The sequence below is a fragment of the Buteo buteo genome, chromosome 26 (genome assembly GCF_964188355.1).
Source record: "Buteo buteo chromosome 26, bButBut1.hap1.1, whole genome shotgun sequence".
Taxonomy (NCBI): domain Eukaryota; kingdom Metazoa; phylum Chordata; class Aves; order Accipitriformes; family Accipitridae; genus Buteo; species Buteo buteo.
In genome coordinates, this window is record NC_134196.1 from 3982574 (window position 1) to 4270931 (window position 288358).

At 39.7% G+C, this 288358-nt stretch overlaps 5 protein-coding genes across 28 annotated transcripts; 4 read left to right on the forward strand and 1 right to left on the reverse strand.

Moving 5' to 3' along the window:
- The first annotated feature begins 2186 nt into the window (after positions 1–2186).
- Positions 2187–6785, forward strand: LOC142044974 (uncharacterized). The gene is made up of 5 exons (XM_075058007.1): positions 2187–2203; positions 3908–3973; positions 4067–4158; positions 5527–6110; positions 6639–6785. The coding sequence occupies exons 2-5, from the start codon at positions 3914–3916 to the stop codon at positions 6776–6778; spliced, it is 876 nt and encodes a 291-aa protein (XP_074914108.1). The 5' UTR covers positions 2187–2203; positions 3908–3913; the 3' UTR covers positions 6779–6785.
- A 5382-nt stretch (positions 6786–12167) lies between these two features.
- VEZT (vezatin, adherens junctions transmembrane protein) lies at positions 12168–105081 on the reverse strand. Of its 6 annotated transcripts, XM_075058001.1 has the most exons (19): positions 104978–105081; positions 91436–91570; positions 83299–83388; positions 80654–80829; positions 77592–77867; positions 72329–72466; positions 64355–64502; positions 60937–61268; positions 60123–60316; positions 58222–58322; positions 56795–57002; positions 52267–52852; positions 33227–33360; positions 28109–28195; positions 26050–26166; positions 16053–16492; positions 14782–14913; positions 14608–14694; positions 12168–13108 (listed from the first exon to the last, which is right to left on the reverse strand). In XM_075058001.1, exons 1-13 carry the CDS (start codon positions 105011–105013, stop codon positions 33291–33293), a joined length of 2490 nt encoding a protein of 829 aa, XP_074914102.1. In that variant the 5' UTR covers positions 105014–105081; the 3' UTR covers positions 12168–13108; positions 14608–14694; positions 14782–14913; positions 16053–16492; positions 26050–26166; positions 28109–28195; positions 33227–33290. The 6 variants fall into 6 exon arrangements, with proteins under 6 accessions (XP_074914102.1, XP_074914103.1, XP_074914104.1 ...); XM_075058002.1 differs by lacking the exons at positions 12168–13108; positions 14608–14694; positions 14782–14913; ... (2 more) ...; positions 28109–28195; positions 33227–33360 and adding an exon at positions 41648–42083 and having other exon boundaries at positions 72329–72478; XM_075058003.1 differs by lacking the exons at positions 12168–13108; positions 14608–14694; positions 14782–14913; ... (2 more) ...; positions 28109–28195; positions 33227–33360 and adding an exon at positions 41648–44306 and having other exon boundaries at positions 72329–72478.
- Positions 105082–105269: 188 nt separating this feature from the next.
- On the forward strand, positions 105270–178747 carry FGD6 (FYVE, RhoGEF and PH domain containing 6). Of its 4 annotated transcripts, XR_012654525.1 has the most exons (22): positions 105270–105422; positions 114986–117425; positions 134062–134209; positions 137657–137724; positions 137817–137847; positions 146349–146500; positions 147301–147457; positions 148679–148766; positions 154343–154393; positions 157502–157560; positions 157673–157744; positions 158255–158323; positions 159934–160017; positions 161182–161261; positions 166434–166536; positions 167046–167192; positions 167991–168093; positions 169075–169202; positions 169937–170065; positions 170269–170431; positions 172409–172557; positions 175594–175614. XR_012654525.1 is itself a non-coding variant. In XM_075058246.1 (21 exons), the coding sequence occupies exons 1-21, from the start codon at positions 105410–105412 to the stop codon at positions 175628–175630; spliced, it is 4308 nt and encodes a 1435-aa protein (XP_074914347.1). In that variant the 5' UTR covers positions 105270–105409; the 3' UTR covers positions 175631–178747. The 4 variants fall into 4 exon arrangements, 1 of the variants encoding a protein (XP_074914347.1); XR_012654526.1 differs by having other exon boundaries at positions 169467–170431; XR_012654524.1 differs by having other exon boundaries at positions 169937–170431.
- A 2377-nt stretch (positions 178748–181124) lies between these two features.
- On the forward strand, positions 181125–230234 carry NR2C1 (nuclear receptor subfamily 2 group C member 1). 14 transcript variants are annotated; one of them, XR_012654481.1, is made up of 18 exons: positions 185698–191206; positions 191867–191947; positions 193447–193628; positions 196699–196774; positions 201344–201451; positions 206379–206609; positions 210017–210098; positions 212499–212678; positions 214158–214305; positions 214403–214493; positions 215806–215990; positions 219405–219567; positions 220971–221092; positions 223955–224094; positions 226035–226172; positions 227678–227735; positions 229027–229132; positions 229675–230234. XR_012654481.1 is itself a non-coding variant. In XM_075058057.1 (18 exons), exons 5-18 carry the CDS (start codon positions 196721–196723, stop codon positions 229847–229849), a joined length of 1923 nt encoding a protein of 640 aa, XP_074914158.1. In that variant the 5' UTR covers positions 185707–189595; positions 191159–191206; positions 191867–191947; positions 193447–193628; positions 196699–196720; the 3' UTR covers positions 229850–230234. The 14 variants fall into 14 exon arrangements, 13 of the variants coding, with proteins under 13 accessions (XP_074914167.1, XP_074914170.1, XP_074914161.1 ...); XM_075058057.1 differs by lacking the exon at positions 227678–227735 and having other exon boundaries at positions 185707–189595; positions 191159–191206; XM_075058060.1 differs by lacking the exons at positions 185698–191206; positions 227678–227735 and adding an exon at positions 181153–181278.
- Positions 230235–240015: 9781 nt separating this feature from the next.
- NDUFA12 (NADH:ubiquinone oxidoreductase subunit A12) lies at positions 240016–255692 on the forward strand. Of its 3 annotated transcripts, none has more exons than XM_075057813.1 (4): positions 240016–240290; positions 244838–244920; positions 245892–245979; positions 255421–255692. In XM_075057813.1, the coding sequence occupies exons 1-4, from the start codon at positions 240226–240228 to the stop codon at positions 255599–255601; spliced, it is 417 nt and encodes a 138-aa protein (XP_074913914.1). In that variant the 5' UTR covers positions 240016–240225; the 3' UTR covers positions 255602–255692. The 3 variants fall into 3 exon arrangements, with proteins under 3 accessions (XP_074913914.1, XP_074913915.1, XP_074913913.1); XM_075057814.1 differs by having other exon boundaries at positions 240017–240284; XM_075057812.1 differs by lacking the exon at positions 240016–240290 and adding an exon at positions 240634–240787.
- Positions 255693–288358: the final 32666 nt, after the last annotated feature.

A 288358-nucleotide genomic window follows, 5' to 3' on the forward strand; every position in this document is an offset into this window, starting at 1 on the left:
AGTTGGGAACCGCTGTGGTAGCACTGGTTCCCCATTTAAACCACGTCATTCTATGTCCATATCAATTAATATAGCCAAACCACCTCCAGGAGCGTCCTGTTACGGTGGCTTAAAGCAGAACAAACCTTGCACAATAGAGAGGTGAGCCATTTAATGCTCTGCTGCTATTTTCCTGCTGTTTTGTTGCCAGTCTGAATTGACGTTGTCTGCAGCTGATGAAGAGAGCTGTGGAGGAGCGGCTCTTTCTCATACTGAAAATGGATGGCACACAAACATGTGCACTGATGTTGCCTAGAACACTTTTTTTGTGTATTGCTTTCCATTCTAGTTTTCTAATTAGTTAGAAGAGGAATCTACAGAGCTGGGGGGGGGGTTGTGGTTGACCACAGGGGGACAAGGAACACGGGGGTCATGTTCACTAAGTTCTCCATTCTGAGTCATCTTAGATCTTCCTGTTGTACATTTATTGTAGCTGGGCACTGTAATGGTCTCAAGAGACCCAGTAAGAGTGTTTCTACTTCTGTGTTTAATTTTAATCCATTAGTCTCTCATGTACCAGGCTGTTCTTACCCCTTTGGTGCCTTTGACAGCTTGAAAAAGAGAGTTGTGCTCCTAGCTTGTGCTCCTGATCCATTCACTCTAGTAAGTGCCAAACAGACAAGTTGCCAGACCATGGATTTTGTTGACTCTAGAACTGAAGTCACAGATAAAGGAGGCCATGAAGTCTAGGTAAGCCCAGGGAATACAGAAGGCAAGATATTGACCAGAGATAGATAAAGAAAAAATAAGGTAGGTAAGAATACATCTTGTGCAGCGGCTGCGGACAAGAGATCTAGAAGTAAGGGCATCAGAGGAAAAGGGACAACAAGTAGAACAAATATTTCTGTGATCAGCTGAATTAATGAAGCCAGTTTTCTCAGCGGGTTCTTTCTTTCCTCCCCAGAATGACTCCAGCACCATTCGTAATCCCTGAGGTACCCCAGTGAAGAGAGAGGTGGCTTGTGCTTTAGTACTACATGTGCAGTTGGCCAGCTGACTGGTGCCACACAGTTCAGCAGAGTTTGACCTGCCTTTTTTTTGGTGGGGACACTTCCTTGGGCCTCTATCGTCTACCCAGCTGCTGATTTTCATGAAGAGTGTCCAGGCATCATTATCTTTGGGTGTGTTATTCTGCAAAATCTGCCTGAAACCAGACATTTGCATAAACCTCCTTTCCTTAAAAAAGTAGGCTGAAAATAAATTGTAGCGGGGAGTCACACTTTACTTAACAAAGAATATGAATAAAACCTAGCAGAGTGAAAGAAAATAGGCAGTGAGCTAGAAGAGTCAGGATTAACAATGTGTCTCTACAGTTTGAAGTGATGCTACACTCTAAGTGCTGTTACTGGACCCAGGAGCACTCCATAAACTGTGTTCATTAGGCTTGCAGAGAAGAGAGCATGGTGGAAGAAGCAAAGTTAAGCACCTTCCAGATTGCACTGCTTCCAGCCCCAGAATTAGCGGTATACTCTATATAAGAGAATACAGATAGCCAACAGGATAATAGCATGATAACCGATGTGCAAAAATAGGAATGCTGAATGAAAAAATTGCAAAGTGGGAGTAAGAAGCTGGACTGACTGCATTAACAAAGCAAATATTAACATGAACAGACTGACAACTGGACTCCATGTTCCCCACCTGGCTGCTTTTAAGAGGGCCTGGTCTCTTAGAAGCAGAGAGAATGATCCACGTCTTGTAGCATGTCTTTACCAGTGCAGATTTTTTTTGCCCGCTTTCTGTTATTGCCTGTCAGCAGTTCCTAGCAGTTAATACACATTATATTAATAAATGATACATTTTCCAATTTCATGTTATACTAGGCAGGATGATCAGAAGACAGTATCGGACAGGCCATAGGCCAGAAGAGACATGTGAATACCATTTTTAGGTGGAGGAACATAGTGGGGTTTTTTGTTTTCTCACAGTGGCTATTCCTTTTTCTTAACCAGCCTCCTGGACAAAGGCAGGCAGTGGCTGGGCAGTTAAGGGAAGGGCTGAATGCAGTCCAAAACATGTGGTAACTAAGCAGCAGGACTTGAAACCCTTTCCTGAAAGACAACACAGAGACTCACCTCTTCTTTTTCTTTCAAGGAGGCAGCTCCCATTGCACTATTTTCCTAGCAAAAGAAGTTATGATCTTCAGGAAAAGACTTCTTCCAGGGTATGTTGTGTTTTCTTTTGTGTTTTCTTTTCAAGCTGTTTGTGTCAAGAAATGGTGTGGAATGGAGTGGGGGAGCTGTCTCTGACAGCTGTGGTTTAATCCTGGAAAGAGGGGGAGGAAGGACGACTAGGGAGTGAGTGGCCTGTATCAGTCCCAAGAAGAGTTGAACAGAGGGATGTTATATTTGTTTCTGTTTGTATTTCTGGGACTGATGCCATTATTTATGTGTTTATGACACTTCAATACTCTTTTTCCTAGCTTAGGGCCAAAACTCATAGTCCTTACTCAGCTCCAAAAATCCACTGAAATCAATGGGACAATTTTTATGACTAGAGGTTTAATATTGGGCCTAAAGGCTGGATGTAGACAAAGAAAATGTTTCTTGCATGAGAGCAAATATGTCTTATGAACTGTAGAAGGAAAGATATTCCCCCTCACCAATTGCTGAGGACAGAGGACACTTGTACTTTCTGAGCCATCATCACCCATAGCATTTACTCTGGGAATGACAGCTGTCACCAAATAGTGTCTTCCTTAGCATGGGCAAGATGAAGGGCTTCCTTAGTTCTGAAGTCACTCCTTCTCTAAGATTTTACCTAAAACCTAGATGCAGTAGCTAAATCAAAGTTAAAAGTGACAAAAGCAGACAAAGAATTCACATTTAACACTTCTTTCCACATTCCTTGGCGATTTCTTTTTCTTTTTACCAAACACCAGTTTGATTACAGCCTGTCAGCCGTAATCCAAACATCCTGGCTTGCATCAGCTAGTGTCACAACATCAACATCCTTTGGAGGACAGATTTTCAAAGGGTGCAAGGAGTGCTTCTAAAAAGAAACAAATTTAATCTGTTTTACTGCTGAAAGTCACCTTGAGAAGCACAGACTGCTGTTTGTGCACTCAGACTGGGACAAAGAGAATGCTTTTCAGTTTGCATGAATAGATGCATGCTGTGAAATATAAAAAATACGTTAAGTTTATTGCCTTGTCTGGAGCTCATTTTTAAAATTGCTTTTAAGCGACAAGATTCACATGAACAAAACAATCCATTGTCTGGACCAGTGCTTCAGAAAGACTCCTTATATTTCTGTGATAAGGAGCTATTGCATTAGGCATGTATGTGGATACGTGCGTTAGGATGTGCTACAGTGAGCGTCTCCCCGACAGCAGATCTCTGTGCCTGTGTGCAGTCTTGGTAGGGGATGGAAGGCTGCACAGAGTCAAGGGTCTCCACACTGGTATCTTTCAAACAAATTTTTTTTATATTTATGATAGAGTCATAAACCCCCTTTTTTTTAAATAAAAGCATATTTATTGATGTACTCACTGAGTCATAACTGCAGATGCAAGCAGTCTTCTTTTTCAGATAACAAACTGAGATATTGCCTATCCTCAGAAATAATTGTAGGTTGTATCTCATGAAAACACTAGTTTAGAGTAGTATGAACCCAAATTATAAAAAACGGATATTTTGATCTTCAGTTTTGTAATCAGCTTCATATAATTTAATCCACTGATGCATGAATGTATTCCCATTCATACAGTGGTGGTTCCTGTATTATTTGAAGTGGACTTTCAAGGCCTCACACAGAAAGTAATTCCTCAGCTTCAGTGTTAGCATAAAAAAACGTAAACAGTTTCTTTATCACAGCCTGCTGACATAACTATTTTCCTCTGGGGTGCTCCACCTCTTCTTCATTCTAGGGAGTAATGGAACCAACGTTTACAGCTGCAGCGCTGGAGGCAGGACCTGTGTATTTCTTTGACCAGGTATTTTCTTTTCTATCCAGGATATTCTTCTGCTTCCCTCTTCTCCTTCACGCCTCCTCCAATCTTAAATTGGAAACATTCATTTTGTTGTAGATGAAAACTAGAATGAAAGAGAGGGGCAAGAAGATACCAGAAGAACTGTCCTCATATCTCACTACAGACCTTTGCCTTGGCTTTACTCCCAGGTAACAGTGTGACACCAGTGGTGGTGGGAGCAGGGAAGTTTCTGTCGACTAGTTTTTCAGGGAAGACATGAAAAGGAGTCCCAAGGTAGATGTGGCCAAGGCAGAACGAGAGAGATGGGGGAGGCACACGACCAGAACTGGCACCCTGCCACACAGCGTGAGCAGAAGGAGGCAAATGGGAAAGTGCCAGTGTCCTACACGTAACCCTAACCCCCTGAGGTGTAGTACCTAATGTTCATTTCTGCTGTCAGCATTTCATGAGTTTAATATATTTAACATACAAACCTTGAGCAGTTAGTTAAAGAATGCCACGTTCATAATAGCCTCGTTCTACTGTTCTGGCATGGACCGAACAACAGCACATTGCTAGGTGCAGAGCTCTCTGGATTTCATGAAGTTCATGTCTGCTGACTAATGTACTGGGAGCCGGTGTTCACAGCATTCCTCTGGGGTGTGACTCCTCTGGATAACTGGGTTTTAAACTCAGGTTTCATCACATTTGCTTTAAACTGATATTTTTCTTCCAAGAACAAACCTTGTTTTGCCTAACTTGCTTTTGGATTTCAGAAGTTTGCTCCAGGTTGTTTCAGTCTATGAACATGTTTGTGTGCATTCAACTTAAAGAGTGTAAGAAGTTACCATTGAAACTGGGGAGGATTACCACGTGGTTACCGCTAAGCTTGTGTGTGTTTAGAAGCCTGAGGACTAAGACTTTTTTGGTAAACTTTCTTTGAGTTTTAGATTTTAAAACTCCTAAAACTTGTTAATAAATTTTCTGCATTGGCAGTCCTCTAATTAAACGGTTATAGTTTAAAATAAAGCTGGTCCTCTTACAACCATGGAAGATCTGAGTTTCCAAACTGGAAAAAAAAAAGCCCAACACAGAATAGGGTATATAGAATCAGCAGCTACTGAAGAAAACTTCTTTAGACACACAAAGTTTTATTACACCTAAAAGTCCTTTGCATGTCACATCTACAAAAGCAAAATTTGGGTTTATTTGATTACCATTATACTGAGGCAAGAGAAAATAATTTTACATAGGAGAGAAGAAATCAATCAGCGTATTACATTACATTACATATTACACTTCAGCAGGCATAGTCCAAAGCCTATACTGTCAGTGCAGAGCCTCCCTGGTTTGGCAATGGCTGCACTAAATCTCCTCGTGCTGCTCTGCACAGGTATTTCTGAGCTTGATCTAGGAGTGTCTTCCTTGGGAGGAAATGTGGCTCAGTCTCAACTGTGAAAGGGAGCACTGCCAGCCTGTCCACATACGTTTCAGGCAGCAAGGATAACAGGTCTCTTTTCTGTGTTCTTTAACTGTTACTGCTCTCACTTAATGGTACAGCTTTTTTTTCTCCTCAGCCCAACTGAAGGCAGGAGTGCCATCTGTACAGGTGAGCATACAGAAAGACATGAAGATGGTTTCTTAAATGATGATACAACAAGAAAAGAAAAATATCCGGTATTGCGACAAGTGTCTTGTCGTTCCCTGTGTAAAACCACTATGGAGGACTCAAACCCAAAAATCTCCCAAACATCTTTGATCCCACAGGCAGATGAGGACTCACCACTGAACATGTTGAATGAGTCTGTAGCTGCCAACATGTTACAGGAACTTGGAGAGAAGTTGCAGCTCCTTGCTAGGTATGAGACTGGTTTCCCTCAGGGACTTGTGAATGTGCTAACCTGTACCTGGAGAGAAATCACTGAGGGGGTTGATCACCATAAATGGCACCAGAAGTCACTACCGTACAAAAGTGTGAGATCCAGGAGAAGCCAAGCCTCAGAGGAAGTTAAGAGTGGTGCTCTGGGGTCCAAATGTACAGAGTGTGAAATCACTGCCATCAGAAAAGAACCACACAAGAAAAGCTTTGCTCTACCAGCCTGTACTACAAAGGGAAAAAGAAAACCTGAGACAGCATCAAACATGCCTCTAGGAAGTAAAGGTAATGACGTGCTGTGTAAATGTGCTGTGTTGTAATGTTTAGCTGCAAAAGGGAAAAAAGCACTTTCTGTTAAGACTATACTCTGTTGGCTGGGTAGGCCAACATGCCCCACTTTATAGCTTGTTATACTGCAGTTCTCTGCAAAATATTGTTTTAGGACATGATGAAATAGCTTTGCAGCTGAAGCAAGAGGTACAAACACTTAAAAGAACAAAGCCGGTGAAACTGGGCAATGTTTCAAACCATTTATCAAAGCATTTTTAGTCTCCTCTTTCAAGGTGAGCGATAGAGTCATAACATATTGCGCCAGTAAAAATCATTTGCATCCAGAGCATTTCATTCAGCAAGCATCAGTAATCCTCAGTGCAGAACCAGAGGTTGGGGTCAAGCCTGTTCCAGCTCTCCAGGTGCTACTGCAGTCTTCCTCTTTAAAAAAAAAAGAATAATCTTTGGGTTTATGTTTTTGAAAGCTGACTCACCCTTGCATGTATGATCATAAGCATTGCACTCTGCTTTCTTCCTGTCTAGCTCCCGTTGTGCAAAATGATGTTGGCCAATCACCCATCACAGTCAGCTTCTCGCTCTCATCCAGCATTTGTGAGGAAAGAGGTAAGAGTAGCAGGCACCATCCAGCAGCTGGATGGCTGGTGCTTAGCAGAGGTGGCTAGAATTATGTAGTACCTGGACAGCTGTTCTTGATGCCTGAATGTACTAAAGTATGGATTAGTATGAGGAGGGTGTAATTGTCAAGCAATAGCCCTCTCACCCCCCTGCTTTTTGGATATAATCTATTTTTAAATACCCAGTCCTTCTCTGATTATCTCTGATCATCTGCCAACCAGGTTTTCTACATAGCCACTGCTCTTTGCTAGCAGAATACAGGGGGAATAACTGCTTTGGGATTTTAAGCCTTTCTCTGCTGGAAACCATTGACCACATATATTTGACTAATAACTTTTGCTCTGAATGGGAGCACTAATACACTAACTGAAAAGTTCTTCACAAGGCATTATGCCAGTTCTGCCTAAAACGTGGACAAATTTGATGATCTGAAGGGAACTGCTTACTCTGCACCTCTTTTTGGATTTCTTTAAGAACATTGCCATGTGGGGGGAAAAAAAAAAAAGCAAGCATTCGTGCATTTTCTTCCTCATCCTGGCTATGAAGTTGGTCAGGTGCCACCAGGACTGCAGAACTGAAATTCCTTGTCTGGTGAAGGTTAAAAGTGCTGCAGAGACACCCAGCATCTTAGCATGGAGGAACAGCTCCGTAAACAAATATATAGGCACTAAAGGGAATTATACCCTCTTTTGTTGTTTCCTGAAAAGATGGCATCCAGTTTCTTCTAGTTGTAACAAAGCAACAGCACTTCTGAAATGCTTTGCTGTGGAGTTGCATGCTCTTGGTGTCTCTGAGCTATTAAGTTTGCAAGAGTATTGATTCCACCTTTAGCTCTCGTGCTCACAGGCAGCCTCTTTATTCTTCTGTCTCAGTGGTCACAGATGAACGTCTAAAGGGTCGAGACAACCAGCTTCCACTAAACTGTCCCTACCCTTTCCTATCTCTTGGGAGCTCCCATTTGCTTGGTCTGTCATCACAGGTTTATTTTTTATTTGGTGAAGGGAATGCCCAGCAGCAGGTCATGCATTTCTGTGGCCACAATTCTAACCCACCGAGTTCTTGTTTCTGACTAAATTGCTTTCCAATTTGTTCATAGTGAAACAGTAAATCCAGGGAAACTGAGCTTCTCTGCATTAATTTTAACAGTTGCTTGGCCCATTCTCTAGCAGTCTGTGTCTGTAGCCATTTTTTTATTAATTTATTTGGACTTTTGCATCAAGTAATCTGATTTCTTGATAATAACCATTGCTACAGAAGATGTTTAGGCTGAATAGAGATTGCATCCTGACCATTCATCTTGGTCGTTCTCACCTTTTTAGAAAATCGAGTGAGAATAACTGAGAATCTCCAGAAGTTAAGGAACTTCTTCCTCCACACTCCCACAGGCCTTCTGAAATTACCCAAAAATGCTGCAAATGTAAACTAGTAAAATATACCTGCCCTAGTGCAGCTGCAACCACAGATGTCTTACAGAAATACACACTAAAAGAACTTTGTGCCCCTGCTGCTCAGAGTGATGCATAGCTTAATTTTCCAAGTACTTCTCCAGATGGCTGCTGAGAATAACTAGAGTCTGCATTACCTGCATCCTTTTTCAGCAGCGATCCTGCACTGTACACAAATCAAACAGTGACTGTGAGTGATGTGGGAAGTTAAGGTACTTCATATGAGGGTCTAACCTGGAATTTATCTGAATAATCAATTTTTCTGGATGCCCACCTTCTTCCTAGACATAATTTTCTGTTTTTCAATTGAAGGCGCATACAATGCACATTCCCTCTTTCTCCCATTGTATTCTTCAAGGCAAAGGATCTGTTTAATCTGTTTAAGAAGGCAATTCCCAAAGCTTCAGCAATTTGTATTCATATGAATGAACCTTACTTTCTATTGGCAGATGCCATAGAACAGGACTGACATTAATTAGCATCAGTCTTTCCTTATGCATCCAATTCTATTCTCTCATTCTGTTTCTCTAGGTTGGATTTTCCAACTTGCTGACTCAAATTCTGAAGATATTCACCAGAAGCTGCCTTATGTGTGGACACTGGAGAGACTAGAACAAATTCAAAAACAAATGTAACAAACTGAGGTTTTTTACTTCCATAAGCAAAATTAGAATAAATGTCAGTGTTTTCATGATGTAGAATATGGATTATGGCAGACCACTTAACCAAACCAACACACTAGTCTGGAGAGCGTTATTGCTTTGAAATCTTAGAAAGTTCTGCTTAACATTTCACTATTCATGAAAGAGAAACATATACTTTTATTTTAGCTAATGTTATGGAAGATAAGAATTATCTCAACAGAGACATTTTCAGGGATTAGTGGTGAGACAATATTTTCTGATTATTATTTATCTGCAGATAAACTTCCCAATAGTTGTGAAAAACTGTTTGAATATCTTTTGCAAAAGAAACCATGGTCCATGAAAACCATGTTGCATTTTGGTTATTTGCTGCGATCTGTAGCCTGTTGCCTTTCCAGGGCCTGAAAGAAGATTGCCATAAGATACTGTGGCCAGATTCAGGCCTTTAGAGTTCATGCTGCTTATACTTAAGCATTCCATTCTTACATGGCACCCTGGATGCTCCCCACAGAGAACTGTCCATGTGTTTAAAGTGTATGGTAGCTTCCCAATACATCAGTCATTTTTTGAGTACCAACTATAGTGCTAAAATAGTATCAAGAGTTGGAGGAGGTGTCAGAAGTAGTTAAGATTTACCCTGCCTGATCTATTCTCTGAGGAAGAAGTACTGGAATTTATAAAGCAGGCTAGGTTTTAATGAAAAAAATCTTTGCTGATAACTCATTATAAGAATTAATTACTTACAAGGACAGTTATTAAAGTTAACCTGTATACTTTTGTATCTACAGCACAATTTCTGAATTTCAGCTGTTACATATCCTGCTATTTAATTGACAGTTCCTGTACACTGGCAAAATTATAAACTTATTCAGATTTAATAAAATCAGCATTGTATCTTAGGTGAAAAATCATAATTCATAATAATAGTTTTAGCAGCTAGTAGCTCTATAAAATCAAGCAGTTTTCAGTGTGTAAGAGAGTATATGCTACAATGTACAATATAGTACACTAGCATATTATTCCTCATGGAATGGGTTATTATCACTGCTTTATTCCTTGGGGAACTGAGTAGCCCAGAGTCCAAAAGAATTGAGGCTGCAGCAAAAACTGGAGTTTGCATTGTTTGACCAGCCTCTGTATGTCACTCTCCAATAGCTATATAATGTGTTTGCAAAGCCAAGAAAAAGCAACAAAAAAAGTTTAATATTTGAAGCTTATACTGGAAAGATCGTATTTTCTGATTATTTAAATGAGTGCTGTTGTCTTCCCACCCATGAGGCATATCATGTCTTAGAATTAGCTGTTTTAGAGAACACTCTGAAATGTATCTCATTTATCCTCCTGGATTCAGGGTTTTGATACACCCCAGCCTGCAATTGTTAAGAACTGGATGGAGCTTATCCAAACACTGTGGATACCTGTGGTTGTCTGTGGTGCAATTATTCTGGGGTCTACCATATTACTGTTCTCAAAAGCTCTGCAGTCAGCTGATTTAATCATCTAATTGAAGACAACATTTATGCCACAAATAGGGTCATAGGATCTGCTTGCAAGCAAAGTGTTCCCTTTCACAGGACCTGAGCACGTTTGCAGGATTTGCAGACCCTGTTGGCTCATCAGGTTGGAAGTAAAATGCTGCTCCTCATATTGCAATACCCTGATGCTGTCACCAGATTCCTCTGTCAGTTCGGTCAGAGTTGGCTTAGTGTTCTTGAATATTTATGCTTAGCCTGGTCAGCAAAATGTTTATACTGAACAATATTTTATGGCAAAATTGAAACAGCAAGAAATACTGGCTTGAAGACAAAAATATTCCTTTGATTTCTATCAGCTGATGTTTTACATAATTAGCTATCCTCAAAATTGACCAGCTTTTGTGCTCATTTTTGCCTTTAATGGTTTCATTTACCTAATACTACTGTGATGACCTGCACATTTTTATAACTGCTTAAAGACAAACAGATAAAAGTATGGATGCATGTGCTCATATATACATGTAGAACAGTACACATAGAACGTCTAATTGAAAAGGATGTCAGCCAAAGGCCAGCAGGACTAAATAGCTGTCTCCTAGGTTTGGGTTAATTTAGATGGCCTCAAACTCTCTCTGCTTCTTTCTCAAGATCAGTCATGGGACTGAAATAGATATAAATTTGGCTGTTAGATAAAGAAATTTTAAATATTTAAGTATTGTTCTTTCTCAGAAGGATGAAGTAAGCAATAGCAATGAAGAGTAGCACAACAGGCATATGGAATACAGGATGGTGAAGGTGAAGAAAAAAAATCAGGTAGACAAACTTTCAACAGGGGTAAAGTTGATTGCCCCTCACAGTCAAAGGATCTCTGCTATGTACATGTGTAGAGGGTTGGTGCAGTCAGTTCTAGTGCCAGCTTAACCACACGTGGCTTACGTGATCTTGGGCAACTTACTTAAACCCTTTCTATCTGAGAGTAATGTGTTTAATAATATCTATCATCAGTGTTTACAAAGCTGCTCAGGATTCTCAAGTGAAAAACAATTTAAAAGAGAGCAAAATCATATCATTAGCTGTAGAGAGGTTGTAATGAAAGGTTATTGATGAAACAAAACAGAAATCTGCCACTTCAGGCTGATATTGCTTGGGGAAGGAATTGGGAAATCAGCAGGTTCTTCTGTATTAAGTAGGAAGGGGGAGATTAGAAAAGAACAAACATTTGGGCACATTTTACTCAGCTGAAAATATAAACCTAGTGACTTGGTAAGATAATTGTAAGTGTAAAATAGCTGAGACTTTAAACCAGAAATTTTCACTGTCACTCACACTGGCCATGCTGATCAGTAAGAAGTCTGAACCTCCACTCTCTACTGCAACTCATGGGCTGAGTCCATTGACAAAGCACTGAAATGTCTGTGACAGCTTCAACAGGCAATGGGGCTGTTTGCTGATGTTTGTGAGGCTTTGCTGATGTTTGTAAGGCTGCCTGAATTCCTAGCTAAATTAGTAATCTTGATCATTTCTTTCTCAGCTGACTTGCAAATCAAGGTATTTTTTCTGCTTAGGTCATACTTCATTCTAAATTAATGGAAGTCTTGCCTGAGGATTTTGCTTAGCAAGAACTAATCAGAGGTGTAATTTTTTTCCTCCCTCATGTAAACAGAGAAGAGCAAACGTCCAAGCTGAAAAAAGTAGGATTTGACAAACCAATTATTCTCCGGCATTATGGTGATCACAGAGAAGAAACTTTCTCCAAGACATGGAAAGTTCAGACTGGCATGACTGTCACACCAGAGCTGACACATGGCAAACCTCGGATCCCAGTGCTCAAGAAACCAGGCACAGCACAGAGAAAACTGCACTACAGGCTGAATGATGGCTCATCTTTCATTTAATATCCTTTCTGTTTACACAGCACATGTGAATTCCAGCAAGAGTGTGAGGGGTAGTGGGGGAATTTCTACAGGGGGAAGACTCAGACTTAATGTGTAGCTGAACAGCTTCCAAGTCTCGGCTACATGAAAAGGAACAAGACATCATTCATTTGTTTGTTTCTTATCAGACTGTATTTATATGGTACCAGAGCTATAGCCAGGTAGTCAGATTGTAACAACAAAGCCCAGTACGTGTCAGGTGTGTGGACATGCCTCAGAAAGAAATATTCCAGAATGAAAAATGCAGTTACAAGTTAACGGCATTAAACTGCAATCCATTTAGAGTATAACCTTGTCTTGAACAAAGATCACTTTGTCAGTCACAGTCATCAAACTGGATTAGGAAGAGTCTGCTCTGCCACAGGGAAAACCACCAAAGATATCGTGCTTCATAAACATGTTTCTGATTCATATGTTGCTCCTGCGAAGGTCACTTTTGGCCTGTACCAGCCACGTTAGCTTAGTCAGGTGGGTGGATTTTGTACTGAGAACCCATCCTCCATCCCTCCCAACCCTCTGGTTCAAGGAAGGACCTGACTGGTTTAGTAGCTTCACTTACCCGTATGCACCTGGACCCACTACCCAGGATACAGAGCTGATAGAGAGCTTTTGTACCTGTGTTCTCTGCAGGGGCATGTAACAGAAGCCATAAAACTGGAGTATGATACCAAGTTAACTCCTTGACTCTCATTTTAGCTATCCTTCGGAGTATCTTGCTGTTTGCCAAAGCTGCTGCAATCTCCCATGTGGAGGTTTCTATACCAACATATTTAGCCCTTCTCCAGATCACTCTATAGTTGGCACTTTCACCCCTTTTGGACATGGCAGCATCTGTCTTCCCAGCAGGTAAGTAGATGCACTATGAGCACTTGCTTGATGCTGCAAATTAGAGCAGAGAGCATGAAGCTATACAAGGATGAGAACAATGTTCAAAACCACAATGGACGTGAGAAAGGTTGTGCAACACAGTTTTTCTTCTGCAGCTTAGAGTCATATCTTAGTTGGATGTCTAACAATGGGTTGGTTTATTTTGGTTGGTTTGGTTGGTTTTCATCTACCCTCTTCACTCAAAAAAATAAAACCAGGCACAGTCTTTAGCAACCAAACTTTTGTTCAGACAGACTGATAGTCCATGGAGAGTTTGATATTGGAGGAGATTGACATCTACATGTGTGGGAAAATGAAAAACACCACTTTCATCTTGTTTGCAGGTCACCTGGAGGTGCAGGAACCTACAAGTCCCCTCTAGGAGTCAAATGCCACCATTTTTTCAAGCAGACGAAAAGCACTATGTTATCTAAATTGCTAAGCTAGTCAGAAATCACTTTGAATTTCCCATTTGTGAAACCAATGCTGTGAGGACAGGATGCACTTTGTCTTGCTAGAAAATTTACACATACAAAGGAGACAGCAGGCAATTGGGAGCCAGCCTTCTGGCTGCCTTGAATGCATGACATGAGCTGCAGATGGATATTCCACACAGACAAAATGCAGACACCCTCTTCCCCCCTCCACCCCTGCTACTTCTTAGTGCCTCAGAATGCAGTGCATTATACAGGTCATAAAAGAGCTAATCAAATGCTCTTTGTTCTATGTATTGTTCAATAATCGTTATGATTTTCTGTATTAAAAATAATTGGCATAACTTTATGGAGAAATTGGAGCTACTGACCTAATCTGGAATAATTTACACACAACAAAGAACTTTGTTCTTAAAGAATCTTTTTGCCTGGCCACCACAAAATATTTGCAGAGTTGTTTGGTCCCTCCCTCTCTTTAAATGTGTCTGAGTGACTTCTCTAAGTCCCTTCCAGCTCCTTTTGCTACAGTCTGCTTTTAATAGGGATGGAAATTAAGACTATAATTGCCTTCACTAGACCTTAGATGCATGTTTTAAGAAGAGTCCTTTAAAAAGTGTTGCTCATGGTTTTACATTTTCATCTTGATTCTGTTTCTTTCACTGGGTTTCATTTATTCACCCAGGTTTGTGTTACATCATCTTGTTAAAACAGTTGCAAGGATTTGTTTGGATACTTATCCTTCTATACAGCTTACTTCCTTTTGTGGGTGCATCCCCTATCTAAAGGCGTATAGATTGGTCTGTCATTAAAAACTTATCTAACAAAAGCTGCAGGATGAACACTGATGTTCTCAGTATCATCTCTGTCCATTTCGAATGCAGCTGTAAAGAGCAGATCCCCGCTCGTGGAAAGCATACACACAGGTGATTTCCTCTGAAGTTTCAGGCCCACCAGAGCATGTAAATTGAACATCAACAGTTCTCTTCTGGGTAGTGTTACTATCTGTTTATATCTCTCTGTGTAGTTCTCTGCACCTTTATGTGATATGAACAAAGATTATCATTGATTGCTACTTACAGCACAGTCTTTTCCTTGGTCTTCCTCTTTTATGCTCCTTTAGTGACTTTGGAGTACTCAAGACATCTGGGATCAAAATTTCAGGCTCTGCAGAGAGGAATAGTAGCTAAAAATGAGGGACACATTAACTTGCAGCTGCCTTCATTTTTAAAGAAGTCAAGTTCATTGGCTTACCATCCTGAATGAGCTCTTGGGATTGGAGGAATATGTTTTACTGGAGCTGTGCAGGGAAGGCTTGTTCAGCTCTTGTATAAAATGACTTTAAAAGGAGTTCAACGCCCTCATAGCTAGTGGAAGGAGCTGGCCCTTGTTTATGAAAAAAAAAAAAAAAAGTCTAGGAGTCCAAAATATTAAAAAAACCCTTTTTAAACAATTCTTAATTAGGATATAAAATCAAACCAAGCAAATTTACCTACACTGACCAACCTTACATTATGGAAAAGCAAGCAAAAATACATAGCAAATACAAAGTGCAAGCATTAACTCTTAGGATTCCTGATGCTTCTTGCTTTGTCCTTGTTAATATGTATGTATTTATTTTTCAAAACCCAGTGGAAACTCAAGGAAAACTTACCTTTTATTAAAGACTCAGTTGCTGTATTGAGTTAAGTTGTGAGAAAAACCCAGCAAACTCAGGACTATCCCTGGTACTTTAAACAATAACCCCCAAAATTCTCCAGTCCCCTGTGTCCAAGGAAGATCATCAACACACAGAATCCACTTGAAAAAACTTTTGGTGATCTGTGGACCTTTTATACGTGTTTCAAAATTTATATCTTTCTGCAGGTCACCAAGTGTTATTTGCTTATGGGTAGATAAAAGAAGCATCAGAACACATATTATTCTTAACAAATATTAAGGACAGAGACATAAAAATGTTCCTGAAACTGTCAACTGAAGGCTTATACATGAATGGCATCTACATGCTGTTTTACCTTATTTGTTTCTTCCTTTAAATTTACAATAGAATTTGAAGTTGTTTAGAATTCCTAGGAATGTACTAGTAAGTGGAAATGGCATTAATATCACACCATTTGACACCAGTTTCTTTTTAATTTGAATTATTAAAACAGGAATTTAACCCAATTCTTTTGTCTGTATCACAGGGATAATAATTTATACCTGCCTCACAGGCCTGTAGCATGAGAAAAGCTCAATGAAGGAGTGGATATGCAAAGTGGCTTTTTAATTAAAGACTCATAGATCAAAGAGAGCTGCTTGGATTGCTTAGGTTTTACTGAGATACACCAGGAAAAACAGGTTTCATATTTTGCTTGTTTACAGCAACACTGTAACAGTGATGTTTAATCAGGAAGGAGGTCTGGTGACTAATAAAGATGAAGAAATGGTCAGAGAATGGAAATGGCCTCGGGATGGCAAGCTTGCCCAGCCAGTTATAGCACAGGTAATATTTATTGCTTTACTTTTCTTAGAGTTGTTCTTACCATATTTTTTTTTTTTTGATTTCACATCTTCTGGTCCCTCTGAGGTGTCTTAATTGCAAGGAACACGATGCTTACATTTCTTCTTCTTTAACACATTCTTTACAAAGAATGGCTCTCCCAACAGCCTCTACATGAGTGGGTATCGTTACCTCTGTTTTACTCATGTGGCATCTTAGCGAGAAGAAGGAAAAGCAAATTGCCTGGAACTGTTGTAACACGGGATTTCAATAAAACAGAGGCCCATCTTCCCTGCTGGAAGCAACTTGGAAGAGTCTTTTCTGAGCTTGGGAATATGAACGAGCCATTCCTCATTTTTCTTTTGGGCATGTTCAGTAGCAGGCAGTTGTTTGCCTTACTTCAGGCAGGCCTGATCTAATTTCCACTGAAGTCCAGGAAATGTTTCCCACTGCTTTGTGGTTACCAGAGCTGGGCCGAGCATGCTGCAAAAATACCAGAAACAAAGGTAAAACATTTGTGACCCAAGTCAGTAAGCGTGCCTTCAGGCACGGAGTTTGAAACACACCCATTGTTTACAGGGGTTGGATCAGGTGATTTTTTTTTATTCCTCGCTACCTAATATAGAGGCTTACAGGGCATACATAAGGCCCTGACAGAATGACAGGTAGCCAAACCCATACCAGGTTTTCTTTACTTGGCTCACGCTACCAGGCTAGCAGCTGACATGAAGGAATAACTTCAAACAAATGGCAATAAAATTCTTACAGCTGCTATGACTGTTTCATATAGGCAGATACTCTTATTTGGGGTTGGGCTTTTGTTTATTCTGTAAAATCTGCAAGAGTTTGAGAATTCCAAAATATCACACTGATCTGCAGTTTTGGTTTTTACAAAGTCTGTAAAAATTAAAGCAGATAATTACTGAAAGAGTTTGGGTTATCAAATACAGATTATAGAATGTTACAGATTATAGAATGTGAATTATATACTATATCAAATTAATTTGACATTCTTCAAGAGCCACATGAAAATGGAAATGAGTTTAGTAAAGCTGTTAGGTTTTGCTACATAATATTTACTTTGTTTGAATGGGTAGGAGTGTCAGAGCTGGAAAAGGCTGGTGCAAACTGGCTTTTGGAGTAAATGGACGTGATTCCAAGTCCCCTGCTTGGTGTCAGCAGGGCATTCTTCATGGTCTGTGTACACAGACAATGCTAAAGGCTTTAGTGACCGTGATTTTAAGAAAGTACTTTGTATGTGTCAAATTGCTAATTCTTTACTGGGGACTGAACATTGTCCAAATCCTGCCCATTCTCACCAACAACAGTAGTTAAAGGGCAAGCAAGGACTAGAGCTTCCCACGTCTGTCCACGTCTGACTCCACAGCCTCTGCCTCAGAAGTATACGTGCTTTCCTGAGCAGTTTGAGGGGTAGGAGAGTTTCTCAGGTCTTCCTGTTATACAGCATCACCTTCCAAAACATGCAGTCTCTGTACATTTGCTTTGGGCAGGAGTCACCCAGACAAAGGGCTGGGAGCTGTCTCTGGCCACAGTTCTTATGCTACAAGCTAATTTTGCAGGATTCAAATGCGAGTGACAGCACGAAAGCTTGTTTGTAGACTTAAGCCTAGAGTAACTGATCATTCCCTCCCCTATGACCAACTGTCTTGGATAAGCCTTTGAGACTTCAGTCTGCCTCTTCCATCCAAACATAAATATGAAAACTTGGTGGAGTTAGTAAATCTTCTGTTTTGCTCTTTCAGGTTAATGAATACATCACAGTGAGGATTGCAGGGCGCTTTGCAATTAGCTTGGTCTACAAGTGGCAACATGAAAGTGTGTGCTTGTCTTTGTCACCGCTGCAGGGTGCGGCTCTTCCACAGTTAGAAGAATGGGTATGTCGTAACTGCTATAGTATTGCGTTTTATGAAGGCCCTTTAAAAATATTATTCGCTCTGCAAACTCTGGAATTGATGAGCTTTCCCATAAAATACACTTCCCAAGTTTATTTCCTTTTCAGTGTGCTAAGTGCAATGCCACAGAGTGATCAAGTAAGAGCTTCTAGAGATTAAATATAAACTCCAGGGACAGTTATTTCTATGCACTTAGGTTCCTATTTCTGCCTTTTTTTTTCTGGCTGATTTCCTTAATTATTTAATGTATTACCTGTTCATAACTTCTGGTGATTAAGTCCCTATCACCCTACATCCAGTGTTTACTCTGTAGGTTCAGCTAGAACACAGATGAATCTTCATTTTTGCTTAGAAAGGATGGTTAAATATTACCTGTAATTTATCTAGAATCCTCTGGTCTACTAAATAGAATACTAAATGCATTGACAGCCCATTCTGAGGTAGGTATAATTTATTTTGCTGTAGGTAGGGGGGTACTGAATGAAGCCCCAAGAAATCCTGGTCCAAATCTTTCTGGCCTTCACTTCCATGCAGTGAGCTGGCTGTCCAGCTAGATTAATCATCCAGAGCCAAAACCCTACATCTTAATGGCAAATGCTGTCTTATAGTTGGGTTGAAATATACTGTTCATAAAACAGATTTTTTTTGTGATTTGGGAGTCAGGAAAATGATAGTTACGAAACAGTTGTTGGAAAAGCAGAAGAAATCTATGATCCAAGTAAAACAAAACCAAAATTATGTTTGTTCAGAGTTTATTTCCTTCTTCCTGTTATATATGAAAGCATTTAGCCTAGAAAATATGAAAGCACACATTGCAAGTCTATAAGAGGCATGTATATGTATCATTGATTTTAAGACAAATTTAGATTAACTCCTGAACTTCTGAGAAATTAAATTTGTTGGAATTATTAAATGGCATTTTGTAAGAGAGTTTCACAATGTGTAGCTCATAGGCTTAGATGTTAGAATGCGATCTGTGAAACTACTACAACTAACATCACCATCATTAGCAAAAAAATCCCCAACTTCTTACTCACACACCTTTCTGCTTCTGTGGGCAAGGAAACATTCTAAATGAGGGAGGACAAAAGTTGTAAATTAACATATTCAATATCTAACCTATTTTTTATTTGTATGGAAACAAAAATTCAATCTATGTTTCATAAGCTGGACCTTAGTTTTTTTAAACAGTTTGGCAGTTCTTTGATTAAAGAAGATTGAGAAGCTCTTAATACCTCCATAATAAGCTGTAATCCCTCTGTAATACTGGGATGAGAAACAATACCTTATTCCTTCTAATTCTGGAAATGGCTGGGCCATAACAATAATAGAGCTATTCCTGAGTGCCAGTAAGACTGCCGTCTGAAATGCTACCAGAACAAGGCTTTCTCAAGGAAGAATGGAGAATCTGAGCCTCTCTCAAAGTAGAACTAGGGAAGATGAAGCACTATGAGGAATTCATTGGATATCTTCCCCTGGTGGAATTGGAAGGGTCACTGCTCTGAGGGACTACAAGGAAATAGGGAGAATTGGTATAGCAGGAATAAGTCTTTTGGTTCATTCACACCCTTGAGTAGGTGTTCAGAATTTATACAATTCTCAGTTCAAACCTACTTCTTCACACACCAAGCCTTCTTTGACACAGCACTGAGGTGGAGAATTTGACTTTAAGAGGATATGACTTTAAATAGCTGACATAGCAAAATTCACCTGGAAAAAATTCTAGAAAATATATGGCAGACAGCTAAAGTCTGAGTCAGAAAGAATCTGTGTCTTCACTTACTCTACTGGCACGAGGATGTGTCAGTAAAAACCTATGAACAAGGTATGACCAGAAGGTTTTATTGAATCATTTTAGTTTGGTTATGGGTCTCTACTCTCTAAGACTCCACATTGACTCATTAAGAGGTACCCTGGCAACACATAGCAGATGTATATGGTAGTCTGCAATCTTATTGTCCTCCCTCCTCCAAGCAGATTTATGTCGTTTTAAGCACCACTGGTCCAAAAGAACCAATTATTTTGAAAGGTCAGACTTTTTTGAAAATAGGTATGAGAAGGTGGCATTTGCTTACATCAGAATATCAGCTGTGGTTAGTGGCATTTTAAATACTTGTACCTGTTATTTCATTATAGATTAACTGACAACTCCAAAAATGGTCTAAACTTTGAGGTAAATCAGCATTTGTCTTTGTACTTTGCCCTTTGTTTCTTATTAATGAAAATGATCTTTCCTCTGAATTTTAAACAGTGCTTCTTACTTATAGTCAGCAAGAATCTCTCTCTGTTAATCTTTGTCTTGTCTGAAAATCAAATGATCTCCTTTTATAGCAATTAAAATAGCTCTAATTTTTTTGTCAGCTGTCAGCAATCCAAATAATTAGACACTACACAATAAAACCTCATAAACCAACAAAGATTTAAATGTCACACAATGAAAACTGTGAATCCTCATAGCAGAAGTGATGAATACTCTCTTTAAAGCCAGTTAAGAATACTGGGTATTTGTCTTTCTTCAAGTGGTAGATTCTAAGACTAACACCATTCTTTTTGGGGTCCCATTAGCATCCACTTTCATGTCAGTCTATGCTCTTTATGAAGGTTCTTCACCTCAAGAACTCTCCTGCACTAGGCATGGTCATCATTACGAGAAGTTTCTGTAGTTATCAAGGGCTCTTTCAAACATACACTGATGTATGATTTATTGGTTGTAAAATGTTATTACACTTATCACACCATTACTGTATATGTTCAGAACAAATTGAAGGCAGAGCATTTGTTTGGAATGCAAAGATTTAAATGGTTCTACAGTCAGTGAAAAATCTAGCAGTTATATCTGCTTCATGCATTTTTTTTTGCATAGCGCAAAGTGCTATCTTCTTTGGCCACTGGAGTTTTTACGAGCCCAGCCAAGCAGACAAATACTAACAGTAACTGCTCTGCTTTTCAGTATTTACAGTCCCCTTTGTCCAGGATAGAAGAGGGCAGGATTCACTATTGCAACTATTCTCCAGTGATGGTTGAGTTGACTAAAAATGTTTCTTTTTAAATTACACCTCATTCCATCAATAACTCGTACTCAGAAGGTTTTTGTATCTGTGAGGCATTTAATAGTGTTATGCCAGTGTCAGCACCATTAAGCACCAGATGGAATCATTAAGTTCTTTAATTTGTTTTTCCATTGTTATTTTTTAAAGCCAAAGTTGACAGAGCTGTTGATGAAAAATGAAGTTCCAGAGGCAACTGTAAGCCACGTAAATGACATCAGTGCAGCCAGAGAACTGAGGAATTTGCAGAGGAAGATCCGGAGCATTGTGGATGACTGGCTGCGGTATTATCGCACAGCCCTAGGTCAGGCACGGTCAGAAAACAGCTGGGGACATGATTTTATGAGCTTGTTTCTCTATCCGCAGGTACCAGAGTAGACTAAATAGTCCTCTGAAAGTCAGCCCCAGACTGACCATCAGAGAATGCAGACACTGCTGGCTTGAACACTGAACTAGAGAGGAGGCCAGTGGGCTACCTGTTACTCAAATTGGTGGGCAGGTACTTGGGACTCGTGGTACCTCTGAGGTCAGCAGATAGTTCTATGCTGAGTGTTTCCATACAGCGTGGCATTAAAATTGCCAGGCAAGCGCTGAAGAAGCCCACTCCACCACTGACAGCAGTAGAGCTGCATCAGTGCCACTGCATTTGGACTGAGCAGTCCTACAGGGACTGGGCCATTTAGTGCAGACGTAGCAGGGTGTTAACGCGCCGTACTGTTCCCAGGGCCAGGCTAATACCTCTGCATGGTTCTGCACTGAGCCAAGCACGTCGGCTTGGTCAGGGATTGCTGCAGTGAGGCACATTGCACGGTACGGACATGCCCCGTGTAGAGCCTTGAGATGTATCTGGGCTGAACAGACAGTGGCTTCCAGTCCTGTACTGAAGAAACTACTGGGGACAATGGGACAGGTAATGACCTGTCTGATTCCCTACTTCCCTTTTAGTGCAGCTTTTGTTAGACTGAGACTGTGGAGGTGGGGGAAGAAAGGTTTGGAAAAGAGGAGGAAAAAAGTGTGGAGTAACTAAAAACCTTTTTTTGAAGACTCTTGCTCTATATGCATTAGCTATAACATTTAAATGAACTATCTGATAAGGTAATCCACTGTGAGTTCATATAACTCCTGACAGCATGAAAGCTAGGCCTGGGCAGAAGGCTAATATAAACTTGATTTCAGCCTTGAATGGAATGAAATTGATTTAGAGACCTCATGCTGGTGCATTACATGCCACAGGAATCATTCTGTCAGTGCTTGATACATAAAAGCCTCCTTGATAATACAAACAAAAGCTGTAAGAACATGCTCTGGTTTACTGAACATGGTTCAGGAAAATTGGTACTGCCTGAATTCTGTATCTTTGCTGATTAATTTAGCAAAAGATACATTCCATATAGTGGAGTCCTTTTATGGGGAAGACAGCTTGAGCATCACCATGTTCCTTTGGCAGGATTCATTTTACCTCTTCTACCTTGTCAACATCATTGCCAACACTGATAATATTTTCTTCTGGATCATAATCTAGCCACCAGAAAAACCTGCCAACCTGCCAATTCGTTACACCTAATCCAACAGTAGAGAACTGGTTCTGGGCAGGAAGAGGGAGGTATAAAAGGGTGAGGATCAGATTTAAGGTCTTCCACCTGAGTTAAGACTTTGGCCTCAGCGGGTCAAGGGAGGTGATTCTTCCCCTCTGCTTAGCACTAGTGGGGCTGTACCTGGAGTATTGTGTCCAGTTCTGGGCTCTGCAGTACAAGAGAGACATGGACACACTGGAGACAGTCCGGTGAAGGGCCATGAAGATGATTAAGGGAGCATCTCTCCTGTGAGGAGAGGCTGACAGAGATGGGACTATTCAGCCTGGAGAAGAGAAGGCTCAGGGGGATCTCACCAATGTACATAAATACCTGAAAGGAGGGTATACAGAGGATGGATCCAGGCTCTTTTCAGTGGTGCCCAGTGACAGGACCAGAGGCAAGGGGCACAAACTGAAACATTTGAGGTTCCCTCTGAACATCAGGAAACACTTTTTCACTGGGACGGTGACCAAGCACTGGCAGAGGTTGCCCAGAGAGGTTGTGGAGTCTCCATCCTTGGAGGCATTCAAAAGCCAACTGGACATGGTCCTGGGCAACCGGCTCTAGGTGGCCCTGCTTGAGCAGGGGGGTTGGACCAGATGATCTCCAGAGGTCCCTTCCAACCTCAACCATTCTGTGATTCTGTAATTGTGTGACTAACTTTCACTATTAATTTTCCAGTTTGGATCACACAGCAGATGAGTTACATTTGTAAGTGCAAAACCACCATCAGTTACCAAATCAGGGTCTCGTTTGTCACTGATTTCAGCAGTGGTGGTGTATTTCAGGAATTGACCGCATACGCCTTCAGAAAACGTCTGACCTTCCTCTGCAACCCTTAAGGAAGGGCATGATTCAGTCTGCGGATGCTCTCCCAGTTACCTCAGGTATGCAGAGATCACAAGGGAAGAGGAAAGAGAACAGCCAAGCTCCCAAGTCAGAAACTCCTCTCCTTCTAGATCAAATGCAGTCGGCTCCTCCTTACAGCATGCAGCAGGAACCATACTCTTATCCTCTCAGGTAAATGAGGGGGACAAGGGGAGGAGATGAAAGAACTACTTTTCCCCCGAGTCACTAAATGGTTCTTTTATGATTGCTTACTTATGCCACACAGTAAGAATTTACATTCTTTTTCCATGAGATGTTATTATCAGTACCTCAGAGCCTTCATATGTCTCTGTACGATACTCTAAAAGCAGTAACAACAATGAAGCAGCAGTTGCAAAGGTTTGGAAAAATGACCGTATTAGATCTTTAAATACTATTGCAGCAAATAAGATTAACTTTTTCTTATTATTAGCCACATTTATGATAGTAGCACCCAAAAAACTCTATTTGGGAGCAATGCCTCTCTATATAGTGTGTCATGTGCTTGAATGATGGTCTGCTCTTCCAAGTGCCACCACCTGCCAAGTATAATATGTAGAAAATCTGAGCTTCAGACTTGCTTTCTAAGAGTTTGTTTAGAGTTGTAGTAATACTACTTTGTTTCAGTTAAAATGTGTAAGGGAAGTCAGAGAAGTGGAGGGAATATTGCTTTCAGCATCTTTCCTGAGTCCTTGCCTTTTCAAGTACAAGACAGTCTCTATTTGATTTCAAATTATCTGCTAGTCTCAGACAAATGTCTTTTTATGCAGTCCATTAAAGCAAAGAGGTTTGCAATATCCTTAGCAATTATCTGAAACCTGACTTCACCCATCCATGGCACATCCTGCTAATGCAAGATGCTTGTTTTATTTTGCCTTTAAACTTTCACTTACTTGCTGTTATTTTCTTATACAGGGCTTCTGTTTTACTAAATAGTAATACCAAATCAGAGAAGCTGCATATGACTTGGTTCAATGTAAATAAAAGAAGGAATGTACTGTATGTCATTAATTCACACTAAGGAAATCTAAGCTAAGATTGGACAATGATGGCTCCAGTGTAAACATTGATGGCAGTAGTTTAGTAGTTGTTCATTTCTGGATACGGTTAAGTAGTTCACTTATGCCTCCAAGCTGTTACAGCATTGCATGGGATGCATTGCATGTGGATCCAAAGCAGCAGTAACTTTTCAAACCTAAGTAATCCACAACTGTCATTCATGCTGTCTCTGCAGTTCCTCCTAACAGGGAGACAAGGTGACACGATTTCTCAGTGTATTTTTGGTGGCTTAAGGTTCCCTTGTGTCTTTGAAGCATGCTTGCTTTTATTGATACCTTTCCTATGGGTAAATAGCAACAGTACTTTTTTACAAACTCAATGATGTCTAAGAATGAGCAAAATTAAAGGAACAAAGTACTTTTAATTTCATACGACTAGTCTGTAGCTCAACTAATAAAGTAAAAATACCATAAATCTAAAGTATTTCATTATTTCTCCTAGTATGCTGAAATTGTAATCTTGTTTTACATACATGTGAAGCTGAAAACCAAAATTTTGCACATTCTCCTGCTGTTTGTGAGGCCACTTATGGTCTCTTTTCCCTGATCCATTTATTTTACACTTACTTCCTTTTTCCTTCGGCTCCCTCCAGCACAATATACCCCCAGCAGATGTCTAATTCAGGACAGTGCTCCTCATAGCTCTCTGTTTCAATGCTTTTCTCTTGGCACAGCCATTAGGGATTGATCCAACATCCACAAATACAGCAACAATCTCTCCATTAGCTTCAGAAGGCCACAGGGGAGGCCTGTGGGCTTTAGAGTATCTTTTTTTTTTCTTTTTTTTTTTTTCCTGGTCCAAACCTTTCATAGGATTTGCTGTCATTATGAGGAAGTTTTGTTCAAAAGATGCTATCACCTGGAGCAGCGTGGCAGGTTCTTACTGATGACATGATGTCTTCACTAGAGATGTGAAGATAAGGCTCTGGAACTTGGCACTCCTGCTCCCTGCTTTACAGGACCAAACGACCTACAGAATCCCCCTCAAAATGTCAAAGGAATTCTCAAACAAATTAGTCTTCACCACACTCATGAAAGACAAATAATACCAACACACATAGCACATACACATGAATATAAAACGAGTATACTACAATCAGCCGTCCAAGGTAAGAGACTTTCAAATAATTAGGGAATAGCCTTTGAAGTCTGCTCTTAGCTGCTACCGAAGCCTGCCTGGCTGGCTCATCTGGTTAAAGCACATCCCTCTTTCTGCTGTCGGCTTGGTTTCAGAGGCTGCGTTTTGGCAGAAGCTGGGAGCTCCACAGCACTCATGGTTGCATCAGACCTTAAGAAACACCTGAAACATTTAGAAGACTGCATGCCTTAGATAACAGGCGATGACTGGGCCTAGGCCTGTCATTTATAGGGATGATTTTAAATTATTCTTCAACCTGTACTTGATTTATTTGACAATTTATCTTGCTAACACTTTCCCCTATATTTTCTCTTCCTCGTGGCAGGGACAAGCTGTGGGTCACGTCCCAGGCTGCTTGTCCTGCTGTGCTTCGAAGAATTATGATGGGGGAGGAAGGAAAGACATGCAGGTGTAGTAATCATCGGATTCCCTATGTGTCAGACCTGGAGTATGATCACCTCATTAACAATCAGATGTCCTTTGAGGAGCAGATTGTAGTGGTCTGTGTCTCATCTTCTTCACAAACAAACGAGGATCCCAGTGAAGACAAGATAGAGCAGCTGTATAAAAGAAAGAACAAGAACAGAAGTATGCCTTGTGCTCAGGTGGGTTTTATCAGACAGTAGATAGTTTTTCCAATACATGGTTGAAAACTTTAAAGAGTCTTTTTGGAATATTTTCTGTTTATCTGGTTGCTAAAATATCCGAAAAGTTGTCTCACCAAAAATGTCTAACTGGCACCAACTGCAAATATGTGTTCCACAGGAAATTTAATATTAAAAAAATACTTCCAAAGTAGAAAAAAAAGTTTAGAAATGCAAGAGTTTCCTACAAAAAAAGGGCATTTAAAAAAAAACTGTTTCTGAAAACTAAATATTACTTGAATCCATATCTTTGAAGATGGAGTAAATCGCTGTTCCCAACTTAGAGGAATTCCTCACATCATTCTTTTTTCTGGAACAGCTGAGGGAGCAACCCTGAATAATCGCTTGATGCAGAGCAGGGACCTCAAATCTTGATTGCAAATCCCTAGAACTGAGTTTTGGGGGTCTTTCTAGCTCTGTGACACAGTATGAGGAAACCCTGCAGTGGGGGTGTGTGGCTACTTCGACATTGCAGGCCCCAAGGACTAGTAACCACAACAATCTTTTGCATCAGTTGAGCAGAAAGCTGTGATTTGGTACCAGTGTGACAACACATCTTCTTTTGTTGAAACATTTTAGCTTCCAGGAATCAGCACTTTCTAATAAAAAGGAATGAAAAAAATTCCACACAGAAGCATGCTGCTAGAAAATTTCAAACCAGCTCATTTTCCTTATAGTATAAACTTACTGAGTAATCATTTGACACAAGACTCCGTCCTCACATTCACATGGCCAGGTACTAAGGAAATACATGGCACAAAGTATCTTTGTGTAAGTCTGTATTTAGAAGGACTGGAAAGACAAGTTAAGTTAAAGTCTGGAAGGATAAAAAAGCAAAAGATAAGTAATATGATAACCACTTTAAAACAAGGAATGTTTGTTGTTTCAATGTCCCCCGGATATTGTCTATTCTTCTAATTACCTGAAAATTTCTCAATAAAGCTAAGGGTAGAAGTGGTAGTAAAGACTCAACAGGCATTTTTATCATCTTGACATAGTGGGCACAACAGTAACCATCAGTGATTGCTGTATTCAAAATCTTCCGCTTGTCACTAGACATTAGTGGAGCTGCACTGAAATTAAAATGTTAAGAGGATTTGAGTCTGCGTAGATGCAGCTTCGGTACCAACTAAGGCATTAAAATGACTTCTTTCACTATGTCTTATTTGTCCATTCCTTGAGAAACTGGTCACACAGCAACTATCATTTCTGATTTGCATTTGAAAAAGTTAGCATAGAAGGGGTCAAATTCTGGCCTTCATGAAGTCTTTGGGAAAACTCCCATGCATTTCAGCACCAGCAGGATTTTTAGTCCAAGAAGCAAAGGCTAAATCTGAATTAAATATCTACATTTTATATAAAAAGAAGAAGAAAGTAAGGGTGTTTTCAGACCTAACTTTTCATATTGTTCTTTCCTCCTGGAAGCCTGACCGAAAAATGTATTTGGGAAATCAGTGGAAAAAAGGCTTGGGTATTGCCTCCTTGTCTCACAGTGTGGTCCTCTAGTTGGCCCCTGTCCCCTAATGGCAGGAACACAAGATTTTTGGAAGCCAGGATTCCAGAGGATTATGACAAATCCATAAGGAGGTTGCACAGTGACTAGCTACCACCCCTGTTCTCACAGCTATGGAGTCTCGTTTTGTAAATCAGAGGAGCTGTTTCTTTTAAGAAGAGAGAAATACACCCACAAAGAGAAATTGAGAAATTTAGAAGCCTCTGTCTTCACAGTGTAAAAAGCCATGCTACCTGGTCTGAAAGAGAAAGATAACTCAGTTGAGTTCATAAGGACTTGTTTAGAAAGAATGTTACTAGCTTAATTGGTCAGGCAAAATTTACTTAATTATATAATTTTACTTGCCTTGTTGCTTCAGGGTTGTCTGGATTCCTTTCGCCTCCTCAAATATGATATCACTTCTGCAGATGCATTTACAGATCGTAAGGGTTCCTTATTGGAAAAGAGACATAATGTAACTCCTGGCATGGTTTTGGTATGTTAAAACTATTACAATTATTTAACTTCTAATGCCATTACTATGATCTGGTTACTAATGAGTGACTTTGGGATTGCCTCTTGTTGTGAGTATTTGGGCCATCAGGAGAGCAGAATGCCAATCTTCCTTCTTCAGGAGTACTGACTGTTGTCCCAGCAGCCCCAACTCTTCTTTATCTATTAGCAGTTCAGGATTTACAATACATCAGGTCATTCTCATTCCACCTGCAAGGGGCAGAAGCACATGCTAGTTGCCACAGCTTTAGAAAAGGAACATGATTTCTGCCTTTGGACTTTGTGGGTTAGATCTAGCCATCTATATGCACTTCACCCCATTTCTGCTTAATCTGTGGCAAAAAGTCTTGAAGCACATCACAAAAGAGCATGTTTCAGTCTTTAAAAAAAAAAGAAAAAAACCTTTTGTTTTCCAACATTCTGAGAAGTAGTCTTTGCAAATCAGGAAAAAGTCTAAGATGAAACAAGCACTGAAGTTAGTTTTAAGTACTTGTATAGTTTTCATATGTGGTCTGGAAGCATTATAATTTCTTGTAAGAAGAGATTAATTCATAAGTGATTTATTCTATTGAAATTTTGCATGCAAAGCATACATTGCATGTTTTGAAATACATTATTTTTGTAACACTGTGAGGAGGAGATTCTCCAGGTCTTGTTCACCTCTGTTGACAAGCTGTTCACCTCTGTCGCAAGCTGTTATTAGGCTAAGAAAATGCAATCTTGTTTTGCATTGCACAGAATTGCATTATAATTGGATTTTAATAATCCTCACATCTTTCCATAAGCACCAACACAAACACTGTTTTTCTTGGTTATTTTGGTTACTTTCTCCCAGTAGGAGAGAGCACCCACTGATTATTGTTTGGTTGTTCTTTGTTCACTTCCTAATAACAGCGAGGAACAAGTACTGCTTCCTGTGTTTGCTTTGTACATTTTTAGTAGTGGCTGTGGCATTAGAACAGAGGACTTTTCACATATCGTCTCATCTTAACTACTGTAAAATTAAGGCTATTTCTGTCAGTTAGGAACGAGCTATTCCTGCAGAAAGAAAAACTTCTCTACATGACACCTATCTGTGCTCAACTTCTCTGTCCACTGGGTGACACCAGCAGCCTATCTGACACTGCTTAGCTCTGTGTAGTACCACAGAACACATGTCTGAAGAAGATTAAATTCTTAACCACACAGCTTATTCTTTTCTCCTGGTAATATTAATAACATTTTCTTTCCTCTCTGATGGCAAAGTGATACAAATAAATAGGAAAAACAAAATGCAGAAAACCCCAAACTTCTTCCAGACCTGCAACATGTAGTTTACAAAGCTGAAGGAGACAAAGTGGGAAAATACTTTGTAAAATACACAATGAACTGAGGGCTTGTTGTAGAAAAAGATGAAGATGACATGCTTTAGTACGAATGACCCACAGTTGATGAAAATGATTTTTAACAGCTCTGAGGAACTCAGGTAAGCAATTACAAGAGGTGCAGTTTGATTCTGTTCCATGTTAACTTTTTGCATTCCCGTATGGAAATTATTATTTTTGAAAGAAGAATCAGGATAACAAGCAATTTTTTGTGGTTGATGAACTGATTAATCCTTAGAACAGCTCACAAACTACTTTTGTTTTAAAAACCATTTAAAGACATTCTATGATATATGTGCAGCATTTTGGTTTGTTTTGGTTGGGTTTTTTTTCTTCTCACTTTACCTGTAATTCACTGCTACAAAGATTAGCCACCAGTACAAGCTCAGTTTCAGTCAGTACCCAGATACAGAGAGATATAAACAAAAGATGCATGAGGAGTAAAACCTGAAACCTAATGAGCCTGTCAGCATGGTCTTAATTACTGTTTTTAAAAACTGAGTGGTAAAGGCAAGGTGGTTGGTTCTTTTGCTTGGATAAGAAACTAAGCATTGTTTAACAAAGAATGGAGTTTGGTTTTAGAAGGAATGTGTTAATAGTCCTTTCTATCAATACTCCTAATGTCTCTCAGCTGACAAATAATCAGTCCAAGCAAACAAAACGTCCCAAAGGTATGAGCCTATTTCACCTGGTTACAAGCCCTACGGCCTTTCAAGGATACAGCGAATATCCTGTACAGATGGAGCCACCTCTGCTGTTTCCAGGGAGGTATTCAACCCGTCCTCAAGCAATTCCCAGTCAGACTCACCCAGCTGTTACCACACTCAGCCAGAACAGCTTTATCTACCAAGAGCAGTGGCAATTCAGAACAGTTTTACAGGACTGGCTTTGAAGGGCAAGACTTGACCAAAGCCGTACCGCAGGATGCAAGCGTTCTCTAGGGACCAGGAAACCTGCCAGCAGTAGCAGCTCCAGCCCTCCTCATGTTATCTGCGGACAGTAGTGACTTGCAAGGACCAGGAGAAAGATAAGAAGCTGTCAAATGCAACTCTACCAGAAGTCACAAATTGCGAAGGGCCACAGTCATTTCCAGAGCAGCTCAAAAGCAAAACAATAAATAATATTCAGAAATTCTGGAACCTAAACTAGGCTATGGTTCTTTTCTGTTGGACAACAGCACGACCTCTGCTGATGAACTGGGACTGGCCTGATTGCAGTTTAGAAGTAATAATTGTTAAGAATGAAGTCACTACATTTAGGGTAGAATACCACTCATTTTTTTGTAGTTCTGAAAAAATTGCTCATGTGTCAGAGATGACAAAATTCCAGGTCACACTTGATTGCCTGGAATGCTCAAAGCTGATCACAAAGAGCTCCAGAAGCATCGTGAAATGCTCAGTAATTGATAATCAGTTGGTGTATGAAATTCACTGTCAATAAGTGCAGAGTAATTTACATGGGGGAAAAGAATCCTAATTATTTATAGAGATGCAAAGATAGACACAATAGCTCTTAACACTGAAGTAAGAGAGCTAAGACTCATTCGTTGACATATCCCTGAAATCTTCTGATCAGTGCTCTGCAATGGTCATAAGGCAAGCAGAATGTTAGTTAAAGGGTGAATAAAACATTCTTGAGATTCTGGTACACAGCACGTGACTGTCTTCACATATCAGAAAAGGATTTAATATGGAATGGCTGTTCGCATAAGGAAGGACTAAATAGAGTAGCTTACAAAAGAGACTAAGAGGAGATGTGAGAAAGCTTTATAAAGCAAAAATGGTGTGGCAAAGGAATAAGAAATAATTATTCATTGTTTCTTAAAACACAGGAATGATCAGGCACCAATGAAGAGATAAGCAGCAGATTTAAACCAAAAGGAAGTCCTTTTTCTCACAGCACATCATTAAATTGTGGAACTCTTTGCCACAGGATGTTGTGGAGGCCAAAAGCATAAGTGTGTTCAAAATGGAATTACATACATTCCCGAAGGTTTGCTCCATTGGCAGCTATCAAATGTGATGGCCCAGACACAGCTTTTGGTTGAGGAAATCCCTGAATTGTTAAGCGCTTATGGCTGACATGGGTCACAAAGAATAGGATTTTCTTAGAAATGCTCTTCCACTCCTCCCCCAGCTACCAGCCACTCACAGGGACAGGATACTGGATGGGTTAGATTAGCCTTTGGTATAATCCTGCACAGCTGCTTTTACACCACTATGTGCAAGGTTGTTGCTTTAATTTGGGTAAAACTTTAATAAAAGGATTAGGGGGGAAAATGCACAAAGTTCATGAGAAGAAGGTTCTTTGCCTCTGAAATCATCCTCAGCTAACATATATCAAATAATTTTGTATATATTTTAATTTTTAAAGCTTCAGTAAAGCAAAATTAATGCTCCCAGGAAGGGAAGGTCTCTCAAACTATGTAAAAGTAGGATTAAAAATTTACTTAATTTTACATGCTTTCTTCTTGAGGCAGATAAGTAATTTCCTCTGGTGCTTGGGAATTTCCTCAGATGATCAGGAAAAATACTTCAAAATGAAACACAACTGTCCTCTGTGCCTAATGAATCAAAAGGCTACCCTTAGTACACTTAGAAGGACAGCCTCCATCCTTAATTTCCTACTAAAATAACTATTGTTCAGCTAAATAAATACAAGTGAGTTTAAGAGAAGGAATTCATGGCTTCAAAGAAAAAGAATTAAGTTCAAGTTTTAATGAATGTATTAGGCAAGAAGGAAATGTTGTATGATATCAAACATTTGCTTTTAGACAGCTTTCTATATAGTCTTTTAGATGCCTCAAGGAAATGGTTTTACAGCAGCATTACAGTAATGCAGTTGCTCCCAGGGGCAGTTGCTTCTCTCTGATCATGGCATGTGCTTCCTGCCATATGGACAATCCCACTCTCTCCCCCTGCCCCCCGTCTAAAGATCTTCAGCCAGGACTTAATTCCTCTGCCTTCAAATGTTAGGGAGCTGTATGTTTGAGGGGCAGGAGGCAGAAGGGAACCAAAGTTTTTATTTTATTTGCAAGAAGTGGCTTTTCAAAAGCATTGTTTGTGCTGAGTTAAAAAAGCCAACCACCAAACACCAAACATTCCTGCTGTTTTTCTTTCCCACAGGATTTGCATTTCTCTTTTTTCCAAAGTAGATGCCTTTTTCTGTGTAGTTTACAAATTTATAATCATACATTATTTGTGAAGAAATTACTAGGATAACAAACATATGAACCTAACAATAGCAAAGCATGGTGTGCTTACATACATACACAAACACTGCCGTTCCAGTTTAAGAATGAACTTAAGCCAATATACTTGCTTTCATCCATCAGTGCTGTACTACATGGAATGATGGTAAAATATCGTGAGAGCTAGCTGAGGGAAACTTGGCATAGAATGATTACATTTCTAGATTTATAATTATCTCTGGATGCACTAGCAGCACAATTCTTAAAGATTGCGTTTTCCAGTTTCTGGAGCAAGTCAGACTGACACTGTGATGCAATGGAGAAAAGAAGACAACCTGAGGTCAAAACCAGATCCATGGGTCCAGAAATGAGTTCCTGCTCTTGAAGAATGCAACATGAGTGGTGAAAGTTACTTACGTTTCTTAGCTCTCACTTGCGGTGTGGCCATGTAGTCACAGCTGGAAAGCAGCAGCTTTAGATTTCAATCCATTAGTCCAGATTCTCTGTTTATCCCAAACGACAACGAAGGTATGGTTTGTGCCATCGGTAATCTGCTAAGTGTGAAACACAGACAGAAGTCTCCCAAATGCTCGAGGAAGCTAGAAGAGGAAAAATAAAAAGGAAACAAAGCAGGAAGGGGAGAAAGCTTGCCCTCAGTAACACCTGCTGTATTTGCCGTTAGTGGTGAAATTCATATACACCTATAAACAGACATCTCTGGAAAAATCAGCCCTCCAAGCATAGATGCAAGGCCTAGGATGAAGAGCAGGGGAATCTGTGGTTTCTTCCCCCGAGCATGTCAATATGTACAAGACTTCCAGAAAAGGTCAGGTGAAACCACAGTCTGACCTTAACCTATCCCAAACTTCCCCATCCCCAGCCAGAGCTCTAGCATGCGGGTTTGAGATGGGAAATGTAACAAAGATTTCATTAAATCCACTAGTGACTTTTTTATTGCCATTCCTAGACAACTACAGGTTGAAAATATTGAGACAGCATAGCAATAACAGGCAGTACACATTTATAACTGGTTGTACAAGTCAAGCTAAACTATCAGCATGAGAAACTCCACAGATAAGGTTTTCCTGATTCTTCTCCCTTGAAAAATGGAGTACTGCCCTGAAAAAGGTGAGGGAAAATCACAGCAATCCATTTCATTCCAGCTGATCTCAAGATCCAAAACTTTTTAAAGGAGGCTGGGTTCTATAATTGCATTTGCCTTGCAGCCTTGCCAGCTTCTTAAGTGCACTCATTACGATAGAGGCTGAATGCTTTGAGCTGATTCTGCAGCTTATCGATAGCATGGAGGGCATTTGGGCCATTCAGGCCATTCAGTGAGTTTGGACTTCTCCAGATTCAAGAGCTGATTGGGGGTCTTCTGGGAATATCATTCAAAATTGTTTTGGCCATTTTCTGCTGCAGATAATCAAAATGACAATGTTTTTAGTAATTTTTCTCTAGTAAAAATAATGCTTATGAAATGAGCCCAGGATGTAGAATCCTCTATTTATACACAGAACCTAACAATACACCCAGCAACTGTTTATACAGTTTTCTGTTTCACAAAACTGTTCTGGAAAGGCCATAATCGGGAACTTACAGGATAATCCATCTCTATGCTTCTTCTACTTTCGACTTTTTTGACTAAGACACCGGTTTGCTCATTGTGTGGTGATGATGTACTTGTTTGCTTATTAACCATTAAATTGTTCATTATCGCATTCCAAGTTATTCAGCCAAGCAGCCATCAAACAATACATTTTTGTTACTGTCATGCTACTGAACAGGCAACTTTTGTTTTCAGTTAGGCCTTTAGTTAGGCAGACCTTCTGCAATGACAGTTCTTCGTTTCCTTCATAGTCTAGAAACAACCTCAAGAGGTCATCTAGCCTCGCCATTTTCACCAGTACAAAATCAACTATGTCAGTGCTATTATGGAGACAAGAGGTGGTACAGTCCCGACAGAGCTGCAGACATCTGCAAAACAGACCTTTAGACTTGAATCACTTTTCTAAAGTCTTTCACAGCCCCCAAAGAGAAACAGGCACTTCCACAGTGCAGTTAAACTCCGATCAATGTATAATGGAAGTGGGTCAAATGAATCGTGGGCTGGAAATGCCTGTTTCTCTCCCGTGGGATTCATCCGTAGGTGAGGTGAATTCCACTCTTGCTGCTTAACCTGTTCGTAAAGACTCAGTGATAGAGAAGGCACAATATCCTTACAAAAATATATCTGAATGCTTTATAGTCATATTGCTTCACAGCTTTTCCTATTTAATTTTTCTTCCTGCAGTTAAAGCCCGTTATTTCTTGCTCTGTTTATTATAGACATGGAAAACAGACTGTTCTCTTTCTTTCTGTAGCAGGTCATATTTTTATGTCCCTTCTGTCTCCTGTGACTATACTCCTACACTCAGCGTTCATGTCTGTATACTAAATGAGCACAGGTTATGCAACCTTTCTTTATAGGTCACATTCTCTGGAGCTCTGGTCATTCCCCTTACTTTCCTGCAGATTCTTGCTGGTTGATATGCATTTGGCCACTCTAGCACTGCTGAGCTTACCAGTTATACTTTGTATTTCACAGGTTAGATTCCTATTTGCACAGCCCACAATGATTAAAAGTTGTATGTCATTATCAGCACCGACAATCTTAACATGAAAAGGACAGTTCAGCCATCCTGTTTGTACATTACCAGCCCAAGAAGGGTGGTACTACAAAACCCAAACAGATAACAAAGCTTTCATTAAATGTATTTGAACGCTGGTGATTAAATTTAAATGAACTTCAGCGTGAGCAAATATTTTTACTTGAATGTCTGAATGCACAGGCACGTATACACATGAATTTGCCAAGTTGCTTCTCTAAGGGGCAGTCTGAATCAGCAGAATTGTCTCTATAATATGAACATGTGAAGTTTGCTAATCTGCATGAAATATTCCTAGACAGAAGGAAGACGGAAATTAACCTCAAGAATGACCGTCTCGGTCAAAAAAGCTCGGGAAAGAGAACATGTGATAACTTGAAGACAGCCCCATTTTACTCCTTCAGTGAGCTGGAAAGATGCAGAAGGGCACATAAGGGGAAAAGTATGGGCTGAACTTCCAAAACCTCTACTGTGGATTGCTTAATGTCAGTGTTTAATATCTAATAGTTCCCCTTCTCCCAAAGGTTAAAAGGAACCAGGACAGAGATATATATGCTTATAAAACCAACCCACTGTTGCCAATAATAAAACATTTTTTATTTTGACTTCTTTTTAATGTTCTGACATATTACTGCTCTGAAGTTCAGAATTTCATTGGTATTAAAGTTCAGCTTTGACCTTTCACCTTTTTATGTGGAAGAATTAGTCAGGGAGAAAAAACATTCCTCTTTGCCCTGGCTTGCTTATTATGACTCCCTCAAGAATTTCAGTCTGAGGCCATTTGCCAGAACTATGTTTAGCTCTGAGAGGAGAAAGAACCTCCCTCCACTCCAAAATGCCACCATCCAAATTTATCTCTTGGCTTTCACTGAAGACTTGGGTTTTAAAACACTCTGGATTAAAATTTACCCCAGGAGGGGTAAAAGAGCTTTGCTATGCCAGTTTACTCTTACTGAGAAAAGTTGACCTTCAGAGCTGCTTGCTAATGAACCTTCTTATTTTATAAATTCCTGGTGTTTTAGGAATGAACCAAGCCAGAAAGATACCCTGTAGAAGATAAAGTTCTTACTGATGCCATAAAATGCCAGCCTGTGAAAGTCACATGCTACAGAAGGCCGTAATGAGAGTGACAGGAATTTGAGAAACACTGGAAAACTTTGACTGGTAACATTTACGTATTATGCAAGCAAAGCAAAGCTTCAAGCATCCTTGAATTTTATGCTTGAAGGCACAAATTGATTGCTTGTGGTGGAAGGAATAATGAAATTCCTCCATGTCATAACATCACAGAATCAACCAGGTGAATTGTAATGGAAAGGGCAACATTCCTCTGACAGCGATGGTGATTGCCAGAGGCAGCCTTCTTGTTTATATTCTCTTAGAAAAGTTTCAATGCATTGTGTATCCATGCATCAGATCATCTTTGGAGTAGCTTTATCTACCCCTTCCATCAGCCTCTTCATTTTGTACAATTACAGAACACATATGTATCGGAGAATAGCAGTGTTATATCCAAAGCGTTCTGTAGGCAGTCCTGCAGTGGCAAAAGGTTCCTTCCCTGTCTGCTTGTTAATAGTTTTTCAACATTAGCCACACCGAAACAGGGTCAGAGCTCTAAATGAAATAACAAAACTGGTATGCACCCCACCACATTTTGGCAGTAGGACGATGCCAGTGGTTAAACAAAGCCAACGTGAGAGGAGTGCTGTGTGTTGCTTCCTCATCCATGTGGCAGCGAAAGGCACTTAAATTGGAAAACACAACACGTAAGGGCTTGCAGCAGCAAGAGGAAACTAATTCGGATTATCTGTACGGGGAACCCAAAGGCTAGAAGAGACCAGGGAGTGGTCACCAAACCAAACCACAGATCCCTGGCATATGGAGCAGAGGCAGTGAGCTGGGCTGCAGGTTTCTTCTCTTGTTCTCTGTGCTCCCACCATCAGCAAGGAAAGAACATGCAGAACTGAGGGAGAATGATAATAGAGATACAGAGGAGAAGTATGAGAGACTGGACGTCAGATCTGAAGGATCTGTGTAATGAGAAATGTGATAGGGAAGGGGAGGTAAGACCAGTTATTGGAAGCAAGTTGAGGCACTGATTATGAAAAAAGCAAGAAGCAGGGAAAGAAACATATGTACAAGTAAAGTATGAGGAAGAAACTTAAATGAGAATAGGAAAATCAAGAGAGAGTCAGGGAAGTCAGAACAAATGAATAAGAGTTTGCCTTAAGGGGAAACACACAGACATAAAGGGGAGACATACAGGCAGAGAATCAGTAGCTGAGGCCAAATGTTATTGTCATTTCCACCTGCTGACATACACTCAAAACCCCAAGGAGAGCTTACAGGACTCCCTTTGTTATGATGCTGACACTGCTCACAACATTGGATTTAAGCAACGGAGCGGAGAAACGAGGACCTGTGTCATAGTGTAATGTGTATTAAACTGTTCATCACTTCCAAATCTGCACTGCTGTGACTGCTCCTCTCACACTCAGGTAAATACAGCTCTTCATAGTAATGAGACAAGCTACCTGAGTGAAAGAAAAATGTTTCAGAGTTGAGTAAAACAGTGCTATCATAATAACTTTTGCCTATAAAACTGAAAAATGCATTATGTAAAATGGTTCTTTCAATTACCCACAAGTAAAAGCAGTGTTCTACGTCATGTTCATTACTGGTTATATTACAGATGAATACATATTGGTGTGTACATAAGATGAAGACAATTCAGTGGTCCTTTGGATTTCCTTCTAGTGAATACATCCATTGTTACTTGAATATGCGTTACCCTGAAGTATTCAATGAGTCCTGACTTGGAGTCTTGCATGCTGAGAGCTTCCATGAAATAAGCCAGATGTTTCCAATTGTGTAACACTGGGAACATCCCACAACACAAGCAGCTTTGGGTAGTACATCAGCTTAAATGATTATTATAGTTTTAAATTCAATGAAGCCAATTTTCACTTAAACAAAGGCTCCTTTACACTGCCAGAACCATGACACAGGCCTTCATGTCAGTGAGAGTCTGGCCCAACTGTGTCACTGTTTCTCCTAATGTTTTCTCCTAATGTATTTGTCTGTGTTTGTCTTCAAATATGTTATGTTGTGCCACAGCTAAACTGAAATATTACTGGGATGGATGCTGGTGGATTTTGGTAGTCCATGAAGCAGCATGCAAAATGTTGTTTTATACACTCCAGTATGCTGTGTTTCGAAATCTTGGAGGGACTAGAAAAATATGAGTTTTATTTTTTAATTTCTTAAATGAAATTAGGTATTTATTTTATATAACAAAGTCATGAAAGGTGAAAGCTCTAAGCCATAATAAAGTTGTAAGTCAGCCTACCTAACAACTTTGTTTCTCAGCCTATCATCTTCATTTGGAATAAGAGGTTGCTCTTGCCAATTCTGCATTTTTTTTGTTCTCTTCTTTGGCAGATGTACATTCAAGGAAAGCTACTCTTTGCCAACTATATTTTCAATGGGTACAGCAAGTCAGCTAAAGACCTTCAAAAACAAATAGCTAAGACAAGGAGTGATTATCGCATGGGTTACTGTCTTCCAAGTGATTTCAAGTTCAGGTATTGTACTTTCCATCATCATGGTTTTTAATCACTTCATTCTGAGACCTTTGGCTTCTTTGTTCAGTTACTTAAATATAAAGCACTATGACTCAGAGCAGCAAGTACAGAAATCTCAATAGCAAAGCATTTGCACCTTTCTGGTGTGTTTACAAGTTCTCCATCTTGTACGTTCCCTCCTCTCCCATTCAACAGTTAGGACTGTCTAACCCTAACTGCTGAGCTACAGAATCTTTACTGGCAGTTACCAGCAAGGAGGAAAGAAGAAAACAGAGGTGAAGGTCCTGGGCACATCCCCCATTTCTTTTGTGCATGTCTGACTAAGACTTACTTGTCTTATGGGCTGTTATATTTACGTTTTGGCACTATCCATACAAGTTTAATTGCAATTAAAGGACCAATTACTTTAGTCAGGTGTCTTCTGGCAAGTAGCTTCTTCATTTAATTAATAGTTGCAGGGAAGCTTTAGAAGCATAACCTGGAGAAGTAGCAGCAGATGGTCAAATATTTCACAGATGCATACTGAGCATACAGCTCCCAGAGGGAGCGTTTGCAGGAGCTAAAGCATACGCTACAACAGTTAGCTCTCCTGTAGAAGTTTCCAAGCAGAAACAAAGACAGGCAGAAAGGGGAAATAATTGCAGTGTATTTATTACATAGCTTTTGGCAACCATATCATTATTTTTAATTTAGCGGTGCTGCAAACCCGTAATCAAACTGGAACTTCAGAATGGCTGGTATGAATGCAAAGGCCACTGCATTCCACTACTGATTTAACCACTACATCTTGCAGGGTGTGATGATGATGATGATCTATTAAGCTATTGTTAATAGCTGAGAAGCAGTTGACAGCAGTGACAGCAAAGAACACAGGATAGAACCCAAAATGAAGTGGGCAGTCTTTTGCTGAGCTGCTCTTAGCTAACTTTGACAGGTCACGGGAAGTCTGTTCCTTTCTTGTATTTCTCTTTAGCTTAACAAAACAATGTATTTCATTTACATTAAACAACAGCAGAAAACAGCACATACTATAGTTGTAGTCCATTCTTCTCTGAAGGAAGCTTGTCACTTCACATGTGTACACAAAACAATTACTGGAGTAGTAGAGAAGTCATGGATTAAATATGATAGGTAATTAAGCATTTTCAAACACATTAATTACTGGCCTACCGTGCTTTCCCTCCAAGTCAGTGGCAAGCTTTCTTGATTGCAGTCAGGACAGATGAGCTTTAGGCTGGGTGCTTTTGCAAATGCTTCTCTGAGTGACTGGAAAGGCTTCACCGGCCTGCGGAATTCCCTGTGCTGGTTCTTCTCTATTTTCCGAAGTATTTCTCACTGTGGCATCATCCCTAAATGCAACTTTAGAAGCAAATGTATGCAAGTTGCACAGACTGGCATTTGCCTAACCTAAATCTAAGTAGAACCAATGCCACGTGGTCAAAGCCAGCATGGTTATTCTACATGTGTGTTTGTGCTCCTCGCTACCACAGCACCATGACAAGAAATCCTTAAATGCTACCGCTGGGACATTCCATAGGGTTCTTTCCTGCACAGGCTGTGAGCACGTGAGCAGATGCAACTGGGGGCACAAAAACAGTCTTAATGAAGGAGAGGGTGATGAAGAGTCTGAGAGAAAACCAAGGCTAGGTGACATAGCTATTTCCATATACACTACTATAATTATATAGGTGGTGCTAAATATGTGATTAATTTCCTCCTTAAGTAAGTGTCTAATTACAGATGAAACAGTAGATTCTCCAAGAGCAGATGCTCCTGGTATTTTCCCTCTTGCCAGCTGATCTCCCAACCTCAGAAACAGCCAAATACTCAACACATAGGTGCATGCGCATATTCTGTTCACTTTCTTTATTTCAATAACTTGGGTCCACTGTAATGGACCTTTTGAACTCTTTCCTCCTGCGTAGCACTGCTAAAAAGGGATTAACATCAGTGAAACTTTGAAAATCTTGCTTTTCACTGGGAGGAAAAAAGAAGCACTATCATTTCTCTATCTGTTCATGGAGTAATTTCTTGGGAGATGGCATTTTCTTGTTTGTAAATCAGCTGTTTCTCTAATGGAAGTAAGCAAACAGGTCCTACCCTGCATTCATGTTTTCATCTACCTGGAAGATGAGTTAAGCATGGAGACAGCATAAAGAACTGAGTGACTTAAGTTGAAGGCCATATTTCTAGACAAAAAGTGCCCTTAGATTCCTCTTCCAAATCTCTCCTTAAAACTTGCTTCACTCAGGAGACCACAGGTTTCTTAGCATATGTCAGCAGAAACAACCATCCGTGAGACTTACGGACTTCATCTCTCAGTACAATTTTTGTCTCTTGTCCATTTGTTTATACCACGGGTATCCCATTCTAGGTTTCTTCTTCACTATCTTACCCAAGTATGGACTATGCTGCAAAATAACCCCAGGGAAGCTTAAGACAGTAAAACTGATTACATGTTGGGATCAGTGGAACAATATAATAGAAATCTGAATGACTGCCTTTTTAGGACTGGTCTAGCTCCATCTCTGCCAGACCCACTACCCCAGACCAGGTTACCTGACAGGGTGTGAATATTTCCAATATGAAGCAGCACAGTAGAAGGATGAGAAGAACAGGTTTTAATGAGAGAAAGGAGAAATACAGCAATACAGCTGATACAAAAAAGTACACAATATAACACAAGTGTCTAATAAATTAGCAGAGATCTCGAGAAACAGGAAGAAAGTTTCAGATGGCTGAAGAAAGAGGCTTGCTCAAAAAGATACAATCTTAAGTCTTCATAGATATATATACATTCTTGGCAGTATAGGAAACGTACAGTTCTTACATAGAAAATATTGACTGTCTGAAGTGGTAGTATCAATTCCTGAAGAATATTTGCATATGGTACATTATGAGGAATACACACAGGCAATTTAGCATTCAAAAAATCTCCAAGTAAAGGAAAACATTACAGACCCTTCTCAGTAGACAGGCTTCTCCTTCTAACAGCAGCAATTGGATCTGTTCAGTATTCCATATGAAAACAAACAAACCAACCTGGAGACAGCAAAGAATAAGCAAGACCTTTTGTACTGCACAACAAATTATGCACCGATTAGGCAGCAAGATTCAATACATAAGAATAAATACTCCTGCCTCACCAAGCTTCCCCTTGCCTTTCAAGATCAAATTATTTCCCTTCTTCCCCAGTCATCTCTAAGCTTTCCTTCCTGGGGATATGAATTAGGTGAGAGTGAGTCAGACCTAAGTGAGAAGAGCGGTCAACAGCCGTTAACCTTAAAACCAATACAGGGAAAGTTTACAGGAAGAGGTGTGCATCAGCCACAGCTCCTAACATCAGCAAAACACAGCCTTTGTTCTGATAACAAAGTCTAAGCATTATGAGGGAGCCATAAAGCTTCAGATAAAAGGAGCCAGTCTGTACTGTTGCCGCTATTTTGGCACTTTCGAAGCGTAAAGAGAAACTCTGTTTCTTAGGAGTCATACAGCTAGATAAGTAGAAGACATCTCCTGCAGACCACCTAAGTTCGGTTCCTAGGTTAACGATCTACCTGCTACCAGTCTCCTCCACCGCCACATTATTCTATTCCAAAAGCCCCACCTACCCAGCCATTTATGTGATGCTGAAAGGGGATTTGCTAATAGTTGCCACACGGTTGCACAGCATACAGGTCTCTGAAAGAGACTGAGAAGGTGCAACTGGAAGCATATGACACAGAAAAACATTCTTTCTTCAGTCATCACTTATTTAGACAAGAATAACCAGTGTTCATTACTAAAGTGCTTGTACTAAGGAGCCAGCAAAACATACTGCAAAAAACTAACTATTGCCAGGATTGCTTAAAATTAATTTCATCTTCAGGATGAAAGAGGAATTATAAATAAACTTCTGTATAAAAGATCAAACAAAGTGCTGATACAGCATTTATGCATCCCTGTAAAAGCATTCCCTATTCCATTCAATCATTACTAATTGAAGGATGGATAAGCCACATCCATGCCACCTAGGCAGCCGTCAGGGATACAGGATAAGGAGAAAAAGCAATACATGCATTAGTGAGGCACAATTTTAGTAGAGATGCTGAAGAAATAATAGCAACCAAAAAGACTTTGAAAGTGATTAGCATTACAATTGAGAAAACTACTTCTGAAACTGGGGAAAGCCAGCCAAATTTTTTAAAAAATGGCTTAAAAATAATCCTGGTGATGCACATCATCAAATATGTAGAAATGACTTTAAGTCCTGATTCATATCCATGGGAAAAAGGAAGGAGGTAAAGTGGGAAAGTAAGAAAAAGAGAAACAAAAGGGTTTGGGAAAATATCACAGGCAAGAAACCCTATCACAAAGAAAGGGCAGAACCCAGGAATGTCTGCCTGCTACCGCCTACATCCAACCCAGAACTTTAGTTCTTGGAGCCTTAACTCAGCCAGCCGCCAGGCTTCATGCCTGCTTTAAAGCCCTGCTGATCTAAACCTGCTTGAGGCCGATCTAATCAACCGTGTTTAAAGCAGCATCAGCAACTGGCAGGGTAGGTGCAGAAGAGGCTCCCAGTGGAGCCAAACCACATGGGTTTTCAGTGCAGTCAAAGGAAAGGGGCTGACATCATACAGAGCTTAAAGGAAGAGATACGGAGATTGATTTACATACAGCTTGATACACCAGCACAGCAGGACTGAGTCTTTCTGGGGAAACGAAATGTAGATAAAACAGAGGGGTTTTTAAGAGCTGCTGAAGACTACCAGTCTGGTGAACGTTTCCTGTCTCCCAGTGAAGAGAAATTGTGGATCCTTCCCAGTGTCTGCAAGCTTAAGAGTGTATCGCATGTGATTTCCCTCTGTAGCCCTGCCAGAAGTCTCTTGCAGTTTGCTCTTTTAAACATTTCCTCTTATATTTTAGCTCTCATTTATTAACCAATTAAACAGCAGCTTATCAAGATTCTTTTCTTTCCCTTCCCAGTGGTTTCTTTGGCAATCTATGCTGCCCTTAGGCCCCGTTTTGGGAAACGCTAAGACTTAGCAAGCACGAAATGTTGGGAAAGATGTATTTGTTTACATGTTTAAGACAGGGCAGATGGGCATACAGGCACTCACAGCAGCTCAGGTAAGCTTATGTCATGAGGAACATGTGTTCAAGGATCAGTCTTGCTGAGGACACATTACCGTCTTAGGATCATTAAGGAGGGAGGTTTCTGGAAGTGAATGTTCTGAAGTCCAGGATGGAATAGGACGGCCACGTTGAAATGTAGGTCAAAGCTCCCTGGAAGGAAAGTCAGGACAGACAAGTTACCAGCCCTAAGAATCCTTCTGTTGACAACTTTATGACTGGGAATGTGCAACAGTGCCTTGGTGTGGATTCCATCTAACCTGCCATTTCATTAAGTTTAGACAAGGCGTTCAGAAATGAAGGGAGAAAATGGCCAAGTTCCTAAAGAGTTGGCAGCAGAATGCTGGCGAAGAGCTGAAGATTGCTAAGAGGGAAGAGAGAGACCACCAGAGGAAAGAATGGACCTAGCAAAAACTGGAGCTTTGAAAGATAACCTGCAGAGTCATCGAGCCTAGCTCAGCACTCTTGTAGTCGAGCACCTCAGTACAACCCTTCCCAGAAGTGGTCAAACCAGAAGAGCTTCTCTAGGCCCTGTGTGCCCAGGCCCTGTCTTTTGCAGTACGGCCACTAATATTTAAGCTTCTATTGCAGATATATTACCTGGTGCATTATAGGATAGTAACCTAGGTGAGAAACAAACAAACAAAACCACTCCACAACTGGTTTGTGTGGCCTATGAAAAGGAAAGCTGAGAAGGAAGAAGTTTATGAGTGTGATTGCATATGGCGTGGATGCTGCAATAGAGCAAGACAGAGACAATAAACCCAAATTGCTTGCGAAGCACCTTGCTCCTGTATCTGTTTACCTCAGCAGTGTTCTGTGATCTCTACAAGCTTTGCAGACCTCGAGCACATAGGTGCACGCAGACTGTCTGTGAACACTCACGTTAAGACATTAAAAACTTTGAGTACAATGTCATACTAAGCGGTGCAGGAACAGACAGCATGAACATGTTTAAATTTGACCAGCTGTGGCTTTTGATGAAAGATCTGGAGGACAATTCATAGATATCTGGCTTTTATCCCATAATACATTTAACATATTATTAATATTATTATTATCATTATTATTGAAACACAGATATCAAACATTATAAACAGCTGTCATTTATGGTGCTTCTATTGAGATCAAATGCATGATTCTCTGTTAGTAATGATTACTGAAGATATTAAGCACTGACTTTTCTCTTTTTGTTTATTTAGGAATGGACCTCTTATTAATAGCACAAAGTAACAGAAAGCATTGGTCACTCTCTATTTGGAAATTTGAGATTATTTTCAGTTCTCGTCCATGCAGCTGGAGAAGGTCAGGAAGCAGTCTTTAAATATTAAAGCAAATCAAGCTAACTAATGACACTTATTTTGGGACCGTGTACTAGAATTGCAGTTATTTCTAAACCACAACTGGTGTTTTTCAGTAAGCCAGAATTACTTATAAAAGCCAAAATACACCAAAAGGGTCATATAAATTTGAGCTGCCATACATATTATTTCTGTTTTCACTATTAGTACTCCCCTTTATGGTGTCCACCTTCTGTTTCAGTTCTCAAGTCAACTGGGACAGTCAGTATACATTTCTAGATCTCGTCATTCAGATGCTGAAGATACAGAAGAATCAAGCTGTGTTACACACACACAAAAAGAATTTGTGTCCTATTTTAAAATCTGAAATTGTTAAGAGTGGTGGTAAAGGGAGAGGACCATGGGTGTCACTGCTGTCACAGAGACCAGAAAGGTGAAAACCATAAGCAGAAAAGAGAAAAAGAGATGCACGATAATTTCAGTTTTACTAGCCGTATAATAAACAGCTCTTGGAGACTCTATGGAGTAAGACACAACAGGTTTTGGGCAGCCTAGGCCTGAAGAACAAAAAAAATGGAGGAGTGAAAATAAGTGAGGAAACTAATGAATGGCATCATCCTCAATCAACAGATAATATGGAGAGATGAAGGAAGCAACATATGGAGTTCAGTTTATCTCACTTCAGTACAGACACTAATGATGTCAACTCACAGCATGTGACCATTAATTCAAACTGATTTAAATTTCAGCTATGGCATTCCTCCTCATCACCCAGGCATGTATTCCCTCCTGCTCCTCTGAGATGCTACTAGTGCTCTTTCAACCACACGATGAATTAGTTGAGGGAGCCAGCTGAAAGGTAAAGCAGTGGTGCATTGTCAGCCAGATCCATGTCCTAAAACCGCTGAGTGGTTACAGAAGCCAGCCTGAAGGAGGGACTGAGATTGCATGGCCATGGCAGTCTGGACTGGATTGGTTTAAGCTGCTATAGAACTGCATCCCCTAAAGCAAACTGTCTGTGAGGCCTTTAAGATTTAAAGCTGAGAAGGTATAAAGGTCAAAATATGCTGATCATGTGAAAGTATTCAAGTTTTGGTCCTATTCAACCCTTTTAAAATAAGCCACTTTGTAACAGAGAGACAAACTCTTCTTCCTCATCTACTAAATTATAGTCACTTCTTCAGAATCCTGTGTTTGATTCAGGAAGTGTTACGTGGGCTAACAGAGCGTTCAAGCTGTTGAGTCGAGTTTTATTCTGACAAACCTGCCAAAAACTTAAGAGACGGCAGTGTGAAAGGTGAAGCAGAATATCAAGAACAGTTACAAACTGATCTGTAGCTCAAACGGTATCGGTCTACAAAGCAAAGTTCATGGTAGGTAGGTCTCACTCCCACCTATGACCATGGCCTATTATCACAGTTACAGGACCATTACCACTTATCTAATTACTGCACAAATTTCCAAGTCAGATAAATCAAAGTGTATTTTTTGGCATTTAAAATTCAAGGTGGTAAAATAAAAACATATACATGAGGGAATGAAATATCATGAGAATATGAATAAAGCACACCTCCAAGCATTTTGCAAATTAGCCACAGAAGCCTTCAGTTTGATCTCTGATATCCATATATCTGCTGCCATGTTTCTTGTGTGATAATATATTTTGTGATACATACTTATTCATCAGAGACCAGAACAGCTCTGAAAAGTCAAGCTGAAATTTAAACAAGTGGTTTTTGGCATCTTTAGTTTGTGTTAGGCCAGGTGGCAGCTGTTCGGAAGATCATTTTGATTTAACAACTTTTTGTTTTGTTAGCAAAGAAAAACATTGTCCAGCCAAATCCTGCTGACAGTGAATAAATATTTCTCCTCCATTAAACCAAATGTTTTCATTTGTCATCCTAATAGCTAGGGGTAAAAGATCTGAAAAGATTTTTTTCCTAAATGGACTCGAATACATTTGAATGGTAGAGTGTGTTATGGGAGGTGATTATTACTCCATACTCAGCACTGCTGAGGTTACGTCTGTAGTACTGCACCACACTTCGGTCATTATACTTCAAAAACTGGACAGATTTCTAAGGAAAGCAACCAAAAGGTGGAACACATGACCTCTGCAGAAGCACTGAGATAAGTGGGCTTGCTCAGTTTAAAAAAAAAAGAATTAAAAAACACTATTGACAAATCTTCTCATTTGTAAAAGGCTGTAATAAAGGTGAGCGCATGCTGGCATTGGGACTAGTAATAATTGACCAAAGATGGGCCTGAACAAATTCATGGAAGAGAATTCCATTGGGACCCGTTAAGCTGGCAGCCACCACCACTGGCTCAAGAAGCCCCTGAGCCACAAAGTTTTGGGGAGTAGCCTGGGGAACATCACTACACGATCTCCCTTTCTCATACTCTTCCTCAGCATCACAGACAAGATCCCAGAGGAGCCTGACCCTTTAGACTGACCAACTGCCTTCCTTACACTCTGCCCGCTTTTTCAGATGAGACTATGAAAACCTGTTAATTGTAAAGAGTAATTAGCCCTGGGAACAAGCCACTTGCAGAGCAACAGCAGCCCTTCACTAAATACTTTAAAGAACAAGGGCAGTTTAGTATACTTAACCCCTTGTTTCTGTTAAAAAAAAAAGGGATAGACTATAAGATTACAAAGTTCAGTGTGGGCCAACAACTCTACACAGTCCACCATTTAGATTTTTTTTACTACCAAAGAAATTAATATGACAGTTGCGAATTCTGTACTTCAGATACACATAAAATTTCCACTACTGCAAAACAGTCAGGTCACACACAGACGGGTGTGCTCAGGACAAAGTCTGAAACCTCAGTAAAACTGGCTAGTTAACCAGATTCCATCTTGTATATAGAAAACTAAGTGCAAGAGTCAGTGATGTCTAGTAATCCTCTGTTGGGAGTAAAACTGTCTCATTACTGCAACCGATAGCAGAGGCCTTCACATTTGTGAATCTTGCTTATAGTTGACACAAGCACATTTGACTCCATTTGAAAGAAGCTCGATTATCTCTAAGTCTCAAAATTTGCTTCCATTACACCACTGTTTCATTTCTGTCATGAAGACATACACTTAAAAAAAGGAACAAGTAATCTTAACATAGGTCTTTGCCCCCATATAAGCCTTTACCTAGATCTTTAGCTGTAAAGTTGAGTGACGTAAAAGATGTAGTGCTAGACTGCAATCCAACCTAAGAAGCAAATACCATCTTTGGAGTGCCTTCCAGGTAGGACAGGAGGAGAAGAAATTATTTAACCCTATATAATTACTTGCTTCTTTACAACTTCGCAGAGCTGCTAATTGGAAATGGCATAGGGAAAATGCATTTATTGTTAGTTCTGCTCTTCTGGCTGCTGATATCCTTTGGCATAACCCATTATTTGGTACGGATTTCCTGATTAACATGTTTCAAAAAGTTGCAGAGCTCTAAGAAGTAAATGTTCTGTTTTCACAAAAATCCCTCTCTAGGCTAATGAGCCAAAGAACACAGGACAGCACTCAGACCTTGACATGCTCAATATATTAACACAACTCTTTAGCGCTAATGCACACTTCAGTGTGTTCATATATATTATTTTAAATGCAACAATAAATTACGATTGCCAAGAAATCTGTCAGGTTCTTGAAGGAATCTACAGCATGTATGCACAGTCCTTTCAAATGACCTAGTTATGAGGAAATCTGGATTATAACAGACTATTTATATATAGATGGAACCTGGTTATCAAATCAAGGGAAGCCATGCTTTGTGTGCTGTACACTGCTAGCCATATTTTTGTGCAGAGAGAATATTAAATAAATCAAAATAAATGACCTGATGGCTGTAACATATAGATGTGATGAGAGGCAGAGAAAGCAAGTGAGCCCAGGTGTTCATATGTGCAGCTTCTAAGACTGCATTAAGTAAAACCATGGAAATCAGTTAAATTGCTTGTAGAAAATCTATTTGTTCAAAGTAGCATAAGAACTTGCTCCAAAAAGTCATCCTTTGATTATACCCATGTCTAATGTCAAGGCTGTAATTTCACACTACACCATCTTTGCCAGTAACGTAAACGTGAGCAATCCTGAGTCTCATGCCAGCAACACAGTATGTGCTGATACAGCTGTTTGGAGGTAAATGCTGAAAACTGCATCACTGCAATAAGAATGGTGAAAAGTAACCCCTAAGAAGGGTGGATTTTTGACCCAAGTGGACTCATGAGCTGGTTTGTAACATGGCCACAAAAACCTGTGTTGACCCAGCTGATGGGTGAGAAGGAACAACTAATGATGGATGGGGTTTCTTAAGCCAGTTTCATCACCAAGACCAGCATATTATAAAACTAGGTCCCAAGTGAGCCACCAAAGTAGATTCTCCAGATCTTTTGCTAAGGACTGCAGCAAAGGAATAAAGAGCTAGCGACTTTTATAAATGTGAGATCTGATATCTATTTTTAGTAGCAATGCAAACCACTCAGGCTACTACTGACTTCATCCAAAACTGTGAGGACAGTGATAATTCATATCCTAAATCTGATAATTTTTCCAAGTTGGTATCACAGCCATACACATTGGAAACTAAAATTTGGAACCCCTCGGGAAAGTTCAGGACTATCATTTCTGGGACACACCACATCAGATCATGAGATGCTGGTGGATGAGTTCATGGAAAAATATTAACAACATACATTTAGGCAGTCAGAACGATTAGCTAGGAACAAAAAATATCTGGGCACTTTGTGAACTCAAGGATCTCAAGTCAAGGATGAGGAAGACTTCTTTTTCAGAAGCATGGACAATGCTTCAAGCACAATTTATCCAAAGCAGTTGTTCTAGACTTCATAAAAAAAATTGCTTACCACAGAGAAAATAAAATAGTGTTTCATCATCTCAGCCTAACCTTTACAGGTTACAGAAGAATATACTCTACCACTAAGAGGAGGATTAGCTTCTGAATACATTATGAGAAGCATCTATTTTTTCTTTTACAAGTTCCCCAAGACATCATCCATTCAGCTTCCAGTCTCTTACACAAAATTAAGGGCACAGAACACAGTGTTACTGGTTAATGAAGAATGGTAAAACATTATCTTCCCAAAATCTGCGTGTGAGGGAGAAGACAGGCATTATATTGTAAAAGAACAGCGTAAGTCACATACTCCCTTCTCTTATCAATTGGTATTTACCTCTTTATGGTCTGTGAAAAAATCCACATATTTAACAGCATTCATACAAAATCACTAGTAGAAGAGAGGGAGGTTGGAAGAAAGCACTCATTTTGTGACATATGCTCAAGAGTTCCACCCTAACCTGCTGACCTTCGTTAGCTTCCCCACTTCCCACAACAGCATCCTAGGAACGATACTGCTCTGAACCACTTGCATCTAAAAAACCCTTTATTCTATAGAATCAGCAAGAGACAACAAATACCCTAACTGATGAGGTGTTTTGTGACTGGAAATGTATCTGGGTCCAAGCAGACTATTCCATACAAAGAGGCAGCTCTCTCGCTATTAGAGACATGAGACCTTTGCTTCATTTTATTTCAGAGAGCAAAAGGAAGAGAAGGCAGTGGAGCCATTAACCAGCTTCTCTGTGAGGTAAGCATCAGTTTGCTGCTCCTTGTAACACCACCACAGAGGAAAAAACAACCCACATAACTTCATACTGAACATCCAGACTTCAGTGTCAACTAAATTACAAGATACACCTTAGAAAATACACAATTGTTGTTCTCTCACGGATTCTTAATCACATAGGATATAGTTGTGATCTAAGGAAAAATGAAAGAACATTAAGGAAAAGCAAGTATGCTGCTTAAACAAAATACGGTATGTTGTTAAGCACTCAGATAATTTTGCTTTAAGAAAATTACTTCAGGACATAAACAAAAATGTACAATCAATCATTATATCAAATCAAACAATTATATTAAGGTTCACTTTACAAAAGGTTAACAAATAATTAATCGCTGTTTTAATAAATAGGTATTTACTTCTCATCTATTATCAATCCAACAGATAGCTTCTAGCTGTCTATAGTACTTTCTACCAATGTGCTTATAATCCTCCCTAACATATACTACACATTTCTGTAACATGAATTACAACATCTAGAAATCATTTATTAACCCTTCATAAAATTCTAAATAAACCTTAATATGAAGCATGACTAACTTTATACTATTTCAGCCCCATACCCCAGGACACATCAAATACTAGCTCTTTCAAGTTTTTATTTAAAATTCTACATTTCAGTTGGAAGCCACATCACTAGCCATAGAATCACAAATGCCTACGGTGGCTTAGCCAACACACTGCAGACACAAGAAGTGAAACGAAAGTGGTGGGGGAAGATCACAGGGAACAGTTCAGGTTCTTCCAAAAGAAAAATCCTGGCTTTTTTGTTGGAACAAACATTGATACCATGATAACAGAATCAGAGAGCAAAAAAACAGTCTGTTGTAATTCAAGACATTGTTTTTCCTTCTTTTTAGAAACAAAAACCCACAATACCTTGCAATATAAATAAATAAAACAGAAAACACAAAGGTCAATTCTAAAACCCACCACTAGGATCTTAAAAAGGGAACAGCCAACTATTTCTTGGATGCAGCCTAAACTTCTCTTACCTGCAAATTTTCAATATACCTAGAAGTCCTATTTAGTGTATCAGACTTAGGAAACAAGATGTATTATATTTAGATCTCCTTTTTTTCCATCCAGTATTCATCTTCAAACTCCCATCTTAAGTTTTTTTTCCATCAAATTGCCTGCTGTTGGTTTAACAAAGTTCAGCTCAGACTTACACTTTCCCTTCACTTTCAGAGCCTCTATCTTCATTGTCACAGTCCTCCACAAGGCCTTCATGTTCCTGTGTCTTCTCTTCCTCCTTCTCCTCCTCCTCCTCCTCCTCCTCCTCCTCTCCAAAAGTCTCTTCTTGCATTGTAGTAAAAGTTAAAGACCTGGCAGCAACTTGTGCAGCCAGACCAGATGTGAAGTTTAAATCTGTTGATATGTGGAGCTGGGCCAGCCTATGCTTGATTTTTGCATGTAACGCATCCTTAGTGGGAGACTGTGAAACCTCTACTCCATCCTTATTGCTTGGCTTGAGTTCTTCAACTTCCCCTTCATGCTGATAACACATTCCTTCTTCAGCCCCTGTAGAAATACCTTCATCAGCAGTACTGTCTTTGTTTTCCCCCATCTCAGGATCTTCATACAAATATTCTGTCCTGCTTTTATCAGCAGCGTTCACTTTTGGATTAGAGTCTTTTTCTTCAGATTTATCACAACTTTGGCTGGAGTCCTGCTTTTCTGTGTCTGAATTCATATGTGATTCCAAATTATTTAGTAGCTTCAGCGGTTCTACAGGAGACAAGGGTTTCACTGCAGCTTAAAAAGGGGGAAAAAAATTAAATGATAACTAAAAGCAAGCTGCTATATATAAATAATTTTTTTATGTCTGAAAAGATGCAAGATTCTAAGGGTCAAAATGGCTTAAAAAAACCCCAAAACAACAGAAACAAAACCCACAATCAAACAAAACTTAAAATAAGTGTTTTCTAATCACAAAGCTCAAGTGAAATGTGATAGCTACTTGTAACTACTCTTTAAAATCTGTGACATAAAGAGACAGCACGAAATTGATGATATTTAAAGCCAGCATCAAACACAGATGATGCATTCAATGTTAAAGTAAAAACCAAGTAAAATTACTGCACTGTATACAGATTTGAACTGTCTTCATTTTAAATAACAGTTTACCTAATCCAATAAAGACAGCTGGTACATGAAAAAGTCCTTATAGGCAATAGCTGATCTCATACACCACAACATATAAATACAACACGTATTCATACAGTCAGGTAAGGTGTCCTCACAAATAAAGTGTGGTTTAATTTAGCCTCTCTTGAAGTTAGTAGCAGCAGCGAGTCCCATTGCCAGCAACGGGATGCTTGCCAGGAAGTCTCTCCTCCCAGTGTTAAGGGTTAGTATAACTTGGTACAATCACTTCTTGAAGAACAGACGTCTTTCTTTTTAAGAAAACGATACAATGTCCATTTCCAAGTAACAGATTCCCTAAACTGCAGTAGCTCCATTAGAGTAGCAGCACGAACATAAATGAGAGCGGCAACAGCAGATTCCCAAGTAGCATTTCCCTTTCTAATTCCATTCTGACTTTACCCCTGTAAGCAGAGATGAAAATAACTCTGGGAAATACACAAACTTTTCACGGGAAACAAAATTTACGATATTAGGATTTTTCCATCGCATCCTATTTCAGTAATATTTACTTTAGCTAGCTGACGGCAGGTGCATCATTATGGTTGTCACATTGATAATTATTGTCACTAGCACAGTGAAAGACTATGGCTTCAAATTTGCATTGTATTGTTTGTTTTAAAACCTTATATATCAAAGGAGCACTGCACCAGACTCATCTCAATTGTTAACGGGGTAGTTCTTTCCCCATCTCATAAAAAACATGCTGCTGCTTATTTCTGCCCGTTTGCTTGAAGAGGCAGGAATATGCACAATAATTTTACCATTTGGGAGCAAACTTATTGCCTACTTCCTCCAAAGAATACTTCCAAAGCCAAAATTTCTTGAAAAATAACAGGTACTTCATATTGGTAGCTGGCCAATTTGCTGAGTTGATTAGTTAGTAAGCAAGGTGGAATTCGTCAATTCTCAGAGTGTAGCTTTCCAAATCTGAGAAACAGCTGTGTAAGAACTATCATATGGACAAGGTGGGAGAAGGGGAAACAGCTGGGTACAATGGAACCACTGACAGAATAAACTTTTGGGGGAGGAGAGGTTAGGGGAAAGGCTAGAAGTGATTTTGCACCAGAACAAAGTTGTTTTACAATGTTTGACAAATGAAAATGAAGCCATTAACAACTTCACAGACCCCTTCAAAAGCACATCCATTTTACTGGCCAAAGGACCAAAAATATAAGCTCACCTACACTCCCATAAATAACCTACTGCCCAGGCTGTAAGCAGCATTACCATGGTGCGGGGCCTGGGCAAATTAGTTTAGTCTGGTGCCCTGCTAAGATGATGTTTTTCTTCTGGAATCCAACTTATCATTTCCAGTTGACTTCATGCTGTGTTCTTTAGACACATCAACTTGTTTGGAGCTGACCTCTTTTATGTGGAAACCCTCACCAGCCCCTCCTTCAACAGACCAAAAACCCTAACAAATCAGAATGGCTTGCTGGGTGCCTTGACTAACAGATTAAAGCCTTTGAATATTTCAGGATCTTTTTTCACAGTAATCACAAGTTAGGATTTCTGGAACATGATCGTCCTGTAAAAGCAAGATTTCAGAGGGCTATGCAAAAGTGTAGTATCATGGCCATCCATCGGCTTGGGCCAATGGAGAAAAGAATGTGAACCTTTCTGGGTTTAAATCTTCAAGATAAAGCAAGCCACAAATGTGGAAAGCACAGCTCACAAAAATGTTTCTTTAAGGAATGACTCACAAGTATGGATAAATTAAAGTCTGCAGCAGTAATATGCCAGGGCCCATTATGTCATATTTAACTGACTTGTGTTTCTTTTGAACAAATAATGAAGAAATTCCTTAAAAACCAGTAGAAGATGTTATGTCTGCTGTCCACACCAGTCTTTCAGAGTAGACCAACACAGTCTGTGAGCCAAAAGGAGACAATATTAATTACTTTCATGAACCACCCTCCAGTTTTCCAGTCTTGTACAGGATGAAAGTAGTCAATGATTGGTTCTAAGCAGCTGGAGGAAATCACACTTTCCTCACTCCCCACCATTGAATCTCTAATCCTAAAGCAATGTGGCATCTATACATGGAAAGAAAAGAACCAACACGAGCCACAAAGGCTTTCAGGTGAACACTTACTGAATACTACAGGAGCCAGCTGGCTCTTCCCAGCTATGGCCACAAACAGCCTGAGGATATACTGATGTGGACAGGTATCAGCTGCTAACCTAGATAAGGACATTTCCTATGCAAGCTCTCCTGACAAGAACTCTTTCTGCAGCAGTCACTAGATCTGTCAAGACCTGAACTGGAGGTAGGATTCCTGCCCTTTCCCTTCAACAGGGAGGAAAGGAAGACTTGAAGAGATTTACGTGAAGAGTTGTGTGGTGTCATGTCTAACACCAGAAGGATAACACAGAAATCCTACTCTTAAGCAGACTCTGATGCAATCTGATGTCCTAGGTTTTTTTAAGTCAGCTAGAAAAGAAGTCAATACCAATGGCCAAGTGATTTTTTTTTACCATAGTTGTAGCTAAATGGACATAAAGAAAAAAGTTGTGAAGAACAGATATTTTTGTGGGTTTGATGTCAAAAGAAACCATTGCATAAATAGGTATGGTCTGTTACTGTGTGTTCCCACTAAATTTTTGAAAGACACAATCCATGGTCTTTTTTTCTGGTAGACTGGCACAGGCAAAATCCTTGGATATGTTGCCGGACTTCAGGGTTGTTTTTCATAACATAGAACATGAAATTTTTTAGAGGGCTTTTCCTAAACTGTCTTTAAGAGGAAGGAATGGAAGTGGGAAAAAGAAGGGAAAAAGGAAGACAAACTACTGCCAGTTTTAAAGATAATAAATCAAACAGCTCAAGCAGTGAAAGGAATCAAGTTGTATCCAGTCTTATTCTGGAAGACAGACAGTCTGTCTTGTTGAGACAAGACAAATTTTCATATTCCTGCCTTCAAGTGCAAGTGGATGGAGCTACCCAGCAGTCCTCAGAGTTAGTAAAGGCTAGTTTGGAAGAACTCTTCTTGTTAGTTTTGTTTTTCGTTTTTTTTTTTTGTTTTTTAAACATATTCTGTATACTCAGTCTTTCATGGAAAAAAAAGCTATTCTTACTTTTTTATGAGCCTTTAATATTTCAAAGTCTCACTCTTCACTTTAACCTATATATTTTTGTAAGTCTGGGATAATTTCTGATGGTTTCTTTAAACTCTGAAAAGTAATTTATTTATGCACTCTGATTAAAATACATATTTACTGGAAAGCTATGAAAGAAAGTCAGTTCCGTTTGCGCGGTTTATAGCCTGACAGTTCTCTTTATGCTGTCTTAATATTTTGTGTGTTTAATACTTTAGCTCAGTATTTTGTTTACAGCCAAATTCCCATTTCTCTGAGTTCTTTTCAATATATAGTAAAATGATTGCTACAAGTAATATAAAGAGATGGAAAAGCAAACTAAGGCCACATGGCTCTATCAAAGACAGTACTACAGCTAAGCATTGTGTGAATTCTAACAGTCAGAAGTTGATGGCAGACAGACACCTACCCTTTCTTAGAAAGGAATTAATTTTCAAAAGCAATGCTTACCATGGTCGCTGAATAGCAGCTGTTTCCATTTCTGTCTTTCTATTTCTGAAGCTTTAAATCCCAGTACAGATTTTAATTCTTGTAACACCCTCTTAGATTCCTGTCTCTCTCGTTCTTGTCTCTCTCTTTCTTCCTGGGAAAAGCAGTAGAAATCTTCCCTTTTGTATTCATTCTCCGTATCTGAATAATCAACATAAGCTTCCAACTCCTAAAGAAAGAAAGAAAGAAAGAAAGAAAGAAAGAAAGAAAGAAAGAAAAAACATTTTGATCTTCACTGTCAGTGTAGACCCTGTCCTACAATCTGATGCACTATCAAGTGATCACAACACAAGCCAAACACAGTAATAGGATGGAGTCCTGTTCGAGCAGAGCCAGTGGATCTGACACTGCTCTCAGTTATGTTTGTATAATTTTGGAGCGAGTCTACTTATTGGAATTTAACATTACTGCAGCCACCTAAGATTTACTTTCATACACAAGTATGATCAAGTGATATGCCTTGAAAATGGAAGTCCATTTCCCCATAATTACAGGTGGAAATAAGCAAAGCCCATTTCTTTTTTTTTAATTTATTTACACTGTAAGCAATTCTTCCTCAGTCAGGCATCTTCCTAATTTAACTTATGTAAATCATTATTAGGAGGATGTTCAGAATAGCAAACTCGTCCCCCAATTTTAACTACATTGACTTACAAGCATGAAAAAACAGAGCTCCATTTATGTTATAACAGCTAGCCAGTAAAGTTATTAGTCCCAGCTCTTTGATATGGAAAAAAAAATCTAGAGAGAATACATGTGGGGTAGGCTTGGGAGAAGGTGAGGGAGGGACAGAGCAGAGCATGGGTGTTCAATCTGCTTTCAGAATGCATCTGCCACTCAGTTCTGGGATGGAGGAGGCCAGCCTCTCTTCAAGACAGCCCAACCATCACACACGAGTTCCCCAAACAACACAAAACTGTACAGCGTCACAGTCTGTTTTAGGTATCCAAAAATGCAGAGATTACTCAAAGCGAAGACAGGCTGGTTTGTTCTGGAGCTTGTCACTTTTGCAGCTGTGTCGGTTCATCTAACAATATACAAGTAGGACTCTATTTTATTTTATATACCGCCTTTTAGCAATTCATATTTTTTTCTATATTACTCTGACATGTGTTGCTGCTCTTCTCTTGTCACTTGTTTCTAATGATATATATGAGAAGAAGTGAATGCTAGTGCTCTTTTTTCCAGGATGGGGAATACCTCCCCATGGAACAGCAAAAGGAATATACATAATTTTTTTCTGTAAGTCCAATTACAAAATGGCACTGGCTACCTACTTGATCTGTCTTGGCAAGACAAGAAGGTCACTGCACAAGCAACTGGAAAAGGAATGGATGCAGCAAACAAGCCCCAATTATTATTTTAAACGGTCCTATTTTTTTTTTTACCTGCTCTTCAGGGATTGGATCTTTGTTTTCTATGAATATGGCTGGCTGTCTTACAGGTACTGTAGTACGCTGGAGGTTGTCACAGGAAACTTCAGGTTTGCCTTTAGGGGGAAAAAAGAAAAGGGATTAAAAAAAAGAAAAAGATTGAGTGTTGAGTGATGTTTTTGACTCACACAGGCATGGTCCAGGCATTGTCATTAGGTGGGATGGGCACAAACGAAAAAAAACGGTAAGAAGGCTGTTTAGAATACATTGAAACACCGTGTTAGAGAGGAGCACTTAAATAACTTAGCTATTTTGATATAAGCTGGATCTGATGAAACTCATCTTTAAATACTTCAACTAACAAATCTCAACATTTTTATAGACTTTGAAAACCTGCAGATGGCAAGAAAAATTGGTAAAACCAGAAAAGAGACTTGGTATCCAAGTTTAAAAAGAGAAGTAAAATAGTAAAATTATAGGCAAATCAACTTCAAATTCAGTAAACTTGTTGTGAAATAGAGATTCAACCCCAGCACATTTCCAGGAAAGTCATTGGCTAAAAGTGAAAGTGAAGGATTTTTTTATTTTTTATTTCCCACGCAATCCCTCTCTTTTAGATCACACACTAGGTTATTTTTGTACTGAACTTTAAAAGGAAGCAAGTTATAATAAAAGTGCCTGCTGTGAAATTTTTATGCAAAGTAAAAATAAAACTAAAATAACTAAAAATACTATGGCATGCAGTCTAAAAAGAAGATTTAAGGAAAGGGTAAAAAAAAGATCAGCGGAACTGCTGATTGTAGAGGGCATCAACAAAACACAACAGGCTGGCAGATGCAAATGTATCATGCTACATCTAATATCCTCATAGATTGTTTTATGCAGCACTGAGAGGGAAGTTGTAAGACTAGACTTTCAGGCAAAGGACACACAGATTTTGTTATACCATGTCTGGACCTGCACAGAGCCTGCCTTAGGCCTCTCCCAGTGCTCCCAGTTCTGATGTAAGCATGAACAAGGTCAGCGTGCATGCCTCTAGGCCTACAGCAATATTCATCCATCTACTGGATATCCCACCGATATAGCATTAAGAGCGTAGCTCACTCCAAATTTAAATTTCTGTAGGTAACTTGCTGATACCCCAAGTCATAATTTTCCTAATGCAGTCTCCATTACCAGCATTTTTCAGATGCTGGGCTGGGCCTTCCTAGGACAGTAAAAAAGCTCCTGGAAAAAAGAAATATCAGAAATTATAGGCTCATCTCCATGTCAGGAGAGCCTAAGTTCACTACCATTATTTAAGCTAGTTGTGATTCACAAGGAGAACAGCATGGGCAGTACAGGTCACTAAGGTGAGGGACATAAGGCAAAATGTTGGGATATGCTGCTCAATATGACTTTTAAGCACACAGAAGATTAGCTTACTCTCTCTGAGAGAGCAGGTAAACGGGTATTATATGCTCAATACATCCTCTAAAATTTAAAATGTTCCAGGAAATGTCATTGTTAAGAAAGTTACATGACAACAACATTGTCATTTCCATTAACTGTGTAATTTTTAAGCAGTAAATAAATGAAAATCTCAGTGACAATTCATCAAAATCCTACCCCTTCACATGTGATTCACCAATCAAAGGCAAAAAGCCACTGTCAGTCTGCACCTGGAAATGTAACCATCTGAATCCACACGTCTGACAGACTGAGTTAACACATTTACATTTTTTGCTGAAACAAAAGCTTCAGGGTCATCACAATGAAAAAGTTTGACATAGGTATATAGTTTTTCAAAGTGTACGGTTGTATGACCTTCTTCAGCTAAAATTCTGATACACGGGCTGAATGCTATCTTTATCCATTTGACCATTCCATCTCTAAAGTGTATCCCATTAGTTGCTAAATTAATCTCTCGCATTTACCTTTTTTATTTGGGTTTCTTCCACTCATTTTTTCCACCTGAGAAATGGCTTCTTCCCAGCAGCTGTTGCTTGCCTGGATATGAGGCTGAATAAACTTTAGTTTTTGTTCCAGAACGTGACGGGCTTCTGTTGTCAACTCAGGTGTCTCCTTAGTGCTAACAAGTTTTTCAAGTTCGTCCTCAAGAATTATTACCCTAAGTGATAAGGAGATGAACAGAAATAAATAATAATAAATATTTGACTTCACCATTCCTTTAAGTATTTCATTTAATATCCTGTTATTTTCTTGAAGTTTTAAGAGTCTAACTCAGCCAGCTCCTCTGAGATGCCCCAGATCCTCTTCTCCACATCAAGATACATTGCTCACCTGCATTCATTATAGTAATTCTTAAATGTAAGATTAAACGAGTAGGACAATTTCAACTATTTCACCAAGGCAGTGATGAATCTGTAAAAATATTTACTAGGTAGTTACCACAGGCTGAACTTTTTTATAAAGCATTTGGTACGTTGCAAAATCAATGAAAGATAAGTATGTTTTCAAATTTTTTCAAGGGAGTGACAAAAGCAAGGCATGATCTTAATGCACTGCTTAGCCTTGAATTTTCACCAGATAATTAAAGAATAACCAGGATTCCATATTGAACCAAGGATCTTTGACCCCATACTAGGTGAAGATATGCCTATGATTGCAATGACTATACGTATCTGCCTTTTTTGTTTTTAATCTGAGATACAAGCTGACAACCCAAAGAACTCAAGTCTGAAGCCTTCTTCCTACAGGCATATTCTCTGAATTCATGTGTAAACTTACTCATTGAGCAGTGCCTTGAGATGAAGCTGCAAGCTGCGTACCGCTGTCTGAAGACTGTTCAGCTCTCTTGACTTCTGCTTTGTTCTGGTCGGCCGTTCAAAACCCGACTGATGCTGAGTTTCAAAGTACCGATAGAACTCATAGCTTCGCTTAAGCTCCTCTAAGCAGGCAGCATGTGTATGAGGTAGGCCTTGAGTCACATCAGACAAGATATGATGAGGCAGCCGTTCTGGGGAGACCAAGGGCTTGGGGGACGCGTTGGCTGGGGAGAGGAGCAGCACCAGCCTCCTGAAGAATTCTGAGCTCTGCCCTACCCAGAGCTGAAAGAGGACCTGCAAAACAGCGTAGGGTTAGCTCTGTGCACCTGCCAAGACAGCCAGCCTCCAAAGTAAATGTACAGATACACCATGGGAAAACATTCCTCGGCCAGCAACAGGAACTCTGAAAAACTGCGAAAATCCGCTGAGTGTTTTTGAAGGCTATCCCAGACCATGGGAGGTTCAGATCTTGTGAACCTTAGGTGACTGCTAATTCTTTGATGAAGGATATTATAGGCAATTATGCTCAGAAGGTTGTCAAAGGCCTAAAAACTCATATTCTCATCAGGCAGTTTCATGATTTGCTATAATTTCCACATACCCTACAGCCAAAATTCCAGTGGCAGCAAAGACATTTTTTCCTTTATAATGCCAAGCTATCATTTCTACGATCTACTAACTACTGCATTGCCCCACACCCAACCTTGAAACATGAGTCTAATTGCACTGCCCTTCAATAAAAAACATTCTACATCTGAAGAAAGCTGAGCTGCTAACTTTTTTTTTTTTTCCTCACCCAAAGTGAGAAATTTCACCAATACCACTAAGGAGGGAAAGGCTTGTAAGAAATTAATTGAATCACAATGTTATATATGGTACAAAAGAGGTCAGTCCATCTGGGAGCAAGGAAGCCCACAATTTCAGTTTCTTGAGAACTTCCAATGAAATGAAAAGAACTGTTTTCTTAGTTTAGAGAAGACTGTTGGCTCAGTAGACCATAACAGAGCAGTAGCATCTTCTATCTCTAAAATGAAAAGGAAAGGTTATGACACTTTTCTCTGCAATACTGGCCCTTATTGAAAGGGATCAACTGTAGGTGACTATGAGATGTAGTCTGAAATCTGTTCTCAAGTATTCCAGACCGAGGAAGACAAAGTAATTACATATCATGCCTTTTTCCACCCCCCTCAGCTACAGAATAGGACTAACAATTTACTGTAGATTTTGGATCTACAGGATTTGAAATAATACATCTTTATACTCATAATACTATGGACAAGTAGCAGTTTTGTTCCAGTGTGCAAAGAATCAAGAGCAAAACATTCAGAATAGTAACACAAAAAATTAAATGCCTTCAGATAGATGTGACCTGATATACTCCAAGGGTGTATCAAAAATACTCGGATACAAACTGATAAAACATTCCAAAAGAAAAAATAATTCTCAATTTACAAAAGATGGTTAGAAGAAGAAAGAAAACAGTATGATATGAAGTTAATTTGGAGCACACATGCAAGACTGTGATTTGGCTGGGTGCTAAAATAAAAAGCAAACAAATGGGCAGCAATCACCCAAGTGTCCCTGAAGGTGTGGTGCCCTGGATAGAAAGTCAAGAGCTCATGCTATAATAAGCACAGAAGACGACCAATCCCTTCCACCACACATATAAGGCAAAAGCAATGAAAGAGTAGCACACAAAAGTAGTGGACTTCAGCAATTGGTAGTAATAATCCAAAACCTACCTGAAAAAAAGCCCAATGATGAGAGAAAAGGAAATTCCAGATGTATTAGGGTTGCAAATAGCTTGCTCTGCCAATGACTTCTGATGATTTTTACTGACATTTAAACTTCACCCAAAACATCCAACTGGCTCTCCTCAGCTCAAATCAGTATTTTTTCTTAAGCCAAAAATTTTCACTCTTTAAATTGGTTTAGTTCAAGGACAAGGTAGCCAAAAGACACATGGCCTAGACACAGGCTTGAATGAAAATTAAAATATTAACCAAACCTGGATACACATCTATATTCTACCTGCATTTTAATAGAAAGGCAAGTTCTCTCAAATGAAAAAAAACCCAAAGAGGACTACATGTAAATCCAGGGCTCACAACACAAATATGTCCCAAGGTTATCGAAGTATATCTATTTTATTATCTATGCAGGAATCTGCTTAGGACTGATTTATGTTAATTTAGCTTGGTTCAACTGCACCACACCCAGCCTACATCACTGTCTGAGTTAAAGTAAACTGAGATTTACTAGTTTTGAGCTTAACTGTACCCAGAAAGCATCCCAACCAGTTTAACTAAAACGGATTTCAGTTAAATTACTGCAAATAGCAGGTAAACAAAGACTTAGCTTACAAGCTTGGGCACCTCTGACTGGCTTCTTGTGCTTAAAAAGAAGCACGTAAATAAGTGGGCTTGCATGGTTGCAATTAGAACTTCAGCTAATGAAAAGGCAAGAAAAAAATCCCCAAATCTTACATCTGATGTAGCTTTTAGCTTACAACTAATTAGACAAAGCCTCAAAGCTTAGCAATCACTATTAGTGATAACATTTACTGTCAGAACAAAAGAAGTCAAGGTCTAGGAATTAAGTTAATAAAATGCAACAAGAGCCAACCCCATAGAAACACAGAAGTCACATAATAATGGAATTTTCCATTAAAAAAATAATGTTAAAAGGGAACTGCCTTGGCAGACAACCACTAGAGTGTAGAAGATTTGCATTCAAATTAGATCTTCTTTCCAATTGTAAACATTGACTCATGCAAATTAAAAATACCTAACATCTCAAAACAAAATAGATAAAAAGGCCATTATATGGTTGTCATTCTGTTCAGTTAAATGTTTTTCAAAGATCAAAGAACCACACTGGCTCATGGCAGCAGGGGTCCAAGATTATGATTTCTACTCCTCTATGTAACTAAATGCAGCTATTCCCTTTGGCAATTACAACTAATTTGTATCTTCTGATGTCTCTCTTTTTATTCAAGTCAAGAAATTAGCTAAAAAAGATGTAAGTACAAATCTGGAAATTATTTTATTCAGCTGGGATCAAGTGAAATCAGAGAGCAAAAATCATGTTTAAGAAGGAGATTGATCAAGCTGATTACAAAACACAGACTTGAATGTATATGATTTGCAGAAAAAAACCCTAATGTTGTATCGTGCAACTTCCCTTCAACTACATGCAAAAAGAGATCACCTAAATGCCAATAAATGTAGAAACCCATGATATGAGACTGATTACATCTCCGCCTCAGCTGACCGTGTTACTACTGGCTAGTATGTACAAGCCACAGGGCTTCATGACAACTGGAAGAGATTTTCACCAGGAGCCTGTGTGGATGCGTAGGTCCTTCTAGGAGAGGTTACCTTGAGCGCAGGCAAGCTGAAGCCATCGGTTAGATTGTGTGCCTCCTCTTCAGAGACCTGCTCCTCGCTCAGTCCCAGACCCAGCTCTTTAAAAGGGACTACACAGATGTAGCTGGTCACGTTGTCACTCTCGGAGTTCAGAGGGTAGGTTTAGCTGGAGTTAAGGTGGTTAACAAAGCAACTTTTGCATTAAACATTAAAGAAATAGAAAAGGAAAAAACACCTAATAAGGTTTCTTGTTTCTGGCAATTTGTATGAAAGCATGTGCATTCCACCCAAATCCACCTGAACCCTGTTTAATTGAACATTTTGCAATCCTTATTCAGAGCACAAGTTTTAAAGGCTCTTAGAAGGATGAGAGATAAGACATTGACAAAACACCTACATCTAAATACAAACACATAGAAAGAAACAAAACAGATTGATGAAAAATCCCTGCATCCCTTTCAAGTGAGGAAAATATCTTATCTTTAAATATTAAGTTCCCAAGAAGTAGCGCATGTCAATCTTAAAGCATAAATCATATATTAACAGAGGAAAGAGAAGAACAATTATGCCATTTAAAGTTTCAAAGGTAGCCCATGTTATAGACCAAACTCAGGATGATGGGAATTCCCTGTGAGTTCTGCCTCTGGAGGGACCGCTCAGAGATCTCTACAATAACTGCTCTTTGACATTTCAGATAGTACCGTGAAGAACAGGAGCTCACCAATTGTCATACCATTAATTTTATTGATTACATTGCTGTAAAGCCACCATGATCTTGGCAGGAACAGTGGCAAATTGTTATCCACCAACACTATTCAGCACATTTAAATTCTGAGTATGAAAATGTACATTTCCAGTCCTCAGAAATGCTTAAAAAGTAGGAAGCAAGCACAATATAATTGATACCAGAAGACAGATAAAAATAATTCATAGCCTAGGCAGTGTTTATTTTGAAATAGCATTAATTTCAGGCTAACCTCATGCTGGAGAAGGGGGAGGAGGAACAGTTCAAGATTTCTGCACATTTTGGATAGTTACCCAGTCACAAAATAGTAAAATTTGCTTTAGAACAGAAACCTACAACTTAAGGTAATAAGCACATTTGTTCCACAGAAATACATGAAAAAAATATTTGTGAAGCATTCATGAAAGTAAGGCCTTAATGTAAACTATGGTTTTTCATTTACATTGATTTACAAACTGAACACTCTCATCTCTTGGGGCACATAAAGCCAATTAGAAGCACCTGTCTCCTGTCCAACTAATGTGTTTTCTGGGGAAGCTACAAATTCCACCCACTTTCACTCCTGAATTTTCCATCTACTAAGTACTCATAGGATTAAACTTGTAATAATGATTTGCTCAAAAAAATTTTTACGACTTGAGTAGAAGCACATTGCATAAAATAAAATTTCTGTGGCCCAGGAAATAGCAATACTAAGTGTCCAAGCTCTAAACAAACAACTACATTAACTACATTTCTCCCTAATTTCTCCCCTAAGTCCAGGAAGAAAGAAGCCTATTAAGTGTTCTCTAGAAGCATGAATGCAGACAAAAACCTGCAATGCAAATCACCCACAAACACAATATATTGTTGCCACCAGCTGCTGCCTCACATAAACACTGTGTCTGTTCCAAGTTAACCTGACAGCATGCCCAGCAGATGGAGCACATGGGATGAGGATGGTAACTCCATCAGAGATTGAAAAGTCAGGTCAATACCCTTCAGGACCAGTTATCTCAGAGACTAATTATGTTCCTTGTTAATCTTTGCCCGCAAGAAGACACTTCCAACAGCAGGACCACCATAAAAAGCAGTTTGGACATGTGTGAATTTCTAAGTCATGCTAAAAAAAAATTTCTAGGGAACCTCCCAAATATGTAGTTTGACCAAAGGAGCCACTTACTGATATTATGTCTCAGCTAGGGATTCCCAGTGGACTCCTGCATCTCCTGCCTTGCCCCCCTCTATTGTAGCCCTCCCACTCCCATTTCTAGGTGCTAGATGAAAGCAGAGAACTGATCCCATGCCCCCATTAGCTTCCTAAGGACTAAACCTTTAGAAAGTTTAAACACATACGCACCAACATATACACAAACACACCTCCTTCATGCGCTTTGCTCTAAAATGCTAGTATTTTTACTGCTAATGTTTTCTGTTAAAGCCAAAATACAGTAACTAACCTTAGGTTAGTTAAATTTTTCTGTGTCTTTGTGAAAATACTTCATTCATCTGTTTAACTTACATTCCTTATTAGCTCAGAAGAAAAGAAGAAAAGAAAAGAAGAAAAAATAATAACCTGTTAAATCCAGAATGAAATACCTGTATAGCGAATGTCTAACCTTTGTCAGGAGGCCGATCTTATTTACCTATAGAAAAGCAAGAACATTAATGCACCCCTGTACATAACAATTTAATATTCATGCTTTGCTCTTCAAAAGCACATTCCCATCTAAGGATCTAACAGGAGGGCCTCACAATATCCCTGAGAAATCCAAGCTGCTCTTTTATAAAATTCTCACCTGCTCACCAGGTGGGAAGGGATGAGCTAAGCATGTGATAACTGGCTGGTCAAGGAAGAAACACTGCACCAAAAAATGCCCAAGTATCTTTAATCAGACCTCCCAGCACTGGATTTCTGATTTAGGCTTTTATGACCCAAAGAAGGTACTACTTTTTGTTTAGCTTACTGTCTTCTTGCGTGAGTTTTCTCTTTCCCAAGTTAAAAGGTATGTGTTTTTCTAACATTTCATGGTGCAATAACTAAATTTTTACAGAGGAGAAGGAACAATTTCCTACTAGATTTACTAGAGGAAATTTGCAAGTTTCCCTGTGCTCAGTGCACCTCAAAGACATAGAATGCATTTTATATCCATTCTACCTTAATGGGGTAAGATATCATTCAATTTAAAATACTGCTATCCAATGGCTGTCTTTATAACACTACTTATGCCTTGCCATCAAAGAATGACACCTTACAACAAAATTAAAGTTTTTTCAGTTTATATGGTCCAATGCCCAGGTCCTACCTATCAATACAGTTCAATGGAAACGGAGTATCACACCATCTTGCACCATCTGAGGATGAGACTATTAACGTCATCCAGTAACATAAGCTACAAAATCTCCTCCATCCAGCTTGCATATAATTATATCAGTGAATAAACCATAGACTCCCATGCTACTGAAACCACAAGGCTCTTACGTATAAAAATATTAAGCAACTAGCACGCTGACTGAAGTATTGCCTGAGTTATTACACAATTCAGTGGAGTATATATAGTGCAGATATTTGTTGAACTAGTAGTGACTGGTCTGCACAACATCCTGTATATACTTAACCCAAAATGCCCAATTTCTAATTTAAGCTTTCAGCCATTGCATCCTGCTATACCCTTATCTTCCAGGTTAAAATAGAAATACTCTTCTCTTTTCTCCCTTCTAACATTTTCTTCTATGATTTTGAGTGATGTACTCTTGTCAATATGAACAAATCAGAATAAGAACAGCATGAGAAAATGCTGAATTCTTTCTGCAGGAACCCAACTGTCCCTTCACATAAAATGTAAGGAATATGATGTTCCATCTCATTAAGTTACTTGTCCACCAAGTTTGATACAAACACCTGGTATAAGGCTAAAGTATAATTGTACATTTTTTCTATATTACATGGGAACAAATTTTAATTAGGACAGTATTTATTCTACTCAATGAAGGCAGCTTTCTAAAAGAGGGCACACTAGCCACAAGCAAATATTGCTAAACTTCTAGTTTTATTGAAGCAAGTAATGACTAACATATCAAGTTTATGCAATTTTTATTGCCATGAATAAAAATGTGAATTAAGATTTTTAATTATCTGTAACAGGTTCATCAGACAGATCTCCCTCTAACACATTTGAGATATACATTAACATAAAAGCATAATTTGCTGCAGGTATTTTGGTAGGAGAAATAATACTGATGGCTATAAAATCTACACTTAATGGATTAGCATAGATCAATATAACCCTTAACAATAAAGATGTTTTTACTAATTCATTTTTACTTATTCACTCATTTATGTCTACAATTAAAATTAATACTTAGATTAGCCAATTTTTAAGACTCAGCCCAACAGTTACCAGCTCAGCCCCTCAAATATATTTTCCTCCTTGCCTCTCTTGAAGTTATAACACAAAGCAAGTGGCTTAAGTTCAAAGCAGTTTCCCTTTGGCTTCCAACAGGATTAGTCTTACTGAGTCAAAGTATGAATTTGATACTTATCTCAGAAAGAATCAAATACATTAAAGTGTATGTTTAGCAACCTACTTAAGACTGCTAACAAAAAAATATCTCAACGCAGTGTAAAATAAAGCAACAAAAGGTTTTGCAGTTTGCATTTGTTGACAAAATGAGATACAAATCTGTAAATGTTTTTAAAATTAAACATTTTCTATTTTACTGTATAGTTTTAAAGGTCTGGGTTTAAAAGAATCTAAGTATGAAAATACACACTAGAATTTAGCTCAAACATATGTCTGTACAACATCATTCACTGAAACTACTTTTTCTGGGAAAAAATAACCCATTGAAATAGATTTTGCTTATTTCTGAACACTTTTTTGACTAAACATTACATACATGCAACCTGTCTTAGAAAACAGTTCCTGCAAGAGGCTGTTTGGCTGATTTTGTTAAGCACACATAATTTTCTCTACTTTGAAAATATGCATTTATCAGTCCTTATTAAGCCATAAATGAGCAAATTGATCTTGTTGCAAATTATCTTTGAAAGGGATATTCTGATATAGTAAGCTTGAGAAATAATTCAGCTACAGATATTTCTACTAAGTTCTGAATATATAAGTATATTTTAAATGAAAACTTAAAGTATACCTTTTACAATATTAGTAAATTTAATGCCATTTTCTACAATACTTTAACCATTATATCTAATAATAGACATGCCTCAGTTCAAGACATGGTTACCATAGCCTTAAGGCAACAATTATCTTCACTGCATTATAAACTTCCATCTCAGATTTCCAGGACTATTGTAAGAAACACAAGGATGAAGGAAAATAGGACATACTTCACATTATCATCCTTTTGTAGGCCTGTATACCACTCAGAAGGCCCAGTCACAGACTAGGACCTTATTTTGATAACTGGACATCACACAGAATGGATCTCTGGAGTCAAAGGCTCACCACTGTTGTTGAATGACAAGTATCATGCCCACACTGCAGTATCAACTGAATACCGTCAACCAAGGAAAGCAAATTGTAACATGGAATTTTATTTCCCGTTTATACTTGCACATAAATGTTTCCATGAAATGTACGCTCTGTCGTTCAAAGCAATGCCCGTCCTATGTATTTGCTCACACTCTTAAGAAATTAATACTTCCTTATTCTTTAAAGAGAAAAGAATGATCAGCCATCAGTTAAAATGGAACTAAGATTTGATCTTTAGTGTATCAGCTGGGAAGATTCAATTTTTGTTGCCCTTGAGACTAGGAGGTGTTTCACATATTAAATTTCTATTGAAAATTGTTCCAAGCAAAAATAATTCAGTTTTTCACTTGCCTAAATACAGAGATACATCTGCTCTGAAACAAAAATAGAAGGCAATATCCAGTAAAACAAAAAATGTTTATTTAAATAGTATTACGACTAACCAGGGAAAATAGGTTTGGGGGTTCTTTTATGTAATTTTGTAATATTAATCCAAATTTTAAATATTTGGAATCTTTCTCTAATAAAAACATTTTGTTTTGCTGTTGCCAGTGTAAATCACTAATAGTGCTCCTGGATTCATGTCTCTCACAATGCTCAGAAAAAGCAAATTTCAAATAGCAATAAGTTAATTCATACTCAAATAACCTAGAGGAGTTAAAGTCGAGAATATCTTCTGATTTTGTGCAAAGCAGAACTTACTAAAAAGAACTGTAAAAATCAGAATTAGGATCTCATTTCGAGACTTTGGATGGAAGTTCCTTTCCTTTAATTTATCAACATTCCTTTCCTTCAATTTATCACCTTACTCCTTTATTTAATCTCTCCAGTTCCTCTTTCTCCTTGCTGTAGGCCAGATTTGTGTTAGCAATTTGATGACGGACAAGGGCATTAAAGTTGTCACAAGTGGCAGCTGTGAATGCTTTCGACATGAAGGAATCTTTGCCCCCTCCAGCATAAGAGTACTATTTAAGTGCACAAGGCACTGGAATCTATCTGAAAGATGCTCCTTGCCATCAATACCCATGTAATAAACATAACATTTTCAGGCATTCATGATGCGCAGGGAAAAATTCAAAATAAGGCAACTTGGAACTACCTTAAAGCTGCTCTTAATTATCCTGGTGGGGAGGAGGGAACCTTTACTTACCCTCCTTACATTTAAATTCCTTACTTTCAGTTTTCATGCACTGCAGAATTGGCCCACCCTGCATCTCAGCGCACACACTGCCACTGTTTTTGCCACTACGTTCTACACAAATATAATGTTTCTCTTCCCATTTGTCAAGAACCTATCTATATACATGCAACTTCAATATATTTTTGGCCATTTATTTCTGCTGGCCCTTACTACTGTGATATCTGCATGATAATTTGATATAATGGAACTTCCATCTTAAAAATTTTTCAAAGACAGATATAAATGTCAAATTATCCAAAGTAACAAAACTTTCTTCTTTCCCATTCCTTAATTTAAAAGCCACTCCTTAAGTTTAGTAGTTACAAAACTAGTGGACAGTCTAATACACACCAGTATTCCTTGAATCTGTAACTTCCCCAGCCACACCTGTCATAACCACTGCTGGACTGACTTTCTTCATGCTGGAGGATATTTGGGAAGGCCATGTTATCTGATACTATTTTCAGATCTCTCTTCCCATGTTCTTATACGTGACTCTTGATTATTTCCAAGCTAGGTATCAGTTGCTCTTATCAATGTGTCTGAACCAGTCAGATTATTTTTTTTACATAGCAAATACACCTTATTCCTCAGAGCTAAGAGTGAAGTCTTGAGCCCAGAATGAGGATGCCTATCCCTACACAACTTACTATTTTGCAAAGAAATACTCGTTTCCTTCAAAGTGAATGTATGCACTTGTAGCTTTGTGTGTGCCTCTGTTCGTATACACACTGTCGCTCAATATATCCGTCCATTTGCCAGGCAAGATATATTAGTCAAATATTATGTTTCAGGAAGACAAAACAAGTAATTTGTCATGTCCAATTTCCAACACTCGCATCACCATCAGCTTTTGTTTCCCTGCACGTGTTTTTTCAGATCAGGAACATATCTGTTTTATTTTTTGCTATAAAACAGGGTGAAGACATTGTTATTTCCTATATAGTGCAGTAAGTACAGTAAACATAGAAAAAACCCTTGAAATGCTCATGCCATTGAAGAAAGTATACAATTCACTGAAGAAACACACAACACTTCACAAAATGGAATCTGAACAAAGTGTTCTGCTTTGATTCAGAGTAGAAACTCCTTGCTCTTAAATGTGCATTTTGGCTAATTAATGTAATCAGAGTTTCACCTAGTTTGTCTGAAACAGGAAATCAAGTTAGCTTTGAACATGGGGATGTCGAGTGAAAGGCCATATTGTTCAGAGAAGAGGGTATTTTGGTGCAAGGGAAAAAGATGGCTAAGAGGAATTATAAAACAAAATCCTGAAGGACTCTGAAACACATTATCAGTACTTACACGAAAGGCATGGGTGTCAGTAACTGGGACAATGTTTTCAGTGCACAGAATCTTACCTCACGCTGCATAGTGCACAAAAAGACAAAAACTTTAAAAATGTTCCAAACCAAGCATAAGCCCAAATTTAGTATGTTACCTTTTCTTTATCTTGTTTAGATATGCATGTTTCTGGATATACTAACTCTATGTATGTTTCTAGATGTACTAACTCTAAACATTGGCCCAATTACAAGTAGGTGACATGGAATATCTGAACTTGTGGGTTTTTACAAAAAGGATATTTTTTCAGCATGTATAGAGTAGCCAGTCTTGAAGCTCGAAAGTTGGCTCTGACAGATCGATAAACGGCTTTCCGGAGACCAATAAGATGTTGACTAGGATGCTGTCCAGCTTTATTAAATGGGCAAGCGGCACTGACCCTGTCAAGCAAACTTGAAAAGTAAAATGTGATACAACTGTACAGATGTCCTAAAGTATTTTTAAAAGACAGTACATCAGTTTTCTTATTCCATTAGTTAGAAAAATTTTTCAAACCACTCAGTAATGATGAGAGCAAAACAAGAGATCCGTCACAGCAATGATATATTTAATCAAAATTTCAGATAAGCAGCCAGGATTCCTCAGTAGACAGCCTGATTCTATTCTCATCTGAGCTATGGCAAAACTCCTGAGGACATCTGTTTTCTCCACAGTTTTCCAAAATGACACACTAAGGGTAGGCAGGTCATAACATTATCTCTGATAAAAAACTATAACAAGCCCACTGTAAGCTTTGGAAGTTTCAACACACAGATATTTAACATATACCTCTTTATATGCAAATTTGTTCTTTAAAAAATTTTTGCAGAAAAAATGTGCTACTACATATTGTTTTTCATGCAAAACACTATATTCTTTCACGCTTCTCCATGCAGAATCTTCTTTAGGTCAACAGAAATATTATTTGAGTGGTGACATAGATTTTATCATCATGCAGTGAATGACAGCTGTGTTTGTGGGAGTCTGACAGGTAAACACATGAAATGTAAGCAACTATACAAGCATATTTGAAAATGTATTTTGGTGTCCACGTATTCAGGTGAATATACCATTTAAAAGAAACTGTGCCACTTGCCTATTAGAGTATACTTCATAATGGCTTTAGAACTGTAAGAAATTGCCTCATCTGGAAATAAACTGAATTGTGAACTGAGTGAATGTTAAATATGTCTGTGTAACATTAAGCTGTAGAAAAGGAAAAAAAGATTAATAACCAGTTATATCTATTCATATACAGTCTGATGCCAAACCTATGACTGAGACACTGAAAATAGCCTAGGTGCACTCCACTTGCTCGGACCATTTTTACTAGAATCAACTCAGGAATGGGCATAGTGTGGGCAACAAGATGATGAATTTTGATGAATTGTTCGGGGACTGGAAGCCTGCTTCTGCTCTCACCCTTCCCAGGGCACAGTGAGGAGGTGATTTCATGTCCACAGTCACTTAAAAAGGAAAAGCATACAGGGTACTTGGCAAGACTGAGGTGGGTTGCTGCACTGGTAACTATTTCTGTAGCCCATCAGACTGAAGAGCTGACTAAGCCAGCAGATATGACCCTGCTGGAAAAACGTCAGTTCTACTGCATGTGCTTAGCTGGACCATGCTGCACATCGAGCAGGAAGGAGAATAGCTTAGTGCCTTCACTGTCAAATATGAAAAGCGACGCAGCCCACCCCGTGAACAAGGCTGGACCCATGTCAGTATGTTAAATATGATTAACACAAGGAGATTCATGCCAAATACTGCAGTATATTGAATACACTAGCCGAAATACCACATTAAAATATCTGTGTACCATATTAAATTATGTGAGTGATATTAAAATGGTTTATATCACATCTCATAAAGTACTTTAGAATCTGAATAAAATAAAACCAAACTGTGTTAATTTCAATTTCTGAATGTAAATTTAAAATGCTAGTCTTGCCATACGTTTCACTAGGGAACACAGCATGTAATGGAGTACATGCCAATCTCTAACGTTTCCCTAGATTTTGAAGGTAACAACTGGAGGTGTTTATGGATGAACTCTCACATCAGTTTGTAGACTCAAGCCCTGGGTGAATTGTCAGAAGGAGGCTCAAAGAAAAGGAGCAAAATTTTTCTACTGTAAAAAAGAGAAAGAGATCTATGTTCTGCTACAGCAATGTAAGCATTTCCAGCTCCTATACCTAACAAATATAGCACAACTCATGCACAGCACGTATCACCAGTATTCAGCAAAACAATTTGGTTTCCTTCTGGGAAGGTTTATTTCAGTGTTTTTTATAAAATAATTCTTCTTTATTCCAGTAATCTTAAATTAGTATAACTTGCTATAAATGTCTATGTGCCAGACGTGCCATATTCCTAATTTCCTAATATTCCATTTATCTTCTATATAGTTTAATTGGACTTATAAAATGTTAGCAGCTTGGTGTATCAGCCACAAATAGCAAGAAGAAAATAAGGTTAAGGGTGAATTTCCTCTTTCCTACTGCTCCAAACCCATTTTACTTGTAAAGAACAGTGACTTATTTCTCTCTTAATCTCACAAGCCAAATTTTAAATAGGCTTTCAACTTTTAACAAACTTGTACAGACAGATAAATAAAATCCTATTACTGCACTCCAACATGAAAGCAGCTATAAAGATGCTATATACACCAATATGTGCTCATAGAGCTTGATTCTAGTTTAAAATATACTAGAAAGGGAGCATTTTGGAGAAAAGCTAATTATCTGAGTGAAAGACAAGGAAATAACTACTTGCTGCTTATTGCTGCAGCCTTTCATTATGTATTCCTACAGTTTTCATTTTATAATGTGCAAGACAATGGACATGCTCTCATTACGCATCAGAAATTCCAGGCTGCAACCCGTGATCAGGCTTCATTTGCCTAATTGCAAATGAAGCAATTAGACAGAAATACTGCCATTCTGCCCGAGTAGAGCACTGCCCTTCCTTGGCTACACAATTTCTGTAATCCAGACTACCCTGGTGAGGTCTTGGCCATATCTGCATCACAGAGCTTGTACCATGCAGACATACCTGAAATGCCAACAGCAGCGTTAATCACTTCTGAAGACCATTCTGAAATCAGAATATCCAGTTGCCTTTGAGAGTAGCTAATATAAGAGAGGCCTGACAGGTTTTTAGTTCCTTTTCTAAGTGGCTGCTGTGGGGTTTTTTGGGTGGGAAAGGAATGAAGGCAAAATGATGTTTGGATTGGTTAAGCATATGGCAGTCACTGCCACACAGTAGTAAACCAGTAAACCAGCAGACAACTGACCAAAACCTCATCAAGAATAATTTAACATTTACAGAGATAGTCAAACATCAATTAAAAAGGGGCAAATAGGGTAGAATAAATCAAAGCCATAGATATTTCAAAGCATATGTAAAGTAACCTATGAGAACATAGCAATGGATGGTGCAATGGGGAGAAAAAACAGCAGTGGAATGCAAGGAACTTCAGGCCAAAACTATAGACCTGGGCTTGCCATATCAGACTTTAGCTAAGTACAGCTAGTCAAAATCTGAACTCAGTACTATTTAAATGTCAGCTTCAGTATCTTTCCATTCACAACATGGTTAATGCACAGTCCAAACTATGCTGAGCTACCAGCATATTAAAACAGCAGCGTACATATCATTGAACTGTGCTACCAGGTGCTGTGCTACCTGGTTGAAATCCCATTCCTTCTAGGATGTAAAATGACACAAGAAGATACTAATTAACTTTTCAGATGCAACCATTTCTATTGCCATGTGACTCTTTCTGAACAAGCATTAGGACTTCAACAAGGTTACTACAGGAGAACATACTAAACTTTGCTCTGCTAAGGTTTATTGCAGCAAAATTCTGGAAGAAAAAAGGCGTAGCGGTAGCTAGGTTTTTGGATCATACATGAAGCACTATCTCAAGCAAAGAATTTAATGGTTGGAATTTCAAGCATGTCTTGCATATGTGGATGCAGAAGAAGACACTCTGGAGTTAGAACTTCCTCCAGGCTAAACCAAACCAAAACCCATACAGCACTGACTTCTTCATACTGGACAACTGTTCCAATGAGGATGCTGGCACAGTCAGACTTCTCCCACTCCATCCATACTCCAAAGTCTTTTGAAAAGCTTGCCAAAGTTTTAAGTAAAGAGACTATTAGATCAACCATCAGCTTAAAGACCAGTCTGTTTTTTGTTAACTGTTATCTAAGATATGTAGTAAAAGAACAAGCACAAGCAATTTAGACATTGACCACAAGTTCGTTTGCTTAAACTTAGAAAAAATCTAAATGTTTTTCTCATCTGTAATTTGGACAAGCCCTAACAATAATTTCTTCTAAGAACCCGTTTGCAAAGATAAGACTGCCTATTGCTTAACTATATGCTTCTTCAGCAAAAAATCAAACCAAAACAAAACACATAGCTAGGCAGACTGAAGACATGCTTATGCATTCCAAAGGGAGAATGAAACATTTCTTCAATGAAGCATACTGAAGGTATCTTAAGCTAGAAAATTAATTCAAAATGTTAAGTCTACAGTTTCAAGCTTGCATGTAAAGACATGTGCCTCAGCACAGAATAGTTGGTGTGGCATGAACAAACAATTTCTTGGTGCACACCAGGAAATTTTTTATTGTTTTTAGAAAGAAGTCAACTGGATTTTAGCTGTTGGCGTTTCCAACCTCCTTTAACCTTAAGTCTAACTGGCACAGGTATATATCTAGCCATAGGCTGTTACAAGGAAAAGCATACATGGCAATGAGAGTGCACAGAAGCGGGCCTGTTGGCTTTGGGATCATTATGTACACTGAACATGTTCTAATGTCCTTTCACATAGCAAATAAGCAAAAGTTACCAAATAGCTACAAGAGCTAAATAACCAGGAACACTTTCACATCCCTTAAGTGGACGAGTGGCAAATTCAGCACTAAATAATTTAAGAATCTAAACATCTCAACAATTGTATGCAAGAAAAAAGAGTAATGTAAACTTTTTTTGAGGTGGGAGATGACCTTTGATGGTCTTTGCTGATTGCTGTGTTCTCATTACTTCAGACTGTTATTTGTTAAATAAAAATAGGAAGGTTTTCATGTCATCTTGTTTTCTAAACATGAATGTTTACTTGCAGGTCAGTTTATTTACATAGATTTGGTAATATAAGATACAAAAAACCCTCAAACAAACAACCCTCCAAATGACTCTCCAAAACAGTTAACTAAATTGTTTCAAAATCCGTTTCTTCATGTATTTCATTGCTAGCAGAGCAGGAGATTTCAAAGGCGTAGGAGTTTTGTGAGACTTGATTCTCCTTCAGGATGCAGGGTTTTAATACTGAGTTGTTAGAATTCATACTTTTAGTATGAATGGTAATTATACTATTTTATGTAAATTAAAAGCTTTAGGTATTATGTTTTTCAGTAATTCCACTTGTTATGGGAGACAGTGTAACAAGACAATTTTAGAAGACATCTGGCTTGGATGGATCTGTGTATTAAATAAAGTGAAATATAGACTCACAGGGTAAATCCTCTGGAAATTACTTCAGTCTCTTGAATGAGTCGTAGAGCTTTCCTCACGAGATTAGTAAAAGCTCGGCTATTCGCCACTGTTTCTTCCAGCTGGATACAGTATTTTCGCAGGGACATTTGCAGCTTGGCTGTCCTCCATGTGCCCCACACTCGAAAGACTGCATAGACAAGCAGAACTAGTCCCCACAGCAGCCACAATGATTCCTTCCACCATGAAGGAAGCATAAGCAGTGCACTTACAAAGGCAAGAAACAGCGAGACATCCCTGCAAACAGAGAAAGTATCATCAACCACAGATTCCTGAGGTCAAACAAGTGGGAAAATCATGAAGCTTTTGGCTACATTTTGGGATTATGACATTTTATTACAGGGCTTTTATGTAGGTCCTGAAGGGAGCTGTAAACACCAAAAACTACTCCTAGTGGCAGATTTAGATATACATGTACATGATATTACTTGGTCAGTATATGTTAAGGGAACATTTCTCCGGCTTTTTTATGGCACCGGTAGAAGAATAATATACCACTTTGAAAGGTCAGTTTCTCTTATACATATGACTTAAAAAAAAAAAAAATAGAAAAAGAAAAAAGCTGACTACTCAGCACTATAAGCCAGGGTGGGTAGGAACTGGAATATCTGTACTTCCAGGTTCAAGAGTACAGTAGGGAAGGGCATGTTTCTTTTGGTAACAAAACCCTCAAGTAATGCCAGCTTTATTTTTTCCAGAGTCTGACTCATTTAACTTGGACACCAACACACCACTAGTTTTTAACACATTTTTATGAAGATGGCTTGAATAATCATTTTAAATAATTTGGCAGCTTTTGAAAATCCTTAAAGAACAGAGTTACTAGTATCTCAGTTCAATTATTTCTCAAGGACATTTTAAAAACTTCATAAAGCTGTTATTTTCAACTAGAAAAATTCAACAAAAATAAGTAACTGCTAGAAAATACACTGTGTTTCATATATAGTATTACAGTTGCAGTTTTGTAAAATTATGACAGTCTTCACAGAGATGGATGGGATGTGGGCTTCAGGGTCCATAACAGCTTTTTCAGAATTTTTGGAAAGTAAAGTATTCACTTTCTTCACCCCTTAAAGCTGCGTTTCCTGTATTTAGTTTTGGAAGTATATACAAGGAATATTTTCCCATTTCTAAAATAAGACACGATCTCTGGGTTTCTATTTTCTGGACAGTTTTGTGGTCATATTTCAACAAGCTATACAAGCGTTAACTCTTCAGGACTACTGATAGGTTTCAGTAAAGGTCCAGGGTTAAAATATTCCAGATGTGTAATTAAATTTAAAAAGGACAGACACACAGGCTATAACTTCCTTGGTACATTAAAAAAAAAATAAAAATCACACACACACAAAAAATTAATAACAACAAGGAAAGACTGGAAGGGATTTAAGAGCTCACTTTGTCCATTTTCAGTTTCAGGTTAATCCAGATCATCACAGATGGACTGAAGAAGAAAATGGGAGACTCCACAACCCACCCAGGTAGCTATTCCAACTCGTAAGTATCCTTAGAGTTCAAAAGATTTCCCCTAAGTCCAATCTTAATCCTTGGCAAATGAATCACATCATTTTTCCTCACATCTTTCCCTTTTCTGAACAGAATAAACGACGACTGATCACCACCTTCTTATTAACTACCTTCTACACATCGTAACACTGTTCCATCCCACCTCAATTTTCTCCATTTCGGCCAAATAATCCTAGCACACGCTAATGTTTTCAAAAGATTACATTTTCTAAACTCATTATTCTTCTTGTTCTGTTCTGGACTGTCTCTAAATTACCTATGCCTTTCCAGGAGCGGCATCCAAAACCAGATGCTGTAGTCTAACACAAGGCTTAGGGAAACAGACAGAAAAGTAAACCCCCATGTCCTGCATATAACAAGGACACCAGGATGAGATCTGCCATTTTTTGAATAATTTGCTGATGCATTCAATTTATGCTCTGCAATGATGTGCAGATCCTTTTCTGAAGTAGTACTCCCTACCCAATTATTCACCACTTCATGTTTGTTAATTTGATTTTTCCTTCCCAAGTGTATCATTAGACTTTTGTCTTTATTGACTTTTCTGTTGATTTCAAGGTATTTCTCCAGGCTACTTTTGAACTCCATTCTGCCAAAACACTTACAAACTTGATGTCATCTGTAAGCTGAGCAATATTTACAAATTTTCTAAGTGTACTTTATCACCTGAATAATTAAAGAAACAATGAATAGTGCTAGGACCAGGACAAACCACTGGAAAAATCTGGTTCAAAAGTTCTCTTGTTTGACAGAGAGCATCAACAATGACATATTACAAATTAAACAGTTGGGGTTTTTAACCTGCTATGGCTTTATAATAATTTTATCTACTTTCCTAACATATGTATGAAAACATAGCACTGGGCTGTGCAATTAGATATTTTTATCTACTGACTCCTGTCCATTTCTGAGCAAGTCACTCTATCAGAACACCCACCATCCTTGTTATTTTTCAAATACAGGTGGTAGTTGTTCAGACACTGCTGCAGCTAGCTCCTTCAGTATTCTAGGGTGAATTTCACGAGCCTCTGCTGACCTGAATGCATCTTACTTAAATATTCCTTAGTCTGTTCGTCTGGTACTCTACATCTGAAAATTAACTGCACCCCCCCCCGCCCCAAAACATATTTTTATGAAGGCTACAGCAAAGAAAACACTTCAATTCAGCCTTCACATTTATCAAAATCACCATTGTAGAGCTTTAGAAATGAATGAATTAATCAACTATGTTAGTTCTTCCTTACAGCATATATTAGGCTTTGGAAGTATCGCATTCATGTTCATGTAGCTATCTCAGATTAAAACTCACGCTTTCAGTAAAACACCCAAGGGAAAAAACACGCTTATATAAAAATCTGGGGACTAGTGGACCAAAGACTCAAAGACCTGAGAAAAAAAAGTAGTTAGTTTATTTTTGTATTTTATATTAAGAACACACAATATATTTTTTGCTTGTTTCTCAGTGAATATAGTGGTAGATATTCTCTGTACAATACCAAATATTAGGAGTTGCTAGGGAGCGTAGCGTTGGAAGCTGTCCGTTTTCCTGTTGCTTACACTGCCCTGCAGACAGGATACTGGGGTCAAGGAACTCAATCAGTTCCACATCCTCCTGCAGCAGAACTTCCTGTTGCAGGATGGTACGAAGCGTGTCAAATCGAAATCCAACATCCTTACCACAAACGGGCAGCAGAAAAAACAGGCATTAGTAAAGAATATGCAAATTCTTAAAATTAAGTTAGCAGAACAAGGAAAACACCCAGACACTCTACACTTTGCTAACAATCTGTTCCCAAAGACTACAGGAATGTTTCAGATATATCACAAGTAGCTACTTCATTTTTATTAAACTTGCTTAACTTTAAAAACTAACATACTACCTAACAGTTCAGACTTGCAGGATGCATTGCACTGACTTTGTGATCTGACCTAGATAGTAACAATACCTGGAAACATGCCACAGATTATGCCAATGTATTTGCGTAAGAATCAGAGAGGTACTATATCTATTAGAAGATCATTAATAAAATAGCAAACACTTTGGGGTTTTTTAATGTCATGACATAATTTACATCATTAACAAACAAAAAAAAAATTAGAAAGAGACAGATATTACAAATTAGCCATCAAAAAGTCACGTGTGGATGCTAAATAACAGTAGGGTCAATGCACTGGACTCAAGCCCCAAGCCAAGGCAGTGAAGTCCTCTCCTGCAGGATGCTGTGCCTTTCTTTCCCAACAGAACTTGATCCAAACATGGAACAGCATGGGACTCTGAAGCCCTCACTTGCTAAACTCCAGGCAAACTTCAGGGAGTTACTTACTTGTGGATTTGATGCCATGATAAGCATTTCCTATTTTTCCCCCTACAATGATATCTCTTCAAGACAAATACACAGCTCTTGAAGACAAATATATCCATCAGAGAAGCCCCCATAAATTTTAATTTGGATACTGCACCAATTACAAACCACTTCAAATCAAGAATGTCATAACAAAACCCAACAAACACTGAACACGTGCATCTGCATCTAGCTAGATTACAGGAGGTAAAGAATACTTCTGAAAACCCTCTAATAGAAGCTGTTAACAGAAGTATGACATTTCACAGTACAAAATCTGTTCAGTTCTGCTACTGACAGAATTAGATTCTTTATGAAACCATAAGATAGCTAGGCAAAAGTTTAATTCCATACATTTATGTCACTTGAGATAACTTGCATTCTACTTTTAATGGAAAACATTTGTTTCAGGACTGTGTGCAAGAGGAAACTCTGCCCTCCTCCAATGCATCCTGTGTCATTTCAGTACTCTACTGTAGCATGCAGCAGGAGAAACATGTTTTCCATATTCTTTGGTTGTGTCTCCATCTCAAGAAAGTAAGGCTAAAAAAAGCTGTTAATACCTTTGATTCATAGGGGAAGAGGGAGGAAGAAAAAAGAACCAAAGATCACTACTGAGAGGTTTCAGAGGAAATTTTGTCCTCTTGAGATAAGGGAGAAGAGATAGCAGTTGGACTCAGCAGAACTCTGAGAAATGGAAACCCCTAACATCTCACATTGCTCGATGCTTTTTTTTTAAGCTATGTTTGAAGACGTCATCCCTACATCATAGTAGGAAAAAAATACATCAAAATTCTAACTTCTAAATTCTGGAAGAGTTTGCATAATGTGACATTTGCAAGACAGACTAGGAACCTGAAGCAGCCGGGTGCAAGTTAAAGCAGATCTCTGACAAGCCCAGGCTAGAGACTGAACTGGCTAGAAAGTGGCACTGCAGAGAACAAATATAAAGGCAGCATAAAACTATTTTTAACTATCTGGGCTCAAACTATCACCCTTCAGGTCTACCCCACATAGGCTGACTTGGGCCCTAAAAGTTCCTGCAGGCTCCAGGAGTGGGAGAATACAACTTCTGGTGAGGCAGATGGACACCCAACCTGCTTTTGAACTGCTGACATGAGAGCACATCAGTAGGCAGAGAATTGTTCTTGCCTCTCCTTACAGCCAGACTGCTACACAGATGTGATCTGCTCTTAATGTGTAACATGGTTCTGACGCATTATAATGGAGGTACCTTAATCTGCTTCGCTTTTCCCAAATGCAGAAGCACTGCGGAGAGCAGTGAAGAAACAAATAGGCCAGGTTGGGTCCAGGGGTAGTACAGCTGCATTTGTGCTATGCCTGAGCTAACAAGCTGAAACAGAGGGTGAAGCAACACTCAGATGAAGCTCTAGAGCCTTCTGTCTTGAGCTGTGTCTGCAAGGCGCCAGGCTGCAACATATGGACTTTCTCAGTCAGCACTTCCACACTGCCTTCCACCTCCAGCTACACTGGAGGTTAACTCCTTTCAGCTTTCAAGAGTTTCTTTAATTTCTCACACATTTTATTTTAATTTCTTTTCCACATTTTGAACATCTTCAACCTGGCTACTGATATTGTTCCGGTTCTTGGGTGCCCAATTTGCCTGGCACAGTCACTCTGAAAACCAGAATCAATATTACCTGAAGAATAAGTAAAACTCTTAGAACCAAAACCAACAATACAGACCAAAGATGGTGCTCAGAGGATGAGGTACAAAGGAGAGAAAGACTTGTGGATTAGGAAAGGAAATGGGGGAAAAAAAACCAGTCATCACTTACCAGTCGGTGAAGTATGTCATCGTCTTTCTTATACTGTGGAAAAGGAAACCAACTTCTAAAGAACTCAACTAGTTTTGACAGGATGCCTTGCTGAAGGGAAAAGAAATTACTCCAATTAAAAAAAACACCAAAGCCAGAAACAAATAAATAACAACAGACAATTCCTTTATTTCTGCATTTCTTGTTAACTCAGACCCAAGTACCTGTAAGGAAGTTTCGCTTACTGTGTCTGGCCTAACTTCAGAGTACTCTAAGGGAACATCTGCTTCCCGTCAGTTTGACTGTACACAAGAGTGTGAAATAAAGCTTTCAGTAACCCCACCTATTTGGAGCATAATGGATTGTTATGTTGTACTGTTAAAAATAACTATAGATAGAATTAGTTTGATCTCAAGTTGGCAGCTACTGCATCAATATGAAAGACTTTCTCCTTCCTTGAGGATAAAAAAAGCAGTGAAGTTAAATGGCTGACAGGGACTGAAGAAAAATAAAAGACCAGGAAAGGAACAACCTCTCCTTGGCAGACCACCACAGCTTGAGGACAAGGCTCAGGAGAAGTTGTCGACAGGGACAGAGTGACTGTAAGAAAAGGAACTGTCCCAGAAACTCCCTGTCCCAACCAGCGCGTGCTATCAGGTACTTCATCTCCATGCTGCTTCCCATCCAACCTAAATCCACACTTTCATCACAGCTGTAAACGTAACTTCAAACGCCACTAATTAGAGGCACTCCCTCTCAGTCATCACACATTTTACTTATGTATCTTCCTAAAATATGATACATGGAAGATTATAATTAAATAGATACATGATTTTGCTTCACTCTGCACCCATTCAATGAAAAAAAAAAAAATGGAGTTTTTGACACACACTGTATATCTACTTTCCTCAGACTGAACTGACAGGAAGTATTTCTCAAAATATTTACTTACATATTTCATGAATTCTGAGGCCCTACCTCTTAATCTTCAGAGTGCTGACACATAATACAATCAAACGAGGTGTATGCCAAAAAAAAATTGTGGAGCACTTACATTTTGTGGTGTACTGTTTCAAAATAAAAAAAAAACCCAAACATTATAATAGCTTAATGTATAAACGGTGTCTGCATTAAAGCAGCTTCTGTATCTCCCTCTTGTTTTTTTTTTTTCTTTCCTTTTTCCCCCCTTGTTTTTCTTCCTTTCCTTTTTCCCCTCTTGTTTTTTTTTTTTTCCTTTTTTTCCCCCAACTATAAGGTGCGACATAGAAGAGTAAAACGAAGTAACAGGAGCTTGGAGCTTTGCGGTGAGCCCTGTGATCAGCCTGACGGCCCTCTGAAAGGCGATGTGACACAAGTTTGATGCAGCAAGCCAGGGCAGAACAGCTTTGAGTAACATCAGAAATTGTTACCCTAAAGCCCTTATGCTTCAACAATTTTTGAAATAACTAACTTTGGCATCCATTTAGGTAGCCTAACTCAAGTTTTTCTTTACGTATGTCTCATCTTTCTGTGTACAGTTAGAATTGCAAACCTATACCAGAAGGAAGTGTTTTTAGGTCAGTGGAGAGACAAACCAATAATAGGGGTTTCATAATGATAGCTCTTTCCAATACACAGACATCATCATGGCTTACTAGGAGGAGCTATCCCAGTAACCCACACTTCTTATACTAAGGAATAAATCCAAGGGATTGTATTTTGATGTTGCTCAAGGGCACTGACATAAGTTGGAAGAGAAGAGTGTCACAAACTGCAGCACTAGATTATCTTCCAAGTTTCTTGTAAAGTGATGCAAAATAAAACAAAATTTTCCGATTACAATCTGTAGAAAATTGAGATTAAATAAACAAAGGCTCTTGCTCTGCATTTGAGTTGTAGACTGATAGTTCATTCAGAAGTGCTTTCCTCCATACTCTGAAAGCAGAGTACAGAATGAATTGTCCAATTTAAAATTATGCCTCTCGGAGCCTACCAGTTTCAACTCCTTAGCCTTTATAAGCCTTTGGGTTTTTATCATGAACATTTAAACCTACACTAAAGATAATTTTAAACTGCTACCAGCTGACTAGACTGTGGAATTACTGAAAAAAACACCATACTATTGTGCTACATAAGTAATCTGTTGGTTTATTTTCAGTGTTTTAATTTAAAAATAAAAAATCTGAGCTTGCATAAACACTCAACAGGCATGTCAGTGCTTGAAAACACAAAACAAGACAACCCACTGTCTTGGGCTGTGACCCAGTAGACTACAGTAACGCATTAAATTATTCAGATCCTTGGAATAGTGTCTCACAGTTTGCATTCCCATTGGGAGTGCTACTGACAAGTAAAACAACTTTCATCAACACACAAGTCAGGTCATGTTGCCAATGCTTCTGGAGTACTCTTCTTACAACTTTAGAACACCACTCAGTCAAACTCTCTGTAAACTGAATAACAAAGATGTATAACTCCTAACATTTAAAAAAAATGTTGCATAGGACATGCACATTTTAGGTACATTCATTTGTATCCTAAATAAATTCTAAAGACTATTTCTCTTTTGTACAGGATGAACCTGAAATGGCAAACCAGCAGGTATCTAAAATATCATAATTCACATTTGCACCTTTCAATTCTGTGCACTTCAGAAAGAAGATAATGCTACATATTAAATAAATTCCAGCTACCCAGAGCTAGCATGAAGTGGGTGGAAGCCCTAGACAAAGGCAAAGAACTGGTCCTTCTGCCTTTCCACATCAGGTCACCTGCACAGCTACTGAGGGCTAGCCCCAACACAACCCTCAGCAGCTGCCTCCAGCACCAGCCCTGTTCTAGTGATGAAATATGTCCTGGTTCTGGCTGGGATAGAGTTAATTTTCTTCTTTGTAGCTGGTACAGTGTGTTTTGGATTTAGTGTGAGAATAATGTTGATAACACACTGATGTGTTAGTTGTTGCTAAGTAGTGCTTATCCTAAGTTAAGGATTTTTCAGTTTCCCATGCTTTGCCAGCAAGCAGGTGTACAAGAAGCTGGAAGGGAGCACAGCCAGGACAGCTGACCCGAGCCAGCCAAAGGGATATTCCATACCACAGAACGTCATGCTCAGTGTATAAACTGGGGGGAGTTGGCCAGGAGGGACGGATTGCTCCTTGGGCATTGGTCAGCAGGTGGTGAGCAATTGCATTGTGCATCACTTGTATTTTCTTGGGTTTTATTTACCTCTCTCTCTCTCTTTTTTTTTTTTTTGTTATATTCCTTTTCATTACAATTATTATTATTATTTTTATTAGTATAATTGTTGTTATTATTATATTTTATTATTAAATTATAGATATTATTAAAATATAATATTATTATATTTTATTTTACTTTAGTTATTAAACCATTCTTATCTCAACCCATGAGTTTTACTTCTTTTTTTCGATTCTCCTCCCCACCCCACCGGGAGAGGGAAGGAGTGAGCAAACAGCTGCATGGTGCTTAGTTGCTGGCTGGGGTTAAACCACAACAAAATATTATCACATCTAAGATGGGATAAGGTGTGACAGTATAATCAATTTAAACATTCAGGTATACACAGCAGTCTAGGAAAATGACTGAGAAAGGAAAAATGTAAATGGAAAGAAATACATTCCTTAAAGATCAAGCAGAATTACCCAAATGGGATTTAATTCCAGAAAACAGGTCTAGGAGCTCTTGCAAACAGTGCTTTTGAGTATCAAGTGATCATGAGACCAGAACTTTAGCTGTAACTTTCTCCAGAGATTGGTACAGCCAGGAACACTGCACCTATAATTACCATGCTAAATCACATCTCCATACTCCCTCAGATGGGAGCTTGGTATTTCATCTGCCTTCAGCACACAACCTTGAAGCACCTTTACAGCTTTTCAGCTCCATGTTCACTAAGACCATGTTCTGATTAAAAAAAGACACCAAAACCACACACACAGAGAACTATCTCAGATGTGCTTCAAATTCAACTGATGCCTCTGCCTTTCGTTAAGCCTGAACCATACGATCTGCTTGGCAGGACAGCAAGACACAACAGTGATGTTTGTATCAGTCAGTAGGAACCTCTTTTTTTTCCACATTTGTTTTTTCAGTCCCTGAAGATCCCAAACTAGATCTTTGCCTTGCCAAAATCTTGCTACATGTCAACAGATTGTATCTGCACAGGGTTCCTAGTTGACTGAATACAAGAGGAGTAAACAATCTCAACTCAATACTGCAGCTTTTCTATTTTTATTTTAATAAAGTGTTTAAGGCATTTGTAAACTTGCTTTTCAGAACAGAAGGGAAACGATACACACATACTAGGCATCACTGAGCATGGAACATCATCTACTCCCTGTGATCATATTTTGCATTACACTAAGCCCCAACTAAGATAATTTTCTATTAGGACTGTGAGTAGGTACATATTCAGAACTCAGAAACCATTTGTTTCCCAGACATTTTATAATTTCAGTAGACTAGGCCAGTGAAGGCTGAGAGAAGGGAAGTGATAACAGTTTCATGTAAAAATGAGGAAATGATTGGATGGGAACGTAAATGATTTGCCTGTATGTCATAAAAAAGTTGCAACAGAACCTCAGATCCTCCTAAATCCAGCCTACTTCTTTAAATGTGTGGCCAGCTGCCTCTCCCTCATTCGCTTTCCTTTTGAGACACCCTACCAAAGCGACACAGAAATCATATGACAACAACAGACTTTCTGATATCAGATTACAAAAGAAAAGTGTTAACGTTCCCAAACTGGTACTAGAACAGCAGCAGGAAGAACCTATGGCATTTTACCACTAGAAATTACACACAGGTAATTTCTTCCTTGTTTCCACTACGTGTCCTTGTCTAGACAGAGATGAGACAATGCGAATGACATCCTAGTATTTGTAAGAAATGGACAGCCCATTTTCACACGCCCACTCCCTTCAAGTTGCAAGGCAAACTGTGACGAATTACTTCTACATCTGACATGAAACTGGAGGACTTGCTCCCAACGCAATAAATTAAGTGTAAAATGCTTGAGGGGAAGTGAGAGGGAAAAAGCAGAATACTCAAGGCTTTTAAAAGCAGTATATCTTAATACTTTTGAGGTTCTTCACCCCACAGCACTTTTGTATTAAATTCAGTGGAAATGATACACATTAACATAGCATCATACTGCTTTACTGACTTCCACCAAAGTAATTACGCAAAATAAAATAATCCAGCTAACAAGCGATAGTCCATGCATTACTTTGTAGTAATGAACAGATAGTAGGCCAATGAAATATGTCACCCTAATCTTCAATTAACAGTAGTTTAATTAAAGTCTTCCTGCACTAAGCCAGAACAGGTATCTTCAATGTAAATGTACCACAAAACTGCCAATAGCTTTAAAGGGAAAACATATTTTCAGGTGGTTTCTTGAGAGTTATGGTGCGTACCAACTGACAATTCTGAAAAGTAAGGGTAGTGGACCTAATATTTCCATGAATACTTTTAAAGATAGTTTAAATTAAAGTATAAAAAATTGTGAGTTAAACCCTGAATTAAATTCAGCCCTGCTTTTTGACCACTGATAGAAGCAATCATTATTGCAAATGCAATAGCTATCCACATCAACAGTAACCAGAAATCAATTTCTTCAATAAATTTAAAATCCTACATTAGAGAAACCAGCCAAGGAAGCATGGAGACACTGTAAGAACCACTACTCCTCCTCCCCTCAGTTAATCTGTTTCTTGGGGTCAGAAATCTTCAGCACACGAGACTGGATTTCTGTATCAAAGCTCCTTTGTAATTTTTTCCTACATGATTGCTGAACTCTTTGAAAAGCTGTAAACTCTACAAGAACATGGCTGAACAGTACTAAACTTAGGGATTCTTAATATAGTATGATTATTTTTTACAGGCTCTGTTTAATCCATGTGCTGGGCACACAGTGGTACTTAGTGGTCCGCTCAATGGATATGCATCCTGCATCTTATCTACCTGGTCATCTTTGATCAGAAAGTGGGGCATGAGAGAAGGGAGACATGGCACATTTCCATAGGACTACAAGTCTTACAAACTGGGGATCAAGGCTGTGAAGCAAAGCGCACAGTGCACCTGCCCAACAGGTAAACTCAAACTATGGCCAATCTACCCATGAAGATAGACTCCAGCAGGACTGAAGACCAAAGCAAAATGTTTCATGTTTTATTATCCTGTCTTTTCAAATGGACTCCTGAGTGTGTGAGGAAGCTTATATAGCCTATACAGAGAGTGGTTGAAATGAATATCACTATATGAAAGTATGACCCATCAACACTTCTCTGAATAATGCTAGATGAATAAGCTTCACACTGCAGCTTCTAAATTTCCACTTCAAAGACTGTGCATGCCAGTCCTTGCAAGTACACCATACCATTGCAAGCATTTCAAAAACCACAAATATTTCCCCCAGATAAGAAAAAAACTGACGCATGTTATCCACATCAATTCATACACTTCCACTACCCCACATAAGATCCTACACAGAGCAGAATAGATTAAAAATCCCACAAGAAAAAAATACTTCTGACCTAAAATAGAGGAGGAACAAGAGGGATGCGTACAAAACCGAAAAAATATTGTTGAAATAAAGCCTAACTAACTGTGACTATTACTTGGCTAATTCCTTGAAGCATCTGAGAACTGAGTAGCGGATACATGTCAAGATGGCATTATTTGAGAAAAGATCCTTAGAAAAGCATCAGGTCTCCTCATTTGCCATACGATCCTCCACCCACCAAAACCTGCAGGGAGACCTTCTGGAGATCTCAGGGCTACTCATATCATATTGCCTGTGTTTGGGAAAAATAGGATGCTCTCCCCAGTTCACTGCCAGCTAATTGGGAGGGTGGAACATTGTGGAGCAGGGAAGCAGCAGAGGTTACAAACAAGAGGAAAGGGGTTGTGAACATCTGATTTGAAGATGACCGAAGAGGTATAAAGCAGGAATGAATAACAGGAAAACAGAGCTCTAGTGAGTGGTTAAAACCCACAGCAGGCAAGAATCAGATGACCTAAGGTGCACAAGGTTGGAAGCTACTGTAGATGGTGGGGAGAGAGGAGAAAGAAATGGTAATTCTTCAGAGGCAACGCATCAACCCATGAATGCTTGGTTTGGGTCCTTACCTGTGAGGTGCTGCCCACCTCAGCCTGCAATGGCCAGGACAGAGAAGTCTGCATGGAGGCCTCTTTTTCTCCTGGCTTAGCACATAGCTGGAGCATGTCCACTGAAAATTGAACTCTCCACTGTGGAAGTGAAAGAGGTAGGCTCTGAAAGCCTCTGAAAGAGGCATGCTCCATCTAGGTGCTATGGAAAAGACAGGCCAGCTACTGAATTTTCAATATACTTGCTGCAAAGAGATTCCTACTTTAGCTGCCTCAAAAGAGGAATTTCCTCACCCACGCTACAGCTCCTCATCTGAGTCACATTGCCTGTACACTACCAATAACAATAAAATACCATTTATTTTTAATAAGGAAAACAAAAAATGTGTAGGCCATAGTAGGTGTTAAATGGCCAAATTCTCAAGCATAATTTTAATACCAAAATGTTTTAAAAAAACACACAAGCCTTTACTTAGAATGATAGAGATAGAAGAAGTCTGAGCTAATCAGCTGATGACCCTTGTCAGCTGTTACAGCTAGAAAATTGCCATATCCTAACCACAGTTCTACTATCTCATTCAGATTGGTTACTGTATTTATACTTCCCAGAAATCCTCTTTCTTAATATGTTTTGTCACAGTGTAAGCAATATTTAGCAGCTGAATGCCTGAGAAGGGCTAGGAACTATAAATATTTTGTTCCAGAAAATCACAGGTTTTATTCCCAGAATGTCATGCTAAGCTAACATAATAATATCCAGTACATAAGATAACTTACAACACTCAAAAAATTCATTATCAAAGTCTCTTGCTTCCCCAGCTTACATAAGTGCAAAGAAACACTCCAAACTATACTGGCAAACGTGTTCCCAAACACATTTGCAGACAAGATATGAAAACTGGTTGGGGTTTCTATTTGGTTTTTTTCTTTCTTTTTTTTTTTAAATACAGTAAGAGATTCATCTTTACCCCTCTGATGTTTGCCTATTTGTGAAGTAATGCAGTTCTCTTTCGAGAAGATAAATACTCAGGAACAGGAGAGCACTCACTTTCTGGGCAGCATGCACAGTCCGCTCTTTTTGGCTTTCCACTGCTGCACATTGCTCTGCCTTCCGTGACACAGATGAACATACTTCAAAATCTGTGTGTCCCAAATCCTGCAGATATTGGTAGAGTGGGGAATTCTGAAAGAGAGTTAAAAAAGAAAAATGAGAAAAAAAAAATGTTAAAAATAATTCCCTGTTTCCCACAGAACACGACTGAATACAGCAAGCACACAACCAGCAAAGAATGGATTGAGAGCAGCCTTGCAGAGAAGAACTTTGGGATAGCAGTGGATGAAAAATTGGACATGATCCAGAAATGTGCGCTTGCAGCTCAGAAAGCCAATCATACCCTGGGCTGCATCACAAGAAACATGGCCAGCAGGTCGAGGGAGGTGATTCTGCCCCTCCGCTCTGCTCTGGTGAGACCCCACCTGCAGTACTGCGTCCAGATCTGGGGTCCCAAGCACAACCAAGACATGGACCTGTCAAAGCAGGTCCAGAGGAGGGCCACAAAAATGATCTGAAAGGGCTGAAACACCTCCCCTACGAGGAAAGGCTGAGGGAGTTGCGGTTGTTCAACCTAGAGAAGAGAAGGCTCCAAGAGGACCTTATTGCAGCCTCTCAGTAATTAAAGGGGGCTTACAAGAAAGATGGAGACAGACTTTTTATCAAGGCCTGTAGTGACAGGACAAGGGGTAACAGCTTTAAACTGAAAGAGGGTAGATTTAGATTAGATATAAGGAAGAATTTTTTTACAGTGAGGGTGGTGAGGCACTGGAACAGGTTGCCCAGAGAAGTTGTGGCTGCCCCATCCCTGGCAGTGTTCAAGGCCAGGTTGGATGGGGCTTTGAGCAACCTGGTCTAGTGGAAGGTGCCCCTGCCCACGGCAGCGGGGTTTGACTAGGGTTGGAAGGTCCCTTCCACCCAAGCCATTCTGTGATTCTATGCAACAGGAAGAAAACCAACACAATTAATAGCAAAGAAGCCAAAATTTTGCTTTAAATATCTCCCTTAGGTTTCATCCTGACCATAATGAAAGAAGCTGCAAGACAGTCAATGTACAAAACAATGTCATGAGAAATAAGCATGTAAGCAATCAACTTTTCCCACAGCAACATTTTTTCTTGGTTACCTGATAGAGTTCCTTAGCTTATAAATCACATGGTTTCAATAAAAAAATTATGCTATTTGGCAATATATTTTAAAATATTATTGTGTGACTCCAGAACACTTAATGACACTGTTTTCCTAAAGTTTATAAAAATTGAACAGAGTATACTTTGAACCACTTCTACTGAGACAAACTTTAAAACTAGAGCACTTTTCAAACTTCAGAAAATGAAGCCTCAGTGTAACCTGATTAGGTACCTACAGACTGTTTTACAGAAATGGAAAAACATATTAGAAAAAGGCTTCTGCTCTCTCCGAGGATGGTACTAGCACTTCTGGCAAAGGTATTAAAAAAAACCCACAAACAACTAACTTTTTTAAGCTGCTGGCAAAACTACTAATTTACAAAAAGTCCTTAAGAAAACTTCTTAGAGAAAGTATGGGATCCTGATCACCACAGATTGGGTTTTTACATGTTTAGATATTTATGTATATAGACTTCTGCAATTTCTTGTTGTCAACTGCAGCAGATATCTAGATTTATTTAACTCTTATTTTTGTTTACCACCACATATATGGCAGTATCTAGGATAGACTTGATGGAAAGGATATTTATGCTAACTCCAGTTCTACTCAGAACATGTAAAGAGCCTTTGTTTTTAAGAAAACCTCTCAGCAATTAGTCTTAAATAGCCTAGTTTAGTTAGAGATTCATTCTGACTTCTGAAAAATTTTATCAACATCCCACACGAGTATTCAAACACAAGCAAATTGTATGGGAAGAACACAAACCACTTTAAGCATTATAACATACTATCAATGAGATAAAAATATTGTAAATAAAAAGTCAAAACTTTACAGTAAATGATGCACAGTTGTGGAGGTCTGCAGAAACAACCACCAACAGAACATCTACTACAAATTGTTACATTAACTATCATTAACTTGCTGGTGCAAGTTGTGAAGGCGGACCATCTGCTATGACCTTGTACCAACATGGCCAAATCTCAAATGACTGCTTGCCATACAATAAAACTTAGAACCAATCATTCATACTAGCTGAACAAATTAACTTGTTACCTCTAGGGATTTTTTTTTTAACCTCATCACCAAAGTGCTATTTTGATCACTTACCTATTTAAAGCATGCAAATCCATACTTTTGCATGCTCTGCTCAAGTTACTCACAACAGATTCAGTGTTCGATCATTACCCGAAACTCAAACATTCATACTAATGTACAGACAATGCCCCTCACCCACCATGACAACAATTGTGCAAAATGCTAGGATAGGTTAGTGACTCATTTCCTTGTGGGAATTTTGCCAGTGTGACAACTCAAGCCTATCTTTTTTCCAAGTACCCTTCCTCCACAGTTGAGTACTTTTTCAAATGCATCTGACTAATTAAACAATGTGCTGTTCTGCATTGGCTGGAAAGAAGGTACGTTTCTCACTAAGTAGAGAATTACTTAATTAAAATGGAAAAGAAAACATAATAGACTAGAATATTTCTCTTATTTAAGACACAGTTAAATTCCCTTAGTAACTTCAGGACAAAACTCAAAATATGAATGGATATGCATAACTTCGTCTTCTTAAAATGGTTTTCATACAGAGCCAGACTGTGCGCTGCTAGCACACCTGGAACAACCTGAACACCCCAACACGAGAGGATTTAGGGTAGCATGGAAGTTTCAGTAAGAACCAGACACAATTTTCCCCATTTAGGCCAAGGCACATAGACAAAGCAGTGGGTGAAGAGAGAATGTTTTCTTCAAAATCATCGTTTTGATGCTCGCTTCAGGCAGGACTCCAAGGAAATTGTATCTAGGCTCTTGCCAGCCCTGTCCATCATCTTGACCATACTTGTCCATCATCTTGACCATCATCTTGATCATACTTGTCATAAGCAAGGCCAGCCATCACTTGACATGTAACTATTCTCGTACTTTATTGGTACTCACTAGATACAGACAGCTGGCAAAACAACCCAAATATACCAAGGAGTTTTTCCACTACTATCTCCGGGTGCACCTCGCTTTCGGGTCCATAATGAGATAATTTTCTAAAAGCTGATCAAGAAAATCGGTCTAATGCTATTTAGGTTGGTTCCATTTCCTCACAAAAATGGACGAAGGAAGGCAGAGAGACAGACAGAGACTCTGTCCACTGAAGACAGAATTAGCTAAAATCCTGAACGCTATGTTTAGTAAGTGAAATATTGCAGAGATGTAAGAATGCCCAATTCTTCCCTCTTACTGGGTATTTGGCAAGGTCAAAACCTTCCATCTAACTGTAATTAGTACATTTTCTACTCTACAGAAATAGTAAAAAATACACCATCTCTCCAAATGTTAATGAAACTAGCTAGGAAGAATAATTTCATTTGTTCTTGTAATCAAGGCAGAATACAGGCACCTTACTAGTTTTACATAAATTCCGATTAACTTTTTGAAGGCTTTTACAGGGTCTCATTATGGGTAGATTTGCAATTTTTTGATCACTGCTCTGAACTGGAAATCAGTTTTCTGACTATTTTCTGACTATTGGAGTTAGCAAATGTAACTTGAATGTTTATCACATATTCCTTCAAGTAGATACAGATTCTCCTCCTTCAGTTTCTCAGAAAGTACTTAGGCTACAATAATCCTCCTCTAACATATTTCTCTGGCTCCACATGCTTTCTCTTTCACATTTTTTTCTAAAAGATTATTAGTGGAACTTAAGTGCACATTGGAAAATCTCTTTTTTTATTAACTTGAATGACCAAGAACTATGCTGTGACTAAAATCCCCTACGCTGTAAGTAAAACCACCATTGTTCCCCTTTCCAAATCCATTAGAAGCATGTAAGATGTGGGTAAAGAGAGCACTGAATAAGAAGTGGGTTGAAGCCCTTGTGAAATTACATTATTAAGAACCTTAATGAATCAATCACAAAAGTCTTCCATTAAGAGTGAAGTCTCATGTGTAGCACAAGCAGCTTTCCATTTTTGCTCAGAAAATTTGATGATTACACTCCTCTTCTATTAGAAATATCACTGATGGCATACATACATTAGCCTATGCTAACATAAAAACATACACTATTTATTTATTTATTGTATTTCATGTCCTAGATACTGCCCAACTTTCAATGATACTGACAAGCCTGTCATTTGTAAAGCTGTGTGGTCTGTGTAACTCACTGAGGATGTCTCCATCAGTCTATAGCAAATTTCTCCCATGATATATGTAAGTCACGGCTAGAAAATCCAGTACAGGAACTTTTAAAAGTTGAAGGGTACATTTCATGTCTGTGAACATTCACACAAAAGTTCCAATATTATTAAAGAATCAGAAAATTATTAATTATGCAACTACAGAATTACAATGTGATACCATTAAAATATCCTATTCTATATACTACTTGTTTCAATACAAGAGACAGAAGCATTATACTTAATGCTTACAAAGTATTTTTCATCTTCACAAAGCTTTAAAACCAATTAAATCTCATGTGTCTGATGTGCCACAAATTATAGCTCTGAATTTCTAGCTTACATCCTTACCCAAACCTCTCACTCCTAAATGCCTTTGTTCCCATAAAAAAGATCACAGATATGCACATATTCTTGCACATGCACTTTAATTATGAGAAAAGTTCCTTGATTTCAATTCATGCTGTCACTCATCAGCATTGTCAAGCTCAGCTGTTTTCTCCTGCAAATGCCATGATAATACTAAAAAAATCTACTTGGTTGGGGAAAATAGGAGGGATCTGCCTTTTTTCCTCCTGATTTTCTTTGCCCAAAATTCATGTGTTCCTTTTTTCCAGTCTAACATTAAAAAAAAAAAAGCAACTGATTTTACATTTCTGCATGTATTATAGATCCTACACTTTAAGAAATTCAGAACATATCAGAAAGTTTATCCTTGCAAGCAGTAATAGGTTGTAACTTAAAAAATATATAATTTAGACTTGAGAGAAAGCTTTTATGTTAGAATGTGAGGTAAAGGGACAGCAAGGTTGTTTCAGTGGATGGCATGAAAAGGAAATTTAAAATATAAAATCTCATCTTCCTATTAATACAGCATCATATTATTCTAGCGGAATCTATTTGCATGTATTTTTGAATCTTTACTTTCAACCACTCTCAACTTAGTAACTGGAATAGTTAGTATTACTCATGTTTGACTGTTTATTTACTCCTAGTTGTCTCTGGTAGAATGACATGTTAATGACTAATGTACAAAGTAGACAAGATAAAAAATTTTAGTAATTCAGCTTATTGTTATGTTACCATCATACTACCAGTTACTGATGGGAAGTATTTTCTCAAGAAAGTAAGGATACCAAGACAGGGTTTTTAAGCAATATGCTGTATTTATTTCTGAAATTTCTTCTAAGTTTCTTCTTCTACGTCACTTTCTGAGACCACCTAGATACAAGAGACAGGAATTACATTTACAGCCAGGGCATTTTTTTATTATGGTACTTGTCCAGAATGTGTGCTGGAAATGGAAAACAGTTCCAGGACCGACAGAAGACAAAATGCCATTATTCTTTGGTGTACTTCATGCAGATTATACACGGAAAATCTTCTTAAAAAGTGAAGCAAGGTAGTCAGAAACAGTTGATGTATTGAGTAGGAAAATACTTTTTGAAAATTCTAAGAATTAGGGTTTTCTGAGGACTCAGCAGAGACTGACAACAACAACAAAAAAAAACCAGTTATGTTTTTATGACTTTTCTAATTCACTACAGTCAGTCATACTGCAAATCCATTCAATTGTAACTAGACATTTATAGGATAGTATAGTAGAGGTTTATATAAGTTCCCATTTCCAGAATCAAGAAAGAAAAACCTTTGCTCCTCATTCATAACTCCCTGAGCATATTTATTTTAGAGCCATACTACTAAAAATAATTTCACTCACATACATATGTTTAACGAAAACTCTCCTTTTTTCATTGTTGAAAGTCGTTGAGTCTTATTCTAAACCCAAGATATATTATGCAGGATTAAAGAACAGTCCACTAAATTAGTTTTGTTCTTTAGCCCTTTCCCAATGCTTATTTTAATGCCACTTGTCATACAGCACTGACTTGGTTAGGAAAAAAACATCACCTAAACTGAAGACTAAACATCGTCTTTGCAACTCTAAGCCTACAGTAAAAATAAATACAAAAGATTCAAAACCAAGCCAAACATTAAGATAATCAAACATGTATAACATTGCCTACTGCTATGTGATGGAAAGATTGTTATAGTAGAGAACTCCGCAGCTTCAGAAAAGAGCTTACTTTTGACAGGTATCTAGTCAAATACTTACATCTATTGCAGCCTTGCAAACATAGATATTGCACTTTAATATGTGAGGCATTTTGTGCGTATTCTGAAAAAAAATCTTTGCAATCAGAAATCAGATTAAGACACTGTTAGCTTTCATAGTGTGGTTACAATAGCAGCTGAAAATCAAAGCCACACCCAAATTATTTTTGCTGATGCATCATGAAGTAAATGACTCAGGATTTCTCCATTAGAGACGGGGTCTTCCCACACCCAATATTCTTTACTATGATAAAATTCACTACCTAGTGAACCCTGCCCTAGTTTCCAACCATAGCTAATGGAGCAGATTAACCTTACAAGTAATATTTAATGCCATTGCACAAAATAAGAAGTTTAAAGATCTCTTCTTAAAATACAGATAAGTTTTTCCAAAACTGATGTTTCCAATATGCCAAAAACACTGTGGGAGCTTAAACCACCTCCAAAATAACTATGAGTTATGAATTATCAGTTAAAAAAAATAAATTAAACATTTCTACCACAATGACAGCAAAGGCTGAGATATGCTGAACAGGTGGCTAAACTCAGAACAAAATAAACAGTATTGAAATCTCTACCCCCCTCTCAAAACACAGATTTGAAGAAGTAGAGCTAACACTCACAGACAGTGCGATCTTTGTCTCCTGGAAGAGGGTATTCCATTTTTCTCTTCGGTACTGCTCCCATGCACCTGACAGAATCTCGCCCACCTCCCCGTTTCTTTCCGCTTGTCCCTCCAGGATGACCCGAGCCGAGGATGAGAAGCAGCCGTCAATGTAATTGCACCTGTGCCCCTGCACAGTAGCATTTTCCTGACGGCATCAGTGGATGCAGTTTGAAAGTTCCCAGGACCGTGCGATTTCTCCTGACTAATGTGGCTTTCTAACTGGGGGGAGGGAGATGAGGATGACAGATTGCTAAGGGCTTTTAAAAAGATACTGCTTGAAAGAATTACGGAACATCGATCTTATATGCAGCCATTAATAAGACTTTCCAAGCAACAGTATTTAAAAGCCTTGGTCATATTCTCCTGGCTGGCAACCACCTCCTCCTGTGCTTCGACTGACAAAGAGCCAGGCGCTGAGAGGGCTAATATTAGACAATGACTTCGAGGCAGCAAAAGAGTCATTTAAATTTCCTATTCTGCTTTCACCGCCTCAGGAGCATAGACCTTGGTTTCTCCAGCACTACTGTATCATCTGATTTAGAAGCAGGCTCCGAGAACTACTTTGAAGCTGTTCCTGGATATTTTCTGATGCATAATATATATCTAATTCTGCATGCTCCCACGTATCCTGAAGAGTTAGAAAAGTTTTACAGCCTGTGTATAGTTCTGTACCACCGGACCTGTGACAAGGGAAAGCTCTAAAGCTCTTTCCTTTGCATTTTCAGCAGGTGGTTGCACATTACCACCACCGTGGAAAAGTCTTAGAAAGAAATATTATGTACTACACAAAGCCCTGAAACTCACTGAGAGCTCTGGATTATTTACCTGTTCAAAAGGGGACCTGCAAATACAGGTGAAAAGCTGAGCAGGACCTTTCTGACAAGGACAGAGATGAAAAATACCTGAAAATCTGAAAGCAAAAGCAGTAAATGTTACCCTCCTGGGAGGACAGGGTAACAGGCCAGCCAGACTCTGTACCTGGAGCTTTGGGTGGGAAGTCACTGATCACGCAGGTCATCGGACTAGGCTGATACAGGATAACTGCTTTGTTTTATACCAGTTACTAACAACTCACAGATTTTACCCTTCACTTACATTCAAAACTAAATGAATCAAATTAATGCATCTGAGTGGTAAACTAGTAGAGTATTTCTGAAATATTTTTGAAACCTCTTTAAAATACCAGCTCCAAAGAATTAACTTGCTTATCCATTATAAATCATGTTAATTCTGACTCCTAATGAGAGTCTTTACTGAAGTGAAAAGTATCCAAGAAACAAGAGACAGTCACATTATAATGACTAAAAGTACAGCGAGTAATTTTTTTTTTCATTCAAGTGTCTCAAGGAAGTTGATTCACAACTAGAAGTTGTGAGAGCAGTTACTGCAGTATTAACCCTCCTGTAAACGTGACCCCAGCGTAATTAATACAAAGGGGGATTAAAAAATTTTTGGACCAACAGACCTCAAAATTTACTATAGATCATCATGTACTTTTGTCTTAAAATTGTCTATTAAAAATACTAAAGGCAATATGGGTGTACACACCATATGGCCCATATAATACTTTTCTCCATCCGTTCAGATATGACATTAGTGTTATCCAAAAATGCCTGATGAGTTTACTTGGCCTCCACCACAACCAGTCTGTTCTCTACACAACTTTAAGCTTGCAGTTTCTTTTATTTTCTCTCCGGTGTCACCCGCCTCCAGTAATGTGACAAAAAGGAGCACAGCCTGTCCTCCCCTCCCTCTTAGCAGACTGCTGAGAAGCAAAATATCCAAAATAGTCCATCCATCACTAGTCCAGGTGCCTCTACAGTACACTGCAATTTGCAGCAGAGGGATCTCCCCAGGCTGCATTTACATGGTCAATTTACTCTGCCATTACTAGTGGGTGCAGATGAAAGCTGCAGTACCATTTTAGAACAGTAATGGTAATATTTATACAGCCAAATGGTGAGATGGAACAAGGAACTGATCTGATTGTAAAAAAATAAAATCCATCTTTTTCTTCTTTCTTAGCCAGGTTAGTTTATAGTCTAACCAGTCTCCTGAGCCAGTTTATAGCATCACCCACAAATCCAGGTGCCAGCATAAGTAAAAGGATGAGAATAAGCCGGAAAAGAGGACTGAAGCCCGAACACCTCTTCTGGCAACAGCCCACAATTCAGGCACACAAAGCACAGTCTCAGAACCAGCTCATCAGAATGAAAAGTGAACTGCAGTTTTGACAGAACTGTTCATTTAAAACTGGCATTATGTCACACATGTGTAAAATGAGAGTACTACATCTTTAGTCCACCCAATATTTGGTGAGAAAAATCCTGTTAAGGAGCATTACTGACCCCACCATTGAAGTTGTATCAATGTTCTTTTTCAGCTTCTTCTTTTTCCTTACTTATAAGGTCTGAGATTACTTTTTAGAATTCAACTTTTATAAGCCTGATACTTGACAAAAGTCACATTACTTTGCAAGTCCTAAAGTTTTCAGGTTTTTGAATGAATGTGACTTAAAATTTTCATCACAGCAAAAAGTTTCTGAGGTTAGGTTTCCTGGGGTTTTCATTTGGCTTTGTTTCATTTTTTAAACAAAATAATTTTAGAACAGCTCAATTTAGGTGGAGAAAGCATTTGTGAAAACAAACATCACTGAGTGTTTTGATAAAATCTACACTTGGTTTAAAAGGGGTCAGATGAGGATTTGAACATCTCAATTTAGGGATGCACCAGTGTTCTAAGCAAAGAAATGCCATATTTTATACATGTTTTACTATTGTAGGCATGCAGGGAACACATCAGCTAAAGGCTGTTCTGAATGTAGTTGTATTATGCTGGGAAATGGTGGTGCCTCTTGATGGAATCTCTCTTCAATCTTTCAGAAATCTGTATATCAGAACATTACATAAAGGCATCTTCCATGCCCCTCAGCACCAAGCAGCACCTTGGCACATTGCCTAAATATGCAGTGAGAGTTGTCTTTCTGAACCTGACATTGGAATGCATTACGATGTTGCCCAATATTTCCCAAGCACTTTTGTCCCACGTCCCTCCTAAACTCCACCGTTCCTACCTCCTCCTCGCACAGGCCAGACCCAGTGCCATGTAGTTGCCAGCTCAGCTGAGCCCTGGTGCTTCCTTTCTCTCTTGAGCAGGGGGGTTGGACCAGATGATCTCCAAAGGTCACTTCCAACCTCAACCATTCTGTGATCCTGTGAGCATAGCTTTAATATCTATCCAAATGTAAAAAACAAACTTGCACAAGCGCATTAAAATATAGGACAAATGACTTAGCTGGAAGCAGAAATCGGGAGCTGAAAATGCACTCAAAGAGCAGTGTTTGGATCACCTTCATCCCAGTGTTCTGAAAGAATGGGCACAGGAGATCAAAGATCCAGCAGAACGGATTTTTAATAAATCTATAAACTCAAAAGTGGAAAAAAGCAAACATAGTGCCTATATTGACAAGGAGAAAAAAGCAATCAGGAATATATCAAGCCTATGAATCTGATCAAAAGCCAGCATGCTACTGAGAAGAATTATTCTTTCTTGCAAAATTGAAAGACAAAGAAGAAAACAGATGATCATCAAAGAAGATAACACATGGGTTCATCAGAGGTAGATTGTGCCAAACTCACTCAACATCTTTCTTTGACAAGACAGCTAATTTTTCTAAAGAAAATGCAAGTTTATATGGACTTTTTATACTGTGCCATATGGGGTATGGACTTTTGATACTGTGCCACATCAGTTAAGATGAAAAAGATAGGAAAGGAACCAAATATAAAGATGGCAGAGATAACAGTGGGTTATGCCGAATGAAAAGCTATCAGCTAAAGATGGTTACTAATGGAGTTCCTAAAGAATGAATCTTTGGTCAAAGCTTTTGAATTTTCCTTAATTTTTCCAATTCTTTCCCCCATTCCACTGGGTGGGGGGGAAGTGAGCGAGCAGCTGCGTGGGGCTTAGTTGCTGGCTGGTGTCAAACCATGACTGGATAGAGTATAGCAGCACTTACTGGATACAGTAAAATGCCCATCATTTATTATTGTTCAGTCACAATGATCTGCAATGGCTCTTGAACTGGACAGAAAACACTGCTTCCCAGGGCAGTGATGCCATGTTTGCACTTCCTTTCCTTCAGAGATACATTTGATAGCGAGAAAAATGATTGGTCCTTGGAAGCTCATAAATATCTATCAGTGAGCCATCATCTGTTTGATGCTGCAAAATTTGTAATGCAGACAGCTGTCACTGATGTATTCAGGGCCTGTTGGACAGAGCTATGACCTGAAAAATGTGCAGAAAATAACACTGGGCATAACTGTGGTGTGGAACAGGTGAAGCATACCCTATTTGCTTCTCCTCCCTCTCCTACCCATTCTGTTGGGTATGAAAAACATGAAGGACCACTTCTTTCCTGATTATGCATTTAGTAGCACACCACTACTGCTTATAATATTGACCAATACCTTGTTCGCAAGAGCTCCAAAAGCACAGAGAAAACAGCTGTTCACAGTAACCTAGGTGTAAAATGCTGAAAGCCTCCTTGCAACAGTGACTGCTGAAGAACAACATGGGAAGCAACCTACTGACGTGCAGAAAAAATGTAGTTGCTTACCAGAAATCACAAATAATTAAGGGGGAAGAGTTTGGGGCCCAAGAAAAAAATTAAAACAGTAATTAAAAAATAAATACGTTGTAGCATTAACTACCCAAATACTTTTCAGCTCCTTGTTAATTCCCATCTCTGGCTCATCTGTGTGTAATATGTTCATAACTCTCTGTGGACCCTTCATTTTACAATAGCATGAACCCTGCTGAGCACTTCTGAAGATAATTTTTGTGGGTATTTCAAGGTACCTGTTATTATCAGCAGGTATCTCGCCCAGCTCTGCACCCCAACCAATCAACTAACGAAAAAAATCTTTGGTTTTCCTGCTGTTGCTTATCTGCTGTTATAGTTGTAGCCTTACAAATGTAAGATATGTTACTATGTCACTCAGTATACCTCTAAATGTGTATATACACACACACACACACACTTGATACAGTAATGTATCAAAGAGCCTTTACTAGTGACGGAAATCCATTACCAAAATGCAAAGAAAATAGTGAAGTGCATATGCACGTGTAGGGAGATCTTTTACTCCCTATGCAGCAGAACTTTTTCAATCAAAATGGTAACTGCTGCATGAACTGAAGAACTGTGGAACTGTAAAACAAGTATCACTTTTACTGAAGAAGGAAATGCAGAGGGTAGGCATTATACCCATGAAATAAATTCTCACCGTGGATTTATGCCATTAAAGGAAGTGATTTAACGTAGCAGCAATATCAATAATAGATTTTATTGTTAGCGTTCAAGGTTGGTTGTGGATAAACACTTTGGTGGTACAGACCAAAGCCATAAACAGGTAGTACTTACGCAGCTGAAAAAAAAAATCATTCCTTAGGTAAGGAGCTTTTTGCGCCCTGGTAAAACCAGAAGCCTTATAACTATTATAATAATTAATCATTTTAAAGACAGTCTTTCTCTATAACCACTTTCTCTGTACACCTGCAAAAACAGGTGTGCCCTCCGTGAAGATGCAATTACATTTACCCGCTGCAAACCGATCTGATTCCGTTACTGAACTGCAACAGCAGCTATATTTAGCCACTGTTTTAAATAAGGCCAAGATGATGTTGTAGCCCCGTTATCTAACAAGACACGCAATATAATCGTAAAAGTTTTCTGCAAACCCTGTGAATAACACAAACCCTAGAAAAGTAAGGTAGTTTCAGTACTTACTACACAGACGAGTGAAACGCGCCTTTTACGTGAATCACACTGATTCAGAAGCGGGATTTATTAGCGGATTTACCGTCCCTACCCCCGACCCCAGGGTTCAGTGGCCAGCGGTGGGAAGCTGCACAACCCCCCCCCCACAAGCACCGGCCTTTCTGCCCCAGCACTTCCCAGGCTGTGCCGCCGCCACACGCCTCACCGACAGCCCGCCCGGCCGTTTAACCCCTCCTCAGCCCCTCACGGTGCTCAAAGGCCGGCGTGGAGCGGCTCCGAGGGGAACACCCGCCCGGCCGCCGCACAAAGGATCGCCCCTTCCCCGGCAGAGCCCGGCCCCGGCTGCCTCATCCCGCCAACGATCCCGCCCTCGGCCTCCGCGGCGGGACTTCGGGTCCCCGGGCTGCTTTGGAGCACCGGACACCCCACGCCGGTCCCGCCGAGCACCGCCCCGGACCCGCCGGTCCCGCCGGCTCCCCGCCTTCCCCCGCCTCAGGCGCTGCCGCCGGCCGGGCCCCGAGCGCTCGCCTCACGCCCAACGGTCACCTCGGCCCGCCCCGCCACACACACACCCGCCGCCGCCGCCCCCGGGGATCGCGGCGCAACGCCCCGGCGAAAGGGGCGGAGAGACACGGGCCCAACCCGCCCCGGGTCGCCCCCGCGCCCACCTCAAACACCACTTCTTCGTCAAACTCCGGTGTCATCCTTCTCCGCCATGCCACCCCCTGTGGGCACTCTGGGAAACGGAGTCCGCCGCGCCTCCGCCGGCGGCCCCGCCCCACCCCGCCCGTGCCTCACAGGGGCGGGAACTACAACCCCCAGAAGGCACAGCGAGAGCCGGCTTCCGGGAGCTCTGATTGGTGGGCTGGGGTGGGGTTAGGCGGGGGGGTGGGCCGGTAGGGGGCGCCGCTGTGCGGCGGCTCAGCGGGCGCTGCTGGCGCTCAGTCTGCCGCCAGCCGCGGGGCGTTATGCGGCGGCGGGCGGCGGGTGCTGCTGCTGGGTGGCGGCGCGCGGGAACAATGGGCTCCTTCTCCTCAGCCCTCAGAGGGGCCGTGGCGTGAGGGACGAGGGAGAGGACGGCGCGGCGCTCGGGGAGCACCATGAGCTCCGCCGGTGAGTGCCCGGGGAAAGTTTGGGAAGCGGAGGTTTCCTTCACGCCCAAACCGGCGGCTGGGCGGTGGGGGGAGTCCGTATACCCCTTTCCCCCGAACCCAAAAAGCCTCCCCTCACACCGTGGCGGCCGGCGGGGGCCCGGTGCCGCTGTGTGGGGACGACGGGGGGGGGGGGGGGGCGCCGCGGCGGGACCGGGCGCTGCGTTCCCCGTCCCTTTCACCTCGTCCCGGGGGGAAGCGGGCTGCCGCGGGGACCGAGTGAGCGTGGGGGGGTGCAGCCCCTTCCCCGGGGTCCGCTACGGACGCCCCGCTTCCCCCGGCCTCGGGGCTGGGCTGTGGGGGAGCGTCCGTGCCCCGGCGGGCCGGGGCTGAAGCCGGGCTCTCCGCTCACCCTTCCCGGCGTACGGCTCCGGTTGTTCTCGCGTGTCCGGCGGAGAGAAGAGACTTCGTGGTGGAGCGGGTCACTTCGCGGTGGGGTTGGGCTGGCGGAGGCTGAAAGCTGCCGGGAGCCTCCGTAGGGATTTCTGGTAGGAAAGGCAAGGCGGCGGGGTTTGGGGTTTATCGCTCCGTCCTGACTTGGCCGAGCTGCCAAAGTTTGCCGGCGGCCAAGGTCCGGCTGTGCTTCGAGGATAGATACCTGCCTTGACCGAGTCCCTGCAAGCCGGAGCCCTCACGAAGGGGCAGGGATACTGGAAAGCAAGAGTTCACTGCTGATTTGAATTGACCTCCTTCAGCGCTTTCCTTGCCTTTCCTCCCCCTTTTCTGGACCGGCTGAAAGAGCTGCAAGGCAAATTCTTGATTGAAAACAAGAGCTCGCCGTGTTGAAGGGAGTCGGTCGTATTTTTTTGTTTGTTTGGCTGCACGTTGGTGTGCTGTTAGTACTTTCGTTCAGCCATCTGTTAGATGAGTAGATTCCTTTCTTAGCCTGCTTGAAGACGAGAATAGGAGTCGTTTCTGTGTCGAAAAGATGTCTTGTGTAAGTTATGATGTGTTGGGTGGAAACACAACTAATTACAGTGTGAACCTGAAGCAGCCAAGTGCTTCCAGTAAGGATTTGGATGGGGGGCGTTCTAAAGAAAAAGCAATATACAGACATCAAGCAAAAACGTCAGCCTGATTCTCTGTTTTCCTCTCAGATATGTCACATTGTTACTGAGTCCAGCGTTAATTATCTGGGGTCTCTTAGTTAATCAGGATTTACTGGAAAATAAAACGCTACTTAATGCATCTTTCTGCTTCGTTTAATATATTCCCATTTTTAGTATATATGACAGAAGTGATTTTGTTTAGATCTCAAAAAACATGTAATAAAGCAGGATATTATCTCTACTTAACAGCTGCATTGTACGTTCATGTTGTTTAGTAGTGCCGGTGGTAGTGCAATGCACCCCTGCTCTTCTGAGTTAAACAGCTGTGCAAATAAAAGATACGTGTTAGGGGGTGCTCAAGAGCTTAGAGCTGGGCTGTTAAAATTTGATACGGTACAAAGTTTCAGAAAGCTGGGTAGACTTTCAGTGCTAAGCAGTGATTTCAGGACTTCTAGAGCTGAGGTTGTGTGATTGAGTCTGTTTATGTTGTGATGGTGTTTGTGGGGAAGGTGACGAGGAAGGGGTTCTGGTGAACAAAGTCACGTAGAAGGCAAAAGAGAAAGGGATGCTGAGGAATATCGGTAAGAAGAAAGTGGGACAGTTTCATGGAAAATGTGAATTTTAGCGAGGTATTTGAAGGTGAAGGCATAGAGAGAGTCCTGGTGGGCAGGAAGAGGGAAGCTGAGGGGTATGTGAAGGGTGTTGAAGAGGGGATGAAGAGTATTTTGTGTGTGATGGATTATGTGAGGACAAAAAAAAAATAATACATGGGGAACAGGTGAAACAAGATCAGAGATTCATGATCCTGCTGACAGTGTCATGACAGCTTTAGACATTTCAGTTAAGGAGCTTATAGGCAGGGTATGAAAAGACTGAGGACTGCCAGAAGACAGAAGGTTTAATATCTGTCTCTTTGTATTGCTGCAGAATTTAGCTCCTGTAATACATAGGCATGCTTTATAAAGCTATTGCTCACATAAAAACTTATCAAATCCTGTATTTTAATTTCAGTCCTGTGATCTGTAGGAACTATTTCCTACATTGAAATTATTTAATTGCGAATTCACTTATTACTCTGGTTTGTGCTACGTAAGCTATCCTTCTGACAACTGATTGGTAATACAGCGTTTCAGTAGAAATGTTATCATTGTGTGTGAAGGCTTCAGATGGAACTTGAAATGCCTAGAAATCCTTTTGCTCTTCCTTCAGCTTAACTTGAAGGGCTTGAGCGTCTCTCTCATGTCTTCTTTTAATGTACCATTAGAACACAGCAACCTGGTACAGCATCATCAGTATTGATTTACTCTTTTTAAGTAGGATTTGCAGATATGAGTGACTTCAGCTTGATATGCAGGACTCTCTGTAAGAGATACTGTGCTACTTGAGGGAACTATGGTATGGAGAGAAATACCGAACACAGCTTCTGTCCGTGGACAGAAGTTGCGAAAGGTCGAACATTGCTAAGGCTGGGTTATCAACACTCCAGCTTGCCGTCTGCCTTTCTAAATAATGCAGTGAATATTCAGTTTCTTGCTATGTATCTTTTCTAGTTCCTCTGCAAAATTGTTTCAGTTATATCTGGGTCCAGAGCTGGATGTAATTCAGTGACAGGTGAAGGGGTTCTGCCATAGCTGTTGCTTACATATTTGAAAATGTATATGTAAATCTGGACTTGTTAGAACTAAGGAACTATAGGACTTATTTAAAATACTTCTAGATAATTTAAAAATTATCTTACTGTAGTGATCAACCTGTATGTTCGTTTCAACCTTCATTTATAGCCATTCTCTCATTACTTTCTCATATACTGCATATTCTTTATATATGATGGTGGTGAATGCACATTTACTCATTTTCTGCCTGGAACTATTGTGCTGTCTTCAAGTATGCCCTTTGCCTTTAAAAGGGAAAAACAAAAGCTCAGAGTTATGAGTTTGACATTTATTATTTCTTGCTGAAGAAACAGTCCTTATATGTGAATCTATACAGCTTATTTAATGTGGGCAGAATGTATAGCTTAGACTTGAAATCTGATTTGACAACAACAATGAGAAATATGTAGAGTATTTTAATGTAAAAAATGTAATTCAAAGGGAAAAAAAACCATAGCAGGAACAGAATAAACAAAATCAAAATGACTTTTCCAATCGAACTTCATTGGTTTCAAGGATTGAAAAAATGAGGCCTACAGGGTTTAATGTCCCTTTAACCCTCTAATATGTCAAGTCTCATCAGAGTTACTCAGCTCTATCTCTGCATGCGATCTTAAAAGGTTGTTTATTCATCTCTTGTCCTTACTCCAAAGTTATCATCAACTTTCCTGTTTTATTTCAACAAGTCATTGGACAACCTGAGATTTTTAAATTAATGTTTTCCTTTTGCAGTTTATTTAGGATGTTTTCTAAAACTGTAGTGGCTTGGAAACCATCATTTTCCCTTGTATTTTAAAAACTACATGTGTTATCTTCCGGGATGTCATGACTCATTCCTTTTTTTGTTTTCTTCTGAGCATTGTGGCACCTGAGAAAATCAGAGCCTCTGCCTAATGAGAAAATAAATACACATTCACAGGAAATAAATTAATGATATCAGAATACTTTTTTGAAACTTTCTTTCTGTAACTGAAAGCAAAGTAATTGAACTGAAAAGCCTTGTGAGTCATTAAAACTTAAGTTGCTGGAGAACGGGAGTTCTAAAATACTTTATCTGTTTCTCTGTGCAGTGTATTAACTGCCATCGCAGTAATCTCTGAGTGCATCCCAAACATATAGCAATAATTGTCTCTCTCCCTACATGCTCTTTTAAGAGCCGGATTGGCTTTCGTCGTTTGTGTCTGTGAGTTGTAGTGTTTTGTGCCAAAAGTAGTCTCAAGAACAGTAAATTGGCTGTTGGAGCGAGCTCTTCCTTCACATAAGAAAGAACAGCACATCGATCCCTTGGTAGATACCTTCTGGGCATCATATTATTTTCATATATAGCCTACAGATGTGATTTCCTAACTCTGGGAATACAGTATGCATATGTAAACAAGGTGCCATGAGAAAGCCAGTATGTACATTTGCAGTAGGCCAGCTGCTAAGCAGTAACTGTTTCAAGCCCTTTCCTTTTCTTTTCCTACTACCTGTGAAATAGATATGTGAAGTAGAGTGTGAAATAGATTTCACCTGGTAGGTGAAAAGGAATAAACTACCTTGTATACCGTGTGGTAAGGTAAGAGTATACATATGGCCAGCTTCTATAAAGTAGCTGATTTGTTAAATTCACACCTTGGCTTACCCTGTAGTAACTTTTATCCTCATGTTTAGGTGCAGCTGCTGTCAAAATCTTATGTCACACTGATTAATTGTCTCACTGGCTTCCTACTGTTTTGTGGTTCAAAAAGGATATTGCTTTAGGGTGGGTTGCAGGATCCTGCCACAGGGATACCCCTTGGGTGGCTAGAGGCAGTCCCATAGGGGACCCTAAATACCAGGAGAGAGACCTCTGTTCATGTGGAGCATTGCAAGGAAAGGAATATCAAATTATTTTTGCATGACAGTGTCCAGGACCATCTGTCCCTGTTTCCTGGACAGATGCAAGTGAACATAACTTGTTCTTTTGCTGCTCCCAAGTGTAGAAGTTGTTAACATAACCTCAAAATTATGGGCATAAAGATAACCTGGGAAAATTCTCCTTTAGGAATAGTAGGGTTTATTGCAGAAGAGGTGGTGCTATTTTTTTTTTTTTTTTTTTTTTTTTCTGTCTCGGTTCAACTTCATGTGTATTCTTTTCTCCCTATTCCTGTGCTGGGCAGGCAAGATAAGAGGTAAAAATTTGAGAAGATTTAAAGCTGTGTAATAATAGTGCTTAAGACTGCACTGTCCTATTGGCTTTCCTGCTCATTCATGATATTGCATAGGAGAAGACACATGAGCATTTTTAAGTGAGATCCTCAGTTGCCAAATCCTATCATCTGAAGAACAGAAATGGACACTTTAAGGCCAAAACATTGAGAGTAGAAGTTGCTCCAGGGTATTCTCATCTCCCTCTAAAACAACTTGAAGGTAGGACAGGAACACACACTAGTCAAGCAATAACAAGTGTCGGTTGCAGAGGAGCTCAGCAGGATCAGAATGGGTGTTGCTTTTTCCTCAGCATGCTGCAGATGATTCACCAGAAGGACAAATGTCTGTTCTCTGCTGTGACCTGAATTTGGACAAAGAGTGTATGCATTGACCTGCAATAGGTGGTGCTAATGGCTATTTATTGTTAGCAAAATAATGCCCTTTTTAATCCGATTTTTTAAAGGTGGTGGGTGTGTTGGTATTTTTAAGCATCTTTTTTTTTTTTCTTCAGCACTGAACACGGTGTTGGCTGTTCCTAGATGAGCAGTAGATTTCCTGTTGGTGATGGCAGCTTTGTTAGTCACTTTATTTATGGATTTCTTCCTTTGCCTAGTCAAGCAAGTTAGAGGATATCTCTGGCTGTTTCTCTGGCTCCTAATCATTTAATCTGTTTATGGAAATAGAACTTTGTGTTTCTGCTCTTACATTTGGGTTTATTACTGGTAACCCATGATGCTAGTCTGGATGCAGGGATTTTCTCTGAGAAATGGGGTAAGATTGAAAGGGGGAGCAGGGGAAATCATAGTGATTCTCTATTCTAATCCCCTGAGTCAGACAAGCCAGAGAATCCAATGTTCAGTCCAAAATTTTCTCTGAAACTTATACACATCTCAGAAAGTGAGTTTAGGTTGACTGCAAGTGCTGGTGGCTCTGCCACAACCCTAGGCAAGATGTTCCTGTAGTTAACTATCCTTTGGGTTTAATGATAATTTTAAAGCTTTGTTTCTAGTTTGAACTTGTCAAACTTCAGTGGTCAGCTATGGGATCTCATTGTGTCTTTGTTTTTTTTTTTTTTCTTGCTCAAAGAGCCATCTGTTATCAAAAATCTTTCACATGTGCATAAGCATATATACTATTACCATCTCACTTAAATTCTTGGTTAAATTAAGCATGATGAGCTTTCTTGTGATTTGAGGTATGATTTTTTTAGGCCTTGGATACTTCTGTAGTTATTTCTTGCCTTCATCCCAAGTTTTTATCTAAGAATGCCAGAAGGTGACATAGCATGTCACCAACAGTCTGGCAGGTGCTGTGTACAGAAATATTTTCAGCTCCCTTCATCTTTTTATATTTATCTCCTTGTAATTCAGAGGACTATTATACTGCTTAGCTGCAAACTTGAATGGAGCTCTCAAAATCACTGTCTACAATGATTTCCAAATTCTCTTCGTTTTTTACTCTCCTAAGTATAACCAACGATCTCTATTCTTAGGTGAACGGTTCCATATGGCACCAGGGAAAAGCCCATTGTCCAAACAACTCACCACTCCATGCATTTGTTGTATAACATTTCCTTGATTATATTTATTGTTTTTCAAGAAAGAGGCTTGCTTATGCTTGTCATTTAACAAAAAGTCATTCTCATATGACTTCCAGTCATTCCTTACACCTTTATATATAACAGTTGCCTCCTACTTAGTTTTCTCTCTATTCAGGATGGGAAGTTGTCCCTTTTAAAGCACTATGTTATGTAGAACTGGTTTTTATTGACACATGGTGAATTAAATTAGTTTATAATCAACTAAACTTTAATTCTTGATTTCTAATCAAAATCTAATATACTTTTAGCCTTGCCTAGCTGCTGTGATTTTCTCTAAGAAGTTAATTGCTTGTATTTTTCAGAAACTTAAAAGATATTTTGTTGAGGAAAACTACTGGTATGCATTCCCTTCCTGGAGTCTTTCCTCTCACATCATATTCATGTTTGAAAGGGCTCTTCATTGCATTCCTTTCTGATTGAGCAGTTGATGGCAGATCTGTATTGATACTGAGACTGTAATGTGCCTGTTAATACATTGACCCATATCTGCTCATTTCATCTAGAGTAATCACTTTAAAGCAGATAGTGGTGTTTTTATGATACCACGCAACTTGCTGGTCTCTTTTGTCTATCCCAATGCTTTTAAACATTGAAGTAATTTGAAAAGTTCTAGTAGGCTTCAGAAATTGTATTGAATCACACTTATTATCAGAAGTGAATTTTTCTTGTTCTGTTCATTATCCAGGTTTCTACTATTGGCATAAAACCAACTGGTTTGTTTTCTTTGTATCCCTTTACATTTTCATGTTTTAGTTTTGAATCTTACATTCAGGTAACGGTATCATATCACAACTTCTGAGTGTCCTCCCTAATAAAGACTAGTTGAAAGCCCTGCAGAGTATTCTAGTTTGATTGCTATCCAAAATGTTAGGCAGTCCCACTAGAGAGAGAGAAACTTCCAAGGTTTATGGACTTAATTTGTGGAGTGGGACAAATAATCCACAGGATATCACTTACCTAGCCAGTGTTTAATCTCCTGTATCTTCTGCAATCTGTTTCTCTCATTTGGGCGTCAGGAAGGATTCCCAAGCAGACTGTCTCTCTCCTGTTTTCAAGGGGCTTTAATAACTTAATAAATATTACTGAGCGTGGCCCAGGTCTACTACTGTGTTGTATTCTGAGACAAAATGGGCATCCCTTCCTTGGTTTTTACTGTAGAAAACGGGCTTCTTTATTGCCATCACTTCATTCTTCAACTGAATAGGCAGTTACCTTGTCTGAAAGTGAGCGTACAACCCCTCTTCTCCTGTTCAGGATCAGTAGTTGCACATCCAAAGGGTTAATTTTTTTTTCGTAGCAAACTATTGACTCTTCACTCTGTGGGAAACCTGTCTTTGGACAGGATGCAGAAGGTGGTACAGCCTTTGCAGTAGCTGGTAGTTGGGTCGCTGTTGGCTGTCATCGATGGCTATAGGGAGCTGTACCTTTGGAAAGAAATTCTGCATTCCCTCTTGCAAAATGTCTCAAAAATTGTCTCTGCCATTGGGTTTACCTCAGCTACTATAACTACAGCAAGGACAGCTATTCTAAGTGTAAGTGGAGTCAGTCTGGATACCATTTAATGATTCATGTCCTAGAAAAACATGGTTTTCCTGTTTCTATAGTAGAGACATTGTTTCTGGCCATCTGCTTAGAGCAGTGGGTTAGTGTTTGGGAAATGCTTGCAACTGAGGGCATCTCCTTTTTTTTTTTTTTTTTTTTTTTTTAAATCATCTAGATTTCTTTCAAACAGACCAAAAAAAGCCCAATACAGAAAAAAAAACCCAAGTCTGAAACTTTATTCTCATGTTTCTAGGCTAGAGATTAGGATGTAGTTGCACATCTATAATAATAATGGTGATAAAAAACAACCAAACACCAAACCTGTGCTTCAAAGGGAATAATAAATCAATGGCTTACCCAATCTCTTTGCATGTGAAACATTAATTAGCATGTTTTTGTGAGAGTTTTATTTAACATGTGTGTGACTTCCTGAAAGTATACCAAAATGTTATTCAAAACAAAGGTAATAAATATAGAGGTAGTACATAAAAACAGAATGAGAAACTTGTTTACTTTATAAATCAGTGTTCATATGTTAAAAATCACTCAAAGCACTTGGAAATCTGAAATTATTCCAACACATGGAAATAAATTGGTCATAAACAATCTCCTGCAATATTAAAAAGTTTCAGACATACCTTAAAAAAAACCCAAACCAACAAAACAACCAAAACAACAACACGATTGAAACTCCATAATCTCGCAAGTTCCTCATGTGCTTCTTTTCCTGCCATCCGCTCTCCCCAGGGTTTGTCATCTTGTGCTGTCAAGTGGGTCATAAGTCATAGCAGTGGTGGTTGTTTCTAGGTCAGACAGTTAACATGTTGGGAAGAGTAATTTTATAAGATGCCCAGAAATAGTATTTTACAGTAGGAAAGTACTGACTTGTTATGAATTACTGCATTAACTTCACACTACAGACTCATTTCACTGAACTGATGGTAGTGACATGCCAGTTTTACAGCTGATATGGTAATTCATCTCAGTATTGTTTGAACATAAGAGGAAGGGGAAGAGGAATTTTAGGTTACACATTTCCAAAGGTGGTAGGGGAGGGGACTGTCCTGGTAGTTACCATAGCTGTTCTGTTATCTTTATGGCTTGTTATACATAAGGCACTTAAAATTTTTGCACCATTTTAAAATGCTATTATACTGGTTCAAACTGCAAAAGCAGGCAAATCTGCTCTGTTTTTATTAGCATCATACTTCAGCATCTGAGCAAAGACATGCACTTTCAAAAAGGTAGACAGTTTTTTAACGAACAGGTTACCCTTGAAGACTTTTCCTACCACTCCTTGATTGTGCCTGTTAAAACAAAGGCAGGCAAAAAAGCGGTGGTAGGGAAGGGAGGCAGGCCTTTAAGAGAAAAGAAATGTATACATATGCACATTGAGATCTTATAGATCACATGATTTAAATGTTACAAAACTTCTAATAATACTGCGATACAGGGGAAGTTGTTCTGTGGGCTGATGGTGACTAAAGTCTTTGTTTTCAATCCTTCCTAGAAATTAAGAAGCCACCAGTGGCCCCCAAACCAAAATTTGTGGTAGGACACAAGGCAACACCTCCACCTGTTGCACCGAAGCCCGATGTTGTACTTTCTGGTGTTATACAAGCAGCAAGAAAAACCAAGCCAGCAATTGCACCAAAACCAAAGGTTCTCAAGAGTTCATCTGTTCCAGAAGTTAAACCTCCGTCATCTACACGAAAAAGCACAAAAAGCTTTGAGGAGCACAGGGGAGATTCTTCTCAAACGCTAGACCACTTGAACTATAAAAATGAAGCCTTGGAAGGGAGTACTGGTAACACAGCATACATTCTGCCAATGTCATCTTGCAAATTTGAATGCCTTCGCAAGCTTGGAAATGGGGAGAACACCTGTAAAACGCAGATCATTTTTGAACACTTTGAAAACTTGGAGAACATCAAAGTTGGTGAAAAAAACGCGCTAGCTCTGGGGGACAGTCACAATGAAAAACTGGCAAATAGAAATCAGGTGGTTTTGAAAGCCAGCATTTTGGAAGAGAAACTTAAGGATGTTCTAACTCATAGTGTGTTTCCTAACAGCAGTCCTGTGAGGCACAGGTATGCAGACAAACTTGACAAAGGGGATGGCAGCAGTTCCAAGAACAATGTTAAAATAGAGTTTATGGAACTTGTACAGTCTTCGTCGTCTTCTGAGGTAGCTAAAGGGAAGCCACAAAGTACTGACAATAAGCTCACTGCTGATGAGTTTCAGATGTCTGAAATGTGTCCTAGTTTGACTGAAAATAACCACAGTTGCTCTTGCCCATTGGACCAAGAAATCCTCAAAAATGAAAATTTAAGTAGCAATAGTACGTTTTTGGGTGAAATAGGTATGAAATCAGATCCTGATAAAGCCTCTTCTGAAACATCTTCAGTCCTGAGCTCAAAAGTGCTTCCTATCCCTAAGCCAAGAAAGCCACGTGCTGCATGTCTAGTCCGTCAGGATGGCATAGACACCACAGGAGAAGGAACAAAGGAACCATCTAATTCGGAGAAAGATTCCTTTGGGCTTGTGGATCAAAGCTTTAAAAAGCCAGCAAAAATTAATATCCTTGGTCAAAGTGTTTGTTATAACAATAATACAGAAGTGCTTCATCCTGAAAAATGTGAGATAACTCAAAGCAATGTGGACAAAGTGCATCAGGTGAAGGAACCTGCTATGGAAGAGTCAACTTCACAAAATCTTTTGCCTCAGTTGTCACATAAAACTTCTGATTTGGTGGAAAGTGTTGAATGTTCTTTAGATGCAGACCATAACTTAGTAAACTCCATGAATGAGATGACAGATGATGCCAGTATGCTAGATGCTGTGGACAGAAGGACTAACTTTGTCAGGTGTGATGCTTTGTCCATGAGTTTGCCAAAGCAACTCAAATTAACCAGCAGTCAGCACTCATTTGCTTTCAATAGTCTCCATGTTTCCCCACAAAAATTGGAAGATAAAGAAGTTAAAATAAAGGATGAAAGTTCTCCAAAAATCGTTCCTAAGAAACCACAGAGGCACAGCCTTCCAGCTGCTGGCCTGCTGAAAAAAGCTGCATCAGCAGAGCTTGTGGAGAAAAGTTCTTACGCCTCCAGTGAGGACAAATCGAACAGCGTTCTGGAAGGATCTCACTTCACGCATCCACCAGCCAAGGAGCAAAGCACACTGTCATCCTGTGACATACCCAAACGTTCTTCTGAGAAACCCGTCTGGAAGTTACCTCATCCTATTCTTCCATTTTCAGGAAATTCTGAATCATTAAAAACTGCTAACGTTGCTACTGGCTTCAACCACTTGACTGTTGTGACGAAGCCTAGGGCCAAATCTCTCTCTTCTGTGGACATGGAAAGGACAGACAAGCCTTGCAAAGACCATCAGAAGAAGAATAGTTTGAAAAAGTTTCTCAACATGAAACTGTCTGTTTGCTTAATGAAAAGTGACTTCCAAAAATTCCTTTCTAAAGGCAGCCAGTCAATGGATAGTGCTATTGCCAACCTTTCCACCGGAGATGGGTGTGGAAATGGTAACAATCGGAATATAGCATCTGTAGGCAGTGAAAGGAAAACTAAATCTGCCAAGGTGCATTCCATAGAAATAAGTAGTCCGGCATTACAGAAGAAGAGGCAGAGAAATAGAAGTCAACCTGAGATGCGAAATAACCAAAGGCTGGAGTCTTTAGACGGGCATGTACTTTCGGGAGAGAATTTATCACAAATGCATTTCAATTCTGTAACTAGCAGTTGTGCTCCAGAGTATGAGAATGTGCGTCACTATGAGGAAATACCCGAGTATGAGAACTTGCCTTTTGCTATGGGTGCTGGGAGAAATCTCTGTTTTGAATGGCAGAACTCCAGCAGCATGGAAGACCAGAGCCCTGGCTTCTATGAGGTTGAGGACCCTTGTGAAGCTACAAGCAGGCGCTTGAGACTTGGCAGGTAAAATAAAGAGAAAAGGGAAGTTAAACAGCTCCATTGTAACTCTGTTGGTTGTAAACATGTTTAGATGATGACTTGAGAGGCTGTACCCCTTTTGTTAAATGTCAGCAGGTGTATATCTTTCTATATGCTTTTGCTGTGTTGAAAGCTGTTTGCACTTGGTAAAGAGTCAAGAGGAAAAGTAAGCTAGTTATTCCTCGTATGTGATCAAAATCTGGGGAACTAACATATGCGCTTTTCCAGATTTAATTAAAGTAAATCAGATACCAAAGTCTCAGGATGAACTTGAATAAGCGTCCATAAGAGTGCATAGTTGCTAGGTTTGTAGGGGGAATGAATATATTTTTAGATCAGCTGATAAAAGCTGGGAAAAGCAGGCAAGCTTTTGGGTATGCAAAATTCTTATCAGGTCTTGAAAGCTTTTTGGATATAACAAAAGATATGGCCTCTCCCTGAATATAGGGAGTCTCCTGTATCTCCCTGTGCTCTCAGCGAAGGTAGTAGTGGTGCACGAGTTCTGTGACTCACACAGAATATTACTGAAAGACAGGGTCTAGTGACTCTGCAGGTTGCTGCTGTGTTTTAGTGTGTCAGGAGGTGGTGGAGACAGACGATATCAGCAGATTCAAAAAGGAACTGGACGGATTCATAGGTATGTCCAAAACAGATGCTAAACGGAATAGGCAAGAACAGATCTTTAGTATCTGTAGTACGGTGACTGGATGCTGGGAAGAGGAATGGCCCACAGAGTGGCCAGGCTCGTATGTTCGCCCTAAGTAGCATCACTTACTGTGTCGGTGTGGTAACAGGTGAAGTATTGTTTTGACCCAATACGGTATCGTTTAACTTCTTAACTTCAGCTAATCAGTTGGTCTTACAGATCCTAAAGATTTATCTCAAACCAGCAATAAGGATTTCAATGAAATATGCAGCCTGTATATTGCACAGTCCTGAGCAAACTTCTTTACACTGTTGAGAATTTATGCGTAATGGCAAGAATAAATGAGCTAGCTTATAGGTAGTTGCATTTAACTTCATTTTTCACCGAGAGTTACTAAGCCTCATTTCATTTTGGATGTGTGTAGCAAACATGCTCCAAAGAATCTGAGAGCTGGCCATTCTTTAGGGGAGCATGTCCTTTTGTATAGGTGGAAACAAATATTTTAAGTGGCATCCCATGTTAATAGTTGTTTATAGAGTTGATATTCTCAACATTGGACTGTTTGATGGAAAGCATGAAGCCTTATCATGGTTATGGGCTCAGTATTGCTATATTTATTCATGCGGTGGTTGAGTATTTTTTCTTGTTTACAGTAGGGTGATGCTTGGTTTTGTCTTTGGTATACTTTAAGTTCCTCACTGAGTTTATGCTTTTTGTTTAAATCTAATCTATGGGTATCTTTCGGGGCTTTTGACCACACTCTTGGTATTCCCTTGATTTGGTTTACCTAAGAAGGGTGAGACCAAACTTAGATAAGGATATATTTTATGTGTTTATGGGAGCTATTTTGGTTTGTATTGTGGTTCTGGATCCAGGTGAATGTTTGTCTTTGCTTTAGGAAAAGAAAAGGACAGTTTTGCTGTATGGAGCATGGTAGAACTGAGACTGCAGTTGCTCTTTGAGTGAAATTCCATAGTTTTCTTACCTGGCTGAGTGTCTGAGATTGAGAGTTACTCCCTCTCCCCACAAACCTTCCCCAGTACCAATGGTGATTTAAAGTTTTAAGTGATCTCTTGCACCCTGGCACATCCGCACCTGTAGCTGCTGCCTGAGCTGGATGTTCTTGAGGTAATTGGGTTTCTGTTGCATTTTTCTTTAAAAAGCACACATAGAAAACCATAACCAGAGCCCTTAATATAAGTGTTTATTTTAAACTAAATTATGTAGTCAGAAACTACCTTAGGAAACTGTTAATGCATGCAGTTACCTCAGTAGATCTCGGGGAACAAAGAAATCCCTGGGGAAAAAAGGGGACACAATGGGGCAGTGGTCTCCTGATGCTAGAAGAGGGAGGTACAGGTATTCATTTTGGCCCTGGCTTGGGAGGTGTAAGGGTCCTTGCCCAGATGGAGCCAGACAGACAGCTTCTCCAGTTTTCCCATCCCTTGTTATCTCAAATCCTTTGAAGCTTCTTTATCAATGTTGTCTTAACTTTTCTGCATAGTTCTTTAAGAGCCTTTTATCATTTCCTGGGCCAGGTAGTATTATAAAACCGGTTAGAGAAACCGTGCTGATGTTATTGAAATAATTACTGCTCGCGTTTTCCCCAGCCTGTCAGAACATGCACTTTAGCTCTTTTTCATAGATCATGGCACATAAAACTCCTGTAATGCACTGCTAATGGAGATCTCAAAGCAAATTATCTTATGATTAAAGCCAATGTACAAATGAGATTGTTCTTCTGAGAAATTAATAGACCGATTGCCTACACTTCTAGTCATAATAGCACATACGCAGTATATTAAGTCTGAATGCCAGGCTTGCCATTACCAGGAGAGTTTGGTGGTGTCTTTACCCCACGTTACATTTCTTTCTGGAGGAGGAAATAAAATTTTCATAATGTACCCAGTGCTTCGTGGTTACTGAGAAATTTCCTGCTGATCCCATCTGGTAAAACCAGTATGCGTTAATGGAGAATGGTAATACCTTCTAATGCTCCTATCCTAACTTCCATGTGTCTTACTAAATTCAGATATGTTTTGTTTGCTTGGGCCTTCCTACAGGGATTTACATGCAAGTGGCAGTCCCAGGTAGTTAATGGTGGGTATCAGTTGTCACTTACCACTTGATTTTTGAGTTATTGGATGTCAGCCTCCCTTGTATGGAAGGTGGGCTTGGCCTTGAAAGGAAGAGAACCAGGGTCCTGGTACGGTGTGTGAACCACTGAGGTGGGACAGGTGCTGCTGATGGGACACGGATGGGTTTAGCTTGTGTTAAGTAGTTCAGGGGAATATTCTCAATAAAGAAAGTAATGACAATACCTTGGGAGCAGATAATCCATGTCTTGTTTCCACAATAGAAAAAAAAAAAGGTATCTTGAAATGGTTTTTTAAGGATTGTTTATTTTGTCCTAGTCTACCTGTTTGACTACCAATTTAAAATGGATAATTTAAGATGAATGTGTTATGCTGTTAAATGTAAAAAGTTTTAAATATCATTATCCAGTTGCAGATAACAACAGGAAAAGCAGCTATTTGGGTTTGTTTGAGAAATGAATGATTTAGGCCTGAAAAGTGAGGTGAAAAGTCAGTGCTGCTGGTACTGCTGCAATTCATTTTAATGTTGTCAGAGACCAGTAGTTTTAACAGTTCTGTTTTGAAGTAACACCTTTTTTTTTTTTTTAAACCTCCTAATGAAAGAGAAATATTTATGCATTGGTTATCCTCTTTTTAGTGACAAACCTTTATTCTGAGGAGGACAGCAAAATCTTCCTTAAAACTAAAAGTAAAATTGAGTGTACATTTGTCCAGTAATCTAAAGATGCAAAGGAACAATGAACATGCCGTGGAACATCTGTTACGCTGCAGAAAACAGAAACTTAAACTTCTCTGGATCTTGTGGTCTTCCTTTTGGTATTTGTTACGTTGTTCTAAGCAAGAGAATTGTATTTCAGGTTGAATGAGTCTGCTCCTTCACCGAATAGCATACTGTATTTACTGGCTACTTTTGACAGTGTTCCTTCAAGATGTTGGAAATGTACATCACTGCTAACTGATTTTGACGAAATTTATAGCTGTGTCGTGTTTCTGGCTAGGATTTTTCTTCAGAAAGGGCTGGGGGGGAGTACCATGTGACAACAGTCCTTTGAGATCTTAATGTTGGTTTAGTTAAATGCTGCTTCCTATTTTTCCCACCCCTGCTGATTTAGAATAATCCATTGGTTTTCCAGAAATAAGCATCTTGATGTAAAATACAAGTTTAGTCTTCCGGACTAAATTCTGCTTTGGTGACTGAGTACCCAGAGGTCAATTAAGTGTCTATGAAAGCCTTCCTGGAATATTGAATTTAGTATTGAAATCTGTGTGGTTAAGCACTCTGCTTTGATATATATTCCTCTTTGATGTACTGAACTTTGTCAGCGTTGAAACATGTTTCTGGTGGGCAGTATTGCACCAGATAAATGTGGTGGTGTTTAGGGATTGGCTGCATTAGGGAAGGGTTTTTTTTGCAATTGCAAAATTCCCATTCAAAAACACAAGAGAAACACTAATAAAATACTGCAGGGTCCAAATAGCATTTAAAACCAGTTTTCAAACACTTATGCTGAGATTTGAATGCATGAAATACATTTTAGGTATTGAAAGCGTTACATATTAAACCCCACGTTTTCTTTTTACTGAATTTTATTGAAGGATATAACTTCCTGATAGGTAGAGGTCAGATATGTAGATTTTTTAGATTTCATCTGCTTCTTAAAGATAATAATGAATTAGTTTCTGATCTGAAGAAGGCAGGTTCCTTTTCCTCCATCAGCTCTGCATTCCTGTCTTGTCTTCCCGTCTCCCTCTCTGCTTCTAGCTGGCTTCTGCCACCCTTAGTTGTACGTTAAATTCTTTCTTTGCAATTGTACCTTGGGTTTTAATGGAATAGCTTTGATAATATGCTATTTAGGTTTCCTATCAGGCTTCATTATCTGCGGTCGTGTGTTATCACTGGCTTTCTTTTCGTATTCCGCTTCCTCAAGCCTGCCTTTTTCTTTTCTTTTCCCTACCTCGCTTTCTCATTTACGTGTTATGCAGCTGGTAGTCTTCTGCCAACTCCGAGGGCTTGTCAGTAAGGAGTGAGTCAGATGGCTCAGATCTCCGCTTCCCGTCCCCCGCGAGGCTGGATGCAAAGCCTATCTGGCAGTCCCGGCTCTGAGGCTCAGGAGCGGGGAATGGACAAAGCAATTCTTGGCTAGCGAACATAAGGAATATGCCGTCTTGATGACTTCTCATGTTTTGCCTTTATGGACTATGAAGCAACAAATTCTGTAATGAAGTTAGGGGTGTCTAATCAGAGTCCAAATCGGTGAGAAATGGGAATATTGGTGAGAAGGGGTAGTACTGTTGCTTGGGAATATTGATATTCTGACACAAGGACTTTGGGAAGGAATTGGGAGCATGCAGATGTTGGGACCCTCATCCTGGGCTGTACACCGCTCTCTGAGCTCCATTTCTTACCCGAGGGTTAGTCAATCACTGACCTTGGGTCTGGAATTATTCTACATCAGTTAATTATTTTGTACTACTAGGGTAGCATATGAAACTACATGAAAGACATGCAGTGAATTTTTTTGCTCTGGAAAGCATGTGGGGTGTTTTGCATTTTCTTTCCTTGCTAGAAACTTTATGCAAGTCAGTGTCTCCGTGGTCTGCTTTTCCAGTAAGAGAAGGAGTTTTCCTTAGTAAAAGGGGTGGCTTTTGGTCATACAGCTTTACAGTTTAGCCTGCTGTACAACTTGAAAGAAAATGCATGTATTATATGAAGATGATAGGCAGTCTGGGAGAAGTATGCCAATCCCCCCCCCCTTTTTTTTTTTTTAAATCAGAATGAATAAGAACTTTCTTGCTTTAAAAGAATCTTGACATGTTCTCATCCAAATGTATTTGAGATGTGCTGATTTCATCCGTTTTGATGTTGGGAAAGATCCTGAGGTCCTATGCTCTCCCTCTCCAATGAGGGAGAGAAAGGAGTTTGAGAACTGCATTTTTCCAATACCAAGTCCATTAGTGTACAATCCAGTCTTGAAAAGGTTTGAAAGGTCTTACAAAATGAAAACAATTGTGAAGACCTCCAAGATTGTCATGAAAGAGAATTTTTGTCTTTGGTTTTTCTTTCATCCCCCTTTTCAAGGGCTCCCTGTTGATTTTGGTAAAAGGTGGGTGGGTTGGGTGGGTGAAGCAGGTTGGCATGGACACAGCACATAGGGAAACTTTTGACCAAGTTGGAGGTGCAGTAATGAAAGACTTCTAATTTATCGGATGGTATTACAAGTGCTACATAAAAATAGATGTGGTTTAAGTTCTTGATGTTATCTTTTTACTGAGTGTAATTGCGGCCAGGTGTGTCTGCGGGTATGAGAAGGAGCAAGCCGATGGTGGCAGCAGGGGCGAGGCGGGCGCTGCTGGGGTGCGCTGCTGGGCTTCTGGGTGAACCCGTCTGCCTCTCCTCAAAAGTTTTGGTGGTTACTCTTGTCACAGTCCTCTGCAGTCTAGAAAATTGCATCACGTTAACCTTGGAGCACATGCACTCTGTCCACATTAAAAGAGCCATTTTGAGGGTAAACTGCACTATCCTTTGTTTCTCACCATAGAATTGCTCACCACAGATGGCAAAAATGTCCTAACTGTGCTGTTCCCATCGATTCCCCTGGTACAATACAAGGATGTCCTCGTCCTTCCTCCCAGTGACGTCGCTTCAGCTCAGCGAGTCAGCTCTTGCCTTCAGCCGAAGGGTGGCTTAATGTGATGAGGGGGAGCCTGAAGAAAGCAAAGCAGCGCGTAAAATCCCCGCGTCCTTTAGCCTGCTTCCTAACCCCCCTGTTTATGGAGAACAGGAACTCAGGTGTCACGCACTTTCATAAATTAATCTCCAACGCTTTATCTTTTTCTTTCCTCTTTTATTCTATGTTTGTGCTTTTCCTAATTTTGGCGTTCTTAGTATGTATTTCCTTTTCCTCAAGATAGGGGAAGCCAAGTTAAGTTGCGTATTTGTCGCTAGATGTTGGCCTTTCTCCCCCACCTCCAACACGCGCGCTCTGTCTCCAGTTGCCAACCGTGGTATAAATTGCAGGTTAACAAAATGTAGTTCCAGAGACTATCTCGGATCTAGAATGAGAGTCAAATGTGACATGAGAATTGATGAAAGACCCGTTTATATGCTCAACAACAGCCTTTTCCTGTGGGTTATTTTCAGCGTTGGCTCAGGAAGTGTGCTTGTGAAACTCCATGGTACTCTGGTTTGTATGGTGATATTTTAACTGCAGCAAGGTCTAATGTGATTGTATATGTAACAGTAAGATTTTGGGAGGCATAAAATAAATGTTGGGAAAGAAAGCAATCAAAATATTAACTTTAGTTTTTATTTAAATGCCAACAGTGATATTAATATGCCTCATTTACCCAACATTTATATTTGATCCAGTTAAAGATGTTTTAACGAATAGGCTTATAAAACTGTGCAGCTATGTTGTTTCAATGCACTGGACAAAATTTAGGAATGCAGGTTTTATGTTAGATGCTAGAATCCAAGAAGTTTCTTTTAAAAATATTAAGTTTACGTAAGTTTTAATTTTTCTTTAAAATATCTGCGCTTATGAAAAACAGCTCCACTCAGGCAGAAGTGGACTAAAAATATATCTAAGATGCATGTAAATAAATAAAAGGAGTTTTTAATCAAAACTGCCACTTTGATAGGTACAACCTGAGCCTTATGGCCTAGTGATTTCAACTGCACAGATTTCGGTTGATTTTTCTGTTTTGTTTTGTTTTTTTCCCAGTGGTGTTCCTGGGGGTTGGATGTTCTGTATTGATTTTGAGATGAGCTGAAAACTTTAGAAAAAGTGTCTGAATCCCGTTCTTCTTGTAATCTGTGCAAAAGATTAGGGGAAGAGAGAGCTCAAGTCCAATCTTGCAAGCAGCTCAATTATTCTTTACAGCTAGTCTGTGTTGGTCTCAATCAAACTATTTCATCCTCTGTTTTCCAGCAGACTATCCAGGAAGCTGTGTCAGCTCCCATGCATGCAGGCAGTTGTGTGTTTAAGAGTTAAGTCACTCCATGTTTATTTTAGATCTAAGTCACTACCTTTTGAGTACTTTGCTGCTTAGCTCTCTTTAGTCATCTTCTAGGTGCCTGACATGTAAAGAATGGAGGGCAATAGGTTGTGTGTTATTTCTAAATTGAATGAGCAACTTGTATCAGGTATTACCCCTGACTTCAGGGATAAAGTCAACCCGAAATCATAAAAATAATAAGTCAATACAGGCGATATTTAGGGCCTTGTATTAACTCTGCTTTTAGTGGAGCAGAAGTAGTTATAAGTTGGAATGTTATGGTAGCACTGGCAAGGTAAAATCAATTTTGTTTGACATGGCTGTTAATAGGAGATTTTGTTCTCCCTTGGTTTAAGTTTCCCTGTTCCTATTTGATGTGTTCGGTTGGAGATTTTGTCACATTTTCATTACAGTTTTCTAGAAGTCTCTTCTGTGGGTGCTGGAGTTGTGTTGTGGTTTTTCTTTTTTGTGTGTGTGACTGGAAAGTAAAGTGTTACTTGTCTTCTGATCCCGCTGTCCTTTCCCAATAAACTTTTTCCCACTAGGAGCTGTTTTGTGCATTGAGAGAAGTTAGAATAGCAGGTCCTGATTGTAAATGAGTGCTGTATTTTGGTGGTCCAGTTTTATATTGTTTATCACTAACATGACAGGAGTTTTTTCCAAAGGTCTTGGGCCATGAGCTTTGCAGCTCTCCCTGTGAAATGAGAATTAACGATAAGGGAAGGCAAAAAGCTGTAAATTCTGCAGAGGCTTCCCTCTCTACCTACCCTGGGAGGCAGGTAACTCCTCGCAGCTTTGGATGGTGATGGGAAGAACCGATGCAGTGACTCCTTCCCCATGTACAAGCCTCCAGGCAAGGGTTTAAGTCCCTGGGTTTTGCCGCAGTGTTTCACTTGCCAGTACCAATGCCGGAGACTGTCCCCTTGTATCCTCTTGGATTATATTCTGCTACATTGGCATAATCTGGTTTTGGCACTTTTGCTGGGGCCACCCCAGCGGAGGCAGGCAGGGCGATGGGACCGTCTGTCCCGCGACACGATGGCAGCTGTGTCGTGCTGCTCGGGAGCTGAACTGACCCGCTGTGGGTTTTCTTGGAGACTTTTAAAACTGAGATCTCTCTTTTTAAATGCAGCTTTTCTATGGCGGGTGTGGAAACATCTGAAGCATGTGTGTGTGTTTATGTTGAACTTTCCAAGGAACTGAGGAATTGTCAACAAATGGTCTCGCTGAAGATCGCTCCTGTGAGCGTGGGAGGCTGCCTGCGGCGAGAGTGGTCCTTGGGTGCCTCTGGCCACGGGAGCTCGTGCCTTCAAATCACAGCTAAATATGGAGATAATCTGAGAGCTGTTTGCACCTTTTTCAAACCGTGCTTTTTAAAACCATGCAACAAAGTATGAGCATGACTGTATTGGTCATGGTGTGCCTGAAGGAGGGTGACTGACAGAATGGATTGCTTAAAAAAAGATACAAAACTTATTAAGTGTGAAACACGTATCACAAATGCCTTGCTTATTTTTTGCTTAAAATGCGAGTCAGATTTATTTTTTTCTTCGTGTTGAGGAAAAAAATAAGTTCTGTCTTGGCCCAATGATAAGAAATGCTGAACTAAATGCTGCTGGCTGCAAATGCTAGGATAACTTGGTTCCAGCAAGTCAGGTGTTGCAGTTTGCAACATGCTCAGCCAAGTATAGAATGAGCTGCCAGTAGCGTGATCTAACAGGCTAAATGCGACGGCAGCTCTCGGCAGTGTTTGTGATATCCTCCTTGCCCAGAAAACCCAGGTGTGAGCAGGGAGTGCCAGAGGTAAAGACCGGGACAAAGAGGGTAGTTCCTGGAGTTTCTCTTGGCAGGAGCGACATCCCAGCGTTCCCATCTGGCCTCTCTCTGCAGCCAGCCCTTTGTCCAGGAGGCAGCAGACAGCTTTCAAAGTACGAGAGACTCTGAACCAAAATCCATTTCAATTAGTTTGTCCTGAGCTTCTCTTTTGACAGTGTATCACTGTCGTCAAGGGTTCTGACTTCCTAGCAAAAACGTAGATGCTTATGCATGTATACAGTACATAGGACACTGTTTAAAATAATTGTTTCAATTCTTGAAGTCTTTAAACTGCAATTCAAACAAAGTAACCTGATGTGCAAAAAATATTTTTGAGTTGCTCGGCTGGGTGCAGGTTGTTTCTGTTTTGTAGCTGTGATACTTGAGGAGTGTTTATGTTTGTAATTGTGTCCTTAGAGTTCCTTAACCAGCCCACAGAGAATACAGCACAACAGATACAAGGGATGCAAATAATCATGGATTCATTGGTCTAGGTTTTTTTGCATCTTGTTTTGTGGTGCTTTTTTTTAAGACTGTTGTAGAGGTCTGTTTCATTCCTCAGCCGTGCCACTTATGGAAGGATAGCTTGCAGAAGGAACTAAGGAATCTCACAGGTACGATCTGTTCAGGCAATCTTAAAAAATATAAATAAAAGGGAGATCGAGATTAACTGCCTGCCATGTTCCTTAGCATCGGACCAATAAAAGCTCCTGGTCTGTTGCCTTTTTTGTTGTTATTAGTCCTAATAATATGAAGGACTTACTAAAATCATTGAGTTTTCATTGCAGAAGAATGAATGGCATAACTTTTAATGCTATCATGTAAAATCTTACTTGAGAGGACACCTTGCTATCTCGCTCTCTCGCTGTGAAAAAGCACCATTTTTGGCAGAGAAGTTGAAACCCAAGCAGCTTGGCTGCAAGAAGGCAACCAGTCCCCAGTGCTGGCAGCCAAGCCAGCACCACAAGAGCCACAGCGGTATCTGCCAGCCTTTCTCACACTGTCCATTATACCTAGAGAGGAGAGACGTGATCTCAGCTTCAGCTCTTTCCATCTGTCCGTCTGCCATTAAACCAGAGAGGTGACTGATGCTGTAGGAATAACACAGATAAGTAAGCCCACCTGGTCGAGGCTGCATTTCATCCTTGTTTGCTGCTTAATGGTCTGGTATGCCTGAAGGAGAAATGAAAAGGAGGGGGACATGAAGAGGATGATGAAGGAGGTAATTTTTTAGCTATAATGGTAGACAGTCACCATTGTTCAGAGAATCTGAAGTTTAAATCATGAGGTAAATATGATGGGTTAGGGTCCAGGTGCATCTAGAGTGATACGAAGTTCATCTTTACGCTTTCCAGGCTGGTTTGCGAAAGGAAATGTGTGCTGATGTTGGCTTCTTCAGGATGGTTTTGGAGCTGAGGTATTGCAGCAAAATGTAACTCATTTAAAAACTACATTAATTGATGCCTTTATTAATCTTGCTGGTCATTAATCCCGTCATTTCTTAAAACTTCCATAGGAGCTCACTAGTGAGCTTGGTTAGTATTCATTATTATCTTTGTGCTTTGCCAAGTATGCTTGCTTTCTAGAACTGATTTCTTTTTTTCCAAAAACCTGCAGTAAATAAATATTAGGTAAAGACATCAAACTGTCTTAAATAAGAAGTATTAAATTAAAGCAAAAGGAAGTTCACTGAACAAAATCAAGCAATTATTAACCAAGCAATAATTTCACTTTTGCTTTGCCTTTCCAAGAGCATCTTCTGTTGTCTTGAGCACCCAGATCAGATAATTGCTTCCTAAATCGTTTTGGAATCTTAACTTGATTTCTATATTTACAGCCCGCCTTTCTACCTTGGAAAAGAGATTCTGAATTTAGATAGGACCTAACAGAAAAGATGCTATAGAACATTTTTTCTTTTTTTTTTCCTTAAGTCTCTTATCCTTGGGGTTTTCCAGGAGCGTACAACTAGGATCCATTGAGGGAATCAGTCAGTGAGACATGCTGCCTTACCTACAGTTATTACAAGTACAAGGCGCTATGGAAAAATAGAACAGCCTTATCAGCTATTGCCTCCACAGAGAGCCAGTGTACTTTTAGGTCTTAAAAAAGCACCTGAACATGCCTTAATTATTGAAACTAATTGCAGGGACTGGTGATATTAAAAACTGAAATGGATGGACAGCAATAGTACTTGTTGCCTCTGGAGGAAAGGGAGATGCAAGCAGCTGTGAAAAGATAGCAAAATGCTGTAACAATACAAAAAGGATTTGAGATCAAGTGTTATAATAGGGTATGTTTATTGGCTCTCTGATGTTTTGGTGCCATTTTTCAGTTGAGTAGGAACTTAAGTTTGTGTGACTTTGCCTGTATATTGAAGGCTTTCTTTAAAAATAAACAAACAAAAACACTCACAAAAACCTACAATTAAATACTGGAGGAAGAGAGAGAAGAAGGATAAAGATGCTGGGACACTCCTACAGAAAGCAGAGTAGAATGGAAGCTCCTTTTAAAATAAGGAAAGGATGTGAAAAGAACAATTTAGCAGTGTGTAGGGTACAAGGTTCTGTTCATTCAGCATTCCTACATATTTTTGATTACTTACTGGAAGTAGAAGAAGCATCTAAATATAATGAAGATCACAAGGAAATGTGTGTAAAGCAGCAGCGTGGATGAATCTATTTTAACGAATGCTTTGGAGCTGTGGAAACTTGCTTTTTTAGTAGTTATGATGATCCTAACACTTGAAGTAATTCCAATATATTATAAAATACTTAATGTTGGGGCATTCCGTGGCAGAGAATCTCTCTGAATCATCTCAGTCAAGCTAAAATACTGTTTGCCTTCTAAATGAATTGGGAACTGAGACTGAAATGGTAATTGTGACTTCAGGCTATAGTGTCCTATGCAGTGTCTGAATCAACAGTTTCTGAAAATGAAGCCTCAGGTGTATTTGAAGCTTCTATAATAATACAAATAAGCTCATCTGAACTAGTCTTGGTCATCTTTTGAAGACAAGAAGAGGTTTTTATGCTGATTACGATTTTTTTTTTTTTTTGGCTGTAATAGCTTGATGGCAGTTCTTAAGTTTTGACAGTGTATCTTGCTGTTATGTCTTACTAGGACCAGCATGTTTTGTTTCATTAATATTTTACTGTTGCCTTAGGAAAATACAGCACGATGTATATGCTTCATCCCATAAACTGCTCATTCCAAGGCAAACTAATGATCCCTTCATTTTACATGTCAAATAAAAAAGCCCCACATCTATATTTAGATAACTTGCTCACAAGATACGGCAAGATATTCTTACTCAGTGGGCAGCACGGTGAGTTGGCAGTGATGGTGTTTCACATGACTGATAATGCAGAAGTTTCTCTTGGTAGTGCTGTGGGTAGGACAAAGAATCGTGATGAAGAGGGAACAAGATAGAGATAGTTCACAGTATCCCCAAAATACCTATCAGAAGAGCTGCTTAAAAATAACCATTACTGCACGCTTTTGGTATTTTGGAAAAAAAGAATTGAAATGTGGTAGAAAAGATTGTGTTTATTTAAAGATTTACTACTATTTCGAAACTCATTTAAAGGCTACAGGGGATTTCACTTCTTCCAGAGATAACTTTAACAGAATTATATATACGCTTACGTTACAGATGACTTCAGAGGTAAAAGTACAGAAAGAGTAATCAGTAAATCCAAAACTGCTTTCTGTTTCGACAGAAAAGCCATAGTATTTATGATGAAAGGTTAAAGAGTAAGGTACAAGGAGAGTCACATGTTCTGCAGCACATGGCTGATAAAGGCAGATCAACACAGTGACTTTGTCCCCATCTTCTCTGGAGAAGAGGACACAACTGCACATACCACGAGGAGTACATCTACCCATGGCTCCAGTATTGCATCCTATCGCTGAACTGGCGGCTTGTTTGGTTCTGGAAAATGGCCGGGTGTGAAATGAGTTTTGGTCATTAAGCATCTAGTCATCTGCTGTGTTTTTTCTTTAAAAAACAAAGAAAGAAGAAAAAAATAAAAAAAGAACAGCCAAAACACCACCAAAAAAACCTCAGCAAAATGTATCAGGTGGAAGAACCTGAGGGCTGTGTGAGGCTGTGAGCTGAGCAAATACAGGATAAAGACGTGTAGGGATTAGTCTGAGGTGCTTTGTCTGGTGGGGCAGATACTGTAGGTAAAATTGGTAGATGGTTCCCTCAGCTCTCATAGTTTCCTTTACATGAGTAGTAGGTGCATACACGCTACAAAGGCAAGAAAAGGAGCTTACTGCTTAAACATTGTTGTGATTCACAGGAAGAAAAAAAAAAGTATAAGGTGAGTGGTTCTCATTTGTGGACACTTACTAAACATCATAAATCATCAGTATTTAATTATTAAAATTTTTTAGTAGGCTTTTTACTGAAACTTTCTATTAGATACACTAATTAATCTTTCATTTAGAAAATTCTTCACCCAACACAGGCTGGCTAGTTTGATCTTCATCCTTCAGTGGTGATGGGGTTATGTTTGCGCAAGCAGAATACAGCCTCACCTAGAAATACACTTGTTTCTGACTTCCAAAAGGGCAGATTTTCTAAAACTTTTAAGGATTGGCACAGTTGCCCTGAAAAGTTTAGGTGGAAAATAATAGCAAAATCTGCGAGTGGGTATCTTGTAGAATATGCTTAGGCAAAAGAACTGTGATTTCAGAAGTGTGAAAATAATGTTTTCAATTAAAGCAGCAATTAAAACAAATATTAAGGATAGGAAAAAGGGCAATAAAATGTCCATTAACAAAAGTAAAATTTAACGAATAAGGGACTAAAAAGTGAATTCCAGTGTGGTTAGAGATAAAGGGCTTAATACATTTTGCAATGTGAAAAAAAAACCCCAGATGAGATGTAGATTCAGTAACAGATGTGAATGGTAAAACTGAGTAATATAGTAAAGGAAGGAATAGCAGTAGTTATTTCTGTTGCAGGTTTTGACTAAAGCAGGGGGATAAATCTGCCTCATGTAATGCTACAGATGTAATAAAGGTGTTGCCATCTCATATCCTTTTATTTTATAGATGACAATCTGCTAAAATAAACATTCTCAGGCCAACAGGTCATTTGACTGTGAATTAGATAGACTAGACAAGGAGTTTTCCAAATTGCTGAAGTTCACAAGTAACTGCAGAAGTCTTAGCATCCTGCTAGTGTGGTTCCAGGGAAAGCTCCAGTGAAAAGTCGCTTTTTTGCCTTCCTGAAGCTTGTGGAGGCTCTGTGGGAACCATCCCTGGCGTACTCCGTGCGCTGTTGTCTCCAGGGGCTGTTCTCTTCCAGCGTGAAGTTCATAATTTCCAAACTGAAATAAATGAATGTCTCTCTGCACCCTGGGTGCTGCAGTCTCAGCTCAGGGTCTCGTTTGACCTCTGTGATGAGCTTGCAATCTCCTCCGTCCTCCCACCCCATGTGGTTCTGGGAGACAGTAACTGCTTGGGTGTTTCCCGAGTCCTTCCTGTGTTGTCTTAATAGAACCAAGCTATTTTAATCTTTTCTACGTCTTCACGGCTGACAAAGGCCTGTCTGCAGGCCAGCTTATCTTGTCTTCATCTCTAAATATATTTCTATTTGTGATCAGTATTTGTGTGTTGTTTTGTTTTTCTTTTTTTTATTTTTAAATTCTACCTTGAACATTGAGTAATCGACATCTTGCTGTGGCTGCTGGAGCATCCTTACACAGCTGGTATTCCTTCTGCTATTCAGGTTACTGGCAGCCACCTCCCGTGGGATCTGTGCTCCCAGGTTTTCTTGGAATTATCATAGTTGGAGGTGGAGAGTCTGAAGAGTTGCCCTCCATCCCCGCTTTCTTATGATTCAAAGTTAGGAAAAGAAAAGGTCAGTCGTAACCAGCCCTTGCGTAGGGAGGCAGAGGGCAGCCCAAAATTAGGTATTGATCAGCACAGTGAGATCTCTGCTGGCTGCAGCAGCTTGGGGACAAGGGTTTCTGGATTTGCTTTTTGTTTTATAGGGTAGCTAACAACTTTTGACTCATATCACAATAAGCCTGTGGCATCCCAGCATCTTTTTGCAGGCCTTGAACACAGATTATGTGAATTTAGACACAACTTTAGTGTAATTGGCAATTACCAGGTATTTTTAAGGATTAAAGTAGGAGCCCAGGGATTTGCTGTATTTCTATGTAACTTTACCAAAACTTCAGGCTCTATTTCCTCTAGTCTCTGTTTTCTTATTTATCTTTCCCTACTCCCTTTTTTATTTCCTTCTAGAATTGCATTTCTTAAATCTCTACTGAAGTTGTCGAGGCTCATTAGAGGATGAAGGTTGTATGCCAGTCTCATGCAATTTCTGTATTGCAAATACAGCTGAAGCTAATGAAAAGAGACCTCTCTAATCATTGTACAGCAGCAGAACAAGGTTATATTTTATAGCTTTGACAGCTACCTGGAAGGTGTCTGTCTCTGGGGGATGGGAGTTTTTAATCACAAAAGATTCTGCTTTCTTGTTTTAAGAAGAATTATTGGTCAGAATGATTATAATATTGCCATCCCTGATACAGTTGTTTAGCATATGCATTGAGAAACAACCCTGTATATATACATGCATCGAAAATTCCAGACAGAAAGCTCTGATCCGAGTACCATATCTGGAACAAGTCCTGATGCTGTGAGATAGAGGAGAGCAAAACAGCTATGATCTATCTTTATCCTTCTGGCACACAGTACAAATGTTGCACTATACATGCACATAGTAATAAGGCAATGGATTTATCAAACTTTGCTGTCAGGCAAACTCTGATGGACAAGAATAACATAAAAACTCCAAAGGTACTGTGGCTTTTTCTCGCTGTCAGGGAGCATTGTATCAATACCAGCATAAATAAAACATTGCAGTGTTCTGTGTCCACTGTGGAAGAGCCTACCACTGTCATCATCATCATCTTTGGACTACCCACTACTGTTTTCAATGTTTCTGATACCAAGTAGACCATTTATTGTGGGGGGAGAACAGAAAGCTCTTTACATAAATGAAGTGTGGTGTGTTTATCAACTATACATACTTTAATTTTAGGTCCTTAGAAGAACACCATGATCATCCTAATGTGGTAATGGGAGATCTTCAGTCAGATGAAGAAGATATAATGAACAGTTCTGATGAAGATGATGACACAAATTCTGATTCCAGCAAAGGGGAGCCTGATCCTCAAGAAGATAAACAGGTATCTTTTTATCTTTATCTTCTGAAGCTATTCCTCACTCTTGCACTGATTTGTAAGTTGTAACCTGTTGGGATGTTTTCAAATAAAAGGCATTGAGTCAACATAACTTTATATATTTCTTTTCGTCATTTTTATTGTTTAGTGGGTTTTTTTCTAAAACTTTAATTTGTGTACGTTAGCCTGATATTAAGAGGTCCAGTTTAGAAATATCCCACTACAAAGTGTGTATGACCTGGCATATTTGCTCTTAATCTTTCACTGAATCATGGAGCTGTAGACTTCCCTACCATGCCCCTCTAATACAGCTACATGCACAGATGTATGTTTAGAAATTTTCAGTTTTGAGACTTGTAAATACCTTTTAATGATGCTGTCTATGCCTCACAGATCCTAGAGTGCACAGTGTCTCTTGTGCACTGAACATGTAAAATCAACCTTTGATTTGTTAGCCTTGGTGAAGCCCAAGGAAAGGGGCCAGGTGAAGGTTGCAAGGTCTAAGAAGGTCCTTCTGAAAAATCTCTTGGAAGCTGTAGTTTTGCTTGGATGGTCCTGTTTCGGTGGTCTTGGCTGTGCAGCAAAGGCTGTGTCCCAGTAACCATTTCTGTGCAGACAGCTTTTCTGCATTTGCAGGTTCTGCATACTGACCTGCCAAATCACTGCTTGGCACACTGGTTCAGTCATCTGTCCCGTTTTTAATTCTTCCTTTTCAATGGCATGAAACACAAAGGGCTCAACCTGCCTTTCAGCATTTGTTTCTTAATCACTCCTTAATTGGTGCTGAGGCGAGACTGTTGGTGTGCCCACGAGAGACCTGTCATCGTAGGGTTGTGGCCCTTGGAGGAGCATAAGCCACGCTCAACTGATGTGGTCTGACCTTCTGCTAGCTTCTGTGAGTGCCAGTTTGGAATGATTTCCCCTATTTTAATCTTATTTCTTCTGCAAATTAAGAGCAGGAATGCAGCACTAACTACTCAGAATGAAATGAAATTCTGGGGGTCCTATCCCTCTCCTTGGGGATACCCACTTTCTTATTTCTCAGACCTGGACGCCCTGACACCAGCCTGCCCATAGACCAGTGCCTCTCCTCAGCATCAGTCCTGGCAGCTCTGTTATACTTGCTTCCTTTCCTTAAAAATGAACAATAATTAAAAAAGAAAAAAAAAAAGCAATGAGACTATTTTAGTGCTGGAAGAGAAGACTTGGATGACGTGTCAGACCTGAATGTCATTTAACCACATCTTCTGAGAGGAATAAATTGGGAGGAGGGAAAGAGAGTCAAGGGAAAAGCTTGTTCCTGTGACACTAAGCCAGACTGTACCTGTATAGAAGCTAACTTACCTTGTGTACCTCTAGAAATGCCCTCAACCTTTCACGTCAAGTTTTACAGGAAAACATCCCTGTTCTGAGGCTTTTCAGGCAGGTTTCACGCAATAATTCAGTGCTTGCTGTGAAACATCTGCTTGTCATCTTGCTTCAGCTGCCTGTGGCACGTGTGGCCAGCAGCCGGGCATTAATGACCAACTTCCTAACGGGGAGAGCAGCTGCAGAGGAGAATGAAGCAGTCTCTGCATCGGTCCTCAGCTGGGCTTGTTTTTATTTTTCCTTACCACAAGCATCTGGCTGTTTTGATGCTTTTTATCCATTAGAGTTTTAAGGTTCCTTTCCAGCGCTGTGCCTGAGAGTCCAATTTGCATGCCTTCAGTTCTCCTGTTAGAGACTCTCTTAGGCCCAGAGTATCTTTGGCTGAGCAAATGCAAAGTGGCCTTTTCAGTGCCAGCTGGTATGTGAAAAGCCTTTCAAATGGGGTTGAAAACAGACTGTGATATTTCATTTTGTAATTGTTTAGTGGTAGCGTCTTGTTCTCAAAATACTAATTTTCATCTCATTTGCAACTGTCACATCTACAGTGATGGCAGATACCTTGCTCTGCATAATTGAGTTACTTGTGAATTCAGTCTTGAAGGGAACGTGTCAGCTGTGCTTTCTAAAAAGGCATGGAGGCCTGAGGATGGGTGTTACAATCTCGCCTGAATCCGATTGACCCTCACTGGGTAGATCTAAGTGCTTTTTGGAAATAAGTTTAATTTTAGAAGTAAAATCCCAGCTCTGTGTGAAGATGTCAAGTATATGAAATAAATAATGTATTTTGCATACATGTGATGCAACACCAGATTACTAAATTTAGAAATTAATTTTAATTTAGTAATTTGGCACTGTGTCAATTAAAATTAAAAAGTTAATTTAGATTCTCTTTTAATATAACTATCATTAAAACCAACCTATGATTGCCATTGGTTCCACGGTTTGCTTTCCAGCACTTGAGACTTGTTTATGGGTTTGGAGAAGAACTAAAACTCCAGACAAATCTTGCAACATTAGTGCTTATGAACTGAAGGTTCATATATGCAATACCACTGATACCACCTTTTCTAGATAAACTGTTCAATGCCTATATTATACTACCATACTCAATACAGCCTCCCCAGGACTTCCATCACGCTTGGGTTATATATCCTGTGATGTTTTAGTGCTCCTCATCCGCGGTCTGTCTTTGCAGCCCGTTGAAATGAAAGCCTGAATATCTAATAGATGTGGTGACAGCTGGCCACAGAGAAGCATATGGCAAACCATGAGAGCTGTTGTGGGGAAAGATGGTTTTTATCTGAGGGACATTGTGCATGGGAGTTACACTGTGTAGAAAACACATTTGCATCCTGATACCTACCCCCTTTTTGCTTTGCTATACCTGTTCCTTCTATCTGATGTTGAACAGTAGCATTGATTTTTTGGAAGCCAAATGTGTGCATGTAACAACGAACATCATCTCCACAGTGTTTCAGGTAGATGACAAGGCTCACGCTTCTACATCTTTGCAGTACGGTTGCTGCGTGTTCCAGCAGCTCCTTTAGTAGATTGTCAGAAGCTGACTTTTCTCTTCAGTGTGATTGTGGGTTTTTTTTCTTTTTCTCCTTTCATCTTCTTTTTCAGTAAAGAAAATGTGCATTTCTTTTAAGATGTTCCTGAAACCCATCTGAGTTTACTGCAAATATTACTGTTGCTGTATTAATCAAATAATAAAAAAAATCAAATAATATAGAAATATTATCTGTACTTTACTACTTTTGCGAAACAATAAATGTCACTTGCTAGGGCTTCATTCATTACAGGCTTCAGTGCTTCCTGTAATAATTAAGTAGAAAGGCTGATAGTATTATAAAAACTACTCTTAGTCAATATTGTTGTTTCCAGCTACAAGCTAACATGATTTTCTCATAGATCCTGAAAAGCCGGAAGATTTCAAAGCCAAGAGATTTCAAAGCAGTATAAAACATTTTTATTAGAAATAACTATTGAATAACTACATTGCATTTGGGGAACTACTAGCCAGAAATTATCTTTACGACAGTTTTAGTAGGTGCATAGAATAACATATAATTTTATTTGCAGAGTAAGGCAGCTGGAAAGAAAACAAAGGTTTACCATATTGCCAAGGAGATCATGAGCTCAGAGAAAGTGTAAGTGTCAATGCTAAACTTTACAGCTGCTCAATTTATTTTAATTGGGCAATTAAAATGTAACTCTTTGCTTTTTCTTGCTTTTCTGATAGGTTTGTGGATGTGCTAAAGCTCTTACACATTGTAAGTACCCAAAAAAGGAAGTTTCCTCTTCTATTTGTTTAATCTGTTACAGTTCTATGTTTAGTCTTTATTGTAGTGAATGTGACTTTTTTTCTGCTGTGTGTACCTATTCAAAATATAAAAAATAATATAATCAAGCAGAACTGTGAAGTTTCAGGTTTTATATAATGGATGAATATTTTGGTGGTTCCTTCTGCATCTCCTTAATTAATGTATGCAGTCTTCCAGCTGAGTGGGGGTATTGCTTGAATATTGAAAATGGAATATATATCCATTTATGTTAATCAGCATCATATTTATAAGCCAGCTTGTACCATAGCAACCAAAATAAAATCTTTGGTTAGAATAACTTTTAAAGTAGTGGGAGCAGGCAGGAACAATTTACCTTTAGAAATGGTACATAAAAATACACGTTCTTTAGGTAATATAACAAATTAGCTCTAATGGTGTATCCATCACTGTGGCAGCATATTTTTTTGGGCTGCAATTCTTTGACAGATGCTTGCTTTCTGATAACAGCTGTGATTGTAGTATGTGCAATGTGTTGTCCACAGCAAGGGTTAAGTATTTAATCTATGCTTATGCAGACCAGTCGTCTATTAAACATGCTGTGTTGAAGGTGATAATAATAAATTAATGAAGAATTTAGCTTTCTCTAGCTCTGTTTTATGTGTTTTCTGTCGACTTCAAAGTGATATGTGTTTGTACCATTTTGTCACTCTAAGTGCAAGCGTAGTGATTTTTTTCCTTGGGCAATAACAGTGGTTATATTGCAAACAGATGCGCTGGTCTATCTTGGTCTCTTGAGAAGCATGTTCTGTGAAACTGGGAACAAAGGCTCTTATAGATGAATGTATACAGTCCTGTAACACGGAGATCTTTCGGGAAACAAAAAACTTACCACACCACTTGCTGATTCCTCTTTTGCCTTCCATTTTAGTAATTGATTTTCTTACTCTGTTCAAGCTTGGTTTTTAAAAGCTGGGTCAGGCCGTTGCAGTCAATATATTATTTATATTCAACATGGTTTCTAGTATAAAACTGAAGTTTAAATACTTGTTAAAGGAAGAGAGTTGTCCTAATGATTATAGACAAGTTTTAAGCTATATGATTTTTAATTATCATATTTTTCAGGCATCTAACTTACATCTGAAAGGTGTTTTCACTTTTCAGTGTACCAGTTCTTCAGGTAACATGCACAGTACTGGAAGAAAAGGCTGTTGGTGAGGAGGATGCAGGCAAGCAGAGGAAGAATGTGGGAGAGGGAAAATAGTAGGGAGTTTAGGAAGTTTCTGGGATGAACTTAAGGCTGTCCGCACAGTGTAAATGTGCAGTGCTGTAGGATGTGTTTTGCTTTGTTTTAATGCATAACTCACAACTCTATTCATGACAGTATGCTGGTTTCTAGATGCCAAATAAAAACCATTAGAAATGTTTTTGTTGGCTAACAATAACAATCAACATGTATTCAGCCTGGTCTAACAGAGAGGGTGTGAGGCTAGGAGTCAAGGGAATACTTTGTCCTCAACTTGTCTGTTGGCCTGCAGTGGGAACCTTGGGACTTGTCAGAGTGGGCACCAGATTTGAGGCCGTGTGTGTGTGTGCACTCTTCATTAAATAAAAATTGCCATACCTGAGACCGGTTGCAGAAACACATTTTTTTTATTTCCACAGGGTGGTATGTCTAAGGATTTGTCTGTGTTCATCACAGACATTACTAAATCTGTTTGTTTAATCATGTATTTCTTATGGATAATATTTAAACATTGATAAAACTATCCTTTTGATTTCACGTGCACTGAAACACTTTGGCTTACTAGCTTCAGTGTCAGGATTACTAACTGCCAGTCAAGCAACTTCTGACAGATTTCCGGAATTAAAACTTAGATTCTCCCCATGCTGGGATGTTTTACCCATAGTAAAGATTTGGCTGGTCAGGGGAGGCTCTGTTACACCTTCTGAACCATCTGTTAGTGGTTTTCCAAAGAGTCAATACTTGAAATTTAGTGACTAATCCATTAGCAATGATCTGAAATTAATAGTATTCTCCTCAGTCTGTCTTACCAATGCCAGTTAATGCAGCTCACAGCTCTTAGTACAGCCAGAGAACAGGACTGTCGATGTAAGTAAAAGGTTTTTAAGTTGCTACTGCTTAGAGCATTTGAAGTGGAGTCTAAAGCAATTGAGAAGGTGGGAATGTGATTGCAAACTGGTTACAAGTACCAGTGAATTTTTTTTTTAGCATTTTCTTCTTTTATATTGATGAAGTCAAGTTAGGTGGAGCAACTTTTCCAAGATGCCAGAGTGCCAGCCTATTTGGGCACTGTTGCAATTTGTAAGTACACGTGACTGCTTCTGTTGAAGACAGACTACAAAAGTTCTCTAGGAAATGATGAATGCTTCTATAATACGAAATAAGATGGTCATAACACAGGTAAGGGACTTAACTGGCTTTGCACACTGATGCTCTCTCAAACATACTTGGTGAATTGGGATTGCTTGAGGGAGTAATTGGAGATGAGATGTAATCTTGAATTGTCTGTATTTCTGTAACTATCATAATGTTCTTTTAGAGGACAAGATTCCAGTAAAATGCTGTTAGAAACTCCTGAAAACAAAAGGGCTTAAATCAAACGAGCTCATCTGTATGCATCTTTGTGGGATGGTTCATGCATGGCCTCCGGAGGGTAAACAAGGGTTGAGAAGATGTGAGAAGTGCTGTTTCTTCCCTAAGGGCACTTGCAGAAAAAGAAGGAACAGTGAACTGGATGTGAGACATAAATGATGTAAGAGAAACAAGCTTGTCATCACTGTCTGAGGTGCTCTGTGCCCAAAAAACACCTGGTGTTCCTGGAAAGGGAGTAAGGCAGGATTGGTGCCATTTTGTTGGTACTACTTTGTTGTGGGATTCTCTGGAAATCGGTTGCTTTGCACAAGTGAGAGGACCTCCTCAGCAGCACCCTGCTGCTGTAAGGGTGAGCTGCCTGACTTATTTGCTGTCATTCTTTTCTCCATTTTTGTTCGAATTTTGTTCTTTTGCCAAAACCCACCACTCTCTTTGTTCTCTCATTCTTTTTGATTTTGTTTTTGCCCTGTTGCTATGGTATGGGCAGTGAGGCTTCTGGTCCAGCAGAGGAACATGCTTTTCAGGCTGGATCCTTCCACTGCAAGTCTTAGAGTATAACTTTATGCTGTGCAAGCAAAGAAAAGCTTAGGCCTGTGGGCTTTTGCCTGAGCCTTTAGATCTGTGCTTCTGACTTAGACCCCTGTTCTGTCCTTATTAGGACTCTGAGAGCACGTAGGAGGTTGTCAGGAGGCAACTTTACTGCAGCCACAAGATCAGCCTCTTATTGGAGAAGGAAGATAAGAGGTCAAGCATCTTTCTTTTTTCTATTCTGTGTCCTTCCAGAGACACTTAGAGTGAGAAATTCTCATTTAATATGTTTCCATTTTCAGAAGACAATTGCAAAATTATATATATATACATATATATAAAAGCCCCCCTATATATTTAGTTTTATATATCTAAAAAAACTTAGACTTTTTGTATATTGTAGCCAAATATGAAAAATAATTCATAGTAGATTTGAAAAAAGAATGTAATGTGCATAATGAGAAATAAAATAGCTATGGGTTTTGGAGCAAAGGAAGTCCTGACCTCTGGTCCTGGCTTACAACTGACCTACTGTTTGGCTGTGAAAAATTCTTTCAACCTCCAACTCCTTTTTCTCCAACTGTAAATCTTCAATATTTGACCAGTCTGAGGTGAATATGTTGATAAATTTTTAGTCTATGAAGTGCTTTAGAATTGCTGATTGAGGCATTTGATAATGAATTGCAGCTGTAGTCATCTTATTAAGAAGGCTAATGAAATAGTTTTGGTTTGGAAGGAAACATTGTTCTATGGCCCAGCCTATTCCTTGAAATAACATTCTGGGAATACGCCACAGTCAAATAATCGATTATTGTAAAAAATTAACTATCTTATATTGTTAAAGACTTATAAATTATTTTACTACCTGAGAAAAAAAAAACTTTGGAACTACTTGGCAGTTTTCCAGAAGCAATCTTGTATGTTTGAAAAATATCATGATTCACACTTACTCATAGTCTTCATGAACTATCATTGCTACAGTTTAACTTAACAGTTTATGGCTAATAGTCTAACTCTAGTTAAGACTGCCTCCTTAAATAATGTATTTGTGAAATCTGTAGCTGTATTCCTAGCAGTCGTGTTTACAGTTTGTCACATATAGCAGCCTGGCTGTTCCCCAGAGTGTGAAACTTCCTCCCCTTCCCTCCTCCCCTTTGTAGGATATGTGTGTGTGTGTTCCTTGAAAACTGTCCAAGCGCAAACATATTTTTTTCCTTAAATTAAACTGATATTTGAGCTATCTGCAGGTGTATTTAGCTGGGAGTTATACCTCGGTGGAAGGGATTATGTTTTATTTTTGCTTTGCTGATGGTATGTTCTAGGAGCACAGATCCAAGATGAATATTGGTTGAAGCCTTAGGAGTAAAATACGTGACCACATTTAGATCATGTAGTTCTTTCTCTTCTAGTTAAGTTTACAAGAAGTTTTAATTTCATCCATTTGAAGTTATCTTCATTCAGCTATTAGATACCAGAAGGTGCAATTAACCCAGTCAGCAGCTGAGCGAGGGTTTAGTCTGGTCACTACTTATTTTGGTTTACAACTAAACTTGTTCCTTTGTTCCTTAGACTGATGCGGGCAGGTTTCTTCCCTGCACACTGGGAATCCTCCCGTGGAAAGAATGGAGAGGGATTGTGAGTCAGGCCCTTTGCAGAGGGGAAGTGCGTGGGCAGATCGCAGATGATTCACAACAGGGTCAGAATTATTTCAGATATCACGGCCCTTTGCTTGTTTAAGGAAGCTGTATTGAAGGAGGGGTGGGAGGAAACAAAAGCAGCAATAGTGGTACCCTCCTCAAATATTGTTTAAAAACTGCACAGCTCTAGGGGGAGTGTATACTAATAGGATAAATAAAATTCCCTAAACATTTTCAAGTTGGGAATGTTTTATCAGGCAGTAATTCAGCAACAATATGTACTCAGAAGCCTTTAAAACTGCCTAAACTAGATTTTCATATGGACAAGTACTCAGTGGGATGCTGTCTTAGTCTAGAATAAATTAATACTGTTTCTGGTTTGGAAAGAGTGTGCTTTCCAGGGACAGTGATGAGTGTCATCCTCTTAAAGTAGCTGTGTGAAGACAATTGCCTCTGCCCAAGCAGTAAAAAGTGGTATCAGAAGATTATTTTTGGACCAGAATATAATGTAGAACTAGAAACTGTAACCCAGCATTTCAGAAAGTGTACAATAGCCTCCCCCTATCTGAAAGGAAAAATTATCCTGGAAAGAAGCTGGGATGATTCAGTATAACTTAGCATAATCTTTTTGTTTTCTGTCATGTAGCATATGAGACTTTTGTCTAGAGTTGCAAGTGGTGTTTTTTCAGTGAAATATGCACATTAATTCCAAAGCATGGCAAGGGCTTTTTAATGAGTAAGATTGTAACATTTGAAAGGCTCATTTTTAATTAGAAAATCTCTCTTTTTAAAATTCACTGTAATGGATTGCTGCATTGCTTAAAACAGAATAATATCTAGGACAACTTAAGTGACTGTCTTTGAACAGAGTGATGAAAGCAGTGCTCTTTAGCAGTGTTATATAGTACTATATGCTAAATACATTTGTTATATGAATCACTTCTTGCAGGTATAGATACCAGAACAATGTATATATTATTTGCAACAGTGATTCTGTTTTTATTTAGCAGTGAATGGATTTAGTTTTTTGAAGGATTTAGGTTCTAGTGCGTTAAATTACTATTACTGCAATTTGTAATTTCTAAGTCGTTCGCCTACTTGTATAAAAAGTTGTCCTTATCTGAATTCCTTCCACCCTTTGGAGTGAAATTTCAGGGTTTACTTTTGAAGTCAACATAGTTAACATTTGGTAATTAAACCAGACCTATTCTATGTTTTGTCCTTTTGGATAAGAAATTACTTTTTTAGGCCAGTGTAAACACTGTTAACTCCAACCTTGTTACATTTGTTTGACTTTTCCTCCCCCCACTCCTCAGGCATGTGCTCTCTGCCTTAAGTTTATCTCAAGATGAACTTGGCATGACAGTTACTTCACACCCACTGCTGGTTTAAAAATAAATCTTAATATGATTACAGTGACAAATGCATTGTACTGCTTCTGTAGTGAAGACTTGATAATTAAAAAAAAAAGGGGGTAGGGGAGAAAAAACGTTGAAGTTTAGCTCTTTTGTTGTTTAGCAGGCTGGTTTGCATCATATGAAAGCTTCACGTTATCTTTCTTCCCTGCGTTTCCTCTCTGCAGGGCTTCCTCCGTTTACTCAGTTGTGAAGGAGGATGGAGGGGGTGATGAAACAGGTTTTTTTGGTTGGCTGTTTTAATGATAGTGTTTCATGGCGTGATCCAAAGCCTGATGAAGCTGATGGACTTTGGATCAAGCTAAGTCAAAAAACGAAAACTGTATTTGGAAAACATCCTGCAGACTCTTTGAATGCTATATCTAGAAGTTAAATAAATGCACTTAACTACAAATGACATTCCTGTCTTATCTACTGGTGCTTAAACCTGGCTCCCTGCTCTCCTTTTATTGTTTGGGCAGGGAAAAGCCTGGGTTGCTAGTTATGGTACAGACAAAACTGCTGTTCTGTTCATTGTGCAAGTAGCCTTATAACATTCAGACAAAATTCTTGTTTCATCCCATGGCAAAGTACATACAGTATATTGTGTGTGATGACAGAATATTATCATAATATGATGATGCATTTTGCATGAAGCTCTCCAGAATGCCTCATTTGAGCTTTTGCCATTGTAATTCCATGTATCATTTCAGTGTTAAGCAATGCCCTAGGGTCAGGAAAACCCATAAGATGCAGCTGGTAGTTAACCTATATGTCACTAGTCTGCACGGAGGATGTAAAACAGAACATTTCCATATGAATAACGCCATCTGTTTTTTAACTCCCTTGCATTTAGTTCTCAGCCTTCTCAGCCTTCCCCTGACACAGCCATCGCCCTGTATCTCCTTTCAGTTTCTTGTCATAACTCTGCCCAGTCACAGCCTTCATGACCCAGAGGGTCACAAAGCAAGAAAGTGTGTCTGGAGCTCAGGCTGCCCAGAGGTGATGTAATGCGGAGAGAGGGCAGGGGAAAGTTGAGGCTTAAGTTTGAGAGACCCTAAATAGTGCCAGATGCTGGACTGATGAGATAACTAGTAAGACCTGTAGTAGTAGACCTGGGGAGGGGGAAAGAGGGGGCTTAATTTTTTTCTTTTTTTTTTTCTTTTTTTTCTTCCCAACCTGAGGACCCTACAGATTTTCAAAGGCAGATGTGGACCCCATGCACATTTTAAATGTAACTCACCATTGTAGTTAGGAACATGTTGGTCACCTTTTTCAGGATACCTATAGATTGTGAATGTGTTACCAGGTTTCAGCAAACCACAAACTCAAAAAGAGCTATTATGGATTGTCTTTTTTCCGCTGTTGCCCAAATTCAAGTGAGACACAGTAATACACTGCACCACCTAATTTGGAATTTCTATTTTGTTAGTTTAGACAGTGTTGTTTATCAAGTCAAATGCTAACTTGATAACATTTTTTGAAAATTGTGTTTGCATGTCATCAGGGAAAACACCTCTTGTAATGGATGCTGAGTTTCAGTATAGATACTGACTTGTGTGGGGCCAAGCTTTTAATTCTAAATAGTTTAATGAGGACCAATAAGCCTCAGCTCTGTTCTATTGAAAGCTGATTATAGCATAAAAATGCTGTAAGAAGATATTCAAGTGGAAGTGGGGTTTTCTTCTTCCTTGTGAACATTTTGAAGGTACCAATGGTTTTGAATCATTAACGTTTGAAATCTCACGGTTCCCACGTGTTGTGACAACATCTTTTTGTTAGATGTTAATTTTCCTGTATGTAGAAGAGCTGCTACATACAGTAATTTTTTGTGACCCTACATTTTTGTCCAAGAGGCACATCTTCCAAAAGGGCATTTGTAGGTGACTTAAGAAACTAGTACGACTGTATTTGCTGATATAACTTTTTTGCTTTTTGACCCAAATATTAGCAAAAAGGTACTCAAGGCTGCCAACACCCTTGCAGATAAAAGCTTCCCCCCCGCCTTAGTTTCCTCATATGTAGTATCAGCACATTCCTTAAGGGCATGTTATAAAAATAATGAACAATTTCTATATTATGCATACAGGAGCAAGAAAGTAAAGCTCCAGCATCAAACCAAAGGGATTAAGGCAGTCCCAGGGGAGTAAGTTGAAGCTGCAGAGAAACATAACCCTGATGGAACCCGCCTTGCCTTTGGTTAATAGGGAGCAGCGCCTGGAATGTCTGCAGAGAGAACGCCGTTGTCTGTGTTGGTGCTTTGAAGGCTGTTCGCTCATGGGAAGGGGGGTTTCTGTCCTCTTTGTACTCTGGCAGGATTTCCGGGACGCTGTGGCACATGCCTCTAGGCAGCTTGGAAAGCCAGTGATTGAGGACAGAATCCTGAACCAGATCCTGTACTACCTACCTCAGCTGTACGAACTCAATCGGGACCTCCTGAGGGAACTGGAAGAGCGGTTATCTCACTGGTGACTATCAATAAAAGGATACCACTCCTTTGATGTTGAAATTTATCTGTGGGGCTTATGTGGCTCCATGTGACCACAGTTTGACTCTTGTTTCTGTTTCACGTGCCTTCTTAAATGACAGAATTGACTTTGAAAGTACAGGAGATCATTTTCCATTTAGATGTATCCAGAAAGGTCCAGAAGGCGTGTCAATACGTACTTTTAGCAATCACACTTTTTTATTTAAAATTTCATTTTTAATTGAAAGTTCTGGTCCCTGCATGGGTATGATAAGTGGACTGTTCCCTTAGAGGAAAAGGAGGCTGTCCTGAAGACAGGTTTGCATTTTAAAGGTAGTTGAGATTTACTAACCAGACACAGTGCTGATTGACAGCCACAATCCCATTGAAGTCCATGCTCAGTTACATTCATGGATGTATCTAGATCAGCTACACAAAGGCACCAAAATGGGTAAAGACTGTAATCCTGTGCTTGCTGTTAAGGGATGGAGACTGCATCTTGAAGTCTGAAGATCTGTCTCCTCAGAAATCCAGCTTGTACTAAAGTCTTCAAACAATTCAAGACCATTTTAAGCAGACTGTGTATTAAGTGGTTGTCATCTAACACCGAACTAGTGTGTTGAGGTGTGGCTAATAAGGTTTTTCAGAGTAGCTACTGAGATGGATGCCTATCTGCTGAACTCTAAGCTTTTTGTTCAGAACACAAACTAGCACATCTTAATGTGAAAGAGATGTTTTGCTGTAGGATTAAGATGTACAGTCTTTTTAGCTCTTTCTAATTGCTCTATTTTTTGTTTCTAGGCTTGAACATCAAAGAATTGCTGACATATTTGTAAAAAAAGGTCCCTACTTAAAGATGTATTCAACTTACATCAAGGAATTTGATAAAAATGTTGCACTATTAGATGAACAGTGTAAGAAGAATGCAGGTTTTGCTTCAGTCGTCAAAGACTTTGAGGTACTGTAATCTTTTGTAAGATATATCCTATTTTATGGCTTTTCAGCAGTTGTGATCCTCCATAAGGCTTTAGAGACTATCCTCCAATTTGCTGGTTTTGGGGGTTGGGGTTTTTTTTTGCTGCAGTCTTGGCTTGAGACTTAGTAGGGTGGAAGTGGAAAGAAGTAAATTCAGACTTTGTGAAGCAACTGGTGATTTTGGCTACCACTGTGAGATACGATAAAGGAACTTGATTTTCGGAAAATGCAGAACTTGCTACAAATTACATCAAAGACACATTAACAAAATCTCTAGCTGCTTTTTATTATTTTGTCTCCTATCATACTGATTAACTGTCCTATTTTAACCAGGTCGGTTTCTCTACCACATCACAGGGCAGTAGCTTGCTCAGGGGAATAGTGTTTCATTTCAGTTGGAAACATTAAAAAAGTGAATTTTCTCATCTGCATATTTCTAGAAGTTTCAAACCCAGCACATGCAGCAATCAGATGAAAGCTGATTCATGTCTCTAAGAGCATTGCCAGATTTTTACATAACTCCCTTAAAACAAATCGGAGAAGAGGTGCAAGCTCCCCAAGCACATGATCCACACAAACTGTGAATTTACTTTCTATTACACGGGCTTTCCCGTTGGGTAATCCCTGCTCTGTTTGCTCCTTGGAGTGGGCAAAGGAAGAGCTTGAGGTAGAGACAGCAGAGACAGGAAGGAGATAAGAGGCCTTTTTAAGGACTCGGTGTTTCAGATGCACTTTATTTTGAATGCAAACTCAAGACAGTTAACATTTTTGATGCATGGATCTTTTAATTCTGTGTTGTCTTTAGAGGTGTGGATTAATTAAAACTTCTACAGTGAGCACTGCTGTCTTCTCTGCCTTTCTGCCTAATGGACGCTGACAGCAATTACAAAGGAGCACGCTGCCCTTGCCACCGGTGTTTCCTTTATTTCTACCTTTCTCACCTCTCCTCCTCCTAAGCAAAAGCACCTGTTTTGAATCCATAGCATATGAGTGCTTACTGATGTCTTTTAATGCATGATTAATTTTGCATGCAGTCTTCCACACAGAAGTGCTTGCTCTGTAGTGTGGTGTTTAATGCTGTGGTAGTAGCACTTTTTTAAGATAAAGCTTCTCTAATGTAGTCAGTGGTTTAGATAGGTATGTTTTCTTTGCTGGAACCCTTGACTACCACAGAATTGTTACTCATTTTGGGTGTTTCTTTCAGATGAGCCCCCGCTGTGCTAGTCTGGCCCTCAAGCACTATCTGCTCAAGCCAGTTCAGAGGATTCCCCAGTACAGGCTCCTGTTGACAGGTACAGTCAAGCTCTTTTGCAGGCTTAAGAAGCCAGTCTTCACACGTCCCAGAAAACTTGTTTTCAGACGGTCGTATCCATCTATAAAGCGTGTTTATCTGACTTCGGATATGTGAAGCTTTTTTCGAGAACATGTCATGGGTTTAGAGGCTTTCTTTGTTAATAGATTGCAATAAGAAACACAAGTGAGATGCTGATACTTCCAGCGCTGTGGCGTGTTCTCTGATGGTATGTTCAGCAGTACTTGGAAAACACGAAAACTGCAGTGGGTTTTGTTTGTTTCTGTGGTAATAGAAGCCCATAATTTCCTTAGAGTTGGAATGCTCCTGCTTTGCTTTGGGTTTGGGGGTTTTTTTGTTGTTGTTGGGGTTTTTTTGTTTTGTTTTTGTTTTTTTTGTTTTGGGGGGTGGGTTTATGAAGGAAAAAGGTAGCAAGGAAAACTGGAGCTAGGATAAGGAAGTGAAAGTCGTCTGTGCAACTCTGAACTTCTGCAAGTAGCTTCTCCGTTTCTCCCCCACCCAGGTGTTAATCTGTAAAATCCATTCTCTTTTAAAGGCACAACACATGTTTTTAGCGTATGCTTACCAGTAAGTGCGTAAGACTTGTTACAGGGGCACTGTAGGCTGAAGAGCTGGTTTGGGACTAGGTAATCCGGGCTCTACACGCTGCTCTGGCACTGGCATGTCTGAGTGACCTTGAGCAAGTCATCTGCATGATGCAATGCTTTCTTTTCTGTAAAAGGGAGATGTGTTTGTTGTAAGAGGGGGATGGCTCCTGTAAGGATTTGGAAATACTTAAGGCATTGTTTTTGAAATCCATTGCTTCTTGATGAGCAATTTAAAAATAGCCTCTGTTTATGTAGTAACTGCAAAATAAAATGCTCTGTGACCTTTTTTTTTGGCTCTGTAGCTGCTTGTTGGCATTTCCCCAGCAAGTATTTAGACTAGTGATGTTGTGGGAGGTACAGACTTAAGTGTTATACAGCAGTTACCAAGTTATTAACATTGACTGTTTTCATTTTAATCATCTCATTAAAGTCACAGGTGTGGAAAAAAGGGTGAAACCCCCTTATTAAAGGAAAATCTTGGTGACCCTTAATTGATGAAATCAAACCATAAAACGGCATTTGGGGAATTTGCTTTATTTTAAAAAGATACTGCCTTAGGGCATGGTATAGGCTTGTTATACACTCCGAAATCAGCAGCGCTTTGGATAAGTTCAAAGGTTTTAATTAAAAAGGTTGAACAGAGGATCAGGATGGAGTAGATGCCATTGTCAATATACACAGCAAAGTAAGAGATGTCAGGGATGAATGGCACTGGAACAAAACTCAAATGTTGAATGGGAATTCCTCGTGATCATTAACTGTCATTGCAGCTGGGACAGGCTGTTTTAGACCTGAAAAAACTCATTCTGTGGTGATAGGGGTTGCTGTGGGTGTCCCCAGTCTGCAGACCTTACTGTGGCTGCCCAGCTTTAAATAGGGTTACAAATGCTATTGACAGGAATGGGATTGCAATGCTGGCTGCTGATTTAGAAAAGTAATTTTCTCGTGTTCTATGGGAGCAATAAAAGAGGTCAGACTAAGAGTTTAATTATGCTGGGGCTGGGGAGTGTTATTTTGGATCTGTTTCATTTTCAATCTGTTCAGGCTATCATGCATTTCTGTTCTCACTGAGAATCTCACTCTTCCATATCTCTGTGGATGACCCGTCTGCTCTGTTACCTTCCAGCAACTCTGTGTAATATTGAGCAATCTCTATATAAACTTGTGCTGCAAAACCTTTGGAGGACACGCAGAATATTTGGATCTATTGTTGCAGTGGGTGTGATGCAGTGATGCAGCAGCTGCCCAGGCTGAAGACGGGGGATCTGTGGGCAAGGGAGGAGGGGGCAGCGGGTGAGAGCAGAGGAGCAAAAATAATCCGGGAAATGAAGCTGCTAGGCCTGAGTCAGCAGGGATTTCTTCCGATTTAGATGTTCTGTGTCAGTGGGACAGCTTTGTACTGGTAACCTGCTGCTCCACGGTCACATCACGAGATTGTTGCTGTGCTTTGAAGTGGAGTTACTTTTGTGCTAACAAAGGCAGGAGCAGGTGGACTCATAAATCAGCCAAGGAGAGGCACAGCTCAGCTGTTTAATTATACAGCTTCTGCAGTCCAGCAAGGGAACTTCCACTTCCCCACATGCTGGCCCCCAGCTCTCTACTGCAAATATTAGATGGGGTTTGGGGGAGGTTAATTAGAGGCCTCTGATTTCCAGTACAAATGAAGGAGAGGTGATTCTCTTCTCCCAAAAACCTCTGATTTGAGTAGATGACTTGAGACTGTACAACACAAACAGGCACTTCATTGCCACAGGATAAGCCTTTCTCCTCTTTTTCTCAACATAAGGTTTGCAGAGAGACAGTCTTTTATTATCCTTCACTGGGGTATAGTGAGGGGAGGCTGAGAGGGATGAAAAATCAGCCTTCGAGCACGCTGCTCCTTTGCAGGTTGGAAATAGAGTTGTCAGACTTAAGGCCAATTACGTGTTGGGGAACGATTGCTTTAACTTAATTAAATTAGACAACCTGAGACAAAAAGTAGTTAATGAAGCAGAAGAGATTTTTTAGCAGTAGAAGAAGTGATAGTCACTGCCCCCCAGCAAAAAGGACGACAGAATTGCTGGCTGCTGTCAGGTAGAAGTAGGGCATAAGGAAATTTTGTTCCTCACAGAAACAGTACTTGTGTGCTTTTGTATTGATTTTTGTTGTGTTTTGGGGTATCCAGCAGAGTTAAGAATTTTAATTTCTAAGTCTGCCTTTCTGAAGGTATGCTTAAGGTCTTCCTAGTCTGAACAGCTAAAGCACATTTCAGAGGGGAAAATTTTTTTGGCAAAGACTGGAGATACCATTCCACCTTAATATTTGACTTCTGTATTTATTTTATCTAGGAATATTTTTTGCTAAATTTTTACTGTAATGTTATTCATGTCTGCAAAAGCCACTTGTCTATATAGTTTAAGCCAGTACCTCCAGAAAGTTGTTACAAGCACAGGATTTCCAGTGTGTATTCACAGAAGAGACTAAAAATATCTGTTCTGATGCTTCTCTGAAGCTGAGTTTTAGCTATGAACTGAGGTCCACTTACCAGATATACATAGAGAGTATTAAGATGAAAATTATGTAATTATCACTTTCAGGATTTTACAGTTGCAAGTTTTATTCACTGCTTCAGTTTTGTAATGCAAAAGCTGCCTGCCTTTTTAAATACAGAATTTTAAATGAATGCAGTTACGTTAAAATCTCTAATTCTCCCTCTTCTATTCACTGATGATATGATTTAAAATGCTAGAATATACCCATCTAAAAAATGTTTTTAAGTCATGTAAAGTGTTGTTGTTTGGGGGAACATGTCATAAAAGCACAAATATGCCAAGAACCAGTTCCCATGTTGGGTTTCTGGTTTTAAGTCTCCAGTGCAATTACTTTGGGTATTAAATTGGATGTCTCCGTATACTAGGGACAGTTTCTTAGAGTGCTAGCAGTACATTTGCAGATGAGTCACTTAGACCCACCTCACCTCTTGTTCCCAGTCCGTAGAGGTGAGTGTGGGGTTGGCAGCATTAAGAAACTGGTATTTCTGTATAAGCTGTAAGGACTCATTCTTTACTGGGAGGTGCCTACAGGAGTCTTTGTGCTGGCCCTGATGAAGATGGAGTCGCAACTGTAAAGCTTTAACAGGTTTGTTTTATGGTGGAACCCCAAGAGTGCTCTGCCTCCTGGGCAGTACAGCACAGCTCCAACTTGAGAGAGCGCCCGTCCGTCCCCTCGGCAGGCAGGGTAGGAGGGGGCGGCTGGTGGTCCTATGTGTGACAGGTTCCTCCAGGTTAAATCAAGTTAAAACCAACATGAACTCTTCTCAGTTCCTTTCAAAATACCTCCTGTTGATCCCGCCTCCCCCCCCCCCAGCTTCTTACCAGCATAACCCGAGGTGAAGCAAGATGAATTTTGTTTTTAATGGAATATGTGCCCACCTAAATAGTGCACTGGAATGTCTGGTAGCTACTACAGCACAAGATCCTGAGGGATGTGAAGGATGCAATATTTATGGAGTTTAGCTTGAGAGGTTTTGGTGCCATGTCAGTCATGTCTTAAAAGATCACACATTGCCCAGCGCCTGCTAATGATCAGACAAAACTTGGAGGAGAGCAGAAAGCTGTGGGTGTTCCTGTGGCCCAGCCAGACCTCCCAGCGCTCCCTCCCTGCTTCCCAGCAGGAGACCCCAGCCAGTTCCTCTTCCTTCACCTCAACCTGCTCTTCATGCTTCTCTCTTGGATCCTCCCTTAGGTCTTTGCCAAAAAATAAAAGTACAGTGCCAAATATTTCTCTTCCTGTAGTTCTGTTTTTCTCAAAGCTTTCATTAACTGTGACAAGATTTCTCACTCTGTAGCATTTCTACTGCAGAAACATGTTTCATAATTCCTTTTTTTTTTTCTTTTGCATAAGGAAAAGATTACAATACACTGAGCAGTCTCTGAGGGGCATGCATGAAGCAAGACATCTTATGAAGGCAGGAACAATTGGCTCCTGATCCTTCTTGAGTAAAAGGATGAATTTGGGTAGGGCAAGCATATGGGAGTTGAATTATTTCACTCCTACATGAAACTTGTACAACTGTGAAGCTAAAATTGAATGCTTGCTAGATCACATATGATTAGTTTTCAGTAGATCTGCCAGACTCTTAACACCTCATTTAGAAGGTAATTATAAATCAGTATTTGTTGATATTACCAATCTAACAGGTACATTTCTTTGAAAGTTTCTGGTTTGGTTTCGTTCAATTTTAAGCAGTTCAAAGCTGTAGCTTGTAGGGAATAGATGGTTGACTTTTTACTGAGGGTATATATTAATTTTTGACAGGATATTGTACTTTTTGGTGAACTTGACACTCGACCAGGGAATGGAAATTCGAGGGGGATGTTTTCTTGTATAGTCATACATTTGGAGTTAATTTTAGCTAAGTAAAATAGATTTTAAAACTACCAAGACTTTAATGGATTAAGGGTGCCATCTCGTGGTTGAGAAACTAAATTTCTAATTGAAAACCAAAAATGCCTATTTGAACATGAGGGGGTATGTATAATACTTTTATTACTGAAAAATATTAATCATAATCGGATCTTCTATTATGGACTACTTTTTTTCTTACCTCCTATAGACAAGTTAGGTGCTCAGGCAAATACCTATAATCTTCAAAATTTTTTGCATTGGCTTAAATGTAAATGATTGCAAGTATGTACTTATTTTTCACTTGCTTGTTTTGGAATAATATATACAATGTATCGTTTATCTTCAGAGAAATCCACTGCTTCAATAACCTTCTCTTACCTGAGCAAGATATCATGATATACTTAAATTATGGAAATGCTAGTTTTCCTTTTGTTATTACTTTGACATTTAAAAGATTAAGTAGTAGACCTTTGTGGCATAGATCTGCTTGAAAAGCAGGTTTCCAGGAAAAAGGCGGGTTTTACTATTTTCTGGTGCTGTTTATTTCTTTAACAAAACTATCTCTATTTTTTTCTTTTTACAGATTATTTAAAGAATCTTTTAGAAGAATCTGCAGACTATAGAGATACTCAAGGTAAATGTCTCTTTAGATTAAAGAAATCCCAGCTTACGTACACATGATAATGTTTCTAAATTTTAAATGCATGCAAAACGCTAAGCCAGTAATAGGAATGTTTTCTATTTAGTTCTAAGCTTCTCAGCAGAGATACTGAAAGACTGCAAACTTGTGTTTCAAAAAAGTTTGGAGCTGACAGTCGTATCAGCTCACCCTTGAGCTGAAACCAAGAGATAAGAGTGAAGTTCCACAGGCAGCTTAAGCAGGTATTTTGGGCACTGCTATTGAAAGAGACAGTCCTTGCATGTGTAGACCTTTCACGATAGGCAGTCTGGTCTACCAGCCGCTCTCCCCCAGCTATGAGCCTTTCTGGCCTCCGTCTCTCTCTTTGTGCCAGGGCAAGTGTTTGCGTGGTGGGATTGAACAAGATCAAGGAGCTGATCTGGGTTATATTTCACCTGAGAAGCTCTCCAGTTTGACTTGTCACAAGTTGCACAAACACAAGGGACTTCCACAATTTCTGCATGTGGGGGGAAAGGAGATAAGAGGAAATGAGAAGGAATAGTTGGTGATGGAAGAGGACAGGACTACATGTTTCATGGTAGTTTGGGATTAAGCTGGTTTAACTCGAGTGTAGCAATGCGATGCACGTTCAGACTGCTTCCTCCTTCTATGTGTGTGCCTCAGCGGTACTAGAAATGCTCCCAGTCAATGCTTCCATTTCATTTGCGTGAGCCCCTGTCACTTATTTCAGTCTCTTTAGTGACATTTGTGCAAGCCCTTTACCTTTAGGAGGGTTGTGCAAATGTAGTTGATGTGACTGCAATAAATGAGCGCCTTCAATGCACTGAGCCAAGTTTGCTTTCTAATAGCTTTGTTTGCTGATACAGTACTGTAAAATTTATGAGTAAATATTTCTCTTAGGACATTTAGATGTATTTGTTTGAGTACATTGAAAATAAAAACCAAAAATATTTTAAATTATGACTCTTTAAAGACATAGAAAAGTTTGTCTGGCACTTCTTATGCTTGTGAACAAACTAATTCTTGCACTGCATATTAAATAATTGACCACTTGAAAAGTGAGCTCCTTAAATATATATTTTACTTTACATTTTCTTGTGATTCCTCCAGCTTTTAAGGATTTTGTAGTTGTACCTTCCACAGTATTTTTCTCTCCCTTCATACATCAAAGATAAAAGCAGAAGCTTAGTTATAACAATAACTGTTAATTTTATGCATTTAACATGTTTGATAGTCTACCTTTGAAACTGAGTAAGAAAAGAAAATCTAATCTTTACTCATGAAGATCTTTCTTGTGATCATTAAGCTTAAATTAGTTCTGACTTTGCTTAGTAGTTAAATTCCATTGGTGGGGGGGGAAGACTAGGTTTGGTTATGGTTAGTATTCTTGGAAAAAAACCCAAACAACACAATTCTTCCTGATGACCTTCTTTTGAATACATTACTCCACTAAGTGGTATAAGAATTGGAATGCTATTCCCTGCCAAAACCACTTTGTTTATGGACTTTGACCCTATAGATTTATTTTATGTTGTTGTTTAGATTTGTTTAGTCTTGGCTTTATAAGTAGCCCTGAGATCCTGGAACTTTCCCTTCAATAACAAGCAAATTTTCTCTAACATTCTTCAATCTATCTTGAAGTCAGTGAGTAAAATTCTAAGTTTTTAATAGATGTAATAGCTGATAGATGAAGAAAAGTGTAACAAAATTCAGGTACTCATTCCTGTCTTCATGAATTAGCTAAATTTCCCTTCAATTTCTTTCAAGCGGATGGGAGCTGGGGAGTGTTTTGGCTGGAGCAGCTCCAACATTTCCTAGTAGGAGACCACCAGCTATTTTTCAGCAGGCTCAGCTGACATTGTGACATCTATATCTAAACTTAAATTTTGATCAAATGCTTGATATGCGCTATGCCTTTTAACTCTTTGACTCCTGTGCTTGCATTGCTTTGGTTCATGAAAATCTTGAACAAAAATTCTCCTTAGATTAGCTTAGGAGGAGCTTTTTGTTTGCACCTCAGTTTAGTTTTTTATATGGCTTCATGACCTTCTGAACCTTTCAGTTCAGAAAGCTGTATTTTTTAACATGCTTTCTTTCTGAATATGAACTGAACAATAAGGGAAGTCTATACATTCTACAGTACTAATACTCTAATGATTATCTGGGAAAAAAAATCACCAAGGCTTCAGTTTTACCTGGTTTGGTAGGCTTCTCTGTGGACTTTTAAGCTGATGTAGTTCCTTTATTTGGAGTGCCTGACTGCACTTCAATTACTCAGAAAGTGCTAATTGCTTTAGAGACTACATTTTATCAGAGCAGTTGCTCTAGCTTTCAATTGAATGAGTCGGGTTTTTTTCCTACTTAAGTAAATTACAGGGTTTTGGATAAGATTGTTGGATGGGTTCTGTCTTGTATACGCTCACTGTTCAGTAATTTATGCAACCCTTTTATGTAACCCCTTCTTGCAGTTACACCTTAGCATATATTACACCTGAGTTGCTAGTTATTAAATATCAGTACATAATAAAATCCCTCATCTTTGGTAACTCTTCTCTTTCAGAGATTTTTTTTTTTTTTCCTTCTGGTATTAAAAGTTTGAAATTTAGAAATTTGAAATTTATACTGTTATCTTGAGGTGCGGCAAAACTAAAGGCAGAAGAAAGAAATTGCAAAGATTTAGATAATTTTTCTAGGTAGTCTTCCACGACTGGCACTGGAGGCAGTTGTGTAAAATTGAAAAAACTTAATCTCTATGTAGTCCCAGTTAAAATGTTGTTAACTTTTCTGCTGTAAGTAGAGACATTGAAATTAAAGTAATTCTTTGTGTGAGAAACTAGAATTTAATTTTGCTTGTGGACTGTTTTGATCAGCTGTAAGAAATGATTGATGCTGTTGGTTAAAGCAATGACTTGCTAGGGTACACTTACTAAACGATGATCCAAAGACTCTGGGACCTATGGGAAGTGCTCCTGAATGCAGCGACTGTACAGTCAGGTCCTTGAATCTTGGTGTGATGTGGAAGGGCAGAATTGTACCTGTGCTTTATATAATACCAATGCTAACTAGTCTGTATAACCAAAGCATCATTTCTTCATCCTTCAGATGCTCTAGCTGTTGTCATAGAAGTTGCAAACCATGCCAATGACATCATGAAGCAGGGAGTGAGTATTTTAACTTACGAACCTGGTTGATTAAAGCTTTTTCTGTCTTTTTTTTTTTTTAAAGTCATGGATGCAAGGGCAATTACTTACCTTTGGCTTTTTCTCCCTGTAGGATAACTTTCAGAAACTGATGCAGATTCAGTACAGTTTAAATGGACACCATGAGATTGTACAGCCAGGAAGGGTAGGTCCTCCAGATGGCATTCAGCAGATTGCAGTGAAAGTGCAGCACAGATGATATGCAAGCAAAGTACTGAAGGTGGCATATACCGAGAAGAAAAACGGTCCATCACTTAATTATTCAGTTCTGACAGTCAAATGAATACTGCCTCTCCATATGTGTGAGGGTTTTTTAGACATTTATCTGATGAAAACTTACGATTTTTAGAATATCATTCCTTGCCAAATCTTGCAGGCAGGTTTTATTCCTCAAGCTTAACCTTGTATTTATCATGGTTTCAAGTGTAGCATGGAAAACTGTAATGCAGCCATTCACACTCACTTTTAGAGAAACCTAAGAATGAACAGCCTTTCTCAGAAAGGGAACCTCAAGTCCCCAAACTTCTGCAGCACTTCTAGTGTAGTAGTAGTAATAATAATAGTAATCATAATAATGATGATGAAAAAGTCAGCTCATTTGTACGGCTTGTGCCCTGAAAAGCTAGGTTTTGAATAGTTTGTTTTCATTTGCTAGGTCTTTCTCAAAGAGGGAACACTGATGAAGCTGTCCCGGAAGGTCATGCAGCCACGAATGTTTTTTCTGGTAAGATGCCGTGTATGTTGCTGTGTGTAATTTTAAGTGGTTGAAACATTACACTGCAAACATAAGTAACTAATAACTTCAGTTAGTGGAAAAAATGACCAATTGTTGCTGTTCTACTTGCTCAACTCTAATTTAGAGAGATCATTTGTTGCTTATGTGCTAATTTTAATAGAAAACCGTTTCTCACTAAAATGTACTGTTTTGAACAATGCTCATTTAAAATTTGAGCGCTTTTATGAGAAGGCCTTACCTGTGGTAGTGTGAAAACTTAACAGTTACTCCATCCCCCTTAGCCGTACCAGATCTTAAAACCTACACCACTGCCCCTGCTATTGCAACCTTCCCTCCCTCCCTCCTCTCTCCTTCCCTGGCACGAGCCTGCTTGCATCCTGAGCGGAGCGCTGGGCTGGAAGTTAAGTGCAGGGTTCTCTTCCCGTCTCTGCTGCTGTTTTGTTTTGAAACTTCTGTGCATCCCTGAAGTTTCTGTTTCCACTTAAACCTTTTGTTTATCTCTTCTATTTAGATAGTAAAGCAACTGTTGCTGTGTGTAATTTGTGGCATTATTGGTCCACAGTCCTGGCTGAAATCTGTCTTGTAGTTACTCTAGTATGAATAAATATTTCCCTGGGCAGCCATGGAGTATGATTCTAAGCTTGCAAGTGCCTGGGGATATTGTGTAGCATATAAAGCACTGAGATAACTGCAAATGATATCAGTTAAGGTAATAGTGTCAAAAATCTGGTGCTATCTCGAGCTGGACCTCCCAAATCAGATGCTGCTAATTTGAGTGGCTCTAACTTGGTTTTTCTTTGTTTTGTCTTCTGGGTGGTGGTTTGTTCTTTTGTGTTTTTCTTAAGCTATAAAAGGTGCAAGCTAGTGTTTATTCCTTTAGACACTTAAGCAGTGATTTTTTTCCATTGATCATGTTATGAAGATTTAATAAGGCTCGTGAAACATTTGGTTAGTTTGCAAAGAACCTCATAGCAAAAACATATGAGGCAGTTCAGTTTTCTGGTCTGTTTATGTGCAGTAAATGAAGTTTGAATCCATGTGTTGAACAACACAGAAAAGAAAAAAAATCTTAATAGCTGCTCAGTAAGTGCAGTGAATGAAGCCAAGTCTGGTAGAACAGGAAATAAACAGTAGATGCACATTTAAACTGGTAAAATTCACATGGTACATATGGATAAGTTTCTCCTTATAATCATAAGTTGTTAATCTTAATTCTGCTATCTCCGAGTTTCTGGAATGTTTTGCTTTGAATTGGTAATTCTACTATCCTTTTAAAGTAGTTTGTTATATATATAGCTGTGTACCGAGAAACACTTTTGTCCTTTTTGACAGCCTGTTCGTTGACATCCATGCACTGTTTACTCATGTGCCAAATGTATATTTACCCAAGGAGGATATAAATAGACACCTATTGTTATCTAAATTCATACATTAAAATGTTTGGGGGGTTCTAAGTGGAATAATAGGAAGTAGAAGATGCTTTTCTGGACAGTTGATCTCAGTGCTGTATGAGTTTTATACTTTCCGTAAAATGCATCTGAAATTATCCGTCTCTAAAGAGTATTTAGTTATTAAAAAGCTTTGCTTCTATATTACAGTTCAATGATGCCCTGTTGTATACTACTCCAGTTCAGTCAGGGATGTATAAACTCAACAACATGCTGTCGTTGGCTGGAATGAAGGTGAGTCACTTGTTAAAATGAGTCTTTCTCCAAATCTGTTTAAACTCAGGCCTTCAAATTTTCAAAACAGAAGTATGTTTATTGTTGGAAAGAGATATTAAAGATGCTTATGTTTCAGAGCAATTCTAAGGCTTAATGTTTCTTGCATAATATGGCCCGTGGGATTGCTGTCTAGGTTTTCCTAAAAAACTCTGTTGCCACAGGAGCATCTCACCTCCATTTCATCCAGTATCATCCTACTCTGAAATAGTCTGCCTACTTATTTCTTGTGTTGTATTTTGTTTAGACTGCCTCACTTTTGCCTCGTAACTGCTTTTTAATGACCACAGCCAGAGATTAGGCATCTCTGCCTGACAAGCTTCTGGTGGATCAAATCTCCATGGTTTACAGAGACCTGCTAACTGTGAGGGAATATACAGCTTTTGTTTCTGAGCCTTTGTGAAAAGCATCAAAGTTATGCCCTGAGCCCCTCTGGGTAGTGATAAGGGACATGCACGCCATATATTGACACGGTCTCTGACACGACAGTTAGTGGGAACAACAAACCGTCGCCTGGGGAGTCAGTAACTTGTTTCTGGTGCTGTCAGAGAAGAGCACCGAGTCCAGCTGCAGTGCAGATCTGGTGCCCGGGTCCAGGCTTTTGCAGGCAGAGCTGCAAAATCTCTTCTGCCAGCAGATGCCTGGTGGTGACTCAAAACCTCTCTTAACTTTTAAACCTCCTTATGTTTGAAACTTGGTAGCTCAGAAGGATCAGCCAGGTGGTCCAGCGCTCGGGGGTATGGGGCAGATGCCCGCTCTGGGGTACACCAGTGAGCTAAATCTTGTCCCGCAGCAGCAGCAGTGACTTTTTTTGCCCATTTGCAGGAGGTACTTAGAGGGCTATGGGCCTGGGCATGTTGAAACATGGTGGGAGGTGTCTGACAGCTCTTGAGCTTCATTCCCCTCTATGTCTCTGGTGTTTGTATGGACCACAGTGAAATAAAATGGTGGGCTGCATGTAATTTTAGGGTAGCTGGGCCCTCTGGACTGGTGTATGATCTCCTACCTTTGAGATTTTTTGCTCCAATGTACCCCTTCTGCAATAAGAAAACTAAAAGAGAAAACTAAAGCAAGTATAAAAGTACCATTTCAGTTTGAATCTCAAGTTTTCTCTCTCAACTGAAGGTTAAAAAGCCAACCCAGGAAGCATATCAGAATGAACTGAACATTGAAAGCGTAGAGAGATCCTTCATTCTTTCAGCAAGGTAAGTCTTACAAATGAATAATGATTTAAAAACCATGTGATTTCAAACAGGCCACATAAGCTTTTTACAGCTTATTTTGTACTTATGTAATGAAAAGTTACCCTTGGCTAGAGTAATTACAGACTAGAGGGAATGACAGATGTGTTTCTGGAAATAAGGTAGGCTTTGTTCTAATTTACTTTTGCTCACATTCAAAATCTGATTTTAAAAATTTAAGTTTATTTTTAAGTGGGCCAGCAGAAAGGAAGCCTGGTCACATGTAGTAAGTTTCACAGATACCATCTGAATTTGTAGTCTTTAATGCAGTTCACCCTGACTTGTAAGGAAAACTGCCCATTGTGAAGTGATGGATAGAAGCACAAAAGCTATAGTAAGTGTGGCTGGTATTTGAGCAATTTGGGCTTAAGGCTGCAGCTGGTGGGGATTCTGCTGTCCTCAAGACAGCTGACTGTTAATCAGAGTGAATAAAACTCTTGCTTGGTTCCTCCTTTTCAGCTTAGCTACACCTTCAGAAACTTCAAGTAAATTGAAATATTATCCTCTCAGTGCCTTTCATTGAGAGAAACAAGAATTAAAATTGTTTAAATTTAATTAATCTTAGGCTTTGCTTCTCAGTATTTTTTTGTTCTTCCAAAGTTACTCATATGCTCTGTCAGTGCATTAACAGGACAGGATATGAAGTGTGACAAAAAATTTTGGTATTATTATTGGCAACTGATATAAACTGGAAGAAGTCATCATGGTCTTCTAGCTAAAATAACAGTGTAATTGAAACAAGAAATTAATCTCTGTGAATCTGAAATTATGGAAATGGCAGCAATTACTGGAATGGTGCTTGTCTTTACCAGAAAACCAAATTCTCCATGTAGCAGCAAAAGGATACATGGCCACTAAACCAGGGCAGCTCTGGTCTGCCTTCACCCAGATGCCTTTAGCAAAGGCCTGCTTTTGTGGATTGTTGTTTTTACTGTGTTTGAGTTGGAGTTTTATGTGTTCTGACATTTGTGACAGTGCTGATACTAATGAAGACAGACATGTTTTCTCTTTTGTTTAGCAAAGCTGAGCAAGGGCAGACCGCTTCTTTTTGTGTGACCTTGTAAATACCGACATGAGGATGTCTGCACAAAGATAGCACTATCTCTAGCTGAGGGGTAGACCAAGGTTAACCTTGTCAAAGTAGCCAAAGGAAGTAGCTCAGTTGTCTGAGCAGTAGTTATTTACAACAACAGACTTTAAAGGAGTATTTTTGTATTTTTTCAACAAATGTAAATGTTTCTTATGGTTCTTCTGCACATTGGGGAAGCAGAGATGCATTTCACAGTTTAGGGTATGATTCTGCTCCAGTATAATATGAGCAGGTCTGTGCTGCTTAGGTGCCTTGGTGACTGGATGTCGCACAGATAGATGAAGACATTTATGGGATTGCAGTAGGCAATGTGGATTTACTTCTGCTTGACTTGAAACAGCATTTCACTTTTAATTCAGTCATTTTAAAAAATTGTAAAAAATCATTGGAACTTGTGAAAAGATTATCATCTTGAAATACAACCTACCTGTTTCCACAAAAAGGATAGACTTGTCTTTCTGAGGAATTGATTAAATGGTAGATTAAAAGCAACTCCTATGAAATACATGTTGGTCCTTAGGAGAAAACCCCTATATATAATGTTCTCATCAAATTGGGCAGTTTGTGACATGCTTTTGTCTTGACCTTGTAATCACTAGAATTACCCTCATGTTACCAACTAAAGCTGCTCTGATTTGCTCTTTCTTTTTTAGTGTTGTTGATCTTGCATCTTTGGAGAGCATTCAGCTCTGTTATTTTTATCCTTGCTGGAAGCTATGTGTGGGCAAGAGCCCTAAGTTACAAAAGAGTGGCAAAGGGAGGTTGCGTTTGCTTGGGATGAAGGAGGTGCTGGGGGCCCCAGGTGTAAATGAGGATTTTTGGGTGGTTATCTGTCTGTAAGCGAGGCCTGGGTCTGTTGTGGTGTGGAGGGGAAACAAGTGGAAAAACTACTAGCAATAGGTGCTTGCATATATTTTTTCCCAATGAATTATACTATTATATAATAATTCTGTTGTTCCTATTAATAAATATCCTGGATGTGAAGAGAATCAGTATCTTGCCAATACAGACTGCATCTTCCTTTTGATGATACCTCATTCTAACAGCTTCTTGGCTCCTATGTGGTAAAAATCTTAATTACAAAACTGTTCAAATTAATTTTACACACATTGGGGACAAATTTTGCCTCTGTGTTTTTTCAAATAATAAGCATTATGTGGAGTGTGCACCAAAGAAGAGATTCTGAAATGATCCTGGGGGCAGAGACAGGGAGTGGAGCAATTAAGCTGGTGAAAAATTGCTGGTAATAAAAAAAGCCAGTTAATAACAGAACTACAGATAAATGCTGAGACAAGAGTCTTTGTCACTTCAGCTTTAGTTTTACTGACTGCATTAGTATTCTGCTTTATCTAGTCTGGGTTGAGGTTTCAATTTTCCTGGGATATCTGTAGGAATGTGTGTCGTTTTACATGGTACAATGCAGTATTGTGCTAGAAATCTCTTAATCGGAGAAACAAGTTAGCACATCTGCACGATACAGCGCTGTACAGAAGTAAAGCTTTGGTCCTGAAAACAATAGCCATGCCAGCCTGATGTGGCCTGAGGCCAGCTGGCCCCGTCCCCTTCAATAAGGCTAGCAAAGAGCTACCCCAGGCAGACATAGCTGCATCGCCTCCCCTAACATAAGGATAGATCCTGCAAGACTAGCTCAGCTGGGAGAGGTACCCTAAGGCTCTGATCCTGGGAACAAGAGGGATATACTTGTGTGAGCCCTCCTGGGACCACCTACCTGCTTAGCTCCATTGGGCAGCTGCGACGTGTGCCCGTAGCACACGCATTTGCCAGTGATAACAATTGCTGGGGCTCTCTGCAGTCCATTTAAAGTTTTCTACTGTTTTGTTCCATCTTGAATAAATAAAAAATAATACTACTTTTAAAAAAAACTAAGAAAACACTGCAACTGTAGTAAAGAGAATTCCGTTTGAAAGGATGCAACAAATAGTGGACCTGCGGCGAGGGAAGCAGTAGGGCTGTGCAGCTGTCGGGGAGGGCTGGGAGTAACAGCAGAAGAAACACTGCCTATTCTGCTGCGGCAAACCATTACATCAATTCAGTTGCCGATGGCACCGCCTTTGCTCTTAAATTCTGAAGGACTGTAAACAACCCTAAAGGCTAGCACTAGCAAACCTACCAAGTGCGAGCTCCCTAGTGAAATATTAGGGCGTAAGCCATGTAGCTCATCCTGCAAGCAGCTCCATATGTAGCAATCCCCATGTGATCGGGGGATGCTTAGTCTCCCAAAACTGTGCCAACTTTAAATTTAATTATTTAATGTAGTTTTAGGAACTATTTAGGAATTAAATGTAATTTAGGAATTAAATGTAACCAGATTTTGAAAAAGCCAGAGGAGTTGATTAGAGTTACGAATGTTACATAGCTAATGCAGACCAGTTGCTCTTACTGGATGAGGAAGTAAAGGTAAATAAACTGAAAAAAATGTTCCACTCGGAGTGTGAGATATTGGGGCAGGCGAGAATACATTGCTTTGCCCTTGCTTGTATCTTATTTCCTCTCTTTTTGTTCTGATTTTGTTGCTCTGTGTGCTAGATCGGGTTTTTTTCTGCTCATGCCTCACAGGCTTCCCCCATGTTTGTTTACCTTACCAGATTTGTCCTCTCTGATTCTGTATAGTACTCAATTTCATCGAGTTCAAAACCCCAGCTCAAAGTATTTTCTTTTAAGGTTCAAAGATGATCAAAGCTTCTAAATTCACCTACAAAAGCTATTAAACAATAATTACTGTTGCGCACCTAATTTGTGTAAATCATTGCTTTCCTCTTCCCTAACTTTCCTTTTTATATACTCATCATGTTCAGTTCCTCGAGGTAAAAAAATTAATTGATACTATTTAAGAAGTGGAGAATAAAAAAAATGTTGGTAGCAGATACTGATTGAAATTTTAGAAGCCCTTTTTAAGCTGGCATGGCATCTCAAGCAAGCTGTCTTGCTGTTCCTCTGCCACAAAACTGCTGCTTTCTTCCTCAGAGCACCCTCCACGGTGCTGGCACAAGTCGTTGTTCAGCTGCGTGATGTACCCAGTCAGTAAATCGATCCAGAGGAAGGGCAGGTTGATGGCTTGCTTTAATACGGATTTGTTTCCCAGTCCAGCCCACTGCACTTACAGCCCACTGCGTAGCTCTGTGTGTTCTGGCAGAAGGGAGAAAATCAGACCTAGTGGCTGAGAAGGGGGAATGGTAGGCTGCCCTTTGTGGCAGCATGGATTTATTTTATATGAAAGTGGTGGTGTGCCCACAGCCACAGAAAGTGCTTTGGCGTTGCACGTAATCCAGTATAGCTGCAGGCTCTCGCGGTACCAGGCACTCCTTGTTCTCCCTGCTCCCTCCCCATGCCGTGCCACTTCAGCCTAATGCTTTCCTTGCACTTGATTAGTGATCCACCAGCTGTGGGATAAAGAGATACAGTAAGCTTATCTGTTTATCTCTTTGGGTTAGCTAATCCAGTGGAAAAAATTGGAAAAAAGTAATTATTTCAAAGTAGCATGACCTGGTAGGAGCAAAGAGTCAGGAGCACAAGGCTGGGGAAAAGACGGCACATTTTTTCTGGCAGAAGCTCAGGGTTTCATAGGGTTGGGTATAACAAACTGCACCCTGAGACACAAGCAGGAGCGGGGAAAAAAGGCTTGCTGAAATTTAAGAGTCCCTCTCAAGAGGGAGGGCCCATGCCTTTGTTCTGGGAGCACTGTTTACACCAGTGGTATGCTATTCAAGGGTCCAGCAAGAAGGGCGAAGCAATGACATTGCAAGCCTTTAAATGATCACAGGCTGTTTTGGAAGGAGGAAAGGGAGGGAGGGAGGGAATCCACATTATAACAACAGACAGAAATCTTTTGTAGTATTAATCAACACAAATAACTGACACAATGCAGACAAGTTAAAAAAATAATGCCAGTTTCAGTAGGAACTGGAGATGGTCTATAAAACTGAAATTGCAAGGGAGTTAAGTCAATGTGTAATAAAGCTAATGGAATTCTAATCAACACTTGCTTCTTAGTTTTAAATGTTAATAGATTTTTTTTACTCCAACAGTTCTGCTACAGAAAGAGATGAGTGGTTAGAAGCTATCTCCAAGTCAATTGAAGAATATACAAAAAAGAGAATCACATTTAATCCTAGCAAAAGTCTTGAAGAGGTATATCACACCATTGTTGGTTTGTTTCCTTCTTGAATATAAAGTTTCTTTGCAGGTATTTAGAGAAACGAGGCATTCCATGATGAATAATAAAACAGGATGGTAAATGATAAGTGAACAGATGATAGAATAGAATATTTCATAATGTTATCTACTTCATAAATTTAAAATTGATTCTTTCCAAAAAACCCAAACCAGCTTTCTCAATTCTCTCAGTAATCTTGTGAACAGAAAGATGAAATTAAAAGATTTTAAAATATAGCAGCTATTGGTATAAATAGGCTGGTAAAGCTTGAAAGTCACATAGCCTTTTTGAACTAATTAAATGCAGCTCTGTCTTCAGGCTTGCATTACAATGATCACTGAAATAGTTGATAACATTTTTAAGACCATGACAATTTATCAGAGAAGGCTTTCCAGCATAATTAGAGTTAACCTATAATCACTGATAAATATTAATCTTATTTCTCATCACTGAATGTAATGACATTCTGCCTATGTTCTCTCAGGCAGATCCAGAGAAACAGGAAGAAGATAGTCCGCTGGGATCAAAGGCTCCGATCTGGATCCCTGATACTAGAGCCACTATGTGTATGATCTGTACAAGTGAATTCACCTTGACATGGAGAAGGCATCACTGCAGGGCATGCGGAAAGGTTGGGCAATTTTGTGATTACCTTTTCCGTTAGTCATTCAGGTTCCTTGTGTGACAAATACAGATGGAGCCTGATTGCACCTAAACAACTCCTTTAAGGGAACACTGTACTATGACACAGTTATATGGATTAAAAATACATTGGGTTGGCTTTTTTTTTAAGGTGTTCAACCTTTTAACCTGTTACATATTTCGTATTTTGTATTTTGGAGTACTATTTATGGTTGTCTTCTGCTTCTGCAATTATGTAGTACAAATGAAGAGTGTTAGCTGAAATGAGAAAAATAGTTTCCTCGCTAGTTTTTGTAAGATAAACAATGATTTTGTTTTTAAGTTAGTACTAAACTTACTTTATATTTAACACTTATGAAACTTATGAGCATTTTATTTTTCTTGTTTTGTCAAGTGAGAATACAGAATTCAATGCAGTTGAGACATCTGTGTTGTGGAGAAATTGTCAAGAGAGCAATGACTATTTTTAGTTATTTCTTTAAAAGCTTATGATTTAAACAGTTCAGTAACACAGTAGGCTTATTCTACTTTTCATGGATTGCTAACGTTGGCTTATTGATTTGTGTAATTCAGTGGGGTTTTTTCTGTTTAAATTTTTATCATTTAGAGGAGGAAAGAGCAGCATGTTGAACATAAGGAAAAGCCAAGGTCTTAAACCATTTTTAATGTAAAATACTGCCTATTTCAGGTTCTGTTACAGTATTAACAGTACTGATGTGAACATCTTTGAGCATTTGGTGATTTACAGGTGTGCATCATGTACAATAATGCCTTTGTCTGTTTTCAGATTGTCTGTCAAGCTTGTTCATCAAATAAACATGGTTTAGACTATATGAAAAACCAGCCAGCAAGAGTATGTGATCATTGCTTCAGGGAGCTACAGAAACAAGGTAAAGAAAACCTGCACAAACTGTCTTATTTTTGTGGCCCTTATTAATACGGTATGTCTGCGCCTCATCTTTACTGCTGGATTCAGGTGCCTAATTCTGCAATGGATGGGGAAGATGGATCGCCTGGACCACCTGCAGGTCTCTGCTTTGGGCACTAGAGGCTGCTGTGCTGCAGGCAATTGCAGGTGCTTTTAGCTGGGAAAAGAGCTGCAGAGCAAGTGGGGTACAGCTGGCAATCCAATTACTCTCCTGCTCTGCTCATTATTTCAGAGCCTCACCATGTTCAGGGACAACTCTAAAGGGGGAGTTAATGAAGCTTAGGGCAGTCCTACTCCTACCAGGCTGGGCTGGAAAATAGTGGTGGGCGTTGCTAGAAAAGGGGATTTTGAAGGAGTGAAGTGTTGCAGCAATCTTCCAAGAGAGGTGAAGGAACTGCCTGCAGCAGTGGAGAAAGACACCACATGCTCTGGAGATGGGAATCTCCAGGAGTGTGTGTGATGGCATGATGCTGGAAGAGGAGCCCTACAGCATCCATACTGAAAAAAGCTGAGAAGATAAGAGATGTATAGAATTGAAGGACAGAGTTGGGGAACAGAGGTTAAGTGCAGACTGAACTGCAGAGGACAGCTCTAAAAATTTGGTGTGGCTTTTAAGACTTAATTTTTCACCCTGCTTATTGGCAAAGGTAGTTCAATGTTGAGAAAACAGACTTTGAAAGCAAACAAGACCAATCCATTTAGTTTTAAATTTCTTGTGGTTTTTTTAGTCTGATTGTGATTTGGGGGATCCTAACTCATGGTGTCAATGATAATACCAAAAAGTTAATTCAACACTGAATTTAATGTGATTAGGTGTTACTATTGAAACACTGTAATCAGAATAAAAATGCCACCTGCTTTTAAGAAAAAAAAGTCCAAGAATCATTGCCTGTGTTTAGTCCTCTGTGACATGAAAGCAATATATTCGTTCTATGCATTTTAGATAACCAGTGCACTCCTAAGAGTGGATCCCCAGTCAACCATAAATCTCCATCAAGTGCCTTGTCTACAGTATTACATAGTATTCCCTCTGGAAGAAAGCAGAAAAAAATTCCTGCAGCCCTCAAAGAAGTAAGTGCTTTATTGGTCAAAAGTAATGCCTTGTTGGTATTATATTATCAAGATTAACAATGAAAAAAAATAATTCCATATTTTAGCCATCTTCTCTAGAATCAAAACTTGAAATTCACCTGTAACAGTGGTTTGGGCCTTACTTGTATGTAGGCAGGGACCTGAACTGTGAAGCAGTGTATGAACTGCATAAACACCTGTGAGACTCTGATTCAGAGAGATAGTCGGAATTGTAATTTCTTTCTTCCTTCCCTGTGTTTCAAGGAATTGTGATTTACTTCTGCACCAACAGACAATGAGAAGACTCCTACAGTAACTCAACTCTTGGCTTATCATTAGGAAAGGTAGAGCTACACTCTGCCTACCTACTCTTGGAGGTCTTGGGAATGGGAGGAAGTAATTTTTCTTCTTATATAGGAATGTGTGTTCTCCAGCTGTACGTGATCCTCAGTGTTTCAGCCCTCTCTTTTCCTGTTGCATCCAATTTAAGTTCCAACCATTAGTGACTGCAGAAACCTCTCTTTCCAGACCAGATAGATGGTGGCAGAAAAAATCATTTTTCTTTCAGCCATCTGAGTTAATTAGCAACAGTAACTTGAGATCAGGTAAGAATTTGAGTCTTTGACAGGACAGGGCTCTGGAAATCTGTTTTGGAAATAGCTGTACTGCGGAAACCTGGACAGATGCATACATACTCTTGGGGTTGGTTTGTTGTTCTTTTTTTTCCTCTTCAGGTTTCAGCAAATACAGAAGACTCTACAATGAGTGGCTACCTACACAGATCTAAGGGCAGTAAGAAACCATGGAAACACCTATGGTTTGTTATCAAAAATAAGGTGCTATACACATATGCTGCTAGTGAGGTAAGAGACTACATATTAGAAATCAAATATCCAATGATAATACTGTCTTTGTAACAAAGTTGTTTATTTTTATGATCTAGAAACAAGCTATAAAATTAGATCACCTTACAATAATTGATCTGATTGCAATGTAGTATTTTTAAAAGGCCCAGTGAGCTTGGTACTGTAATACGCTGATATAGCTACGCTGTTTCTGATTCCAGACCTAGCTTTGAGTACCTCTGCACTGCACACCATTGCACAGTTGTAGGTATGTTCTGAGTCAGTTGAATACATGGGGGTCTGTTTGGATGCATCACACTGGACTAGTGGCAAAGCCAACATTATAAAAGCATCTTGAAGTATCTTGTTCTGCAGTTCCATAAGGTATTTTGAATGCGTGGAAAATGAGCAAATTAAATCTCTTTACTTCTCCTCAAACTGTCATCTTCAGCCTGGAGTTATTATTTAATATACAGTGCTGTAGTAGAAAACAGAAATGCATCTTATCTAATGGCATTTGCATTTTTATTTAGAATGTGTAGTCCTATTGCAGTGTGGAATAATCTCTAACCAGTATATATAAGCTCTGCACATCCCAGCATGTGCTAAGGATGTAGTTTTATTGCATCTTATAATGTTTTGCAATATATATGGAAGTATTGTAACACTGGAAGATCTTGGTTTTTGCTTTTTTGTATTATATGTTATAGTTTGCTAATAGCTTTCAAGAGCAAAATATCCAAAGCATCTGTTTAAAGGTATTGCTATCCCTCACTTGCTTTCAAAATGTAAGGCCCAACAGATCCTGACTGCATAAAGAATTACCCTTCTTCACCCCCACTCTAGTTATTTCCTGGTTTGTGCTCAGATTTGTTCCTGAGTTGTTCCTGCTGTAGGGCCAACCTTTATTTGAGAAATGTCCAGAACTTGTGATGTTATTTCCACCACAGCACTGGCAATCGTAAAAAAACCCAAGTAGTTCTAAAAATATCTTAATTACATACAAAACAATTACTTTTGCAAAGATTTGAAAAATATTTTAGAGCATAGTGTCTCTTCTGGCCATTGCAAAGGTGACTTTGGCAACTGTAAAGAAAGTCATATTAGTCTGAGAGAGTCACCTTAAATTTTCTTTTGCTTGGCTTCCTCAGATACCAGCCTCCCAGAGTATCTTCAGTATGCAGCTTACAATCACAGAATTAACTCTTCCCTATTTTCTTTAAACTAAGGAATATCTACCCTTATTTTTCATCTTGATGAGCCATTGCAGGAGACACTGTTTAGAGAGTCTCAAGGGAAGGTCCAGTGTGGCCTTAGCCAGGAAGCCCCACGATTAGTGGTAAAAAGACCACTTATTAGTGGTACAAAGACCTAAGATAGTAAAACAGATTGCTAAGCCTTACCTGACTGTTTTCCAATATCAAGAAATGCTGCTTTCACAGGATACTCTTGTTTCAATATAAAGGCAATTACCAAAGTCTTCACCTGATGTGTCAGTGTTTATGTACATTCTTTGTTTATTTTTTTTCTATCCAGAAGCATTGCAGGACCCTGCCTAGTTACAAAACACTGTTTTGGAATTTGCACAGGATGAAAATATTCCCTCCCCCCTTCCCAAAATGCTGTGCATTGTATTTATTAATTAAAAGACAAGAGTATAAAAAAAGGAAGGAATTGCGATGAATGAGGAAGGGAAAAGGTTGCCTTTTTAGCCAGGTTTTGAAATTAAATTAAGAGAAGGTAAAAAGGTACAGCTTCTCTTACTACTCTTTCCAAGCCAACCACTTGTAGAACACTCAGCAACTTTTTTTTTCCCCCACCCTGTTAATTTTCAGCAGCAGAAAGCAAAATAAGTTTAGCCATCAGAAGTGGTTTGGAGTGTGACTCCAGTGCTTGAGAACATAGGTTACATCCATAGCTCTTCCTTTTAGCCTACTTGGTGCAGCTAATAGCATCCCATATCACTTTTAAGACATGAAAACTCACTGCTAAGGTGGTTGGAGAGAGCACTGGGCTAGATGGACTTTTGGTCTGCTGCCAGGTGGTAGTCGATCTTTTGATATAAGAAGTCCTTACCAGGCAGAACGATGAGACTGTACAGTGAAAGACGAGGTAGATGTTATCAGGGCAATAAAAAGAGGAGCAGCGATGTTGAAGTCTATGAGGTTTTGTTATTTCCTGTCCCCTGATTCATGCATGGAGACTATAAAAAGTGGCATTTTGTGCATGACTATTTGTAACAACTTGTTTACTGTATAATCTGTTGCAATGGTATGGTGCATGAGTAAAGTCTAAATGCATTCCTTAGTATGTCTTACAAGCTTTAATTTTGTCTTGTTTGCTTTTTTCCCCATAAAACAGGATGTGGCAGCATTAGAGAGCCAGCCTTTACTTGGATTCACAGTCAGTGAAGTAAAAGATGAAAACTCAGAGTCTAGAGTGTTCCATTTACTGCACAAAAACACTTTATTTTACATTTTCAAAGCAGATGATCCCCATTCAGCTCAAAAGTAAGAAACTACTTGAATTAATTTCTGTTACTTTTTTCTAGAAAATGTTTCAGAAGTCATGAATGTTAATATTCACAGATTAAGCATATGTATAGAAGATGCATATTATATAATATGTAAATAAAACTTCTAAATTAAACACAAGGTCCTGGTTTCATTAAGACCTCTGAAATGCTTTAAATTAAGAAGCAGACTGTCCTCTGCAAAAGAATAAATGTAGGAGAATGGAAAAGTCTAAGATAAGAGATCTTTCTTTTTTTTAGCACATTCCTCTATCCCTGGTCTCTTAAAGTGAAAATTGAATGTTACCTTTGGAGAAATCCAGAAAATGTGTACTTCTAGCTGTAAATTTTAGTTATTTTTAATGACTATACGGCAGTGAAAAACAAACCCTGAAAAGTAAGGGACAGAAGTTGGAAGTGTGTGTGCAGATGTGCATGAGCACCTAGGCATGCTTAATATGTTCAGATCAAAAGCTTGAATTCAAACACTCTCACAAGCTGTTTCATTTCAAGTCCTGCTGATGTGTCTGAGTTTGGAGTCATATTTATCAATTTATGTATTGTGTGTCTTTTATATAAAATAACCTAGAAGCTTGGTCATTAATCAGTAGAAAACATTTGCTATATGAATCATGGAGTAAATTAGAAATGAGCATGGAAGCAATACATTTATTTTGCCTATATGCCTAGCTTATCTTACTGGTTTCACTGCAGTTTTCCCAAATGAAGTTTACACAAATAAAATAGATTTCATGCGCTAACTAGTCCGTTATTAATACTTAAGCATCCAAGTGGCTGCAGGTATAGGTTTGTGCAAATAGGGATATTCTAAAAAACAAAGTACCCAGGACAACTGAAAATTTTGAACAGCTGAGAACGTGCTTAATGACACTTCTCTACACACAAAATCTGGAAGTCTTTATTTGATTTTTGGTGGTATTGTGTCTTGCAGATGCACACAAATGTTTCCTTGTTAATTAAGATACTATTCTCTTGTTTCCACTGTGTCCTCATTTGTACTACAGAAAACAAAACTAAAAAAATCCAAGGCATTCAATAGCTTTGTTTTCCTATTCAGACAATGGCTTTTGTCATCAGTAGGAAAACTTGAAATTGGACATACTGTATTTTACTGAGGCTAGGAGTAACATTAAGTACCTTAAATTCCAAGCTTTCTCCATGTATTTAATATCCATAGGAGATTTATGCTGAACCTCTAGAATAAATGCTGCTTTGATAGCATTAAAAGAAAAAACAAAGAACATGCTGTTGGCCTGTTTGCATCAGTGGACACTATTTTTCCCTGTTAGGGCCAAAGAAATATCTGATGTATTTGTGTAACCGCAGTAATAAATTTTAACAGAAGTTTACTTTTTGATGAGCTCTTAAATTTCTTAGTCCAGTACTATGTTCAATGCTTAAGCTGTTTATGAAGTTGTTGTATTTGTATTCCATTTTAGTTATTTTTAATGAATATATGGCAGTGGAAAATACAGCGAGCCCTAAGAAGTAAGGGATAGAAGTTTGAGTTGTGTGTGCAGACAGGCATGAGCATTTATACATGCTTAATAAGTTTATACCATAAGCTTGAATTCAAAGAACATGCACACAGTTACAAAGTTAAACACTCAGGGCAAGGAAGAGCCAGATAGATAGAATGTTTAGATACCCTGTGAATACCAAGACAGGTTTGAATTTCCATGATAAAGATAATTTTACAGTCTTTGTCTCATTCAGTTCTTGCAAGATTTCCATTCGGGGAAAAAAAATCATTGGTATGTGGGCCCCTTAACTTTACATGCACACAGTTCAGCCCTCACTCAGAAGACAGAATTATTCCATTTTTTACTGTATTTGTCAGTGTAGCATCAGAGTGCTTCAGCAACATTAATTTTTGCAGCATCCTTGAGAAGGTGAGGATGTTTATCACCCTCATAATCAAGCAGTAACAGAAACCACAGCTATAGGGGGTAAAAGTCTCTGAATATTTGAATTTCCAGTTTGAGACACCTTGGATCAGCTGTTTGGGACACCACCCCCTTTACATGTACTTGTCTTTTCACAGATATAATGTGTAAGATATCTGTTAATATGTGATTCAGTAGTAGCACATACTGTGTGTGTGAATGCAGGGAAGTTCTGTCATCATGCAAAGGCACCATTCCTCCACCCCAGCCCATGTGCCCTGGGTTTCCTCCCTCAGCCCCACTCGTCCTTCACTATTGCCCTTGTACCAGCAGCAAAAGCAGAGGTTGTGGGTTATGCAGGTGGCTACCTCAGTTATTGCAGTGGCCTGATTCATCCCAGGTCATGTATGCAGTGAAACAAGAGAAGTGGATATTGGGGTTTTTTAAAAGGTATGCAATCAGGTTATTACAGTTGGCAGAACCTTGGCATATCCTACTTTCTGAGCATTTGATTCCCCAGCTTCACTTCTTTATGCATGTAACTTCAGTATGGAAGATGTATGGGAAAAAGATTCTATCATCTGGCCTTGTGCTGATACCTAATAAGTCTCTAGCAAGCTTTGTATGTTCATAGAATCACAGAATGGTTTGGGTTGGAAGGGACCTTAAAGACCATCTAGTTCCAACCCCCCTGCCATGGGCAGGGATACCTTCTACTAGACCAGGTTGCTCAAAGCCCCATCCAGCCTGGCCTTGAACACTGCCAGGGATGGGGCAGACACAATGTCTCTGGGCAACCTGTTCCAGTAGCTCACCACCCTCATAGGGAAGAATTTCTTCCTTGTATCTTATCTAAATCTACCCTCTTTCAGTTTAAAGCCATTGCCCCTCGTCCTATCACTACGGGCCCTTGTAAAAAGGCCCTCTCCAGCTTTCTTGCAAGCCTCCTTTAAGCACTGGAAGGCCATGATGTTTGGATTCATTGGATTGATTTCTGGCATTTGCATTAACAGACCAACTGGTAATGGAATTATGATGTTACTTCTTGTGTGAATCTGTAGCTAGTCACAGCAGCGCAATTTACGCTTTTACCAGCAACTTCCTAACAGTGTTTAATTTTCTAATAGGTGGATAGAAGCTTTTCAAGAAGGCACCATATTATAGCAGTGTCAGCATCATGTCTGCAAGTTTAAAGGAAAATGTCCAATGATGGTGGTAAAACAGTACAGCAGCTGTTCAAAGAAACGGAATCCTGCCGTCTCAATCTACACAAAATTGTATATTTGTCAGGATTAGGAGTTGTTGCATTGTTAGTGTAAGGTAATATTTTTTTAAAGAATTGTGTGTATTTCTGTGTTGATACAAAATGTGTTATTTATTAAATTCCAGTGTTTACTTTAATGGTCAGAATTATTTGTGAGGTCTGCAGTGAGGTCCAAAGTGCCCACATCTTCAGAATGGCAGGTGGTTGGTCAACATATTCGTAAAGTTTGTGCTTTTTTAAAAAAAAAAAAACAAAACAAATCTGTTGCAATTGTACAGTTCCTCATGATTTGTGTATAGGTCTTGAGTTGCAGATGCTTACTGTGCAATTTAGCAAGAACAGATCAGAATAGGAATTTTAAAGGGTTTGGATCTCTGTTGGCTATGTAAACTCCTTTGAGATGTTGTATAATATTGCTGCTCCTTTCCTTGAATGGCAGTTGAAATCTTGCATACCAGTACATTAAAACAGTACAACAAATTCTGTATTACAGAAGCAATTGCAAACTACATTTCAATTATTTAAAAAAAAGGGAAAAATATTTTAAAACAGACTTTGCAATTACAGAGATAAGGCACTAGAGTTTTTACAGTACTACAAATGCCAAAGAGACTAAATGAGTTATTTTCGAACAATTGCAGGATATATTTTCTTTTATGTTACCAGTAGTAATTTAAAGCAGAGTAAAAAAAAATTTTGATATACAGGGAAAAGACAAAATATCTTATTTGTTTCAAAACTTTGTGTCAAATGAGTTCTGTACAACGTATGATACACTGTATAAACTATTGTTCAGAGAACATTAAACAAATATATGCACCCCCCTCTCCTAAAATTTTAAACTATTGTATATTTAAATATTATGTTTAAACTGGAATTGCCATACTAAGAAAACCCAGCTTTTTTAGTGCAGATGGCATTGAAATGTGTACCATTCTTTGAAATGCCTTTTGTTTACACTATGATTTGTTCTGTTTGATACTTTAAAACACAATGCAGTTTTAGATGTTTGGGTTTGTTTTTTTTTTCTTTAAGAAAATTGTTGGTATACCTCATTAGGAAATACTGATGATTCTGGTGCATTTATTCTATTTAACTTTTGAACATTTTTTAACACTGTAATAGCATAAATGGAACTAGAACTATGAAAAACACATGAAAGGAAGCCATTTTTATGTCAAATGCAATGCATATGTAGCCAGTTAATTTTACTGTATGAAACGCTTCTCAGTAGTCCTCTGAATCAAGTTAGTTGTGGTAACAGAATCAAGAGCAATTCACTTTTAATAGTTTGAATCCATGTTTAACAGCTATTCTATGGCCTCACAATGGAAAGAAAATAGGTGGTAGAATAGTTAGTAGTCATCACAGAAAGGCCAAGAATGAAAATGCAAACCAAAATTCTCTTACTCCCTCAAATACCTCAAGATCAGGTCTAAGATACTAACATAGCTCTGAAGAAGCTTGATTTTCCAGAGCTTCTGTTAAGTTAGTAGTGGGCTTGGAAGCCTAATGCTTAATATTAAGTATACAAGTAATTTCATTGACTTTCAAGCATTTCAGTAGAGTACCTTTCTGAATCAGGGACTTACAGCTGTAGATCTGGCTTCCCTCATGAATGCTAGAGATTTGACCAGATAGTGTTTGAAGTTCAGTGGGAGTCTGATCAAAGCCTTTATTCTCTTTAATACAAACTTGATAAATTAATATTTTTCTCTTATTATATATAAAGGGCTTTTACCTGATTTTCAAAACCAGCTGCTGACTGAAGCCACGTAAGCTATTAGCATCTCTTTTCAGGGTGATTTCTGAGACGGTTTTTACTGTATTCAAAACAAAACTGATACCAACGTAACACAGATGTGATGCAACTCTTCCAGTAGATATTATCAAAGGGAAGAGCTGAATATTTTATAGGGATTGCACACCAACTAAGATGGAAAGCCATGAACAACCAGCAAATGAATCAGAAATTCGGCTAGGAGCAAGCTAATTTAATTTCAATTTATGGTTTGCTATTGATCTCCCTGCTGCAAAACAGAGCAATAAAAGTCAAAACACATACTGAATAAGATGCCCAAGTTCTGCCTCGTGTGTGGCATCAAACTACCTCTAAAGGATTTGGTGCAGAGTGAAAAAATAGTTTAAAGTATACTGTAAAAATCAGAGGACTTCTTTCAGAAGCAGTTGGTCAATCAAAAAATCTTTCTGTGACAGAAATAAATTGGAACAGAGCCTTAAAAAGAATAGTACACATATTGCAGTCTAATTCTGTGTGAAATAAATTGTCTTGTAAACATGTTTGAGTATTTCTTTTCCTCTTTCTCTAGCACTAGTGCTTTTGTGTCATACGAAGAACCCACAACATAGGCATTTTCATAACGTTTTCAAAGGGTTGCTTTTCAGACTTACCCTATTTCTCCAGCTCGCCTCCCATTTTGATTCATTACCATCAAAAGTGAAGTATTCACTTCCTGATTTGACTAAACACTAAAACAAGACCAGAAGTTTTTAAACACCTGGCTACCTCTTCTTAGAAGAATCTATAGTTAATAATTAATTTAAGATTGGTGAGTAGAGTATGAGACAAACATTAGCATTGAATATTAGTTCTAGCATCTTTATTCTTGGATAAATGAAATGTTCTAGGATCCTGAATTCTCTTTAACTTAAAACTATTTTTTGTGCCCAAAGGACTTAAAACAAATGGATAGCTGAGCAGCTATAGAATGCGTTTTACTAAATATTTTTTGTGTGTGGAAACTTGATTACTCGGTTATGTGTATTACATCATAACGTAAAGAGATGTTTGGAAGGACATTCAATGCATTTGTTTGCCATAACTGCTGTCCCCTGGATTTACCATCCAAATAGGCTTTTATGTGGAGCAGTCCTAAATTGTACTGTCTAAATTGAAGAATAGAATCTTTATTTTGTAAATGAAAACCGTTTAAAGTTGTTGTAAATATTCCTGTGGATATGTATCATTTTTGTATAAATAAATTCACATTAGTTGAGTCTGCTTCATTTGTTTTTTTAATATTTTCAGGTTTTTATGTATTATGTAATTTGTGTATTCACTAATTTTCAAACAGCAGAATTTGCTGTCATTATCCTGCACATCTGTCTTGCTTTAAAATTCCTATGATGTTTTGCCCTTACAAACAGAAAACGGCCTGAAAAGGTAGGCCGTCTGCACAGACTGACACTGCTGCTGGATCTGACCACCTGAAACATGAGTTTTTAAGTGAATTACCTTGCTCGTGTCAGCCAAGACACTTCGCGCTCTCATTACCAAAACTGGTGTCTTTGCCATGAAAATTATTTCCATTGTCCTGCCCTCCTGTCTTTCCTTAGCTGCCTCTTGCTGTCTAGTTCTTCACTTGCTGTTCCCTGTTCCCCAGCCCCCCTCCAAACCAAAGCCCATGCCTTCATGAGTTCATGATGTTTGTTTTCTATAAAGCCCTTCCACGACTGGGTGCAGAGCCTGTGCTGGAACGCAGCTTGCAGACAAAAGCGCAAAATCCAAAAAATTTGCTCTTGAGCAGTCCCAGCTGTAGGACACCAAGCAGTGGGGTTTTATCTCTTGAAGACACATCCCAGCCCTGGTGAATGACGACCCTTCCGAGCTTCATCAGGCCAGGAATGAACTAGGCTCCCTGTGCCGATGTGCTGTGACGGAGCGTGATTTACAGGTCTATGAGCAGAAACTGTAGCTGCGGCAACAGCTGACGAGGATGTGTTAGCCCACAGAGAAAGCACTTCATCGATGCGATATTCTTGAACATTTATCGGTGGAGGTAAGACCGTTCTGGAAGGTAGGATGCAGGATGAGAGGGCTGTTCTCTGTCAGCTGGTGAAAAGACATACCCATGGCAAAGAAAGCATCCTAAGAAACCATCTTCTAAAGAATTAAGGGAGTTGCATCCATGTGAAGGTCAGATGAAGGTTGTTACATGAGTAAGTCCTTTTGCAAAATCTGCTTCTGCTCTATCTATTAAAGTGTGCCTGAATCACAAGAGTTTCTGTTGGCATAAGTATTTTAGCAGGGCCTGTAAGGGAGAGATTTTTCTGTCAGGTTAGTTATGCTGCCTCCATGTATTTCTCTGACAGATGTTTGAAAGCAGTTTTTTGATAACTTGCAGTAACAGCATAAAGGGTTTTCCTCCTCTGCATGTTTTTGATAGGGCTGTGTCTCTCGTAATCCTGGCTGACACAGCTACGTGGATGTGTCTTTGTAATACAGAACAAGTTTGAATTGGGTCGTTTGCTAAGAAAAAAAATCAAAATGTTTTATTTGTTAAAGTGACATTTCTGCTCTATTGAGGATATCAGAATACTCGCCTGAAATAAGCTTTGGTGCAAATTCCTTGGTATTTGTTAAATTAAACTGCAATAAGCTCCTTCATTTAGGAAGTGGATGTGCAGCTCAGGCTAGTTTGGGAAGTGACAAGTACTGCAAATTGAGAGTGCTGTAACATTTGACACTTTCAGAAAATGCTTAGCAAGTTAATTGCTCCAATTTAAAAATTCTTCATGAGGCTCATTTGCATTTGGCTTTTGGGAATGTGTTTGATCAAAAAGCAAAGTACGATGCTTGCGAGTACTGACTGAGCTAGTGATCCTGAGCTAGGGTAGCTAGACGCCAGCGCAGCTGCGGGACTGGGGGTGGAAGAAAAGCAGTAGAGGAATCCGCGAGATAAAAGTGTGAAATGATTTTATTAATGTTAAGACATAAATTGCGTATATTTTTGGGTTTTTTTTCATATCTCTGCTTCTCAGGTGTTGATGCTTGCGTCATCTGATTCACTAGAAATTGCATAAAGTGGTCTAAAGGAATTTCAGATAATGATGACGTGCACACAGCCCCGGTGGCCTAAATGATCGTGAAGCTCCTGTGGATCTCTCACCACAGCTATACGATCTTTGTCAAACGGACGGAAGAGGAGGGGGGAAAAGGGACGTATTTAAAGTATAAAACTCTCACTTAAAATCAAGGTCACTAAAAGAATTACCATAAACCCATTAGCTAACACAACTTTGCTCCAAACGCACGTCCAGCCACAGCCACGACAGCAGCAAGTCGTTCCTCGGGCACATCTTTTCCACAGTCCCCAGAGCCTGCCTGCCCGCTGCCTTTTTTTTAAATTTTTTTTTTCCCCCAAACCCTGCTCGGAGTCCTGTGGACGTCTGAAACCAACTCATCTGCTGCTGCCAGCGGCTGTCACGACGAGGCGAAGCGGGCCACGGCCACGCTTCCCCACCCGTGAGGGAGCCTTCGCCTCAGGCTCCATCCAGCCCGTGAGGGAATCCTCGCCTCAGAGCCCAGCCCGCCTTTTCCCTCACACCCGGGCCCCGCCCCGCCCCCGCGCGGACCCCTCCCCGCCAGGCGGCCGGGGCGCGAGCGCAGGCGCAGTCGCCGCCGCCGCCGCCGCCGCCGCCGCGCCGGGGAGGGGCGGAGCGGAGCGGAGTCGCGAACTCTGACCTCCGGCAACCGGAGCCGATCGACGACAACTAAAGCCGCCGGAGAGGCCGCCGGGCCCGCCAGGTGAGCGTACTCCACCGGCCGCCGGCGCGGCTCTTTGGCGGTTGGCCGTGCGCTAAAGGTGCGGGCCCGCCCGCCCGGCCTCCGCGGAGCGCGGGGCGCCGCCCGCCCCGTCCCGCTTCCCCTCAGGCCTCGGCGCGTCCCGGTGGCGGCCCCGCGCCCCCCGACCTTTCACCTACAGGAACCGCTTACGCCTCCCGCCGCCCCGTATCCGGGCGGCGCCGGCTGCCGCTTCCCGCCGGCGTTGGGCGGGCTCCGGTCCCTCCTGCTGAGGAGAGGGAGGCGGCGGGCGATACCACCCTCCATGCTGGGCTCCGGCTCCCTCCGACCCGGCCCCGCGCAGCCATTTTGTGTGGGGCGCAGCTCCGCGGCCCCGCTGGCTTGAGGCGGAGGGGCGAGCCCCGGGCGCTGGCTCCTCGTTCCTTCCCCCGATCGGTGAAGCCCCCCCCCCACGGGGAGGGGAGAGGCGAGGGCAGCCTGCCGGGGTTGAGGGGGGGGAGGACGGGCCCGGGCGCTGGGCTGCAGCCTGGTCGCCGCATGTCTGTCTGTCTGGTCTGTCTGTCTGTCTCCCGCGCCTTAGTCCTCTCGGAGGGGGGGGGGAACGTGACTATGGGCCCCCCCCGCCGGCCACTTTGTGCCCGCTGACTCCATCACCCCGTCGTTCCGCTCTTCTCAAATATCTCTGGCGGCTGTCTGGGGTTTATGTGGGTGAAGGGAGTGCGTCCTGCGTAACCCCCCGTGTTATTTTTTTTTGTTGTTGGGGCAGGCGACCCTGTCGCTGTGCTTTATTTTGTCTCCTTGGGTGGGGTTTTTCTGCCAAGCTGCGGGGTTTGTGGGTTCTCTCCTTTCTCCGTGCTGCGGTGTCTTGTCTTGAGGGTGAAAGACCAACAAAACACGGCCCTGTGCCACAGGATGAACTTAAATTTGCACGTTGTGGAGGGAAGAGAGAGGATGGTCTGTGTTGTGCAAATACACTTGCGCAACAGGAAGAGAAAAAGTCTTTTGATACTGGTTTTATGGCCAGATGAGTGTGTAGACATGATTCTTGAAAAACTGAGTTGGGCATTCTTTGTATGTGAACTCTCTCATCTGAAGCTACTGATACCAGCATCAGCAAAGTGGACTTGGGAAAGGGTGTAGTAGGGACAGCTGCATCCACACCTATCGTAGGAAAATAAGATGGCAAAAAATTCAAATAGTTTTCTGTAGGACAGCTTCCTAGTTTTGCAATCTGCATTGTATAAGTAGAAATATAAGTATGGGGGGAGGCACAACATCACGTTACCGTGCTGGATGAGGCAGTGTTTAACCAGTGACTCTTTCTTCTACACTTGGTAATTTTGGATGGCTTTTTCTGTGTTGTGCTTTAACTCCAGCCAGCAACTCATGCACTTCCCCCCCACCCAGTGGGATGGGGGAGAGAATCAGGAAAAAAACCAAACAGTAAAACTCATAGGTTGACATAAAGACAGTTTAATAGGACAGAAAGGAGGAAATAATAATAATAATATGACAATAATAATAATAAAAGGATTGGAATTTACAAAACAAGTGATGCACAATGCAAATGCTCACCACTCACTGACCGATGCCCAGTTAGTTCTGGAGCAGCAATCCACCCCCCAGGCCAACTCCCCCCCAGTTTATATACTGGGCATGACATGACATGGTATGGAATACCCCTTTGGCCAGTTTGGGTCAGCTGTCCTGGCTGTGTCCCCTCCCAAATTCTTGTGCTCCTCCAGCCTTCTTGCTGGCTGGGCATGAGAAGCTGAAAAATTTTTGACTTAGTCTAAACACTACTCAGCAACAGCTGAAAACATCAGTGTGTTACCAACATTCTTCTCATACTAAATCCAAGACATAGCACTATACCAGCTACTAGAAAGAAAATGCACTCTATCCCAGCTGAAACCAGGACATGCTGTAACAGCATTTTTACCTGGAAAGAATTCCATAAATATACCACCACCCCTGCTTAGTCTATGGTAGCCAGTTGTGACATGAGATGTCCAACAGAGCATTTAGCCCACAGCTTACTCCTTGCTGTACAGCTTTCCTCAGGGACACTTGTTTGAGGGAAGTCTTAAGGTCTGTGAAATGTTTGACTGCTGCTGTCTGTAGCTCTTTCTCCAGAGACATTGCAGACCCTCTCTTATCACAGGACTAAGTATTTTCATGTGATGGTGGTCAGCTGTATGCGTGGGCATGCATGGTAATGTAAGGAACATAACTGACATCAGCCGGTGGGGCATACAGTCCTCAACTGCTTCTGCAGTTCATGCAAACTGCTCTAGCTGGATCATTGGACGCCACTTGCTAAGTCTGTTGCATTCTGCAACAACAGATCCAGATGCTTGTTACAGAAAAGAGCTCATGGTAGGGAAATTAACTAGCTTTAACCTTTCCCCTCAATTCTTATTAATATTTCTGTTTTTCTTGCTGGTTGTATTTTCTTGTGAAATGTTGTCTTGAAGGGAAGAAATTTGGTGGGAGTTATGATATCTTGAAGAATAGCCATAGCCCAGGCTAGATTGCAGGACAGGAGGGGAGATTGGGTTTTGGTGTTTGTTTTTTTTTTTTTTTAAGCCTACCTTGATTTTTCTGGTCTAGTTTCTTAGCCTCTGAAGACAAAGCCCTAAGCAACGTCTGTAACTCTGAAGCTGACTTCGCTTTGGGGGAAAAGGCATAGGACCAGATGACCTCCAGAAGTACCTTTCAACATGAATTATTTTATGATTGTATTCTGTTACTAAAGTTGAAGAGGTGGCGGGAGGGGGGAGACAGATAGGGAACCAAAACTAAACAAAAACGCACTGATACTCTAGCATGCAGTTAAATAGTTCACATGCAAAACATATTTACAGAATGCTTAAAGGTAATGCGCTAGTCCAGTGAAAACTGGCTTTCATCTATAATGTGAAATCTAAATATTTACACTGGTGAGATTAGTTTGCTTGTTTCCTATGCTGCCACTCAATTTTTTGTTTTGATTTATTGTGTGCTCATTGTATTATGCAATTAAAGTTTGTGCAGCCAGTGAAATTGCTAGAATTTCCTTACAGTTTGTGAAGGAAAGCAGTCCCCCTAAAGAAAGTAACCTGTGTCTAATGTCTGAGTCAAAACTGGAAAAAAAATCACCCCTTGCTTAAAGTAGGGAGCTTAACTGTCTATAAGGAATACAGCGGTGTCAAATCTTCAACTTGCACACATTTGTTCTGCTGGCAGGCCAAGTGTGGATCTCAGCTGGCAGAGGGTACGTGTGCCTTTCCTGCTTCAGCAGCCGCCCTGGCTTAAGCAGTTTTAATAGTAAGCTTTGCTAACCTGTGTTATTTTGGTTGATAGAAGTCAGGGAGCTCTCATTTGAGTATCTGCTTTCCCAGACCTGTGGGGCCATTAACATCCACGGTGAGGAAGCGGTAAGCAGCTGGGGCGGGTGTGGGGGCCACAGGCTCTGGCTGGCACAGCTGTCTGCATATGCTTTTTTGTCACATGCAGGCTGCAGCATGCAACCCAACAGTGACCATCAGGGAAAGCTAAACAATACCTAAGTTACTTTCTGGTAAACTTTTTAAATTTTTTTCCTCAGTGCTCTTTCAAGCTGCTTTTAGCACTTTAAATTTGTGCCTGTGCATTATGGGCTTAAGGTAAGCTGCTGCAAAACAGAATTTAATCAGTGTGAGAATGGTGGATAAAACTGCAAAGGTACGGTTAATCAAATTCTTACTCTTGTGTGTATGCAGACCTGTCCATATTCTTACCCTTCAGTCAGCAGCTTTTGATTCCAGAGATTATTGCATGAGATAGTACTCACCAAACTCTTAAAGCAACAAAAGATTTCTCTTCTGAAGAATCAAACTCTTAATTTCCTTTTCTCTGAGACTGGAAGGTTGCTTGTGCTTTCTGAGAGAGTCCCAGGTATCTTACGATGCAGTGCTGCAGATTTTGTAAGAAAGTACGTTCCTTCCTGAAAATCATGGTCTAAGAACTGCCTTTCTGTATCAATATTTAGATTAATTATGTTGATTTGGCCAGGCCTTCTCTGAAAGGCTGTTCAAATTTGTTTTAACTTAAATTACTTCTGTTCAACTTGATACGAAGACAGTCTGGGCTAAGCTAAATATTTGACTGCCTTTGTAGGAAGTGAAACCAGAAACTTGGAAAACGTAAACCACCAAAAACTAAAGCCAAACCCTCTTCTATTGTCATATTAGCTATAATTAATGGTTGTTTCATTCCAAATAAGTTGAGGTTGCTGTTCATAGCTTAGCAGTAACTTTGTGGTGTGAAAACTGCCCAATTTGCTTTGGTAATATGTTGCCTTTGAAGTACTAGCAGGACAGTGTAAGTGTCAACATGACTAATGCTTTCACTTTTGACTGGCTATCTGAGTATTTTTTCCATAGTGCTTTACATACATGTTTATAGGAATTAAAAAAAAATAATACACTCACCCTCTAACAAAATCTAATCCTGTGGAGCTGATAAAGGAAAAAAAAAAAAGAAAAACAGGGAAAAGGCAGGTGATGAGATTTATAAGGGGATATTTTTATCTGAAACAATGTCAACACTGATTTACTGGAAGGATGTGTATGAAACTCAGGGTTTTTTTCTGAAGGAATTTTCTGTGGGTAGGAACATGTGCAAGTTGTAAGGGAAGAGTTAGTAGTAGTACTGTTGGATAGGCTTCCAAGTCCTTTCTGTAGTGTTCCTTCATGTGTAAACTACCTTGTCTGTGGCTGTAGTTCAGTGAATACTCCAAGCAGCCATCTCACACCACACCCATGTGGGCAGTTTGGTGTTATACATAAGCTGGTGTAACAATACGGCCTTTTTCCAAAAGAAGTGGTCTTATTTCTGTTTCTGCCTGCTTTTCTTGTGTTACGTGTAGGAGTTGTTAGCTGCAGGGTGAATAAATTCAGAAGATGAGCTTACCTTACAGCTATACAACCACGAGGTCAAATGCGGAGGGGTACAAAGCTGTCAGCCAGGAGTGGGGCTACCTCTTTGTGAAATGCTGTAATTATCCCATAGCGGATGTAATGCCTCGGTGTGTTCGGAAGGAAGGGTTTGCACTCGCTATGCTGTCTTAGTGTAATCTTTGCATGCCGGGTAGGGAGAATGGACCTGGCTGAACCTAATCCAGCAAAGCCGGAGGTCTTCAGTCCGATGAGCTTCCTGGTCCGGTTCGCTGTGCAGCTTCAGCTCTGGCACAGGGAACCAGTTTGAGTTTTTTTTCCTTCTCGTACCAATGCAGGATTTTGCAGGCTTCAGGTGGAGATGCAGGCTATGGCTGACATTACACAGGGCAGCTTGACCTGATTAAATGGCTGTCTCCTTACCTAGCTCTGGCATGTAGCCGGTGCTCATGTGAGCGGACTCAGCTTGCAGACAGCCCTCTTGCCTTTCCCCCTCCTTCCATTCCCCCGTTTGCGGGGCTGCCGAGCTGAGTCAGCCCTGTAGCTGTTCAGGCAGGTTCTAAAGATGGCACGATAAAAGCAACAGGAGCCCAGGGCTAAAAATGAGATGACTGTCCTTTGGTGGCCCAAACTGTAAGAATGACTCTGCAGTCTGCAGAAAATTTATCCTAGCCATTTTGTTTTCTCACCTCTCCTCCCACTGTAGCACTCGCTCACATGAAAAAGCAGTGAGAGCAACGATTCTACATTAATTGTACAGGCATGCCTGCAAATGCTCGTCTTTCTCTATTGCTGTGTGCCTTTTAATTGTTCCCTTATGCTTTTACAAGCACCTCATCTTCCCTTGCTTGCCTGCAGGTTTAGCTGCTTCAGTTTCCTGTTGCTATCTGTCTCTTACATATGTACTCTCTAAATCTTGATGTCATGCAAATTTAGTAAACAGTATCTAACTGGGTGTCAAGAGTCACATAAATATTCCTTAGTTCATTGATAAAGAGAATGTTACTACTTTAAGTCTGCCAACTGTTCTACCATCTTGAGCAATATGGCTTATAGAACGATAATCCAAGAATAGCTCATTTAGCTTGCCGAGTTCATTGAGCTTTTCTTGTAGAAAGCATTGAGCAAAGTAGCATCGTTTGTTTCACAAATGTGTTTGGGTTCCTTGGCTTAATTTATTGTCTATAAAGCATTGCAGAATATTGTTCTGAAGTATAAAGAAATCTTAATGCTTAAAGCAAGTTACCGAACCCCAACTCTGGCACTTCTAATCATAGGGGCATTAAGTGCTTTCTCTTTTACATGTAGCTATTTATTAAACAAGTTTGGCACAGGTTATGTTGAATTCTTAATTAGTACAGGATGAGTTTGAAAAAGGAAATGAGGACTAGTTTCCATTTTAAGGTACAGAGCAGCTGTAAGCCCAGTGGGGTGACCTGAGCTAAAATAGTGTATCCTTAATTCATTTTCTGAGATCATTTGAAATCATTTACTACTGCAGCAGTATGACTGTAGAGAGTGATTAAGACAGTTTCTTTTAAGAGGGAATACTTCTCCAGTTAGCTTTCCATTATGTAACCTTTTGAGCTTTCCTAAAAAGTCATGTTGATCTTCTGTATTTGTCTTTACTGTGATATAAGAACAGAACAAAGTTTACGGTAACATCTGCAGTGGTAACTAGTTAACGTGCCTGCACCTCAAAAGTATCTAGAAAGTTCTTATGTAACTTTATTAGTTTCAATGTGCATCTGATCTTCTACAAGTGGATTTAATCTAGGAAAGACCCCTGTGTTAACACACATTCCGTACATATACATAGTCATTACCAGAATCATTATGCATTCCATACATACAGAGTCAAACTGGTTTGACAGTGCCAGCAGGGTAAGTTAAACTACTCAAATTTTACAAGCATAATTTTTGCACCAGTAAAACTACACTGGCCAGGGTTATGACATTTTTTTTTTAAAGTAAACTGAAGACCTCCGGGGTGGACAGAATTTTCTCATGTTGTATCTTCACACCAATGCAGTTTGTTCTCACTCATTTAAAGGGTGTTAAATCAGAATCAAGGTACCTGATAGTGGGGCAGCTATACCAACAGTGCCATATAACAGAACAAGAGATGTTACCATTTATATCAAATGGAGGGTCCAAACATAAATAAATATTCTTCTTGCTACTTCTTTTAAAGTCCTTGGTCTACACTGGTATAATATTTTGAAATACTGTTGGTAGGAACTTGCTTCTAGGACAATTAAAGTTGTATAACTGTTGTCACTGGAGAACGATGTTAGTTAAACATTGATGTCTTCTGGGTATAACTGTACTAGTGGAAGAGTGGTTAGTGTTTCTGATTACTGACCCTCAAATCTGCTGGCTGTTCTCATGGGAATGTTTCCTAACCCATTTCAGTTGAAGTAAGCCAAAAACAATTTAAAAAGTAAGTCTTTCCTAGGTTATTTTGACTGAAGCATTGGGAAAACTCTGGCATATAAAAACTGAGGAAGAAGTAAAGAAGAATGGTTGAATTAGTGCAAGCTAATGAAAGATAGCCACTGACATGGTGGCTCATGGAGCTCTTATCTAAAATAGTGATGGAAAACCATTGGCAATGATGCCAGGTTCAACATCAACAAGTTTGGGCTAACACTGATGATAGTGATGTATTTAAAAATAATTCTGACTCCTCCTGCCAAGAAGGCTCACTAACTCATTTCCTAGGGGCATAAACTAACAATATTTATATAAGATATACATATAGAAAGAGATTCCGGTTGGATTTCATTTGAGCCTGAAGATTGAAGAGAGATGCATTAAATGCATAACTGCATTACTTGTAAGTAATACAGAGGAAGTCTAATGCCTGTCTTTGGTCAAAATGCCTGCTTTTAGATAAGCTGCTTCTAATAAATTGGGTTGTGATATTAAGGTTTTGAAAAGAAGAGAGATGGATATATAATTCTGTCTCTCCATGAGTTAGTTTCTTTTTCAAAGGTTTTTGAAAGATCTTAATTTCTTGTGATTTAATTATGTGGGAAGTAATACTGCCAAGCAGTCAAGAAATAACTTTGAAAGCAAATGCAGTGATTCTACTTGTAAAGCAGGTCTAATCAGTATAAATACAGATGCTAATATTTGTGTTACTCTGTACCTAGAGCAACAGAAGAGGAGCCTTACTGTGTTGGGAGTCTTCTAAGAAAGTGATGTTTCCCTGGCCCCAGAAATTTACCACTAATGAGAGAATACACAAACGGATCATAACAGACTGAGGGAATACAAGGGTACAGAAGTAGAATATATTGGACAGTTGGAGAGGCGGTGACCGTGTTGACAGTCTGAATGTTGTCAGTTTTGACATTGTCAGCAACACATCTCCTTTAAGAGGAATTGAAGGAAGGGTATGTATTTGTTTTGTAGAGTTTTAGGAAGAGTGTTTCCAATTGTTAGGGGTTTGTGTGGCACACGTTTTGATGGCAGGGGAGGGGCTGCAGGGCTATCTCCTGTGAGAAGCTGCTAGAAACTTCCCCGGCTCCAAGTCGGACCTGCTGCTGGCCAAGGCTGAGCCTTTTTCCCCAAGTCGAGTCTGTTTTGCCCATGACCATCACTGGTGAGTGATCCCTCTCTGTCCTTGTCTCGACTCACGAGATTTTCGTTATATTTTCTCCTCATCCCCCTGTGGGGGAGGAATGAGCAAGTGGCCTCAGGGTGTTTTGTTACCAGCTGGGCTTAAACCACGACACCAATCTTAATGGCAGATGTGCAAAAAGTTGTAGAAGGAAGTAAGACGTAAGCAGTGAACAGTATTACTAGCTAAATGGTCATGGGACAAAGCATTTCTTATCACTTCATTTTTCAGAACCTTCATGGTAAAAGTAAAGGCAAGGATCTTAAGTCTAATGTGACAAAGGGAAACCAGTAGAGCTATTAAGCAATAATTGCTATAAGCAACAATAGACTCACTGGTTGAAACAGTGAGTGAAGAAAACAATTTTGCAAGAGTATTCAAAGTGAGATATAAATGAGGTAAAATTTAACTGGGCAATGTTTGCTAACAACTTAGTGCTTGATGTATTGGCAGTAGTCTTGGCTCTCCTTCCCCCTGTTGGAGTAATAATATAACTGTGGTATTACAGTTCTTTTAATTGTGGGACATTATAAAGAAGATACTAAAAGTATGTGCAGTTTTTTTCATGTTGTCTTCTCTGGTCTCTTAGAATTCCAGCTCTTATCCTTTCATTGGTTTAGATAACTTCAGAAAGGAAATATAAATGTGATTAGCAGTCTTTAACTAGCATCTGGATAGAGTTTGGTTTATCTTGGTTTGTCTCATTCCCTTTGAAAGGAGAACAAAGCATTCTCGAGCAAGAAACCATCAATTATTTGACTGTACTTCTTTCCTATACTGGCAATAAAAAACATTTCTCGTATGTTGCCTGACGCGTGCTTTGAAGGTGTGTGGCATGGTTTGGACAAGTGTGGAGAAAAGAAGCGTTTCTGAAATCAGGAAGATTGACATTAGATGAGAACACCTTGAAGATTACTTCCAGTTATTGAAGTTCAAAACTCAGACTGTGGTGATAGTTACTTTAAATCTTTTTCTTTACTAGGAAATGAAGGTTTGTTCTAAAGTGTTTAAGGAATATTTCCCAATTTCAGACAGCTCAGAGTTTAGAATATATGCATCATTTCACAGGAAACAATTCAGACTTTGGGAATGCATATCAGAGGCAGTTTGCTTAATATTTTTATTGATTACCAACATGGTTTTCAGGGCTAATCTTCTAAGTTATCAAGAGCTAGTGTATACTGTATCTCTGCCAGCTTCTCTCCAGAAATTTTGCATTGCTACTAGTAATACAGTTGTAGCAAGAAGAATGTTTTTATTTTAGTAGTCTGAGCTAAGGAAACAACATGTTACTAGTCCGTGCAAACTATTAAAATGTTCTTTCAATTTTACATAGCAACTCTTCATTGTGGTCTGACCATAGTAGTTGCAGATACTTACTCAAGTGAGTATATTCCTTTTCCATTTTACGCGTGCCCCATGTGCTCGTGCTCAGATGATTTGTCTCGCTTTGACAGCTGGTTCTGCATCCATGGGCTGAGTTTCCTTGTGCTTATTCCAGGCAGTGTGAAGAGGCAGGACAGCCTCAACCAATTCTCCAGATTCCTCTTCATCATAAGAGTTCAGTCTTGTTTGCCTGCCTGAAGTACTCTGTTCACAACAAGTCTAGTTCAAATGAAAAGCAGATGGCTCGTTTAGATACAGTTTCAAAAATTCACTTGTAATGGTTTATGCTTCTCTGAGAGTTAGTTTCCCTATGGCTGGGGCATTATAGTTGAATACATGTGTATTCCTTCACTGCTTTACTGCAAGGTAAAACATGTTAGTTTAAATTGCTTTCAGTTTTTAAGCTAACCTGTTTTACTAAAGTATCTTAGCTGTGAGGGCAGTCACATCTGGTTTTGGAGAACTAACTAGCAGGTGCAAAGTAATTCCTTAAAGCACATACCTTTTGATTCTGAAGGTCAGTGGTTTTGTTTCCTACCAAGACAACACTGTAGAAGCATGCCTCTGAGCTGTGGGATGATCTAACTAGCAGCACAGAATGATTGGATGAGCAATTGAAAAGCTCTTGGCTTGGTTTGAGATTTCTGTGTCTCAGCAGGTTTGGGATGTATAGGATTCATGCTTCAAGCTCATAGCTGATGAATTCATGACTATGATCAAGAATTTATGGAGTTTCAAGGTGAGTTTCCATCTTATTTTTTCAATTTTTGTTGTTAACTACTTGTAGGTAAGATAATTTATTTTTATCCAACATGCACTGTCAGGTGTACAGTGAAGCATTCTTAAAAGCTGTCCTTAGGTGGTGGTTGAGACACTCAATGATGGACATTTAAGTGTTTATTAAGCTTTTTTGAGGGATTTTTTTTTTCTGAGAGCTATGCCATTTACAAGTCATTCTCTAAAGATTATAGTTGTTGAGAAAAACCTTTTTGAAGGTGCTTTCAATGGAGAGGTAACATTCTTCAAGTCCAGAAACAGCTGGATTTGGAAGTTCTTGTGAACACAGATTTCTTTCTCTTGGTTCTGAGAATCACATTTCAAAGAAAATCTTTTTGACCAGTAGAATTCTTGTGATTGGGGAAGGATAGGAGCATCACTTGTTTAGGGAATATTAATCTAGTCAGGCTTTCAAAGTCCGATGTAAATTCATTAGGTTTTTATTTAACAGTCATCACCTTTAAAGCAATTTGATTCTAAACAGTTTGGCAAAGGATTTGCTTACCACTGCCCTTTGGGTTTTCTTTAGTTTTGCTTATTTGGGGGTCGTTCAGACTGTATTGCTGCAACTGAGTACATGCTGGAGGTTGTGGCTGAGTAACACTCTATTCTGTTCCAAATTCCTTCCTACTTTTTTCTCATCTCTAATTTAGGATTCCTGCAAAAATAATACATCATCAAGACAGGGAATCTCTTTTAGATAACCTCTTCCACTGCTCTTAAGAGTAAAACAGAGTATACTTACATTGCTCCTAACAGCAAAAATAAAGGGTGCCTATGGCCAATTCTGGATTTGAGGGAGCTGAGTGTTTTCAATACTTTATTAGCTCTGTTTGATAACACTAAATTAATAATCCTCTGAATTAATAAGGTAAAAATACACGGTGTCTCTCATAGCCATTCATTGTGCTCACGTGAGAGAGATCTTGTTACAGTCAGGTGTTCGCACCAATACAGAATTCTGTCGTAACCAGTACAAACTCTCGCTGTGCTATCGGTGAGGGTTTGGCAGCATGGCAAAGAACACAAAGTCCAACATCTCAAAGATGAGATGCTATTTAGTTTGGTGTTGGGCCTTGAGAAGGTCAGTATCTGTTAACTGGAGGACTGAAATCTAAGAGGTTGAAATGTCTGTGCTGAAGAGTGTTTCTACTAGAGAATATGAGGGTTAGCTATAAATAAGCTTATGTGTGTGAAACGTTTCTAACTGCACTGCTTTCCTTGCATTGTTTTTAAAAGTAGCTTTGACTGTTAAGGTTCTTAAAATTAGAAAATAATACTCTTCCTAGAAGTAGGAGGTGAGGCAAGAAGATAGATTCCTGTCAATCTCCTAATTGTACAGAACTTCAGCTTATGGACCAGAAGTCTCTGCTAGGCCACTTCACCATCATAAGTGTTGCCTGTTTTGTCCTGTGGCTGTATGTTGCTTTCTTCATCTTCTATTTCTTGTTTCTTCATCAGGTTCATCTGTAAGGTCCAAAAATAAGTGAGTGTAAGCTCCAAGGCTCATCTTGCAACAATTTATAGAGCTGTGGGAAAGTATGGGAGACCAGATGGCTTAAGATGATGTGAATTTCTGCTGCTGTGGAAGGGTGTGATCTACAGTTCCCCTCTACCACTGGTACAGCAGTAGCGTTTGCATGGTAATGTAGCAAGTGCAAGTCATTCTTTGGGCTGAGAACTAACACGGACAAAAATAAAACTTTGCTGCTGGCTGTGAAGTCACAGATGTACCAGTGCTGGCACCGGGAGAGAGGCTGGAAACTCAGGCCAAAATACAGGTTAAGGCTAGCCCTTTTGGTGACAGAATGGTTTTGAATAGGGTAGTAATGAGTCTGCAACATTAAAAAGACAAGACTTTTTTCCTTGTTAAGACATTAGACAAAGTACTCATGAAGGCTTGGAGAAATCAGATCTCTCCATCTTTCATTTACTGAGTTTGTGGCAAAAATATTAACGTGTTGATATGTTAGTTTAAAGTAATTGTATGACACAGAACATTAAAGAGAATCTTTAATTATAATTTTGCAGTGCCACAGATATGATAGGTAAGAATTTTTTTAATTCTTCATGTCTGAGTCAATTTCTGTAAAAGTTATTTTCCAGATTTTGCCTCCTGTGCAAGTTCAGTATTTGGCTGTAAGCTTTTGCTAAATGAACAATAAATTAAGCTTTTCTTTTCACTGTGCTGTATTGTTCATTTCTGTGTGCTGCTGAGTTGTGCAACACAGCTATAGCAGTAATAATTAGTATTCAGTATTCTTGCTGGAACATGCTAATTCTGCAGGCTGAAACAGTAGGAGTTTTAGAAAAGCATAAAATAAAATTAAAGTAGCTGTAGGCTCTGTTGGTAAATACGACTAAAATTGAGAAGGTCATAATCATACTTTGTTATGGGAAAGATTATAGACCAGACTTTTCTGATGGGAAAATGATATTGATGTAGTCTAGTTTCTTTGGGGAAAATAATGTAGAAAATGCTAGAGAGTGATTGCAGGACAGAAGATGTTACTGCTGTCTCAAAAGGCTGACATAGGGGAACATGTATTCTCCATAAAATTGGTTTAAACTGCTCAAAATAAGCTTTCTTGTGCATAGCTCTTTAAACTGGACACTCAGTGAAGTAAAACTTTTAAAATTAGGTATTTGTTTAGTGTGTCCTTGAAAATACCTGCACAATAGACCTATATGGAGGCAGTCAAAAGATTTTGCAAATCAAAGTGCTTTCAGAATATTGGGAATTTTTTGCAATTGCAAGCAATTGTTGTTTTGATAGCTAAGAAAATAGTGTATTTTTTAGTTGTAGAATATTCCAGGTGGGAAGGGACATCAGGAAGTCTCTAGTCCCAAACTCCACTCAAAGTGGTATCAGACTAGAATTTCAGCATTTTACTTAGTTTACTCTTAATTTTTTACAAAATATCATCATATGCACAATATTTCTGGTACATCAAATTGTCACAAAGCAGTAAGATCTTCCTCTGAAATAACTTTTTGCAAAATGTACATCTCCCTTACCCAAAAGTGTGTCTGTCTTACTAAACAGTTCTGTAATTTGCTTTTAAGAGGTTAAGCTTTCCTTTTTAGCTTTTCTTTTCTTTTTTTTTAATAAAGTAATACTAATTTTTGTCACTGTGTGTGTAAACAATGCAATATTTTGTTGCTAGTAAGTTTTTTATTTAAAAGAAGAAAACATCTGATAGAATACATTGGCTGACTTCAAAGTGCTCTTTGCATAGTGATTGTGCTGCAGCTCGGGGCATGCAGAAGTGGGTTAATAGAATGCTGCTGCAAGGGTGCTGACATGTATTAGATCTTCTAAGGCGATAATGCTTTTCAACATAAGCTTCAGTCTCATATGTTTTAGGCGTATACCCGTCATCTTTTGTCTTAATTTAACTAAATGCAGCATGCTGATGGGTGATTAAGAATGGTCTGCAGTGCCTAAATATTTCCATAGTCTTCTCTTCCACACATCGATCAGGGTTTAGTATACCACTATGCACACTTGCAAGGCCTGCAATTCTTGCCCTAGTCAAAACAGATCTCTCTTTTCAATTATAAGAGCAAAATGAGCTTTTTATTTCCATAGTTGATTGGGAAAGTTTAGAGATCACTGGGGTAGGAGATAGTTCCTAGGATTTCTAGCAAAGTTAGAGTGAGAACCACCTAGCTCTATATACACTTTTTCTACATATGTAACTGCTGTCATTAGCATTCTGACTTTTTGTATGCTTACACAGCACCATTCCTGCTTAATAAATAAATAAATCTTTTATACTGTGTAAAAAATCCTTTGTACTGACACCATTTATTCTTATGTTAATACAGGAATATGTGGGTTGGTATTAAACATCTTTATAACTTTAAAATGAGGAGGCTGTATAATCTGGGTACATTTTATATTTGAAACAAAGCAAATTTAGTACATAGACACATCCTTTAGTGTACGAGTACTGTCTTTGTTCATACAAGGAGTAGGTGTTACGGTGTTTTTAATAAAGCTTTTTTCAGGAAAATCAAGTGTTTATGGTGCTTCATAATTTGTATATATTCCTCTTAAGTACTGCCTAGTGAATATTTGTAAATCGATATGCAAACAAACAAGGCATACATCTGAATGCTTTACACTGCATTAATGTAGTGTTACATCCTACAAAATTATTCTTATGAAGTTTTGGACTTCTTATGCTGTAACTACAGTACTGATAACAAAGCAGCATCTTTTTTTAAACATGTTTATTTTCTGCCTCCCAAGTAGTGCCTCCTATTAATTAAAAAAATTGACCTTCAAGCATTCCTATTAATACTGAAAAATCAGTATGAGCTCAGAAGTTAGATTCCCCCCCTTAATTTGCATTAACAAAACTGGGTCTGTTCCATTTTTTAAGATGTTATTTATGTCCCTGCTGATGTCATGGTCAGTAATACACTTCTGTTCTCACAGGGAGTTTATTATATTGCTGCTCTTTGGGAAAGCAGAGGAGGAAAAATAGAAAGTCTCTGTGTGAGTTATTTGAGTAAAAAGATACAGAAGTTTACAAATAGAAAACAAAATATTACTTTTTTAGTATAATCAAACTTTAAATTCTGCAGGGTTGTCACTTTCAGACAACAGTGAACATACTTTACTTATGTGAACTGTTTTTTCCCCAAGATATTTTTACTTTTGAGGCTATAGATGTTAAGCATCTTCTTTCCTTTCTTTGACAGGAAATTCTGGTGATTAAAGATCATGGCAACCATAGAGGAACTGGCCCATCAAATTTTTGAACAGCAAATGGGAGAGGTACATAAATTTTGAGTCCTATTTAAGAGACATTGAATGACTGATATGTAAAAACCAAAATTACAAGAGAAAATAATTTTTAGGACACCCAAAGCTTCCAGAGACTCTCCCATGGAAGACTAGAACTTATGTCCATTTTAAAGTTATGCTGAAAAGTCTTTTTTGCCAAAGTTTGCCCCACAGAAATGAAGTGAAGGAAAATCTAGCAGTGTTTCCAGTAAGTGACTAGCTGTTCAGCTCTGCTTTTTGGGCCTGTAGTGGTCTTCAGAGAGCCATCTGGTTGTATAATTGATTTGCTCACTTCCAGAGTTGTCAGTACATAGCTTTTACTTTCCAATTAAGCAATTGCTTCAGTTGTTGTTTTTGTTTTCACTAGTAAAGGTTTGCCATGCTCTTCACTGTAAAATATTTGTTGGTGTTTGGTATAAGTCACGAGGAAGATTGAACTTTTGTTTCTGCTAACTTCTGGTTTTAATTTTCTGTAACCTGTGTGCAGAATCTGTGTACTGCTGCCAGAGAACTTCCAGAGATGCACAGATAGTTTGGGAGTGGGGATAAGAGTATATATACTTATCTAGAAGGTTTCATCATAGCGTAATCTATTTAAAATTAGCACCAGTTTAAATTACATAAAAGCAGTAACTTATTTATCTTAAATAAATGGTATTTTTTAACTTGAAATAACCACTCTTGATTTCTTGTCTAGACATAGATATAATTTTCAAGTAATTTTAGTTCCTCTCAGTCTTGATTTCAAATAGAAAGGTGGTGGTGGGATGGTTAATTCTATTCTGTACAAAGTCTTACGCTTTTATTGTAGCCTCTGAGTGTTGCTAAGTCTATCTCAAAGGACATAAGTGATTTATGTGATGTATAGTGTTTTCTTTTTCTCACTTGTCCTCTTTGTAGGTGAGAATGGCATGTCTAGTGTAGTTTTGTTTTAGTAATATCATTCCTTGTGGAGGTCTAAATAGGGCTGTATTTCCTGGGTTTTCTTGTTTTGTTTTTTTTTTTTTTGAAAGTACAGGCTAGTCAAAGCTACCTGGAGTGTACGTTCCAGTCAAAAAAGAGAATGGTGTGATGATGGTTTTTAGCCTCTCTGAGGGTTGTTTCTCAATTTTATAATATGATTCCATGAGACACTGAGCTGACTTAGTATCTCAGTGCCGTGGGAGAGGGAAGGTCCTTCTTCTGTTTCTTACCTTACTTAATTTCTACACTAACAGCAAGCTAACCCAGCCAAAACAAGTGGAAGGTTTTCTGCTGGGTTAGTGGGTTGAGTAGGGTCTGAGAAGGCTCTGATGAGTACCAGAGCCAGCGTAAAGGAGGTTGCTGGTAGCCAAGGGGAGGCAGGGGAGAAGACGGAGGGATTGGAGGTGTGACACTGCAGAGAGCTGTTGGCTGTTCCTGTTCATGGTGAAACTGCAGCCTTACAGTTTTCATGGATATCATTTTGTCAGCATGTAGATTAGGATTTGTCCTTTAGCGAAGTTTTACTGAGCCTGAGACCGTCACATCTTACTTGGCAGCGGTGCAGCTTAAGCATTCCCCACTTCATGAGCTAGTCTGGCTTGTGTAAGCTCTGTCTCTGCATGGTGGACAAAACTGAAAAAAAAAAATTATGGGATAGTGGAGGAAGGTCTTCTCCCTCCCAGTTGGGGTCAGCTCCCTTATCTGGTGCAAGGTGCAGCCCAACCTGGCACGTGGTTAGAAGGACTGAAAAGCATCACCTGGGGCAGTGCAAGGTGGGACCCCATAAGCCAAAATTACTGTCAAACTTGCATGCCATGCATGAGTGCACTGCCTGAAAGGTGGAGTCAGCAAGTAAAGCGGTCTTACGGGGGCCTTCGTGTAGTATCTTACTTTCCAACCTACCTGTGACCTACTGGCTGTAATTGCTTGGTGGTGTTCCTATTCAATGTAAGCATTGAAAACCATAGTTTAAGGTCTATGGAACTTCAGCGGTATTTTTGCTAGCATTTGTAATTCTCTTCAATGTTGAAATAGTTTTAATTGAATTTACAAGAAAAATCTACATAAGTAGAACATGAAAGGAAAAAGACAGGTATTCCTATTTTGAGGAGAATAGAAAGTGCTCCTGTGTCTCATTGAAGTAATGGTCAAAAGTGTTCTGTGACATAGGTTTTGATTTCTTTATATTAATTCTTGTTCGTGAAGCATTTTAAAACACAAAATTATCACAAACTATCTTATGATAATGTTCACAAACGTGTTTTTGTTAGTTTAGGGCTTTTTAGCATAAAAGCAAAACTTATTAAAAAGAAGAATTTATAGCCTTGCCTATATGGAGCATTGCATAATGTTTAGCTTTACTCAGATTCTGCCAACTGCTAGGCATCTTTTGCTGAGTGTGGGATAATTCATGTTTCTACATCAAGATCACATTCCTTGATTCATGCAGGGAAGTTGTCTTTCAAGAGCCTGCAGCAATCTTCTTTCTTTGATCTGTGGTTGGGTACGCTAAGTAAATGGTGGTTTGTTTCCACAGTTGAGCCAGGTAACAGTAACAGAGGAAAGCTATGTATTTGAAACAGAGTCTGTCATACACATACAAAATATAATTTTTAAAAAATACTGTGGTTATTCTTATCAGTATTTTTTTTCACTGCAATAAAAAGAACTGTATTCTGTATAGAAGTAAAACTGTCAAGCTGACATTTTATAGGCTTGAAGAGCAGTTTTACTTATACAACATGTAGATCATGACATTTTAAGGGAGCAAATGTAAAACAGTCCTGGAATATGTAGCTTATTTTGTAAAGCAAAGATAAATTCACATAAAACTCCAATTGCCTGTAAATCACCAAGTGTTCATGTCATTTGAAAGGCTGATGCAGAATTTTAGTGGTTGAAAGCATCTCTTCCAAACTGTAAATGTTGCTGTATAATGAACGCTTCTTTGTCCTTTACTTAAGCAAAGAAGCAGATGAAGTGTTTGAATGTGGAAAGTATTCATACTCATGAAAAATCGGGTATTTTTAGAAAGCAGTGTTTGAAAATGGCTTGGGCAGTGGTTTGACAAGCATTTCTTTTGATGGTGCTGGCAGTTTAAGCGATCCCCCCAGCTGCTTAATCCCACTCTCTCATTTGCTCTGATGCGTCTGCTTCTGAGCATTGTGGAGATCTGGATAGAAGGTTTGAGCTATGCTAAGAATAGCCTTTGTTTGTCTGTCTGTTTGCTGGGCTGCTTTTTAACCTGCATCAGTGTCCTATTCCAGATCACTGAATGACTAACCAACCAGTTTCACCTACCAAGCTGAAGGGGTAGGAGCAAGTAGGTTATGAGAGCTGAGACTGGTAGCAAAAGTAATGCCTTTATGGATAAAATTTCAAAATCAGCTTAGGCTGATGGGAGCTTCTATTTCTGCTGTAAGGGGAAGTCTTACCCACCGCACCTTCCCCTTCTCATGCTCATCTCCAACTGCATCTTCTTGCCTCCTTTCTTCTGCTGGTACTAGCATTTACATGGCGGTATGGTTGCAAAATCAGGAAGCTGATCCAGGAGGAACAAAAAAGTTCTCAACCTGTTATGAAACAGTACCTTTACTGCCATATAGATAATATATTTTCTATATTAATTCTTGGGGGGGGGGGGGCAGTTGAAGAGGAGCATTTTTATGGTGGTGTAAATACTGGGAATTATTATTAATACAGAATTGCAGGATGTTCCAGAGTTTTTGAACTGCAAAAAGTTTGGGGAGTTACTTGGGAATTTAAGACAAAAATTTCAGTTTGAAGGTATCTGTAAACTCTATGAAGACAAACTTCCTTTGTACTACAAAAAGTCTGGCCTTTCTCTTCAAGCCTTTACAAATAGCAGCTCTACTTCTTAATTTTTTACTGACAAAAAATGTAATGAATAATACCTTCCCCTATATACCTATGGCTAAAGCATGTAAAGAATTTTTAAAATATTTATAATCATTAAAACACTTCCAGAAATTGTGTCTGAGAGCATTCACACAGAGATTTAAATTTGGTTTAAGATACACTGCCTGCCAACATTCATTTTCTCTAACTTTCTTGATAGTTCCCCAGGATAGAATTCTGTTGTTCTGGTTTGCTGCTTTAACAGAAAGACAGAACAGAAAAGGCCAATTGCTGTGTTTCCACACCAAAAATTCTTTTGTCACTTTAAGTAAGCCATTAAGGTAAAAGTATTTTAGTGTAAATGTAGCACAGCTATGATGGAAGGTATTGTGTCTCATGAACATCAACAGTAATAAATATTCAGTCTGATTGACTTACATGGACTTGTCAACAATTAATTGTTTTACTTAACGTGTTTCTAAATTTCAAATTGGAAGGTATTTCAAAATGGGTTTAAAACAGTGAAACAAGCAATTTTCTAACTAGCAAAATTAAGCTATTAAATTAGATTACAAGCATTTGTGTTCCTTATACGGTAAGAGTGTTTGACTTCCCATAGCTTTGTGCAGAGATATGAGAAGTTGGTGAAACCTTAAGGTTTCATCCGTTAAGATAGTGTATCCATCCTTAAGGTAGTGTATCCACTGCCAATCCATTACATTTGTTTCTTCTTTCTAGGTTACCCATTCCCAGGGAGCTGTTACACAAACACTAATGGATGGGACACCACAACGAATACAGATTGTCCCTGCAGATTCAGGCCTCTCTCTACCACAACGTATACAGGTATGCTTCATCCGATATATTTTAAAAGCAGATATGAACTATTTATTTCTGCGAGTTTTCACATACGGTTCTTTCTTATTTGGTTCATATTATTTGCTTGAATGTAAATATTCAGCCCTGGGTGGCAGAAACCACTTCTACAGAAACAGGAATTCCAGTGCTTCCCCCTTTTTTTTCCCTTTTTTTTCTCCTAAGAATTTTAAGATTGCAAAAAATTACAACCACTGAACAGAAAAAGACTTTTCCCAATACCGTAATGATACTGCTCCTTAAAAGCTGAATAATTTTTAGATTTAGTAATTCATCTGAGTTGTTGGAACATATCTACATTTTGGAGCAGGGAGGGAGGGGAATACTGCATTGTATTGTCAATACAAATCATGAAAAAGTGCAAGGCAACCTAATGTCTGAGAAGGATACTGGTTTTTGGTTGTCCCAACCAATGTTATATGTCCTGGTGTGCTAATTCATAGCCTGGCCAGGTAATAATCTCCAATTCAAGTGAGGGTATGAAGTTTTTGGCAATGTAGGTAGTTAAATCAACATATATATGTGTATAGAGAGATGAAGAGGATTTGGGGAATGGAATTTTATATTTCATCCCTTAAAAGTCAATGCAAGTCCTTGCAAACATTTTATTTTTAAATTTCATCCTAGAGAAAAATATCAGCTGCAGAATAAATTTTTAAAATATTCTCAGATATATGTTGTTGCATACAAAACCACTAATTTAAGTGAGCCAGCTGCTAGTATAATCTTGGCTGATTTTTCTTCTGCTGGCTTCACTCTTCAACATTTTCCACTGTTTTTTCCCATTTCGATGCACTGCATTCAAGCTTTTAACCTTCCAAGACTCTTCACAACCGCCCTCCCTTACATGATCTTTTGTTTTGTTTTATCACCCCCTATCTGTGGTCTAGTCCTGGTACCAGTCTCATCTATCCAGTAGATCTTCAGTCTTTCAGCTACCTCCGCTCCTTTTCTATGCTTTGTGTACAGCTGTACCTTCCATTATCTAATTTATGTTAATCAATAAACAGCCATCTCTTTATCCTCTGTTTTCATTGTTAATATCTGTATGCTAATGAAGTCCCTGTAGCGTGAAGCCATTTAATGTAATTTCAGCATCAGGGTCTGAATGTGGGACGAGGACATAAACCCCATGAGCCTTTATTGTTGAACAGCAGGACAGTTCTGTTGGTTCAAAGCCAGTGGCAGACATCTAACCCTTCTGTGTCAGGTTTTTTGTGGGGGGACAACTACTTTTGGTTGGGCACTGTAATTACTCCAAATGATCAACATAGTAGAATTGTATTTCTAGGGACAGGGACCTTTATATAGTTTTTCATTGTCTCATGTAGCTGGAAGATCACTTGTTTCTAAGCCAGCTACTTTGCCCCTTGTCTTTTTCCACCACACTCATTGATTCTTGCTTCAAAGTGGATGGTGAGTGCTTTGAGGCAGTGGGTTGTCTCTTGATATGTGTGGAACAGCACTCAGTCGAGTGGCATCCTTCCTGCAACAGGCATTTACAAACCTGTCACCAAAATCAATAATAATAAACTAGATATGAGATAGAACTTAGTAATGAAAACTTTCCTCAAAGCAGAATTTATGTGAAGAGTAAAGCAGTTTGTAGGAACGAGTACATCTCAGTGAAATGTTCGAAATAAATGTTAAATTGATCATTTTGAGTTTATATTTTCAATCCATATTTTTTCCTTTATTATTGTTAAATGCACATAAATAATTATCTGAAATCTTGAAACACAAATTCCTCAGTAAAATGTTCTTTAACATGTTTCATTAGTCATCCTTTTTATGGAATGATAACATTTCTCTAGGATAAAACTTGAACGTCACATTTGTTGTTAAACAGACATTTCTGTTCAAAACTGGCTCTGTTATAAACAAGTGGATTAGTCGTCTGTGTTTGGACACTTTTTTTTCCCCCTAAAATAGGAACACAGAATTATTGAGGGATTTAATTTATTGAAATGATGTTCAAATGGAAGTCAAAACTTGTTAGTGGACAAAGCTTAATTAAAAGCAATAAAGGAAAATACTATCCGCCATTATCGTCAGGGTGCTTAAAGGAAATACATGGGGGAACTATATTTTTTAAGCAGACAATCCTGAATTAATATATTCCTGTTTTAGAACATTATCCCTTTAGCAATACTGAATTTTAGATTATTAAGAAACATCATGTGTTGTCACTGAGCCCTGATGGATTCCCTTGAGAAGATAAGTGGTTTTCTTTTTCCCTCTGATTATTTCTTTCTCTTATGTCAACATTTAGGTACTGCAAGTTGTTATACTTTGGTGAACTGCTCCACTTTTCAGAGTCCCACTGCAACTTAGGTGGAGTTTTTGCAGGTATATGGCCATACGAGGTCAGCTGTAGACAGACTGGGCTTAATTGTTTAAACTGCTTTCTCTTACGCTCTGTCAGTTGTCAAATGCTTGACAGCTGCAGAAACCATTTCTGCAGATTGAATAGCTTTGTATGGATATTAAGGTAACACTAGACCTACTATATCATGTAGTGAAAACTACCTGGGCATCCTTCTAGAATTGCAGGAAGCCATTCGAAGAATTAGGACACTTTGTTAAACAGGAGGTGAAGTGAATTGTGCGAAGTAGCAATGGTTCTTCTGCCTACTGTCCTGCCATATTTATCTACAAATACATACCTTTTTTAAATTATAGACCTGGACTACAATAGTAAAAAAGATAGTTTAGCATATATATCCAAAAAAATCATTTCAACTTCAGTTCAGATTTTCATCTTCTCTGTTTGGGACATGCTATTTTTTGAGTTAGTTTTATACTATACTTTGTATAAACTTAACTAGATCAAGTATATTCCTTTTTTGATGTACACGTAGTTGCACTTTTAAATTTTGATAGGGAGATTTTAGATAAGAGTGTCTTTCAAAGAGCAGGTCTAGAAATTCAAGAAACAGCACAATATTCTGTGTTTGGCTTTTGTATGTTTGTGCACCCTGTTGAGGATAACATGCATTGGATTTCTCCTAATCCCAATAAAGTAGATGTGTTTGGAGGGAAAGGGAAGGGACCATCAGCTACTTCGAAAATACCGGAAATGACACAGGAGAAATAAAGTTTGTCAGTGAAGAAAAAGGTAATGGAAGGGGGAGGTTAGGCAAAGAAGGGAATTAAAAGGGCAAGGAAGTTTGCCTTCTAAAGAATATAGAACCAACATAAAGGAATTGAAAGGAGAAATAAGGAACTACTGTAGTCACTTGTGGTCCCGGACAACTGAATGGGAAACCCTGTATTAATCATGTTGATAACTATTGTGAGCTTTTGCATTGTCTTCCCACCCTACACCCCAAATCTCATGATAATTTACATTCTTTTCTTATATCTTTAGCATCTGGAATTCTATCATCTTACCTGAACTTCTCTGTTAAATAAGCTTTTAATTGTGTTTTGCAGAGAAAAAAATTTGAAATTTGATCCATTAAAATGTTAATAGCAGAAGGCCACCCGAAGGAAACACGTTCCTTTTGTATATTTTGAAACTCATAATTTCTGAATATTTGAAAGTGGCAATATTGATTTATAACTGCTGAAATTAGATACTCAATAATTTTTATCTCTCACTGCTTATCTTTTTAAAACATAAGCTATACACAGGTTTTTGAAAAAAATTTAAGTATATTGAACATTTAGAGAAAGTAGTAAGCTAGTTGTGAAGGTGCAATAGCAAATTTGATAAAGACTTGTGTGAAATTGTGCCTCATTCAGTTTCTTTGTGCCCCTGTTTTCCACCTAGAAATTATAATTAATATTGCTGCCCTAATTACATGAAACTAGTTATGATAAGTGTTAGACCATAAAATAAATAATTTCATCAGTAATAAGGACCATATAAATGTTAGGGATGGATAGATGGACATAAATGTTTGGTTATAGGTACAAAAAAAAAATTAATAGGAGCTATTTTATTGATCTGTAATTCAAAAAATAGTTTGCAGGAAACAGTCCTTGTAGGATGATTCTCCTTATTCTCCAGAATAAACGAGGCAGTCTTCCATATAGGCCTTTTGATGGAGAAAAGCAGCAAGTGACTAAAAGTGAGATTTATAATAGAAGATTTATGGAATCTTGATTATTTTCTCTGAGGATTATAATCTTCTGACAAAGATGCCAAAAAATGGAGTTTAGTGGAGGATTATTTAATAAAGTGCTGCTGTATTTGTGCTTGAAAATAGGGATAAAATGGAAAAAACAGTCTGTAGGTCTGTTCTTGATAATGAAATGAAACATGAAAATAAGTTTTTCCTTTAAAAAAAAAAAAGAAAAAATGGCAGGGAGAGAGATTCTGGTTTACTTTATTTAGGAATATCTATGTTAAAAAAAAGCCCCCCCCCAAATGAAGCCTAAAATGTATATACAGGTGCAACAAGATTATTGCTTTTCTTGCTGTTTGATGCTTACTTTTTTCACTTGGAAGTCTACATTTGTGTTTTTAAGAAGTTTTTTGTTAAGCAGCCAAACCTGGGAGGTGCTAAGCACTTCACGTGGTATGCAGTGAATTCAAGAGTTAAGATTTCTCATAACCTGATGGGTCCTAGGGCTGAGCTACGCACATACTTCAAATTCTGGATGCTAGAATTGTCAAGGGTTTCAGTAGTGTTGTACAAGCATGGGCCAATTGTAAAACTTGAGTATGAACTCAGGTTTTGACTTCAAACACCCTTGATTGAAATGTGTTTAAAATACAATGAAAATCCAAGGTTTCGCCTGAGTTTACTTCACTCTTGTGTGACAGAGGGGAAGATGATCCTGCTTTACAAATGTCAAAAGCAGAATTCCCGTTTTCTTCGAGTGCCCGGATCGGGCCCCAAAGGTGAACTTAAATTACCATAACGATTTGAGATAAATGTATTATTAGATTGTCACAGATCAGCAGACGGGCCAGAAGATTCAGATTGTTACAGCACTTGATCAGAGCTCAGCAGGCAAGCAGTTCATCTTAACAAATCATGATGGCTCTACCCCAAGCAAGGTGATCCTTGCCAGACAAGATTCCACTCCAGGAAAAGTTATCCTAGCAACTCCAGATGCTGCAGGTGTCAACCAACTGTTTTTTGCATCCCCTGATATATCTGCACAACACATCCAGGTAGATAATCCACTTTATTTCATAATTTTGGTTCAAGTGGGATAAGGAGAGTTGTTTTATTTCCAAATATGTCTGTTTGGGTTCTCCTTTTTTGAGTTTTTTTTAAAATGATATACTTTTCCTTGTACTAGGACACAGCATGGATACTTAGAAATTATGAAGAAAACTTTTTTTTTTTTGTAAATTTATTGCTTTTAAAATTTATACCCTGGCTCATGACATTAGAAAGAATACTGTTATTTTTATTGTCATTTCCAGCTCTTGCCATACTAACAGTCCTTCTTCATTTCTGCTTCATTGACTCTCCATCTGTTTTCATGTATTGTTGAAAAACTTACTCTTTTCTCCATTGTCTTATCACTTAACATTTCCTTCTGCTTGTTTTCCTTTTTGTACGCTGTTGTAACTACTGTTCAGCTGTGTGAATTGTACTCCAAGGTAGTTTCTCAGAGACACTATTCAGCAGGGAAGTAAATTACTCAGTGGGGGTGGGAAAATAACACTAAAGATTTTGGGTTTACTAATGTGAGATTGTAACTAGTCAGGATTGTAACTCCCTAAACTGGCCCCCTTAGTCCTCACGCTCCAACTTCCAAGCTTTCTGCCCCATTTCCTCACCTGGCAAGGATGGGATGGCACTGATGTGATGAACATGAAGAAGATGCGCAGAAGACTTGCAAGATGTGAGCTTCTTCAGCATGAAGTAGGAGATTACTGCATTCCAGCTAAAGTGTAGTTATTGCATATTGTTTAACCATGTACGTTTATGCTGCTGTTAAAATACACCAATGTGGCAGGCCAGACAGCGTTAGGATAGCTACAGTCCCTTTAGTCCAGTATCTTACACTTAAATGATGGCCAGAAACAGTTGCTTAAGGAAAATTATTAAAAACTGGACAAGCAAATAATGATCGTTCCGAGCATATCCTTTCAATTCCATTAGCTGATGATTTAGAGCAACCTCCTGATTTGCAGATTGCAGTGAGACCGTCATATTTGATGGCAGCCACTAAAGTTTAACAACCTTTTTTGTTATTTATATAGACCATATATGCTTTTGTCTGTATAATCCTATAATATAATTGTATGTTGTACAAAGAATACTTCAGTTCATTTGATCTTCTGAGAGAAGTATTTAATTAAGTGCCTCTTGCACTATAAGAAAGAGCTATAAAGGATCCTCTTGTTTTTATAAATCACTATTATATCCTCTTTCAAGTAATCTCTTTTCAGCTGAAGACATCTTTTTAATTTGTGCTCTTCTGGGAGCCAGTCCACTACTCTGATTCGCTACCCACATGTTGTGTAAGCTTGAAACATCTGTGTTATATATTACATACTTTTTTTTGAAACTCACAAATCTTTGCAAATGGACATCCAAGGTCCTTGCTGCAAAGATTTTGATTGCTATGAATAGGAGAGCGATAGCAAAAGCCAATCCTATTGAGAGGCATTTAAGCATGTTTATACACTTTGTATTTTAGGTAAACCTCAACAAAAGTATAAACCAGTGGGATATGATTTGAAGTAATCCATATTAAAAAAATTATTTCCCAAGGCAACTTAAGAGATGAGAAGTGTGCCACATTGGTTTAAAAGGCAAAATTCAGGAATGGAGGAAGTTTGGACAAAAAAATTGAAAGCTCTAGTTCTGACTGTACAGTTTGGGCAAAATAGGTTAGTTTGAGAGGCAACAGAGTATTCTGTCACTTTACTTAGATTGTTCTATTGTCAGCTAATATGTATGGGTGGAGATTTCTTTTTTCCACTTAAAGTTCGTGAAATACAGAGTACCATTTTGTTGTTCAACTCATCCTCTTTGGGATCTTTCATATTTTCTCCCCTAAATGATCTTTTCATCTGCAATTTCACCCTTTTTGTTGTTCTTCTGTAGCCTTCACTTGAAATGCCCATTCATTTGCTCTGCAAAAAAACTATTGCATCTTATCTTTACATTGACTCATTTGGCAAGGCCCTTTCTCCCATCATCTATTTTACCTTCAGTGGCTCTTCTTCATCTTAATAACCAATTTTTATTCTTCATGTTCAAGGTCAGTTGATGAGTTCTCTGAGTCTGGGATTTTTATCTCCTCATGGGCCCAATTCTGTAGTCCTTCCTTATGTGGAACTTCCCGTTTCAGTGCAGGTTTCATTTATGGAAGGACTTAGAATTTGTTTATATATATTTTATATAGTGTCATGAAAATACATAATGTTAATAATGGAAATTAGGAAGGAATGAATGGTTAATATTCTTTTAACTCATCAATATTATTTTTCTTAAAAAGGTGTTATATTAAAACAAAACTTAATAGATGAAACTCTGAGACAGTATTGTTAACAAAAGCTAACTAGGAAGAAGTATGCTTGTTAAACATTCCCATATATGTCGCCTAAACTCTCTTCCAAACTTTCTAAAAAAAGTGATTTCTTAGTTTTCTCTATAAAAGACAGGGTACTTTCTCTTTTGGTACGTTGTCTTTCTTTTTATCAGAGGTCCTGTTTTGAATATGCAAAGCAAGAATGAGAGAGTCTGACTTCCCAGTAATACACAGGAGAAGTTAGAAACTCTTAAAACTTTGAAACTATAATCTGTTTTTAATGTGAAGAATAATTTTTTCTTTTCTGCTTTACATAATTGTCAAGATGATGTTTGGTTGTTACTCATAATATGTGTGTTCCTTTTTTAACTTGAATTTTTGTGGTGCTTTATTTATGTCAGTGGGATGGAGTTTTCAAAGATCAAATGGAAGGCTGTAGTGCCTACCCTGTAGTGCTGGGGTTCTAATCGTGTGCTGAATTAAGCTTTACAGGTACCAGAGATAAATGAATGAGACAAGACAAGAATACTGTAATAATGTCAAACTGTTACTGAAAGCCAAACTGTATACTACTTGATAGTTAATGGTAGTGTCCAGAGTACATTTTCTGTTGGTGCACTATTTATGTGTATTATAAAAAAAGGGGTTAATAAACCTGAATGTAGACATAGTAGCCTTCACAAGGGATTTTTTTGTTCAGTCTGTTTAATGCTTCAGACTGTTTTGTACTATGAACAAGTCATTAGGATATAAAATACAAAATTGAACAAAAGGTAAGAATATGTAGATGCTAAATGTTTTTCAAAGTGTCAGACCATTTTGCAGTATTAGTATTTAGATAAATGGAATCTTGAATTCTTTTCAGAAGTATTACAAGTAAAATTTTGTTCCATCCTGAAAAGAAACACAGTAGCATGGCAGGTAGCTCCTTTGTGTCTATGAAGACTGTAAAATGTAGGCAAGAAAACCTTATACTTTGTAGATTTGGTTCCCTGTCTTAGAGAAAAACCACAAGCATGAGATATATTTTAATCTTTCTTCATGTTAAGAAAAAGAAAAATGAAATTCTTTCACACTTTTTTCCAGATTTTAACTGACAACTCCCCCAATGAACAGGGCCTAAACAAAGTGTTTGATCTGTGTGTTGTGTGTGGAGACAAGGCATCAGGTATTTACTTTTTTCTTTCTTTTTTTTTTTAAGGTCGTGCAATTTTATAAAAGCAGTTTAAAATTCTTCTGAAGCTATATAACAATTTGCATGCGTATACATGTATATATCTCTCTATAGATGCACAAACAGAAAGGATACACTACTCTTACCATTATTAAAATCCTAAAGAAGCATTATAATTCCAGTAAAAAATAAGCTTAAGAATGGTATATTCATGTATTGCCAAAGTAGAGTGCTAAGGTAAGAAAAGCAAAATGTTTTCATGCACTAAATTTTGTGTTATGATAATAAGAGACTGGAAAGAAGTATAGTGGGAGCAGTGCACCAGAGAACTCCATCTCCCACATTCCCTTTGCATGTGCACCTGCCATCAGGTGTTCCAGATCTGTCAGAGTTGGAATTACTGAGATGATGTCTTTTCTTTTTTATTTAAAAAAATAAAAAGAGGGAGAGAACTACAAGGGCTGTTCCTCAGCATGGTTTAGCTGAAAGCTCCTTTTTCTTTGCACTTTCTTTGTTAAGGAAGATAATGGGCTGTAAGAGAGATGAGACATTTAACTTTGCTCTACTTACTTAGCTAAAATTAGTGTAAGTAGGGAAATGGTTGCTCCATTAGAAGAGTCTTATGGTTTGTCAGTGAAGTCTGTATGATGGGCCTCCAGTAATGTGAAAACATGACAGCTGCAGTTAAATGCTCCTTTTGGGAAGCGGTGGGAATGAAGTGTATAAAAATGGGGAGCCACTGAGAATAAGTAGTTAATGATAGGATATCATCATGAGGAGTAGTAGAATGGGGAGGAAACTTCCTAGAAATAAAACCAATTAAAACTTTTCTACTGCGGCAAAGTTGAGCATTAAAAATACAGTTTCTAGAGCTCTAAATACACATTAGACTTCACCCATCTCAAAGGAAATTTCTGCCAAACACAAGGCAAATATCTGGTTGGTCTGCTCCAGCTGGCAAGACTCCTCTGGCTCCCTACTGGAGGGCTGGAGTATTCCTTGGGAGGCTGGAGATCCCAGGAGCTATTCCTCCTGTCCTGACCCAGGGCTATCGAGCAGTGGTGGTGAATTTGGGGAGAGTGCCATGTTTCCCTGAGCAGCTGCAGGTTTTGGGGAGCCTCCTGTGTGACAAGCGGTGTCGTGCAAACTGCTTTGCAGACACCTCCAAGCTGGAGTCTAAGAATCTATGTCAAAAAGCAGGTGAAGAAGCAGCCCCGGTGCTTTGCAGGTTGGATATCAAGTATTCACGATCCATCTGCTGTTAAAATGATTCCCTTAGTAATATTCTTTTAATATATGCGATGCTTTATAAATTTCACATTTTAATAGTGTGGTAATATGATTGTGATAAAGGAATCAAGAACACCTATCGGAATTCTAGAAACTTCAAGCCGGTGAGGTTGATGTAGCCAAAAAAAAGTTTGTGATGAAAGAATCTAAAAATATTTTTTCCCTTAAATTAGTTCATATTTGAGATTTATTTCTGTAATGTGCCCTACTTAGTTCAAAGAGCAGCCTTAGTGCCTCTGCAGTATGTATTTTGAGTGTTCTTCAATGATCTTTGGGTTTAGAATTCTTATTTTTTCTTCAGGATCATAGAAATAAAATCGTTGGAATTGCCAAGCATGCCTTAATCAAAACCAGTACTTTTTGGTAATATTTGTATTTTGTGCTATAGCAGAATCAAAACAATATACTTCTGAAAAATGATTTTTTAAACTTGACTTTTATCTGCAGTATATCCTAGAAATTTTTGTATGTTAGTATTGTATATTAGAAAATTCACAGAAGAAATTATTTTTTTAAAAAATTAGTTAGCTATTTTAGATTATTCTTTCACTGAAGGTTTAATGAAAGAACTAAAGATGTACTGTTACCCTGTTAGAAAAATGAAAGGTGAAAGTAAAGCTTTGAAGTGATTACCTACTGCTGTCAAATGCCATGTTTGCACTTTCCATGCTTCCATTAGATTTAATGCATTCAATTTCGATAGCTGAATTTGTAATGAGCAATAACAGGGCTTGACTGTAGGGACATTTTTTAAAAATTGCTAAAGAATGTATAAATTAAAAGAGTTTCTTCTGTGTTTTTGCTAACCTGTTTTCTTAGCTTTTTTTAACACTGCTGTCAACAGATTCAGCAAGAATTTAATAAGCAACTTGCCTATTTGTAAAGTTTGTCCTGTTTAACTACTTTGAACTAGAAAAATGGTTCACTTGCTTTTTAATGTTGGTTTATAGCCACAATATATTTTAAGATCTGTACCTATTGGTAAAAAAAGTGTTCTTTTTATGGGTAAAATAGCAAATGCTTTGTTTTTAATAAATATAAACTCTAAAAAAATAATATTAGAGTGTAAAATCAATGTCATGATTTATGTTGTTCTGTAACTAGGGCGTCACTATGGAGCAGTAACTTGTGAGGGATGCAAAGGATTCTTTAAAAGGAGTATACGGAAGAATTTAGTTTATTCATGTCGAGGAACAAAAGACTGTGTCATTAACAAACACCACCGGAATCGATGTCAGTACTGTAGACTGCAGAGATGCATCGCGTTTGGGATGAAACAAGATTGTAAGTCTGAATAACTGTAAATTATTTTAGCTGGCAGCTATGTTAAAGTTTGTGCTAATAAAGATATGCTTTGTATTAATACAAATTGTTATCTTGATTTTTATATGTTTAAATCATTGTATCTTTTTTCTTTAAAGAACCGTACAAGTTTGGTGTATCAGAAGTCTGAAATGTTTTCAAGCATGCATATCGCTTGACAAACTTCATAAGCACATTGTATGTGGTTGAAGTGAATGAATTGTTATTCTTAGGTGGCAAATGTCAAGCATGTCTCCATCTTTGCTTTTTTAGACATGCAGTTCAATTTTTCTATGCGTAAATTAAGGTACTGAATTTTTTGAATCCTACCTTCTTGTCACTTTTTCCACAACTGAGATTACTGGCAATTGCTATTCACTTTTGGCAAAGCAGACAGTTATTCACAAGGCTGAGACCCATAGCCATCTAGAGTTCACTTCTTACCGATTCCTGCAAATTTCAAGTTCCTTTTTAGATTTCCATACATTGGATGTAGTGATACTGCAATACCGCAGCAGGGTTAGAATACTAAATACGCAGAAAATCAAGCAATACATGAATTCTTCAGCCCTGATACTGCCATGCTGTTCCTTTATGCACAGTATTAGTCTTATGCTCTGCTCTCTGCCATCCAGCTCAATTTTGCTGACCTTCTTGAACCTCTGTGGATGTTCCCCTCCCTACAGCCCTGCTTCTATCAGTGAAACCAGTAACACTGTTGCAGCACAAAGGAAATTAATTCAGAAAGGGAGGAAAAGCTGGGGTGGTGAAAGTGGATCTTCACCCCTTTACCCTCTAGTTCAGCTGGCAGTACTTTGCGCCTGCACAGAAGACTTCTCAAGCAGAACAAAATCACTGGGCTTGGGGGTCAGAAGGCAGGAAAATGATCTCTGGGTCGTGGGGAAATACTGAGCGGAGGAGGGGATTGTTTTGGGATAAGAATCTCATTCCGCAGTGGAGTGGGGAGAAGGAAGAAAACTCAGTGCTGTCTTGTACTGTAGCTCCCTCAGTGGGGTTATTTGTCCCTTGAAGAAGTCTCGGCCCCTTCTCAGCAAACTCAGATCCAGCTAGCAAGCACAGGGTTAGCAAAGGAATATAAAAGACTTTTGCCTCCACCTCCCACCCTTTCAAAGCACTGTTCGTGGGTTACAGGCTAGCTGTAATGGCATTGTCAATACGTGATGATATTACTACATTTGGTTTTATGATACTTATCAATGTAAAAATTCAAATAGCATCACAGTCTACTACTAACTTGAAAGTTTTTATTTTTTTTCTTTAGTTACACATTTTCCAAAACTGCGTAATTGAAGAAAAGTTAAGGTTTTTTCCTATTTGCCTTTGTGTTTTAAAATAATGAACATTCAGGATTCTCTTTATAGGTTTAAACAGTTTCTATGTGTAGTACAATATAGTCTGTAATTTGGGATATGACTTAACAGTTGCATATTGTTTTGTTAGCTGTGCAGTGTGAAAGGAAACCTATTGAAGTGTCAAGAGAAAAATCTTCAAACTGTGCAGCTTCTACAGAAAAGATCTACATTCGGAAAGATCTTCGTAGTCCATTAGCTGCAACTCCAACTTTTGTAACAGATAATGAAACGGCAAGGTAAATTCTACTCAGAAGCAGCTATCTCTGTTTCCTGAAACAGGAAAAATTAATTTTAAAATTAATCAAAATGCAAACGTGTGGTGTTTTGTGTCAGATCAACAGGTCTGCTGGAATCGGGAATGTTTGTTAACATTCATCAGTCTGCAATAAAAAGTGAGCCTACTGTGCTGATGACTCCAGATAAGGTATATGATTATATGACTGATACATTAAGTAGAGTTGATTGCTGTAATTGTGTATGCAGGGAGGGAAGGGTGTTCTGTTTTGTTGTACTTCTGTTTTGTTAAATTCATTTTTAAAACACTCCTTTACAGCATTAGCCGGTGTTGCAAATGCCTTCTCTTCACGAGCATGTACTTAGCCTTGCATAGTAAAAATGTTAAAAGCTCTACAAAGTAAATGCCTTCCTCCACGTTTTTAGAGAGCTTTAAGGACTGCATTATTTTTCTTTGTATTGGGCAATCGTGACACTTGGATATTTCTTTTGTACTAATGAAGTGAGATGTTTGCAGAACTTTACATGGCACTATCACAGTGCATTTCATAAATACTGCTAGGTTTTTTTCCCCCAGATCGCTAATTTTTTTGCAAAGCTAATAAAAGCTATCTTGGCAACGATCTTATTTCTGAGCTGGTTTTCCTTTGTTTCCATGTTGTTACACTTACTGATCCACTAAAGCCATGTGGTAACTTCCCTATACATGCACAGTAGAAAAGGAAGCTCTTGTATTTTTCTAGCTGATACTAAATTACCTCATACTGTGCCTGGCTTGTTCTGTCTACAAAGGGCCCCATCAAAAGTTGTTTATTCCATTTCACTTTTCTGGCTCGCTCTGTAGAGTATGACAGTGCAAGCTAAATGACATATAGCATGCTGGTGTTAGCAGCAGCATACTTGTCTATAATCATGCACTTTCTCCCTTTTTTTTTTTTTTTTTTTTTTTTTTGAGGCAGGGTGGGAAACATCTTACTGCCTCTCTGAGTTGCTGGTCAGTACTGAATCACCTTGTTCCCTTGCAATTAAATAAAGACATAAAAACCAAAAAGGCTGCTGTAAAATTCTTTTTCTGCTTGCTTTTGAAGGTGACTTTTTATCCATTCCTTCTTTTCAAACATTCTCCTACCCTATTACTACTGACTCATTTACACAAGGAAGGAAGATCTAAAAATATTATCTAGTGCAGTCTTACAGTCCTGGTGACTGACTAGCGAGTAGAGATGATAAATACTCTTTCTGCACTTGCTTACCATCTGTAGCATTCTTTCTGAAAGAAGTAGATAGCTATTACTTGTAAAAGTAAATGTCTAAACATTTGATATTTTAGAAGCAGTGTAGTGTCTAATTGCTGCATTATGATTACCCATTTACTGAAAACAATAATTTTCTTACAGGTCTATTCATATGCTCAATTCTTCATTTATGTAAAAGTTAAATTCTTCTATTGCAAGTTAACTGCTGCCAATATGAGAGAATTAAAAGCTATACTTTTCCCTTAGGTTGAAGCATGTCAGGGAGATTTAAGTACACTGGCGAATGTGGTGACTTCATTAGCAAATCTCAGTAAATGCAAAGACATGTCACAAAGCAGTACAGAGCTATCTATGATTGAGAGTTTAAGTAATGGAGATGCATCATTATCTGAACTCCAGCAAGAAGAACAAGCTAGTAGTGATGTTACAAGGTAAGGCACATTACACTTGAAAATATTATTTTTTTCAAGAAGGTCTCCATCAATTCAGACCATTAATTAAATCGTCAGAGTGTAGGAAATTTATCTGCATTAAGAACAATAGCAATAACAGCCTAAGCTCATATAGAACATAAATCTTGTAAGATTCTTCCAAGTGAAATCATAAGGAAGTTCCATTTGAGAAATAAATACTTTTAATTGTTTGTACTTGAAATGAATTTCAAAGTAAATCTTACAGCTGATCTTCTTACCTCTTATTTGGCCTTAATATAACGTGTGTTTGATCTTGTACTGTAGTCTTAGTACTTTGTATCATCCTGGAAAACTGTTTCTTAGAGATCTCATCTAAGTAAGTAGTTTAATGCCTGTAACTTAATCACCTTAAAAGCTTGAAAAGCATTTTCTTTCTACACAGGAGAAGTAACAGAATTCTCACCATCAATACAAATACATTCATTGAGTATCCTACAAACTTGTGTCTTACATGGGTTTTAACTAAGCCATTTTGGTGAGCATATGTGTAAGATAATCTGTGTAGTACATACTCAGTTAATTCCATCAATCACAATCATGTTCTTCCTTGGTTGTCATCTCATGCAAGCTTCTGACAGCTGTCGCAGCAATATTCCTTTACACACCATCTACATTGTACACACTGTTTTGAATATGTGTATGTGGAATAAATCCATCAAGGAAAAAAAGACTGGTGTATAGTGAAGTAGTTTGTACTGACTGAAATACAGGATTTCCTCTGTGGTCTCTACTGCTTTGTATAATTGCAAGCAGAATGCATTTGTTCTGCTCCTTTCTTTATATGCTGCGTAGAAAGTCAATGTGACTTTATATATGTGCTGATTCGGGCCTTTGCTGTGTCCTGCTAGGTAAAGAATGTAAGAATTGTTGTACATGCTGATAAACTTCACTCAATACTATAGCTGTTCAAAAAGATGTAGTAATCTTTCATTTGTTTCCTAGCACTTTCAGATGCTTGCTTTTCCCAACTTCAGTGTTTCTGTTCTGTTTTAGAAATCTGTCTATGAAAACGCATCAAGTTCTCTCAGCCAGAGAGCTTGAAAAAGCTCTGACTCAGCTTAATGCGTACTCTTGTCCAGTAGGTTACTTAATAGATTTCCAGTGGGGAGGTTCAATATTCCTGTGAAAGGGAAGTTGTTACCCAAGCAGAAACTAAAATTTTTATCTGAATCATTGCTTTCCTTGCCAGACCCTATGCCAGCTTGATCTAACAGACACAGATGTTAACTGAAGAAAAGGAGTTTAAGGGATTTGGGGAAGCAAGTTTTACCCATCTGTTTTTCATGTATTATATTTCATTGTTTGCAGCTACAGCAGTTAAGCTTTCACTTTTGCTGACACGAATTTAGTGTACAACTTTGCTGCTAGCATTCTGCTGCTTTTATATTGTAACGTTATATGCCTTGTCCTCTAATGGCTTCATTGTCTATGTTAATTTTTTACAGTTTATCAGCAGTCCTATATATCTGTTATTAACTGAGCCTGACGAAAAGAGAACCAAAGTAGTTTCTAGCAAAGGATATCAATCAGTACCACGTATTTTAATGTTGATTATACCTTTTTTCTCACTTTGTGGGCTAGGTTTTTGTACCTTCTGGGCAAGCTTTGTTCTAGACTCTCTTTTCCTTTGTGTTTTACCTTGCAGTCATTGCTCATGTTGGGGCTTCATATATGAAAAGAACCCACAGTGCTGAGCCATGAGGAAGCAAAGCTTGTACTGACTTCTGCTGGCGTACTACTGCCAGTTTATGAGATAGGATGGAGAAGATTTTTTTGAAAGCCAACATTCAAGCCTGAGTTGGAAACACAGTATCATGGGCAGACATGGTTAACCAGTGTACCTGCCTACCCTATTTAAAAAGGACTCTTCAGCCTATAGTTGAATAAATACAGGATCGTGGCAGGTGCATATGACATTTACCTTTTGGGGAAAGGAGAGATCTTGTTCCTCTCTTACATTTCTGTCCCTGCTACATGAAGAGCCCTGCAGAGATCCAGTTTTTCCTAAGAAGCAGCTGTCACTGAGCTGCTGGGTTTGCCTATTCTACCTAAGGCTGCCAAGAGTGATCCATGCAGGACCTGAAACTCAGATCTCCTAGCAGGAGTCCAATCACACAGCTTCTAGAGCTTACCCGTGAATGTATTCCCTTTATGCCTACTTTCTGTATACCGGAGACAGAAAACATCCCAGGTATATCTGTGTAGTCCACTTGCACATGCCTCACCCATACAGTAAGGTATACAACCTAGTGTAGGACCCAAAACTAGTTCATTTACCATCTCAAGCCTAAGGCAGTGTCAGCAGCTCTTTTATTATGATGTTTTGTGTGATTGCAAATGGTTATATCAAACACAGTAAACATTTAGATTTTTTGAGCTTGTGAATGAATTTAGATAGCGATGGAGCGTGCGGCAAGAGAAGGTAGCAAAGTTCTACTCCAGACTTTGGCATTAAATCAGTAATTTTAGATTCTGTGGTAATAAACAAGTCTCTATAAATTGAGAACCAGCTCTGCATACAAGCTGATAATCAGCTTTTGTGAAGTTTTCAGACTTCAGTGCATAAGTTTCTCATGCAGCACTGTATACAAATTATACTGCTCTCAGGATATGCCATCTGTCTGTAGGCAGTGATCAAGTCTGTATATTTTTGATTGAAGATATATCAGTTGTGGTTCTCAGGTGTATTCATGAACAAAAAACCAACAGATCTGTTATCAGGCAGCAAAATAATGAGTAATATGTCTGTGCTTGACCTGACATCTCCCCCGTAACATTTGTGCATGTGATGGGAGTCACTGCCCCCCATCAAAGGGTACAAAGGACGATATTGAAAGCATGAAAGTGCTTTCTCTTATGTATTTCAAAACAGTCTTTTCAAATTAAGTTGAATAACCTAACCACAACTCATTACTTTAAAAAAAGAAAGCTTATTCTGTTTGTGCTTCATAGCAGCAAAAATCTGCAAAATTTATATGTGCATTAAGTTGCTTTAACAACAGCCTGATGATCACCTCCTCAAAATGCTCATGCCAGCACTCTCAGTAAACATCACTAAAGAGATCTTGAAAGGCAAACTGTGATTCAGCAGCACAATCAGTATGTCAAAACTGTGAATTTGTTGGCAACTAGTGTGAACAGGATCTGCTGCTAGTTTTTGTTTCAGAGCCACTCTAAGTTGGAGTTTTCAGGGATTTTGTTCAGTGGAGTGTCAGGAAAAGCATGCTACTGACTTTTATTTTCCAAATCTAGTTCTTTGAAACGGACATTTGAATACAGGTTTCAGACATTTGCAGGTTCCTCCTGAATTGAAACAGTCTCTGAAATGAAATCTTATTTTCTTTTGTTTGTTTGTTTGTTGTGATCTTACAGGGCATTTGATACTCTTGCAAAAGCATTAAATCCAGGAGAGAGTGCAGCGTGCCAGAACGCTGAAAGTATTGAAGCCAGTGTACAGCTGATTGGTGGAGAAACAGGCATGAATATCGTTGAAATAGAGGGGCCACTACTCAGTGATGCACATGTAGCATTCAGGGTACTTAAGACTTTTATACTGTTGACTGTTTATAACCATTTTAACATAGTAATGTAAAATAATGACCTGATTAAATCTTATTTTGAATTTCTTAGAAGAATAAATATTTGTTCAGGTATTGGCATTCATTTCTGAATGAATGCTTCACTTTTTTTCACTGGTTAACTCCTCCTTTGGGAAAATGTACAGCTCTTCAGTGGTTTAGCTGCACTATTTATTTTATAGCTTCTTACCTTAAAAATACAGGGTAATCCATGCAAAAGGATTTACACAGACAAGTGTCGCACAAAGGAGAGAGTCATTATCCACATTCTCACTTGTTAACAGGTGGATCTGATGCAATCTGCAACTGGATTTTGAGACTCTTAAGTGTATTTGTCTCCTTTGTGTATATACCCTAGTTTAGTGTGGTGTCCTGGTTTCGGCTGGAATGGAGTTAATTTTCTTTGTAGTAGCTGGTATAGTGTTATGGTTTGGGTTCAGGATGAGAAGAATGTTGATAACACACTGATGTTTTCAGTTGTTACACTAAGTCAAAGATTTTTCAGCTTCTCATGCCCAGCCAGCAAGAAGGCTGGAGGGGCACAAGAAGTTGGGAGGGGACACAGCCAGGACAGCTGACCCAAACTGGCCAAAGGGGTATTCCATACCATGTGACGTCATGCCCAGTATATAAACTGGGGGGAGTTGGCCCGGGGGGATCACTGCTTGGCAACTGACTGGGCATCGGTTGGTGAGTGGTGAGCATTTGCATTGTGCATCACTTGTTTTGTATATTCCAATCCTTTTATTATTATTGTCATTTTGTTATTGTTATTATTATCATTATTAGCTTCTTCCTTTCTGTTCTATTAAACAAAATACAAAAAAAAGATGTTTTTTGAAATAGAACTCCCACACGCACACTCTCCCCAGGAATTGTGGTAATTCCTTTAATTTTTCAGGCCACTTATTCCACTGTTATCGGGGAAGCCTTAGAAAGTAATGATGCTTCTGTGTTTGTACTTTTTATGTATTTATCTATATATAAATGTAAGCAACTTCATTCTAATTACAATGATTCTTCTAAAACTTGTATTCTTTGAGAGTGTCTCAGAAGTTACATTTTATTTGGGAGTTTCCATCTCCAGGTGTACCAGACATGAATATTTATCCAAGATAAAGATTCAAAAATTGTGCCTTCTTTGTTGCCTTGTAGTTACTATAGGGTATAACAGTGTGGCTAATAATGAAAAAGGCAGTCATTCAATTTTATTTCAGGATTATCTCATGTTTATTTAAAAAACAATTTTACTTTTTCACTTAAAAGAAACTAAGGCTGATTTTTTTCTTACCATATTTTTTATGAAGAAGGTAAAATAACTGACTTGAATTTTTTTTTTATTTTTTTTTTTGGTTGCCAGCTCACCATGCCTTCTCCTATGCCTGAGTATCTTAATGTTCACTATATCTGCGAGTCTGCCTCCAGGTTGCTTTTCTTGTCCATGCACTGGGCACGTTCCATTCCATCTTTCCAAGCTTTAGGGTAAGTGTTCTGTTACTCTATCCACTCATGTTGTGAATATACACTCTTAAAATTTTTATGTTCACTGTCTTCTTCAGGGACATTTTAAAATATAAATCTACTGATTAAAACTGTTGTGTAGATCTTCATCATGAAGGTAAATTTTCTGAATCAAAACTACTCCCAACTTCAGTCCAATTCAGGTACTTTGGTTGGGTTTTGAAAGAAAAAAGTGTAGATTTATAACAAATCAAATGCCTGCGCACTGCTACTTCTTTAATAAATTTTTAGTAAATAGGACTTCCTATCATTTTTTAAATAGCTACATCCTGAACTAAGATGCTTATCAGGCTGTCACCAAAAAGAAGCTCCTCTCTGGATCCCCAAATATCTTTATAGGTGAATTATTAGTAATAATTTTGCCTTTAGTAATCTGTATGAAGAAAATGGTTAGCTAGATTCAGCAAGCATTCAGGATGAGGTTGTTTAATTTCAGGGGATTTTAAAAAATAAATGATTGCTGTAACCAGAAAGTAATTCTTATTATTCTTTTTACAGTTTTTATAACATCCTGCTTTTCCAGCAGAATTCAATGTATCACTTAAAATTCTTAAACTAAATGTGGTAGTTCACTGCTGATCATCATTAGAAAACATCTCAAAACACCATGGGGAAAAGTGATTTATGTTATTTTCATAAGTAATTTTATGAAGACACATCAAATGAATAAAGATACTGTATCAACTCTGACACAAATGAAGTGTTTTTCTTTAATTCAATATCAAAATAGTGTATGACTGTGGCAGCAAAGAAAATTCCTTTTTAAAGTGAGGGATTGTCCCCTTTTCCAGGAAACATGTCAAAAGCAGCATGATCTGTGATTACCATTTGTGTTTACTCAGATGTTAAAGCCAAATGATTCTACATTGTTTAAGGAGAGATACTATATTGTGTGTAATTGAAGCCTGTGTTTTGGAGAAGGAAAAGGTAAAACTCTATAAAGTTAAACAATAGCAAGGCTAAAAAAATCAGGTAACTATGATACATTTTTCTGTTTGAATTAAAAAAATAGATGGAGGAGTAGGCTGTCTTAATAGTGTTAATATTCACCTGTGCTAGTCAAGATCATGGGCAACAGTCTATTTAAACACCATTTAACATAAATATACAGTTTTCCTTTTGAAGGGCTTAAAATACTATCTTTTTTCAAGTGGAGTTTTATTTGAAATTAATGCAGCTTTTTTAGTTTGAGCACATTATGTACTATAATTTTGACTTGCAGAAGGGTGACTCATTTCACTTTAAAAATGAAGAGAAATTCATGGTACTAGTAATTGAGAGGAGTTGACGAGCCAAAACAAAACCATAGTAATGGTTTTGTAAGGAAAATAGATAATTGTACCCAGGTGGTTCCCTCCTCAGGCAATGTTTTCCTTAGTCGCAGCAAGATAGTTGACTTTGGCATACTGATGTAGTTAACGATGCCAAGTTACTGCTTAATTCATCTTCCTGCATGAAGATCTTTGTAGGCAAGAGGGATTCCTGCTGAAACGTTCATCAAGCTGGTTACAGCCTCTTAGTTTTTTGAGGCTGCTAAAGTTTGATGAGCTGGTTCTGGTCCGAGTTTGATCAGCCATAAACGTACTCTGGATGATGCATTTATCTACGCACATACCAGCTGAGTAGCCAGTACGCCCTCATTTTCACAGTTCCTCAGTATAGTCCCTTTGACAGGAGATGAATGGGGATGTGACAAATACATGTAGAAGCTGCATGTACACTGTCATGTCTACCATAACAAGAACTTGATCATACTAAAAAATACTGCCCTAGGTGAGCTCTCTGTATTCCAGTACAGGACAGGTCTACATTAATCTGTCATTTGGCGTATTAGTATTGCAGTAAATCATCAGAAATGTTCTTGAAGATTACATCAACGTTCTTGCAAAAATCCATTCCATTGTATTTTTGTAGTTAAAATCCTAGCTTTAATATGCTTTTCTTCTTTGATAGGTCTTGTGCTTCTTTTAAATTTCCATTATTTATATTTACTGGCTAAAACTGTGAAACATGGTACCTGAATTTGACTCCTCACTGGTAGGATTTCCTTTTTAAGGTACTGAGCTCTTGTTAAGCTCTAGGAGTATTGATGCTTGGCAATACTGAAAGTTAGGTTACTAATATGGAAGTGCCTGAATATGGATTGATACCCCTAATTTTAAGCTTCAGCATATGAAAAAAAAATACTGACTACACATGAAACTTAATTTAAGAGCTAATTCCTACAGCAAAGAAATCCTCATGACTTCTATTTATACTTTGAAGTCTGTATTTCAAACCTTATTCCAAACAGGAAGGAGATACAGAAAATAGCAGTCGGGAAGCTCAAGAACTTGTTCTTACATGTTGCATTTCACATGTATTTTTAATTCAAAAATTATTCCAACCTGCCAGATTTCAAGTGAAAAAACCCAACCTTTGAGTCTATTCTACATCCACAATACAGGAACAATGCAAACTTTCTTTGTCCATGCATGTAAATGTTATTCAAAAACTAGTGTAAAACCTAGGAAAACTAGCATGACATAATATGCCTAGACAGTTGTCATTTACTGTAACTTCAGCTTGCTTTTGGGATGCAAATCTATCTCCTTTTAGATCATTAAAACAAAAATTACTTCTTTACAAAAGTCACTCTAAACTGGGTATTTTAATCCTAGCATGCAAATAAAAGTATTTTTGATGCAGGGCGTCATTTTGGTACTGGTTGCAATGGTTGAATTAGATGAAGTGATTTTATGAAGTGTTTTTCAAATTAAAAAAAAACAACTGTGAATGCAAATGGCTGGTTTTATTAAGTGAAATTATTGTATTTTTTAATAGACAGGATAACAGCATATCATTAGTAAAAGCCTGCTGGAACGAACTTTTTACGCTTGGTCTTGCACAATGTTCACAAGTTATGAATGTGGCAACTATATTAACTGCATTTGTTAATCACCTTCATGGCAGTTTACAGCAAGGTAAGGTGCATACTGTGCGCATTGCCAGACTTGGGGAATTACTTAATGTTTTTTAAGTTTTGAACTGCGCAGAAGCTTTTTACTTATCCTTCAGTTGTTAATGAAATTTTACTGTTTATAGAGTTTTGTGGTTAGTATTGAAACAAAATAATACCAGAAAATACAGTTCACAAGATGGAATTTTTTAGCAATTTTGCAAAAGTCAGCTATGCTAATACTTACCCCAAATTAAAAAAAAATAAATAAAAATTACCCATCTATCTGATATAGGTTGTCATTTACAGGGGTTGTTTTTATTGTGCGTCTATGTAATGTTTCATAGTGTTCTGCTGTTCTGTTAAAATCAGCTCAAATTAGGAATATTTCAGGCAGCATCAAAGTTTAAGAACACAAGTGTACTGTGAGTCTGATTCCGTTGTATGAAGGGTATAAAGTAAAGAATGACCTACCTGTCCTTGCTGTTCATAGCTGTGAAACAAAGGAGCCAAATGCCAATTTGGTGATATACTTCCTGTACATAACTTGGCTTCTTGACTTCTGTGTATTAGTTTTAGACTACATGCGAGTCTTCAACAGATCTTCACTAAGTATACTTTGTTGCTTATTAATCTTATGCCCTGCATCTTTTGCATATTTTTCATTCAAATGAAAGAGATGTCAGTTGGCCTCCTCTTTCATTCACTCTGCAGTGAAGGAAATTGTTCTTCTGAGTAGGGGAGTCTTTTAACTAATCTTTGTGTGCTAGTGAACACTCACGAGGTTGTCAGCACTAAAAGCTAACCAGTCAAAAATAGTATAGTCTTCATCTGTTCATAGTCTTAACATGTTTTTAATAATGTAGATGCACATACAAAAATCTTAGCATTTTCAGGTTAAACTAGATTTTTGCTGTTACATGTATGAAAAGTCACTGTTGTTAATCCTATGCAAAAACAGATTGGTAAACTGTTGAAAAACAGTCCACCAGACTACAGATTTTTCCTGTCCTTTTATGATGAGGGAATTAAAGAAGTATTTCCGAGGGTTTTTCATGATAGAAAAATACCCAGAAGATCCTCCTATAAATAGCAATAGTTTATAATTAAAATAAATTGATTAAACCACTAAATGTGGATCAGCTAAAGATACTAACAAATCTGTGAATGTCTTTAGGAGGAATACAAATGGAATTTGGGAACTTAATTTGGTCTACATCATTTTTAAGCCTGTTCACCAAAAAGGGTATTGTAGTAATTAATCATGGTTTTATCATTACTACAAATCTATTTTTTTTGCCATTTAATTTGGGAATTGAGTTTGAATGCAAAAATCAGAAATTGATAACCAATGTCTTCCAGTTGTGTAGTATGCCAGCTGCAGCATCTCCAAGAGATAAGTTTGTGGGGCCCGGGGACCCCACCTAGTTTGACGGATTGTGGAGGGAACGGGATTTTCAGGCTGCTTAGCTATTGCTGACCCAAGGGGAACAACTCTGCACCAACCACATTCCCCTAGATGCAAATCAGGAAAGGTGTGTAGCGCACCTTCTTTTTCAGCAGCGGCATGGTCTTTGACTGACTAAAATAACCCGAGAAACTGTACAGTAACCTACCTCGTGGCACCTGACCCTTAGACGTAGAGCACAGATCTGCAGTCGCAGTGTATTCTTTACTTCTAAGTAGTCTTTCCCTTGCTTGATCATTTCAAGCTCTAGTCCACGCCTGATTACTGGCAGCTTTAGTGGCAGGAAGAGACCTAATTGTGCAATGGGGGGGGAGATTGTTATAGTGCGTAATTGTTGGTGTCAAGATTATTCAGACCTAGTATGTGAGTTTATAGATGGCAGAGATTTCCCACTGTTTGGATCTAATAAAATCATTATTTTTAAAAATCCAGTGTGACCACATTTTTTGCATGTGTGTTGACTTGAGGGTTTATATTTTGTGTGTGTGTTGACTTAGATAAGCTGCCAACAGACAGAGGAAAACTAGTAATGGAGCATATCTTCAAATTGCAAGAGTTCTGTAACAGCATGGTTAAGCTTTGCCTAGATGGATATGAATATGCCTATTTGAAAGCAATCGTCCTCTTCAGTCCTGGTATGTAATTATTCCAAATGTAAAACTTTAATCTGTGCTATTTTTTTGCCATATAACTTCTGCCTGTTTCATTATATGCAGTTAGTATCACTTGTAGAACCACTGCTTCACTTGTTGAGGAATCTTGGAAGGTGTGTAATGAGGACTGCAGGAAGAGGAGGGTTAATCTTCTCATGTAAATAGTTGAATGCTGCTTTGGAGACTTAAGTTTTACTCTTGCCTCTGCCTTTTTTTTTGTAATTATTATTTTTATTTATTTATTTATTTATTGCTTTTAATTCTGTGCTTCCTTTCTGGGGTGTTTTTTCTGAGGACCTGCAGTTTGATTTTCAGAATTGTTGTTCTTGCACATCCAGCTGAGATGGATTGAAGTTCGGGTTTTAATGTATGAAAGGCTATCTCTCTGGGCATCGATTCTCACATGCAAAATTACAGAAACATATCACCTCACTTCACATAGGTGTTTTGAAAATAAATATTACATACAGCATTTCTGGTGAATGAACACCAGAAACATTCCCTTATATTATTATTTCTGTCTTCTGAACAGTATTTGCCTAATATACTCCAAGTAACATTAATGGACATACATTAGACAGTGAAGATAAAATAAAATAATGATTATTTTTTCCTTCTGGGAGATTAGTCTACAATATGGAGGAACAAGAACCCTCTGGTTATGATAGATAGTGACTGAGTACTTAGATTATATAACACGTATGTGTGGACTGTAGAAAATTACAAAATTAATTTTCTTTATTTGAAAATTGTAGAATTAACTTTTCACTAAAGGCATTCAGATATTATATCAGTATCCTGCAGGTCTTAAATTTAAAAGAAGAATTAAAGAAGTTCCCTGGACTTCTCACTGTTATTTCAGAAGAGGCAGAGACTTTCTTTAAGTGGAGGGCGGGAAAGTGTTTGTTTGTTCAATTTTAGTAGATAATGCTTGCAGGAGATGTAATTCTCCTTTAGGTGTTCCTTACCCCAAAATAGTCCTTTCACAGCATTTCCATATTCAGAACTGGTACAGGTTGCTCCAGGAAAGAAACAAAATGATGGAAGAATACCTCAAGCCCATTTTTCTAGCGCAGTGCCTACTAGGATTTATGACAGAATCTGTTGGTTTGTCTGAAGAAATCAGTCCTTTTAGACAACAGAAAATATTTCTCTAGGAACGTTACACTTGCAAAGCAATATTTACTTATTTGTTTAGTCTGAAGTTAATTTGTCTCCTTCCAATTAGATTTGACAACACAAAAGGTAGAAGGAAAAATACTTGGGAAAAGACTATATCCAGTCACATGTTTGAGATAAATTTTCATTAGCTCACATGCTTTCAGGATCACATTCCTAATGATATGTAGCTGCTTTAATGGCAATGTGTTGTCAATATTCTTGATCCAATGAACCATGTAACAAAATCTTCATGTACCTGAAAGTCAGTACCTTGAACAGAAGGGATGTTCTGGCAATGATTCACAGGCCAGAAATTACAATTTCAGGGATTTTACTGCTCTGCTACGGGATGGGGCTGGGCTGCACATGCAGCAGAGACCTAAGGTAAGAACATCTGCTTTAGTAGGCCCGGCTGATTTGCTGTCTTCCACAGCTGGAGACTTGAAGATTACTGAAAATCTTCGGTGCCGTGCCAGCTGTTTGACTGTCACAAGACAGCCTTGGGCAAAGGGATGACTGTAAAGGGAGTGCCTAGAAGACTTTGCATCTTTATAAATGGCTACTAGCGTACTAGCAGTGGTCTTCAAACTACTGTTTTCAGAAGTTGACTGCTAGCTGTGTTTCTGACATTGCTCTAAAAACAGCGTCGTGAAGCAATGCATATTGCATGTCAGTGACAACTCTTCAAAATGTATTGCTGCTTTACAAACTTGTTAACCTCTTGTCCTCTGCAAAAATTTGAAATCATGCTTTCAGAATGACTGAATATTCCTCTGTGAAATGATGTGTTCAGGGGAGTCCAGTGTATCACATAACTGCTAAATTGCTCTGAAAGCTTCTGTATCTGCAGAGCTAGACGAAAACCTCCTGGTTTGGTTGACAGAAGGCCATATATTTGGAGAGGAGGAGTGACTGTTAGAAATAATCTTCTATCTGACATAATTTGGCAGCTCATTTATGATCCCATTTCTGAAAAATAAATTCTATTATTTTTCACACTGCTATGACAGTAAATTATTTACATTAGGAAAGATGGATAATAAAAATTACAGGCCATGTAAAGTGTTCAGAATTACCAGATATTAATTTCCAATTGTGACTTGGCAGTTAGGTTAATATCCTTTCATTTTAGCAAGATTTAAATTTCAAGTGTTTAAACCACTGCTAAAAATTATGTTTAGCACATTTGAAAATTTTGCACCAAACAGTTGAAAAAGAATGATCTGCTACATATCTTCTGCAGTTTTTAGGAAACAAATGGCTCATAGCCTTTTATTCTGCTTTTTCCACTGATCTTAATTTTATCCTTCACTTCCCATTCAAGTGCTATTTGTGCATACAATATTCCAATAAATGTCAGCGTATTAAAACAGTGCTGTTCTACTGCTATACAGAGAACAGAGCTGTATCATCAAGATTGATGTAAGCATTGCAAGCACTGCATTTATTTGAACTCTTCAAAATGTCTGGTTGTATTTATAGAAAACTAAATAAAACATAAACATAGAGGAAAAGAAATATAAAGAGGTAAAGCAGTGTCCTCCACTAAAACTGTGAATTTGCTACAGCTGCCAAATAATGATTTCAGTATGCTTACAATTAGATAATCTGTATGGATTTTAGTGCATCTTATATCCAACAGGTATAATAACAATGTAGAGTGGGTTCTTTTCAGATCACCCAGGCCTAGAAAATGTGGTGCAGATTGAGAAATTTCAAGAAAAGGCTTACATGGAGTTCCAAGACTATGTAACAAAAGCATATCCGGATGATACTTACAGGTCTGTAAACTTACATGCTTACTTGATTGATTCTCTTTTCAGTTTGTTGATGATACTGATTTGTACAGTATTTCGTTAATAAATATGTATATTTTCTTCTTATCTCCTTAAATGGAAGAAATTACCTGTAGAGCAATTCAAATGTTATGCATGTACTCATACATATTATGAGTATTATTTATCTACTCATTCATTATTAATTTCCAAAATGAAATTTTGGAAATAAAATAAATATTTTTAATGTTTTCATTTTGAATTGCACCTACTTGGAATATTTCCTCATTTAGTCTAAGTCCAAACATTATACAGTCCATGTAACTGACAGGCATATCACATTTTTTTTGTACTGTTGAAGACCTGACTGAACATAAATTTAATACTCTACTGATTTAAATATTTAAGCCTGTCATCAATTAGATATAACAAATTTTGACCAGTATTGTCTCTTGTTATTTTTCCTCTTCTCTTACTGATAACATGATTGTGAATAACACCAAAATCTGTGACCACAATTAACACTGTTTACCAAACTTATCTTCCAGACTGTCTAGACTTCTTCTCCGATTGCCTGCTCTTAGGCTAATGAGTGCTGCCATCACTGAAGAGCTATTCTTTGCAGGACTAATTGGAAATGTTCAGATTGATAGCATCATCCCATATATTCTGCGAATGGAGACAGCAGACTACAACTCTCAGATAATTGGTCATGGCGTATAAAAGTAGCAGTCAAGGATTCTGTACCATGGCAGTCATGGTGATGTAAATGCATACCCTGTCTCCAAGAGATGGCAATAAGCCTTCCCATGCACCTTTCCAAAGAAGGCTAATATTCCTCCTTTTCAGTACACTTGAGAAACGTGGTGGAGTGTATTAAGGAATATAGGATCGCTTCTTATTTTTCATCTGATCTTCAAGGACTTGTAAATTAACTTGATATCTGAAGAAAGTCAAGAATTGTCCATCCTATTTTTGTAGATAGATGAACTTGGAATATTTGTTTATGAAGTCCAGGCTTGTGAAGAAACTGAAGAAGCTTTGACTGAACTAAGGTATCTCAACTTAGTTTGATGTTTTAGACAAATAAATTAACTTTCCTCTCTGAGTTGTGTTTTCAGTGTTTTGCTACTAGTTCTTTCTCACTGATCAAATGGAAAATACATCATCAAACATCCTAAAAAGGCCAGTGTTTCCATGGAAACAAGACCATTATAACCAAACTTGGTTCTTTCTGTTGTTTTTGAAGAGAGATTTGTTTCTTGTTGAATGAAACACTGGACATCATTACAGGTGCAGGGAAAGTAGAGGAAATTCACATTTTAAAATATTCTGATGATATGCTGATGCAGTTTATCAAAAGTGAAGCAGCAAAGGATCAGTACTGACTGTTTTGTGGATGCAAAGGAATACTGTGTTGTAGTATTAACGTCTTGGTAGACATCAGCTGTTTTATACAATAAAAGCTAACAGAGAAGTATATACTTCAGGTATTCAAAGACAGCATCCTCCTGGTTTTTCTGGTCTCAGAAGTTAAAGCTTTTTCACACTACCCCTCCCTCTTTCATACTCAGTGCACAACCATGGAGGCATTCTAGATGCCTCTTAACTTGTGTTCATGTCTTTATTTTTTTATTATTGTTAGCCTTTGGCTATATAGTTCCAACCAGTCTCGTATGATTATTTTTTAAATTTTAAATTTGAGTTTGTCAAATCCAGTGCCCCTCCCTATGGGAGCATGGTCTCTGCTGCTTTTCCTTTCCTTATTAGAAATGGGTCTAGATACTTCATATATGTTGCCTGAATCATGCTCCATAGCTCCATCTAAGGATGGGTTTAAATGTTTTTCTGTCTTGAGGCATGTGCCTCACCAACGAGTAACACTGACATATGGTTGGTTGCTTCTTGGTATGCATCTCAGCAGCAGGGTTTATGGAAATAGGAAAGGCGGTTGCTGTCAATATGCTGTGCTTGTTCTCTTCCCAGGGGTTAGAGGTCTGTCTTGCTCTCTGTAGGACCAAGTTGCAGATGGGAGGTATATCATTCTTCAATCCAGCTCTCCTTTGAAATTCTGACCCTGCTTTCTAGCCCTGTGCTATCCCTAACCCACTTCTGGCCCTAACAGGCGTGGGAGATTCAGAGTCCTCTGTGTTAAACCTTTTAAGGAAGCTGACAGCACATTACTCCTGAATATTTTGGAGGTGGTTTCTGAGGCATTCCAATACTCTTGGAAGAGTTTTACTCCAATGTTCTCTAGATTCATGTAACCAAGATAACAGTAAATAATGGAAATAAAAGCTTGCTTTCCTTCTAAATGCAGTACATTGTGCAAATCTCTCTCACATCCTTGCAGAAATCTTTTAGTCCATAACTTGAGCCTCAGGTGTGATATGCAGTTCTTTGTTTACAGCTGGCCAAACAATTCAGCTGATGCACCCTCTCGCAGGGTGCTGTCCAGCTTTGGAAACAGCTGAGAAAATGCCAGTGTTGCTACAGATGTAAATCTTTAGCAATTGAATCCCTCAGCGCATCCATCTTTATCATAGACCAGTCCAGGTCTGAAGGGACCTTGAAAGACCACCCAGGGAGCCTAGATGAGATTGCCTAGCGCTCTGTCCAGTCGCATCTTGAAAACCTCCAGTGATGGGGACTCCATCACATCCCTGGGGAGGTTGCTGCAGTGATTGATTATTCTCAGCGTAAAAAACTTCTTTCTTATATGGAGATCTCCAGGAGTTTTCAGAGATGATAGACAGTGGCCTTGCACCAATGTCAGCCACTTGTCTCAATACCCCAGGGTGGATTTCCTCTGGGCCCATGGATTTATGCGGGTTGAGCCCTTGCAAGAGGCTGCAGACCAGCCCTTCTTCCACTACTGGTGGGTCAACACGTGTATTGTTGTAGCTACTTGATCCTGTGCTCTGCGGTCCAGCTGTGCTGGCAAAGACAGAGGCAAAGAAGATATTGAGAACCTCTGCCTTGTCAGCATTACTAGTGAGTAGTTTCCCTGCCCTGTGTGCGTCTTCCCTGTGCTTCTGCTTACTGCTCACGTATCCGAAGAACCCTTTCTTGTTGTTCTTGACATCTTGGGCCAATGTCAGTTCTAGCTGAGCCTTAGCCTTGCTGACCGCACCTCTGCATGCCCTAGCAAGGTTCTTGTAGTCCTTGATGGGTATTTAGCCACCTTTCCATAGCTGGTATGCTTCTTTTATGCCCCCCCCCCCTTTTTTTTTTTTTTCATTTCTGTTCAGAGCATTGTTTTGGAAGAGATGGCCTCAGAACCTTATTTTCTCTGGATTTCTGTTCTTGCTTCCTCTTTGTGCCCTAGTCTGTTTGAATACAAGTTAGCCTACTTCAGTAACATGTGGACTGCCATTACCACTGACTGCTGGGTCAAGACTACTTTCTTAGGATGTGTTAAATCAAAAGCACAAGAACCTTGGTCATGTTTCCATCAGGTTGTTTAAATTCAGGTGTTTGAAACATGTCCTTGCTGTTCTTTTTGATTCCCATCACCTCTGCTGGGCAGCAGAAGATCCAAATCCCAATGGCTGACTTTTTCCCCTCCCACACCTTTTACTGTTCCTTTCCTGGCAAATCCCTTGGACTTCATCTGGGATTTCTGCCAGATCACTGAATCAGGAAATTCACCCATCCATGTTTTTCTTTTTAAATCCTGTATTTTCAGGTCTGAGATTTGCCTTCACATGTTGTGTAGCAAGAGAATATTGTCCTCTTATTTGCATGGGACAGAGACTTTCAGATTATCTTTAATCTAGTTCTCTTGACCAGCTGAGAAATCAAACAGGATAACCACCTCCAGACTAGGTAATAGACTGTATTGCCTCACTTGAACAGTATGGTTGAGTCACCATCATTAATCACGATATTCTTTAATAGTTCTCAGGCTACATTTGAGGCTTTGCTCAATAAGATCTGTTTCATATCTTTGCAAACCGGACAAATAGTTCAAATCTTCAACCAAAGAACCAAGAACCAGGTGGTCTCTGCCAGCCACCTTTTCCTGAGAATACTGGGACACTTAATTGTCTGTGGTGTGGCCATCTATATGGATATGCACATAAAGAAAAGTTGCTTATCTCAAAGAGATTCTAGCTACTTGTGTGTTGTCCATATATGCGATAACCATATACCCTTCTCCCTTGGTATGTGTGGCTGACAGAATATTGTAACTCTGTGCTTGATGTCAAGTCAAGGAAAAGGGAGAGATACGAGTGCACACCCACAGTACTGTGAGGGCCAAATAAAAAAACATCTTGGATGATCTTGGATACCTCTGATGTTCGGACCTCTATAGAGCAAATGCGCATACACACAATGCATTGCAAAGAGCTCTGGCTACTGGTAAGTAACCTTTTTTATCCCAAAGTTTTCTTACATTTTTTCATAATAATAAATTTTCATTGTAAGTTCAGTATTGATTTAAAGGTAGGGTGCAGCTGGTCTGTGTTGCCTGGCAAGTAATCTCTCTTGTCTTTATGATGATCTAGAAGCTGGATCCCATACTGCAGGTTGTTGCTTCAGTGCTACTCATTTTGCACATCAAGAATTTTCATTATTCTTTTAAAAATAATTTCATTAATCATTCTTAAACTATAAATTCATGCTTTTGATAAGGATTGAGGCATAACTGGGTTTTCTCAGGAATGGGAGCTTTAAAACAGGTAAATTAATACAGGGATGAACATGGGTTTTCCTTATTTCTGGATGTTAACCATTGCAGTCATCTGAGAATAATGCAACAGCTCATGGAAAGGCTAAACAGTGAAGTTCTGGTTTTGTTTTTTTAAGATAACTGCTGCTCAGTTAAATGGAGCATATTAAGTTACCTTCAGCTCAGGCCCTTAGTGTTTCTAACAGCTATTTTTTATGATGACATGATTTCACATTACCATCTGTGTGATTTATTGTCATTTATAGTCTTGTGAATAAATGTTCTTTGCTACTGAATGGAAGGCTGGCTAATATTCCTGGTTTATTTTGTGCTGTTCAGTAACATTGTTAGTCAGCTAACAAAAATATGAATAATGAAGCTCACTCCACCATGGACATTAAAATAGCTCATTGTTTTTGTGACCTCTTCCTTTCACCTTCATTTTTCAACTTTTTGATCTTCAGCAGTCTGCCGGTTTTCATACCCAATCAGGATTTAACCAAACTCTGGCATTTACTAGCCAAAAACCAAGAAGTCTCTTTGCCAATGCAAGGACAAGTTTAGTTTCAACAGCTTTAAAATTTTCAATGCTAAGAGCAAGAAAAATCATTTTAATATAAATTACATGAAAGGAAAAACAATTTTATACATTTTAGAATCCTGTAATTTAAAGATGGGAGCAATGTTACACATAGTAACTACACATTAGTTACACTAGTTCAGACATTTTTCATGGAAGTATATGTTGTACATATATTTAGGTTTAGGTTGCTTGTTTCATGCTGGTAAAGTTTCTGGTGCAAATAATTGTTATATTTTAAACTTTTTTCAAAAGTACATTCATTGCAATACCTTCTGCAGTTACAAACTTACCTGTCCATACATTTATTCTCTTTGTGTAATCTTCAGTGTCAGTGAAAGTCACTCTGTTCATTTTGAAACTAGTCTGTTCATTTTGTTCAGCCTTTGCAGTTTGCTATTACATCAGTTTCCGTGTAAGCATTACAATATCACTGTAGTTGTCTTGCTGTTGTATAAAAAAAAAAAAAATCACTGTAAATGTCTTGAAACCTGGCTAAATTGGTAAATTCTATTTTGGCTGTATTTTTTAAAATAAATTGTAACTTTCTATTATAGAAAACAATTGCAATAACCTAGTACTTTGTTAGTGTTTTATATGGATTGACTTACAGACCTAAAACAGTGTATATGATTACAAAGAGTTTGTGGATCTTTCACACTTTTATTACACACTGTAGTATTGTCAATTATATTTAGTCTCTGGGATTTGTGATAGCTGCAATATCTTGCTGTTCGCTAATCTTTGTTGCTATTAACCCTTTGTTTCCCTGCTTACTACTATCTGGCCTATGAATTTGAAATTGTAATAATTTATTGTAAAATTCAATTTACCAATTTTTTGCTTTCTAAAACACTAGATAGCAATATGTATTGTAATGAACCCTGATCACAGATCTTCATGTCATATAATGCAATAATGTGTATTTGGAAATTATTATTTGATTCATTATGGATCAGTTTTAGGTTGGAAGTTAGAGTATGGTTGAACACAGGTTTTTTTCTTTTGAAAGAAATACAGAATTCGGATGTGCGGGTTTACTTATCTCAGTTTTAAATATTATTGGATAAATAATGAATTTATTCATGTTTAAAATTGTGACATTATGACAAGTTTTCATCTATTCCAGAATTGATTTCTCAGTGATAATTGGAAAAGTGTAATTTTTTTTAGTCTTTGTCTTCTATTATAAATGAATGTGGAGTTTAGATGATGCAATGAGTTTATTAATTATGAGAGCTGGAAATAAGCATTTAGTCTCTTCCCCATCAGAACTTACTCCAGGCTCACTTTTGCCTCTGTTTTAAAATTTTCCTTTCCTCAGTACTTAGAATCACAGAATGGTTTGGGTTGGAAGGGACCTTAAAGACCATCTAGTTCCACCCCCCTGCCATGGGCAGGAACACCTTCCACTAGACCAGGTTGCTCCAAGCCCCATCCAGCCTGGCCTTGAACACTGCCAGGGATGGGGCAGCCACAGCTTCTCTGGGCAACCTGTTCCAGTGCCTCACCACCCGTATCGTAAAGAATTTCTTCTTATATCTAATTTAAATCTACCCTCTTGCAGTTTCAAACCATTGCCCCTCATCCTGTCACTACAGACCCTGGTAAGAAGTCTTTCTCCATCTTTCCTGTAGGCCCCCTTTCAGTACTGGGGGGCTGCTGTAAGGTCTCCCCGCAGCCTTCTCTTCTCCAGGCTGAACAACTCCAACTCTCTCAGTCTGTCTTCATACGAGAGGTGCTCCAGCCCCCTGATGATCTTCGTGGCCCTCCTCTGGACCCGCTCTAACTTCTGCTGAGCCCTGGTCCCCAGTCAGACAGCTAATCAGTTACTCTCTCCTTCTCCTACCAGTAACTTTCAGAGCCTTTTGGTCACCTCTGAAGGGAAGAGCTCTCTAGAAAAAAGTGCTCTTCTAGTCAATAGCAAAAACTTGTCTGGGAACTCTCCAACTTTGTTTCCCCATTGCATCTCCCTTTTCCCATCTACTCAACAAACATCCCTAGCAGCCAGTCTTGCCTTTTCTTCTCACACCTCTATCAAATAACCCCAAAGAACATTTGTACTTCATTATATGAATCCATCTCTCACAAGCTCCTCTGTTTTTCTTTATATGTGTGCAAAGTCTTGCATTAATAGATGCCTGTGAACAGCCCTGCTCAGCCACCTCAGTCTTCCTTTACCCTCTGAGCTCCCTAGTGTAAAGCCCTACCCTCCCTCTGATATACAACGGCTAATACAGAATACAGCTTTCTCCTACATGAATCTTCATCAGAAGTCAGGGTTGTGCATTTTGACTTGAGTGTAGGAACCGACTGTGTTCTCTGAGTCACTGTGTTGGGGATGACAGCATGTCATTTGGACCACTCGAGTATCACCATCTTCAAGTATCAACATCTGGATGCTTAAGGGTTTTGTGGCTGTTGATACTGGCTGAACTAATGCATTTCCTGAGTATTTTTTAGTAACTGGGTCTTGTAGTAATGCTTGCTCAAATACATTTTCAAGTTAACTGTGCTTGGATTAGAGGAAGGTAGGTGGGGTGCCGGGAAGGAGAGAAGAGTATTTGTGGCTTGTGTAGAGTGGTAGGGGAAAGGGGGATAGCGCAGGAGCGATGTTCTGGGGATGCTTTTAACTAAACTTCTGTGGTGGAATTGCCTGCGAGAGCAGAGAAACTAGACGGAGCTGCTGCACCGTGGGTTCTTCTGAATTAATACAGCGCATTTCACACAGCAGAACTGTCCACTGGACATCCAGAGGACCAAACTGCCGTGCTCTGAACCTCCTGGTAATACCAGCTTCCTAAACAAGGAATCTGCTTTGGTCCTGCGGATTTCTGGTGCTCCGCAGACCTACAGTCTAATCCCTTCCAAGAAGCTGTTCCTGAGGTGTCTGGGTTCCTTTACAACGAACGACTTCAATTCTGCTTCATCTTAAGAGTTTTACTAGGCAGCAAACTGAATAGCCACCTACTTCGGGTAACGAAGGCTAGCTGAGAAACAACTGTAAAATGAGGTTTTCTTTCACCCTGTACCCAGTGGAATTCTGCCATTGGGAAATGGAAGACAAAGGCAGAGTTACTGCTGGAGACATAACCCGAACAGCTCCCACAAAGTGGCAGGTGTTTCCTGAAAGTGCCAGTAAATTTATTATTCTGGGGTTTTTGAGTGTTTTACTGTTGTCACAGAGGTATATACATACTCGAATGTTTTTTCAAAACTATAAAATATATACATTTTTTAGTAACATTACACCTTAGTTCCAGGCTATGAATTTAAAGCAATTGAACCCAAGTGACAAAAGCTTTTTCATTTTGCTTTCAGGAAATAGTATGGATTATAGGACTGGCTAAAAAATCCATTAGTGAAAGCATTAGGGACTGCATTGTTTAGACTAGAAGGAGAGATACTCTGGTTAGAGACTGGACTTGAGTATTGTGGGACACTGAATTGTGGAGACTTGTGTTGTGGATTGGACTTTGCTTCTGGAACTTTGCAATTTTAGAAAGACGGGGCAGGAAGTGATAACATTTTCAAAATCTACAGAGTTTGGTCTTATTTGTTAGTCTCTCTTCTGTTGGATTTCTTAGTTTATTAACAAAAGGAATTCCAATTAATGTTGCACAGTTGTGAACCATTGCAGAATAAATTTATGTGACTTTCCATACTAAGAATAGGGGGAATGGCAATGGAATAGACAAGCATAATAAAAATAGTTCTTCTAAGGTAGAATGCAAATACTAAATTACTCTGTAGATCGGTTGGGTTTTGCACTTTCTGAGAATATATGAACTTAGGTTTTTCATGATCAATTGTACCACTAAATAAAGCTCTTTAAAGAAAAACTAAAATATGTAGGATTCAGTGAGACTGTTGTGTGCTATCAAAGTCAAGGGAAGTTGCATGTCATCCTTTGAGTCATTCAGGAAATTGATTTGTTTATCTTGGAAAAATATGTTCCTGTTTGTTACACTCTGAATCTGTATTAGAAAAGAAGCAACTAACTCATGTGTTCAGACTTGAGAGGGGTTTTTTTAGGCCTGAAGAAGAGTTCTGTCAGTAATTCTGTGCCATTTACTTGGACCACATGAGAAAAACAAGGCAGCATTAAATATGTTTAGCAAGAGTTTTTGAGGCAGTGAGGTTCAGTGTACTAACTTTTGGCGAACAAAAGCAACATCTAACAGAGTCTTACATTTTAAAAACTGGGAATTAAAAATTTCTTATGGGTGCATGAGTTTTATAACATTTCGATGCTGTCTCCCAAAGATGCCCCAATAAATTCTTAGGAAGATGCTATACTTGCATTTGCACTCCACTGTATTCGACCGTGACATTTGCACCGAGTTCAGGGAGAATTTTGAACACAGTAGTATGTTCTTTTTTCATGCTCAGTGACCAAACACATTAACAAAAACAATTTAAGTAGATTTGATGGGACTTGAGCAGTTACGAGCTAATGAAATTTTCAGTGGAGATCTCACTTGACCCAATTAATGGAGAAAAATAATACAAAGAAAAATTAAAATGTAATTCAAAGATGCTGTAAAATGTTCCTGCTACTAAGAATGTATTTCCACAAAATCTTCTGTAGGATCAAAGTCACATTAAGAAGTTGGTCCATTCTTCCAGCTTTGTGTCACAATGCCTTGTCCTCCACAGTGGTCTTCTCAGTCCAAGAACCATGGTTCCACGTAGATCAGTGATGTGATCCAGATCATTTTAACCCTTGGGGAAAAAAAAACAAACAACCCCAATGTTACTCCACTGCCAGCACAGAAAATGCTCATGGATTTATATTCAGTCAATGAAAATGATCCCGGTTACATGAATCACGAATAGGCTTAGAAATTGCTTCAAGAGTGGAACCTATCCAATGCTTCAAAAGTTGGCTTACCTAATTTAAACTACATTTCTTTCATATTTTACGCTCCATCGTCAGTAGTTTACATGAAAATAATGGTTTCTGTGTATGAAGTTACAGACAACAAAATGAGTGAAATCTGACTGTAAATGTTCCTGTTTTTCTGCCTGCTACTATAGTTATCTGAGCGTATTTTAATATATTTAATAAATTTTCTAGGAGTTTTGATTGTGAAAATGCAAATAACCTGCCACAAGTGTACTGAAGCCTGAGACTTACCATGAAACAGATGCTGTGGTTAGAGGCCAGAGCACTGAATCAGCAGGGCTCGTGTTTTGTGTTTGAACACAAAATCACTTGTGTTCAAATTAAAACATTGTGAATGGGAAACGTAGACCACTAGACTTTACAGTGAAACGGGTATTACATTTCCACACTGTGAACTTGGCTGACAGACCTTTTTCCCCAGTCTCCTTTTCCTTTCAACAACATCTCCTTCATTTTTCACTTCGACTCCTGCTTTGTGCCTTCCCAAATCCCCAGCTCCAACTGCGTCAGCACCCAGCAGCTTGGCCTCTCCGTGCTGACAGGCCGCCGGGCTCCACTGATCAGCCAGTGCCGGTTCCAGCGCTGATGATGCGTTTACCGGGTGCTTTTCCAAGTCCTGCTGCTCTGACAAGGCTCTGTGGATCTATTTTTGGCTGGGCGTGAAGGTCAGTGAAGTCGTTTCTGCACCTTGCCAGACCAGCCTTGCAGCGACAGCAGCTGAGAACTCCCAATGTCCGCAGCAAGGCCATGAAAAATATTTCTCCCTGCTGGTGCAGAACCAGGAGAAGGCAGTGGGACGAGATGGAGATGGCGGGGTGGAGAGGTGGATAAGAGATACATGTTCCTTAACGGCCTGCCAGAGGTGGGAAAAGCCAGGGAGAGGCAGGTCTGTTAAGCTCTTCTCTGACCGTCACTCACAGTCCGCATGGGGCGAGATGTCACCTCCCTTCTCTCCCCATTTTTGGTCGAGGCGATCCTGGACTCCTCGCTACAGGTCTCGGTAACTCTTTTCTCATCACAGATCTTGTGATCTGTGTGAAATAAGCGATAGACAGCAGACATTTATATTAAAAAGGGGGGGGGGGGGGGTGTCCCTATCCTGAGGTTCTTTTGTCTCTTGCTGATTTTCACACACGAGCAGTAGCCAAATGCTCTTTGGGGCAGGGGAGCAAAGGAGGGGTTTAACTCTCCCTCCTTGCCCGTTCTCAGGAGCGGGCCAGGGGAGAGCTTCGGCGGGCCCGGACGGCCACCCGCATCCGCGTCCGGCCCTGCCGGGGAGGGCGGCCAAGCGCCGAGCAAATGGCGGACGCTGAGGCGCCGCCGCCTTCCCTCAGGCGCTGGGCGGACGAGGCGGTGCTGCCCCGGGCTGAAGGGCGGAGGGCGGCAGGCGGGGCGGGACCGCCTCAAGATGGCGGAGTACGTGCAGCTGGTGAAGCGGGCGCTGAAGCACCTCGGCGGTCACGGCGGCGTCCGCGGCGCCCTGTGGCAGCTGCTGAGGTAACGGGGCGCCCGGAGGAAGGCGGCCGGGTGTGGGGGGGGTCCCCGGGTGTGTGTGGGGTCCCCCCGCTCCCGCCTCGCCGGGTCACCTTGGCGGGTCGCGGCCGGCCGGCCTGCCCCCTCACGAAGCGGGGTCGGCGGGTTCCGCCTCAGGGCGGGCGATGGCGGGCCGGACCCGAGGAGGAGGCCGCGGGGCGCGACCCTCCGTGCGCTGCCCCCCGAGGGACGGCACGGCTCGCCGCCCTGGAGGCCCGGTCGGCAGCGGGTACCGTGGTCAGAGCGTTCCCCGGGCAGGCTGCGGCGGTTGTTTGATTCTTTTTTTTTGGCGGGTTCCCCGGTGCTGAGCTGTCGGTGTTGCCCAGGCAGGTTTTCCCGGTGTCCAGCCCGTGCTTCTGCGGAGGACCACGGCGCTCGGCCTGCCGGCTGTTTGCTCCGGGCCGCTTCAGGTTGGCAGCGGCTCTCTTGAGCTGTCGGGTGCACAAAGCCGTGCTCCTGCTGAAATCCTGCGGTGTGAAGCGGAGAATTCATTCGTCTGCCTTCCCGGCTGTAATTCTTTAACCCTTCAAAACGTACGTCTGCCTCCTTGGCAGTCCCCCTTGAGCTGTGCTCGGCTCTGGGTGCCCTCTAGTCCCAGTGGCATTTGCTGCCGAATTAGTTGCAGCCTTTGCGTCCAGTCGTGTCCGTGTACTTTGTTCCCCAAGCACAGAACCTTACGCTCGTCCACTTAAACCTTCTCCCGTCTTTTTTCCCCTCTCACATCTCATCTCGACCTTATGAAGAGTATTTTGAATTGACAGGGTGCCTGAAGCTCCTCCCAAATAGGAGGAGCTGCAGATTTACTAAGGTACACATTTTCCTTCAGATCCTTGATGAAATGTAAGGTGGAAGTCCAAATGGTACACGATCCACATTCGGCAGTGTCAGTAACCTGTGTTATCTTTGTATCTGGTCTTGGAAAAGTAGTAGAACATTTCTTCAGGGTACAGTGACTGTTGTAGGCCTGATCACATAGCCAAAAAGCCTTTTTTTTTAATGAACAGTAACAAGTCAGGAGTATGGGAGGGGGAGGATCCACAAAGGTAAAGTTCCCTGCCATATATCGAGGGCTGTTATGCTAGAATAAACAAGCCAGGTTTTCTGAGCCTTCATGAAGACTTCCCCCTTCCCCCCCAGTTATCATAATAGCCCTTTTTCTGTTATTTCTTGTAGTTCAGGTTGATCTGTTTTGAACAGTTAAACATAACATTTTACACAGTTTCTGATCAGGCCTCATCAGTATTTTCATGCAGTGGCTTTCATACTTGCTTTGTTCACTGAAGACAGCTCAGTTCACCTGATGCATCCTAGGATCAGCTTGTCTTTTTTTTCCCACACATTACTTAACTGGCAGCTCATTAGTGCCTTGTGACATCCAGATGTTTTCCTTGCGATTACAGACACAGTGCTTCAGATCTTAGTCTCCAGGTGCATCACCTTGTGCTATAACCTTCAATACCATTGAATTTCATTCTGGTGGGATCACTCCAGTCCTGAAAACAGTACAGAACTTCCTGTACAATAATGTGACCTTCCTCTGTATGGTAATACCATAATCTGTCAGGCCCCTGTGCTTTTTGGGAGTGGGGTTTCTCGGGGTTTTTTTTTGGTCAGGAGCCCTGTAAAGTGTTAAACAAGGCTACTAACATCAACATTCTTTGAGGAACTTCACTAGTAACCTTCAATCAGCTCCGTATTTCTTCTTTCATCTGAGCATGTTGTCTTCTTCCTGTCAGTCAATGTGTTGCTCCCTTTGCAATTATTTAAATTATTTTCTCATTTGTTTTGTGGCACAATATTGTATGCTCTTCTGAAGTCAGCTTGACTTCTGGGAGGTCTCAGCTTTGTATTTCTACCAGCTGTGGTGACAGGCTGCTTCTGGCTTTTCTGTCTCCACTGTAGAAAGCAGCTCAGATAGAGCTTCCTCTTGCACAACTTTTTAGAGCGAAATTTCAGGGTGTTAAGCAGTATAAGTTAAGACAGTATATGATTTCCCTGGCTAGTATTTTACTGTTATTATTTTTGGTCATCCACCCAAGTTGTTTTCTCCACTTTGTTTCCCCTCTCAGGCTGTAGCTATTACACTGGCAGTTCTCAAGAAGAAATGGAAATAAAGGTGTAGAAGAGTTTGAGTATTAGGTTTCACCAGAGTGCCTCTTCTGAAGCACATCTTGATGAATGTCTTGCCACGGAGCTTCTGTGAGTCAAAGATCACAGGCTGTGTTGACACCTTTCTACCACGCAGAAAAAGGGAGCAGGCAAGACTGGAGGCAGTGGTCTCTTTTTTTTTTTTTTTTCCTTTCAGAAGACTGGAGTTAGGAGAGAGGCGTCCTAGGCGGAGAATCGCATCTGATCCTCATAAGCGTACCAGCCACAAACATAGCTGCTGCCTCCCCTTCACCTTTAAAGCCATTGAATCTTCCGTCCCAGCTCAAGGAATAGACTTGGTGCTTACAGGAAGAGTAATCAAGGTGTATCTTTCTTGCAACAATTGATGTGTTTAAGAAGTAATTACTGGTAACTTGGAAAAATTATTTACCCAAGTCAGGAGTCTCTTTCTCTGCAAGGGTTTTATTCTGGATTTCCCTGCTTTTCTATATGTTTCCCACTAAGGTGGCTGGAACAGGTTTTATGCAGTAGAAGTCAAATTACTAAGAGCCTGTGTGCCTGGAAACATTCTCCTTACCCAAGGCACAGTGAAATTGGCCGGAAAGTGTCCTCTGGAAGCCATGAATACCTCTTAGTGTTTGATATCAGTATTTGGGGCATGAAGTCAGGACAAGGGCATAAGAACCCTTACAAGAAAGGGGGCGGAAGAAGGAAGGGAGAGCAGTAGTCAAATGGCTCTTCTTTTTCTGAAGCTGGGAGCTCGGGTTTGGATAGCTGAGCTAGAGATCTTTGTTTCTTTGACGGAGGAGAGCTGTGTCAGAGAATCTTTCTGCCTGGGACCACAGAGGTTTAAAATGAGTACTTGGTGGTTTGATTATCGCTTTCATGCACCCTGGGAGAAAAGGCAACAAAAAAACTGTATCTGTGGGTTGTAACTCCCAACTACAGAAGCATGTGTGTGCACATCCCTTCTGTCACTTCAGACTGAGTTGAGAGTGCGTATAATACTACAAACAACTAAAACCTTTGAGAATAAACTTTTCCTTATGTAATGCTGCCTGGGATAAATGTCAGTAAAAAGGAAAGCGTAAAAAGGAAAGCAAAGATGCAGATCTAGGGGGAAAAGAGCACTTAAGTATTTTTAAGGTTTTATCAATGGAATGTAAATCATAGGTTCACTTTAATTATTGAAAAGTACAGTCATGTTAAGATATGTTCTGTATCAAGAGTTGAAACTGGTATATATCTTATCTGGGTCAGTGTAAGTCTCGCACAGTGGCAGGGTGAATGTTTGCATCTTTCAGGGTTAGACAAAAGCTAGAAAGTTACAGTTGTGATTTAGGGTTTAGCATGCATTTCCTTGGCAAGCAGCCACAATGGCTTAAAATATTACTATTCATCTCCTGGAGGTTAGTGCCCACACAGATGTGTGAGATCTCTTAAGCTGCTTCAGTGCTGACCGATTTCCATAGCAATTCAAGCTGAAATGGTGGTAACAAAAAGTTGAGAAGGATGGTAACATCTTCAACTAAGTGAATTAACACGTGTCTCTGGGACTCCCTTCTGCAGTATTTAAGGTTTTGTGGGTGTTAAATGGTGCTATATTGCAGAGTTGCTTTATCTTCCACTATAAAGAGCTTTTAAATAAATAATAGCCCCCAAAAGCCTTTTTGTATGACTTTTATTATCCTGTCAGCGGGGCGCACGGTAAAGGCACGCTGACATTAGTTGCAGGAATTGGTGGTTATGTTTTGCAATCCTTAAACTTGAATAGTTTTTTTTACAGTTTTACATGTGTGTGTTTAAGCGTTTTCATTACAGATTTTTATCAAGCCATTTGAAACCTCTATCACAACTTCATTCTAAGATGATATCAGTTGAAACTGTTGTTTTGGGAATTCACAGGGTCAATGATTTGAAGACTGGTACCCTGATAGGAACTGACAAATATGGAAACAAATACTATGAAGACAAAAGAAACTTCTTTGGTATGTGTACTATGTGAATGCCTCCTGACTGACTGTCCAACTTTGTATAGGTTGTGTAGTTTCTGCTAGTGAAATAGAACTTGTTGCCTGCACGACTTCCTCGTTCTTGACTTGTTTGAGCCTTAGGGAAGGGGCTCATAGAAATGCTTTGATATCTTCTGTCTCTGCTGCTTCCCTCAATTCTGTTTGTAAACATAGTCAATCTGAAATAATAAATAGGGGATAAATATAAGCCAGTCACATGCTCTCCATGTAGGTATACCTATATGATAAAGTGATTGAGAGCTGAATTTGGTCCTTGACCTAAAAGCTGGTAGCTTAACAGGTGGGGGAAGAAAGAGAACTGCCTTTTTAACTGCCTCACAGCTGTACTTACTTATATGATCACTTCAGGGCAAGGAAACACAGGTTAGCTTAAACTTCCTATTACCTTAAGTAATTGGATTTTAAATAACATTTGTAGAGTACTTTAAAAGGTAGCACCTAAAACAACGAAGGTGACACATAAGCAGTTGACATGCTGGTTAGGCCAAGCTCTGCCTACTGTAGGTTAACTTGTAGGGTACCTGGGAAAGCAGGTGCTTGGTAGTCTTATAGGGGTGAAACTTAGTTTAATCTTATGTTACTAATGGCAATGTCCTTTTGGAAAAGACTCCTTCTAATGGGGGAAAAAAATCCCCAAACCTGTTTCTCTGCCTGAAAATTTTCTGAGTTCCTATTTCCCATCACTTTTACGATAGCTAATACTTGCTTCCTTGTGAAGGCGTTAGATTCAGCCATATAAAAATACAGTAACACTGGAAATACAGAAGACTTAGAAAAATAAAAGCTGTACTGACTTTGAAATAAGTGCCCATAATGGTTGATCCTTTCAGTCAAAATACTTTTTCTTGTGTTTTCATGAATTCTCTCCTTTATTTGAAAAGAATTTTTTTTTGAGCTAATACAATATTTCTCTTTGTTTATTTAAGGTCGACACAGATGGGTCATCTATACTGACGAAATGAATGGCAAAAATACCTTTTGGGAGGTTGATGGAAGTATGGTGCCCCCCGAATGGTAAATCATTTAGCTTAATAATGTGGACAGATACTAATTGTGTAATTGCCTATATATTTTCTTGTATCACAAAGCAAAAGATTAGAAACAAAAACCAAAAAACCCCCAAAATTTTATGGTAATAAAGTTTTCTTGGACACAACCATCTTATATATGACCAGAAGATTTCAGACTGGTTACTTATAATTTTGAACTGCATTCATAGTGTTATATTGCTCACTGTCCTGACAGTCACACTCATTGCTTCTTGGAATGCAAAAAGCATTTTGCCAGCCAGATTGAGCAGTCTTCGGATTTTCCTTATTAGTTGTGATTCCATCTTAATGGTTTCACAAAGCCTACAATAGCATTGAGCAGCTGGAGGTAGAAAAAATATTTTTATTATCCATTCTGGACAAGACCCTAAGGAACGTAAGGCAATGATGAAACAACATTCCTTAATCCACAGCTGTTAACAGCATAATTGTTTCAGTTGATACACATTGATACTCTACAAGATGATGAACAGCAAAGGGCCAGGATGCTCTGTATGTTGACTGTTACTTGACTATAATTTTTCTTAAGTTTTTATGTTCTGTTTGTGCATTTCAGTAAAAATTCTGTACAACCTTGAGTTCCAGAAGGTCTCTGGCCACACAGCTGTTAATACTTTTTTTGTTTTCCTAAATAACTTGGGGGAAGAATACATACCAAATAAAGTAACAGTATACGCTAGCAAAACCAATCTCTACTTGATTCTTGAAGAATATGAATAGCACTTCAGACACAAAGTAATGAAAGGTGATACGAGGTAAGAGGTGCTTGGGTAGACTGAGCATTGGTAAACACTGGTTTTTATTGTTCCTGTGATAGATGTTCTGTGCCAAGGCTGAGACTGATGATCTAAACACCTAAATTGTGGTTCTCATTAGAACACTTGAGAAATGTGTGGGTAGACTGTCTAGGTAGTCAGTTTTCTTTCAAATTCTCGCAGCCTTAAAATTATGTTTAATGCAGGTAATGTTTGTTTGTGTCTTCTCCAGTAAGAGCTTAATGGCATTGTTTTTTAGAAGTGACATTACAGTCTCCAAAACTAGCATGTTCATGCCAGCGTGGGGCTGTTCCTTGTTATCTGCGCAATAACTGTTGTTTGGTTCTAGTTTTTATCCTTTCACTGTTAGACTGTGCTGGTTTTCAAGATTTCCCTTATTTTGAGGCATGGTTTTTGTTGGTTTGTTTTTTCTTTACTCATGCTTATGTGTTGTTTATTGTGTCCTTACAAACCTCAATGAAGGGTTTCATCCTGAGTATCAAAGTGATGTTTCTAGGATTAAGTAGCTTGTTTAGATCACATAAATTAGTGAGGTAGAAAAACTTGTTTTCCTATCAATGTGGAAAAAAATTGGCCTAGAAGAAACAGGAAACGTTTTATGATTTTTCAAGACTGGTCAGTGCAATGGGGCATGAAAAGGTAAACAGTCCTGTGTTCTAAGGCATTTTTGTCAGGAAACCTAGTTGTGCAGTACTGTTCAGTTTTTTGGTTTTGTTTTTTTTTTATTTCTTAAAGCACTACCTCTCCCTTCTACAGATGGAAAGGTGAGTCAAGTTTGTCATCCTTGGGTCAGCTGGGAAGTATATAAAGTACCATTGTAACAGCTGGGTTGTGGTCTGAATACTTCTTCTAAACACTGATTTTTGATTCTGGGTTTTAGTTAATTCAGCTCAGTAGAGCATTTTGTGGGTATGTGGTTCTACCCTCTGCAGGTGGAAGCAGGTTCTACTACATTGTTTATGCTGATGTTACTTTCAGAAAATATTTTGCAACTGTCATGCCTAAAGATGACACTTCTAACGAAATTGATGTTTAAGACCAGAGCTAACTCAGATTTTCCTTTTTTAAATAGTAATACTAACTAGTTTGTAATGATTTTGTAGTACTCTTATAAAAATCCTACTGTATGTAGGATTACACTACTGATTATCCTACTGATTACACTGTTTTCTGGGGAAGTATAGAGAACATTAGCAGATGTGCAGGAAAAACACTTTCTTCCTTTTTTTTTTTTTTTTTTAGTATAACTCATACTAGAGGTTGTTTTTCTCCATGTTTCTGGTTGTTGAATACACTGTGCATCTTAAAGTATAATTTTTGTGGTCAGTTGTCTGGCTTCAGGATTGTGGAATATGAATGATTGTTGAAATACAATCAGGTGGACCTCATCATGTGTGATGAATTGGAAGAAGGCATTTTGGTATCTTGAAAAGTTCTGAAAACAACTTGTCTGGAAAAAATAAATGAGAATTCATTTTGCTACCCTTTACCTTCTGTCAGATACTGGAGAAAAGGAAAAAGCAGCATTTTTAGGAAGTACTGAATATTTTCAGTATTCTGAAAGAGTTGAAGTAATGTCTTTTGACAACGGATGTACTGAAATCACAGACTGAAGGAAATCAAGAGTTGTTTTGACAGTATGTCTACTATACAGGGAATTGAGACTGTTACTTTTTTAAAATCTGTACCAGAATATGTAGGCTTGTGGTTTATTCTGATTTAGTTGTGTTCTTTGTTACTCTGGGTTTTCTTTTCTTATCTTCAAAATCAAGATGTTGGTATCTACTTTGTTGGAGACAAGTTAACTAGATATTTTTTTTTTTTTAATTCCCTCAATACTTGCATTGGGAATTATTAGTATTAATCTTCTTGTAATGCTATACAAGATTTTGGGCACATTTTTTTTCCTACACAAAGACATATTCTACACTATTAGACAGTTAGAAAAGCTAAAATACTTGTCTGTCTCCTGCTGTTCCAAGCACATTGTTTGCAGGGACTTTCCATTTTTGAACACACTGATCAGGTGTGCTCTGTGAACATGTAAACAATAAAAGTTAAATCTGTTTATACCTATGCGTGTATGCACTCTAGTGCTTTCATAGATGTCTCTGTTACAGAATTGTTCCAATTGTTGGGCTGTGGGTTATGCTCATTTCCATTTTACTGTTAACATTAGAATGCCCAGTATCAGCTTGTGTTCCTCATTCATTGATCTCCCAACCTAAAAATACTACAGTTAGCAAATCACCTCCAGGAGCCCCAGGTGATACTATTTTATACAACTGGCATATGCTGCTTCATGCATGTGCTCACATTCAGGTGTAGTCACAACTTATATAGATACACTCATTACAAGCAAAACTTTTTTCTGTTTGCTCAAAAATAATCGAAAACCAAGCAGGAAGATGATATGGATAAATTACTTTCAGGTTTAATATTGTGTACTTTTGGCTCTGTAGAAAAGCTTTTGAAAGGTTCTGGGGAAGAAAATGTTAGTGTTAAGATTAAGAGGAACATGTGACTCCTTGGGAATCCCTGAGCAGCTTGTAAGTATTGGTTAGGGTACCAAAAGTGTTTTCACAGGCAAAGAAAAGAGTTTTCTTAATAAACCTGGCTATCTTGAATGTGTACTTCTTGATAATAATGTAGTTTGCTCTCTTCCTAGGGCGAGGGCTGTAGAGCTTACAGTTCTCTCCATCCACCCTCCCACCTGCCCTGGTAGAAGCGGGCTTGGATCACAGGCAAGCTGAAGACTAGGTGAAATGTCCTGGGCATGCTTGTTAGTAAGGAAGTGTGCTTAAAGTAGGGTCAGCTTTTTCCCTCCGCTTAATCAAAGGCTGCACAGAGAAGTGAAATATTAGGGGTGTAAAATATAGATAGATGAATCAAAGAGGTCAGTGCTGCTTTTTTCTTGAATGTTGTTACCAGCCTCAGGTTATCTGCACTCCTAAGTTTGGCAACGTAGCAAGTTGCATTGTCTCACTTCATGATCACAAGAGGAAAAGGAGGATTGAAATCATATGGCTGAGTGCAGAGACAGAGGGCAGGACCCTGCTCTTCTGGCACCTGCAGCCTTTTACTTTATGGTGTGCAGGAGGAGAGCACCGGGCAGTGCTGCAGGATGATCTAGGTGTTACGGGGATGGCAGGCTGAGGAAGTCCACATTGTCGTAGTGCTGAGAAAGAAGTGTGCTGTCCTGTGAAGTAGAGAGAATTACTGCCTGCAGTCATGCAAAGTGACTCTTCCTTTCTTTATTTACCAGGAAGACTTTTATATAGGGTATAGCGTTTGACTCTGGGTACCATGCTCCTAAAAAAAACCAAATACACACATAGACCAGTGGGAGAAGCCTGGGGAAGAGCAGCAAGGAAAATCAGACCTCTGAGGACGGTTGGAAAGAATTAGAGTTGCTTAAAAAGGGTTGGAAATTACCATGGATATAATATTGAAGCATTTAATTTCTTGCAGAAGGGAAAGGCGTAGTCTGTCTTCCACAGATAGATGGGTAGAATAAGAAGTAAGTTTAAATTGCAGAAGGATTGATACAGATTGGACATTGCTATCCTTACCACTAAAAAATTCCACTCATCTTCACTGGTATAACTTGGTTGGGGAAGATGAGCAAGCCAGTATTACAGCAACTCCATAACAACATAAGCAGGTGTCTGCTGGGAGTGATGTGGATGTAGCTGATACTTGCTTGGGCATAAAGCATATGCAGAGTGTCTAAATCCCTTCCACACTTGTATTTCTTGATTCTATGATCCTCACATCTAAGGGTTTGTTGGTTATTTTCACTGAAACAAGGTGAAGGGAGAGGACTGCGTATCTCAGGGTCCTTAATCTGTTTGGGATTAGAGGAGAGAATAGCATTTTTTCCCCAGAAAATTTACTATATCAGTCTTGACTTTCAGGTTATGTTCACATATCTTGCAAAAAGTTGCCTATGTCTCTGCTTATTCCTGCCATGGGTTCCTATTTGATATTCAGTGATCAGGATACTCCTGCAGCTGGAATTTGGAAGAGCATGAGTTTGTGTTTGGATGATTCTGGAAGGTTCAGCTTGAGCCCACTGAGGGGGAGAAATTTGGAACCCAATTTTCCACTTTCAACAGGGTTATGCTGTGGTGTAAGGCTTCCTTTGGAGAGTATGTAAAGTCCATGCAAGTCAAGGCTTGATATCCTAGATGGTAGGTGTGCTTTGTCTGTACCACATTCAAAGCCTTTTGTGGCTGTCCACACACTCTTCATTTACCATTTATCTGGTTTAAAGTAATTTGGTTTGTGTTTTGGCCAAATGTGTTGCAAAAACAAATTGACAAGTGGTTTATGTATACAAACTAGTTAAAAATAATTTGCTCTTTCAATATGTTATGTCCTGTGAGGAAAAAAGAACTATATTTTGAGAATAGTTTTTCTCCTTTTGCAGGGACACGTTATTTTGCCAGCACTGTCCTATGTATATGTAATGTCTGGCCTGTACTTTGATGTTCATTTCCTTATGGTGCAAGTTTGACACTTTGGAAGGAGCTTTAGGAGTGCTAACTTCATACAATGAAATATTTCAAATTTAACTTAAGTTTAATAATCTACATCTCTTTGTTAGTTGATCTGACAGCTGAAGGAGGGAGGAATGTAGCATCTGAGACTTAAAAGTGCCAACATACTAAGAAACGTAAAGAAATGTGCTACTCTCCTGTGAAACTGCTGCTTTTCAAGTCTGGCTCCAAGGAAAACAAAACAAAAAGGTTGAACAGAAAAGGCAGGGGAGGTAAAATTTCTGTCCTTTCTGTAGCTTCACAATAAATTTGTGGGTTTTATATCTAGATTAAATGCTAGTGTGGTGTTTTCAGGTAAATGGGGTGCTGTCTCGTTACTATACAGTGGTATCTTAGAGTAGCTTGCATGAGAAATCAAAGTTACCTCCCATGTGTAAACAAATAAAAACATGTTTCTTGTCCCTTTTTCCTTTTCTTCCCATTCTTCTCTGCCCTTTGACCATAACACACATATTCACTTCTCTTTTGTCTTATTGCAGCATGGTTAACTTGCTTGAAAAAAGTGAATGCTAACCAGTTGGCAAACATCCTGAACTTACGTAGACAGTGCCTGAACCCTGCAGATGCACATATGGTAGTAGCTACGGAGTTTGTGTAGCATCCGTTCTTGTTTGACAGCTTGCACATCATATAATTGGCTCTGGTCCCTTGTAGCTTCAGTTTGAAATCTCCTTGCTTTTAAATATTTGTCCAAGAGAAAATTCTGTATAGTCTTGAGAGCGTTTGAAGATACTTTGAGGTGTCTTTCATCTGTTTACCCAAGGAAAAGTCCAGAGGCTTTGCTAGCCTCAGTCAGCTTGGTAGTGACTCTGCTCTGTGATTCAGGAAGCTGCCTCAGCCTCTTCAGAGCTTCTGCTATCCTCCCGATTTTCTTTGCTCTGTGTAAGTTGTCTGCTTCTTTGTAGGTTTTAAGTTATTAATTGCTTTTGAATCCTGTTTATCCATGCATGGATTTATAGGCAGAGTTTGTATAGAAACCTGGCCATCTGCAAGATGTCAAATCTCTTCATTCATGCTGTTCAATCTAGTGCATGAAAAGCTTTTCTTTAGCATCTGGGAGTAGAGTCTATGAGACATCGGGGCTTCAAAGGACTCTTTGAGGGAGGTTGTCAAGGGGAAAGTCTTCCCAAAATAACATTTTCAGATTTTACATATTTTTGCCTAAGTGGAGAGTGGGAGCTTCTGTTTGAGAGAACAGACTCTCTGCAAACTGAAATGCTTTTGTAAGTAACGTGTTTGGCTTCTAAGGGGAATCCGTTGTGACCAGGCTTAAGTGCTGAAACTCTTAAACATAAGCATACTTAATAGCAGATGGAGTTCTAAAGAAACTTTTTAAATCTCTTCAGGTGTTTCAGTACCTGTGACTGTACCAACATGGCTTGTAGGTGAGCAGTACTGACATGTCTTGTAGGTGAGCAATTTTACTTCTACTTTCCAGTGAGAAAATGGGATTTAAGGATTGGGTTTGCTGATCTGTTTAAATCTGAGCCTGATTTCATATTGATGTTATAGAGGTTCAGAAAATCCTGAAAGCAAATATATTAATTACTCAAAAATACTGTATTTTAAAACACTTCATGGATTTAGTCTTAGAAAAGCTGCAAAATGGTAGTTTAAATGACTGAATAAAACTACTCTGTTAAATAAGTAAATAAGTCAATACTGTGATGATTTTTTCTGGTGTTTCAAGGAGCAAGTGTACAACTTGAGTACCTTTGTCATGACAGGGGTGCCAGACATCATGCAAGCTTGAAATCTAGTTGATTTTAACTGAGCTTTAATATAGTTCTTGTGCTCCACCTGCTCTAGCCTGTCTTTCAGGGCCTTTGTAACTGCATTTCTGTCTGAGAAGGCAATTTTTTGTTTGTCCTGTTGGTGTGCGTGACTCTTGGGGGAGCTTGAGGAGGGTGAGGCATGGTGACAGGTATATAAATAGGTTTTTGTTTGGAGGATCTCTGTCCAGTATTACCAGAAATGTCACTAGGTGAAGGTCTGTGAATTTAAGTTGCCTCTATACATTATGGTAAGCGGTTTTGAAAAGCTGAGGCTCCTCTGGACTGATGCTATGAAGCATTTTGAAATGCAGTACTTAAGTCAGTATTGGCAGAATGTATATGGATACATGGACTGTTCTTTTCCCCTTCCTCCCATGCCACGAACTGTGTGTTTCCTTGTGTTAGTGATGGAGAGCCGGCTTGTTGGGAATGAGCGTATGATCCCACCTCTGTCAAGTTAGCTGTTTTACAGTGTTTCTGCCAACTTTGATGCTAGCTGCCATAGGACACCTGATATCCCAGGTGGTGTGAAGCACATTACTACACAGAATTTTTATAATGGGCATGAACTGGGGGAGGGAGTTCATCCAAGGCCAGAGCTTTTTGTAGTGTGGCCAGGGCATTTCAGAGGCTGGTAATACTAGGTTTAAAATAGAGCAAGGCCTGATCCTGCATTCTTAGACCACATGGTGATTAGTAGTGCTATGGGGTTGCCTTCTTCCAGACAGAAATCATTACCCAAAATCATCTTCTTTAATAGAAGTAGTGAGAAATGTATACTATAAATTATACCAGATTTACAAAGGAGAGTGAGGGGAAGAAGAGAGGGATCCCCTTCCCATTCATGTTGCATTGGGTCACTTCATCTGAATGTGTGTATAACTTTCAAACTCCTAAGTGGATGACTTTTCCCATAAGAGGCTATGCTTTACCTCTAAACAAGGTTTTTATTCTTACTTTTAAAGGATCTTATGGTTCCATCTGGTTTTGTATTCAAGTTGCCTGGCAATCCTTAGTCCTACAATGTGTGCCTTTCATTTGGGGTTTTTGTTTGTTTTTTACTTCCAGAAAATGAACATGTGGCTGACATTATTTTTAAAGTGAGATTTTGTACTATTTTTTTAAAGTGAGATTCTGAAATAAATGTCTAGGAGCTATTTGACTGAAAGGATAATCAACCTTCTGTAGAGCTCTTCAGATTTAGAATATACTTGTCAGTCTATTTCTCACTACTTTTATTGTGGGTTTGTTTTGCTGTATTGATGAAGCATGCCGGATTTGTTGCTAAAGGCTGAAGATGCAATTTTTAGGCTTTCTAATAACAACTGTACTTGAAGACTTCTTATTTTTAGGTCAAGTCTTTGGCAAAAGCTGATTAGCAGAAGCCTCTTTAATTCTACCTCAGTAAAAAAATATATAAGCTTGCAAAAAAATTCATAACCTTACTTGTGTCATAACTGTACATTCAGTATGAAGTACATGTAAACTGGCAGATAATTAAAATGTTATTCAGGTTTGAAAGTTGCTTTGGGCACTGAAGTAGAAATGGAATGAAATCAATTCAGTTGATCCCTGCTGTAGTGTTTCAGTAAATTGTTACGGAAAATACTTTGCTTAATCATTAATGTTGTTTGCACAGGGCAGGATTGACATTTAGTTCATAGGTAAAGGATAATCACTATAATCACTTGGTAATTACCCCATTACTGATTGGTATTAATAATTTCATTGTGCAGTCAGTAAACATTTACATGATTGTTTTAGGTGAACCTATATCATTAATCCATATCCCAAGTGGTAGCCTCATGAATGTATTGGAGATGGTATTGAAATTGTTGTGCAGCCTAGTCTTCTGGTAATTAAAAAACAACACACACACACACCCCCAAACCAACAAAAATAAATCCCAGGCAACAAAACCAAACCTTGTGGTTTTGTCATTTGTAGTGCCTGCCTTGACCTGGCTGGCTGGTTAAGGCCATACAAACATGTAACAATGAAATACTCTCTGTCCAAATACTGAGTATACAAAGGAACAGGAAATTCAAACTCGGATGTGCTTTCAGTTGCTTGGAAGCAGAACTGTTACTTATCAGTTATGTTTGTGTAATTACTTTAAATCAGTATTCTGTAGTCTCATTCAATGTCATACTGGATTAAATTCCACCCCACCACCACCTCTCAAAATAAATACTTGGTGTCTCTTCAGAGGAGAACCCTTGGGAGTCAGGAGGAAGGATTGTTACAGATCATGTAATGTTCCTTAATAACAGTGTGTCTTTTTCCTCTTAAGGCATCGCTGGCTTCACTCAATGACGGATGACCCTCCAACTACTCATCCACCAGTTGCTCGTAAATTTATCTGGGAGAACCATAAATTCAATCTAAGTGGCACTCCTGGACAGTATGTACCTTACTCTACTACTCGCAAGAAGATTCAAGAGTGGATCCCACCTACAACAGCTAGCAAATAACAGCAACAAAAAATGTGACTTGCCTCTGCTTTGGCTTTCAGTATAATTGTATTTTCACTGGTTTTGTTCAAAATAAAAGCCTCCTATAACAGCTGTAGTTTAGTTTATTGAATTGGTGGGAAAACAAGTGAGAAAACACTGGGAAGAGGTAGAGGACAGAATATATGACAAGACTTAATCTCGTCAAGATACTGGGCGTTCTGTCATCTTGTCAGTGGTTCTTGTCTTCACATAAGCAGCTCTCAAACTCTTTTTAGCATGATAAACATTCTTGTGACAGTCACTTCTCTCATTTGTACCAATCAACAGAGTACAAACATAAATTTGAAATGCAGGATTCTCATCTTTAATGTTATCTTATTATAGTCTTTGCATGGCAAATAATGTGCTATTCATGTACTATTTTAGGAAGCCATCTCCTTAATGTTTATAAGACAAATTAGAATAATGAGGCCACTCAAGTATTATAGTTTTTATTCATAAATTCTTTGTGCATGAGTATGCATGCATTGCTGTATTACAACATGGTATGATACATAATCTAAAACTTGTAAGGCTACAGTAATCAACTGACATATCGCCCCTAAGGGAACTCAGCCACAAGCAGAAGGTTCCCTGTCACAAAAATCTTTTTTGTTGCTTCTGTGTTACTGAGATTCATTAGAAGATGTTCTCACAAGGGTTTGGGATGGGCTGTTTGCCCTGTTGTGACAAGACTTGAAAGGTCTTTGGAAGTTTGAGAATACACGCTTTTTGGGGAGGTAGAGAAGTAAAATATACCAAAACCTATTCTCAAAAATGTGAAGCTTTAAAGTTCACATTTGAAAGAGAGCTGGTTGGGGCTGTGGCTTTTTTATGTATCTTGCAGCTGGTTGATGCTTATTCTGGTCTGCTAATACTTTTTAGCAGAGCTGCCCTCTCCACAAGGCTTCCTGTATCTGATGACCTAGGCTGTAGATAACGGACGGTGGTGGGATGCCCCCCCAGCCCCTGCCTCACTCCACCACCTCAGCTGGATGGGGGAGAAAATAGACAGCTTGTGGGTTGAGATAAAGATGGGAAGACTGCTTGCCAGTTACCATAAGCAAAACAAACTTGACTTTAATTTATTGCCAATTAAAATAGATTTGCAAGTGAGAAACAAAGGCAAAATTGTAAGACACCACCTTCCCCCCACCCTCCTTCAGACCTTCATTCCTGCCTCCTCTACCTCCCCCCTGCAGCAGTGCTGGGGCATGGGGGTTGTGGTCAGCCCGTAACAAGCTCCTCTCTGCTGCTCCTTCATCACAGATTCCCCCCGCTCCAGCATGGGCTCTCCATGGGCTGCAGTTCCTGTCAGGAAACGCCTACCTGCTCTGGCGTGGGCTGCTCCTGGGGCCGCCAGGAATCTCTGCTCCGGCGCCTGCAGCATCTCCTTCACCCTCCTCCTGCTCTCACCTTGGTGTTTGTGTGGCTGCTGCATGCTTCTTTTCCCCTCCTCCTCTGCCTGTACCGCGTTTTTGCCCTTTCTTAAATACTCCTTCCCGGAGGTGCCACCATCTTGTCTGAGGGGCTCAGCCTGTGGTGGGTGGAACCGGCTGGAACCGGCTGTGTCTCCTCACAGAGGCCTCTGCAGCTCCCGCTGCCTGCACCTTGACAATTACACCCGATACCCTGACTTACAAAAATCATTGCTGAAGACAAGTAAGAAGGATTTTTAATATATTATATGCTTGCAATTGCCTGTCAAGAATTAAAAAACTTCTTTGCTCCCTAATAGCCACCCCAGTGGCTGCACTGCTGGCTCTAGGCTGGCTGCTTTTCCTTCTCATCTCCACCTGACTGGGTGACTTAGGCCCCAGTTGCTTCCTTATTAAATGAAAGTCCATATTAATTCATTACTTAAAGGTGTGTCTTTTAGCTTTAATTGCTTTAAACTGGTTCTAGTCCCTAAATTAGTAGGAAGTAGCACTTACATCTCCTAACCTATCTAATTAAAAAAGGATAATGTTTAATTCACTTTAAGTCAACAAAAGCACCGAGCACAGCTGAAAAGCAATTTGAGCCATACTGAGCAGCGTACGTGGAAAGGACTCTTTCAACATTTTCATCTTGATTATTTGACCTTAAGAACCAAGTTTGCCCCAGCGCTGCTGAAGAAAGAGTTCCATTACTAACGCTGATCTATACATGCCCTATGGGCACACACCTGGGTAGAGCAATTAACTGTGTTAGTTTTAGCCTCTACTTCTTTTTAATGCATTTTCTGCCTGTTTCATTCCTCTTCCTTCTTTGCCCTGTGGATTTTTTTGGATTGCAGCCGAAATACGTGTCAGGAGATACAGTTGGGAATGAGCCTCCGCATTCAGGGGACAGACAGGGATGCAGTAACTCTTCCGAATCCTCCTGTGCTGAAGAAAGAGGCCTCAGAGCTGGTTTGTCCTTTTGTTGTCAGCTGGAACAGAAATTCTGAGGGAACAAACAGTTTTGAACAGCTTTGTGTGCAGCAATACTCCACAGAAGCAGGAAAACGGGCTCGTCCTCCTGCCTTGGTGGGCTGAAGCAAGCCTAGGACTCAGTAGCTTTGTTTGGAAAATATCATCGGTCCTGTTTCTGGAGAGGACAGAAACCTCTCCATCCTGCTTAAATCAGCAGGAACCACAAATGCTGGATTTTAAATGCAGAATTTCACTGACCTCTCTGGTAACATTGCTTTTCCAAGGTAGATTGCATAAGGCACATACAGGAGATAAGACATATGCAGAAAAATCAGCAGTCTTCCACAGGGCTCTCTGTAAATGCTTCTGGGATTCAGTCTTTTTATCAGCAACCTCATTCACTCATGGAAGTTCACCTTTCCTGATGACATCTGCCTCAGTGCCCAGGCTCAGTTGCTTTCCAGTCTAAATGACATTTTAAATGCCAAGCTGGCCCAGTGTCACAGCAGATGGTGTCTTCAACCAAGCGCAACTGAAGCACTGACAAGAATATTCCCCTTGCACTAAATGTGAGTTTTAAAAGAGGCAACTTTCTGACATGGGAACTGTCGTCTTAATAAGAGAAGTACCTCTTCCAGGAGCAGCAGAGTGCTGAAACTCACTTTTATTTCAAATGGTGTCTTTACCAGTAGCTTTCCACATCCCCACGGGCCAGGACAGCCTGTTGCTGTAGCTGCCTCTGGGCTATCACTGTGCTGACAGCACGCTCGGCTCAGCCCCATGCATTGGTGTGGAGCTCTTTGCTCAATGGGGCACTGCGTCCCGCCTGGGGCTGTGCCTCTCTGCCCGATACAGCCGAAACTGGCCATGAGACATGAGGGTGGAGAACGATGGAGGAAGCAGCTTCAGGAGACCATCTCCCCTTGTGAAGATCCCAGTAACAACAAGTCAATACTGGGGTGTGCAACACGGCTCTGCAGCACAGGACCTATGGCAGCTGCGTGGCCGGCCACACGTGCCTGCCATGTGCCACGTTCAACCCGCCGGCCGAGCCAGCTAGCACTGCACAGCAGGACACACTGCCCAGTCCCCATCATCAGGGGTGACTCTTTGCCAGCAGAAAGTTTACTAAGACTGTGGTAGTCCAACAGCCCAGGTCAGCACAACACAGCGTTAAAGTAACAAGAGTGGGTTCCATCAACAGGATCCGTTAGCAGCACATCGCTCACGAAGCCTCCAGATTTTGACCTTAAGACCCCAAAATTGCCCTGGCTGTACAGGAGAAGGTGGAGGTTGCTTTGCAGACAGAGGACCTGTGCTGTAGGTGAATACAAACAGCACTGTTCAATGCTCTCAAGACTTGATATTGGCTGTGACGTTGAAAGCAGCTTACGAATCCACCATAGCTATGTTTGGCAAAATGTGACTTCACCAGATGAGATGGATGGAGAGGAGAGGCAGCACCAGTATCACACTGGAGAGCTTGCAGCAAAGAGTTAACATTTCATAACCCTTTCTAGCTACAGCAAGAGGAGAAATCTTTGATGGGTGAGGACATCCTAGACCATTTAAGAAAGCTGGAAGGAAAGGAGAGAAGGCCTTGTCCTTTCCTGCCCAACCTGTGCTGTACTACTGACTCCTACACGCTGTGCCCACCCGACTCCTTGAGGGCACGCTGAGAACATTCAGATACTCACCACTTTGCGTTTCTATGTCATATAAGCTCAGGCTTCAATTTTTGGGATGTTTCCTGCTAAGGTTGGTGCTGGGAAGCACTCTCGAGTGGGAATTACAGGGGTGATTGTTTTGGATACAGCTGGAAGTCATCAGCCCAGAAAGCTGGGGTATGTATTTTCCACAGCTGTGATGCATTCAAAGTGAAAACTTTGAGTTACTAATTCTGTGGGGCTTATTATTCTGCTGGCAGCTGAGGAGGAGAGAGGGAAGAGAGATTTGCTTTGCTAAGAGGTTAACAACTGCAAGTCTAAAGGCTCTCCCTTCACGTAGTGTTCACAAGCGAGTACTTCGAGGTGTGTGTGGGGGGAACTGGCAGCCTTTAAATGGTGCTTCCGGTTCCTCATGCAAATCCCACAGTCAATGCTGCTTTACACCGGGGGAAGCCTATCTTAGTGGAGCAGATCAGAGCAACGCGTGTCAGCGGGGAAGTGCCCAGCAGGGATTTCCTCCCAGAGACCTGCTGAGCTTTGAACACCACCCTCCGGCTCCCAAGCAGAGCAGGGCCCACGCACCAGAGCTAATGGTGGCTCTCGCTTCCAGCCGGATTTCAGTATGGAGTCTGGGAAGGGGAGCGCTTTGCTGTGCGTGCCATTCCCAGCTGCCAGCAGGAGCACGACCACGCTCAGCCCACAGAGGATCTCGGAGCCCCTGGAGACTTCCCCTTGCTGAAGAGCCAAAACCAGGTCTGGCCATTTCCTTTACTTAGGTTTTTGAGTCACTTGAACCCATGTAACGTCATTTCCCAGGTCGATTAATTTTGCAGGTGCTCTTAGCTTTGTTCACATGCGACAAACACAAAGGGCAGAATCCAAGAAGGATTTTGAAGAAAAAACAGTAGTGTTTTCAAAATTTATATATGTAATAATCACCTATAAGATGGTTTGTTTTTTGAAAAAGCACTTTAAGACTTGCATTTATAATTTCTTCTATGCGTTTTCCTTAGAGGCTTTGATTCATGATTTTTCTTCTATTAAATATCAACAGAGTAAAAAAAGAATTAGAACATGAATACATGTGTGCAAAGCAATATGTATATACACAAATGTGCATAGCTACAATTTTAGTAGGAAAAAGAAATACCAAATTTAGCATAAAGATTACATTTAGTTGGAAATTAGCATTACAAAGTTTCCAACAAACAATGCTAAACTTTCTTTATCAAATAATGAAGATATGTAATACAAGTTAAAAACTGATATTGACATCAAAGTTTCTTACTTGTTAATTAAAATCATGAATCATTTCATTTAGATCAGTTTATCCTGCACTACAAACCTGATAAGGCAGAAGAGATTGATTTTGATGTTGAGACCAAAAATTTTTGCTTGTGTGCATAAAAGCGAAAATAAGGGTTACTGACTAATTTTTAAGTGGGTATTCAGAGCAGGAGCAATCATTACAGGACAGCTTCACAAATTGCTTCTAAAATCTACATTGTTTTGGAATTTGTTCCCAGTAAGAAGGATATGCAGCAAACTTAAATTTTAGGAGCCTACCTTTTCCTTTATGTAAATTACCCACTAAAAGCTACATTAATAGCTTAGTGTAATTTAACCTCTGTAATGACAACAGCAGCTACAAAATCTACTTAAATAATCTGTACTACTGTTAGCATCACTTAAGCAAACTGCAGCTCAAGAGACTTCCGTTTTACATGGATTTATATTGCTAGAATATTGTATCTATTTCTTTCTCTTCATCTGCGGTGTCATTTCTTTCCCTCTCCTCTAATGGACTACTCAATTTTTCCCCATGATATGTATTTTAAATATTAGTTTTAGGGCAAGTGGTTGTAGGACTATTTTATATCCTTCATAGCCCAAAGGATTTTTAGTTGATGGAATAGCAAACCATCAAAACACAGCCTGCATGTAACAGATGAAGTCTCATGTGGTCAAGCATTCAGACACAGGCCTATTAATAGTTTGTTTTCTGAGGGTAACCATCCATAAAAATTCAATGAGGCAAAACCAAATTCAGCAATATCTGTCTGCGTGGCGCCTCCCTTGTGTCTTGCAGCAAAACAATGGCCAGAGGAAGCAAGAAAGCCATAGCATGTTTTAATTTGAGGCAGCTCTGTTAAAAAAGAAAAGGATTTTTTTTACCCTGGCTGTTGGAGAGTTCATGGAGCTGCTTTACTTTCCAAAGAAAAAAAGCTAAGTGCAAGGTTTTTACAGCATGAGCCTCTGGTACACCTCACTTGCCCATAATGCAGCATCAAGACCATTGCTGGGACAAGTGAGACATTTTTGTTATTTGGCACATCTCCACTTGACCTGAACATCCCCAGTCTGACCTTCACGTCCCTCTGGGACCCAGCCTAAGGCTGCCTTGGGCGACTTGGCACAAAGGTGCCCCAAGACAGAGACGTCTCCAACTCTGGCAGAGGAGAGCACCTCCGAATCTCAAACTGAGCCTTGTCACTCTGCGTCTAAATCAGGTGCCAACTCCCATCAGCACTCTTGGCCTTCTGGGTATATCAAAGCTGAATTTCTGGATGTCTGTGCCCATTAATAGAGCCCATTAATAACAGGAATCTATGCAGAAGAGCGAGTCTGAAAATAGAAACAGAAGCCAACGAGGGAGTTGTGCTATCTTTCTTCTGTTTCACAAACAGGAGGAGACACAGGTGACACAAAGAGCTCTGCCTGGCACCTGAAAGTCATGGTGGCTTCAGAGGTCTCTCCAGCTGTCTCCTCTGGCCAGGCAGCCAGAAAGTACCTCTCTCCGTTTAAGAATTTGTAATTTTCTGTGAATAACTATTAAAATGGAGGAAAAAAGACCCTGCCACTAAAATAAGCCTGTTACAGGTCACAGAGGGAGCATACACTTTGAATGATCAACTCACATTTGTATATTTAACGAGCAAGAAATCAAATCACGAAGAGTAAAGCAAGATTTAGATTTCTTACATTAAAGTGTAAAAATTCTAACTTTTTACTTATTTGAAAAATGAAGAGTAAGAGGAATATCTGGCTTTATTTCTTCTGCCTTAGAAAAAGCCTTCTTCATTAACTCAGTATCAGCTGTGAGAGTTAAAGCCCAAGGGAGAATCATACAGAACTGACACTGACTCAGACACAGGGTTGAGATAAAAGCCATGGGCTGCAGGTCAGGATGCAATCTTAGGCTGTCTGAAAGAGTTCAGTCTGAAGGTATGCATACTTTTTTATTATGATTATGATTTTTTTAGCTATAGGATTAAAATCTACCTGGCTTTCCTTTAACTCCTGCTATTTAATTTGCGTTCCCCTTGAGTGCGATCTGGTTTTGTTTTTATAAATAAGCTTTTTCAGTTTGGGGTGCTCTGTCCTGCAGTGCTGTTGCTCTAAATACTAACAGGGTATGTTAATTTGTGTTTTATCAACTTCAAATGATTTCTAATGGACTTCAAATGATGGACTTCAAACAATTTCTGATGGATTTCTTCTGATGGATTTTTTTTTTTCCTTCAGAAAAAATTCCTTACACATCTGTTAGTCTTTGGGCTTTTAAAGCTTGATTTGGCCATTAAAGTTTAGGTTTTGAAAAGCAGCAACAGAAGCCAATGTGTCCTGGCAGAACCACTTAAAACTGTGCAGCAAATAGCAACATGTCTTGTGATGCATTTGAAAGTACAGAGCTTGAGAGGGCAAAAATTAATTCAGCACTCAACTATTACTTTCTGTAACCAATTACCAGAGCTGAATGAAGACTTAAATTAAGCATGGCTTCTTTTTTGCACTCATCAGAGTGGGTTGCAAAACTTGCAGTAGGTAGGTACTGGGCTGGGGACCCGGAGCTGGCTGCAGGTGGCTGTGTGCATGCACCAGGAATGGGCTGCTCAGGAGATGTCGGTGTTAGGCTCTGCTCAGCACCGTGGCTGGGTATTCTGCTGTCCTGTGGTAATCTATGGTTATTTACATCTATAACAAACCAAGGCGCAGAGAATAATCCCAAACGTAATGTCCAGCTTCGCCTGGTGACTGAGGAACCGTATTACCCGTTGGACTTGGATCTGTGCGCGCTGCCCCTCCTGCGCTCATGCAAATCCACAGTAACAACTCCCCTGCAGCACAGACATCGCTGGGAGGTGGCTACCTGGCTCTGTTTACCCTTCACCCCCCACAAATCTGTCCTCCTGGCGAGGTGCCTGCCACTCACTGGGATCCAAACAATCGTTAGAGCATCTATATCAACTCTGTGCTAACAACAGCCTTCATCCCCAGAGCTGGAAAACTTCTCTGAAGCACAATCATCTCTGCTGCTTGCCACTGACCACCACAGCTTACAAAAGAAAGAACAGTAATTGCTGTGTAACCCGCACCATAATGACCACCTTACAGCTACAACCTTACCACAGCTACAGTGGGCTGGTAGTGGCCCTATCACCTACCTGTGTCTATGGCTGCAAACCCGCTTCTGGCAGCTGAAGAAAAGCACAAACTGGTTTCCAAAAAAGCAAACACCAAAATGGTGAGCATCTCCATCGTGTCCAGGCACAGAGTGGATACTCGAAACCCAACCTGTGAGCGCAATTACGTACCTGCAAAAGAAAAGTGATGAGCAGCAATTAGTCTGTGCTATAACACTTGTCAAATTACATTGACTAAACTTTTGTTTCTTCTAAAGCCCAAGTGGGTTCTTATCTGTACTTGTAGCCCCTATTAGCTGGGATTGTAATTGCTGTTATTACTCAGCAACAGGAAAACACAAGCCATAACTGACCATCCAGGCCTGACTGTGGCAGCATATCTTTTGCCCATTTGTCTAACACCACACTGGGCAAAATGAATGCACTAATGTTACAACACGTAATTCTACAGTATAATTAACTTCATGCTCTGCAATTAACAAAATAGCATCTTGATACAGAGGGATATCAAGGAAACAAACAACTTTTATCACCCACCATATGCTGCCTAGAATCAAGCATTTAAAAGTTGCTGTAGACTAGCAGTTGTGTGTTATAATTCATAGAAGTCTTTCAGAAAAGAAGACTTTTCACAGGCATCTAGACAGTATCTTTCCTGAGCAGCTTGCCAGCATTAACAAGGAGCTGTGAGTCAGTTTGTAGGACTGTCTTGTCCTCCTTTCTGCTGTTCTCTTTCTGGCCTTCCCCTGCGCCTCAATTAAAATAACATTAAAATAAGAATTATCAATTAAAATAAACTCTCCTAAGAGAGACATGAACCTCCCAAACAGGGTTAATAAGCACACGTACCTTTATACATATGTATGTTATACAGAGAACATTTGTGCTTATCATTTGAGTTGCTTGAGCCTTTAATTGTGTTTTGGTAGCTGTTTAGCTTTGGTATACATTTAGTCTATAGGGGACCTATTCTCAGCCCCAGCATTGCCTGGAACTCCCACTTCTCTTCATTTATTCTCTAAAAGCCATGCCACAGTGGGTCAAGAAAGCCCAACCGGTGCATAAATGTTTTGTCTCTACACTTTAGTGAAGCCTTTAAAAGCACTGAAAAGCTTTTCACTGGCTGTGCTGGATTGTTTGATTTTTGCTTGGAAGCCCCACGCTGTTGAGAGGACTGTGGCAATAGCCGGTGAGATCCAGGAGCAACTTCTTCCCCGCAGCTTGGCTTCTCCACAGCAGGACATACTGCTTTTACAGTGATGACTGTAGTAGGCAGTGGGAGGCTGGTAGCGCAAACAGATTTTGTAGCTGTAATCACTTCTGAGAGGAAAGCAAGGGGGAAACTCTCTACAGCTAATAGATTTGCTTCTCTTGAACAAGTCGATGGGCTCAGGTGTTATTGCTCTGAGGTGCACGCGTGCATCTTTCCAGCTTCCCTGCGGTTTCCCGCATGCTGTCGTGCTATCGGCCACCTTCCCTCCTGTTCAAGGCAACTCCCCTGCTGCGCTGCCTCGATCCAGGGGCTGGCACTGGAGGTCTGCATGCTGCCTCTTGTCCATCTCCCCTCATCCACAGCCGAGGGGGTTTGTGCCACCCCTGCCTTCCCGCATCAGACTCTGCCCTCCCTTCTCGTGCCAGTAGCTGTCTGCCTCCCCGCTTCCCTGCCTAATCCTGCAAGGTTGCCCTTCTCAGTGTTAATACTGCGCTCGTCACCGACGGAGCTGAGTGCTTAATGCAATTGCATCAATCCAATCTCCAATGTAATTAAAGTTGGTCTCATTTTCTTCCCCCAGACATCCAAACTAACAGGAAAGTTGCATGATTACTTCCCAGTTGTGAAGGAACTGAGCAAGAGATGCGAGATTTCCATTTTGTCCTGCTAGCACATTATTCTTGACAATTTTCCTTTTAAATAGAGTGGCTCTTCTGTTAGCCCGCAGAAACTGGAAAGATCCCCGCCTTGTCCTCCTAATCTGACAGACATCCATGAATTGAGCAAAATAGACTAAAGGGTGGTGGGTTTTTTGTTTGTTTTGTTTTTGTTTTTAAGTATGTGTTTGACCATTTAATCTCTCCTTTTAGAAACTGCTAACTTGCATTTGTGTTTCTCAGAGTTGAGTGAAATGTCTCAGGTTTGGTGAAAGCGTATCTTCTTGCAAAGCACCCTGCCTTGCTCTGTGGAACCATCTCTCCTTGGTCATGTGTCATAATGAGCAGTTGACTCCACCGTTATAAAGCTGGGCTTAATTTCTAATTGAATTTGTCTGGCTCCGGCTTTCAGCCACTGGATCCTGTTGTTGTCTTTCTCTGCAAGCTGAGAGAAGTGATGACTACCCAATATTTTCTGCCTGGGAAAGCACTTGTACACTGCAATCAAGTCACCTCTCGCTTTTCTTGTTGACAAGCTAAACAGATGGAACCCTCCATCTCTTCATGCAAAGCACTTTTCCCTTGTAATTTTTGTGGTTCTCTACCTTCCCTGATTTTTCATCAGCCTTTTCAGGATGAGAATTACCTACCATATCAATCCTGTATATACAAAGTGTAAAAATCATCTTTCTCCTCCTGCTTACTTTATTCCCCTCATGCCTTCAGCAAGGAGTCAAGGACGTACTAGACTTTTGTTTGTTTGCTGCAGGATTGCACAGGGAGCTCGCTTTAGGTTGTCCTGAAGGCAGTGGGTGAGCAGGTCCCATCTGAGAAGCTTGGCCGTGGTTTGGCACTTTGCAGCAACCCCAGGCTCCTCCAGCTCCCGTGCTGAGTACGGCTCACCCTCTGCTCCAGACCTCCCTTCTACCCTGCGGTTCCCATCTCACCCATGTCCCTCTGGGTGCAGCTCCAGCTCCGCTCTCAGACACATCCCTCTAGTTTAAGAGCTGCTGAATTATATGTTAGCAAACACTGCGAGGGAGGACAGGATGGGACATACACTTGAGATCTAAGGGGAAGAACTAAATAAAAAAATTATATTCAAGGGAACTGCTGAATTAGCCAGTTCTTAAACCACTTCGCAAGTGCTTTTTCTGCCATGGTATATTGCTAACTTTTCATCAGGTTTTACGTGGTACAGAATTAAAAGCCTTGCAATCATCTAGGTGTGTAACATCTCCGTGCTTACCTGTACAAACCCGTAATCTGAAATGATGAAATAAGATTTATTTGGCAAGCCTCAGAAAAATCACAACTGACGCTCTACCTACCATTAATTCTTGCAGTGCTGTCACCCCCTGTTGTCTCTACGAGTATGTTTTTTTCCATGCTCCCAGTCACTGCCAGTGTATATTTATCTTAGTCAAGTCACTTCAACATTTTATATACTAGGACAGCCTTACGTATTCTTCCAGTCTCCTGGAATTTCCCCAGTACCTTCAAAATCAAGGTCAGTGGAAAAGAAGGATCCTCAGCCAACTTTTCTACCACTCCTGGGGTTCACTGGCATCTAAACATGCCAGGTTGGTAACATTCATCCTACACATCTTCCTCAGTTCCTGACGATCAAAGAACAAATTCTCTCTAATTGATATGAATCCTATTTTTTTTCCAGATACAAAATAAAAATATTAAGCTGTTCTGTATTATTAGCACTTCCACCATCCAATTCTGAACCATCTACTCCCCTGAGATGTTTGGCTCTTCGTGTACTGCTGTATTGACCTTAGCCTCGTAGCTGGCACGCAGACCTCCTCAGTAGGAAATGCCTGACCTTTAGGGGTAATGGTGTGAAGATAAGTGCTTGCATACCTCATTTTTCCGCTCAGGGGATCCCGAGGACTGTGGAATCTGCTCTCTCAGAGGTGTAACAAGGCTGATGACAGCTGTGGGGAAGAACAGGCCACGGAGCAATGTTTGTTCACCACCCTTCTCTGATAACTGTTAGTGATTTCAGCTGATGATAACCTGCTTACAGGCTAATACAGGTTTTAAAATGGCTGATGATTCACACCGCTCTATCTGATAAGTGCTTTTTATTGGGGTAGGTGTAGTCAGAGCAGGGAGCTGTTAAAGATAGATGGAAATTCCTATTCTGTTTTTAGCCTCCTACTGTTTCCAGTTTTCTCCATTTTTACAGACTCAAGAGCTATGCTGGGACTGCGTTCCCTGATCATCAGGGATCCTCGCCATCACCCTGAGCGCCGTCATTTTAAAATCATACAGACAAACAGGAAACTAGAATTACAATGAAACAAAAAAATCAAAGCCAGGAGTCTTATTAGATTCTGCTTCCCATGACTTTTCCTGTGATGTTAGGTTTCATTTAAAAAGAGGAGGATTTTCGTCTTGTGTGTGTTCTGTGCTAATTCTTTAAATGTATTTATTTCTGATTGGCGTCAGAGAAAGTTCAGGGGATTGCGTGTCTATTTTTTCTGTGTTGCAAGGCTGAAGCAAAGGCAGAATGTAGGAAGCAACTAATGCTAGAATTACACCTTGTTTATATATTTAGTGAAAAATTACCCTGCAGAAGGCTTTGCTGACTGATAGGGGAGTGTGTGCACTCATTTCACAGACTGGACCAGCGCTGAAAATCCCAGTAAGGCTGCGCCAGGCAGTCAGTGAGCAAGCCGTAATGCGGTGCCACCATAAAAGTGACAAGGTGGCTTTGCACCAGCTGTAGCTGCCCTCTTAATTTAGCATTTGGTGGCTCTAACCCCATGAAGAATTTGGCACCACCATAATACTGGTTTTGCTTTGAAGATAGGAAGTCTGGTGCTAACCATTTGACAGAGAACAAGGGTGTGGTGCCAAGCAACAAGTGAGAGGCACAGGTATCAGGGATATCAAGTTCCTACAAGTTTTGTAAATACTGACGCCTGGGTAAAGGAGGGAGAATGAATTCATACCTCACCAGGAGACAGGCTGCTTGCATGAGCTTCACAGTCGCTTGTGGTGCCTGGGCTGCCCCGACGCACCAGCCGGCATGTCCCAGCTAGCCCGTAAACATGGGGTGTGATCCAGTGTGACGGCAGGCCGGGAGCACTGAAAGCAGAAGGGAATTTGGGATGTGCAGAGGAAACAGGGCATGTGACGGGATCACGTAGGGAGGAAAAAGCCAGAGCTATTTCAGTGGGCATGTGAAGCCATGGGGGCTTCCCTAGTTCCAGCGCTTGTGCGACAGTGTTTGTATTTACCTACATTTAACAGCTGACCTATTGAAAATAATAAGCCAAACCATGAGGCGAAAGGTTACATCATCATTACCAGTTCTCGATGCTGCCCAAAATCCCGCCTATTTTTTGTAATCAGAAAGTAATGGCCTTCTATGGCTTGACTGAATCCTACTACAGTAGGCACATGGCCTTTCCCTTCCCTTCTCCTGCCAGCCTACAAGAGCTGAAACTGTTTAATATGTGCCGCCACAGGCGATTTATTCACATTTTTTCAGAACAAGAAGTCATAGTCTGTTGTGTAGAGTAACTGCTAAAAACAAAAATAAAAAAAATCCTATGTCAAGACACATTACGTATCGAACTTGTGGTTCTAGCATTTGATTGACTATTCAACAGCCAAAATACATAAGAACAATCTCTGTGAAGGGAACTGGTTTTCACATGATGCGTTTTACGTAGTAAACATTAGGGTACTTGGCTAATTCAATGCAGCCATCCATGGCTTTCTATTTTGTTCTGCACAACACGTATACCACTCACAGCATACTGCTTTGAGTTAAAAGATAGGAAATGCCAACTAAAAGTCATCTTTCCAGGGTCTGACTTTTGAGTGCGCTAGTGCTTGCAGTCTTCGATCTGGTCACAGTTTACATTGCTGAGCTTGAAATGGAGATTATCTTGACAAAAGCCTTTTTTAAGAGAGATTCCAATTTTGTATTGAAATACCAGATGTCATCCTGAGGTTTAATATATTCTTTCATTCTAATCGATGGCAGACAAACTGTTTGATCTGACACTGCACGCTGACGTTACCTTTCTTCCATGCTGTGTGCTAAAGATCACTTTAAAAAAACTGTCAGTAGATGCCTGACAGCTTTGTTTGTACTTGGTAATCAGGGGGCCCGATTTGATGTCCAAATGGCTCTGAAAAATGTTACATTTTCTTTGCCAAATTTTTGCTTTTTACTCTTATTACTTCTATTGTTTAAAATAGTCTTTTCTCTGTTCTGTAGGAAGGGAACTGGCTCCAATTATTGGCTTGGGGGGGCTGTTGAGTGGAGGGGATATTCACGCTACCTATTTTAAATAAATTTACCTCATTTGTCATATAAGGAGCCTCCCTATAGGCAAGGTAGAGGTAAACAACTTGCCAGCAGCTGAGCTAGGCACTGAGTGTCTTGTGTGAATACCCACCAAAAGGTACACAAACTGAGAAAAGACAGAGCAATTCTTCTTCTCCATTCGTTCTGAATTGCCATGTTCCTGAGTCCTTGCTGCTATCAAAAGCAGGTCATTGTTGCGATTTTGAAGTGGACCATTGTGCTTTACATGCTGCAAGTTATGCCATATTTATAGTTTTGTGTGGATATACACACCTGCTGGGACTTTTGAGAGCTATGTCCTGTATGGTAATTTGTAATGAGAGAGGGTCTGCTCCTCAGGATACACTTCAGGTGGAGAAGATATTGGTGGTGGATTGGGAAGGAATACAGCGAAGGAACATTTCTGAACTGCATTTCTTCTACAGAGGCGGTGAAAAGCAATGCTTAGAAAGACAGAAAGTCATTTCAGGACAGTCTAGCACTGTATGGTGTAAGCGCAAGAAATCATTTCAACATGTAGTAAACTTCAAGCACTTCAAGCAAGTGCTTAAGGGACTCAAGGATATTATTAAATGCTTTTCTGCATCAGGATTAATATCTGATCATTTAAATAAAATTAGGAATTCTGTAAGGTTAGCCAGAATGCAAAACTGAAGTCAACCCCCCGTTGGATAAAAGATCTACAGCCCAGGCAGCCTTCCAGAGGGCAGGCACTCTCAAATGTCAGTGCAGTTAAGACATGCAAAATATTTCCTGGGTACACCAGCACCATATCTGAGTTAGCCAACTCTGGGAAAGGCTGGGCTTATTTTTACAGCAGCTGGGGGGGCAATTACTTTATCTATAGAGCAGGTAAAGCCAAATGCAAACATATTTTTGTACCTTTTAGAAAATCTACAGGCTTGAACCAGAATGGCAGTTACTGAAATTGCTACAAATGCAGCTGGGTGTGCTGAGTTCAGCAAAGTTACATTTAGATAATCACATAGGCAGCAGGGTTGCTACCTACCATAGTGCCATGAAAATGTTGGAGGGGAGCATAAATTCTGGCTGAGCTTGTTTCTTTAGCCACAGGATAATGTATTTCCATTAATTCTGGTCTGCTCTACCTGACTGGAATATTTTGTTCCTTTCAATAGGTTTTTACTCCTTGAGCTTACTCATATGCTTCAAAATACATGCTTATGTGGTTCGCTTGGTCTATATTTGCTTTACTAATAATTGCTGGATACTGGTACTAACACCATCACTGTAATAATTTTGATCTCATGACTAGAGGATGATGTTGAAACAGTGATAATGAATACATGTTTGCTACTACTCCCTTTTCTTTTCTGGGGAAAGTTATTTTTTTTAGTATCAACTCTCTTATATTCCAGTTGAGCTCTTTTACTAAGGTCTATCTATCTAGATCTCTTTGTCTATCTGTTGTTCAAAATATATCAAAATAACAACATCATAGCCAGTTATTAAGCTACAATCTTTTCATATTTGTTTCTCCTACAAATAGGCTTGAAGTACAAGTTCTATTTTAAGTGTGATGCCTATTTAACAAAGCTGATCTCTTTCATCTTGCATTAGCTCAGATGAAAGTATTCCCATGTAAAATGTTCAACTCCCCTGCAACAGCCTATGGAGGCAGAAAAGAAAAGGCAGTTTCAGAATCTTTGCTGGCCTGAAGCACTTGATTCCTGACTACTAGGCAGTTTGCTAACTCATCTAATTCAAATAGGCAAAAGGGTGAGTAAGCAATAAACCATTTCAAATCAATCCATCTGGCAGTCGGTAAAATAGCTATAATGAACAGTATGTTTACAGAGCACATTTCCTACTCAGTCTAGACATTTGCAGGATTCAGGCCGCAGATGTCACAGGTTGTCTGTGCAGTATTCGATGCAAGGATGTGACTGCATGTGAAAGGGGAGTTTGAGGATAATTTATGATGATGGATGTTTGCTGTTTATGCGCACTTCATTAGCTAAGTCAGTCTGGCTAGCGCTCCTGGGACTTCTCTGCTTTCCCTACTGCTTGCTGATGGCCATTTGCTCTGAGTTCATAGGTGAGTGAACACAAACATATGGTTTTGGATATATGATTTGCTTTATGATGACTAAGGAATGCATGAGGCATCTGTTGTGGCGCTGTTAGAAGTTGCCATGTCCTTTGATACAGAAGCTGGCAAAAACATATTGTAGTATTTCCCTCTTCTGCAGGTAGAGGAAAGACACAATCTATTAAGTTTCAGTTTAAAATATGGCAATTTTATTCCGACTTGAGATGCTCCAGGATCTAACAAGATCCTAAATTCACTCCCAACATGAGAAGTTTTGTATCTGCCTCAACCAATGCTATCAGCATAATGTCTTGGTATTATGAATCTTTGGATTGCCTTCAATGGGAACACATGTGTACATAAATAATAGAAGGATTTGGCTTTTTGCGTGTAAAATAATTAGGCAAATGAGTAGGAGCAGCAAAACCGACCGAGTAGCTGTCTGAAAAGTGAGAACATGAAGTGCTTTTTAATGATCCTGAACAAGACAGCTTAATGCACAGCAAGTTAAAAGTTAACAGCACCATCGTGGCAGCTTACTGCTTAGCAAGGATGAGCCAATTCTGTTGCTTTGTGAATAAGGAATAACACTAAATATTTACAGTTATAATCAAATTCCTTTTGTAAATACATATGGAAGCATTCATACAGGCAGGAACAGGAACAGTTACTTGATCAACGTCATGTACCTTCCAGATTTCTAGGAACAAAGGGCACTGGAAATAAATACTTATTTTGTAATTGTATCTTTTTTTTCTGAATGACTGCTTCCAGGAAATAGTGACAAGGACAGCTCTGGACAGAGGATTCACTCAGGTTGCTTAGTGCAGCTTGGAAAGTGCAAATAGCAATAGAGCTGAAAATATTACAGTAAGATGCAATATTGCAAATGTGTCGTGGTTTAACCTCAGCCAGCAACTAAGCACCACGTGAGCTGCTTGCTCACTCCTCCCCTCTCCCAGTGGGATGGGGAGGAGAATCAGGGAAAAAAAGTAAAACTCATGGGTTGAGATAAGAGCAGTTTAATAACTAAAATAAAAATAAAATAACAACACAAATATAATAACAATAGTAATAGTAATGAAAATGAATAAATAACAAAACCAGAGAAATTAGAGCCAAGAAAAGATAAATGATGCACAATGCAATTGCTCACCACCTGCTGATCAATGCCCAAGGAGCAATCCGTCCCTCCTGGCCAACTCCCCCCAGTTTATACACTGAGCATGACATTCTGTGGTATGCAATATCCCTTTGGCTGGCTTGGGTCAGCTGTCCTGGCTGTGCTCCCTCCCAGCTTCTTGTACACCTGCTTGCTGGCAAAGCATGGGAAACTGAAAAATCCTTAACTTAGGATAAGCGCTACTTAGCAACAACTAACACATCAGTGTGTTATCAACATTATTCTCACACTAAATCCAAAACACACTGTACCAATTACTAGGAAGAAAATTAACTCTATCTCAGCCAAACCAGGACAAAATGATAAAACAAACCCCCTTAATAAATTCAAATTACTGGTGCACCATTTGCCGTTGTCATCAAGGCACCTCTGAGGTGAGGCCAGACAACCAGTATACACCAGGAGGAACTGAGGCTGCGTGTCCACCACATGAGTATCTCAGTAGTAAAACTGCTTTAAAGGTGTGCTCCCACTTCCCAGCTCTCCTGCATGCCACATGCTTTTGCCTTCAGTTATGCTACAGGTATTAACAGCAGTTGAACAAGTTCAGCATAAGAACTGAACTGACAAAACACTCCCAGGATAGGCACAATGGTAACAACATGTTATGCTGGTAATGGAAGTACTTACATTGGAAATACTTGTCCTTGAAACCAATATTCATTATCCTGGTATAATTGTCTTATACCAAATAGCTTCCATATTGTACCCAATACTTTTTAAATTAGAGTAGCTGCAATAGCAAGTGCTCATACTCCTAACAGAGTGACTGAGCTAATAAAACTGTGATGTGTAGAAAAGGCCTCAGGACCTTCTTCCATGCTTATTTTGAAACATCTCCCTTCTCCTGTCTAAGATGTTATGATTGTACTGGGCATATCCTCAGATCAATGTGGAATAGGAGTGAGGCAGCAGCCCTGTTTGGTCCACCACATGCTTGGCACTCCAGTGTTCAAAGCCCTCCTCAAGTCAGGTCTCTTAATATCCACCCACTCAAACTTGGTGATATTCCAATGTTTTGGGCTGAAGTCTGCTAGGAAACTCGTCCACTCCTCTGGCTATTTATGTTGTACACGTGAACAAAGCTGTGCATCTCTCCTGTGTTGCCCATCCTAGGATTTGCACTTCCCACAGCGACAGGAGATCTTAGTGTCTCTGTGGAATGGGCTGAACCAGGAACCTGCCCTCTCCTTTGGAGTTAGCATCACATCTGACAACATCCTGACTCACATGAGAAACACTGAAGTCTTACCATAACATAGACCATCACAATTCTCCTGCTTTAAATCTTACTATTGAATCAGGTTCAGCTGCTTTAAAAAAGTTTAGTTAAATAATGCTTGTATTAGACCTGAATGTAGGCTGATCTGAAATTCAGTAATTTATGTCACTGTAATTTCCAATATACCTGCAAGAACCACAAAGCACAGATCATTCACCTACATTTGGTATGAAGAAAACAACTAGGATGATGCTCACGTTTTACTTTGTTTCTGTGCATATAGTATTTTTTTTATTATGGGCCTTTTGAGCACATAGCTACTTCCTTTCTTCTATGGACTGTTTCATAGCTTCAAATTGACAGCTCCTGGAGGAGAGAGACAGTATGTGACGTGTGTACAGAATCCAAGATTGATAAGGGTATGCCTTCATTCATTATAATGACTAAGAAGGAGTGAGGATTGACAGTTCAATCACTCATTAATAAAGACTTACTGTATTCCCATTCATGAAAGTGTTAGTCAAATTCTAAAACATTTTTAAAAGGATATTATTATTATTAAAGTTTGATTTAGTACTTTCCCCTCATGTGACAGTGTAGAAAAATCTCTATCAATAAAAAGAATTTTAATTAGTCTGAAAACTACCCCAAAAGTACTGATCTTTTTCCTTTTTTTTGAATTTTGGGAAATATCTTTCCTGCTTACAGACTGACAAGAGGCAGAACTTAAATATCTGCTTACTGCAGTTTAACAGATTGCTAAACCTCAGCAGAGCCAAAGGACTATTACAGCCAAGAGGATCAAGCTAGGTTATATTACTTTTAATTTGCTGTGGACAGAGGTCTCCGACTCACATTGACTGAATTAAAACATTAATGACAGAGAGACTAATGACACAGTCCGCTGTGAAGGACTTGGCAGAGCAGGGTGCGAGAGCAGCTCCATCCATAGCCCCTTTTCCTGGAGGAGCTGGTGCTCGATGACGAGCTGGTCCGTGGTCCCGTGGAGCAGCGGTGCACACCGGTCACTGACGGAAGCCAATGTTGACCTTGGCTTCTGTGGGCTTCCACGCTGTAGCTTGTGGGAGAGCAGGCTGGACCCCCCCATCTGTGGTGGGATGGGCAGCAGAGCTGCTGTCTCGGGGTACACGCTACCAGCTCATGGAAAAGAAAATCACCGCACAAACCCCGTCTCAGCGGGCGGGGTAAAGGAGGCAATCACATAATCGTGTTAAGTCTTGTCCTCTGTTACAACCATTCCAAATTCTTTGAGGACTTCTTCAAGCTTTCTCTCACAAAGCAAAATTTAGTTAGATTTGAGCAGTTTCACGCCCATTTCTTTCCTTGCTTCCACTGCCAAATGAGATTGATTTGTCAGTTTGTCTTATTGTCTGTTCATGTTCTACAGTAAGATGGCAACATCCCGTCCCTAAGAAGTTTATAGGGTTTTTTTGGCAGTGAACGAGTCATACTTTTCCACTGTTTGGCTGTGAAAATGATTGTTCTCTGTCTTGTGTTGACTGATTAGGTGAAGTGCAGATACAGACAATCTTGTTATTCAAAAAAAACCCCCACCTCTTGCTTCAGCTGATTGGGTGGAGAGAAGGTTTTGTTCCCATAGCAACATTTTGCATTCGAGCCTGCAGAAATGAGGCTGGCTAGAGGCATTTCAAACATGCTGCATTTAAAGAGCGGGTTGTGCTTTACAATGTGTTTTCATTTTTGCATCCAATAGAATTATTTAGTAAACACCAGGGAAACAAAAAGAAAAATCTTTGCATCCCCATACGTGAAACTTGAGCCCTCTAATACTAGGTATCCTACAGAGCATCGCTTGAACCGCTCTTGTAAAATGTGCACAGTGAAGCAACCTGACAACGCGTTACTATCGGTTGTCTGAAGAGACACCACAACTTTAAGTAAAAATCAGTCCAAAGCTGAGATGTCACTTTTGTAAGTGTTCTTCTCCTACCCTCAGCGGAGACAACACCACTGAGCATGGTGGTTGGAGGGAACTGGCTAGTAGGCTGAGGAAGAGTAAAACCCGCACAGGAGTTTGTATCTCAGAGACGTGGGGCAGCAGTAGGGGAGGGGCTGTCGAATTCTTGCAGAAGTGGCAGATAGGATGAAGAAAAAAAAGTCTTTCCGAACACAAGGAGCTGCTGAAGGAAGACACCACTGGAGAAAGAATGGAGGACAAAAGCAATTTAGTTTCTGGGTTTTGCATTTCACACTAAAGGTTGATCATGTGGCAGCGGGGATAATTTTTGTGGCTAAAGAGGGAATTCAATGACAGAGGGACAAGACAAGGAATGTATTTCACTTCAGGACTTTTGGTTCCTTTGTGAAATACTGGGAAAGAAGCAAGCGTGGTCATGCTGAATGCCAGTTGCTCTCCAGTTATCCAAGCTTCATCTGAGCTGACCAGCGGGAGCTGGAGTTCCCACCTATCATATTCTGATTAAGTGGCATTATTGCATGTGAGTAAAGCTCTTTGAAGAACCAGCAAACTAACATGGCTTTGTCAAAACAAGCTTGAAAATAATTGTACAATACTTGTCAGTCATAATTTTTATTAGAGGGTTTTTGGAGGAGGAAGTAAGTTTGGGTACAGGGAAACCGATCAAGGATCTGTTCCTGGAGATCATGGATCAATCCCACCAAGTCATGCATTGCTTCATGCCCAGACTTCCTCTGAAGATGCCTGGTATTGCACAAGCATGAGAAGTGGGCTAAAACTGTAGGAGAAAATGTGCACGCAGGGTGATATAAGAGTGAGTGTACCAAGGAGGAACATGGAGAGAGCTTACGGCACCAGAAGGGCAGGAGAAAGGGTGGGTGCCAAGAGCCACGAGGAGTCACAACAACTGATAAAGATCACAGAAAAAAAAAAGGATAGTGATGGGATGAAAGAGTGGAAACACAAGCAATCCTGATGCCTTGAAATGATATTATCTCCGACAAGACAAGACAAGTCAGCGAAGTTAATTATTTGCTGCTGGTTGGCCAGATGGCCCTGCAGTTGTATCAAAAAATCCCTGCCCACCACATTTCTTGATAGGTCTGGACTCCAAACTTTTCATCTACCTTAAAATGCTTATGTTTTCAAAATAAAGGGATGGACTCAAGCTTTTATAGCTGCAGAAAAAAAATGCAGAGGTCAACAGTGCAAGAAGGAGGCAGCAGTATTCCTGCTGTTATGAGAAAACAAATAAAAAACATGTACTGAGGTGAGTTATCTAATACAGCTTTTGAAAGGTATGAACATCAGGGTCTATCTCCAGGCCAAATAGCTCAGTCCTGCATTCTAAGACAAAAGCTCTGGCCTTGAGGTGGGGAGCCAGATTTCCAAAAACCTGTTGTTAGAGAACCTGAGGAGGCTGCTCTATGAAAAACCACGTTCAGCTGCTGACTTTAGATAGTTTCTGGCTCATCATGAAGGGAAGATTGCTGTGAAACTTGTTCAAGGTCTTGAATTCTCCTAATGTGCACATCAGTGAGAAATGATTGGAAGAAAGGAAAGCCATTTGAGAGTCTGTCATGACCAGGGGTGACAGCAGATGCAGTAGGAGGGATGTCTCCTGTAGCATTTTACACTGGGCAGTGGACAAGAAGAGTCAATGACTGTAGCAGGTAGTATTCATGGAAGCGCCACTGATTTCTGTAAATAGTAATCTACAGTGACTATGAAAACATCATCTCATACCTGTAATACAGAAATTCTGACAACATGAGGGGTTCTTCATTTTCAGGAGACAAGAGGAAGGCAAGAGGCAACCTGAGCAAGTGAACAGAAGTGAAACTGAAGCCTGTATAATCAGAGCTGAGAGAGGAGAAGTTACTAACAACCAGCATCAGGAGACAGAAATTAACATGCTAATAGGAGCCCAGCAAATCTGAGCCCAATAGCTGTCACCGACAATGTAACAACCATTGGTTAACAATAACCAACATAAAAAACCACTAGTCACGCAGGTTCCATGCAAGTGACACCCCTCTTTAATGCGACATTGTGCTGAGTTATACCCTACACCGCAAGGTCAAAAGCAGCAGCATCTGATTTAGTCTGCACAGCGTCGCAAATGTGATGGCTGAGATTTGATGGCCGAGTTCTGTGGTGTGGCCCCCTGCTCCCCCTGACATAAGGTTATGAATTTGGTATTAACCTGCCAGCTAATATTCAGTCGCTTCAGCTAAACTGCTCCTGTCAAACGAATTACAAATGTAAATGCGATGACAGCTTGCTCTAACTTCTTTGCTCTTTACTTACTAACTAGCTTGCTGGAAATGAATTTACCATGGGTCTCTATGTGCTCACAGGACTGAAATTTCATGAAAAGTTACTTGAGAAGGTACCAGGGCACAGGGAAAACTTGAAATAATGGGTTGCCCTGGGATAAGCCACATCCTTCAGAATCTGAAACATGCAGTCGTATCTTCCCGAGGCACGGCACAACCTGCTGCTCCCTCCTCCGGGTCCGGCTGCTGGGCACGCAGGTTCACCCGGGGGTGCGCGTGTGCAGGTGTAACACGCCGAGCAACGATTCACTTCCACACACCGGGTAGCAGGAGCCCCGGGTTCTTGCATTTGACGTTAATACAGAAAGTACATTATAATTAGCGCTAACTGCCTTTCGAGATCGGATTCTATTTTAACTTGAGAACAGCTTGTAGCTCTGACAGTGTACTACAGCTTGCAGGAAAAGTAAATTGCTCCTGGAATAGGTGTAATTTGCTTTGGGTGAGGCTTGCTTCGAGCACCGTGACCACGGACAACAGCGTTTAAGCACCGGACTTGGCTTGGTCCGAGTGGCCTCCCACGGCCCCGATCTGCCCGGGGGGGCGATGAAGCCACCCAGCCTGGCATCCCCCTCCTCCCCAGGAAAGAAAGCACCCCTCAGCCCTGCCCTGCCGGGACCCCAGACCGCCTCGACGCCCCCCACCTGGGAGCAAGCGGTTGCAGCGGGGAGGGAGCCCCGCACCCCGCTTTCCGTGGGGCGCCCACGCAGCGGGACTGAGACCGGGCCACACCCGGCCGCCTTGTCCCGCATCCCCGACCCTCCGGGGTCTTCAGCCGCGGCTACCCCTGCCCCGGTCCGGCCGGGGGGTGTGTGTGTGTGTGGGAAGGGGCCGGGCGGCGGGGGCGGGTGGGCCCGGCCCCCCTGACGGCCGCGCTTCCTCGTGGCGGGCGGCAGCCGTCGCGCCGCCGTTCAGTGTGGGCAGGCGGGCGGCGCGAACGGAGGGGCCGCCGCGCCCGCGGGTTTCTGAGCACCGAACCGGACCGGACCGGGGTCTGCGCCCCGGGGCGGTCGCCTCAACCGCGCTGCCCCACCCCACCCTTCCATGGCCGCGCCGTGAGGGGCGGGAGAGCGCGGCGCCGCGGCGGGGGAACCCCCCGGCGCTGCCTGCGCAGCATGCTGCGGAAGGTAAGGACCCCGCCGCCGCTGCCCACCCACCGGAGCGGGGACCGGGAGCGCGGGGTCGCCGCCGAGCCCGGGGAGTGGAGGCCGGGGGTGGGTGTGTGCGGAGTGTGTGCGTGTGGGGGGGGGCGGTTAGCGGCGTGTCCGTCGGGGCCCCGCTAGGGGGCGCCGCAGTGCCGGGAGCGGCCGGCCCTGGCGCGGGGCGCCGGTGGGGACCGTCAGGGCGGCGGCGGCGGCGGGGCCGCTGTCCGCGGGGCGGGGGCGGCCGGGCCGGGCCAACTTTGCCGTCGTCGGCCGGCGGGTCGGTTTGAGGCTTGGAGTTGCCGTGGATGCCTGGGGCTGGCAGCACGCGCCTTCGGTTAGGGCAGCGAGGGGTGTGTGTGTGGGGGAGAAGCCGGGGTGCGGGGTTCCCCCCCCTCCCCGCAGGCCGCCGCCGCTGGCTGCGAAGCCGGTTGCGGCGGGGAGGGTTGAGGGGGCGAGGGAGGCTCGGCCGGCCGGGGCAGGGTGGTGAGTGTCAAGCGCCCGGGGGGTTGCTGGTGGGAGAGAAGCGCGGTTCTGCGGGCGGTCCGTGGGTCTGGTGCCCGCCGTTCCATTGTTCCTTCCTTGCACGGGAGCAGGAGATCCCTTCGCTGTAAAATCTGGGGCAGGGAGAGACTTCGGCGGATGGAAGAGCTCTTCGTTTGCACACCAGGCAGCGGTGCTGTTTATTTTGTGTGAAGACTCTCACGACTGGCGAAGGCACCGCTAAGAGCTTTAGAAAAATAACCTGAGCTGAGGGGAGGGTGGCTGCACACAAGCACCAGACCCCGCTTTGAAGCCGCAACCAAAAGCTGTTAAAGTCAGTAGGAATCCTTTCCCTGACGTAAGACAGTGTGCATACAGACCTTCCAGTCAGTACTCCTTCCGAAAGGCAAGCTTTCCTTCTAGGTGGACCTGGGCTGCTTCCCATCATGGCTGGAAAGTGGCTGTAACAGGGAAGTGTCAGCGTAGAAGGAGCGTTATCAAAAGAATGAATCTTGTAACTGCTCAGGCTTCTTGTCTCGCTGTTGCTCCTGTCTTGCTCTCATTTTGTGTTATCTTCCCAAATTTTGTTGTTACGGCCTTAGGCCCGCTAGCCTAAGTGTGCAGTAGCTCAGACAACTGGAGCAGCAAGACATCCCTCAAAATTCGTGATAAAAGGTGTGGGAAATCTCTAGCCTCGCTGCATGGTGAGTGAGGCGGTTGGAGCCTGGGGTCCTCTTCAGCGCTTCTGAGCTGCTGATCTGGGCTCCGACGGCTGCGCTTGGTTTGGCAGAGCCCGAGCAGCACAGAGCAAACAAGATGATTTAGGATTTCCCTTTATTCTGGAGAGGAACCCTCCACCTAGCCAGGCTCCTAAAGCCTGACATTGCTAACCTCTTTTTACAAATATTCCCAGAGCAGTGTTTTGTACTGTTAGTGTTAATTATTATGTAGTTATTACACAGTTATTAGTAGTAGTTGTATGTAGTTATTATAGTTTGGACAGGCTGGGTAAGAGAAAGCTGATTAATTCTGTCCTTGCATTATGAATAATGTGGAACAAATGCTTCAGTTGAATTTTACCTTCTTCCACTACCTGTCATACTCCTTTGCTTACAAGGAGGGGGAGTGCAGAGGTGGTCAAGATTTGAAATTAAGGGTTTATTAAAGGTCAAAATGACCTTGGGGATTGTGGATACAAGGCATTTGAGCCTTGGTTCTTTTTCGTACCTAATTCTGCGGCTGCCTGAGGGCTGAATTGGGGCTTGAGGCTGGTCTCTGCTGGCAGCCTGTTCTGTGCTGCACTATCATGCACCATCCATTGCAGACTGACCTCTGTGTGAATTATGGACCACCTGTGCTAAATTCCTCTGCTGTACACAAGAACTAGAGAGGTGCCAAGAGAAGATAAACTAAGCTACCTCTAGCTTAAGAATGGTAAAATTTGTAATCCCTAATGCTTAGACAACACCTCAGGGCTAATAAAGGCTGCATGAAGAACACTTTCAGTAAGGGAATCTCCTTTTAGGCAAAAGGAGCAAGAAATAAAAAGAAACACGATTGCAGCCCTCGCTTTGGATCATGAGTGCCCAGATCCTACTTTAGGCATCCCATCGGAGAACCTTCCTCACTGAGTTCATGGATCAGGTCCTTAGCATGTCTTGGAAAAACAGTAGGCGTGTGGGCAACCAACAGTTAAAATTAATTTCATGCTATGGCTCTCTAGGCTGGAGTATGAAACCTCAGTGTTGATTGCTTTGCCTCTTCTTTTTCCTCTGCTGTTCCAGAGGATTTTCTACCATTTGTGACTTAGCATCCCCTTCTTGCTTTTATATCTGTCGGGAAGGGAAGATAAAATAGGGAGAAGCCCCTGGTTTTCTACTGTTCTGCCTGTCGCTTGATTTTATGGCCAACAAGAGGAAGCCTAACATTCGGGGCCTCTCTGACTTTGCTGTCCCTAAATGCAGTTGATGTTTCATTGATTGCTTCAAAAATAAATTAAGCTGGAGAGGACTGTGCCACTGAGATAGAAAGCTGAAATGCTTGCACAGGGTTTAGTATGGGTCAACAGCTCAGTGTTAGATCCACACTTCCCATTGGGATCAAGTTTTCCAGTACCACTTGCGCTCATAAAGGAGCAATAAGTAGAAGAGTTGTTTCGGACGTCTCAGAAGCACAGTAAAAACCTGGGTTTTGTTGCCAGAGACAGATGAAATAATGTCCTTGCCCTTTCTTTTGGGGTGTGCTAAACTTCAACTCTAATGCAGAGAAAACGGACCTGTGAGGATGGGTGGAACAAGTGAAATGTTAGTGTCTTGGTGGAGCTGTTGCTGAGTCGCGTGTGTGTGTGTGAGACGGGCTTTCCCTAAGCTGAGCCCTTGGCTCCCCAGGTGAGCTGATCTCTCCGAGGAGCCTGCCTGCTCCCTGTGCTTCCGTCACTGAAACACGTGAAGTCCTTCAGGCAGTGGTGACCTGAAGCCAGCAGTAGTATGCAGGGGCTGGCAGTCCTGTGGCTTCAAGAGTGGCACAACGATGCTCTGTGTAACCTCCTCTGCACTTTCACTCACCGGTGCAGAGGCACATCTTAGGCAGACGACCCTCCATGTGTTCCTCAGGTCCCTGCTGGAGTCCATGGGGGAATGCAGAGCAGCTCGGGCTACGTGAGGTCTGATGCTGTATGCGTCAGAGCTGTGCGGTAATGGAAGAGACCACCACGGGGAAGGATGGGCGGTAGCAAGACACTGCTCGCTTGCTGCTTTCAGGGCTTTCTGCTGAACCTGGAGCCTAGCTCAGCAGCTCTCACCGAGCTCTCCTGCTAGGCAGCAGTTTGGACCTCTCTGCCTGCCACCCCCCCTCCTTCTGGCCCCTCCAGCTACATATGTTCCCAACCTCTTCGTCACGAAGGGAGTGCATTCTAAAATCCTCTGAGTACTAGTGAGGTCAAGGTTTCCTAATTATCCTAACACCTTATTTGAGATGCTTTACAGGAGTTGCATCCTTCCAGAGAGCGTGCCCCCCTTTCTTGGCTCTACACGGTCCCTTTTCAGATTTGAGAAACGCAGCGGCTCTATGTACAGAGTTTCCTGGCCACCACTGCTTTTCCTCCCTCTTCAAGCTGTTCAAAGTAGTTAAAGACGGCATAGGCATTCCCAAGTACTTTCTTGCTTGTAAGAATACAAGTTTTTAAGAACGCTGTTACTTAGTATCTAGGTGCAGCAGCCGGATGTTGGTCCACTTGATTTCATTCCAGGTGAAAGATCCGATTCTTTTTCTTCCATATGCCCCTCACTTTTCACTCAGTTTCTTGTTAGTAAGAAAATGCTAATGCATATATAAGCAGGAAGAAAATCCCTGAGGATGTTTTTCCTTTTTTTACATACCTCCCCCTTCCTGGTCATTCAAATAAAATAGATTGGCATTCTAGTTAATAGAGACAAGCTGTCTATCAGACATTGCAGGAAGGCAGTACCAGAGTTAAGAGCGGAGAGACTATATTTCCAGGCAACGGATGGAAAGCCAGTTCTCCAAACCTCAGCATTCTTGTCTCTTTGGACTTGTTTCTCTCAGCTTCTCTTGCAAGATGACCTACCTGTCTTAATTGACTGTATTAGGAGCTAATTTATTCAGCCTCAACAGTCTTTCACCAGATCACTGAGGTACATATTAGATATAAATTATCATTTGTATCTGCTTTTATTATCTTTTTGAATATCAGCTCTGTGTATCTTGTTCACTTTCGCTAGGGAAAACAAATTCACATGTCAAATACTGCTGGAGTCATTTCTTCAGGCAAGATGTACCCACACTTGGAAATTAATGGAAATCAAACACATCAACAAGAAATTAGTATTTAGGGACAACAAAAAGAAGAAATTACTGTGGGCAGAATATACTGAAAATCCAGGCTGGGCTAAAAAAAGTGTGTAATAAAGACAAAATTGTGTGCTACTTCTGGTTTTATTATATATCATTTAATGTTCTTAGGTGTTTTTTGGCTCTGATGCTCAGTAATCAGTAGCGACTCTTGCAGGTACAAATGAGGAGGGAAAGGGAACAGCCTTGCTTGGTAATGCTCTGTTTAATTCATAAGGTAATTAGGAGGGACGTATATACATTGACATGTACAGAGCAGTACCAAGCTGCATCTTGCTATAAATGTTATTCACCAGATGTTTGAGCAGAATGAAAGCTTTATTCTTAGCCAAGTTGTCATTGTTTGGTCTTTACAACTTGCTGGGCAAAACTGCACATACTGGGACAGTTTGGGCTAATGGGAGTGAGTCTGCTGAGGGAAAAAATTGCCTTTTTGGTATTTTTAGTTGCTCAGAGATTGTCTTCAAATAGTATATAGCACTGTCGGTCAAAGACTGCATTTCAGGGTTGAGGTAATAATGAGATTTTCCTTATTCAGCTATTTTAGAGGCTCTACTATTTTGGCTACCCTCGGGGAATATAAAATGTGTTAGCAGTTAAATCCATGACAACAGATAACTTACTTAAGCATTAGATTTAGCTGAGCTAAGATGCAGGCAATTTAACTGGGTGAGACACAGGCCACCCTGGCATGAGGGAGCCCTGAATAAATCCTTGCTCCAAAAGACAGCAGAATGGGGCTTTGAATAGGGATCTCTGGTCTTCAAGAGAAACAGGACAGACAGGCAGTTGGAGATTTCTGCTAGAGCTTGGTCAGGCTGTGACTGGGGCAGGTTGAAGTGGGGTTTAGTGGATTTTTAGTGAATTTAGGTGCCTGGAGGTGTTTCAGTGCCTAAAAGATTACATGATGTGCAAGTGAGGATTTTGGTGGGACATCAGCGCTGATTTTGAAGGACTAAAGATTTCCTGCCTTTACCTCAAGCACTCCTATTTGCTAAGGAGTTCATTTTCCCCATCACTGCTTCTGCTAGTTTTTTCTGTGACTCAACTGATGAGCAGTGGGGTCCGTCTCTGCCAAAAGTGTCTGTGATGCAAATATGGACCAAAACGGGGCCAAAATTTCCCAATGCTTGAAAAGACTCGAAACAGTAGCAAGGGAGTAAAGGGGACCAAGGCAGTGAAGCTGAGGCTTCAGGCTTCGGGGTGGTGTGTGTTCTGCAGCAGGCAATAGATGATGGACGGGCAATTCATTCTGCTCTGCAACGCCAGCTAGGATGTTTAGAATGTAGGCTGGTATTTCTGCAGTTTTGGAGGTCTTAAGTAAGTTGGAAGTGTCATTGTGGTATAAATAAATGTCAATGGGCTGTCTCAAATATATCTACCATTTATTTAAAATCTCTGTCCTAAAATTCATTTTCTTCAGATTCTGGAGTAAAATTCTTTGAAGTTGGGCAATAAGGAGCCAAAATCTAATGGAAAGTCAGTGAGGTTTATGTGTTGAAGTCCCTGGGTTCACTTCTGAAAATGGGATTTAAATGGCTGATGGGCTTTCAGCTGTCTTTCTTACTGGTCATATTTTTATCTGCCACCTCTGTTGGTAAGCAGAGGGGAGAGCAAGGTGTAAATGACATGGGGAGGAAGAATTAGAGAGTGACCGATTGTTCACTGTCTCTGTCAGCAGAAGAACGGGGGCCATCAGGTGAAACTATCAGGCCCCAGGTTCAAAGCAGAAGGATGTGCTCCTCACTTAGCTGTGCAACTCCTTGCCATTGGGCGTTGTGGGACGCACAAGTTTCCATGCATTCAAAAAACAAGCAGGCAAATTTAGGAAGAATATTTCAAAGGCCGCTGAGTACAAAATTAACACCGCTGGCTCGGGAAAGCCCTCGACCTGCAGGTCCCCAGCAGCTGGAAAGTATTCTGGGGAGCAGCATGACACAATTATTCTGGTTGTGAGAAGCTTCCCAAGGCATCCACTGTTGGCCACTGTTTCAGCCAAGATACAGGCATGGATTTAATATAAGCCAGTATGCTCCTTACAGTCCAGCACCACAGAACTGAGCTTTGTTTTCTCCTGAGGTTGATTGTGAGATACTGAACCTATTAGAGTCATACTGTTGATTAAGTGGGTCCGCTGAAAAATGTTTTATGAGTCGATACTGTCTCAGAGATGCGTGCATAACTTAAGATCGAAGCAGTGGGAAAACAAATGAAGGAAGATTAAGATCTCTTAAATGTGTTGGCTTCATTGAACTAAAAACAGAAGGATTTTTTTGAAGTCATTTCTTGTGTTTGTGACTCCCGTTCAGGGCAATGGTAGGTCAGAGTGGCTGGTTGCATGTTTCTCAACAGTTTGCCTGCGCCAGGACCAACATTTCCCAAAATCTCCAAACAGACATGGGGAAAAAAAGGGACAGAGGAGCTGATTGACCTTTTTGGTTGTGAGGAAAGGAGGGAAATTTTGCTTCCTTTGACAAAGATGATTTCCAGGTTTGACCAGTGATAAAACTTCAATTTCCGAAGGGTTTTTCATTTCCATTGTTTGGGATATGGATTGTGCTGGATTGAGCAGCCAAATAAATGGAGTTAATAATAGGTTCCCATAATGACAACCTCCAGTCATAAGGTGAAAAATGGCTAGGGCTCACCTTTTCTGTCTTACTACAACATCTGTGCATGCCCTGACAGATCTCATGTGGCTTCAGGACCTATAAAATGAGGACACTGGCTCTTTGGTCACTGGTTTCCTGCTTCTGAACAATTCATCTTAAGCTATTGTATTTAATGTAGTGAAGCCTGACCTTGAATGCCAGAAACCATTATGAAAGGAAATGCTTCACTGGCCCATATTATTTTGTCAAAGCTGTTTTTAATAGAAAATAAGGTTTTGATTTAAAAAAACCCAACACCACAGAAAAGGCATTTCTGCTGAAAAAATTGATTTTTTTTCCCTGAAAAACTAACCTCTAGTTGAAAAAAATGGCTTAAAGCTCTTTATTCTCAATGGGAAGTCAAAATCTTTTCCAGAAAGGGAAAATATGTCTTTTTTTCCCAACAGCAATATAGTATTAATGCTTGCTAGTTTGATTCATATATTCTACTTTTTTTGTAAATGAATTAGTATTTACATCTGGGTTGTTGGTTTTTTTAATTATTGTTCGTCCTGGACATTTGCTAGCATGCAATTATACATAGCAGTAATTGAATTTGCCAATCTCCCAGTAGTTCTCTGTCCTTTTCAGGTGCTCTGAAAACTGTTCTATTACATGTTCTCTTTGTATTTTTCAGCTTATTTCTGGGCAGATGAATAAACACACTTTTTAATGCATTTCAATTATCTTGCTTTTTGTCAAGATATATTTTCAGGTAACACAATTAATTAAAACTCCATTAACTGTTTAAAAAGGGCATATCCCCTAGTGGCAAGCCTTTGGTACTGGCCTAGTTGAGCTAATGAGTGCAAATGGATGTATGATACATATGAACTTGCTCAGAAATAAAGGGGGATTTTTGTCCTTTTTCTTGCTTTTTTTATCTATAAAGGAAGCCTGAAGAGATACTCTTTCCACTGCTTTTTACCATTTAGATTCAGTTTATTCGGATCTTCCTGAGAGTTAGATTGCAGGGCTATTCTATTCTATTCTGTCCTGTCCTGTTTGTTTTGTTGAAAGCAGGGCTGGTTGTACAGACTTGGGATGCCTTCTCAGCAAACAGATTCCCTCTGACCTTTAGCCTTCAGTAAGAAAGAATTAAGACAACTTTTCTAAGCTTTTCGGTATTTGCATCCAC

Excerpts from the sequence above, each read along its gene's own strand:
- LOC142044974 (XM_075058007.1), top strand. The coding sequence starts at position 3,914 with ATGGAACCAACGTTTACAGCTGCAGCGCTGGAGGCAGGACCTGTGTAT. Across the intron at positions 3,974-4,066 it reads CTGTGTATTTCTTTGACCAG|ATGAAAACTAGAATGAAAGA; the intron begins GTATTTTCTTTT and ends ATTTTGTTGTAG. Across the intron at positions 6,111-6,638 it reads CATGCCTCTAGGAAGTAAAG|CTCCCGTTGTGCAAAATGAT; the intron begins GTAATGACGTGC and ends CTTCCTGTCTAG.
- VEZT (XM_075058001.1), bottom strand. The coding sequence starts at position 105,013 with ATGACACCGGAGTTTGACGAAGAAGTGGTGTTTGAG. Across the intron at positions 83,389-91,435 it reads CTGTGCATGCTGCCCAGAAA|CAAGGCATCCTGTCAAAACT; the intron begins GTGAGTGCTCTC and ends TTTTCCCTTCAG. Across the intron at positions 77,868-80,653 it reads CTAGCAACTCCTAATATTTG|GGATGTCTCGCTGTTTCTTG; the intron begins GTATTGTACAGA and ends CTCTGTTTGCAG.
- FGD6 (XM_075058246.1), top strand. Across the intron at positions 134,210-137,656 it reads ATCCTCAAGAAGATAAACAG|AGTAAGGCAGCTGGAAAGAA; the intron begins GTATCTTTTTAT and ends TTTTATTTGCAG. Across the intron at positions 154,394-157,501 it reads AGACTATAGAGATACTCAAG|ATGCTCTAGCTGTTGTCATA; the intron begins GTAAATGTCTCT and ends TTCATCCTTCAG.
- NR2C1 (XM_075058060.1), top strand. The coding sequence starts at position 196,721 with ATGGCAACCATAGAGGAACTGGCCCATCAAATTTTTGAACAGCAAATG. Across the intron at positions 214,306-214,402 it reads ACAGATAATGAAACGGCAAG|ATCAACAGGTCTGCTGGAAT; the intron begins GTAAATTCTACT and ends GTTTTGTGTCAG. Across the intron at positions 214,494-215,805 it reads TGCTGATGACTCCAGATAAG|GTTGAAGCATGTCAGGGAGA; the intron begins GTATATGATTAT and ends CTTTTCCCTTAG.
- NDUFA12 (XM_075057812.1), top strand. The coding sequence starts at position 240,699 with ATGGCGGAGTACGTGCAGCTGGTGAAGCGGGCGCTGAAGCACCTCGGC. Across the intron at positions 244,921-245,891 it reads AGACAAAAGAAACTTCTTTG|GTCGACACAGATGGGTCATC; the intron begins GTATGTGTACTA and ends TGTTTATTTAAG. Across the intron at positions 245,980-255,420 it reads AGTATGGTGCCCCCCGAATG|GCATCGCTGGCTTCACTCAA; the intron begins GTAAATCATTTA and ends TTTCCTCTTAAG.